Source organism: Nomascus leucogenys, chromosome 5, assembly GCF_006542625.1.
Source record: "Nomascus leucogenys isolate Asia chromosome 5, Asia_NLE_v1, whole genome shotgun sequence".
NCBI lineage: Eukaryota > Metazoa > Chordata > Mammalia > Primates > Hylobatidae > Nomascus > Nomascus leucogenys.
Genome location: NC_044385.1, coordinates 72,735,325 through 73,023,682, shown reverse-complemented (window position 1 = coordinate 73,023,682; position 288,358 = coordinate 72,735,325). Strand labels below are relative to the sequence as shown.

General features: G+C 39.6%; 2 protein-coding genes across 6 annotated transcripts; one reads left to right on the top strand and one right to left on the bottom strand.

Annotated features, from left to right (window-relative positions):
- The first annotated feature begins 21,948 nt into the window (after positions 1-21,948).
- Positions 21,949-48,316, top strand: ESD (esterase D). 2 transcript variants are annotated; one of them, XM_003270062.3, is made up of 10 exons: positions 21,949-22,137; positions 25,824-25,871; positions 28,120-28,194; positions 32,428-32,516; positions 35,198-35,296; positions 36,744-36,868; positions 37,918-38,037; positions 39,512-39,610; positions 41,958-42,125; positions 48,078-48,316. In XM_003270062.3, exons 3-10 carry the CDS (start codon positions 28,127-28,129, stop codon positions 48,156-48,158), a joined length of 849 nt encoding a protein of 282 aa, XP_003270110.1. In that variant the 5' UTR covers positions 21,949-22,137; positions 25,824-25,871; positions 28,120-28,126; the 3' UTR covers positions 48,159-48,316. The 2 variants fall into 2 exon arrangements, with proteins under 2 accessions (XP_003270110.1, XP_030669234.1); XM_030813374.1 differs by having other exon boundaries at positions 22,045-22,137; positions 28,123-28,194.
- Positions 48,317-67,046: 18,730 nt separating this feature from the next.
- Positions 67,047-268,604, bottom strand: LRCH1 (leucine rich repeats and calponin homology domain containing 1). 4 transcript variants are annotated; one of them, XM_030813371.1, is made up of 20 exons: positions 268,036-268,604; positions 171,454-171,598; positions 152,082-152,208; positions 139,367-139,472; positions 134,874-135,010; positions 132,919-133,046; positions 131,700-131,763; positions 128,279-128,384; positions 126,171-126,295; positions 121,495-121,562; positions 119,689-119,775; positions 115,475-115,564; positions 115,333-115,369; positions 108,799-108,852; positions 108,042-108,114; positions 104,974-105,078; positions 97,101-97,210; positions 91,844-91,981; positions 86,245-86,322; positions 67,047-69,579 (listed from the first exon to the last, which is right to left on the bottom strand). In XM_030813371.1, exons 1-20 carry the CDS (start codon positions 268,343-268,345, stop codon positions 69,469-69,471), a joined length of 2,199 nt encoding a protein of 732 aa, XP_030669231.1. In that variant the 5' UTR covers positions 268,346-268,604; the 3' UTR covers positions 67,047-69,468. The 4 variants fall into 4 exon arrangements, with proteins under 4 accessions (XP_030669231.1, XP_030669233.1, XP_030669230.1 ...); XM_030813370.1 differs by lacking the exon at positions 67,047-69,579 and adding an exon at positions 75,217-78,490; XM_030813373.1 differs by lacking the exon at positions 104,974-105,078.
- Between the last annotated feature and the right edge of the window lie 19,754 nt (positions 268,605-288,358).

The following is a 288,358-nucleotide window of genomic DNA, read 5'->3' as shown; positions in this document are numbered from 1 at the left end:
AATGAGGTATGCAGACAAGTGAAGGCTGAAGAAGAAGAGTTTTATTTAGTGTTAGAACAGTTCAGAGCAGTGGGTAGCTCTTCTCTGTAGGCAGGTCGTCCAGTCAAATGTTCAGCTCTTAGCAGAGGGGAGGCCCTGGAGAGGGTGGCTCTTCTCCTCAGGCAAGTCACTCCAGTGTCTCCGCAGGTCTCTGAAGCTCTCAGCAGAGAGGGTAGCTCCTCTCTGGTCCTCCCATTATCTGTAGCTCTCAGTGGAGAGGATACTCCTCCCTGCAGCTGCTGGTCATCTTCCTCATCTCTCCATCCTCTGCTCTCTTAGTTGTCTACCCATCCTCTGCCCTGCTCTGGCTGGGCCCAGGGCTTTTATGGACCTCACAGGCAGCCCAGAAGAGGCACCATGAGACCCAACTCCAGTCCTGTAGGGACTGGCAGCCAGGACAGCAATCTTCCACCCTCCCTGGCCTGAAGGTGGGGCCTCACTGGGGATCTGCCCCCTTCCACCCAGTTCTCCGTCTGCCTCCCACAGCCATTCATGGCCCCAGGGTTTGGCCCCAACCCTGCTCTGAGATAAGAGCAGGCAGGAGTGAAGAGAGGCCAGGCAGTGGGAGCAGACACCCTCGAACCTGCAAGGACTGAGGGGGTGGGTCCTTCCTGGGGCCCCCGAGGGTGCAGGCTGCAGAGATGCCCGGGTCCTGTGCCTGGGAGGGCAGTGGCAGCTGCACCCATGCGCACCCGCCCTCCCAACTCAGAAGGGGAGGGCTCCTGGGCGGCTGTAGCCATGCCCTCCTGGGCGGGGCTCCTGCTTGCTCAGTAGAGCAGGAGGCCTGGGTCTGCAGCTGCGGTTTGAGAGGCCGCAGCAGCACGGAGAGCTCCCGTCCCAACTCAGAAGGGGCAGGGCTCCCACTGGCTCCATGGAGTGTGCAGCCCTAGCCATGCTTCCCTGCTGCAGCCAGCATGATGGCAGCAGCCACTGCCATCAATAATTTGTTAATTAGCAATAGAAAACTAATACAAAATCCAAACTTCATTTCAGAGTAGCCACAGGCAAGCATCCCTTCTAGACAAAAGTGGGAAAAGTGCTTCCAACTTTGAACTTTCACAAAGTTCCTAGTGAACGTGTGGCTTGTTTGTTTATTTCTGTGTAGTATATGGCAACTGCAAACCTGGTCTATTCAGTAGACATAATGTGTAGACAACCGGGTATTCAAATAGAGAAAAGGCAGAGAAAGCAAAAACAATTGTATCCAAAAGTTACTGGAAATCTTCCATGGGGCAGACACCATACCACGGCAGGCACTGTGCTACTACACAGTATAAAAGAAACAGATTCATTCAATGATTGAGTTTATGATCTGAGAGACCAAAATAGATGCCCCTTTATCAACTAAAATGGACCCTAAGGTTAAGAAACAAAAGTTAACCTACAAGCCGAAGCTTCAGGACTCAACCAGCATGCAACTTCCTAAATTCCTACAACTACCAAAACAAAACAAAACAAAACAAAAACACTCTTGCTAAACTCCCTAACAATAAGAGCTATCAGGCAAAATGTCAGACCCTCCCTAACTCTGATTCACAACCCAGAATACTACAACTCTGACTGGACAGAGGACTGGCCTTAGAAACACCATTTCCTGATAAGCAACTGCAAACCCCAAGCCAGTCGCAGCCAGCTTATACAGATGACACACAAGTTGTTTTTGTATCCTCTAGTACATCTTTTGATGTAAAGAGCCAAATTCCACCTCATTTTAATACTATAACCTTGCCCCAAGGTGAACATGGACTGTATGTTACATGTGTTTATCCACTGTGCATGCACTTGACTCCTCTTGTAAATATGTACAGATTTTCCCCAAACCTACTGAGTATGTATGATTCTATTGTGTAACACACACTCATGGGAAGTAAAAGCAACCTCTTCCTTCCTTCTCTGAGAGAGAGCATCTTCTCATACCAGGGACTGTCTCTTCCCAGTTTTCAAACTGATATCACCAATAAAACTCTCCTTTCTACTTTATAGCCATCCTGGTGGTACTTTGGATGACAGATAATAATTGTTATCAATAATTAATCAGCCAACTAGAAATTATTGATCATCTCCTGCGCAATATTGTGCTACATGCTGAGTGACACAAAGAAGCATCAGAACAGGTTCGCAATGATGTGATACCAGACTAGTAGACCAGAGTGAACAATGTGAGGCAGGACCTATCGAGTTTCCTTGAAATTATAATAGGAAGTCAGTGTGGACTAGCAAGAGTGGGATGGGTGAGGAGGGAATTTGAGGGCACCTTAGGCAGGAGAAACAATAAGAGCAAACATGTGAAGAGAAAATGAGCATAGCAGGAGGGAGGGATAATGAGGGAAATAGCTTGGTTACAGCAGAGGGCCTGATAGGGAGCAGCAGAAAATAAGGTTGGACAGGTGTAGCGCAAGTATAATCTTTCTTTAAAGGCCAGGCAGAGGCATTTCAACTTGATGTAATAAGAATAGGGAGCTGTGGCAGACTTTTTTTCCTGTTTCATTTTAAGAATTTGCAAATATCAAAAACAACTGAAAGAACTGTGTACTAAACACCTTCTATGCATCACATGGACCGTCAGTTATGTATTACTACATTTGCCTTATATTTGTCCTAGTACCTAGCTATCAATTATTTTTCATTTTTCATTTTTGTTTTTGGCTTTTTTTAATGGTGGTAAATTTTCAATTCTTATTCTTCCAGATGAATCTTGACTCATTTTGCCAATTTCTGCAAAAATACCCTTGGAATTTTGATGAGGATTACACGAAACTTGTAAATCAATTTAGAAGGAATTTACATTTTTTAATTAACTGTTTTTCTTCCCAGGAGAATAGCTTCAGTAATGTTTTGTGTTTTATATTTTTTCCTTTTACTGATTTCTCAACTTTATGATGCAGCTTATTCTTAGGTATTTTATTGATGATGTGGACATCTTTTTTTCCCCTCATTTAAAGTTTCTAGCTGGTGACCCAGGTATTTCCTTTCATGCCCATGCTTAGCCAGGCTTTGCTCATTTTGCATGTTTCTCTTATACAAGGCTCTATTATAACGTGGGCTCACAATGCCAGATGCAGGGCTGAGAGGAGTAAATGGTCTATGCACACAAACCAGCATTTTTCCTCTATGCATACAAACCAGCATTTTTCTTAACAGCTCATTTGTCAATTGTTTATTAGAAAATACATATTTCTCAGTACTTATATACTCTTTTGCTAACCTGACATTTGGGAGAACAATTCATTCACAAAAGTTTCAAGAGTTAAGGAAATAAATAAAAGACTTAGAAGTTGACAAAAGATCATAGCTAAAAGTAAATATATGTCCTTCCTTAATAGTTGGTAGCATCCATTTCCTGGATTGATCACTTATTTTCTTCTGAGAGAATAAAAAGCTGGACTACAAAGAATGGTTATTCTAAATTAAAGGCAAAAAGATAATGGGTGTGATAAAATGTTCATTTTCATCTAAAGTAGAAAATCAAATGGACAGCTCTGTGGCACATATTCTTAACAGCATAAGGCCATGTTTTTCTTTAGCCATCGTCTTTAATTCAGCTATGAATGAGCAGAACTTTTAAAAAACATTATAAGTTTCAAAAATCAAACCAATAAAATTGGGAATCTTATTGCTTCCTGTTCCCTCATGTCCACTCCCTATAGTATGTTTATAGGTAGCCCTTTTTGTTAGATTTTGTGTATCCTTCCAGTATCCATTAACACAAATACCTACTTTTATTTCCATTTTATATATAAAAAGTAGCAGCCGGGCGCGGTGGCTCACGCCTGTAATCCCAGCACTTTGGGAGGCCGAGGCGGGTGGATCACGAGGTCAGGAGATCGAGACCATCCTGGCTAACACGGTGAAACCCCGTCTCTACTAAAAAAATACAAATAATTAGCCAGGCGCGGGGGCGGGCGCCTGTAGTCCCAGCTACTCGGGAGGCTGAGGCAGGAAAATGGTGTGAACCCAGGAGGTGGAGCTTGCAGTGAGCTGAGATAGCGCCACTGCACTCCGGCCTGGGCAAAAGAGCAAGATTCTGTCTCAAAAAAAAAAAAAAAAAAAAAAAGTAGTATACTGCATACACCTATACTTGATCTATACCTTACATTTTTTAAACTAGAGATTGATCCATATTTCTATACACAGAACTGCCTCATTCTTATGTGAGGCTGTATAGAATCCCATTTTGTGATGTACCTTCGTACATTTAAATGGGCCTTTATTGACAGATATTCAGGCTGTTTTTCTTGTTTTGGTATTATACACAATGTTGCTATGAATAACCTTGGAGGTATAATATTTAATACATTTGAAGTCATACTTGTAAGAAAAATTCCACTAGTACTGGGTCCAAATATTAATGCATTTTTAATTTTGACAAATATCATAATTTGATTTCTATGGTGTTTGTTTCTACCTTGTGCTCCCACCAACAGCGTGTGAAAGAATTTGCTTCTCCATGGCCTTGCCAACAGTGTATTGTCAACTTTCAAAATTTTGTCTAATAAGTAGAAAATGGTATCTCAATGCGATTTTAATTTGTATTTCTTATGATAAGTGAAGTTGAGCATATTTTCATACTTTGAAGGCTCACTTGGATTCATTTTCCTGTGAAGGTCTATGTTGTTTGCCATTTTTCTATGTGGTTATTGCTAGATCTTTTTCTGCTTGATGTCTAGGAGCTCTTTATTTCTCAGGGAAGTTAAATTTTAATTTATGATATGAGTTTATTATCTTTTTCCATTTTTTCCTTTTTTATTTTACTTATTGTGTTTTTTCCTTATGCAGAAATGTTGTTTCTGCTGTTGTGGTTGTTGCTAATATTGTCAAATTTAATGCATATATAGGGGGAGTGTTATGGCTACTAAATTTGAATTGTGATTAGAAGGACCTTCTCTACCTTAAGGTTACAAATAAATTTGTCTATCATTTCTTCTAGTACTTTGATGGTTTTATTTTTAAATTTTAAATCTTTGATGTTATTTGGTATTTAATATTTAATTAAGGTTGTTTTATTTGATAGTTTAAAATTATTACCTAAATCAGGGAACTATTCAGCTTATTAGTTGAATTATTAATTTTAACCTTAATTTACACATGGGGAAGAGAGTTTCACTGTATTTTTTTTTTGTCAGAAAAAACAAGGCAGCCCTTCTCTGCATGTGGCAATAATAGTAAAACCAAATGATTACAAGTGACTTCAAAGAAGTGAAGAACAAAAGAGTTCATATTAGTTTTCAGCAAAGATATGATCCCTCACATATTGAATTCAGTTTTATTATCATAGTTTATGGCAAAATGCTACTGGACATGTGCAGCTTTTAGAACTCTCATACATTGTTAATGGGGATACAAATGTTATGGCCACTTTGGAAAATAATTTGCCCAGTTTCTTATAAAGTTAAACATACCTATCATTCAACTGAGAAATCTCACTCCTACATCTTCACCTAAAAGAAATGAAAACCTAGGTTCACACAAAGACCTATATGTAGATATTTATAGAAGATGTATTCATAAAAGCCAAAATTTAGAAATAATCTAAGGCCCATAAACTGGTGAATTGATAAATAAATTTTGATACTTTCTGACAATGGACTAATACTCAAGGATGAAAACTAAAGGAACAGAAATTACATCAGTGTTTGCCAGGGGCAGGAGGTGGGAGAAAGGATACAAAGGAACTTTTGGGGGGAAATGGAAATTTTCTATACTTGTACCTTGTTTGTGGTGCTGGCTACATAACTACAAATACTTCTTGAACTATGCAGTTTAGAGGTAAGTTTTGCTATTTATAAATTATACCTCAGTAAACATGATTTTTTTTTAAAAGTGAATATACTCTGATTACCACTACCAGTTATGACACAGTAACTAGCACTGCACTTGTCCTTCCGCTGAAGAAAACTCTACCCCTAGCAAAGTGCAGCAATATGTTTTCATGCACTGAAAAACAAGCAGTGAAGCACCATGATCCTTCAGAAAAGGAAAACCACAAGATGAGTCCCATAATTTCCCAAGTTTTTTTTCCTAGTGGCACTTTCCTGCCACAGATCATAAAGGTAGGGCCTAAGCACAGCAGTGATATTATTGACCTGAAGAGGCAAAGATTAGAGTTCTGAAGCAGCTAGAATTTGTGAAAGAACTTGAGAAGAGGGTGGTATACGTGAGGTTCCAGAATTCTGCATGAGGATTCATATGGGCGCTTGGCTAGGTCTGACATAAACATGCACAAGATAAGACTTCATGAGACCAAACAAAGATCATGTGCTTTAGGGCTGAGTGATACCAGAAGTTATGCAACACTGGAAGATATTAGAGTTCATCCCAGCCAGAGTAGAGAGATGTCACTGAGCATTTCACGTATTAAATTGTCACTCAAGAAACACCATGTCATAGGAATAAAAAGCATATACCAGGCTAAGGGGTATGCCCTAAGAATGAATTCAAACCAAAAGTGACCTGCCTACCATCAAAAAAGTCTGACAGGACTAAAAAATAAAAGTATTGTCAGTAAATGAAGTGCCTACTGATAAAAACTCACTACCCTGTAGACAATACAGCATAATCCAAACACCATACCACATGTCATTAGCATTATCCAACAAATTACCAAAAATTACTAGACATGTGAAGAGAAAAGGAAAGTGTGACTCATACTTAAGAGAAAAATCAGTCAGTGGAAACCACCCCCAAGATGAACAAGATGTCAAAATTAGCAGATGGTACTTTAAAATAGCTGTTTAAAATGTTTGAGGACTTAAAGAAAAACATAGTCATAATGAATGAGCGAATGTGGACAATCTCAAGAGAGAAATGGAAACTATTAAAAATTCAAATAGAGTTTTTAGAACTGAAAACATAATATTCTGCAATAAAGTATTCATTAGGTAGGCTGAACAGCAAATTGGAGACAGTAGGGAAAAGAATCAGTGAACTTGAGGATAGATCAGTAGAACTTATTCAACCTGAGGAACAGAAAGTGAAACTGACTTTTTAAATTTAATGGAGTCAGGGTGACCTGTGCAATAATGTTAAAACGTCTAACATTGGAATTCATTTGGAGGAATAATTACAGTTCTACTAGAAGAGGAAAGACAAAATTGGACAGAAAAAAATTTGAAAAAATATTATGGTCAAAATACACCCAGATTTAGTGAAAAACATAAATTTACATTTTAAAAAATTCACTGAAGCTCAAGTAGAATTAATGAAAAGAAAATCATTCCTAGGCACATCATAGTTAAATGGCTGAAGACCCAAAAAGAAATAGAAAATCTTGAAAAGCTGCCAGAGGAGCAAGGGAAGACACACTACACTATATACAGGGGGCAACATTACAAATAAATAACTAAATTGTCACCTAAAATTATGGTGGCCAGAAGACAATAGAAAAACCTTTTTAAAGAGAAAAAAACAAATGGCAACCTAAAATTCTATATCCACCGATGAAAATATTCTTTAAAAGTAAAGACAAAATGAAGGTGTTTTTTCAGTAAACAAAAATTGGGAGAATTTGTTATAGGCAGATTTGAACTCTTAGAAAGCTACAAGATCTTCAGTCTGAAAGAAATGATACCAGGAGGAAATTCATACATATTGGAAGAAAGGAAGAATACTGAAAGTGGCAAATATTAAAAGGATGTGTTATGCCACTTCTTCTCTTAATTATTTTATTATGATAAAATATTTGCCTATTTAAAGTAAAAGTTATAATACTACTTCTATAGCACACTTCTATAGTTTTATAATGTTTGTAGATCTAAGAGTCATGATAACAAGAAATAAAATAATGAGGAGTGGGGAAATAGAACTATACAGTTACAAAGTTCTTACATTAAAGTGGTATAATATTAAATCAAAGTAGACTGTTATAAATTAAGAATGCACATTATAATCCCTATAGAACCCACTTAAAAATAGAAACAGGTACAACTAAAAGGCTAATAGAGGAATTCAAGTGGAATGATGAAAAAAAATCAATTAACCCAATTGAAAGCTAGAAAGGAGAAATAAATTTTAAAAGGTGGGACAAATGGAAAAGAAATAGAAAAAAAGTAGACCCAAATCCAATTGCATCAATATTTAAATTAAATGTAAATGGATTAAACATTCTAATTAACAAACAAAGACATTCCATAATGATAAAGAGCCCAGGAGTTCAAGGCCAGCCTGGACAACATGGCAAAAACCCATCTGTCTCTATACAAAATTTAAAAATAGCCAGGTGTGGTGGTGCACACCAGTAGCCCCAGCTACTCAGGAGGCTGAAGTGGGAGAATCACCTGAGCCTGGAAAATTGAGGCTACAATGAGCCATGATCACGCCATTGCACTCCAGCCTAGGCAACTGGAATAAGACACTGTCACAAACAAACAAACAAACAAAAACTTCCCTGGAGTAAAAACCAATTAAATATAAAATGCTCTGAGCTCTGAATTTCCTAAGAAATAGGTGATACTACGATATTGAGACTTTAAAGGGAGACAAGTTGTTAAGGAAATGTGAACTGTTAAAGACTTTATTAACAGAAAAATTATTATGGGTCATATGATGGAGACATGACCAACAGTGAACTAGATTGATATTTCTCAGAGTACGTTCCAGACTACATGAATCTTTCAGAATGCTCAAAGACAAAAAAAAGAAACTATAAGCCCCCAATGGGAGATGCATACTGTAAACTAGCACCTTGAAGTCTCGGACTCGGTGACATCTTTTGTTCAACCTACCATTCCCACATTTAGTCACAGAAACATAAATCTAAATAATATCCTACGGAATTGGAGTTTCTCAATGTCACTCTGAGAAATGTGGGACCAGATTCATAAAGACAGTCCATTTACTAGCCAAGTTTGGTAGCATGATAAAATTTAAAATCAGATATAAATTGTTTTGTGAGTTCTAACTTCACCTAAGTGTATTTCTCAAATATACAAGCCTATGAAACTCCAGAAAATTGGCAGTTTTGCAAGAATTGTCCTTTCTATACCAGTCAGTTCAAATATAATGACAATGTTGCTACTATTCCCTTCCCATTTCCAATAAATTTAAAATAATCTTGACACTATTTCCCATTTCTTCCATTCCAAATCAGGTTCTGGTTTATAAACATCTCTCCTCTTTTTCTTATGTTACTATCTCTGCTAAGTCATTTTACTCATAGTCTTTTAAACTCTGTTATTTCTTCCCCTTATTGATTTCAATGAAAGCACTTTTAGATCTGGCTTTTTTTTTTTTTTGAGACGGAGTCTTGCTCTGTCACTCAGGCTGGAGTACAGTGGCGCAAGGTGGGCTCACTGCAAGCTCCGCCTCCCGGGTTCACACCATTCTCCTGCCTCAGGCTACTGAGGACTACAGGCGCCCACCACCACACCCGGCTAATTTTTTTTTTTTGTATTTTTAGTAGAAGCGGGGTTTCACCGTGTTAGCCAGGATGGTCTCGATCTCCTGACCTCGTGATCCGCCCGCCTCGGCCTCCAAACTGCTGGGATTACAGGTGTGGGCCACTGCGCACGGCCAGATCTGGCTCTTTAACCATGTCTCTTATTCACAGCATAATGCTTCTAGAGGGTTTCTCCAACATTGCTGACTTCCAGGTTATATGGATTACTTTAGTAGGAGGTAGACTGGAAAAGGTCAGAATTCAATAATTATTGAGACATTTTAGCTGTGTTTTCTCAAGTACAATTGAACCAGTGTGGGCTAAAAGCAGCTGACATTTACAAACAGTAATCAGGTTCCATTTTGTGGGACAAATATTGCTTTTTTGCAAGCTTTGCTCTGCTCCAAGAAATTAGGTTTATCTAGTATTTGAGCTAGAGCCAGATCACTTGGGTTCATAGCAATCTAACCTCAAGCTTTATTTCTAGCTGTACCAGTGCCTTGACTAAGGTCATGTATCTCCTTGTGAATCAGTTTATACTCTGTAAAGACAAAATTAACTTTATGCAAATATATTTGATGCTGTTAACTGAGTTAATATATATAAAAAAGACTTGTTTTACTGAGAAATAATAGTATTTTCCCATGCTTTTAGAAAAAGTAAGCGTGAGCTGTGGTTCACACCTGTAATCCTAGCACTTTGTGAGGCCAAGGCAGGAGGATCACTTGAATCCAGGAGTTCAAGACCAGCCCTGGCAACATAGCAAGACCCCATCTCTACAAAAAAAAAAAAAAAAAAAGGAAAAAAGAAAAAAAATAGCCAGGCATGGTGGCAATGCCTGTAGTCCCAGCTACATAAGAGGCTGAGATGGGAGGATCACTTGAGCCCAGGAGGTCAAGGTTGCAGTGAGCTGTGGTTGTGCCACTGCACTCCAGCCTAGGCAACAGTGAGACCCTGCCTCAAAAGAAAAGAAAAAAAGAAAAAGTAAGCCCTATGAAAGCAGAGACTTTGATTTGTCTATTTCTGTATTTCCAGTATCTAGAAAAGTATCTTGCTTATGGTAAGCAATCAATGATTATTTGTGGGTGAAAGAATAAATAAGTGGATAATAGTACAACTAGAGATCCAGAGATATAACAAACAAATTTACTTTGCCCAGTGACATAAAATAAAGCCATATTCTTGCACCTAATTTTTTATATTTTTAAAACTAATTCCTTGTTGTTTTCATTAGTTGTGACTAGGGGAAATTACTAATTTGTTCAGTCTAGAATCCTTTGATAACAAAAATAATGTATAGGATCAGTATCTTCATCATGATTATTATCGATGAAGATTATTATTATTGGCGGTATGGAATGGCAGTTAAGCACACAAACTCAGGATTTCAACTAACGGAAGCAAATCCCAGCTCTGCCATTTACTAGCAGACAGTTCTCAGAAGACGACATTTATGCAGCCAACGAACATGTGAAAAAAAGCTCATCATCACTGGTCATTAGAGAAATGCGAATCAAACCCACAATGAGATACTATCTCACTCCAGTTAGAATGGAGATCATTAAAAAGTCAGGAAACAGATGCTGGAGAGGATGTGGATAAATAGGAAAGCTTTTACACTGTTGGTGGGAGTGTAAATTAGTTCAACCATTGTGGAAGACAATGTGGCAATTCCTCAAGGATCTAGAACCAGAAACACCATGTGACCCAGCAATCCCATTACTGGGTATATACCCAAAGGATTATAAATCATTCTACTATAAAGACACATGCACACGTATGTTTATTGCAGCACTGTTCACAATAGCAAAGACTTGGAACCAACCTCAATGCCCATCAGTGATAGACTGGATAAAGAAAATGTGGCACATATACACCATGGAATACTATGAAGCCATAAAAAAGGATGAGTTCATGTGCTTTCCAGGGACACGGATGAAGCTGGAAACCATCATTCTCAGCAAAGTAGCACAGGAACACAAAACCAAACACCACATGTTCTCACTCATAAGTGAGAGTTGAACAATGAGAGCACATGGACACAGGGAAGGGAACATCACACACCAGTGCCTGTTGGGGGTGGGGGGCTAGGGGAGGGATAGCATTAAGAGAAATACCTAATGTCGATGACGGGTTGATGGGTGCAGCAAACCACCATGACACTTGTATACCTATGTCACAAACCTGCACGTTCTGCCCATGTATTGCAGAACTTAAAATATAATTTAAAAAAAAGAAAAAGAAAGTGGGTCTTGCTATGTTGCCCAAGATAGACTCCATCCTCCCCTGTCAGCCTTCAGAGTAGCTAAGACTATAGTAGTGCACCACTATCCCCGGCTATTTAGAAAGTATTTTTGAGTTTAGTGAGTGAAAGTCAGAACTGATTTTACATAGTTCATAAAATATTTGTAGAAGGGATACAAAATTAAATCAGTAGCAAAATAAATGTATATGTAACTATGAAATGTAAATTCTATTTTCCCATGATATTTGGAAATTGGAGCAGCCTCCCATGTCACATTTCCAAACTAACACGTAAAAACAAAAATAAAAAATAAGACCTCAAATACAATACTGTCTCAAAAATAGAGAATCTGAGGCATAGATTATCTCAAGGTGTCAACCTAGAGTTGCTAGATCTGTCTTATTTTATCAATGTAAAATGTTAAATGCGTGAAAACTCTTCTATAGTTAGCTGTGCTATAAAATAAGCCATTAGATGTTTTATTAAACATACTTTATAAAAACAAAAGTAGATTAAACCTAAAATAAGCTTTTGATTACTCCTAGACTCCTTTGTCAAGCACAAAAAGTAAACAGCAAAATAACTCACACTTGAATTTTTAAACTGCTTCTAGGTCATACACAAAAACCACTACATATTCAGCCTAGCCCTTAAATCACTTGTATTACAAATTAAAGACAAAAATTTTATCAATTAATTTATAATTTGACCCTCCTACTCCATCTTCTAAAAATGATTGAAGGACAACTAATTGCAATAAGTAAGAGCCAAACATATCCCTAGAAAGAGAGAAATGAGAAGTAAAAGAGGAGAAAAGAAAATCTTTATTTAAACATTGTAATTAAAGTAAATACTGTGATGCTACAGTAATGGGTAAAACTTGATTCTGAGCATCCTAAAAACCAGGACAAAGAATAAAGTACAATACATAGTTCTAACTGATAGGCAGAAGTATGCTCATTTATCATGAAAAACAAACTTCTATCTAGACTGTTAGTGCTAAAAGAAATACTTATAGGAGACTTTGTAACCAGTCACTGAACTACTTTATAAATATTATGTACAGCTATTTCAAATGTTACATTTTTTAAATCTTAACTGTCTATGTAAGAAAATAGCGCCATAGCATCATTCTGTACAGGCAACTGTACTGAAGGCAGGGAGATAATGGGAGGTAGTGAAGTCTAGGTGTAGAATTTTCTATTATCTTTAATATATTGTGCACATCAAAGATAATTCATTCATCAAAATACTCCATTAGAGAATTATAACTAGAGTTAAAGACTTATTTGTGATTTCTGAGTTCCTATTGGGACTTTGTAGCAAAATGTGCTTCAGGTTTCCCACCACAAAATGTGAAGCGAGCCGGTTGCAGTGGCTCACGCCTGTAATCCCAGCACTTTGGGAGGCCAAGGTGGGTGATCACCTGAGGTCAGGAGTTCAAGACCAGCCTGGCTAACATGGTGAAACCCCATCTCTACTAAAAATACAAAAATTAGTTGGGTGTGGTGGCGGGTGCCTAATTCCAGCTACTTGGGAGGCTAAGGCAGGAGAATTGCTTCAACCCAGGAGGCAGAGGTTGCAGTGAGCCAAGATCATGCAATTGCACTCCAGCCTGGGTGACAAGAGTGAAACTCTGTCTCAAAAAAAAAAAAAAAAAAATATATATATATATATATATATATATATAGCCAGGCATGGTGGCTTATGCCTGTAATCCCAGCACTTTGGGAGGATGAGGCAGGTGGATCACGAGATCAGGAGTTCGAGACCAGCCTGGCCAATATGGTGAAACCCTGTCTTTACTGAAAATACAAAAATTAGCCGAGCATGGTGGCGAGCACCTGTAGTCTCAACTACTTGGGTGGCTGAGGCAGGAGAATTGCTTGAACTCGGGAGGCAGAGGTTGCAGTGAGCCGAGATCACACCACTGCACTCCAGCCTGGGTGACAGAGTGAGATTCCATCTCAAAAAAAAAAAAAAAAAAAAGGAAAAAAAAGTGAAATGTCCCACTGTTGAAGAACACTGCAGAATGAAGGGAGCATAAAAAGAGAACAGGACATGTTGGTGGTGATGTTAAGTGGCATAAGTGTTCTAGCTGATATTTTGGCAATTTGTGTGGGGAAGCTTAAAAAGGAGAAAATATTTTGACTTAGTAATTCCACTTCTAGGACTATGTCCAATACCTGTGCAGCAGCAATTCTATTTCTAGGAAATATACCTTGCAAGAGTACTTGCTGTGTGCACAAAGGTATATACAAAGATACACACATTGAATTAGTTCGTTCTTGCACTGCTATAAAGAACTACCTGAGACTGGGTAATTTACAAAGTACAGAGGTTTAACTGATTCATGGTTCTGCAGACTGTACAGGAAGCATGGCTGGGGAGGCCTTAGGAAACTTATAATCATGGAGGAAGGAGAAGAAGAAGCAGGCAGATCACATGGCAGAGCAGGAAAGACAGAGAGAGAAGGGGGAAGTGCTACACACTTTTAAACAACCAGTGAGAACTCACTATCACAAGAACAGCAAGGGGGATGTCTGTCCCCATGATCCAGTCACCTCCCACCAGGCTCCTCCTCCAACACTGAGGATTACAATTCGACATGAGATTTGGATGGGGACACAGAACCAAATCATATCACTCATATTTACTGCTGTGCTGTGGTAATAAACAAAACTATAATGGTCTAAATGTCCAAGCAAGTGTGGTGGTTTTGAAAATGTGTTCACAAATTCTTTGTAGTAGTTTGTGACTACTGTGACCAATAGGCCACGCTGTGTGGACTTCCATCACTAGGTCAGAAAAAGCCACACAGTTTCTGCCACTCTCTCTTGAGACACTTGCCTTTAGAGTCCTGGGTCACCATGTAAAAAATCTGACTGCCCTGAAGAGGCCATGTTGTTAGGAAGCTCCGGCCACATGGACAGGTAGGTGCTCTGGCCAACAGCCAGCACCAACCAACAGGCATGTGAGTGAAAATACCACCAAAGATTCCATTCCCCGGTTATTGAGTCACCTCAGCTGCTGGATCTCCCCAGCAGAGGCCTTAGACATTATGAATCAGAGACAAGTCATCCCCATTATGCCCTGACCAAATTCCTAACCTACAGAGTGGGCGCAACAAGGTGGTATTTCACAGGACTAAGTTTTGGAGTAGTTTTTTATGCAGCTTTAGTAACCAGGATAATATGCCATTGGTTAAATAAAATGTGGTACATTCATAGAATGACACACTATGCAGCTGTTTAAAAAAAAAGATGGGGTAGTTCTAGAATAATACATATAATATTACCCTTTATAACTTCTTCTCAATTTTACTATGAACAAAAAACTGCTCATTAAAAATTAAGTCTTTAACAAAAAAAAAAATCTCAGTTATCTGTGGTAGTTTGTGTCAAGGATGACTGCCATCTACTCCTTCCTTCTCAGCACATAGATGTCATCCCTTCCTTCCCATGGACTCTGGGCTGGCCTTAGTGATTTGCTTGGGCAATAGAATATGGCAGAAATGACATTCTGGGATTTCCAAGGCTGTGTGTGGTGTTATGATATTTCTTGGTTATTGTCCACAGTTCCTGGCTAACTCCTGTAGCCCTTGTTACAGTCTTGTGTTAGAATATCAGGTGTGTTAGGACTCAGAGGCGGCCACCTGCCCTCCTTTCATTCTAATGTTTCCCCATTGGTCTGACTGTTGGTCTTAAGACGCTCCCATGAAAGAGTCCCATGCTTTCCCTTGGGGAAGAAATGCTGAAGTCATGAAGTGTCCATAAAAGCCCAGGAGGATAGGGTTTAATGAGCTTGCGGATAGCTGAACACGTGGAGGTTCCTAGAGGGTGGCTCGCCCAGGGAGAGCATGGAAACTCTTAACCCCTTCCCCCATACCTCACCCTATGTGTCTCTTCATTTGTATCCTTTGCAATATCTTTCATAAAAAAAGGGTAAACATTAGTAAGTGTTTTCCTGAGTTCTGTGAGCCACTCCAGCAAATTAATTGAACCCAAAGAGGAGGTCATGGGGATCCCAACTTGAAGCAGGTAGGTCAAAAGTTCTGGAGGCCTAGACTTGTGACTGGTGTGGTTGAGGGCTCAGTCCCTAAGACTGAGCCCTCAACCTGTGGGATCTGACACTATCTCCAGGTAGATAGTGTTGGAACTAAATTAGAGGACACCCAGCTGGTGTCTGCTGCTTGGTGTGTGGGGAACAAAACCCACACATTTGGTCACAGAAGACTTCTGTGTTGACAATTGCTGTGGTGTGATAGTAGAGGAAAAACAGGGAGGGTATTCCCTACCCATTATGTCATAAGAAGTGTTGCAGCTTCTGCTTGGGCTTCTTGCAATGCTTGATAGGGGGAAGCCAGACCTAATGTAGGAAGTCCAACTACCCTGAGACTACCATTCTGTGAGGAAATCCAAGCTAGCCAGGTGGAGGGAAGGTGCTCCAGCAGCCTCCAGTTATTCCTGCCATTCCAGCCCAGGCACCAGATAGGAAACTGAAGAAGCTATCAGCAACCCAACCTGCAACCATCTGACTGCAACTGGATGAAGAACCACAGATGAGATGCACCAGCTAAGCCTGTCAGCCCCTGGACCCATGAGAGATAATAATCAATTACCACTTTAAGCCACTAAGTTCTGGTGTGGCTAGTTACAAAGCAGTAGGTAACTAGAACATCACTTCCCTCTAAAAAAAAATCTGTTTTTATGATTTAATATTTAAAGCAGTATTTAATCTCTAAATTAAAAGGGCAAATTGCTTTATTTCAAAACTGTAAAACACCTTTATTTTGGGTTATGAAATAAATTAGTATGCAAACCTAAGGAAAATGTTTCTATGAATAGACTGAGTACGTATGTCTGTGAGAAAATCAATTAAACTGAGAAATGTAAAAACAAATTTGCAATTAGGGGGAAAAGTACAAGAGAATAATGTTAGCAATTTAAACATGGGTGTTTGCATCCAGCTTTGTTGAATAACTCAAAAGGGATATTTTTTAAATGTTGATTTCATAATCTGTCAAAAATGTTAACCATTTAACAAATGGATAGCATCATTGTTATATGCTAAGCTTTTGTTTCCTTTATGTTCTTTTATGGAAAGAAAATAAAAATTTACTTCTGCATTCTATAAACAATAAATAAATTTATTTCAATCCTGAAAACATGATAATTACTAAACCTTTGTCTTAGTCATATTGGGCTGCTATACCAAAATACCTTAGACTAGATAATTTATAAACAACAGAAATTTACTGCTCACAGTTCTGGATGTTAGAAAGTCTCAGATCAAGGCATCAGCAGATTCAGTGTCGGTTAAGGGCTTCTTTTCTAAGAGTGCTTATCCCATTCATGAGGGATCCACCATTATCACTTCATCACTTCTAAAAGGCCCCACCTCTTAACATCAACATATTAGAGATTAAATTTCCACATATGAATTTTGGAGAGACACAAATACCCAGACCATAGTAACCTTTCATGAATTCTAAAGCCACTTGTGTGCCTATGATTTGCAAGTATTAGAGCTAGAATATGACTCAGCTCCTGCCTTTCAGAAACTTACTTATATTCAAAATTGCAATGCAATGTTAGGTGCCACAGTAGAGGTGTGGCTGTATAAGGGCTAAAGGTGCACTGAAGAGTGCTTAGCTTTATCTAAGCAGTTCAAAAAGTTTCCTTGGGGAATGTGCATTTGAGCTGGGAAATGAAAAGCACTCAAGTTTGTATGGTAAATTGTGCATGGTAAGCAGTGTGTTGTGGAATAGGCAAAAGGAACAGCATGTGCAAAATCATGATGGTATAAGAGCATGGGGTGTTTAGATTATGATTAGGAGGGAAGTAGCTCGATACAACTTCAGCATAGGATGGAATTATGAGGGAGCCGTAGCTCATGAACCTGGAGGGATAACTTGGTAGTAATGTCATCTTCATTCATAGTGCCTAGCACATAGCAAGTGTTTCTTAACAGTAATATTTTGAGCATGTGTGTGTACAGATGCAGCCATGTGCTGCATTACAATGTTTTGGTCAATAACTTATTATATACACTGTAGTGTTACAGTGGTCCCATAAGATTATAATACTGCATTTTTTCTGTACCTTTTCTATATTTAGCTGTGTTTAGATACACAAACACCATGTGTAACAGTTGCCAACAGTATTTAGTACAGTATCATGCTGTATAGGTTTATAGCCTAGGAGCAACAGACTATACCATGTAGCCTAGGTGGGTAGTAGGCTATACCATCTAGGCTTATGTAAGTATACCCTGTGATATTCCCATAATGACAGAATCACCTGTCAATGCATTGCTCAGAACATATCCCTGTCATAAAGCAACTCATGACTGTAGATAGGTAGATAGGTAGGTAGTTAGATCCATCTATCTGTCTATTGAGAGAGAGAGAGTGGGAGGGAGGATATGGGACAAAGAAAAGGGAGAATTCCTAAATTGTTTTCATGTAGGGAGGCAAAGAGAAAGGGAAATTTGGGATGATTTGTGCATATAATGGTCCTTGCAGTAAGGCCAAGATGGCATATCTGCAGGGGATTTCTACCTAACAGCTGATTCTTTATAACCAAGGAAGCTGTCCTAGTTCTCAGCCTAAAAAGATAATGATATAATATCTAGAGCTGACTTTTGGAGGATACATAAAACCCCAATTTTCTTCTAAATTATTAGTTTCCTTCAGCAAAATCCCAGCCATGGTTATAATGGTAATTTCAGAACTTTTTAGTTGCCTTATTGTCTATAAAATAGTTTATTTTACTTCACTCTCCATGTTTACAAATAATTAGAGAAGCATGTTTAAGGTATGCCAGGGAATGTATTAGTGACTAGGAGGTATTTTAGAAATTACCTAAAGAAATAGTTGGCATTATTGAGAAAAGGATCATGAAAGCATACGTAGTCTCACTAGCAAAATACTAACCTTACACCAAAGAAGACTTATGAGTATTAACCAAAACAGTTAGTGAACTGGCCTTTTGTCAGTTTTCGTATGTGCCAATGATTAACAGATGGTCAGAGTTCATTTTGGTTCTAATAAGCTATCAATGGAACTTTGAAAATTATGAATAAACTGACAAACTGTGGATCAACAAATACGTAGGATGTTAAGAAACTATAAGAGTACTGTAACTGAGCAAAAGGTGATAAAAATAGTCACTTTGAATAGGAAAAAACTATAGCTTTAGTTCTCATGCTAACAAAAATAACAGTAATGGCTAACACAAAGGTCTAGCTCTGTGCAATCGCACACTAACTCTTGATTTTTCTGAATGTGTGATGAAAAAGAAATATAGCCTTTAGGATTTAAGAATAAAAAAAAAGATAAATGGAATTGAGGCCAGATGCGGCTGGGTGCAGTGGCTCATGCCTATAATCCCAGCACTTTGGGAGGCTGAAGCAGGAGGATCACTTGAGCTCAAGAGTTCAAGATCAGCCTGGGCAACGTAGCAAGACCCCATTTCTACTAAAAATACAAAAATTAGCTGTGCGTGCTAGCACACACCTGTAGTGCCAGCTACTCAGGAGGCTGAGGCAGTAGGATCACTTGAGACCAGGAGTTCGAGGTTGTAGTGAGCTATGATTGCGCCATTGCACTCCAGCCTGGTGGCAGAGCAAGATCCTATCTTAAATAAATAAATAAATTGAAATATGTGAAATTTGGACATTTGCCAATATGAGTGTGAGACTGAAAGGCTTGTCTGTACTTACTGTATTGCACTCCACAGTTAGAACAAAGATAACAGTCAAGATGGAACAGTGGCATAGGGCTATAAGTTCTTGGTATTTGGTTCAATTCTCATGATCCAAAGTCTGGTCCTCAGAGTACATATTCAGAAACTCAATTCTGTAAGGTGAATATCACGCTCAGAGTTAGTAAGTCTTTGGGAAAACGTATCATCTCAGCCAGACTCACCAGAGACGAAAGCATTTTTAACCTAAGTTCTGATTTATTAAATAACAATGGAGGCTATTCTTTTCCAAAATTTCACTGGATAAGAATAGAACCAAAATAAAAGGAATTTTGAAAAATGTTTATCCAGGCCAGTGGTTCTTAACTAGGGGCAATTTTGCAGCCCTCCTCTCCCCAACCCCTCCTTCCACGGACATTTGGCAATGTCTAGAGACGTTTTGGGTAGCTAAACTTGTTAGGGGTGCTACTGACATCTAGCTAGTAGAGGCCAGGGATGTTACTAAACATCCTACAATGCACAGGATAGGCCTCCTCGACAAAGAATCATCTGGCCCCAAATGTCAACAGTGCCAAGGTTGAGAAACCCTGTTCTAGTCTGTGGAAAAGTCACAAGGACACTTCTCAAGTAGCATATTTGATACCCAAGAGATTATATTACTTTCTATTTATGGTGTCTTTTCTAGACTCTCTAAAACCATCTCTGCTATGGATTCAATGTTTATGTTCCCCAGAATTCAAACATTGAACCGTAAAACCTTAACATGATGGTATTTGGAAATGGAGACTTTGGGAGATAATTACACCATGGTGGTGGAGTCCATGTGAATGGGACTAGTGCCCTTACAGTAAGATGAAGGAACCAGAGCTCTCCTCACTCCACCCACCAAGTGAGACTACAGCAAGAAGGTATTCCTCTGCAAACGAGGAAAAGGGCTCTCAGCAGGAACAGATTTCATCACCACCTTGATCTTGGACTTCCCAGACTTTTAGAATGGTGAGGAATAAATTTCTGTTAAGCTGGAACTGACTAAAACAATCTCTTTTCTTACAGGCTTCAAGTATATTTGACTTTTTCTCATTTTTATTGCATCCCTTTATTGCCTCCTTAAGATTATATTCCTACTCATTTTAGTTCAAACCAAGAGTCCTATATCCTCTCAGCCACACATTTATACATAATTTTTGGACTATTTCTTTGTGTACTTAATATTCATCCATTTTTATTGGTAGTGCCATTTTTTTAAATGTCAATCTTAATTTCTGATTTCAGCCTTCTTTGCTTCCATGTCCAAATAATAATGATAATTATATATATTCTTAATATTTTTAAGAAATCGACTTTTGTGGATCTATTGACATTTTATTTATGCTGGGTAAAAGAAATTTTAGTTCTGATTATTCTCACATTGTATTAACACAAGAACCCTTTAGTAAAGAACTTCACACTTACAGTTCTATGGCTAGTCTGCACCTCACAGCAGTCTACTTATTAGGTGAATATATCATTTAATTAATTATTTCTCTTTGTTCAAACATCAGTTATAAAGAACTTGCAAATTTAGGTATTCATTTATTGTTTCAGTTTTGAAACTGAAGAAAATCCCCTTTTCAATGATTTATATTTAAAAATAGTAAAAAGAAAGTTTAAAACAATTTACTTCAATGCTTTCTCAAAATGAAAACATTATTTTGATGAAACATTATTTTCAGTCTAAGTTCCAATTGATCCACAGGTTCAGTCCTGTGGTTAATTTAGTCCAAAGATCACTATGGCAAAATGGGCCTGAGCCACACAATAGATTCTGGCAGGTAATCTCCTGTGTGGCAGCTCATCCATAATTAAGTCAGCTCCCATAGCTACACAATTTGCAGGGCCCAATTCCACACAAATGTGGGGCCCCGGTTCAACATTTATTGAGAGAAAACGTAGCGTCCTTCTGTTCTGGGGGCCCGGGTAACAGCACAGGTTGCAGGCCCATGAGGCCAGCCCCAAGTATCAGATTGTGTATTTACAATGTCAGTCTAACCGTTGCTGAAAAATACTTAGCTCTGTTGTAATCAGATTTAATTTCTCAAGAGGCAAAGTACACTCAACAGTTTGCTTAAATCAGAGAGATCAAAAGGAAAGATTTGCTGTAAATTATCAACTAGCAAATCTTAGTTCAACTTAATTTTTATTGAGGGAAGAAGGGAGAAAACAGGAAACTGATGGAGCTCCCACTGCGTGTCGGCCACTGGAGATTTCAAAGGTTTCTTGTTTAACTCCAGCTACCAAGTAGGTGACGTGGATAGTCTTGGGACAGAGGAGTTGGGGGAGTTGAAATTAGGCCCTAGTTTCTACATAAGTGACACGGAAACCCTCCGCACGAGTGAAGTGAAGCTACACCTCAAGTTTATTAATGCCTCGGGTTCTTGCTGCTGGCTCTGGTAAGAGTCTGAGCACGCACAGCCGACTGGTCCCAGACAAGGTGACAGGGACTAACCTAACGCCCTCCTCGCTGGTCCTAGTAACCAAAAAGAGTGGAAACGCGGGCGAAGGCAGGAGTTGGAGGGGGCGCCCATGCGGAGGCTGCCGGGAAGTGCAACGCGCCAAGGCGGCGGGGCCATGGGGACTGGACTGGAGCAGGGCGTGTTGTCGGAGTTAAAAGCGAGAGCAAGCGGGACCGGAGGGGCGGGGCATCATATGGGCGGGGCTAAGGCGAGGCCCTGGCGGCCATCTTGAGCCCCGCCTTTTACTTGGGGCCGCTTCTTCTGGTCACTCCGCCGCCGCAGGTAAGACTGGGTCCGGGTAGAGGCCTGGACTTTGTCAGCCCTCCTGCGGCTGCGGCTGCGGCTGCGGCTGCGGCACGGCTAGGCGTCATCGGGGCGGACACCGAGGCCTGCGGTGCAGATATCCGCAGGCACGAGCGCAGAGACAGCGACCCTGGGCCCTGAGCGCCACCATCCATGACTGGAGGCCAAGGACCTTTTCCCGTGACGCGGAGCCTCGCCTCTAATCCCTTTTCCTTCTCGGAACCTCCAACGTAGTGTAACCCGGGGCGAGCGCCCGTTTACCTACTGCCCGCTACATTTGTACAGCTTTTTCCTGTTCAGAAAGACTTTCCTAGACCCGCAGCCACCGCGCGAAAGTGTGAAGTAGATGTGTACGCATTTTAAGGCGGGTGCGGGCCTCAACGCGTTACTAGCGCCCACCGGCGCCTGGTTCAGGGGAGTGTGGACTTCCTGCTCTAGACAGCGTCCGCGTCGGGGCACGAGCCAATGGCGCGATCAGGAGCACTCACCTGATGGTGCCGAGGGGAACCCGTGTCTTTGGAGTTTGACGAAATCTGTTCGGGTCGTAAAATGCTGTCAGGGCGCTGTGGGGGACTGGAAGTCATTTCTGATGGGGTCTTCAGGGAAATGGGATGGAGCGCACCTGGAAGGAGGGCATTCAGGTTGCAGGAAAAATAATATCTCATGTTTGTGTGTGTGGTAGAAGCAGCGTTCTAAGCATTACGTGAATTAACTCATTTAATTCCCAGAGCAACCCTATCAAATTGATATATATTACTGTATCCCCATATTGCAGATGGGCAAATGAAGCATAGATTAGCTTGCCCAGTGTCATGTAGTAATAAGTGGTGAAGTCAGACTTTGAACCCGGAGGGTCTGGCCCCAGAACCTGCTCTGAAACCATTGTACCGTGGCATTGAGTAAAGCCACCCGGTAGCAACATCCAGGCCATCCTAGAATTATGCATAGTTGAGTTTAACTAACATAGTAGGGAGTGAGACCAGAAAAATAATGTAGGACCAAATTATAGACCATATTTAGAGCCATGTGAAGGTGTTTGGCGTTTATAGATGCTATATTTTTTAAACATTTTTTTCCCCAGAGTTTAATAGAAATCCTTACCTGGGCAAGCCATGTGAATTTTTATGAAGGAAAAGAGACCCAGCCTAGGCAACATAGCAAAACCTCCTCTACAAAAAATTACCTGGGCATGGTGGTGCCACCTGTGGTCCCAACTACTCCGGAGGCTGAGGCGGGAGGATCATCTGAGCCCGGGGGCCGAGATGATTGCAGTGAGCGAGATCAGGCCACTGCACTCCAATCTGGGCCATAGAGTTTGACCCTGTCTCAGAAAAAAAAAAAAAAAGAAAAGACTATGTTTGCACACAGGTAGAATGTGACTAAAGTTTATATGGAGTTTTATTCATTCTTATATTTTTTCAGTGATCCAGCATGGTTTTAATTTTATGAAATTTTAATGGCATTAAACTTGGAGAAAATTGTACAATTAACATGGTCTTCCATTTCAGTGACTTTCTGGTTCTCAGCTACTGGCCTAATAGCGAAGGGGATTAGTAGTTTCCACCTGCAGCAGCCAGGGGGTGGTCAGGCAGTTCTCATCTGCTCGTTAGTCAGGCAGTTATCATCTGCTCGTTATTGTGAGCTGGCGAACTGTTTTTACATATGACTAATGGATACTTAACACTACTGAAATACACATTTAGGAATGGTTAAGATAGTAAATATTATGTATGTGTTTTTATCACAGTTTTTAAAATACTAAATAAAAATGACTAACAATTCCACGTAGGCCGTATTAGGCTGGAGATGAGCTGTTGGTAGGGATCCGTTGACCAGTAAATTAAGTGGATTAAAACCCTAGGCTTTCATGCAGGATTGATTGTAATGGGATGTATTAGAAAGAAAGGAAGAGGCTAAGTTTTAGTTTCTTCTATATAATTAGGATGATCGCAGTGGGAATTCAAAAAGAAGGTAACTTTGAGGCATCTCAAATGTAGATTAGGCAAGACAGGCATGAATCTGGAAAAGGGAGGCAATGAAAAGAGGAATGGTTTGAAGGTGAGATGTAGAAGCTTAATTTTAGGTGTGGTAAGTTTTAATAGCTGGCGACATGTCTTGGTAGAAGGGTCCAGAAAGAAATTTCATTATAAGTACTAATGCTTGAGAAAGATTGGTTATAGAGATGCAGATTTAGATTATTTCACCCAGAAAATGTAGTTGAAATTTAGGGAATGGGGTTTAGGGAAAGAGAGCGTGAAGAAAAAAGAAAAGGGAGGTGGGAGGGGACAGAGTGAAAGGGAAGAAGCCAGATCCTGAGTTTTCACTGAGAAGAGGATTTGAACAACACAGTGGTGGTCAACAGCCAGTTATTGGAACTGTAGATTGTTGGTTTTGGGAACACCTGTCTAGCTCGTTAAGAGCCAGTGGAATAGGACATCCTGGAAATGAAGAAACATCAAAATCCAAAGAATCTGAGAGAATGGGAACAAAAAACACACGTAGAGATTTATGGAAAACTTGAGACACGGGAAGAAGGATAAAAATAGAACTCAGATTTCTGGAGGTGGATGACATTTAACTTTAATAAGTAAAGGGCCCTGTCTCTACAAAAAATTTTTAAAAAAAAGGTATTCCAGTGTGGTGCGCATCTGTAGTCCTAGCTGCTCAGGAGGCTGAGGTAGGAGATCGCTTCAAGCTTGAGTCATGATTATGCAACTGTTCTACAACCTGGGCCACACAGCCAAGACCCCGTCTCCAAAAAATAAAAATAAAAAAGGGAAGAACAGTAAGGTTTGGACGTTAGGGGAATGGATGTATTATGTACTGAGAGACCCTTTCTTCTCCAAAGAATGTTGATGTTCACTAACATTTGGGAAAAATTGTGTAACTCCCACTGGCACTGTGAAATTGTTTTTCTGTTTTTGTTGTTGTTATTGTTGTTGTTTGTTTTTTGGAGGGGAAGGAGGAAGGGTGTTGTTTGGTTTTTTGGTATTCCACCCTACTCTGTCACCCTATTTCTCCCACAAAATCTGTTCTAGAACCTAAATATATATTTGTTCTAGAGCCTAAATCTATCAGACAAGTGACATGATATATACTATGTAAGTTTCCATATATATTTTTCTTACTGAATATCAGTCACTTCATCGTTCATAAGCCCACTTTTCTTACACATCCTTTCTAGTCACCCTAGTAGTAGTCCTTCAGTCCTCATCTCTTTCCTTTTTTCTCCCCATGTTACAAGTTCGACTGACAACTGACCCAGATAGATCCGTCTTCCTGAACTTACCTAGTCCCCACTCCTGTTTTCTTCACTCAGGAGTTGACTACATCTCATACTTCGAAATAACACTTGAAAACATTGTTTACTGATTTAAAAAGATAAAAAACTTTCATAGTACTTTTACTTCAACAGACGGTTTTGACCAAGTACCAACAAGCCTTATGGCAAAATAGGTTTTAAGGTGGCCTGTGGCAAATAATTAGATTATGGGCAATTAAGGTAATTAGATTAAGTGGTGATGTGGTATCCCATAAGGGTGTACAGTCACCTACCTCAAAAGAAGAAAACATCTCTATTGAGAATGCATATGCATATATAAGCTCTGTATAACCTTTGCTGTGAAAAGTATATCCCATTTGTAAACCACTGGTCTTTTTTTCAGAATCGTCTACCATTTGGTACAAGCAAAAAGCAATCAGCAATTGGACAGGTAAACTTTATATGTTACTCTGAACATTGAATGAAAATACCACTAATAGCTTGTTTTAAAAAGTGCTATTTTTCACATAGAAAAATTCTATTGAAAAATATAACGGGCGGATCACGAGGTCAGGAGATCGACACCATCCTGGCTAACACGGTGAAACCCCGTCTCTACTAAAAATACAAAAAATTAGCCGGGCGAGGTGGCGGGCGCCTATAGTCCTAGCTACTCGGGAGGCTGAGGCAGGAGAATGGCGTGAACCCGGGGGGCGGAGTCTGCAGTGAGCAGAGATCGCGCCACTGCATTCCAGCCTGGGCGACAGAGCGAGACTCCGTCTCAAAAAAAAAAAAAAAAAAAAAAAAAAAAAAAAAGAAAAATATAACCACCTATTAGAACGTATCAGATATCATAGTATATCACAGTATGTTATATCTGGTTCTTAGTTTATGTCATATTTCTTGTTAAGCCTAACATTTTTTTGATTTGTAATTAAAGGTAGTTTCTAAAATGGGTAGGTAGAAAAAAAATACTTTAAAAGCTTTGTTTTTTAAAAAATATTCTACCAACTTTTAAAAAGTGTTTTAACCTTGTTTCTTCTGGCCAAATGAAAAGTATTTGGTTTTGAATTTTAAGAGCAGAGAAAACTGACAACTTGAGGTTTATTAAAATAGACGAATAGCAAAGATACAGACTCCTATGTACCAGATACGTGCTCAGTGTACCATCTTGTGCAAAGTGGATATAGTCCTTTCTAAGTTTAAGAAAATCTGGTTTCCTTGTGCAATAATGGAGCAAATAAATTTTATTTGTTGGTCTCATATATATGTATTAATATATTAAAATTAGTGTCTATCTCTGTAAGTTCATTATTTAAGATAGGATTGTTAACAGTAGCTAAAGTTAATATTCAGTAACTAATAACATCTCATGGGAGTTTATTGTTTAAGAATTAATCTTTTATAGATTAAAAGCATAAAACTGAGCAGATGGTAATTTCTTTGTATACAATTGTAATATAATTCTATAGAATCAGTTATCTTAGAGTATCTTTTAAAAAAAAAGAGTATTTAAAGAAGCTCTAGAGACTTAAGACAGCATAGCAGTTTAAGAGTAGGACCTCTGATGTCAGACTTCCTGGGTTCAAATCCCAGTCTTCCAAAATAAAACTATTTGGGTTTATTGAAGAAATTAAAGATAAGATGGAAACTAATTTTTAAAGTATTTTATAAAGACATTTCCAAAATTAGCTTTTTAAGATTATTGTTCTGTATTTTTGAAAGAGTAATCCTAAAGCTCCAGCTGATTGGCACGTAGTAGTGCATTTCACTGAGAAGATCACCAGGGTGATGATCTTGTTCCTGATATCTAAAGCTTTTTTTTCAATATGTAGGAGTTACTGCCTTATATTCTAATACAGTGCTTCTAGGAATAGGAAGAGAATCTTTCTTTGAGAGGTACATGTCAGAATCAGTGTGGTTTCCCTTTGCTTAATAGGCATTTATGATAAAGATGGTTTTCCAACTTTTTTCCTGTATTTATCATTAAAAGCAATAAAATATATCATTTTACATATAAGTTTAAAATTATTTTTACATGAAAATTTAAAAGATTTGTTGGACAGAAAAGAAGTTAACAGGCTTATGTTTTACTTATTGGTTTGTTTTAAAAGGAGAAATAAATGTTGATCTTAAAGTTTCATATCACTTTCTGTTAAAAATTTATGGGATGAGTAATTGGATCTGGTTTAGTATCTAGAAAAGTGTGTGTCACACTGTAAGTGTTCAGTAATGTTACATATTTTTATTACCAAAATCATTATCACATCATCTTTCTTCCATTTTAAAATCAACTATAATCAGTCATACCAATTCCTTGACTACTTTGTTGCAGTTGATAGGCAGACTGTTAACAATTTTTAATCTTCTAAACTAAGGTAATTAATTGGTAACTTAACTTATGTATTTTCTGCCTCGTTTAAAAAGAATTTGGGGCGGTCCACCACAAAAGAAAATAGTTAATAAATTAGTAATGATATACCAAAGTATGAAAGCTTTTAAAAGTGAGTAACAAGTGTAAATGCATGTATGAGAGTTAGTCAGTTTCTTAATATTATTTACTGGAGAAAATGTGAAAAAAAATTCTAAGTGGAAAATAGTTGTGTGTTCAGATAATTTATCTGAAGGCAATTAGTTTTGCTTCAAGTTTTTCGGGAACTAATTCTCTGGAAATTAATGAGATTACTCTTTACTAATAGGAGAAGAATGGCATTGAAGCAGATTTCCAGCAACAAGTGCTTTGGGGGATTGCAGAAAGTTTTTGAACATGACAGGTAACTATTAAGAAGATATAATTTTAGATACCTTTCATTCTGTTGGATTATTTTGTTCTATTTTAAAACAAATCTTTATCTAGATATTATAGTACCTCATTTTACTTTTAAACTTGCTTACTCTCTTTGGGTGGTTATCTATTTGACAATTTTACCAGACTTAATTAGCTGTGGATATGATTGTGTGAGCCATCACAGAGAAGTATCTTGAAGCTTTGACTTGCTGCTCTTCTGAAACTTTATGAAAATGCTTATGTTGCTAGTAAAAATTCTGAAAACATTTTCTTTGAGGATCTCTAAGTGTAGGAAAAACACCTGGACTTTTTGAGAAAGATGGCACACTAAACACATGCATTTGCTTCTGCTGCCTCCAAAACTGACTAACGCGGCATTAAGTAAAGAGATTAAACACTCACACACACATACATATACCTATAAAGGCATAAAGAAGCAGGAGACAGGAGCTAAGAATAACATTTTAGAAGAAGGAATACAAATGGAGAGGTAGTACCTGACTTAGTGAAACCTAGAAAGCTAAATTCTAAACATCAGCAAGAAAAAGCTGAGAAATGACACAGTTTATTTAAAGCCATAGTAATTGGAGGCACCAGGGACCCCTGAAAATAAGGATAAAAGTTGAGCTTAGAAAAAAGATTAATTGAAAGTCTGTTTTTAAAAGGAGATAGATCGGAGAGTGTCCCAGCTTTATGCACTGCCTCTTCCTTACTCTGGAGAAAGATTGAAGGTATGTTCTCTAGAGAAAGTAAACAGTTTGTACTGGGGAATACCAGACACAATTAGTGGGATTGTGATACTGCAAATAGATTAAGCAAAAGTTTACACACTGAGTTTCTTCCACTAGCTTTCAAAATTTGGGGACTTAGTCTTACATCCTTTAGAAGAATTTCTTTGTAGGGAGTTTGAGTAGCCCAAAGGAAGAGATTTCAAGATACTGAGATTTGCCAACAAAGTAACCTAACCAGACCTTACAGTAAAGCAATGATTGACAACTCCACCTGTAGGCACAGTGCTTTCAACTAGATTTTTAGTGTTTCTCTCAAATAGGAGTGGACAGCTAAAGATCACTAGACATTTGTATAAAGTCTTTAATTTGATATGAACTGCTCTTCATATCAAAGGCATAAAAGATATTGACCTCTGACTTCATAGGATGCTATTAAAAATATTCAAGTACATGGCCAGGTGTGGTGACTCACAGCTGTAATCCTAACACTTTGGGAGGCCAAGGCAGGCAGATCACCTGAGGTCAGGAGTTCGAGACCAACCTGGCCAACATGGTGAAACCCTGTCTCTACTGAAAAAAAAAAAAATATATATATATATATATACACAAAAATTAGCCAGGATGGTGATGCACACCTGTAATCCCAGCTACTTAGGAGGCTGAGGCAGGAGAATTGCTTGAACCTGGGAGGCAGAGGTTGCAGTGAGCTAAGATGGCACCACTGCACTCCAGCCTGGGCAACAAGAGCAAAACTCTGTCTCAAAAAACATAAAATAAAAAAATCCTCAACTACAAAAAATCCCAGACATTTAAATTTTGATAGTAGAAATGACAAAACTCAATAGAAGGGTTAGTTGAACATTCTAGAAAGTAAAATAAGATAAAAGTGATAAATCAGAAAGGACAAGAAAATTAGAGGACTAGTCCAAAAATCCAACATTAAAAATTAGGAATTTTGGAAAATAGAACAGAAATAGAGGTATAGATATAAATAATAAAGAAATAATTCAAGAATTCCCAGAACTGAAGTTGCCAGATTTAAAAAGTTGTCTAGTGCAATGGATGAAAATAGATCTACACCAGCAACATAGTAAAGTTTTCGAGTGTTGGGAACAAAGAAAATTCTCAAACATTGAGAAAAAGAGAAAGTAGATTAAGAATTTTCAAAGGTTTAGGTCAGCTCAATGGTGTTTCTAGAACCAAGAAGGCAGAGCAGCAGTGCCTTCAGGATTCTGAAGGATAACTTCTATGTCCAATCCTATTGTCAGTTAAGTGAGAGTAGAATGAAGATGTTTTCATATATGAAAGGTCTCAAAGTGTACTTCCCATGCACTTTTGGAAGCAACTGAATAATATGCTTCACCAAAATGAGGGACCGAAGCAAGATAGCTGAAGGCATAAGATCCAAGAAAACAGATCAGAGGAGAAAGAGTTTCCAGATGAATGGGGCCGTATTAAGGCAGCAACTAGAAAGTAGCAGGTCAAAAGTTGGAGATGGTAGCCAGTAATTACATGCAGCCATTTACATCAAATTAGCTAATTAATAAAACTTCAGTCCCACTAGCCACATTTCAGGTGCTCAGTAGTCACATGACCAGAAGCTGTTGTACTGGACAATACCTATATAGAACATTGTTATTAATATCACTGTAGAAAGTTCTGTTCAGCAGTACTGGTCTGAAGAGGTTTTTTTAATGTAGATGAAATTGATAGAACTGACTGTATTATAGAGGAAATTTATGAAACCAATCAGGGTTGGGGGAGTTTGGTATTGAATTAGTGATACATATAGAGTGACCACACAAATATCTGTGCATGAGATTGTATTCTTTTGGTAATTGAGCAACATCTTAATGACATGATAGGGACAGAGGTTTCAGAAGATTACTTGATAATCCTGCTTTTTTGTGTTTTTTTTTTGCTTTTACATAAGTGTCAATCATACCACTGTTGAACATACTTTAGACCTGATTTATTCCACAACTGCTTGAGAAAGGTCTTCTTTTAAAAATGTTAGTGTAATAACAACACTTAACATGAAATATACCCTCTTAACAAACGTTTAAGTGTGCAAGAAAGGTCTTAAGGCACCAACCATTCTGTAACAAGATTATGCTGTCTTGATTTTACGTATTGATAACAGATATCCCTGCATTTAATATGGATTTGATATGGTATTATAATGAAAGTAATGTTTCAACTTCCCTAACAAAAGTTGAAAACCTAAAAACAAATGTCAGAAATTTTTTGTGCCATCAGTCATCAACAAGAAAAGTTGCTTAGAATAATGTGGAAAAAGAAAATCACTAATATGCAGAGAATGGAAAGGAGCATACAGAAAACTTCTCATGATGGGGCCTTTGTGGGAGTCTATTCCTAACAAGGAAGGACAACCAGTAACAAAAAGGAGAGAATTACTAGCTCAATGAAAACAAAAAAAAAACTGAAAGAAAAAGGAAAGTAATTCTAATATACTACGTGGCTCATCTCTGAATAGCATTTATAACTTCTTAATATTGATTAACCAAAATTATACGTGATACGATAGTGGAAGGAGAAATGTAGGGGCATGCAGAGAGCAAATACAGGGAGGTGAAAGTTAACTAAAATCCTTCTATAATGGGAAGCCAATAGATAATAACTAAAAATTGAAAAATCTAGAAGCAGTAATAAAGTCATATTATGTAGCTAGGGACATAAATACCAGAAAAATCAACTAAAAGAGGTAAATTAATTATCTCTGGAATATGGAAAATGAGAAGGTTGGGGAGTTTTTTATATATTTAGTTTTTATATATATTTAGTTTTTCATAACAAAGTTTGTGGAAGTATTTACTATTTACAGTTACAGTTTACTTTAAACTATATGTACTTATATAACTTTGATAAAAAGATAGGTGTTTACTCTGAAATAGTAAGAGTTTACTTCCATTTATATGATGTTTTAAATAAACCCATGAGAGATCATTGTTGCATGAATTACTGTTTACTGGAAAAATGCCTGTAGTTTTAATCAAAATTGTCTTTTCTAGTTGCATTAATAGTGACTGTGATAAAATATTTGTGATGAAAGAGCGAATTAAGGATGTGTTACATTTTAGTGCCCATGAACAAATATGTAAGATCTCAAGAATTCATTTTTTTATGAAAGATGATTTGTTATTTCATACATTTCTTTAGAAACAAAAACTATTTTTTAATAAGTGCCACAATGAATTACATTTATTTTTTCACTTATTTTGCCCAGAATGACAGTGCCATGCAAAGTATAGGCTTAGGTTGGCTTAGATCAGTATGCTAAATTGACCACATTCTTTCTTTAAGGGACAAGTATATTCCTTAAATGTTGGTGGAACCACTTATTTTGAACATTAAATAACTTATTTTGGACCTTTACTATATATCTTACTTTTTATATAGTGCATAATTATTTCTGTATTGATTAATGAGGGGCATTAATATTTTGTTATTGTTTTTGTTAAAACTAGTGTTGAACTGAACTGCAAAATGAAATTTGCTGTCTACTTACCACCAAAGGCAGAAACAGGAAAGTGCCCTGCACTGTATTGGCTCTCAGGTAAGTATTATGCGTTTGAGTTTTATAAAGTCGTTTCTATTTTCTTTTTAACTGGCTTATCTTACCCTTTTATTTTAACTTGGTAGGCTTTTTGAGCCATTTATGAAAGACTTTAAGGACCTGTCGTAGTCTACTCTGTTACTTTATCCTCAGAATAATTTCAGACCTACTGAATTATATTTGTTTCATATATTTTTCTAATAGACCAAGTAATTTAGCAGAGAATGTAAAGTTCTGTACTCAATAGCAAGGGCTTAGAAAACTAATTTACTTAATTTGTACCTACCCAAGCATTTCTGGAGTTTATAGAGACTTTACTAGTCCATTAGAACAATATTAGGTGAAATCAGGAAACCAAGATACTCTAATTAGAAACCAGCTACTGTAAGAAGTCAAATAACTTCTTACAGTGTTCTCTAAAATATTTTAATTGGACTCCATAGAGCTTCTCTGACAACAATCTGGAAAGTCACAAAAGAACGCTAAGGCTTCTCTTAATCAGTGTTTCATATTAACTACTGTAGAATAGATTGTGAAGAGTAAGATTTTGACACCTGCAGTTTTGAAACCTCTATGCTAACTTTTCTTTCACAAGACATTGGTACTTCATCTTTAGAAACAAACATTATAAGGAGAGAATCCTAGCAACTAAATTGTGTCACAGAGTACTATTTTAATTTTGTTTCCTTCAAATTGGTTCCTGTAACTTTGATTTAACAAATCCTCCCTCATGTGTGTTTCATCAAGGACAAGTCCCAAATACCAGTCTTTGAAAATGAGAATAAATATTTCATCTTAAAGGGTAAAGATTAAGTGCATATCTGACTTTAACTCAAGAAAACATTTCTGAATGAAGAGCACTGATTTTGCTAGAAGAGCATTAGGTATTGCCAAAAGCAAGAGCAACAAAATAGTTATTTAATTGTCTTAGAAAATATAATATTGTATAGCTAAAAATGATCTTAGAAATCATGTAATCCCTAGAAAGAAAATGAGGCCCAGAGAAGCTAAATATTGTCCAGGGTCACACAGTAATGTGGAGTTGAACAAGTTTTCTGACTCACAGTCCAGAGCTGTATTTAGTTTTTTCTCCTGTTGTTTTTGCATTTTGTTTCTGGTGAGAGGTACTATAAGTCATATCTCTTGGCTAAATAATAATAACCAGATCAGAAGCCCTGAGGCATTGTGTCATAGGTATTCTAATAATAGGGCCCTAAGTTCTAACTAAAACTGAATCTAGCAAGACATATCTGAGCTTTACAAGTATAAAATACAGAATTTTTGTTTGTTTACATCAAATGACAGGACAGTTTCCTTAGTGAGATGCTGAAGAACAGATAGTCCTTGGAAATTAAGTCTTGATTTTCTGAGTAAAGGTAAGATTGCCTGACCAGTGCACATGAGAAATGGTGACAAAAAAATTTCAGAAGGTTTGCTTCCCAGCAAGTCTAAGGAAAACAATAACAGAAAGATTACACAATTATTATATTGCTAAAATAGAGAAATTAGCTGAAATCAAAACAGTGAAACTGAAATCTTAAAAGATAGTTCATGTGTAGTGATTTGTATCTTTCCCAAGTAAAGGTGACCATTGAAACAGCCCTTAATATTAACTGTGTACCCAAGAGAATTGAAAACATGTCCATACAAAAACTTGCACATGAATGTTCATAGCACACTATTATAATAGCCAAAAAGTATAAACAAACCAAATCTCTCTCAACTGGTGAAATGATCAATAAAATCGATTGCTAGTTCATTCCTCACCATTCTTACATCATTGTAGTATTAGATGCCTATAGTAAAAGAATTAAGTCATCTCCTCTATCATATGACTGAAAAGCATGGAGCTAGGAAAAATAACAGAAACTTCTAAAAACTGAGGCTAAAACTCAATTTAAGGATGGCATATGGTCACCATCACTCTCTTTTTAGTTCAGTGAAGAATACAAAGATGATTAAGCTAAATTTTGTTGCTGAGAACTATCTGTATATAAAAAAAAAAATTGTATTATGAAGACCATAGTATTTGCTTATTTACTGTGAATATGTTTTGGTGCAGAAATAGTGCAATGTTTAATCAGCATATTTGATAACACTTCACTGGGGTTGTTTTAATATTGGGCTTATGCACCATATTGTCACTCTACAGTTTGAAAATTTCTGAATTCCCAAACACTCCTGGTCCAAAGGATTTTAGTAATTGAAACTTTAGTAGTGATTTTAAAAGGATAGTTATGAGATCACTTAACCTAACACAGTTCTTAGGTTAATACTATTATAAATTTTGTGAAAAAGTGAATTTTAGTGTCTTACTCAAAATTATTTCTAAAGCAAAAAAATATTTTAATAATACCAAGTGAGCTTGTTTTCCTGTATTATAAAAAGTTTAAAGCTTATAAGCCATTCACAATATAGCACGAGATAATTTATTTTTAATAATTTCAACTTTTATTTTAGATTAAAGGGGTACACGTGCAGGTTTGTTATGTGAGCATGTTGCATGACATGGAGGTTTGGGGTATGAAAGATACCGTCACCCGGGGAGTGAACATGGTACCTAATTGGTAGTTTGTCAGCCCTTGTCCGTCTCCCTCTCCCCCTGCTCTAATAGTCCCCAGTATTAATGGTGCACATCTTCATGTCCATGTGTGCCCAATAACAATATTTTTTATCTTCAGGTTTAACTTGCACAGAACAAAATTTTATATCAAAATCTGGTTATCATCAGGCTGCTTCAGAACATGGTCTTGTTGTCATTGCTCCAGATACCAGCCCTCGTAAGTGTTTGTGGTCTAGATATCCTTTGTAAAAATCTAAATCTTTAAGACTGGTATAAGTGGTATGATATATACATTATACAATTCATTTTATATTTTTGCTGTTATCTCTATTAACCTTTCAAGTGGCATCATGACTCCAAAATACCATGCTGTACATTTTCCTCATTGAATTTTACTCATGACATGGCCCTTATGAAAGAGGATAGTTTTGCTATTCCCATATTAAGATACTTCAAAGCAGAGATTGAGCAACTCAATTCATATATCATATTGGCACTACTGTCAAAATACTAATGTGTAATGCATAGGAAATTATTTTTCTATTCCAGAGGTATACTGTCTTGTTGCATGATAATTACATCTTTTTTCATCTCTGTTAACATCAACCATACAGTTAAACAAGTGTTAGTTTTAATATAAATGATTTGAATATTTACATTAGAGAAATGAAAATATCAAATATGTGAGACTCAATGCATCAGACAGTTAAAACTTGTTTTATGACTCTAGACATTTCAGGAAATGGAATTTAAATGGCAGTAAAACTAGGGAAGTTATATGGCTGGCCTGGCAAGTAGTATATTTCCTTTCACAGGCCATATTATACAAAAACAAGGCAAATCTGGTTAGAAATATAACAACAGATTTAATTCAAAATAATATGAAAAATATAAAATACGAAAACAGATATATAAAAAGGAAACTAAAATTTTGTTATCATAAATGAAGACTTTAATAAATGGGAAAATGCTGTATTTCTAGATGGATAAAATGAATCTTAGGACAACGTCATGTCTTCAAATTACTCTATGTTCTACTGTAATTCTATTCAAAATCCCAGTGGTTGGCTTTTTAACCACATGCAAGTATATAAAATAAAATGTAACAAGTTAAAAAGAAACAAGAAAATTCCAGTGGAGGTTGGATAGATAGGAAAATGTGATGGAAAGCATATTAGAAAACATTTTCAGTTCAAGATAGTAAGTTGAGCACAAGCATCTGCCTCCCCACTCCTGTGTAAAGAGAATTTAAAAAGTGCTGGTAGTGAGAGAGGGTCATCAGGGAAAGGATCACAACACATTTCTGAAAGATAAAAAGAAGATATAAGTCCTTTTGACAGGTAAACCAGAGTAAGGAAGCATATGTTCAGAGTACATAAGAACTTCATCAACAAAGAAAGTTAGTGTGTCTTACCTTGGCAGCTGAATACTCCAGCTTGGAAGGTCATTTTTTACCTCATTGGCCAGAACGAGTCGCATGGCCCCATTCAAGGGCAAGAGGAGCAGGAAGTATAATCCTATCATGTGCTCCAAAAGGCGGAGAGCTCACAACATTTGGTGAACAGTTCCCATGCAAATGGACTTGCAGATTCATCTGAAAGTGTGTTATTAAACATGGGCCATTACTACGGAGCAGATGAAACCACAAGATTGTTTCTTGACAGGTGGCTGCAATATTAAAGGAGAAGATGAGAGCTGGGACTTTGGCACTGGTGCTGGATTTTATGTTGATGCCACTGAAGATCCTTGGAAAACCAACTACAGAATGTACTCTTATGTCACGGAGGAGGTAATTTAATTTGTATTGTAATCATTAACTGATGACTGCCAAGAGTTTGATTTTGAACACAAAGTCCTTACAATCCTGAGGATTTTAAATTAGGGTATAAAAGTTATTAGTAAAAATTTCAAAGTTTACTAGTGCTATAGTTCTATTTACTGCAATTTAAATTAACACTAAGTACAATTAAAGAATTTAATCATTATATTGAGACCTGTTTATACTACGCAGAATAACCAAGAAAATGGTATATGAAGAAAACCTTTAATTTGGCTGGCAGCTGGTTCATTTGGATGTATTTTATAGTGATAAGCCAAGGCTTAGTTAGAAAACGTAAGTGGTAAAGCATTACTTCTATTAATAATATTTGTATGCTGCTTATGCATTTTCTGAATATTCTATGATCTTCATTGTTAATATGTATATCATAAAAACTTAGAAACAATAATGTAAGTTTTTAATTACCCATAATTCTGTTACCACCCAAAACACTTATGTTTTGGTGTATTCCAGACTGTTTCTATGACTAGTTTTCACATAATTCTAAACTTTTTTATTTTGTTCTTCTTTTTAAGTTATATATAAAAATATTTTCTAGTGTTATTCTAATTTTAATAATTGTGTAATATTCTGTCATATGCCATAATTTACTTTTTCCTCTTATAGGATACTTATGGTTTTGTATATATTTTACCCTAATAAATATTACTGCATTGATTATCTTTGTGCATAATATTTTCTCCCTAAGGACTTTTCCTTAGAATATATTCCAAAAAGTGAAATTACTAGGTCAAAACTTAAGAACATTTTAAAGGTTCTTTCTGCATCACCTTCCTAAAGTGTTTTCTAAGAAGTCTGTACCATATATTTCCCAAGGATATATTAATAACCATGGTCTACCTGAGGATTTAGCTTTGTTTTGTTTTCATTGTTACTAGTTCAGACCATTGTAAGACTATGATTTGGCAGTATTGATTGTGTAATTATTTTATATAACTTCAAAATGTCTGAACTTATTTTCTTTGATATCTTTTGTCGCACTATTAAATTTTTTCTAGCTTCCCCAACTCATAAATGCCAATTTTCCAGTGGATCCCCAAAGAATGTCTATTTTTGGCCACTCCATGGGAGGTCATGGAGCTCTGATCTGTGCTTTGAAAAATCCTGGAAAATACAAAGTAAGATTATATAAACTTCTAGTGATAAATATTTCTCTTGAATAATATAATACTAGGAACCTTCAAAGAGTAAAATTACGATATCGTTAGTATTGGGACTAAACTTTTCTAGTGTTGAGAACTTTGGGGTCTTTGACGGGTGGGTATTTAATTTGACCATAGAGTATATGCTACAGAATCAGACGCATAGGAATTCAGCAAGAGTGCTTTCTTATTGGCCTACTAGAAGTATTATAAAATGTAGCTTCTCCTTTAATTGTTTTTATTCCAACTATAGTTTTGAACACACTTTTTTCCCCTAAAGGTTATTATTACTGATTAATGTTATAGTAGCAGGATCTATCATTTATATTCTTATCAGGAATATCTTTGTAAAGTTGACTTTGATTTTCTAAGTTAAAAGATATGATTTATAGAAGCTTAAGGATTGTGTTCTTAATGCCTCTAATGAAAATTGAAATGCAGCTTGATTAAAAAACTCACTCTCAGCCTTTCCCAGAGTCAAATTTGAATAACTATCATATGTAGTATGTCATACTGTGCAGAACAGCATGTTACAAGAATTGAATAAGGAAGTGTTAAAGCAACTAGCATCTTAAAATTTCTTCTGCCTTTAAATTTACAGGGCTGTTCATGCCCTTAAGATTAGTTTAATTCATTTCCTCCTCTTAGGAAGAACTTATTGATTATTTTAGGTGTGCTACTGAGAAATGAAAATATTTCTCATAGCAGTTTCTTGCTGTGGCATCAAATATTTTGTTTTTGGTACGCTTTATTATAAAGTTTTACTAATTCATGGCATGACAGTGGGCTTTCTAAGTAAGCACTTTCATTTCCATTTTTTAAGGCAGTCTATTTATCATGTCTGAGGTAGAAAAGCAAACTTAGTTGATTTTTTTGTCCTTTAAAAAAGCTAGTAGATACCACTAAACATTTACATTGATGAGCACTCTGAAGTTGAGAGATCCCATCTCTGCATCTCATCCAGTGAAAAAGAACATTGTATAGAACACAGAGTTGTATTAAAAATTGTGTCGTATTGAAATGCATTGCTCACTGCTTTGTTGGTACTGTTTAAGAGAAATCATGTGTCAGATTTAGTAACATGTTCACTAAGGTAAGCATGAACTGTGTTACTATATATAGAGTAATTTTCAGTGCTAAAAAAGCAGCAACACTGAACATAGACTTCTGTTTGTATCTTAATTAAATTGCAATGTATTGTTTTGCATTATTTTAGCAACTATATTTATTAGCTCTCTTGATAGAATACACAAAAGATGTATTATGGAAAGGCCTGCAATCTAAGCCAGTAATATATCAAAAGGAAAATTGTTCACAGGGTTTTCATGGCAAGTCAGAATTTTTAAGCAAGTTGCAAGTAACTTCTGTATTTTTAAGTAAGTTGCAAATATCTATTCATATTTAATTTAGCAAAATATAACTTGTTTTTAAATTTATTTTGTTTCTGAAGTCTGTGTCAGCATTTGCTCCAATTTGCAACCCTGTACTCTGTCCCTGGGGCAAAAAAGCCTTTAGTGGATATTTGGGAACAGATCAAAGTAAATGGAAGGTAGGTACTGAATGGCTATCTTAATACTCATTCTTAAGTTTCAAGTTTGTTTAAAAGGTTGGACATATATTATATTCCTACCCTGCTCAAGTTAGGGCTCTAGAGCTGAGACAAATTAGCAAAAGATACATATATATATATCGATATATAATATTGATATATATATCAATATGAGATATATGTCTATATATATCAATATCGATATATATCGATATATGATATGTATCTATATATTACAGATATAGATATATATGTATATATATATATCTCAACAATAAACCTTACTTTCTAATTGTATTGAATCATGGCAGATATTCTGGGGCTATATTTTTTTTTCTACTAATGGTTAATTTATGTTTTTATTTCTAAATTAACATCACTTCTAAATTAACATAACCAAAAAATACCACATATTACAGGTTGAGCATCCCTAATCTAAAAATACCATATATTACAGGTTGAGCATCCCTAATCTAAAAATTCAAAATGCTACAATGGGTATTTCCTTGGCGCATGACCTTTAAGCGTCATGTGGGTATTCAAAACGTTTCAGATTTTGGAGCATTTCTGATTTTGGATTTTTGGATTAGGGATGTTCAACCTGTGTTACTAAATTTAGACTTGCCTCTTATTAACTATGCTCAGTTGTGTAATAGAAGCAAATAAGCCTGGCTTTTTAAATTACTTTGTGTATTTGTTTTCAAAATTCAGCATTTCAGATCTCGATTTTAAATTCCAGACATGAGTCTTTAAAAATAGATATTCTGTTATGTACATTTATGTGAATATTCCCACAGCAAGATTGCTTTTTCAAGCGTGCAAACAGTGCTTTCAAGTGGAAATAAAAATGACCCTATTTCCTGAGAGCCATTTTACTCTTGTGCAGAAATGGGCCATTTACAAACTCCACCAAGAGTTTGAATACTTTGCAAATGAACTCATCATGATGTGCATTGTTAACAAGCAGAAAATACTTGAATGGGTAAAAAATGCAACTTCTTTGTCTTAAAGTATTTATAGTTCTGTGTTCAGGGTTCATTCCTACATGAACCCCTGTTTAAGGATGATTATTGAAATTCTAACAAATTTTATTTAAGTATGATTACTGAAATTCTAACTAATTAAAGGGTTCATCCTTTAGTAACTAGATTACAGTTTTGTTTAGGCTTGAATTTTTACTATGTTTGAAGAATGCTAGAAATGATTTAGGATTAGGTCCTTTGAGAACTGACATTGCATGTACATCAGTGTTTTGAGTTTTCATCAGGTGCAAAGTCTATGCTAAGTTCTGAGCTGTTTTGTCATGAAAATGATGACCCTTTCACATCCACCAGGGGCTTATGGTCTAATAGAAGAATTGGGTAAAAGACCAACTAATTGGAGGGTGAAGGTGAGAGGTAAAGATAAAGGTAACCTAAAAAGAAATCTAGATATGTACTTTTCTCCGAGTGACAGTAGATTTTACTGTCTTAATTATGTTGTATTTAGGGTATTATTTAATTTACAATTGAAATCAGGAAACCATGTAGAATTATGAAATCATAGAATTTAGAACTAGTCAGACTTCATAGGTCCTCTCCCACTCTAAGATGAAAGGAAATAGAATCTTCAAAAGCAGGATACTTAGAGGACAAATCTTTTCGTGGTCGTTTGTCTTGGTCAGTGTATGAAAGTTGTGGTTAATGAATATATATGAATAAGAATATTTAAAGGTGGATGATAAAACATAAAATTGTAACTAGTGGCAGCTCCTCAGATAATAAATTTGAGATGATGTTGATATGATTCAGATTATTCATACCAGGTCTTTCTGAAAGCTTATGTAGAGAACAGAGGTTTGGTGCTGTTCAACAGCAAAAAAGAAGGCTGAATGTATTTATGTCTGGAATTAGAGCCATAAAGAAGAGACATAAAAAGATTATCTGAAACAGAGAATATTTGGAAAAAGATCGTGGAGTTAGATAGAAGAAGCTTCTAATTTCCAGTTTGTGGAAGGAGTTACAAAGGAAAAAAAAATCATGTTCTTGCTGGAGTCAAGAGGAGATTAAGAATATTAAAGGTTTAGAAGGAAAAAGGCCATTTTGTGAAGAATGCCTGAGATATGGGATTCTTGCCACTAGTCTAGGACTGCTTGAAAGTAGGGAAGAGACTATTATTAGAAAATAAAATTCCGAAGACCTTGTAAATAAAAGCCTGGGAAGTCAGATTTTGAACCAACTTAAAAGCATATTTCTGATTTAATCAGCCTAAGAGCTTAAATAACTTTAAATTTCTGTTTGGTACTAGTATAGTATATCCTGAAGAATATCTTTGAATTTATTTTACAATGTTACTTCTCTTTTTACAGGCTTATGATGCTACCCATCTTGTGAAATCCTATCCAGGATCTCAGCTGGACATACTAATTGATCAAGGGAAAGATGACCAGTTTCTTTTAGATGGACAGTTACTCCCTGATAACTTCATAGCTGCCTGTACAGAAAAGAAAATCCCTGTTGTTTTTCGATTACAAGAGGCAAGTATTAGGAAACTTTAGCTTGATCTAGATAATGTAACTATGAAAAATTAGGATTCTGTGGTATTGTCTTAACTTTATTTTAGAATATAAAATGCTACTTCTAGTAAGTTTTTAATTCAGACACTTGAAGTGAAAACCTGCCTATAAAATTAATTATATCTAACACTAAATTTGATAGAAATAGGAAAGCTTTTGGCAGTGAAAAATATTGTTTTCCATCAAACCAGTAAATAACAAGATTTTTAATGCTTGAATGATGATTAATCTTCAACATTAGCAGATACATCTTTCTTTACACAGGTACCTTTGCTACAGTAGAATACAAAGGACAAACTTCTACCTCAGTTACTCCTTATTTTATATATATATTTTAGCCTCAGAAGTTAAGTATTATTTATCACACATGTGCTTTATATTATTTGACTTGCATACTAATCTATTCGTTGTGCTACTTGATATTTCTAGTTGTTTAAGAATAATTACTGAATCCCAATGGGCTTGCAAGTTTTTTTTAACTAAAATACAGAAGTATTTTAGACCGTCCACTACTCACCTAACTCTATATATGCTACCATAGTCCTAATTAAGGAAGTTCTGCTTTTATTTTTAAGAAAAATTCATAAGCTTCAGAATATAATTTATTTTAGAGTGAAAAATAAGCACTGAAAATTATACATGGTCATGATTTTTAAATAAATTTTTATCTATGTTTAGGGATAATGTGTCAGGCACATTGATCTAAAATGTAATTATGATGGTAAATGTTCAAATAAATCTAGATCCGTGTGCAATGTGGTACATTAGTTTGTAAAATGCCTTCACAGCATTAACTCACTGTTAATTCTTACACCACCAAATGAGATATCATTTCTTTCCTGTCCATCTGTTTTACAAATGAGGAGACAGGCTCAGAGAAGTAACCTACTTATCTGAGGTCACACAGCTAGTAAGTGGTGGAACCAGAACTGGAACTAAGGCCATTTAACTGCAAATACTGACCTCCTGTCATTTATCAAGCCATTTTCAGACAGCATGATGTGCTCCTGAGGAGCAAAGGAATGGAATTAGAGCTAGCACAAGGAGAAATTGTGCATAGCTTGCTGCCTGTGTAACTTATGCAGAAGATCTGAGCAGTCTTCCTGTTTTCAGGGATATTTTGCACATGTGAACTGTATATATATGTATATATATATATGTATATATAGTGAGAAAATGTCAAAAACTAATACATTATATACTTTTTGTCTCTTGGTGTCCATCCTTGAGTAATAGAATTTTGGTTTAGATTTATTTGAACATTTACCATCACAATTAAACTTTAGGTCAACAACCAGCCTTGAGAAATCCAAATACCAATTTGACTATAAATATAGTAATACGTTTAACTGCAGTAACTATAGCTATAAGTGTGTACCAAACCGTGTTTTTTCCAAATGACCTTAATTTCTTGGCACTACCCATGTTGGATACCTCATTTGCTTCCCCAAACACTGTACCCAAAATTTCTGTTGTTTCTGCCTGCCAACAAAGTCTGAAAATCTCTCAAGTTTGTTATAAAAACAGCACAGTTAGAACATGATGACATTCTTGGAGGGAAAAATAAGTCCACTTATTTGTTTCTAAAATGCCTGTATCCCAAGCAACTAGAACACATAGTTGGCTATACTTAATGAGGAGTCAAGACAAACCATTCAATTCTTTTAAAAAAGTAAGAAAGTATTCAAAGCACCAGAGTCACAATCTTGAGCTCAGCTGCAATTTTCTATTCACTTTACTTCCAGCATGGTCAGGTTAAGAGTGAACTATGTAGCTTGAGGCAGATTTCGTTTAGATTCGTTGTAACTGAATCAACAACTGAATGAACATGCCTAAGTAGTGGCTCCAGACAGTCTGCTTTCAGATTTTCTCACCAGCTTTGACCCAAGATTAGCTTGGGTTTGAGAGTTTTATCACCTGCTTTATCATTTGATTACAAGTATAGTATAACTGTATTTCCTTGTGGGATAGAAGCTGTGAAAAATAAGCTGAAAATAATAGGGGATATGTATAAATAAATGGTCTGAGAAGGAAGAAAGAAAATAATTATAATCATGCACATGATTTACCCAACTTCATTCCTTTACCTCTTTTAAATGGTGTTAAATGCTCACAATTTATATTTATACTCTGTCGAATGTCAAAAAAAATTTTTTAGAGAGAGGGGTTAGTGCATTGGGGATATTTATTTGGTTATTTATATAATTTTTTCTTTTTCTATTTTGGCTTCAGGGAATCTAAACTGAAAAAAAATACTAGGTAGCAGAATTCTGATATCTAGTGTACAGAGATCAAATGTTAGTCTGAAAAAGAAGGGCCTAGTATGTCTTATCTTTAGTTATTGGAGTTACACAGTGAGAAAAAAAAAAAACTTAGTGACCTAATACTGTGAAGAAGTTTCCAGAAACAGTAATCTCTTTTTGTGGAATACAAGGAGAGGCTATACTACCTCCTTAAGCCTCAGGACCTTTTTGAAGATTGAGAGGCTGTTTTAGCCTCTGCATCTGCCTGTTAGAGAAGAGTAAGAACATGGCAGAGAATCCCAGAAATGTAGAGATCTCTCATTCATCTCTGTATCCCATGCTTATTTAGCATAGCTATCTAGCACAGAGACTCTTAATACTTGGTAAATGAATACAGTGCAAAGTCTTCCTCCTTATACACTGAAGAGATTTAATAACCTGGGGATTCTTATCCAAGCTTTTCTAATTGGGTCTGGAAAATATATAAGAAAACACTGCCTGTTAGGATAAACATCCATCATAGCTACTGGAGCACTGCTTCCTTTTTGAGAGCTGAGTGAAGAATGAAAGAATGAAAGGTGTTCATTTATTTTTATACTCCAGGAGTCAGAGTTTTGCTACCAAGGATTTTCAATTTAAAGTGTGAGGTAGAGGAGAAAAGGCGCCTTCAAGTGTTACTAAACATAGGCATTTGCACAAGCTCCTTAACATATCATACCAACTCATTCATCAAAGAATTTAATTAAAGAAGCCATCCCCATTTAATAAGACTGATCAATAGAAACCCTAGTCAGGGATGATACAATTAGCTGGAATTATATAACTTCAGCAGGATACCAGTAGTTGAAATGTGTTCTATTGCCTTTTTGTTGATATTTTTAAAAATTGTTGGGCCCTCAATGGCAGGCATTTTCTTCTTTCTCATATAGGTGAATCTTTATCATTATGGAACTTACGGTCATTTGTTTTGGATTTTAGATGTCTTGTCTTGTCTTGCAATATATTCCTGGGTTTACCTTGGGACTTCTCTAATAATAATGATGGCTATTAATATGTGTCTGATGGCTCTTAACACACAAGAAACTAAGGATGAAAATATGGCATACTCAGTCACATTGGAACTTGGTCACACAAGTCTTTTGAGGTATTTGTTTCCCTGCATCTGTACCCTTTTTCTATCAGATCCATCTTTTGATCTGTGAAAAATGGCAGATGATACTTGGTACATTTTACAGGTTTTGTGGCCTAAAACTCTAGGCCTGTTTAACTTCTTAACAATTCAAGAATTATATGGATGGAAAATGCTTTTCTTTACATTTCTTTCTTTATATAGGAAACTGTAATTTAGCTCTAAATTTAACTAGCCTGCTGGGACTAGTCTAATCATTGAGAGACATGATACCAAGTAATTCCGAGGCTCAGCTTTAATCTTGACAACATTCCTGTCACATTCACTTCCATGGTAGAAGACAGATTGCTTTAGAAGACTGAAGTTACCTTGATCTTAAACTAGAACTTTTTATTAACTGCTGTTCCCAAGATAAACATTTAATACCTCTCTGGAAGGGAGAGATTGAGAACATTTACTGATTCATCAAAACCTTGGGGATTTCCTTGTTCTCTGAGGCGTCAGTGATATTTTTATTAGCTCTATTTTTATTTCTTAGGTGCTTGGAAAAATTCCCATCTTTTCCCATCAGTGACCATTCACTAGTTCAAAACTGGAAAAAAAAAAATCTTTGTTAGACTGTCATTTCTTTCAGTTTATTTAACCTTGTATTTTAATTGTAGATAGGGATAAATTATCTGGTGTTTGATAACCTTAGAAAGTTCTTCTCACCTGGAGTGTAAATTAGTTTAAGCATTGTAGAAGATAGTGTGGTGATTCCTCAGACCTAGAGGCAGAAATGCCATTTGACCCAGCAATCCTGTTACTAGGTATATACCCAAAGGAATATAAATCATTCTGTTATAAAGATACATGCACACGTAGGTTCACTGCAGTACTATTCAATACTATCCAATGGCAAAGACATGGAATCAACCGAAGTACCCATCAGTGATAGACTAGATAAAGAAAATGTGGTACATATACACCATGGAATAATGCACAGCCATAAAAAGGAATGAGATCATGTCCTTTGCAGGGACATGGATGGAGTTAGAAGCCATTATCCTCAACGAACTAGTGCAGGAATAGAAAACCAAACACCAGGCCAGGCGTGGTGGCTCACGCCTGTAATCCCAGCACTTTGGGAGGCTAAGGTGGGCAGATCACAAGATCAGGAGATCGAGACCATTCTGGCTAACATGGTGAAACCCCATCTCTACTAAAAATACAAAAAATTAGCTGGGCATGGTGGCATGCACCTGTAATCCCAGCTACTCGGGAGGCTGAGGCAGGAGAATCGCGTGAACCCGGGATGTGGAGGTTGCACTGAGCCAAGATCATGCACTCCAGCATGGGCGACAAAGTGAGACTCCATCTCAAAAAAAAAAACAAAAACACAAACACCATATGCTCTCACTTATAAGCGGGAGCTGAATGATAAGAACACATGGATATGTGGAGGGCAACAACACACACTGGGGCCTGCCAAAGGGCGGTGGGAGTTGGGGAAAGCATCAGGAAGGATAGCTAATGGATGCTCAGCTTAATACCTAGGTGATGGCTTGATCTGAGCAGCAAACCACCATGGCACACGTTTACCTATATAACTGCATATCCAGCACATGTACCCCTGAACTTAAAAGTTGAACAACAACAACAAAAAAACACGAAAATTCGTTAATACCTTATTGTTATATTTTTTTTTGGAAGACTGTTTTTTTATCTTATATTCAGAAGAGGTGTCAGAGTCACCAGAAAGGGATTATTTCTCCATTTACCTACAATGGTTTTAAATGACTGGATAGATAGAAATCTGTTTCAGCTTAACTGCTTAGCACATTACATTTTTCTCTGTTTCATGGTAGTTTTCCAAAGGTTTGCTGACTTTTTACCTAATTTGATACATTGCTAAGGGATGTCAGGGCTTAATGACGTATTTCTCCTCAGATAAAGATATGACATGCTTTTACTGTGTAGGAGGAATTCTTAACATGATTTATGATGCCTGTGTTTGACTTCTCAACAATGATAGAACATTTGGGCATTTTTGTGTTCTTTTTCTATATCGTTTGTGTGCTTATTTTGTATTTTAATAGTCACTATCTTACTGATGTGCTGCATTTGTGAATTGAAATGTCTTGCCCATGTTTCTAAGGTCTCTAAATCCTGATTCTTTTCATCTTGATTGATATGACAGTGTCTACTCTGCATATTTAGTGTACTCTACAGTGTTGATATGACATGTCTACTCTGCATATTTAATTAATGTGTTACTTCCTCTCTTTACATATTAATGGCAGCATTTAGAAGTTAGGCTATGTTTAGAAGCTAGGCAGAATGTTTAGTTTTCCTTCATATTTTTGCTGCTCTTTTAATGTACAGTGAAAATGTTAAAGTACAAGTATGACAACCTTGATTTTATTATAAACCTTCCTCATACTTCCTTAATGTTATGACTATTTGTAAGCAAATTAAATGACCTTAGAGATCTATTTAATGTTCCTAATATTGATGTTTCTGAATGGTGGATAAATGTCTTATCATCTCTTTATCTTCTAGGGTTATGATCATAGCTACTACTTCATTGCAACCTTTATTACTGACCACATCAGACATCATGCTAAATACCTGAATGCATGAAAAACTCCAAATAAGAGAATCTCTTCAGGATTATAAAAGTTGTAAAATGCAACTGTATTGCTGAGCAAAAAAAAAAAAAATTCAAAGCATTGGATTTTATAATGCTAAAGGGCTTTATTCTATAGTTGAATCACCTCTGAATAAAGATATAAAATCTACTTCTGATTTTAAAAGTTATTTTACAAGTGTTCACATAGGAAATCTTTAATGCTCTATAGCTTTTCCAGTGTCATTTGGAAATTCTTGTATTAATCCCAGGTCATAGAATATGAATGTAATCCTATTTGAAGTATAGAGTAGTAACTCTGAAACAGAAGACTTAAAAGGAATTTAGCGTAGACTCCTCACCTTTCCAGAATTTAAGCCTCTAAAGACATGGACTGTCTTTGTCATGTTCATTGTTGTATCTCTAGTGTCTAGCAAGTGCTTGATTTCTAGTGGATATTTAATAACTGTTAAAAACAGAATAAGGAGGTAGGCTCAGAAAGGTTAAATGAATTCCCCATCATTACACAGCTATTTGTGGGATATTAGAAGACAGATTTTCTTTTCTTGCCTATTGAGCCTAATATATTTGTGAACATTGGTTTTTAGGTGTATTAAGGCTCTCAATAATTAAATAAGATTCAATCTGAAAATGGCTAAATAAGGAAATGTATTAGTTTCATATGTTACTGTAAACATGAGTATTTTCCCGTAGTCGCAAGCAGAGATTTAACTTGGTGAGCTCACCAAGAAAAGTAATGTCTCTGTAAATACCAAATTGTTTTCCTTTAAGAACTTAATAGACAAACTTTTTGAAATGTGATAAAAGCCAGTAAAACATGATAGAAGCCAGTAAAGCCTGGCTGCTTTAAAAAATATTTTTTTTTCTGTTAAAAAATAAATTTTAAACATTCAATAGGAATGCATATTATGGTAATTGAAGAAAATGACATTAGGTTCTTAAAGTTATAAAATTAGTATTATTTAAACATCAGTAGTCAAGGTTGACCCCTAGAGTGAGCTATACACAAAATGGTTGGTTGTCATTTAAACAAACAGTCTTGTGTCTTCTAATAAGATCATTTTATTTGTGAAGAAAAGCAATTGTCCCTAAGATCATTGAGGTTGAGGTTTAAACCAGAGAAGCAAAACTAGTAGGAGATATATACATTAATTTTTTTTAAAAAAATGAGGAATCGGCATACCTGGATTAAGAAAATGTGGTACATATACACCATGGAATACTATGCAGCCATAAAAAAGGATGAGTTCATGTCCTTTGTAGGGACATGGATGAAGCTGGAAACCATCATTCTCGGCAAACTATCCCAAGGACAAAAAACCAAACACCACATGTTCTCACTCATAGGTGGGAATTGAACAATGAGAACACTTGGACACAGGAAGGGGAACATCACACACTGGGGCCTGTTGTGGGGTGGGGGCAGGGGGGAGGGATAGCATTAGGAGATATACCTAATGTAAATGACGAGTTAATGGGTGCAGCGCACCAACATGGTACATGTATACATACATAACAAACCTGCACGTTATGCACATGTACCCTAGAACTTAAAGTAGAATAAAAATATATATATTTTAAAAAATGAGGAATCAGCATACCTGATTATGAGGGCTGGCTAAGCAAGTCCAAAATCCATAGAGCAGCAGTCAGGAAGGGACAGGCACAAGCAGGATGGACTCTGGGCATGGGCTTAAGCTGTTGGCCACAGGAGGAATTTCTTCTCTCCTGGTGAGGCCTCAGTCTTGCTTTTAAGGCTTTCTGATTAAGTGAGGTCCACTGGATTGTCTCTTCCTCTTTAAAGTCAGTTGATTAGGGACTTTATCTGCAAAATTCCTTCATAGCAACACCTAGATTAGTATTTGAATAACAGGGCTATAACTTAGCTAAGTTAGTGTATCATTGCAAGGAAATAGTTGCTTTGCTTTTTTGCACGTTAAATGCAAAACATTTAAATATTCATTAAGTAATTGCTGATGAATAGCTAATGTTGGTAAAGACAAAGACCTTTAGTTAAAACACAGAAATGACTGTTGAGGATAATAAACCAATACATTTGAGCTTGCTTTTTTGTGCCACAAATGCTGGCCTGGGGAGGGATGAGTCCTTACCAATGCCTAAATGTAACATGAGTTTCCCCAGCGAGAAAGAGTTCAATCTCAATGTCTCTCACATTGTAAGGTTCCATCTCAGTGACATAGTTAACACTAAATAACCTAAACATTAACTCCCAATGCTTGTTTAGGGTGTTTCTAGAAGTCACCTGACAATCAGGTATAAAAGGAGGTAAAGGAATCTGACATTTCCTGGGTTGTGTGCAATGTAAAACCCTTGTGAAGATTATGTTCTTGAAGAAACGTAATACTGTAAAGCCACCACCATCAAGAGTAAAAGGACAAGCCACAAAGATGGAGATGCTTGCAACACATATATCTGACAACGTATCTAGAATGCCTGAAGAACTCTCACAAATTCTTAAAAACATAAAATTTGGCAAAAAATTTGTACTTAACAAAATAGGACAAATATGGCTAATGAATGCGTGAAAATGTGCTTTAATAAGACTGGGAAAATACGAATAAAAACTACAATGAAATGAAACTACACACCCACCTGAATGTTCAGACAATGGAAAATCCCACGTGTTGACAAGGAAACATGGCGACCTGAATTGTACTGCTAATAAGGTGCAAACTGGCAGGGTCCGCTAAGGTCTAGTTCAACCTTAGCAAACTGCTAAGGTCTGGTGAGACCTCAGACCTTACTTAGCACATCTCCTATAGCCTCTAAATGCATGTTTCTGTACTTAACAGGAACATTATATGAGAATGTTTACAGCAGCACCATTTATAGTAGCCAAAATCTAGAAATAACTTGAATGTCCATCTATAACAGAATTAGTAAAATTGGAACATATTCATACAATGAAATATTCTACGTGAATAAAAATAAACATACTATAATGATGCAGCAACATGGATGGGGTCTCAATCATAATCTAGAGTGAAAGAACCCTGACACCAAATTATGTGCTGTATAAATAACTTGGTACCATTTTATATGCATAGTATTGAAGTCAGGAGGTGTCACACATAGCAAGGCAATGGAGGGGGGTGGTGGGGGGGCATTCTGAGGGAGAGGTGATTGGAGCATGGCAGGAGAGAGTACTGGTGATGCTATCTTTCTTCATCCAGGTGCTTGGTATATGAGCATGTTCACTGAAAATTCATCAGGCCATACACTGAAGATTTATAAACTTTTTAATATGTGTTATACTTCAATAAAGTTTACATTAAAAGTATATTAAGTAGTTACGCTGTGAAGATCATAAATACACTACTGCATGAAGAATTTAAAAATCCTGATGTTATTGCAAAGAATATTTATCTTGGGGGATACAATTCCCAGTGGCTGCATCATTTATCAATTCAAGTAATATTGTATCTCAAACTACTTAGAAGTGAAGGTGATGTGAAAAGTTGCTGCAAAAAGTGGCTATAGGCCAGGCGCGGTGGCTCACACCTGTTATCCCAGCACTTTGGCAGGCCGAGGTGGGTGGACTACTTTAGATCAGGAGTTCGAGACCAGCCTGGCCAACATGGCAAACCCCATCTCTACTAAAAATGCAAAAATTAGCCGGGCGTGGTGGCAGGCACCTGTAATCCCAGCTACTCAGGAGACTGAGGCAGGAGCGTCGTTTGAACCTGGGAGGCAGAGGTTGCAGTGAGCCGAGATTGCACTACTGCACTCCAGCCTGGGCAACGGAGTGAGGCTCTATCTGCCCCTCCCCCAGAAAGAAATGGCTGTAGTGATGTTACTGATATTGACGATGCAAATGAGTTTAGATAAAACCATGTCATAAAATCTTACAACAGAATATTTAATATGTCCAAGCTGACATATCTCAAATATTTTTAAAGTATACATATAAAAACTGTGACAAGTAGGCATGAATTATATATTTAAAAATGTATAAATGTATTTGAGTTAGCCAAAGTTTTGGATGTTATCTTTAGAAAAATGCAGATCCAGGCTGGACGCAGTGGCTCACACCTGTAATCTCAGCACTTTGGGAGGCTGAGGCAGGTGGATCACAAGGTCAGGAGTTTGAGACCAGCCTGGCCAACATGGTGAAACCCCATCTCTACTAAAAATACAAAAATTAGCCTGGCGTCGTGGCATGCACCTGTTATCCCAACTACTCAGGAGGCTGAGGCAGAAGAATCGCTTGAACCCGGGAGGCAGCAATTGCAGTGAGCCGAGATCATGCCACTGCACTCCAGCCTGGGTGACAGAGTGAGACTCCATCTCAAAAAATAAAAAAAAAATAAATAAAAAGAAAAAGAAAAATGCAGATCCTCTCATGTTCAAGGTTGTCTTGTATTTAGGCACACTGGGTATATACAGTATGTAACAGATTACATTGTTTTATCGACCTTCTGAAATGAAAGCCACTTTAAAATTAAAACAGCCAGATTTTTTTAAGCTTTCATTTTTGAAGCCTAGCCTCCAAGTAATCTGAAGAATTGGGGTTTCGGATGAAGAAAGGAAATGTCACTGTTGGTGTTCCAGTGATGGGGATGGCAACAGCAGTAGCTAAGAAGACATTGGCAGAGGTTGCCAGGGTGGGGGGTGGGGGGGAAGTAAAGATGCAGCAATGGCCACAGCAGTACAGGGGACTATGACAAAAGAAGCATTCACTACAGTCGAAATGGAGGACAAAGTGTTAGAACCAGTAAGAGTTTCGTAAAGTGGCTAGAAACAATATAACTATCTCAAAATTAGTGATTTTTCTATAAGTCTATGTTTAACAAAAACTATTTTAAAATGATCCTATTCACAGCAGCAACAAAAAACTACCTAGAAAGAACTCAAACAAGAATTGTATAAGACCTCTAATAAATAAAGTAAGTCTTAAACAAATGGAAAGCAATATCATATTCATGGAATAAAACTCTCAATATTGTAAAGCTACAAACATACCCCAGATTAATCTACAAATTCAATATAATCTTAATCAAAATCTCAAAGTTGTTCATGGAACTTGACAAGCTAATTATAAAATTTATATGGAAGAATATGCCAAGATGGCTTGAGAGAGAACAAATTGCTCTGCCAGTTGTCAAGACATTATAAAGCTGTGATAATTAAAACGGATTTGGACTCGGAAGAGCTCAATCCATCAGAAAAGTCCTGCCACAGACCCACACAGAAATTTAGTGTAGGTTAATAGCAATGTCTCAAATCAGTGAGGAAAACATGGGCCTTTCTGTAAATGGTGCTGCCAAATTATTTTTCAGTAGCTTTGTGGAGAAAGATATACAAAAGGAGGCCTGTGTAAAGGCATGCATTGCAGCCTTGTATGTAATAAATAAGAAAACAACCCCAAATATTTAAGAATAAAAGTAAACTGGTGAAAAATTTTGACACTGTTTACATTTTCACAAGCCATCAAAACAATATGTATTTTGCTATAGGTATAAATATATTTCATGGGAAAAGGTCTGAATGGAAATAATGAGTTACTTCTGGGAAAGAAGAGAAGGGCACCAGAGTTGAAAATAACAGCCAGAAAAGCTTTATTTTTGGTGGATTATATCATTTTTACAGAAAAAGTTATTCGTATATTTTCAGTTGTAGAATACTAATTTTAAACACTAATGTTTAATAAATGTTGAAAATACATGGCACATGGATACATATGTAACAAACCTGCACATTGTGCACATGTACCCTAAAACCCTAAAGTATAATAAAAAAAATAAAAATAAAAAAATAAAAAACAAAACAAAAAAATAAATAAATAAATAAATAAATAAATAAATGTTGAAAATCAGAAAGAACAGTGCTTACACTCATCTATGCCAAGGTCCAGAAACACATTTTCGTGCTTCTTACTTTGTTTGTATTTCTGAGAACTTAAGTTCTGGTTCAAAAACACATTGGAATTTAAAAAAAAATAGAATTAACATAGCTGACTGTGTGAATAATGAGACTTTCAGGAGAAGAAACCCTTGTAAGGTCCTGCCTCCCAAAGGTACTTCAGGCCAGTCATTGCATCTTTCAAAGGTCAATTCCTCACTGGAAAGCAGAGTAAATAAACAAAAACCCCTACACTAACTCCCAGGGCTGTGTAGCAAGACAAGATACCCACATGAAATCTCTGTCATCTTATTCAATGTTAGTGACTAGATGCATTAGGGCCACTGAACTTCAAAGTGACCCATGCCGTCCTTCAGGGGTACACAAGACCATCCAATGGACAGGATTAGAGCTTCTGTCTATATTTATTTGTATTTCATCCTCTCCCGTTAAAATTTCTATTTCTGTGCATGCCTTATAATATACATAGCATATTGGTATGCTAATGTATCCAATTATAAATTAAAAGTCATATACTATGGGTGTGTGTGGCAAATGTGCCTCCCAAATTTCTTTTTAAACTTACTTTTTAAACCACAACTTTTTGAGTGAGAGGAGATAACATTGTGAGCACCAACACACAGAATATCTATTGCACTATTAGTTTCTACTCTGCCAGTACAAAGAATGGTTGGCTATAGAAATAAAATATTTTCCTCGAGGAGAGAACATAGTTTGTAAATTTCTCATCCTTTCATAGCCCTGCTAGTCCAAGAGAAAATGTCTTTTGCTTATCAGATATATTTTTTTTTATTTGTTGTTGTATTTGGCCCAACTCTGGGATTCCAATCCATGACCAGTGAATTTTCGATTTTATTTGTGTCTCTTTGGCACCAGGTGGCAGCTTCTGTCTCTAACGACACTTAATGAGCTTCACTTTCTGGTGATAGTACATAAAGAAAATAGAGTCCTAGCACTTTCTTTGTTGGATGATAATAGTATACTCAATTAACCAAATAAAGTAACATGTTCATCTTATTGGGCTTATTAGAAAAATTCAAATACCCCTAAAAATGAGGCATGGGGCTGGGAAGTGGGTGAGGCAAGAGACTTTTTTTTTTCCAATTTATCCTAGATATTATTTCGGGCATTCTGGTTTTGGGGTGTATTATTTTGTGTGTGTGTGTGTGTGTGTGTGTGTGTGTGTGTGCATTTAAACCCTGCATTTAGAGTTGTAATATTGACCCCAGGCTGTTCAGGTGGTTGATTGAAGGCAGATTGCCTTATTAGTCATTACTGGTTCAATGGGATTAATATTCCTGAAAAAGGAAAGCCTGTTCTTTTTGGATCTCTTCTGAAAACATTTGAGTAAAAACACTGCCACCCAGTGTTTCTTTTAGGAGAAGCACAATAAATATACCATGCAATCTTAAAAAGTTTTCTAGGATGAATAGCAAATCACCCATTTTCTTAGTTGTATTCAAATAAGGCCTGACAGACTACAGAACATGCCCTGCTTTAAATGTAAAACAGGCTGGCCTCAGTGGCTCACAACTGCAATCCCAGCACTTTGGGAGGCTAAGACAGGAGGGTTGCTTAAACAGGAGTTTGAGACCAGCCTGGGTAACCGTGAGACAGTGTCTCTACAAAAAATAGAAAAAAAAAAAAAAATTAGCTGGGTATGGTTGCGTGTGCCTATAGTCCCAGCTACCTAGGAGGTTGAGGTGGGAGGATTGCTTGAGCCCAGGAGGTCAAGGCTGCAGTGAGCCATGACTGCACAACTGCACTCCAGCCTGGGTAACAGAAAAAGACCCTGTCTCAAAAATAAAAATAAAATATTCCAGCCCATATCATGCTACATAATGCAGAGGTTATCCCAGATGTTGGAATGATTGTTTGATTTTCAAGCATGAATTCTAAGACAATCCTGCAAATATTCCAGCCTTATGTAATCACTCTGACCTGGATCATGGCAAAAAGACCAGGCTAAGGGCTTTGTCACCATCTGAATCCTCCCTCAACCTTTCTGCTGCAGTCACAGTCATTTTCATCCAGCCCTCAAGAAGTGCTCTCCAGGCCGGGTGCGGTGGTTCATGCCTGTAATCCCAGCACTTTGGGAGGCCAAGGCAGGCGGATCACTTGAGGTCGGGAGTTCGAGACCAGCCTGGCCAACATGGTGAAACCCTGTCTCCACTAAAAATACAAAAATTAGCTGGGCATGGTGGTGCATGCCTGTAATCCCAGCTACTGGGGAGGCTGAGGCAGGAGAATCACTTGAACCCGGGAAGCAGAGGTTGCAGTGAGCTAAGATCGCACCAGCCTGAGCAACAGAGCAAGACTCCAACTCAAAAAAAAAAAAAAAAAGTCCAGTCCAGTCCAGTTCAAAGTAGCCTCGTAGGTAGCAGCTCCCTCTTGCAGGTCCCACATCTGGAGAAACCTGTGTCCTCCCACCTGGTCTCTTTGCCCTGCCACCCCACAGGCTGTGCATTTGCCCACCTGTCCTCTTCTGCCCTCCTCGTTTCCAGGGGAGGGGAAGGTGGGCAAATGCACAGCATTCCAACATCTTTCTCTGAAAGTTTCTGGCCTCCTCACCTCTTCTTATATTCTTCATAGAGCCAGTCGGACAGAAGTGGGATTTGCATCCTCTTTGTGATGAACAAGCACCTTGTTTTGGAAGGTGGTGGAACACAGCGCCCATTATTTTGGGACCTCTGCTATAACCATAACATCGTTTTACACACATAAGTAAAAGAGAGATAATGACAATAGGACCTACATCCATTGGTCATAGAGGATCAAATGAAATAACCCAAGTAAAGCCTTGAGCTATTTACTCATCTTTTTTTAAATTATTAGATATTTGTTCAGTGACTTGGTAAATAGAGCAAGATGTCATAGCATAATCGTTAAAAGTGCGGGTTCCAAGACAGACTCCAGGAGTTGAATCCCAACTATGCCACTTAGTATTCATGGGATCTTGAACAACTGACCTCCCTGTGAGATGGGGATGATTGTAGATGCTATCCCACAGGGTTGTTGTGAGATTTACAGGCATTGCTACTTGTACACCTCCTGAACAGTGCCAGTTAGGTAGTAGCCACTCGTATTAAACAGGGTTCTCCAGAGAAACAAGATCAATAGGATATATATATATATATATATATATATATATATATATAGAGAGAGAGAGAGAGAGAGAGAGAGAGAGAGAGAGAGAGATGGATGACAGGGGATTTGTTAGAGAGATTGGCTCGTGTGATTATGGAGGCTGAGGAGTTCCACAATATGCCATCTGAGAGCTGGAGAACCAGAGGAGCTGGTAGTGTGGCTCAATCCAAGTCTGAAGGCCTGAGAGGCAGGGAAGGCAACGGTGTCACTCTCAGTCTGACGCCAGAGACTGGGAACCTGGGGGACTGCAGGTGCAAGTCTTGGGGTCCAATTGTCATGTAGGTCCTATTGTCATTTTCTCTCTTTTACTTACGTGTGTAAAAGGATGTTATGCTGCAGCTCCTTCTATCCTAATTCTAGCAGAGGGCTGGAGAACCTGGAGTTCTGGAGAACAGGAGAAGCGGGTGCCCCAGCTTCAGGAGAAACAGAGAATTCACCTTTCCTCTGCCTTTCTGTTCTATCTGAGCCTTGGCCGATTGGGTGGTGCCCAGCCTCATTGGTGAGGGCAGGTTTCGTTTACTCAGTTCACTGACCCAAATGCCAGTCTCCTCCTGGAAACACCCTCACAGACACACCCAGAAATTGTGCTCTACCAGTTATCTGGGCCTCCCTTAATCAAGTCAACACCTAAAATCAACCATCACACCACTCGATAAGCATTGGGTATTGTATTTAGTTTTCTTCATCACTTATATCCATGACTTCCCTTATTTAGATTCCTGTAAGAAAAATGAACTATTGTGGGGTCTTTTCATGATCTTTCCCCATTGAAATTATTATTTGTCTAATATGAGCTCGATAAAAGAGGTTTATTGAGAAATGAACATTAAAATGCAGACACAGATTATTTTTTCAGGGGTGCCAAGGTGGAAGAAATAATCTGGAGGGGATGGGAAAAAAACTCACCAAAAAGGAGATATTGTCCATAAGTCTTGAATGCTAGGTAGCACTTCATGAAGTCAAGAAGAGGTGAGTGGGTATTCCAAGCAGCAGGCATAGCACAGGGAACGAAGACATGGGAGCACCTGGAAAGAGGAGACTGGAGTGGCTGCAGCAGAGGGTGTTAGCAGTAGGACGGGAACAGTCTGGGAAGGGCAAGCATGGCACCAAAATCAATTGTGTGAGTAATAGTAAAGTGCTGAATATGTTTCCAGTAGGGAAGAGACATGGTAAGGCTTGCTTTTTCCAAATATTATTGTAGCAGCAGAGAAGGGAGGAAAAAGAGGAGGGAGACAAGGTGACAAATGAGCCATTGACTACTTACCCAGGGTGAGCTGATGAGGGCAGGCACTAAGGTAGCAGGGAGAAAGAGAAGATGCTGGGGCTGAGAGATATTTCTGAGGGAGGATCTGCAGGGCTTAGTGACGGACTGAAAAGGACAAGAACACATCGGTGATCATCCTGCAGTGTCTAGCTTGGGAGGCTGGGAAGGTGGTGAAGTCATTGAACCTGGAAATGCATATACAGAAGGAATTTGGGGAGGTACAGATGGAGGGCAATTTTAAACATATTTGCAGGACCCATAGGACATCCAAGTGAAGATACCCAGAATGACAGTATTCTGTATCTCAGAGAAGTAGGACCTAGCATTGTGAAGATATGCAGAGTTACAAGTTACCTGGGCTGGTGGACACCACCAGAGATCTTCAGCATGGATGGAAGAGTGCCAAGCATTTCATTTTTAGGAGGGCAGGGGTCGTGCACAGAAACAGAAGCCTATGAAGAAGATGGAAAAATAAAAACATTAAGAGATAAAAATTGTACGAAGAGAGAACTGGCTTTCAAGAAGCAAGTTTTCAGTGATCTCATACGCTACAGGAAGGTCAAATAGAACAAGCACTGGAAAGAGGCCATTGGATCTGGCAACTGAGATGGGACCCATGACTAAAAAGTATTTTCAATGAAGTGGTATGGTTAGAAGAAGAAATGAAGGCATTTGTCCATTCATTTATTCAACAAATATTCATCAAGCACCTATTATATATCAGGCCGTGTTCTAAGCCTTGAGGATATGGTAGTAAACAAAACCAAGACCTCTATTCTTCCTAAGTTTACACTCCAGCATTGCTTATAGAATACTCTTTAAAGAACTTAATAGGGAGAGGAGAAACTAGATAGTATTTTGAGGGAAAAGATGAAGTCAAGAAAAGTATCTTTCTTATAGCCTGGTAATGTTTGAATTTGTGGCTAAATAATTAAACTGTAGGCGGAGAGGAGAGGGTGGAGGAGGAGATCAAGAGGCAAAGAGAGAGAGAGAGAGAGAACAAATAACAGAAAATCTCCCAAGGCTGTGGAGTTGGCATCTAACCTTGGGAGGGAGAAGGGCCATCTACTCCTCCAAGACCGGAAATAAGTTGACACTTCACTCCTGAGACCCTCATTTTCCTTGTAAATTAAGAGGCAAGCTGGGGACAGATTGAATGAGATTTGAGACAACACTTTGGAAGAGCTGAAGCAGGAAGCAGGAAAAGAAGCCAATGGCACAAAGTCAATATTCAAGCAGAGTTGTGCCCAGTTAAGCAATAAAATTATGTGGCAAGGAGTCCTGTTACCTCACCACCTACACATTCAGTCTAACTAGAGGCTGTGTGGTGTCTTCCAAGGCAGTAGACATGTCTTCTCCTCTTCCCCTTCCTCTGGCTTTTGTGACTATAGCAGGTATCTATGTGGAAATCAACTTGGAGGACAGCAAAATTTTTTTTTTTTTTTTTTTGGAGACAGAGTCTTGCCCTGTGCCCAGTCTGGAGTGTGGAGTGGCACAATCTCAGCTCACTGCAGCCTCCACCTTCTGGTCACAGGTGATCCTCCCACCTCAGCCTCCCAAGTAGCTGGGACTACAGGCACGTGCCACCATGTCCCTGCTAATTTTCGTATATTTTGTTTGTTTTTGTGGAGGAGGGGTTTTGCCATGTTGCTCAGGCTGGTCTCAAACTCCTGGGCTCAACTGATCCACCACCCTCAGTCTCCCAAAGTGCTGGGATTATAAGCAAGAGAAACTGTGCCTGGCCTTTTTTTATTTCTCAGAGAAAAGTGATAGTTGTGTCTTAGTCTGTCTGCGTTGTTATAAAGGAATACCTGAGGCTGGGTGATTTATAAAGAAAGGAGGTTTACTTGGCTCAGGGTTCTACATGAAGCATGATGTCAGCATCTGCTGCTGGTGAGGGCTTCAAGCTGCTTCCACTTATGGTGGAAGGTGGAGGGGAGCCTGTGTGCAGAGATCACATGCCAAGAGTGAAAGCAAGAGAGAGGGGAAAGGTGCCAGCCTCTCTTCAACAACAAGTTGTGACAGGAACTAAGAGTGAGAACTCACCCCTGGCAGAATGGCACCAAGCCATTCATGAGAAACCCACTCCCATGGTCCAAACACCTCCCACTATGCTCCACCTCCAGCACTGGGATGAAATTTCAACATGAAACTTGGTAGAACCAAACAAACCATATCTAAACTATAGCATGCTGTTAGGAGAGTTTATTGGCAAGTACCCCATTTTATGTACTTTGGCATTTCTAGTCACATTGGAAAGCGGCAGCCTATCTGCTTTTCCGCCCCAGTCTCATCCCCACCTTGCCCCATTTTATGACTCACAAGCACCAATATCTTGCTCACTGCCTCTCTAAATGCTCAGTGACTTTTTATCATGGGTGTTGCTGACCCAATCTATCTTTGCGACCAGCATTCAAAAAGCACAGAGCATAATGGTCAGATGGATTTTCTATAGGTAACTGCCTGCCATGCCTTTGGTGTCATCACCTCTCTCACCTTGTCAGAAAATGTCACTTTACCTTCGTCCTGATGATGACTGTCCTGGATTCTCGATGACACTGTGCTTCACGCAGCAATCCTCAGCTCCAGACCTGCCTGACAGCATCCTCTGCCCATAAACACATGTACTTCTGAAAAGAAAGATCTACAGGTAGGACACATCTGTCTTAGCCCTGGGTTTGTACTGACACAGATTTCCAGCCTACTTATTTAGACAGTCCTCCTCAGGCGCTCTGCTGGGCTTTCTTATTATTCATATATAAACAGAAATTAGTGTGTGGCGTCACTTTCTGTCTTTTTACTTTCAGTCTATGCCCTTATATCTCATTGTGTCTGTAAATATATAGTTGCGTTTCTTGGAAATCCAATCTGCCTTTCAGCTATCTAGTTCCTTGCTATTTATCATGCTTGCTGATGTATCTGAGTTTATTTCTACTCTGTAATTTGGGTCCCTTCCTTTACTCTGTTCCTTCTGCTGCTTCTCCCCAGTCTACATCCTTCCTTACTTTTGGAAGGGACTTTCTAACTTTACATTCTTCTCTTTACTGATCTGAAAGTGATAGACACTCTTGTCTTTTCATTAAAGTTTTAACATGATTGAAAATGCAACAATGTATCTATCCTTCTCCAAAATAGTAAGAAACTGAAATATTTTAACTTAGATTAAGTCTTTTCATCTTGTATGTAGTACTGGCCAGCATTTTCTTTCTATTTTTGTTTTGTTTTGCTTTTCAGCAACCCCTACCCTAAATTAGCCATTAATATCATTAATGTACAGCCAGTGTTTGTTTGGATATGCACACATAGTTACATGTGTTGGGGGGGGTGGGGTTAGACCGTCCTTCTCCCTGAAATACATCATTCAGTGAAAGTGTGTTGATAGCGAATTACATTTTTGTTTGTCTCAAAATATTAAGCTATTTTCTCTCAGTTCTTTCTTTCCTTCCATTCGTTCTTCTTTCTCTTTTTTTCTTTTTCTTCCTTCTTTTCTTTTTTCTTTCTTTCCTTCTTTCTTCTCTTTCTTCTTTCTTTTTTGTTTTGCTTTTCAGCAACCCTTACCCTAAATTAGCCATTAGCCATTAAGATCATTAACATACAGCCAATGTTAGTTTGGATATGCACACACAGTTACATGTTTATCTTTTGGCAACTGTTTTTTTATTTTTTTTGGGGGGGGGTGGTTAGACCTTCCTTCTCCCTGCAATACATTATTCAGTGAAAGTGTGTTGATAGTGAATTACGTTTTTGTTTGTCTCAAAATATTAAGCTATTTTCTCTCAGTTCTTTCCTTTCTTCTTTCTTCCTTTCTTTTCTTTCTTCTCTTTTTCTCCTTCTTTTCTTTTCCTTTCTTTCTTTTTCTTTTTCTTTCTTTTTCTCCTTCCTTCCTTCCTTCCTCCCTCTTTCTTTCTCTTTCTTCTTTCTTTCATTCTTTTTTCTTTCTTTCTCTTTCTTTTCTTTCTTTTCTTTTGAGACTGAGTCTTACTGTATCGCCCAGGCTTGAGTGCAGTGGCACAACATCAGCTCACTGCAACCTCCCGCTCCAGGGTTCAAGTGATTCTCTTTCCTCAGCCTCCCAAGTAGCTGGGATTACAGGCGCACGCCACCACACCTGGCTAATTTTTGTATTTTTAGTAGAGACAGGGTTTCACCATGTTGGCCAGGCTAGTCTCGAACTCCTGACCTCGAGTGGTCCACCTGCCTTGGCCTCCCAAAGTGCTGGGATTACAGGTGTGAGCCATCACTCCTGGCCTCTCTCAGCACTTTAAACAGATTATCATTGATTGGCTTCTGATTGTACTGCTGAGACATCTGCTGCAGTACTTTTTTCCCCTGTAGGTAATCTGTCCTTGCTTTTAGAATTGTCTTTATCTGCAGTTTTAGCTCCCTCTTTAGAGACTGTAGGGAGTACCCTAATTTTCTTATGATAAACAAAGCATTAAAATAAGTATGTGTTTATTTGATTACACATTTCTAGGCATGTTGTTGAGGGAAGTTTTCTTTGTGTGTGTGTAAATACGTCAGTTCTCTCTTGGGAGCTTGGCTGGGATACCTCTGCGGCATGAGACATTCTGTGCCATTTCCCAGAACTTTCTGCAGGGCAGGGCTTCAGTCACTCCCTGTGGAGCTGGTTTAGGAACACACCCCCTATTGGCCATCTTCTCTTTCCTGCAGTACTTCCTCACCCCCCTGCTGGCTCCCAGTGCCCCTCAAAGACCTAAGGGCCCATGTCTTTATTTGAGGTCTGTATACTTGTAAAGGAAGCCTCTAAAATATTCTGTCAGTGCCTGTCCAGGGAACTCCACCTTTCCCTATAGTAAACAATACTACCCGGTGGGGGATCAGGGGGTGCAGGGAATGCATAAAATCTAATATTAACAAGAAAAAAGGTCAATATGTAAAGTTGTAATAGGTAAAAATGTATAAGATGTCTTAAAGAAAATATCCCAAAGGTTTAATCATTCCCTATAAGGTGGAATTCTGGATCATTTTCCCCAACTACTTTTATACCTGCCAAAGTTCCTATATTATGCATGTATTAAAGGATTCCCTGTTTAATAAATGGTGCTGGGAAAACTGGCTAGCCATATGTAGAAAGCTGAAACTAGATGGCTTCCTTACGCCTTATACAAAAATTAATTCAAGATGGATTAAAGACTCAAATGTTAGACCCAAAACCATAAAAAACCCTAGAAGAAAACCTAGGCAATACCATTCAGGACACAGGCATGGGCAAGGACTTCATGTCTAAAACACCAAAAGCAATGGAAACAAAAGCCAAAATTGACAAATGGGATCTAATTAAACTAAAGAGCTTCTGCACAGCAAAAGAAACCACCATCAGAATGAACAGGCAACCTACAGAATGGGAGAAAATTTTTGCAATCTACTCATCTGACAAAGGGCTAATATCCAGAATCTACAAAGAACTCAAACAAATTTACAAGAAAAAAACAACCCCATCAAAAAGTGGGCAAAGGATATGAACAGACACTTCTCAAAAGAAGACATTTATGCAGCCAAAAGACATGAAAAGATGCTCATCATCACTGGCCATCAGAGAAATGCAAATCAAAACCACAATGAGATACCATGTCACACCAGTTAGAATGGCCATCATTAAAAAGTCAGGAAACAACAGGTGCTGGAGAGGATGTGGAGAAATAGGAACACTTTTACACTGTTGGTGGGACTGTAAACTAGTTCAACCATGGTGGAAGTCAGCGTGGCGATTCCTCAGGGATCTAGAACTAGAAATACCATTTGACCCAGCCATCCCATTACTGGGTATATACCCAAAGGATTATGAATCATGCTGCTATAAAGACACATGCACACGTATGTTTATTGCGGCACTATTCACAATAGCAAATACTTGGAACCAACCCAAATGTCCAACAATGATAGACTGGATTAAGAAAATGTGGCACATATACACCATGGAATACTATGCAGCCATAAAAAAAGGATGAGTTCATGTCCTTTGTAGGGACATGGATGAAGCTGGAAACCATCATTCTCAGCAAACTATCCCAAGGACAAAAAACCAAACACAGCATGTTCTCACTCATAGGTGGGAATTGAACAATGAGAACACATGGACACAGGAAGGGGAACATCACACAATAGGGCCTGTTGTGGGGTGGGGGGAGGGGGGAGGGACAGCATTAGGAGATATACCTAATGTTAAATGATGAGTTCATGGGTGCAGCAAACCAACATGGCACATGTATACATATGTAACAAACCTGCACGTTGTGCACATGTACCCTAGAACTTAAAGTATAATAAAAAAAAACAAATTATTACACCAAAAAAAAGCATGTATCACTTTGATAAACAGGGAGAAAATTCCAAAATAAAACAACAACAATGTAAATATTGAATTAAATTCAAAGAGAGAAATGGCAACAAAATTAGAAGCTTCTTCAGTAAATCCCTTTTATTCTGCTCTTTGTGGTTGGCCTTGATGTGTCTTAGCATTCAGACTAGTCCAGATGGACTCAGTTGGTCAGGTTTTAGCATGTGAATACGCTTGCTTTTCTAGGTTTAAACATTCTAGTAATTGCCCAGAATTTTTTTTTTAACTTTAGAAACTTCAATGGAGTCACCTCTGCTGGGAAGCCCTCTGTGCAGTGAGGGTACAGACCTGACCCAGCTGAGCCTCTCTCTCTCTTACCTGCTGTGACCTTGAACAAATTACCTGAACAACTGAGTCTCAGCTTCTCCTCATTAGTTTGCATTCTTAATTAGAGACAGAAGCCCAGCTGAAATTGATTTTATGCAAAAGTTGTAGCCTCTTGGAAGTACTCATGAAAGATTTAACTACCTGGGCTTCAGAAATACAGGATTTCTTTCTTACTGGACCCAAACATCAGGGTTTTTTTTTGCTGTCTCTTGTCCCTCTGTCTTTCTGTAGGCCAGTTTCTCCCTAGATCTTTTGTAGGTTTTATGTCTTCTGTCTTCAGTCACCAGGAGAAGAATTAAAATCCCAACGAAGAGACTTGTAAGTCAATTGTGAGGAAGGTGCAGCTCCTGAATGGATGAACCATAGCCAGGTGAGCAGCGCTACGTATGGGCCACAAATCTTTGTGGTATATGAGGCAGGAGTAGTTCCTGCTCCTAGGAGTATGTGGTGTTAGGTGAACAGTCCCTTGGTGTCCACTACAAATCTCTTCCTTATAGGGTTATGTAAGTTTTTGAGCTAACGTGTGTAAAGTTTAATTCACCTCTTCAGTAGACACCGCTGCACTGTTCTAGGCACTGGCGAATCAGCAAAGAACAAAACAGACAAGAAGCCTTGTTCTAATGGGGCACACAGTTGAGATATAACACTTGACCCACAGTAGCTACTCAATAAATCACGCATTTCCCTGTTGCTCCAGCAAGTTTAAGATGGAAAGTGTCTGTGAAGAGCTGGAATTCTGTAATATGCAGAGGGACAACTAAGATTTTGGGATTTGGTGCAGTTGCAGCACCTCAAAGGAAAACACCACGGGCCATGTCTAGCGTGTCTTGACTCAGTAAATGAGGATCTTAAGTGCAAAGGCCCTGATACTGCTCCCTGAAGGCCCTGCTCAGGCTAGCGGTTTCGGGTCTGTGTGTATTTTATGTGGGGTGGGGTGGGGTGAGAACGTGGAAATGATGTTACTATTTTCACTTGAATTTCTCAAAGCAGCTGCTGTCTACCAAAGGTAGGCTAGCCATGTAGGGAAAACAAGACTGGCCCAGATCTAGTGGTGTAACGGAGGCAACCATTTCATTCTCTGGGTGTCAGATACCACAGTTGAGGAGGGAGGCCCAGATTCTGTGGTTTTCACAACATGGGCCAAGGAATCTTAAGTGTTCTCAAATATGCCCAAAAAACAAGTAGGGGTCCTGAATCCATGCCTTCACCTGAACCCCAAACCCATCATAGGAAATTTGCTACTGCTGTTATGTTACGCTCTAAGTTTTAGTTTGGGAGAAAAAAAGAGTATCCTGAGGGGTGTGTGTGTGTGTGTGTGTGTGTGTGTGTATCGACAGATAGATGGAGTCATTCTTCTGATAGCTATACATGAATATACAGTCCTGTATCACATAACAACATTTTGGTGAATGGTGAACTAAATATACAACAGTGGTCTCCGAAGATTATATAATACCATATTTTTACTGTACCTTTCCAATGTTTAACTATGTTTAGATACACAAATACTTACCATTGTGTTACAACAGCCTACATTATTCAGTATAGTATCATGCTGTGCAGGTTTGTGTCCTGGGAGCAATAGGCCACATAGCCTAGGTGTGTGGTCGGCTATACTACTAAGTGTGTAAATATACTCTATGATGTTTGCACAATGACGAAATCACCTAATGACACGTTTCTCAGATATATCCCTGTTGTCACATGACGCATTACTATATATTCTTTCTCCAAATTTTATACACACACAGCTATACATACATATATACATATTATGTGCACATATACATATATATACGTGATTGCTACAATCTGTTTCAGCAATGACACCCTATGATGTGTGTGTGTGTATGTGTGTGACCAGGGTCAACCTTTTTGATGGGTAACTCAATTACAAAGTGGTTTGTACAAATCCAAAGTTTTAATGGCTGTTAAATAATAAAAGGAAGGATATTTGCACTATATACATTCTGTCCACTGATGATACTGTCAGCTGGCCATGCATTTTATTGCACATATAAACAGTGTACAAGGATCTTGAAGACGTCTTAGCCATACAAGGACTGCATTTAAAAGAAAGAAAAGCAATTTTACAGAAGACTGAAGCCATTTACATTACACAGCCAACTTCAAGAAAATAATAAAAATTAATATCAAAAGAAGTACTTTAACTCTGAAAAAAAAATCTCTCAAAACAATGATTACAAAGCTTCATGCTACCATATATACACGTAAAAAAATATTTCAGGACCCCGCATTCTGAATGCCCGTGAAGGTGCAGCAGGCTAAACTCCTACTTATATAGTCAACCTTTGAATGTTGCTTAAATTGTATACACTCTTTGTCCAAAATGTTTCTTTACATCATTATGCTATTTGACAAAACAGGTATTTGTGCAGTACAGAAAAATATTAAAATACATTTTAAGTTAGGTTAAAGTGCACAGTACATCTGATAGGAAATAACTGCTAGCTGCCAATCCAAATTTCCATTTTCAGAAACCTCCCCCCATCTTCCCAAGAGTGGAGGGCAGCCATTGCCTTGGTTGATGTTGGTCTGTGCTGACTGCACACTGAATCCTCCCCCTGGTGGTGTCTTTTCTTTTGCGTCCTCCTCTACATTTGTCTTACAAACTGTGGCTGCTGCTGCTGTAAAAACTTCTAATGGCTTTTCAAGGAGGTGAAAGTGCAGTCAGCATTCACAAGACTTAGAAAGGTGAATTACTGGGACATCTGTGATTGCAGCATGAGTGCGCATGCATGGAACTGCCTGCAGAAGGCTGCCGGGTTCCGTGAAGCCCTCTGTGAATCTCTGAGAGCAGCATGGGTTCCATTCCTTGGCTGGTTCTTCTCTAGCCCTATTTTGTTGCACTTGCTCCCTCCTCAGCCACTCAGCCTCACAAACTCCACTTACTGCACCCTCCCCTTAGCCTGCCTTGGTGGTGCTGCCCACAGGCTCACAATGACTCACTTCTGAGGTTTCACACCAGAGACTGTGAATCTTGCAGGATTTTACAGACTACTTGGAAAACCACCAACCACCAAATTAAAATAAAATGAACACATCTCAGAATCATTTCCTCTTTTAAAACTGGCAGTTGTAAGAAGTGCTGGTTTCCTGATTCAGGTCCTATGTGCCTTAAGTAATTTCTGATACTCAGTCGAAGCTTCCCTTCAAACCCTTTTTGGTTCAACAATCAACTTTTTGTCATCTCCACTTTCCTATACCATTTCTTCATTATCTACCTTTGGTGCTAAGCTCTCTTTAATGTAACCCAAGTTACAGTGCAAAAGTACACTTCAAGACACACGATGCTAACACTTATTATTTCTTTGTGTTAAAACGTGAATGTTTTGTGCATAGCAAAAGAAGTATGAATCCAAAAAATAATTGTTCACATTTTAGCTTCAAGTTTAATATGTCTTTTTTTTTTTTCCATCACAGCTATTTACAAATAACTTTGGGGTGCTCTCTTGATTTTAGTCAGTTCATTATACTGGGGGACAGAGGGCTGCTGGAATGTAGGAAACTGGATGGAATGCAGAAATATAAATAAGACCAACGTTCCACAAACCGAAGTGTCAATATTGCCTCCCCAGAAAAGTTGTGTCCCAAAAGCACCTGTTTTTTGCTTTTTTTTTTTTTTTTTGGAATCATATATACCAGAAACATGATTACTGAGACCTAAACTACCACACACCAAAGAGGACAGAAAATAACTCAATATTTATAATATTAAAATAAAGTGTTTAACCACAAAAAAGCAGTAATAAAATAGTTTCCTAATTTACAATTTGCATCCAAAGGATGAATAACAACTCACTAATAAATAATATTTATATAAATATTTTGTGTGTCGAAAATAGTTTTTTAAAAGGCAGTGGTCTCAAGAAACTTCTTGAAAAATTTGGTGGTGAAAAACCTGATTGTGCCCTCCCACCCCCCCACTAAATACATAATGAGTTTGGTTTTAATAAAACGAATGCATCTTGCTGCAAAACGGTTGTGCTTGGTGTTTTGGTAATGGCAGTCGGTGAGTGTGGAAAGGATGAAGGAGGGTGGAAAAGGCATTGATGTGCTGCTCAGTTTTTTTGTTCTCCAGCTCCCTCCCTGGTTTCAAGATAAATACCTGTCAAGTCTTAAAGTCGGAGGTCAGCTCTGAAAGGTAGAAAATCCTCCCTTAGACTGAAAATTGTTTCAATGTAACTGGAGTCAGCGAAGTGACAGGCAGTGGGTGGGAGAGAGGGTTGAACAGGTGCCTGGAGCAGAGTTCAGGATCCTGGATGAGAGCAGAGTCTGAGCCCCCAGTGGAGAAGGGGTAGATTCATGTGAATAGAGCCTTCGTTACAGTGATGTCTAGTAATGCTTGAATGGTAATGCCCACTTTGACCAGGCCTTTTTCTTCAAGGATGTGGTGGGGGAGACATAGCTTTTCCTAAAAGGAAAAAGAATAAAACATCAATTTTTAGATGATCGTACTCTCATTGTAAAATCCTGCTACATCATTGATGACATCAAAGTTAGGTTGAACACTCTAGTATGCTTGTTTGATCACCTATGCCAAGCTCCTTCCTTTGCTTTCAACCTACTGCAAAGACCTTTTCTATGTTTGCAGAGAAAATAATGATTTTTCACACATGCAGATTGTTTCAAAAAGGCTCCTAATCACCAGGAAGTCTTCAGGTCTAAATATTTAAGAAAGTTTTACACTAAATAACTGAGCTACAGAGTCAGTCAGAGAGCACACACCAAGAATATAATAGCTTCTATTCTTATAAAGCAAAATTGCAAATAGCCCCTGACACATTTTAAAGGCACTCAAATATTCATTTGTACCGACTACACATTGTTATACTAACCATAGAACTTCACTTAGTTCATTTTACTTCCTGTGACCTCTGGAATGCAGGCAAGTGGGTGGACTGGCAGCCTTTCTTCGTGGTTTATGAACAGTCTTTATAAATTGGTAATTATAACTACAGTCCTCAATAGCCTCCCTTTCAAGACTCTTTCATAAAACTGTGAAATGTCCTGCTACTCTCTCATGTTGCATTTTTGCTCTTGGGAAATGTCCAGGACATACTATTTAAGAAAAACAATAAGCGTGAGTCACTTCTTGTGTGTAGAACCTTTCATGCTCCACAAACCAGTTTACAGAATAACACAATGAAATAATTTTCCACCTTTGTTATTTCAGCCTGGTCTGATATCATTCAAGGGAATCTTCTTCCAGGGCGTGTCTCCTTGGCTGGGAAAAGACACCACAGCAAATATTCTCTTATCTACTTGATGACAGTGTGTTTTCCACAGCCCAATGTTTACTTTTTCTTTTTTCTTTTCTTTGACAGGTAAAAAAAATTGTATTTATTTATGGTGTCCAACATGATATTTTGATAAAAGTATACATTGTGGAATGTCTAAGTCAAGCTAATTATCATATCCATTATTTCAGATACTTGTTTTGGTAAGAACACTTAAAATAGAGTCTTTCATCAATTTTCAAGTATAAAATACATTACGATGAACTATAGTCACCATTTTGTATCCTTTGACCAATATCTTCCTATCCCCACCTCCCCACCCCACCCCTGGTAACCACCATTCTACTCTCTGCTTTCGTGAATTCAACGTTTTTAGCTTCCACATATTAGTGGGGTCATGCAGTATTTGTCCTTCAGTGCCTGGCTTATTTTACTTAGCATAATATCGTCTAGGTTCATCCGTGTTGTTGCAGATGGCAGGATTTCCTTCTTTTTAAGGCTGAGTAGCGCTGTTTTGAAGGAGAGTTCAAGTGGGATCTGCATCCAGCCCTAGGTGATGGAGTCACTGTTCAGCAGGAAGCCAATTGGTGTGCTCTGCAAGGAAGTGCTTCCTTCCACGTGACACTTGCTTGAGGAACCAGATCTTCTTGCTGCCTCAATGCAGAACTCTCCAAAAATTACCAGAGACACAGGCGCTCTGTGCTTAAAAGACTTTCAAAGGACATGCCATGACATCTCCAATAACTTGTTCCACTCTCTCAAATGTCAGTGGGTCTTACTCTCTCACCATCTTACTGTATCTACTTTTCACCCTTCCCTACCTTGTGGCAAATTCAGAGAACCTCAGACTTTAACCTAGGCCTTAAGAGATGGCCCCATGTCAACAGAAGACAGTTGATTCTTTAAAGAACAATTTTAACCGTGATTTCATGTCACTGTTGTGTATCAAACTAGGATTATCTTGTCAGTGGCATATCAGGTGAGCATGCAAGTTCATGCTGCCTGACAATTTATTAGCCAAGTATCAACCTGAGAAAGGATGGGGGAGTTCTGTCTGAGTTGTGAGCTGTGAGCCAGGCTGTTAACAATGGTGCCTCCTTTTGTGGCATGGTGAGGGATATCTGTGGCCAGATGACAGTGTCCAGCCTCCCCTGGCACCATCTGCCACGGGCTTGTGAAATCACTTGAATCTGGCATTTCATTGTTGAGGCAGGTTCCACAAGGGCAAAGACATGTCCTCCTCATTCTACTGGCTCTGATGGCACCCAAGCCAACATCTGGCTTTGCAGGAAATTGTAAATGTCTTTTAAGTACAGTTAAGCTCCTGGTGCTAGATATTACTTGGGGAAAACAAGTCTTTACTTCATACCATATGTTAAAATCAATTTGAAATGAAATAAAAAGTTGAATGTTAAAAAAAAAAATCTACGACACCCCTCCCAATAACATAAAGGTGAATATTTAGTACTTTTTTCTGAAAAATGGATGGGGAAGGATTTTCTAAGCTAAAAAAGCATTATGAAAAAGTCACAAAGAAAAAGAGCAAAACAATTGATTACCTAAATATTTAAAGTTTCCATGTGTTAAAAAAACAAACCTGATTAATGAGAAGATAAGTAACACTTAAAAAAAAAAGTATTTGCATCAAATTACAAAGGGAACAATGTGCGTGGTGGCTCATGCCTGTAATCCAAGCACTGCGGGAGGCTCAGGCTGGAAGATCACTTGAGGCCAAGAGTTCAAGACTAACCTGGTCAACATAGTGAGACCCCTATTTCTCCAAAAAAATTAAAGAAAATTAGCTGGACACAGTGGTGTGCACCTGTGGTCCCAGCTACTTGGGAGGCTGAGGTGGGAGGATCATTTGAGCCCAGGAATTTGAGGCTGTAGTGAACTATGATTGTGCCACTGCACTCCAGCCTGGGCAATACAGCCATACCCCATCTCAAAAAAAAAAAATAAAAATTGCAAAGCATTTTATATGACACATAAGCTCAACAAATCAGTAGGAAAAACACTAACAAATCAATAGAATGCTGGGCAACGAATGTGAATAGAAATTTTTGAATGAGGGATTTGCCTAAGACAATGCAGCAAGACATTTTGCTTTTCAACCTCAGCATTTAGCTATGTGTAGTCTAGAATGTGCCTGAATTCTAGCACGAGTATTTCCACAGAGCCTAATCTCTGTGAACAACACAGCTTATATGGAGCAAGGTGTCCTATCCTGTGTCCTGAAAGGAGAGTGGCATGTGTCCTCCAATGAGGGACTGACCCCAGTGCCTGATGAGCAGTGGCTCCAGTGGCCTGCAGGGTTCTAAGCTGAAGGGCATTCGAGGAAAAGGCTGGGGGCTCCACAAAAACAGGGATGGGAAGGTATCGAGGCCTCAGCCTCCTGCCAACAGGACATTTGGACACTTCACAGATTGAGTTAAGGTGAAGGGCACCCTCTTTCCCAGGCCCTTGTTTTTTCAAGCAGCATTTCTTGCCTTCCTGGTCTCCACATTCCAAGCCAGGTGCAGAGTCCGAGATCCTCTCTCCTGCTTGTATGGCTAGTGATGAGGAGTAAACAGAAGACATAAAAAGGTATCCCTCAAATTCTTCCTGCCTCTTTTCAGACCCCCTGAGGAAGCCCAGAGGTGCCCTCAGATTACTTTGCTGAGGTTGGAGGGATGTAAGAAGACTCGCACAGGAAAACAGAAACCTTATACAGGCACGGCCATTCTGGTTATTCTATCACAGGATTGGAATGAAGACTCTGGTGGGAATTACACCTTGAGGTACTGGTTGGAAGGATGGCCAAGGGGAGGCTTCCAATCAGGAGGCATCCCAAGAAGGGGTCAGGGCCATTTGCCATCACACCAGTCAGGACACTGCATCTCCCACAGAGCGGGGGATCCTTGAAGTGTGTATAGAAGCTGGAATTAGGAAGGAATCATGGTAGGTATACAGCTGGATGAGGAATGACTCAGAAGAGAAGGGCCCTCTAAGGATCAGGCAGGTAAAGTGGCCCTTCCAGCAGGCCCCTTGTTCATAATGGACTTACAGCAGAGACAGCTGTACCTTTATATTGACTTGAAATGAATTTAAGTTGCACTGTTATAGGATCCCAGAGATTTTTGCTGAGAACGTGACAGTAGACTCTCAGTTTGCCCATGGGCTTTTTTTAAGTTGTGTTTCTTTTTAAAGTACCGAGCAGAGTCATGAAGTAGTCTCCTGCATAAAAATAATGATTCTGACCGCCTTTGAAGAACTCATGCTTCAAGTTACTTCTCCAATGGTAGAATCTATTAGGTTCACCCATATCCCCTCATCTACCCTTCTGAGCCACAGCAAACGAAGGTGGAAAAGACAGCAAGCCATAAAGACTAAATGCTAACTTTGAAAAACTTCTGGGCTACCTCCTACATGCCGGGCACCAACACTACAGCTTTGTATTGGTGATTGCTTTATGATAACCCTGCAAGACAGACATTAATATCTCCATTTCACAGATGAGAAAACTAAGACAGACAGATAGTTCAAGTAACTTTGTGACACTAAACAGCTGGTAAGTCCTGGAACCAAGGTTTGAACCACATGTGTCTTAGAGCCAGGGCTCTTTCCATAATACTACGCCTCTTCCCATAAATCCCTTACTTAGTGGGTAAATATGTTAGGTCTGCGGTCATGATATAGGAAGAGGTCCTGTGGCCCCTGGAGTGTTTTGATGGCAAGTCCCATCAATTTCAATGTCAGGTGGGACCAGCGAACCCTCAACTCAGTGTCAGGGTTAGGTCTACTGCTCAGCTCATCTTGTCCTGGCAGAAAACACCTGCTGGGAACCGGATGAGCCGTCACTGCCGGACTCTCCTCCTTCTACAGTTTCTTATGCTCCCAAAGAGACACACACTTACTTCTGAGCCAGCCACTAGCCTAAAATGGCATCATCCCACCAGCATATTTCATTTTGTTCAGGCTGCTTCTTATATATAAAGTCCTGGCACTACATTGTTAGAGCCTTAAAACTACCTGTGTGTTATTTTAATGTACGAGAGCTTTAAGTTCCTGCATCAGCGTCTTCAATGTGAAATGGAGACCATTCAACATCTTACAGAGATTTCTTGTTGCTCCTCCCTGGATTACTTACTTTGCAACCATGCTACCTTCTAGTCCATCCTCTCCCTAGAACACTTCATTATCTACACACACATACACCTCAACCCTAGTCCCTCTCCCCTCCCCACTCCACTGGCTATTCCTGCACGTTTACTAAGTCTCAGTGGAAACACCACCATCCCAGGGTGCGTTCACGGTCCCCTATTCCCCATCAGGGTCAGGTCTCTTTTTCAGAATCCTCTACCCGTTCCACCACAGGTCCTTATCATTTGAATTCCTCTTTACTTGTCTAAGGACCTACTAGATCAAGGGTTGGCAAACTATGGCCTGCAGGCTAATCCAGCCCGCAGCCAGTTTTTGTAAATAAAATTTTATCAGCACACAGCCACACCTATGTTTGATGTATCATCTATGGCTGCATTTATGATACACAAGCAGAACTGGGTAATCCCAACAGAATCTGCATGGCCCAAGGAGCCTAAAATGTTTCCTTTAGGCCCTTTATGAAACAAGCTTGCAGACTCCTGCTATAGACTGTAAGCTTTTTGAGGACCAGGTCATGTGTCCCGGTGACTTTTTTATCCCCAGGGCCTTGCAGAGATTGCTCATTCAATATTTATGGAATGAAGGAATGAACACAAAAATGAACAAAGTCTCAGTGAAAAGCCAGGAAACTAGACTCTGACCATCTTAAAGAAGAAAGAAAGGGCACATTCTATATACCAAATTGTTTGTTTATTGAGAACTAATTTTGAAATATGAAGCCTAATTTTTAAAAACCGAGTCTCCTGAAATAAAATCATATTATTTTTCACCTAATCCAAAACAACTTTCAGTTTCTTAAAATTTTAAAATATCATCCCTACTTTTTCCCCACAGGCAAAGGCAAAACACCCTTTATCCTTATGACTCAATCAGGCAACGACATGAGTTTTCGAGAGATAACCCAGCTCACCACACACTAGTTTTAATTTCTTATAAACAAATAGCAGCAGGATATCAAGTGCCTTTATTTATCTACTCTCACTGATGAAATTTATACTCAATTATCATACATTGTAGTTCTGCAGGGCCCCTTTCCACCAGCCCCATTTCATAAGTGTCTCTCCTTAAAAATAACAAACCAGAAATCCATACATAGGAAAGATGATTAGAAATTAGGTGTCATAAATTTTGGAAATCTTGACACTGAGTGGAGAGTTGCCACCCGTTGGAGAAACTGGAGAAAGAGAATACAAATGGCTATTTCAAAAAGAAAATGTAAACAGATACTTGGCTCCTTTTATCTGACATTGGAAGGGAGTACTGAAAAAAATGGTCTTTCTTGTGAGGAGGAGATTTGGTCAGCACAATAAACCACTCAGTGACATCCCTGACTACTTCTCAGACTCTAAGGAGGTCAGCCAGGTATCCCCAGTCAAGCTGCAAGGGCAGGCAAGGGCAGGCATCTGCAGGCATCCAGTTAGCATATGAACTGGTGCACGGGTACCTTGGAGAAAAACCACAGAGAAGCTTAATATTCTGATTAGAAATTAATGGCTTGGCAATGGACAGAACAGTTCATTCAAATTTTTGCCTAAAGGACTAAATTAATTGTGTTCTGCTAGTTACCATACTACTAATGAAAAAATATCATCCAATAAATCCCAAGAAGTGCAGTGCATTAGAGTACAGACAAATTAATGACACAGAAAAATCAAAGTGCATCCAGAGAATAATTTGGATGCCAGAATTAAAATATAAACATCTTTTAATTTGTCTTTAACATGTTTTAATTGAACTATATCAACACTGAAAATTAAATCTACTCTTACATGAGTGTCCTACTCAGTTTTTATTGATATTATTTTAAGGTGGCAACCCAGTAAGTTTTCTCTTTTTTTCCCATTTTCTTCCCAGAAAGAAGGCAAAAACCACCACAGTGGTGACCATTAAAGAGAAGCCTCAATGCACTGCAAAGCTGGATGGGAATGCTGTGAGCTCATGAATACATGTATCAATGGGCTGATAAAAACTTGGAATAATCACCCAAAATGTGTTTATTAAGCAATTTATGGCTCAGGGTGCTCATTAGACATTGTACAAAGGGATTTTATTGTGTTACAGATTGAAGAGTACAAGATAGCACCAAAAGTAATTCAGTACATCTGTGGGTTATTCATATACAACTGAGGTTAATTAGATAACTTCCACATACCCTGCATTTCACCGATCAACACAAAGTCAGGAGGAAAAAAAACTCACATAACTCAAGATACTGGCATGTAAAGAATGCTTCCTGTTAGCAAATCTGATCTGACTTAGCAGCAAGGAATCTTTATAAATATATTCTTCTAACTACGTGGGTCTTCCGTATTTTCAAGTCCCCTGGATTCATGAAAATGTTCAGAAAAATAAGATTTTCTTCTTAGTAGCCATCTATGAGAGCTGTTTGCATCTTAATAAACTAGAAATTTATCTTGAGGAAGCTAAGTCCATCATCTCCCCAAGCTAAGAAACAGGATTTGGCAAACAGCATGTAAAATAAGGAGGTTGCCTTGACCTTGGAACAAGGCCCTCTCATATTACACAAAGACACCCCTGAATCCAGGGACATTCTGGCTAAGATAAAATTCTTTTTTTCCTTTTAAATGCAAACTGATCACATTGCTCCAAATGCAGATATAGTTACTATATAATCCTTTGAGCTGACTTAAAAATAAAGCAGTTTGCTAGTTAATATCATTGAAAATCAAAGGCTAAATGAACATTTCAAATAATTAGAGAAACTACATTCTTCTAAAATGAGAGTAATCTTCTTCTTGACTCCCGCCATCATAACCCAAGTCCCAGGACCAAGAATGTTCCATGGCTCATGGCTGTATTTGAAAATGGATAGAGTCTAATACATCCCATTCTGGACTGGCAGTTATTATGTGATGTGGTAAAAAAGCCGTGATCCGTTCCATGGTTTAAAAATAGAAATCTCTCTGGAAAACGCTTTTCTAAGAGCCTCAAGAGAAGACCTAACAAGGAGTTAAGCAGTAAAAAACATGTTTCAGTGACTCCTCCACGTGAGGCTCTAACAGCAACGACACTTCCTTCCCCGGAGCGCCCTTCTGCATAGGACAGAGGGGCTTGCTGGGGTGGAAGTTGGCGGCCACACTGTCCAGTGCCCTTCACGGCTCCCTTTTTAGGAAATTTGGGAGGAATCCAATCGAATGGCCATCAAGGCAGTGTGTGTGCGTGTACACGTCCAGATAGTATTTCCAACTTGGTCAATAGTGGTATTATTAAAGCTTTGTATAGATCAAGTTGGGCCAAAATGTTAGTTTTCTGTCCCCCCTGCAAGGTGGCCCCTATACAGCTCAAGTGCCCAGTCCTGAATTAGAATTCTAGTTCAATACTGACCCAAAGGAAAGACTTCTATATGCTAAATCCCTGTCCTCAACACTCTTGTCCTGGAATCCTCCTCCCCTCTGCCCAGGGCAGCAGCTCACCGGGAGGGAGAGGAGGAACTGCGTGGCACTGCTGCTGGCACTATTGGATGAGGAAGCATGCGGTGTGCATACACTTTGCAGTCGTCATTGTTTTTCAGTAAGTGAGAGGAATTATACTAAACTGTATCCTACAAAGTTTGTGCTTCTGGAAAATCTGATTTGGTAACGTTCAGCTTCAAAACTCGAGAGATTACTGAAGACATGACAGGGATGGAAGTTTGAAGGCAAAGGCTCAAAGGGAGGAAGGACCCTGCAAAGGTTGAGGGCGACAGAGCACAGCGTTTGGATGCACGTGCAGACGTTATGCGGACAGAGCATTCCAGTGGTAAGTGATATAGACCAGCACTATAAAGAGAATATGGACAAGACAGAAGCCTATAAGGTCCCTGGAGCGGAGGGCAGAAGTTGGTGGTGGGGCTTTCTCCCCGAGTGCCAGCAGAGTGTCAACAGTCTTTCGAATGTGACGAAAATCCAACTGCAGGATGTCACACGGAGAGCAGAGGTCAGCCTATTCCGAGGGCAGCCATTAGAACAGAAAGAGACAGTGCATACAATTAAAAATACACGGAGGAACAGCTAGAAAGAAGCACACATTTTTGGTTACTAGCAAATGGCAGGAGTAACCCCTTATTTCAAGCAGGTAAGACCCTTTCATCATTAAAGATTTTTTAATCCATCATAATAGTAGAATAGAATAGCTATTTTGTGCCAATGGGTCAAAGAAATCCTTCACTCACAATCTCGCCACGAAGGAACGGCATGTTCTGCAATTTACACACCATTCTGCCATTCACACAGTTTTAATATTCAAGGTATCATGTGCTCATCGGTGGCATAAAAATAAGAGATTTTCACTTGGGACATTTTAACTTAACCTTACTAAATGAAAAACTACAGAGTTTAAAATGGAATCCCTACCCCTACTCTCCATTCTCTTAGTGCATTTTTTTACCCTGGTCTATGTGAACTTGGATATAAAGTAGTTCTCTCTGAAACTTAACATACACATTTAATTTTTTTTTTCATTTTATGCTTGATAAACTCTGGGGATTGCTAGTTCTAAGTATGTCCCTACATGTGTCAGAAAGTACATTACATTTCATATTTTTGCAACAACACATTAACCAAAAGTCTAGGGGAGGCTTCTTGGATGTGTAGTGAGAGTAGAGAGTAAAAGTACACCCCCACATGGAGTTATTATGTCAATTGCTTCACTACTAAACAGGTATATTGGGGCAGCAGGAGTAGACCTCTGTGTTTTATCTACTCAACAGTCACCATGTAAGGAAGCAGAACACCTATTTCTCAGCTAACTGCAAACTAAGAGGCTCAGTTTTCTGCGTTGATTTTCAGCAGCCTATTGCTGTCAGAAAGCAAACAATTGTCTCATTCCTGAACCGGAAATGACCACAGTTTAAAATTAACAGGAATTATAATTGATATATTAGCAAGAAATAAAAGCTGTGGTTTTGTTTCCAAATTAAACAAAGATTGAAAATATGTGTGATGTGTTTCATAAATGCGTCTTATTTACAAATTAGGTGAGGCATTTAAGATATATGTTATGTATATTTTACATACTTTGCTACAATTTTGTCCTTTATTTTGGCCTCACTGCTAAGCAGCTACACATCATGGAGCAACTGAAAGATGTTTCTAAGTTAGAAGTTTTGCCTCACTTGTGTCCTCTGAAGTTAGCTCGATACCCTCAGTTAAGTAGGAATACTACAAAATTAGGTTGGTTGAATAAGATTAAAAACATTCTAATTTTATTTTATTAATGAAGTTAGAGATACTCTTAAAATATTTTTAAGATGAATAAACCATGTTATATGTATTCAGATGTTGTATCTTTTCTCAGTGGATCTGGAGAAATCAAGCTACCACTGTTAGAGTTCTCCCAAGAATTAAAACAGCTACACATAAATTGGATTTCACTGAGAGACTCTGATGCTGCTCATGGATTAATAGATGAGGAAACATCTAAGAAAACTTTTCTATTGCAATAAGAATTTTCTATTGCAATGTTGTGCTTGACCAGGGAAATCCGAGCAAAGCAGTCATAAGACAGAAGGCTGATAGGCAAACTGAAATGTGATTTTCACAAAACTAGTATTTTCATGTTAAAAGCAGATGATTCTATCTTCAGCAAGTATTTCAGTACATTTCGCAGAACCCTAAAGAACATGTCTGGTCTGCTCTCTGGCAGCACCATCAGAGAACTAGAGTCAGATCAACTTGGCAGTTTTCAGTAGTACACTCCTCACGGGGGCAGGCAACACAGACCATTCTTCCCATCCAGGAAACAATTTCACGATGCCACAGACTCTGGGCTTAATTAAAGTGGGTGAGACCTAAAGTCACAGCCTATAGTGGTTAATTTAAATTAAATCGCAATCTCTAAAGAAAAAGGAATGAATCTAAGACTGTCTGGTAGGTAAAAATCTGAAGCACCATGATGAATGTGTGGAGTGTGAGCTGCTGTGGCCATCTGAGAACTGCTCTCTGATTCAACCCTATGTCACATAGCCAACAGTCATTTCAGCCCTTGAAGTGGGGCCATGAAGCAAACCAGGGCTAAAATTCCTAATTTCTGACCTGTAAGGTTCTGCCCTTTGTGCTTTCCAAAATTTAGCCTTACTGAGAGGGACGTAGAGATTATACTTTATTTCTTTATGAAAATTAAAATTGGAAAATGCTAAAAAGGAAGGAAATTTAAAGAGGCAAAATTTCACCACGTATTTACAGAGCATTTGTAATCACTGCAAGGCATTTGTAAAACACAGTTAATTCACTAAGAGTCCCCAGAGGCAAGTGCGGATGCTAATGCCCGTTATAGTGAACAAAAATCACGATCACCAGAAATTAAGAAATTCACTTAGGTTGCACACAACCAGAGTATGTGACTGAGATTATTACTGGACCAGTTTCCCCAAATACTATGGATACAAAGAGAAAAGCAGACAGATCCGGCAGTTCAGGGTGTACTACAGTCTAAATTCTAAGAGCTAAACATATCTAGGCAGAAGTTTTATTTAAAACTTTGGAATATATTTACTTTACTTAAATATAATCTTAATATAAAAAGCCAATATGCTTACAAAGTATTTTTTAATTCTAAAATATAACACAAGAATGTTCATGGTCATTCTGCAATATTTAAAGCCATAATTCAGCGATGAGGTATAATTTGGCAGGGAGAGGAGAGAGGTGGGGAAGGATTTCCAGTCTTCCCCAAATATATGACAACTAACTGCCAATTTTATGGACTTAGAGAAAGCTAGGAATAGCTTGGAAATTAGTTGCATCCTTTATAGCTAGAAAAGAGCTAGATTGGCTGTTTTCAATAAATTATAAATTTTAAAATTGATGTTAATAAAACAATAAACCTGTCTTTCACCCTTAGAATTAACCAATATAAATGGAAAATTAAAATGAATCTTGTAATAAGAATCTCATCCTTCCACAAAGTGTTAGTTATGATTTAAATTAACACTAAAGTCATTGACTTGGGGAAGAAAAAGAGGTATAAGGCTCAGAGAAGATAAGGGACCCATTTCTCTTATTCTTAAGATTAAAACAAAAAAATAGTAGCTTCAATTTATAGATTGTCTTTCAAAAACAAAAACTTCAATCAGTGGTATGTGTAATTTCCTAAACCCTCACAAGAGGTGTAAAGTGGGAACACTATAATGACTTTCATATATAAAACCTTTAACACAAAAAATGCAACTATGAAAGTTATAAAAGATAAGGAAAACTCAGCCATAATTCCACTTACATTGACACAATCATCATTAGCATCTGAATGTACTTTAGGGTTTTATTTGTAACTCCCTTTGGCTGATGCAGAGGCTTAAGGATGCCAAGTGACCTGCCCTTGTGCATGTGTAATGAAAACTTTCTGCTTCCTCCGGCACTCTGAGCTGCCCAGATAGGCAGGAAGGGGCCCTAAGCTGTCAAGGAGTCTACCACTGTCAGCTGAGTTGCTGCCATTAATCGTCTTCTCTATCTTTTCTCTGGAAACAGTAAGGAAGATGAAGGGCTGAACATTTAGACAACAGAGTACATTTCTATTCTAACTCCTCTCATCTAAAGAGGGCAAGTCTGTTAAACTAAGCACCTCATGCCTTACAGAAGTTTGAGATCAAAGTTACCTATTTAAAATTAAGTAGAAAAATTTGGTAAATAAATATCTATTTCCTAACTTTTTTGATGCTTCATAAATTAGATTTCTCTCAACCTGAGAGAATACTAATAAGAGCCCTAAAATATCCCTAAATTTGGATCCATTTGAAAACCTCCAGTAGTCAACCATGAACTGTACCAACCAGGAACATGTAGCCAATCTGCTACATAGAGGTTAGAGGTCAGGAATCTCCAAGAGCACTCAGAAAAGTCAAAGGAAGCCCCAATGTGTCCATTAAAATTCTCATGGGGTCAAGGTCTAACTGGAGTCAGATTCTTAGGTGATGCAGAAAATATATCCCAAAGAATTTGGAAGCCCACTAAGGCCTGTCTTCAAGACCAAGTTGATGCTTGCACTAGAGGTCAAAGACAGCTACAAAGTCTGACCACTAAGCATCAACAGCACAAAGGAATGTGGGATGGTACCTAATGCTGCTTATAATTCTGAATGTAGCCAATGTGAAAATGCTGCATTTATGAATCAGCCACAACAGAACTACTGTCTTTTAACTTGTTTTAATTTTTTTTTTTTTTTTTCTTCCTTACTGTTCAAAAAAAAAAAAAAAAGAAACTACAGTGTAGACTTACACAACCCTCATCCACCAAAAAAAAAAACAAGCACAACAGTACTTCATCTACAAGCCTACCTACGTAAAAAGTGGGCTTAAAATACCACCAAGGGTTGGGCACAGTGGCTCATGTCCGTAATCCCAACATTTTTGGAGGCAAAGGGGGGAGGGTGTCTTGAGCCTAGGAGTTCGAGACCAGCTTGAGTAACTTAGAGAGACCCCGTCTTAAAAAATCATAATAAATTTTTTTAAATGTCATGGAGGGATAGTCTCACCCACTAACCTTTACTATTTATTCAGTGAATTTAGGTAGTGTACTGCCACAACCTGCATAGACATGTTTCCTGGATATTAGAGAAACCACAGAGTGGTTCCAGCTGCGGAAGCAAAGAGAAGTGTGTCATGAACTGTGACCCACCCTGGAGCAAATGCCTGGGACTGTGTTTATGGGGACTTCTAAAGAAAATCATTTATTATTATTTCCATCCCACTTTCTTACTTTACATGTAATAATTTAACTAAATCTGCTCAGCTACTGTATTCCATCTATATGAACGTGAAAAAATTATACAAACTGCCGACCCTGACTTTGGCTTATAGTTTCAAACTGTGATTCTATTACATAGGACAACAAATTTTAAGCCTAAGAACACAGCTGTGACTTTTCAATATCTACGGGATGATTTATTATTGTCAGTTAGATATTTAGCTTGTAAAATGCAGAACTCAAGATCTCTGCAGCTTGTGTGTGTATGTAGGTAAGTTACAGACAGAGAAGTAGAAAAAGCTTGCAAATTAGAGGGAAGTAACTACACTGACTACTAGGAAGTCAGTGAATATTTTATTACTAAAATATTAACCTTGATGCAATAAAATATAGGTCCTCTTTTTTAGGTCTTTAAAAATGTCTTTTAAAATGTCTAATTGTAGATGGAGAATTTCTGCAAGAAGTCTTGTGATATAATTACGTTTTTAGTGTAAATCATCAATTGTACTGTGCCACATACACACTCAGACATCAACCCTCCTAGGTAGTGAAGGAAGTAAAAATATCTAAGGTGGGGTGGGGAAGTCATCTGGTCCCTCAATTTAGTGTCATATTCCTAAGGTAAAAACATTTCATGTACTCTATGAGATGAAAACATGTTGTTTTGAGTATACAGGAAAATGCCAATTGCCTTGCAATAGGAATTTCTGATTTGTCACTAAATATTCTTTACTTACTTTAACATTATCATTAAAGAAGTTCAACTGTTAACACACTTTTTGTCTAGTAGCAGTAAATTTAAATCCTAGTCACCAGTAAAATGCCATTGGATTACTCATCAGGATAGATATATATGTGTACACACACACACACACACACACATACACACAGAGCAAACTTGAAAATCACCTTGGCCGGGCACAGTGGCCCATGCCTGTAATCCTAGCACTTTGGGAGGCTGAGGCAGGCGGATCTCCTGAGGTCAGGAGTTCACGACCAGCCTGGCCAACATGGTAAAACCCCATCTCTACTAAAAATACAAAAATTAGCCGGGCGTGGTAGCACACACCTGTAATCCCAGCTACCTAGGAGGCTGAGGCAGGAGAATCGCTTGAACCCGGGAAGTGGAGGTCGCAGTGAGCAGAGATCATGCCACTGCACTCCAGCCTGACCAGGCGACAGGTGAGACTTCATCTCAGAAAAAAAAAAAAAAACAAGAAAAGGAAAAAAAGGAAAATCACCTCAAGCCTTAAAAATAATTCCAAAAATACGCTAAGTGATACTAAACATAGTTAAATGGTCACTGCCAGAAAAAGATCATTCACTGCCTATATTTGAACCTTCTTGGGAATTATAAATTGTACATTAGTGCCAGGGGCATCTTGAAAAATTATGATAAATTTTGCTCTGGATTTTTATGGTAATTTAATTTCCTTTTCTCCACTTTAAAAGGAAATCTTAATTACCAATCTTTACTCACAATAATTGGTTAAGGGCATTTCCATTTTATTTTATATCACTGTAAGCCAAAAAAACATTGATGAGTTTTAAATTAAAACCACAGGGAGTTAGGTCATAACCTAATGACCTAAAGCACTGATGAAGCACTTTCTAGCACAAACACGAATATTTATCATCTGAAGCTTGCCATGAGAGTTTTGATTCACACATGGGAAATCTTACTAGCCCATGACAGAATCAAATCACTAGAAAAGGTATGTAAGTGCATTCACATATATATTCAAAGCCAAGAAATGTATATGCAATATTAAAATGTACACACACAATAGACAGATTATAACATTGCTGAAAGCAGAATAGATCACAAAGACAGTCCATTATATAAAATTTACACTCTTTAAAAAATAAATTTGTAAGCTTCCTTGTATTGATATAGCTCTGACTTAAAGATGTTTTAAATAATGCTCTCCTTTTCCTCAAATAAGATGAGAAGTCTACCACTATCCCCCACCTCTGAATCCCACCAAGCTGAAAAAAGAGGGAAAGAAAGGAAGAAAGGAAAAAAATGGAAGGGAGGATGGAGAGAGAAAGGGAAAGGGAAAAAAGCCTTTGTCAATCTCAGTAACTGATTCCGATCACTGAGTAGAATTATATTGAAATATAATTCTTTATATGCTCAAAACAGTATCTCATGTATTTTTAAAATTACCTTATCCCTGGGGCATTAAGGAAGAAAAAAATCATAAGAAATAAACTTCTATCAATTTCTGTTTATCACAATGAGGATAAACTTCTCAATTTATATGGCTACTCCATATTCTGAGTGGATTGCCTCATGTCTACCTAAGAAATCAGTTTATGTTACTAAAAGCAAAGTCTTTAAAAGCCCCCAGGCATCTGCCTGAGGCTGAGGCTGGGTCTGAGGCTGGAGAGAGAAAAAAAGAGCAAACTATATGTAATTGAATTGCCTATTGCGCTCAAAGCAAACTGAAGACAAAAATGAAATGCAAATAGTTAACAAACTGTAAAGCAACACACAAATACTGCTATTATTAAAGATAATGATTAGTGATAACAATAACTATAGTATTTCCAATGTTGATTTTTTTATCCACATATGGAAAATACAGTTACAGAGAATGATAATCAACAATCAGTGGCTCTTCGCTTAAGAGCCGGGGATAAGAAAACCATCAGCTCCAAAATTCTACTCTATGAAGCCTGAGAGAAGATTCACTTACAGCCTCAGCAATTTCTGCTCTTAGAGAATCAAGCGGATTAAAATTTTTTTTTCAAGTCTGAAATTTCACACTTCCTTCAAAATCTTAAATTATTTCCCTTTTTCCTCAGAATTGAACATATTGCATAGTCATTTTAATTTCACTGCAATAGAGCAATTTAGATTAAAAGTTTATATAATTTATTCAATATTATTTCTCAAGAAAGGTTGAGACAAAAAAGCATGTACAAAGCTTTGCATCGATTCAATGGTTCAAACTCATATATCAAATAAAATTTTTACTAGAACACAGTTATATGAAGTAAGTTTGATGTTACCTCTGGTACTCCTAATTTTCGGCATGCTTCCAAAAAGTTTTCCACATTTCTTCTGCATTTGGCCATGCTAAGTTTAGGCTATAAATGCAAATATACAGAAATAATGTATTATTAAAAGAGAAACCATTTTAATAACATCTTAATTTTTAAACTCTCTACATGGCACAAGCAATACATGTTTATTGGAGAAAAAGAAAATAACCCATAAGCAAACAGAAGAAAACAAAATATCACCCAGAAACATCCATCTTAGATTAAAAACTGTTGGCCGGGCGCAGTGGCTCACGTTTGTAATCCCAGCACTTTGGGAGGCCGAGGCGGGCAGATCACGAGGTCAGGAGATCGAGACCACGGTGAAACCCCGTCTCTACTAAAAATACAAAAAAAAAAATTAGCCGGGCGTGGTGGCGGGCGCCTGTAGTCTCAGCTACTCAGAGAGGCTGAGGCAGGAGAATGGCATGAACCCGGGAGGCAGAGCTTGCAGTGAGCTGAGATTGCGCCACTGCACTCCAGCCTGGGCGACAGAGCAAGACTCCGTCTCGAAAAAAAAAAAAAAAAACTGTTAATATTTTAGATTCTATTCTTCCAGACATTGTGTTCATATATGCATACATAGATACACATATATGCCTATGTATAGATGTATGTATATCATGTATATACACTGATGTATATATATGCAAAATTTTCGGCATACATATATATGTGTATGTTTATATTGTTTATATATATGCACATACACACGTATATATAGTTTTTATGGGATCATACTGTTGTGTAACCTGTTTTAGTTCACCTAAAGTACACCATAAACATCACCTTCCCCATCAACAAATATATTTCTATATAAAGGGTCTAAATTCACCAGGCCAATTAACCTCCTTCCCACCAAAGCCATGGATATAGAGGCAATATCACGGTAAACAGCACTGAAAATGGTGGATGCTCAGGACTTAACCAAAAGCTTCTCACAATTGAATTAACCTTGGTTAAAGATGGCCCCTGAGGTGTGGGGTGGGTAACAGGCACATTTCACATATATACTATACTTTTTTACATGGTACGTTTTGAACACTTTGCTGCTAAATTGTAATGTTCCTCCGCTATTCTCCTTAGGAAAGAAGGCAAGAGGCATGACTGATTCCAACGATGTAGGTGGAGAAGCCACGGTGATAAAGACTGGCCTTATCCTGCTAATATGAGAATGACGGGATTCATTCCATCTTATAGAGGCACAAAGCAACTATCATCAAAATCTAATTTGTACATCATTTATTAAATACAAAAAGAAAACCCCTGCCAAAAACAGAAAGTCTGTTGCCCTGTGAAACAATTTAAGTTGAAAGCTAAACAAATATTCTCCATCTTGATTAGGGAGGAAGTCACGTCCCTCACGTGGGCCCTACAAAGATGTCGCCAGCAGCTGCTTGGGTGGTTTTGCCCAACCCCTGGCATGTCGCAGGACAAGGCCAGTACATGAAGCCTTGTGCAAACAGAAGCAGACCTGAGAACATGACATGAAGATAACAGAATGGTCATGGACCTGGCAGATAAGGTACCAAGAGGCATTTCATCACGCCGAGACCCTACCGCTTGTCTCTGATCATTTGGGCCCGTTATCTTCCTTCATTTACTTATGATTTAGGTGAGTCTTTTCTGAAACTCCAAAGATGCCCTTAGGTGAGTCTTTTCTGAAACTCTAAAGATGCCCAACATCATTCCAAATACTTAGGTCAGCCCCAAAGAAGTTAATGGAGAGTGTGTTTCAAGCCACAGAAAGATAATTCTCCCTCTTTGGGAGTAAGGGAGGGCGTCTTCGAAGATTGTTGCCTAACTTCAGGTAGAAAAGTTGTGACAAACACAATGGTTAAAGCTTCAAACTCACCACTGGTCCAATAATAAAAAATTATACCAATTACACCAATTGGAATGCCAATGTTTTGCTTATCAAATTGTCAGAGACTGAAAAAATTCATTTTTCTAAGGAACAGTCTCTAAGCATATTGACAATGATAGTGATTTTGTTCACTACTATATTCCCTCGGTTTGGCAAAAAATATGGACAATATTAGTTTCATGAATGAAGAATTAGAATGCTTTTGCTGGTGATAATACTGGTAGAAAAGAAGCTCTCATCCACTGCTGCTGGCAGATACAACTGCATTTACTGCCTTACTATGGGTCAGATACCAAACTTGGTGCTGAAGATACAATTGTGGAGCCAAAGACAAAATCCCCAGGCTCACTTACCTCTAGAGCAGATGGAAATATTAGCAAGCTCAAGGAAGGTGCAGTATCATACAGGATAGTTCTTAGCTGTTATGGAGTAGGTGTGACAGAAAATGAACAAAGGAAGAAACCCTGTCCTAAGGGGTTGAGAATGGTTTGTTTTCTGAATGCTGAAATAGAGAAGGAAAGGGAGCTAGTGATGCTGAAGAACCAAGATTTGTGGGGCAGGTGGGGCACGGCTTTCTAGGCAGAGGGAGCTGCCTGTGCTGAGCCTGGGGCAAAGAGCAACGGCACAGAAGAAAGAAGGAAAGCAGGTTCTATGGCTACAGCATGGCTGGGCCTGGTCCAAAAGGGCATCAAGATGCTTGGTGAAGAATTTTTGATAATTGGACATTTAGAAGTGGATATTTAGAAACAAACTGCATTTCTAAAAAGGAAAACTACAATATAATAGTAGTTTTAATAAAACAGGCTAAAATATGCTATAGTTAGTAAATTAGGCATTTATGAAGAATTTTAGGCTGGGCATGGTGGCTCACACCTGTAATCCTAGCACTGTGGGAGGCTGAGGTGGGCAGATCACTTGAGGTCAGGAGTTCGAGAACAGCCTGACCAACATGTTGAAACGCCATCTCTACTAAAAATACAAAAATTAGCCAGGCGTGGTGGCAGGCACCTCTAATCCCAGCTACTCAGGAGGCTGAGCCACGCTTGAACCCTGGGGGCAGAGGTTGCAGTGAGCCAAGATCGTGCTACTGCACTCCTGCCTGGGCGACAGAGGAGACTCCATCTCCAAAAAAAAAAAAAAAAAAAAAAAAAAAGAGAGAATTTTAATGACATGGGGAAATACTTAGGTTTCAATAATACATTTAAAAAATTACTAGTCTATATGAGAAGCTCACAACTAAAAAACAACTTAATTTTACCAAAAAAAAAACTTACAGTAACGAAGACATAATGGTAAAAGCAACAGTGATTGGTTTTGGGTAGGAGAATAAAGAATGATTTGTTTTCTTTTGCTTTCCTTTATTTTCTTTTTTTCACCAGTCACTCATTGTTTCCTATTATTTGTTTAATTTTAAAATTTTTATTTAAAAAAAGCAAAAAGGTGAAAACCAAAAGATTTCTAAAACAATGTAGCATTTTTCCTGAAGATAAAGGTAAACGGGTATACAATTCATAATGTCCTCTTACGTCTTGTAAAATGATCATTGTACATTGAAATTGAAGGCTGAGGTGTCTGTTGTGTCTCTCTCATAACTTGGGAAAGATTATTGAGAATCTGGCACAAGGCTCAGACGACTTTATGGCAGTTTGGACCTCATTTGTAAAAGATACTGGAGTGTTTCATATTGGATCATGGAATAGAATTTACTGTCCCACATTAAGGCTGCTAGAGGTAGATTTGAAAAAGAAGACAAATTGGTCTTTTTGTCCTCACTATGCTTCTGAGGCTAAAAAAGTGGTTGAACCTTTGAAAGAAAAAATATGTTCAATATGATAGATAAGAAACTAAGATGAAATAAGGTCATTGGCTAATTTTTCCTGCTGTCAAGAGAAAAGAAAGTAGGACAAATCATGCCACTGTGAGGCTCTCCTGGGGATGGGAGAGGGCAGAGGAGCTTCACGTGAGCTTCAGCCCAACACACTGAGGCTCTGACATTTTATGAACATTGCACTTTTATGGGGCTCCAAATTTCGAAAACTTGCCATATAAACACTAATGATAATAATGGCTTACATATATGTGTATAGTACATCAAGTATCTTATTTCATACTTGCAAGACCATTTCCATTATAGAGAAGGGCAAATCAAGTTCAAGAGAGGATTGCCCAAAGTTGTACAGCTTTTAGAATTTTAATCCAAACCTTACATTCTTAACCCCTAAATTCTTCTGCCTCTCCTAACAAACAGCAAAAAGGGTGAGCAGAGATTCTTTTTTCTCTATTTGTATAAATCCTGTGTAGGTTTCAAGGACAAGTTTATCTGTGATTCCTCCACTTTCATCGGAACAACCATAAAACTGACTCTTTGGCTCTCTTCTAGTTCACAACATGCTGTGATATCTAGGAAGAGAACCCTGAGTGCAGGCTCTATCTCCTCTACAGCAGAGATGAGGATTTGGGGGGAATTAAGAAGTCTCATTCATGTTCCCCTCCCCACTACGTCCCCAGCATCACCAGTGAGTCCTTGAGTGCAGTGACTGATCAAGAAATTGTTGAAGTCGTGACTGCTAACCAACCCCTCTACAGGTTATTCATAATATTTTTCATAGAACTCACATCTTTTCAGGGCTACCCTAAAATCCTCCATGATGAATAGAGGAAAAAGATTCATTTTAGAAGGGAAGTTACCAACCAAAAGAAGCTTTCTGAAAGACTTGTCACTGTTTAAATAATCCCTTGGGAAAAAGAAATTTTTATGTTCCTATAGTCTTTGTTTTTGAGACGGAGTCTCGCTCTGTCGCCCAGGCTGGAGTGCAGTGGCGCAATCTCGGCTCACTGCAAGCTCCGCCTCCCGGGTTCACGCCATTCTCCTGCCTCAGCCTCTCCGAGTAGCTGGGACTACAGGCGCCTGCCACCACGCCTGGCTAATTTTTTTGTATTTTTAGTAGAGACGGGGTTTCACTGTGGTCTCAATCTCCTGACCTCGTGCTCTGCCCGCCTCGGCCTCCCAAAGTTCTGGGATTACAAGCGTGAGCCACCGCGCCCGGCCTATGTTCCTACAGTCTTAAAGTTAGCACCTTGATCAGTCAATCAGTAATTTCTTTTTCTTTCTTTTTTTTTTTTTTGAGACAGGGTCTCACTCTGTCTCCAGGCCGGAGTGCAGTGGCACAATCATGGCTCACTACAGTCTTAAACTCCTGGGCTCAAGCAATCCTCCCACCTCAGCCTCCCAAGTTGCTGGGACCACAGGTACGTGCCACTATGGCCAGCTAATTTTTGTATTTTTCATATTTTTGTATTGTGTAGTTTTCTATTTTTACCAGAGGCAGAACCCTGTCTCTACAAAAAATACAACTTCTGAGCACAAGTGATCCACCCACCTTGGCCTCCCAAGGTGCTGGGTTTACAGGTGTGAGCCACCGTGCCCGCCCAGTAAGTTATTTAAAGTGATTTGCTTGATATTGAAATAAAATTATGTTTCTGTCGTTTATATATTTATTTTAAAATAGTCTCTCATTTTACAGTGAAAATGTTGCTTCATTCAAAGCCATTCTTTCATTCCTTTTCTGCCTTATAATGTTTTGAGGCCCAACGGAAAAGATTTGAGCAAGGTCCTACTGACACCATTGATATCCTAAACCCACAACAGTGCCCCCTAAAAGTGTGTTTTATGTCAGTTAGTTTCCCTTTGGTGTTACTTACAACCGCTGGTGATGGGACATGGATGCTTGCAACCGACCGAGGGCGGATGTGGTTGACCAGATGGCACAGGACAACACCATCCATGAGGGCTGCCCCCAGGTCTTCGTGTAGACTGACCTTCAATCTCATCTCAATGCTCTGTTGGGGAAATCAGAAGGAAGCCAGTTAATATGAACACTGAGGTAACTGTAGGTAAAATACATTTATGGGTATTTATGAACTGAGGCACTAATTTCATCATGGGAAATAAGGATAACAATGCCTAGAAAACACTGACATTATTTAACTCTTTCCAAACAGTATCAAAATCTCTCTTTATAAAAACAAATTTAGGTGAGTGTAAAATTTTTAATAGAATGAATGGAATAACGGAATCACTTTTAGAATGTGATAAATAAAAACCAAATCTGACTGGTTCAGGCAGTCTGCATGGGGCAGAAGAGGGATTAAGAAATGCTTTACTCTGGCCAGGCGCAATGGCTCATGCCTGTAAACCCAGCACTTTGGGAGGCCCAGGTGGGCAGATCACCTGAGGTCAGGAGTTCAAGGCCAACCTGGCCAACATGGTGAAACCCTGTCTCTACTAAAAATACAAAAATTAGCCAGGCGTAGTGGCGGGCGCCTGTAATCCCAGCTACTCGGGAGGCTGAGGCAGGAGAATCACTTGAACCCAGGAGGCAGAGGTTGCAGTGAGCCGAGACCGAGCCACTGCACTCCAGCCTGGATGATAAAGTGAGACTCCATCTCAAAAAAAAAGAAAAAAAATTATAGACACATCCCCTTCCTTCCCACCCCCAAGTTCCTCTTCTGCCTTGCTCCCATTCTCCTTTCCTTCTGGGCCTCCCATGACACGAATGTTGGATCATTTGTTACACTCCCACAGGTCCCGAGGCTCTGTGTCCACTGATTTTTCAATCTGTTTTCTCTCTGTTGTTCAGATTAGATGATTTCTATTGTTCTCTTACTAGTTTCATTCCAGTTCTTTCCTTTCTCATCTCCATTCTGCTGTGGAGCCCATCCACTGGGCTTTTTATTCTGAATAATGTATTTTTCAGATCTCAATTTCCATTTGGTTTTTCTTTATGTCTTCTATTTCTTTGCTGAAATCTTCTAGTTCTCTGCTGGGGTATTCTTTTCCTTTCCTTCGACCATGTGCATCATTGTTCATTGAAGCATTTTCATCATGGCTGGTTTAAAAATATCTGTCAAATAATTCTAACATCTCTGCTATGCCAGTGATGTCATCTGTAGATTGTCTTTTTTTTTTTTTTTTTTTTTTTGGAGATGGAGTCTCGCTCTTTTGCCCAGGCCGGACTGCAGTGGCGCGATCTCGGCTCACAGCAAGCTCCGCCGCCCAGATTCACACCATTCTCCCGCCTCAGCCTCCCTCCCAAGTAGCTGGGACTACAGGCGCCTGCCACCGCGCCCGGCTAATTTTTTGTATTTTTAGTAGAGACGGTGTTTCACCGTGTTAGCCAGGATGGTCTCGATCTCCTGACCTTGTGATCCACCTGCCTCAGCCTCCCAAAGTGCTGGGATTACAGGCGTGAGCCACTGCTTCCAGCCTGTAGATTGTCTTTTTTTTTCCCTACAGTTTGGGATCTTCCTCGTCCTTGGAATGATGAGGGATTTGCAATGGAAACCTGAACATTTTTGTATTATGTTATGAGACTCTGGATCCTATTTAAATCTCTGGTTTAGTTGGCTTTTTTTTTTTTTTTTTTTTTGACACTGCTCTAGCAGGGGAAGGTGGCTGCCACCATCTTGTTACCGCCAGGTGAATGTAGGCATCTGGATTTTCCACTGGGTGTCAACTGGCCAGGGAGTGGGGGAGGGGTAGGCGCCTCCTTACTGCTGAGTGGGGGTGGGAATCCAGGATTCACATTTGGTCTCCACTGAAACTCTGGGAGCAGACAAGGTTCCTTACTGACCAGTGGGGATGAAATTTCCGGCTCCTGGCTTGGTCTTCTCTGACACCACCCCAGCAAGGGGAGAAGTCTCACTCGACTCAGCCCTTGCTGGTGTGGGTGAGGGGGAACCACAGTATTTCCTGTGGTGTTCAGCTGCAGTAGTGCATTTATGGTCTAAAACTTTTGTGTCTTGCTGGGCTGTCCCTTTCCTGGTTATTTGGTCAGAGAAAGTCAGCTTTTATTGTTGTTTTTCTAAAGTCTGTGCCGATTACTGTTTCTGGGTTCCCAGCGACTTTGGCTCCAAGTCTGGATACATGAGGCAAAAAGAAGGTCCCCTGGAGCTCATCACTACGGCGCCCCTCAAGTCTCAAGGACCCTAATCAGTCCGTCTTCTTCTCTTTACCTTCCAGAACGTGCTTACATTTGTTTTATGTATGTCTAGGGGTTTCAGGTGTACTTAATGGGAAGAATAGGGCAAAGTATGCCTACTCCATCCTCTTGGAAGCAGAAGTAGAGAAATCAATTTTCAAACCTTAACTAGAGCTCCTGCAACAAAAGCCCCCTTTAACTGAATAACAGCCTATGAAAGGATGACTTAATTTGGTGATTTTAATAAATGAAAACTTGAAAAACACTGCATATAATAGTGTTATATAAATTTCTTTCAGAACTGTCCTGTGTGTGGACAATTGTTTTTAGGTACTCTTTCAGGCTCTAATTTTATATCACTAAATTAAGACATAAATGATCAATATGACCCATGTTTAAGATAAAATTATAAGATATCACTCCTTGAGGGGCATATCTCAGCTTCTGATCTTAGTTGCACAGATTGCATAGAGTTCACCTTCCCAGTTTACATCACATCCAGATAGTCCAGGCAAATGACAGAGGTTTGACTTTCCCTTTGTGTTTGCTCAATCACCACAGTGGCTTAAAGTGGTGGTAAGAGGTTTTTTTGTTTTCTTTTTAAAATTACTTCCTCCTGACTCTTTGCTAAACCATATAAAAAGTATCATCTGCTATAACAAAGAGGCTGACCTATCCTAATTTAATTTAATCTAAATTTTGTTTATAGGGCTCACTGCTCATTTGTAGAACTCATTGCTCTCTGAAACTGTGTATTTATTTGTTTCCATCTTATTTACTATCTCTCCCCAATAGACTATAAGCTTCAGAACAGCAGGGACCTTTTTGTTCTCTCCTACATCCATTACCTAGAATACAGCCTGGTAGAGAGTGACAGTCAATACACATTTGCTAATGAAAGAAGATTTAACATTGAATCTATCTCCTCCAAGAATCTTTCTTTCTTTTTTGAAAAAATTTATTTTAGATTCAGGGGTACACGTACAGGTTTGTTACGTGGGTATGTTGTGTGATACTGAGGTTTAGGCTTCTAATGATCCTGTCACCTAAGCAGTGAACATAGTACCCAATAGGTAGTTTTTCAACCCTTACCCCCTCTCTCTCCCCTTTTGGAATTCCCAGTTTATTGTTTCCATCTTTGTGTCCGTGTATACCCAGTGTTTCGCTTCCCCTTATAAGTGAGAATGTGGTATTTGGTTTTCCATTTCTGTATTAATTTGCTTAGGATAGTGGCCTCCAGTTCCATCCATGTTGCTGCAAAGGACATGATTTCGTTCTTTTTTATGGCTGTGTAGTATTCCATGGTGTGTATGTACCACATTTTCTTTATCCAATCCATTGTTGATGCGAGCCTGGGTTGATCCCAAGTCTTTGCTTCTGTGAATAGTGCTGTGATAGACATATGAGTGCAGGTTTCTTTTTGGTAGGACAATTTATTTTTCTCTGGGTATATACCCAGTAATGGGATTACAGGGTTGAATGGTTGCTCTATTATTAGTTAAGAAGCCTTCTTAGACTCCTTTAGTTCATAGTTATGACACTTCTTTTTGAACATTAAAAACTCATGCAGCAATTCATAATGTGCTGTCTTTAATAGCTAATACCAATGTTTTCTTCCTTGGTGATTGATTCCTATACTGTTATTTAACCTTCCATATATTTACATATGATCTTCCTAACCTGACAAAAAGACCATGCAGGTAGACAAATACCTACAGAGTGCCCATTGGGAACTAAGAAATACAACAAGAAATAAGACATCCATGGTCCCTGCCAGCTCCAAGTTTAAGCTTCAATGACACTCAGCACAAGACTTCCTCTTTGGTAGAAACTCAAATGGTTTGCCTATTAGATAATTGATTTAAAATCTCTGGTCGGTTTGGGGTACAAAGTGAGGATAACTATAAACATTTTTAAATTAATGTAATATTGCCAGGCACAGTGGCATGTAGCTATAATTTATGCCTACCTACTTGGGAGGCTGAGGCCAGAGGATCACTTCAGCTCAAAAATTCAAGGCTGCACTGAGCTATGATTATACCATTGCACTCTAGTCTGGGCAACAGAGAGAGGCCCTGTCTCTTAAAAATTATAAATTGGGCTGGGTGCGGTGGCTCATGCCTGTAATCCCAATGCTTTTCTACTAAAAATACAAAAAATTAGCTGAATGTGGTGGTGCACACCTGTAATCTCACTTACTCAGGAGGCTGAGGTGGGAGGATCACTTGAGCCCAGAAGGCACAGGCTGCAGTGAGCCAAGATCATGTGACTGCACTCCAGCCTGGGTGACAGAGTGAGACTGTCTCAAAAACACATAAATAAATAAAAATAAAAAATGAAAATTAATCTTATTAAGTAAATAAATGACAGGGCATTAAACTATACCTGAATTGAAATAGTGCCAGCATTTATATGTATGTATTATTTTTTATTTACTACTATCTCATATATTCCTCACAAAACTCCACTAAGGTCAATTGGAACCATTTTTTTTGTTTTTTTAAAGAGACAAGGTCTCACTGTTGTCACCCAGGCTGAAGTGAAGTGGTACAATCATAAATCACTGCAGCCTCGAATTCCTGGGCTCAGCTGATCCTCCCACCTCAGCCTCCCGAGTAGCTGGGATTACAGGCATACGCCACCATGCTCAGCTAATTTTTGTATTTTTCGTAGAGACAGGGTTCACCATGTTGCCCATACTGGTCTCAAACTCCTGGACTTAAGTGATCAGTCTACCTCCTAAAGTTCTGCGATTACGGGCATGAGAAACTATGCCTGGCCAAACCATTTTTTTAGTATGTAAAGAAACAGACTCAGGATTGTTAAGTGGCTTGCCCAATATCCAGCAGCCACTAAGTGACCTGGCTAGATTTGAAATTAGGACTGCTTGCAATGTTTCAAAGTCTGTTTCTCAAAAATGTAGAATGTTGCTTAAATTCTGAAAATTCTCCTTTAGTTACATAATATTTCTTGGGTACCTCACGAAGTTGTTCCACCAGCTCTTTCTCTTCTCTCATCTGCTCCATTTTCCTCCGGATTGTAAACTGCGGGTCTATAGATTCCAAATTTCTCTGAGGTCTTAGAAACACTATAATAGGAAGGGAAAAAAAGCCTTTATATAGTGCCTTGTCACATAGGGCTATTCATATTAAAATCAAACAGTATTTTAATTTATCCAAAATAATTCATTTACCACTCAAAGAAACAAAGAAATTCCAAATCCACAAGAAAAGCCTGGCTCAAGTATTTTAAAAGAGACTATATTTTAAATTGTACTAGTTTGTGTGGGCTAACAAGCTGTATTTTTCAGTGATAATAAACTGAACCCAGGGCAAGGTGTGGGTCACTGGAACCATTCCAAGCCACTTGCCTGACAGATGTCCTACTTCACTCATCTTCCCACTGTCTTCATTCTAAGTTTTTATTTACACTCAATCCATTCATTAAATTCAGATAATTTATTTCAAATAAGGCTCTAGAATTGTATGTATTAAAAATAAGCACAAGTTAATGTTTTTGTTGGCATAAAGTTTTTTATAAGCCTGAGTTAAGAACTAAGTGATGATTACATATTTGAGGGTGCGGTGGAAAAATTCTGCCTTCTAGACTGTCGCTGGCAGACTATCTAAAAAGTCAGCTCTTTGGAGATGAGCAAGGACTCCTTTTAGGAAGGCTGGCAAGATTGGAAGCAGCTGAAGGGCTCATGGCTGGCTTCAGGTTCTTGAAGTTACGACTTCCAAGAATAGTAACTAACAGCGGGGCATCCTCTGAAATGAGCCGAGAAAACATATGCCTTCCCTATGAAGGAAAACATCTTTTAGAGACCAATCAAGAAGGTAAATAATGTTCTATGTATTGGAGAATGACTACAGGAAGAGTTTTAATTAACTTTTTAATGATACAAAGCCCAGGCAGATTTAAACTTGATTTTTTTTTCTTCTTAGAGATTTTTATCCTTGCACATAAGATAGATGAAAGAGCTGTTCAGAGCCTTGGTTCCCCCATCCCATAGACCTTCAGATTGAGGTAGGGAGGGAAAGTCCCTCAGAAAATTTTGGGCAGAGAACTCCAATGTTAGAAATCCATACCACATAGAAGGCTGCATGGTGTACTGCAATTACAGAAGTTTCAATCATGATAATTTAAACAATGCTGAATAAGAGAGAATGTGTAATTTTTATTCTACCCTGACATACATTTCCTATGGACCTCTTTAGAAACTATTTCAATATTTCAGATTTCTAGAAATTAAATATGATTTACAAATAGAATACTTTGGATACAAAGACTTGAGTCCACTCGGTGTAATCAAAAGTCCTGTGCTCACCTAACTACAATATTTTAATTTCAATTTGTGCCTTTCAACATGCATTCTCCTTCTCACTTCTCAGTATTTTCTTTCTAAATTAGTTCTAAGATACTTGAATTCACATTCTGATGCTCTATGGAAGATGAGAAAATTGACATATCTTAAATGGTCGACTTAGAGTTAATGGAGAAAGAGGAAGATTTAAGGTACACAAGGCCTGTCGCCTTCTGGAATCTCAGAGAGGAGTCAGCTTGTGGCCTGGGGCCTCTGCTGGAAGCCAGTGAGGGAAGTCACAGGCAAAGAACAACAAAGGCAGTCACAGGAGGGCTGTCACCAAGTCCCACAAAACCCAAACCTCACAGGACGTAGAACCAATTGTTTAAAAAGTAAAGCCAAGGTCAGTAAAAGGACAGAGTGACCAGGTAGGGAAAGATGAAAAGTTCACAGAGAAAAGGGAACTGAGGAAAACTCCGACAAATTAGGACACATGGAAGAAACTGGAGAATGAATCACATTTTACACCATTTCAAGCAAAACCAAAAAAGAGAAAGATATAAAAATATAAAATCTAGAACTAATTTGCACCACCAAATTTACCAAAAAAAGGTCAAGAAATGCAGATAGAGTTGGATAATACACACATATGCCAGCAAGGGGCGCCTCAACACCGTTTAAACAAATCAAATGTTTTCTTTGGAGCTGTTATTTTCCTTTGCCTTTTTTCTGGGGGTAATCTTATCTAATAATATTTTCAATATGTTTTTATTGGCAGATTTCAATCTGAATATGAAACTATCAGGAAGTTAAATGAACCATGAGCTTTTGTTCAACACCACATTGCCTTATTAGAGCCCTATGTGAGATATCAGGATAACGAAATGGTGTCTGGGTTTTACTTTCCTGGCATCATTTTTAAATTTTGCATTCCTTTGTATCTTAAAAATATAACATGCATGCGTGGGCATTTGCTCTATGAATGTTAAGCAATCAAAAGTGTTTTAAAAACCAGTTGAACTGTATTTTTTAAAATGAACACTTAAAATTATCAGAAATACATAAAATTGTCAGAAATAATGACTATATCACTATTAGTTTTCTAAATGTATTCATTACTATGACATATAAGAGAACTTAAGGCAGTCTCTTTAGGCTCATAATAAATCTAGCAAGTACAAAAGTGCTTGCTTATTTTGCTGGGTTTGTTACAACAGAATAGCTTTACTGGGACCATTAAAGTACCTCTGATTAAATTACCTACAGTTTTTTCTTTTCTTTCAAGTCCTATTTAAATAATAAATCCAGTGACCAGTCTGGGTCCAGGCTTCAGGAAATTGATCTACAAAAGAATTATTCTGCTTTTCCTTAATTTCATATCACTAAATTTCAAGAGCTCCCTTACTTAATCCAGAGGAATAAAATTTAACTTGAGGCCATGAGACAATATTAAGAAGCAGTCCCCACTGTGAGCATGTATTTTTCAAGTCAAACGCTCCTGTGACTGTTAAAGTGTAAATAAGAAAAAAGATGGGTGAGAGAGCAGAGTGAGAGTGTGTTACGAGTGTGTGGAAAGACATGAAGAGGTGATTGGTTTGGGGGTGGGGGGGCGGGGAGGGACACAGTCTCACTCTGTTGCCCAGGCTGGAGTGCAATGGTGCGATCTCAGCTCGCTGCAACCTCAACCACCTGGGCTCACGCGATTCTCCCATCTCAGCCTCCTGAGTAGCTGGGACCACAGGCCTACACCACCATGCCTGACTAAGTTTTATATTTTTAGTAGAGGTGGGGTTTCGCCATGTTGCCCAGGCTGGTCTGGAACTCCTGGACTCAAGTGATCTACCTGCCTCAGACTCCCAAAGTGCTGGGATTACAGATGTGAGCCACCGTGCCTGGCCAAGGTAGGCAATTTAAGATGAAGGAAAAAAAATAAGTTCTGCTTAAATTAAGCCTATAGTTTAATTACTGTATGTTGTATGAATAACATTTATTTTTATTTTGTTTTGAGATGGAGTCTCACTCTGTCGCCCAGGCTGGAATGCAGTGGCAGGATCTCGGCTCACTGAAACTCCGCCTCCCAGGTTCAAGCGATTCTCCTGCCTCAGCCCTCCAAATAGCTGGGATTACAGGTGCCTGCCACCATGCCTGGCTAAATTTTTTATTTTTAGTAGAGACACAGTTTCACCATGTTGACCAGGCTGGTCTTGAACTCCTGACCTACCTCAAGCGATCCACCTGCCTCAGCCTCCCTAAGTCCTGGGAATTCAGGCGTGAGCCAATGAAGCCGGCATAAGTAACATTTAAAGAATGAAAAAGATTTGCACATATACACAATTTACTTAGCAGAAGAGATAAGCATGGACCCTGCAGGGTATAATGAAATGCTTATGTAGAATATCAAATTCATCCTCGCAGATACAGGTCAAATTCCACTGATCTTTCCATTATTTTCTGCCTTTTCTTTCATTCTTTTTCCCAATCCTCATCTCTGAGCTGGGAGTAATCTCTGTCTTCTGTGAGCATACAAAATTCTTTTATCTGTGTCTCTCCCATGGCACTCACCACTTTCTGTCTTACAGTGAGTGATATTTCGCTCCATTATGGATCTGTAAATGTTTATGTCTGTTTCCAACTTGTACCCTCTATTCCTGCCCCACAAAGCAGTGAGTGGGGCAGAATGAGTTTGTTGAATGAGTAAATGAAACAAGTGTTTCAAACACTCCCTCATTTAAAGCTCAGTCTATTTGGAGAGCGTCCTTGCAAAGATTATTCTATCCTGATGATCAGTTGCCTGAGTTTTTCCTCTTATGAATAATCTCCTAAACTTAGTTTCTAGGTATGAATGCATTAGACTCTGAAATAAATGTTACATGAAAGCAAAGAGATTTTGGCTGTCTCTTTCAGAGCTGCATCCATAGTAATGAGCATCATGCATAGCACATAATAGGCACTCAGCAAATATTTAAGGATGTGTACAAGAAACCATTTATGTACTTGTTGTGAGAACATCTTTGAGTTAAGCAAACAAAGAAAGCCCTTTGCTCTAAAAATTGCCCAAATGCACTTTCTCATTTAATTATTGCATGAAATGCACTCTTCATATAAAAAATATTTATACCTAAATTTAACTCAATGAGAGGAGATTTCTTCTCTGTGGAAACATGAAGTTTTAAAATGTAGCTCTCAACTTCTCCTTGGAAGTTAAGAACCTGAACTGGACATGATGTTTAAGATACACAAACTCAAAGGCAGCAATATCTTGGCTTTGAAAAAATATCACGAGCTTTAGATCCAGGCTACTGTGAATCAGAACTCTCACTAGCTGATTCATTCATTCCCTTTTGGTGCCTAAAATTGAACTGGACACATTCTGTGTCCTCAAAATGCTCACATTTCTTCTCTATGGTCTTAGACAATTTAGTTAACCCAGTGACTGTCAACCTTACTTGAACACCACATAACATCCCATAAAAAGAAGTAAAACAAATGACCAGTGCTTAGACTCAATGCTACACCAAATAAATTAGCATTTCTGACTATGGGGCCTAAGTGACTATAGTTTTACAAAACGCCCAGGTGATTCTAATATAAAACCAGAGTTGAGAGCCACTAAAAATCCTCTTATATCCTCAGTTTCTTCATTTTTCTAATGGGAAAAATAATACCTATAGTGCAAGATTATTGTAAAAAATTAAGGAAAATATCTGTAAATTGGTACAAGATAAATGGTTATTTCAGAGACTAATGTAAACTGGTCCATTCATCCATTCTCTGGTGATAACTTAAAGATTAATTTTCAGTAAGTATAAATTAGCACCTACAAATTCACTGCAAATGAAAGAGCAAAAATGACCCCAAAGAAGACAGAAATGGTTTTTAACTTCAAAGTGAAGTGAAGAGGAAAGATTCAGTAAGAGGACACAAGAGCAGGGGGAAAAGCAGAAGTTAAACTATCAGGTTAAAAACGGAGGTTAAAGCTGTCCCATCCAGCTCCAGGGGTGCGCCCAGAAAAACCTACAGACAAACTTCCGCATCCTCCTTCATCCACCTTATGGGGCAGAACTTTGGGGACTTTGAGAACTCAAACTCCCAAGGACCTTCTACCCAGGTTGCCAACTTTAAAAAATCTGTTTGAAGAATAAATTTTAGAGAAATGGGGAATTTAAAATGAGATAGAATGGGAATAAAATATTTGCAAGAATTTAAATAAAAGGATAATTTTATATAAAGCAAGACGGTGAGCAAGGTAAAAAAAGGACTTTACCAAAAATAATAACTAAAATGTATAAATAAAAGTCAAGTTACATTATGTTAGGTTGAGCTGGTAATAAGATGATGTTTATTTATAAAGGTTATTTACAAAGATAGCAGCCAATATTGAATAATGGAGAAAATATGAGGAAACAAAACTGATGTAATCAGCTTTGAAATGCCAAGAAAGGCCCCTGAATAGGATCTTCTGCTTAAGAGGAACCAGTAAGAACAACATAAAAAGTAGTCTGTGTTCCTTTTCCAACATTAACTCATAGACTTGTGAACATATAGTGCAGCTTCTTTAACAATAACAACAAAAAAAGCATTAGAAAATGTATTCCAATCACAGGTCAAAGTTAAGAACAAAGAGAATGAAGATAAACATAAAAGTCAGATCTGGGAACCTAAACAAATATTTGTAAAGACTATTTCTGTACAGAAATTGTTCTGTTAGCCAGGGCATAGTAGAGACAAATTGCAAATAGGAAAAAATGACAATCTCCAAACATCTGACATGATTGACTGAACCATGAGTATTTAAAACGATGGCTTTATTATTATTGTGGTACAGCATAACAGCTGCATGTGAATTCTTGGAATTTTTACTCATAGAAAAAATAACTTAATAACTATTGTAAGGTTATTTTATTTTTAGAAAGATTTCCACAATGATTATTTTCTGTGGAAATTTAAGGATTTTTAATCAAATGAATGCAGCCTGAATGTAGATGCAGCAGAGATGATTCCAGAGTTAGGAACCCTGGTACGGCTTCACCTCCACCTCAACCCCACAGTGTGACCCACGCAGCTCACCCCACCTTTCTGGTTTTAGTCTGTTCATCTATAAAGATAATAATTCTACTGCTACATAAGAAGTCTAATTGTTTCCCAGCTTAAAAAAAAAAAGTCCTTTGGTTTCAGATATCATTCCTAAGGAAATACCAAACCACACATAAATCTTTCATTCTAAGCTTTATTTCCTTTAAACAACATTAGGCCCATAAATAGCTATACTTTCTGAAAAACAAAAATGCCTCCCCTCCATTAGAAAAAAAAAAATTAAGTACAGAAAAGGTTTATCAAGAAAGTTTCCATTTAGCCCTCTTCAACTTCCAAAATTTGAAACTAGATGGTATAAGGAGGGCCATTTGTTTCATAACTGTTATTTTTAAATCCTATTTATTTTCAGTTTAAAAATTTAGAAATCTATGAAATATTAAAATTCCTTTTATAACTACTCTGCCAAAGTATACATTGTCCTTCTCCATAAGGAAATTGTAGAAGCATTTTTGGTTGAATTTTAACCAGAAATCACAGCAAGTGTCTTAAATATATATTTTCCAGGTATTACATATAACATACTTAGATGAAAAGATAATATTATCAGAAAACGTATCTTCCCATTGTGTTTGCATTGTGGTTATACCCTGTACCTCACTACTCTTCCCTATAAATCACATTCTCTGTTTCACTTAACTCGACTGCAATCACTTTGTATTCTGAAGTAAAATGTTTAAAATTTGAAGATTTCAAAGACCAGGATGAAATTAGACTAGCATGGAGATTACGATATAGGTGGTGTGCAGGTCTAAATAATTATATTTTATTGTAAACTCTTAGGCTATATAAGATTCAAAATTAAAAGATATCCACATGAACACTAGCTGAGTGTCCTCGGTTTTTTATTTCCACATTTGATTTTCAGGCCAAGTTACTATCCTTGAATGTCAAAAAGATGAACTTATATTCAAGAAGGTATCAAAAGTCAAAACAAGCCAATAATTTGGAAAAAAGAAGGCAAATAATTTATCTTCATTTTTAGAAATTTCTCCACATTAACATTATTTTCAACGCAATACTGTAGGATCAGCCATGGTACATTTTAATTACCTTAGAAATCTCACACGGGAAGCATAAACAGTAAAATATCAAACTCTAAAACCATTTAGTTCAGATGCAGGAACAAGCAGAGATAAATCCAAAAGTGCAAACCCCAAATATTTGTAAACAAGCGAACAAACCAAAAAACCCAAGCAGAAAAGGGTAGAGAAGAAAGTATTATAATGCCTTCCCCAAATCCAGAATAGTCAAGTTAATTAAACTGGAGTTTGACAAACTGCTAGAGAACAATCCACATGCACTTTTCTGGACTTCACTTTCCAGGCTTATACATTATTTCTCATACCAAGCATGCAGGTGAATATACTCTATCTTCAGCTGCACAGAGATGAATGTTCAGTATACGCATTGGCTTATTAATGAGAACATTGGAGAATAGGTACAAAGCCACCTACCATTGTCACTGTCTCCTTCAGATGGAACACTGTAGCTAGAGCTGTCCCATGTCTGTGCCTGTGTAAGTGTGTTGAAGGAGATAGGAGGAAGAATGAGGGCTGGGTCTGCAGGGGAGCCAGAGAGCCAGTCCACGTACAGTTGCACAAGGACCAGGAAAAACCAAAGGGGCAGCAGCATTTCACAAATGGCACAGGGTTTGCATGGAAATGAAGAGTGGATTTCATTTATATGGGATTTAATTTCAAATGCACAATATAGGAGAAGAATGAAAGATGGTGCATGGAATAAAAAGAATGATAAAAACTGAGTGTTAGTACCCATCAATCATACACTTTGCATGCAGTTCATATTGTTAATCTTAACAATTCTGCAAGCCCACAGACTTAGAGTACTAATGAATCAGGTCAGAGGAAAGAAAGAGTACCCATAGGTTAGGTAGATAAAAAGCAAAAGTCCTGCCAGATACCTTCCTCAAAGACTTTCTAAAAAACTAACAAAATACGATTCACACACACACAAAATTGGTGACATAGAATAAAACTTAATATGTATAAATATATCTATTATTTAGAAATAAAACTACTATAGAATCATCATTTACCATTAGTGATATTTTTCTCCAAAGCAATGTCAAATTTCTTTTTAAAGACATCTGTAGGTCTATTGGCATGCTTTATAGATAGCTGAATCTAGCTAATTCTTTTCTCAATCCTGGACATACCTCTCAATACTGTTTTCAATATTGCTCAATTAAAAAACAAAAAACAAAAAATACTGGAGACTAGTACAGTCTATTTAACAACAAATCCAATTAACCAACAGAGATCAATCAATTTCAAGAACTTCTGAGTTGGTCACTTATGAAATGATAACAACTCTTATTTTTGCACTAAATATCCATATGGCAATTTCATATTTAGGAAATAGCTATATTATTTTTTATTCAATCATAAGGCAGGGCCAGTAAAATAAATGGATATAGTTCTAGATATAAATATTTGGGTATGTGCAGTTGTTTTTGTTTGGGAGGAAAACACAGAAAGAAATGAAAGAAACTGTCACCCTACTTGAAGAATCTAAGTTCTTATTTCAACTTGCTAATTTAAGCAGTCTGTTTTTATTTGTAACACAGAAATCACATAAATCCACATACTTTCAAAATAAAAATTAATTGGCTCTAAGCATTCTAAAGCTACTTGATCAAAAATGGTTTCTATCTTTTAAAACTATATGCTTTCCAGTTAAGATTACTGTATATATTACTTTCCAGAAAATGTGAAAAATACACTTAAGCATATATACTATTTTAAAATTATTAAATAAAATGAAAAAAATCTCCATACATAATGCAAGTTTTTAAAGTTCCAACATGTCACTTGATGATCCTGAAGGTAAATAGCATTATTTACAGCAACCAAACTCCATAGAGCTTTCAACAACAAGAACAATTTCCACATTGGTTAGTCAGCATTATAGAAAGGCTGGAAGCTTGGAGAGGAAATTAACTTTGTTTTCTGCCGTTCAAAATAAAAGCTCCATTTATTTTTCACTGCTACAAAGAATGTGAAATGGTTTAACAGCCCCAGTACAATGTAAACCCTAACTGTAATAAGTTGAGTTTGGACTCTATAAAGTCACCAAAATAATTCTACAATTGCAAGTTATACATTCAAAAGAATATTATTCTTTGAAGATCCATTCAACTTTTGATTTGCTCAACTATGCCATGCTTTTAAATTGTGTAAAACTGACTGTGAGGATTAGGAGACAGTCTGCAGCTCAATATGAGGTCCTCAGCGTGTAAAATAAGTCTCCTGGCAGGTCGTCACTGAAGGCACAGATGAGGTGTGCCTAGACTCACCTCCATTCCTCCCAGGACACACCTGAGACCGTGGAAATGAAAACCTAGCCAGGGGCCTCAGCCCAGAACTGATCACATTTGCTTAGCTCCAAACATGAGAAGACCAGCCATTTGAGTTTTATTTCATATAAAATTTGGCTCTCCATAAAACACTCACTTAACCCTCGTCACACTCAAGCACTTTCTCAAATGGCTTTTTTTCTATGGCCCATTCAAACTGCCAGGAAACCATTACACCTGGCCACTTGTTACCCATCAATCAACCTGCCCCAAGAATGAAAAACATTTCCTTTATTAAAGAATCATCTTTGTTTTTCCTATGGGTGCCTTTTTTGCAAAATATACACAAGTATAACCTCTACTGTTGTCAAAATGCTTTACTGGAGAACTCAAGAACATCTGAGTTCTCTACCAACTCTTACTTAAAGTGTCTGAATTCTTTATTAGCACTTACTTAAAAGCATGAGTAGTAAGTGTAGACTAAATACCAAAGAGTCAAAAATATTAAAACAAAGAAAGACCTAAAAGAAGGAAGATGAGCAACAGAACTTCAAATAAATGGAGAAATCAGAAGAATCAAATTTTTCTATACAGAGTGCTTCCTTTTCAAAAGCAACCATTATTTTGTACATTGCTATAATTTACTTTTGTGAATAAACTAATAACAAATTAAAATAAAATCGGTAATATAAGCAGAATGCCTTCTCAAAAGACTTTTTAAAAATTAACTCCTGACCACTCATGCAAGCCTTGAAATGACCACTCTGTTATGTGAGTAAACACACGGAACCTACCAGACTCAGAAAGCAAATGAGGATGTCTCAGAAAGGAGTCACTTTTCCAGAGGCAGGCTGCCCCTTAATTCAGCGGAGCACCAGGAACCACTGGGGCCAAAGGGCAGCTATTTTATCTTCCTTAGGTAAAAAAAAATCAATAGAGTATTTCTTCCCTGCTTACATGCTCCCACCACCTTTTTCTTCTTTGCTCTGATTCAAATGAAGATAGGATACCCACTACTGATAACACGGACTTAGCTGTTTCACTGAAAACAAAGCTACAAACTCTGGCCTCCCCTAGCTGTAGATGCCAGGATTTCGGCTCAGCAGAACTGACAAGGATGTGCACATTGATAATGCATACACTTAAAAGGCTCAAGAGAAAGCAATGAGTTATTTAGTGTAAGAATGGGCTGAGGTTTTCATTTACCTGATCGAGGCTTCAGGCCAAATGGAGCTGTGCTGTTTGTGGTAGGGGAGACTGCAGGGGAGTTCTCTCTAATCTGTGGTATTGGAAGGAAAGGAAATTAGGAAAAAAATAAAAGGAAAACAGAAGAAGAACTATGTATGGTTTTCTGTGTTCAAGGATTGTATTTTTTTTGTTGTTTTTTTTTTTGCATTCGCTGCTGTGTGATGAAGTCTGGCTAAAAAAATCACTTTGTAAAGATGTTAAATGGCATAACTAACAGAATGTTGTTTTAGAGTGACCCACTCAATTTGTTTTGTCCATTTTAAGAACATTTTACAATTATGTGACACTGGCAATCCTCTTGCACAGCTGTGTGCCTGCGTGCATGCACACACACACATATATCCACTTATATCCAAAAGACGGCACATCTGATGAGAAAACAGATAATACTGAACTCAGTAATACTGAATCACACACTGAATCATTTATGGAGAACAAGACATTCTAAATGTTTCCTATTTAAATGATCTTCATTCTGTTTTCTTGTAAAGATGTTCCCACATTCAGTTTTTAAAAATATATCTCATTAAAATTAATCTTTAATTATTAATAGGACCAGATAAAGCTATGATAGCTAATGAGAGTTAGATGGATTCCCCCCAAAGACTCAATTAATTAATTAATCACAAGTCTTAGATTATATATTTCTGTAAAAGATATTCCAATCCAGCCATCAAGAAACACCTCACCTTCCATTAATCTTCAAGAAACTTACCTCATTTGGAGAATACTGGCTCCCATTACTCTGTAATGTTAGATCACTTTGCACCTTAAAAAAGAAGAAAAAAGCATGGTATGTTCCATTAGACTGTGAAACTGTTGAGGCAAGAACTGCATCTTTCTTACTGCCATCATGTCCCCAGTCCATAGGTGCATAATGAATATCTGTTGAATTAATTAGTTAGTGTGTTCAGTAACTAAGTAGACCATACTCATATGTTCTGAAAAAATGCAGCTGTATTCATAGAAAAATACATTTAAAGTATTATACAAACTAAGATAAAGAATTTCCCGGAGCAAAGAGTTCACTCCAAAATATCTGTGGATGTCAGCTTACCTTGCTAGGTGACCAAGCTGCCTGCTGGTTCCCATCCTCATTTTAATTACGATTTTTAGAAATGGTTCAAGGTAGTACTTTCTAAATATGCAGAATCACATTGGGAGCATTCAATAAATACACGTCTGGACCCCAAATTAACTGAGAAAATCTCATGTTGTCAGTTCAACATCAGATTACTTTGGCAACTACTGGTTAAGAGAAAAAATTATGAATTTCTTCTGTCATAAAATGTGCAGGATTTATAACTGGTCATGGAGAAAAGTCAAGATGACATCCTGATTTCCAGCAGGAATGACTGGGTAGATGGTAGCATCACTGAATACCACGGAGAACACAGGAGCAGTTTAAGAAGAAGTTGATAGTATCAGTTTAGCTATATAGAGAAAGAGAAATTTGTGGGGCATGGAGATAAAATCTGAATACTGGGGTACAGAGGGGAACTTGAGGCATGAGCTACAGGTTTCGAAGTTATTATTATTTATGCGGTGGCTGAGTCCACGAGGGTGGCCAGATGGTCCACAGAGACAGTGAAGAAGTTGAGGAACAGTGGCTGACAGCAAAATCTTGTAAAACCAGCATGAAAGGGACACACAGAAACAAGGAGCCCACAAGGGACACACTCTAGTTTCTTACCCAGATCTGCCTTCTTTATAAGGTAGTCAAGAACCCCCTGATCCTCCCTAATAAAAAATTGGGCATTAGCTCATATAAACACCTTAATATATGCCACCCAATTATTGTACATTTAAGATGCCTGTTCCTATTCATTGTTGAGGAGTGCTATTTAAAAATCTTCCCACCTTTGACACAAATCCAAGAGGAAACCATACTTTTAGAATAAAATGTCACTAATATCCCTATTCAATTAAATGGCTTTGTTAGAGCTGCTAACAAGTAACTTCAGGTTTGATTCTTTCTATAAGCAATTCTTTCCTCTTGTTTGTCCTATGGTCTCCCAGACCCTTCCCCGTTCGATATTATTTATGTATGAGCCATGCAATTAGCAATTCTTCCTGCATGGATGCCAGTACCACCCACATTTGATGTGGACAGTCACCTAAAGTATGTTTAAAGTCAGATCATGTGATGTGCCAATTACAAACCGCTTCATAATCCTGGTCTCCCCTTTCCGTGTGGCTCACACAGAGCTGATTCCCCACAGCCATGGTGTCGTGCTCAACACAGCCTCCTGGCTACAGGGCCAAACCCAAAAATGCCCAAAGTCTAAGTTTACTTTCCTCTCCTTAAACTCTACCCCTTCCCCAGTGTCCCTGAGCACCTAAAACAAGCTCAGGACTGCAGACCATCTTATTTCTTCTGTAAATTTTTCAACATCTAAATCTTACCCCCACAATTAAAAAAAAATTCATTAAACTGAGGGCAACTTCATAGCCTTCATCTTCCAGTCCTTTACACAAAAACAAGGCTGAATCTAGCACAGGCACTCAACAAATACTGGCGAATTAATATAGGGCTATGCTGAAAGATGTTACTTTCTGCTTGAATGAGACAGAAGAAAGAATATAAAAATAACCAAATCATAAGGATCATATTTTAGCTCTGCATAATCCTTATCACTGGCCCCGTGAATTCACTACTCTCTTTTCTTTTCCTTGTGACTTGCTTTTTCCATCAGAGCCAGCTATTCCCCCCTCTTTAAAATCATAGAGATGTGTCTGCCAAGGACAGATAATTGCCCTACAGAAGGAAAACAAGGAGTGAGAATTCTTTATACCAAATACTCCTCCTTCAACCAAAAAAGAAAAAAAAAAACCTTATGTTAAAATAACACAAAACATTGTAAGTTGGAGATAGAATAAAAGTATCTTTTTTTTTCTTGAGATTTTCTGTCTTCTAGGGACTCCCAAAATCATGGACACAGGTATATAGGCATTTTTAAAACTCTATGAGAGTGAAAGTTCAAAGACATTTTAAGTAGCATGCAAAAATAAAGGTGCTAAGGAAGGTTGGACCTGGTACATTCTGTGAGTACAGAGGAGTAATACAATCTGCCCAATTAGAGCAGAAAATTCACTCTGGAGGCAAATGTGCAGTAGCTGGTGGGGAGGCCCTCACAGCACTGAGCACAGGGCCTGTACAAAGCTGCAGCTCAACACCTACAGGCTTAATGGCCTTGGCTGACGGAACAAACAGACTCATCATTAGAGGGAAAGCTGGGCTGGCCCAACTGACTGAATGACTGATATATGACTTGGAAGTCAAGTTTCCTACTTTAGGAGGATATTAGGCTTTTCCACATAATATAATGGTAGCAAGCATGGTTAAACTTCAGGAAAAACCCATGAAGCTTTATGAGCATGTGGAAAAGCGTCAGATGATTTTCAATTTAGACAAACACAAGGAAATGAATTTAGAGGAACATAATATACACTTTACCTAAATGATGGAGTGTTTGCAGCTATCAGTTAAGTCCCAGAGATTTGTACATCAAATAAGCAGTACACTGAAATTTTGCTTACCAACGCCTAATCTTTATCATCTAATTTCCTATCTCTTTTCCTTTCTTCTTCCCTCCCTTCCAGGAATCCTCACTAACTACTCACTGTGTACCAGGTACTGAGTCGGGTCCCACTTCGAGTGAGAATGCAAAGTGTTTGTGCTATGCAACGAGAAAGACAAACAACAGGAGAAATAGAGAGGAGATCAATAAGTAGAAATCCATTTTGAAAATCTAGAACTGACTGCAAAGATATAGTTCACCTCTGCTGATGGGAAAATGGGAGGAAGCTCTACATAAAACAGTCTTGGGCTGATATTAAGGAAATGTGACATTTAAACATTCCTTCCCAAACCACCAAAATGTTTAATAACAGTAGCAATTTCTAATAACCATTGGAATTGGGTAGTTAGTAAATCAGCACACGTATTGCTATTAGATTAAAAGACGGGATGAGGCTAGGTGCAGTGGCTCACGCCTGAAATCCCAGCACTTGGGGAGGCTGAGGCGAGCGGGTCACCTGAGCTCAGAAGTTTGAGACCAGCCTGGCCAACATGGCGAAACCTGTCTCTACTAAAATTACAAAAATTAGCCGGGCATGGTGGCGGGCACCTGTAATCTCAGCTACTCAGGAAGCTAAGGCAGGAGAATTGCTTGAACCCGGGAGGTGGAGGTTGCAGTGAGCTGAGATTGTGCACTTCAACCTGGGTGACAAGAGCAAGACTCTGTCTCAAAAAAAAAAAAAAAAAAAAAAGATGGGATGAAAACTAGACCTAGACAAAACTATGAACTGGGCTCAGTCTATATTTAGTATATACTCATCCCTTATTCCTTCTATACCCATTCACATTACTGGAAGCATTGCTCATGCACACGTAAGTATCATGGCTGCTCTTCTTCTGCCAAGATCTGCTCTGAAGAAAAGGTTTGATGCAATCAGGCACCACTAAGGTTTGTAAGCGTGACAAGACTTAGTGCTGCCACTAGTCTACAGCATGAAGAGGCAATATACTGCAGTGGGAAAGCAGGGCCAAGCCTTTTACATGTAAGTGACCTGGCCAGTCACTTGACCTTGAGCTTCAAATCCTGCATCATCACTCAGGCATAACTCCCACTTTTCACTTATACCTTAACTAGAATGTAAACTCATAAGTCTAGGACCTCTGTGTCTTTAATGCTACTTTCTCACTGTCCAGAGTGGTGCTTGACACATGGGAGGCAATCAACGAATATTTGTTGAAGAAATGAAATAACGATAACTCATGTAATATACAAAGCACATGGTCTGGCATGTAACAATACTTCCTTTTTTAAAAAAATTCAGGAATATATACATCTTAGAAGACAAAATTATTGGAATGACCATCCAATCATGTATTAAAAATGGAGGGGATATATCTTTATTCCAGAAGTTTCATGTCTTTCTTGTGCTCCTGAAATCATGCACACAGGTGGCCATCTATTTTACTGGAGTCAAAAGTGGGTCTGCAGCTGGATGCTAAGATGGTCTTGAACTATCTCGTCACAGGCTGCTTGTTAGTTGCAACGGAAAAATAAAACAGCAATTACATGGTGGAGAAATGGAGTTATATCTTGATTGGGTGATCAAATTAACATCACCAAAGAGGGAAAGATGGACATAGTGTGGCCCCAAATGTGATGCTCTGAGATGGTCACAACACAACATCACCTGTGCAGTATTCGAAATCAGAATGCAGAAGTTCAAACTGATAAGGAAACATCAGACAGACACAAAATGAGGAACATTATATTAAAAAGGAGGAGGTCTGTGTTCCTCAAAATTTCAAGGTCATAAAAATCAAAGAAAGGTCATGGAAATGTTCCAGATAAAAGAAGGTTATAGATACCTGACAATAAAATGCAGTATCTGCAACTAAACTGGATCTTACACTGAAAGGAAAAAAATGCTCTGAAGAGCATGATTAGATTAACTGACAAATTTGGAGGATGGATGATAGATTAGATGAAAATATGTTATCACCAGGAACTTATGAAGATGATAACTGAAATTGATTGTGTAAGATAAAAATCCATATTCTTAGAAAACACACACTAAAATGATTAGGGATAAAGGACTATGATGTGTGAAACTTACTTTCAGCAAAAGAATTGTCTGTGTTTCAGAAAAAGAACTGTGTGTATGGAGACAGAAAGAGAATACATATAACAAATGTGATAAAATGTTACTAGTAAATCTGATTTTACAAGATTGGCATTTTTGCAAGCTTTTGTAGAACACTGCAAATTTTTTTACAATCTTTTATAAGTTTAAAATTATTTTCATGTTTAAAATTATTATTACAGGTGTGAGCCACCTGTAATCCCAGCACTTTGAGAGGTTGAGGAGGAAGTATCACTTGAAGCCAGCAGTTTGAGACTAACCTGGGCAACAAAGCGAGATCTCATCTCTCGAAAAATAAAATTAAATTAAAAAAAGTGATTTCTAAATAAGAAGCTAAAAAAGAGGTTAAGTCTGCACAGAACCAAAATCAATTTCAAAGGAAGAGCTTGATGAAATGGGTCCACGGGACACTGCAAATAAAAGACTTTCAATGTCTCACTATTGGGTAATTCAATGATGCCTCCACCCAGGGAAGAGGTGGCATAGTAATTCTGTTTAAAGGCCACACCAATAACAATAATAGAGAAGTAAGCTAATAGCTAACATTTAGGTACCCTATATTATGTGACATTTTCTGAGTCAAAATTCCTAACTCGATCTTTACAATAGGTATTATGATGATCCCAGTTACAGTAATGAATGTTTGGAGAGGTTAATTAAGTTCCCCACAGTTAGCCAGTCTTTGAGATGGGACTGATAGCTAATATAATTCCAAGTCACTGCGCTTAACAATGAAACCACACTCTCTAGCAACATGGCTTTTCCTTTTATATTAATACTTCCCTTTTCCTTATTTCTTTAACATAGAGACAAAGTTAAGAGTGTGAAACCACTTTACTACAGTACATGTGCAAACACCTCAGTGGGGCATAAAGTGTTTGTACGCAATCTTGGTCCCTAAATTAGCCATCCTAAATCCATTCAGGAAATGGGTTGTAGCCTGTGTTTCATTCCCATATCATCAGCTCAGACTTCTCTCTGTAATCCTGGGGTAACATTCCGGCTTTAGGACATTCTAAGCTCATCTCTAGTTTTATGTCAAAACTGCTTTCTTTACAGCCATCCAAATTTCACTCCATGTAACTCTACTGAACCCATCCTTACCCTGTCTTCAAATATCCCCACCAGTTTCTCTTCATGATATTCTCTTAATCCTCTTCAACATTCCCAAATCATTTGTTCTTGTCTTTCAGATGTTTTCTAGCTAATTTCCATCTGCCATCTGGCCAATTCCCAGACCTTTTCTTGGCTCTAAAATCTACATTGAATGGTCTTCCTCCAGGTTCTGACACACAGGCAGATTCCCTATGTATTTTAGTTGCCATCACTTGACTCAGCAAGATGATCTGAGGTAAAAAATCTACAGAATCTAATAGAAATAGCCAACTTTCATCCTTAACAGAGGGTTAGGTATAGTAGAAAAGCAGAACTAAAGAGGCAAACGTATAAACAAGTTGAAAAATGTGTCCTGAACAAATCTGAATATTGGCCTCAATAAAGATGTTTCACTCCCTGACAAATCTTTACAGAATGTGGTGGCCAGTATTCCATGGCAATGGAGTTCTGGTGACTCCACCAGCAGCCTTACCTCACACACCGGAGATGTCTCCAGCTGTATTTGACCACTGTGAGAACAAGAAAAAAAAAGATATAAAGTGAAATTTAAAGAATAGAAACGTCAATGTATTATGAAAAGAGAAAACATAATCTGTTATAAAAGGTAAGCATACTTCAGTGCAGAATCTTGTAATTCTAAGGCTTCTGCTGATCCCATAGGATATAGGTTTAAAACACTTCTCTCTGTAATATCTGTGCTTAATCTAAAGAGTAGGAAAAAAAGATATTAGTAAATTTATTAAACTTTTATTTTTAATAAATTCTATTGGTCTTATTTAAATTTTTAATTTACTAAAAAGTTATGTTTATCTTTAGGATTGAGGAAAAGTTTATGACAGAAATTTCAAAGTGCATAGTATCTTCCCACCATATGCCAAAATATAATATTCCACCTGCTATTGGTAATACAATCCAACTTGTTTCTAATAGAATAGTAATTTCTAATAAAATCAAAATTTTCATAGGTAATATAGTATATACTAAATTTTATTTTAGAACTTTATGAATTTACAGAAGCAAGTCAAGTTGCTGAGAGTATTACATTATAGTATATGTACCAATAGCATTTGGTTTTAATAGGGAGATACACACTGTATCTCTCACTTAAAAAATCATAAGCAATTTGATATGCATTTTTACTTCTGAAATAGTCTCACATAGTTTCTAAATTTCTGCCATTTTAAGAGATGAAGATTTTTTCTTCTTAAAGACCTATAAAGCCAGGAATTTCTGTAAGTTATATAAAATTTACAAAGTCATCTTAAACAGGGATGCGTTTATATTATAGAGGCCTATGAAAATGCTGTCAAACTAACAATCAGAAGGCCTTAAGAAATCAAGATAAAGACAGAACAGCAATAGCCAACTAAATTTTCTGATGCATAAAAGGTAAACTTTTAAAATTTAATCCCACAATCAATGGCTTAACTAAAAAAGAAAAAGTTCCTGGATCTACGAAATGTGAGATAAAAGAAAAAACACAATGTGTATGTAAACTTTTTTATTACTAATATTCAGCCCCAAAGCAGTTAGAAATAAATGACATCTTCAAGTGTCCTCTTTATATCCGAAACAAAATCAGGGCTTTTCATGACGATTACACTGGCTCACAGAACTATTATAATATTAGATGTCATATTATAATAATTATTTCAGGATAAATAACAATGATCTAAAGCAGCCAAAGTAGTGGATTATTTTAGAAAGAAAATGAAAGAATCCATATAAAATTTTACAACATAACATTTTAAAATAGTGCTCCATAAAGATGCGAATCAAGTGTCACTTGGAAGGTTAGTTGGGAATGTTTTCTTCCACTATCTTAATATTATTTCCTTCTATTTTAATGTATTTCCTTCTTAAAATCCACCTTAATATATTTCCTTCCAGTTTTTCTAAATTTCCTGCACAATTGGTACCTAATTCTATCTATATAATTGGGATCAAACATTGTGTGTTTTTACATACTTTAAAAAAGTTATATACTTTTTTAAAAGTATAAAAGCATTCTATGATATCACTAGAAACTTTAAAAAACATTATATTGGCCACACCACATTCTGTCTTATCAAAGAGTATAATATACTTAAAGTATCCCCAAATTGTTAGATAATTTCTTTTTCCAAATATTTGCTACTAAAAATACCTATCCCTCATTCTCTACCCCAAATTCCCCAAATTGTTCATGTCTTCTTGTCTCTTAGGATAAGTTCTTAGATTTCACTCCAAAGTTTTACATGTTTCTAGACTTGGTTACATACTAAGTTACTTCTAGAATGGTTCTGCCAATTTACTTCTCCACCAGCAGTTTATGTATTATTTCAAATCCTCATAACCCTAAAAGGTAGGTACTTGTCACCCCCTCTTATAGGTGAAGAAATGGGATGCAGAAGTCATACAACTTAGCCAAGTTAACTGATGCTGCAGCTATATTTAAAAAGTTTCCAGCTAATTCAAAGTCTGTTCTTTCTACAAGCCACCCTACTTCCTGACTTGTTATAATGAATACATGCACACGGGTGCACATGCCTACATGTACTAACATACATGCATGAACAACCATACACATGCATGCATACATGTAAACACACATACAGGCTCTCCTGTCCTTTTTCCTGCCCTTTCACTAACTGCCCTGGCTCAGGATGTAGAATTCGGCTCTTTGAACATACCTTGATTAGGTGCCTATGCCATGAGCCAAATGTAAGGGAGAACATGAATAATCATGTTTAAACACCATCATTGCCTTCCTCTAAATATAAAATAAAATCTCAGCTCCTTAACAACATCCAAAGCCATCGCCTGCATCATTCTACACTGTCTCTGGTAATTCTCAGTCCTGGCTGCACATCAGAAGCACTGGCTGACTCTAGTCCCCAAAGGAAGTGCCTGGTATCTGTTCTGAAAAAGTTCCACAAGTGATACTGAAGCACAATAGGATGGAGAGCCTCTGTTCTGCCTGAGATTTTCCCAACCTGGCTCCATTCATTCTGACCTTCATGCCTTTACCTAAGCTTTTCATTCAATCCAGAATCTCTCTTTTTCTTGAAATTGGCAGTCATTAAAGGTCCAGGCCATTATCCTGTCTTTCAGGAAGACCAGTCCCCCCATCTCCCCTTTTCCTGGGGTTGGGCACTTGCTCAAGTCTATCCTTTTTACCTCCACTTGAAGCACTTGAATCAATTACAGTTATTTATTTATTTGTTTGTTTTATTATTATTTTTTTGAGACACAGTTTCACTCTGTCACCCAGGCTGGAGTGTGGTGGCACGATCCCGGCTCACTGCAACCTCTGCCTCCTGGGCTCAAGCGATTCTCCTGCCTCAGCCTCCTGAGTAGCTGGGATTATAGGTGCGCGCCACTATGCACAGCTAATTTTTGTATTATTAGTAGAGACAGGGTTTCACCATGTTGGCCAGACTGGTCTCGAACTCCTGGCCTCAAGTGATCTGCCTGCCTTGGCCTTCCAAAGTGCTGGCATCACAGGTGTGAGCCACCGTGCCTGGCCCAATTACACTTATAAATAACTTCTCAAGGCAATCTCTATCTATTCTAGTTTAAATTCTCAGAAAGCAAGAGCTGTGTCTTGTCCATCTTTACATCCCCCAAGGTACACACTGCAGATCTTCCCATACTCCAAGCACTCAATTAATGTCTGCAGAATTGAAATGCTTTTCAAAGCAATTGCAAAAGATTTCCAGCTGTACTAAACTGATCCACCACTATTCTTTCAGGGCCAGACATCATAGGTGGTATATTCTCATCAGCATTCTGGGATATACTAACTACGCTTTTCATAAATTTGCAGAACCCAGCTAGCATTGCTGCATGTGATTCCCGTGTTCATCATATTGTAAGACCACATCAGCCGGGCACGGTGGCTCACGCTTGTAATCCCAGCACTTTGGGAGGCTGAGGCGGGCGGATCACGAGGTCAGGAGATCGAGACCACGGTGAAACCCCGTCTCTACTAAAAATACAAAAAATTAGCCGGGCGTGGTGGCGGGCGCCTGTAGTCCCATCTACTCGGAGAGGCTGAGGCAGGAGAATGGCGTGAACCTGGGAGGCAGAGCTTGCAGTGAGCCGAGATTGCGCCACTGCACTCCAGCCTGGGCGACAGAGCAAGACTCTGTCTCAAAAAAAAAAAAAAAAACAAGACCACATCAGTTTACCAAGTCCTCTAGTTCTCTAGAGATCATGTAGTTATTACCTGATACATGATACCTGCTATTGTTTAGCTGAAAAATATTTTGTCCATGGGAATTCCATTACCATTAGTTAAGAAATCAAAACATATTATCCACATATCCACTGCATGTAGTGCCTATTACTGATCAAGGCAAATTCAGATTTTAAAATTATCTTGTATCCCAAATCTTTACAAATATATTCTTCAGTTAACATATATTTGGCACTACCCCATATAAATATAGTACTACTTGATATACCAATTCTTTCCTTTTTGGAAAACATTTTCTTTATATTTTTTATAAATCAGGGGTTTAAACTTTAAGCAATATAAAACATGCACTTTTACCATATTTTTGTTTTCTAAGAATTATACCAAAAACTCCCATATGAATTTCATGAGGAGTGAATGAACTCAATAAAGGGTGGTGAAAGGGAAAATTGATCTCCCTCCCTCCAGAAGTTTGACTCTTTTACCTTTGCATCTTGGGAAAACAGGCAATAAACATGACTTTTCTTTGTTAGTAGCTGAACTGGGCCAAAATCGTCTGTGTAGGTATTTTAGGAATTTAGACAATGTACTCCATACATTACTATGCATTATTTACACATGAAACCTGGACCAAGGAGACATACATACCCATTGGGATCTTGCAGCAAATCTACTGCTTCTCTCAGCTGCTCGATCATTGCTATATCCATGTCCTGATCTTTGGATGAATTTATTCTGTAACATGAAACCAAGCATAAGAATGAAAACGATCAATACAACATGAATATCATCTAATTTCTTAAAAAGCAAACTTACAAAAATCCATCTAACATACGAAAATGATTTCCACAGATTCAGTGTTATGGTGAAAATGTGTTTGTACTTTGTGGGGTGGGATGCCAGAGCATGGTGGGCAGAGCCCAAGTAGGGGAAGCCCAGCTCTGCTGTAAAGCAGCTCACATAAGATTTTCATGCCTGTGCACCCCTAACTGCCCCTGTGCACAGTCCAGCAAATGGCCTAGACGAGAGGCTCTCACCATTGTGCTTTACTGAGTTCTAGGGGGTTGCATGGAGGGGATCAGCTGGCTGAGTCTGTACTACTTCTGGGCCCTTCAACTCCTGTTCAACCAGTTTTATTACTTTCATGCATATAGGGTTTCAGTGTGGGACAGTGGGTCTCAGTTCAAACTCTAGACGTGGCAAAATCATCTGTGGAGCTTAAAAAACATGCCAGGCCCTATACGTCCAAGCGGGTCTGACTAGGGGTTCAGCATTTTATAAAGCTCAGATAATCCTTGTTTATAGCCAGGGTTGAAAGTACTAGGTATGAGATTGAGAATGGAGTTTCCAAAACTTTATATAGTTTAAAAACAACTGCCTCTTTCCCTATGATTCTCTGATTGTATAATCAAGCTAGGCCTCCGTGGCTCTCAGCAGCATATCCAGTGAGTAGCTGGTAATACAGACAGTGACCAGAGAGGAACTTTCTAATGTTTTTAAAGGGCAAGAGAGATTTGATCATGGCAAGCCCTTCCCACTACAGAATGTAAGCCAATGACTTTCTGTAAGGGTAAAAGTTTTAACAATGGGATAAATCCTCTCTAAGAAGAAAAACCCTACAAGGTATGATGGAGAGTCCACACCTGCCTTGCAGATTATAGAAATAAAAATCCTGGGAACAAAAACTATACTCTATGCCACAGAATCCAAACTCAATTCCCCTGGACATGGTTCATTGTCTGATGGGATCACAAACCCCCTCCCCTGTAAATCTTGCTAAATAAATATTTATACACAGTAGAGTAGAAGGATTATCTGTCTGGTACAAGATTCCTTGGGTTCAAATGCTGGCCCTCTGTGACCTTGTGGCAAGATAATCAATCTCTCTGTGCCTCAGCTTTGTCATCTGTGAAATGGGGACCAAGAACAGAACTTATTTGTTAGGAGTGTTGTAAAGATGAAATGAGTTATGGCCTGTGAAGTATTTAGGACAATGCCTGGCACATGATGTTGAATAAATGGTAGCTCTGGCAGTTAGAAGTCTTGGGACCAGAAGCCTATGGTGTTCTCAGATCTTGAAGGGGATGACTTGGGGTAAAGAAGGAGATCAGCACTACAGATCACTTCAGGTCCACCTGTTGGCTTCTTCAGGCAATTGTATGGATGGTAGAACCTCCAATCTAGAAATTCTAGCTAATTCTCTGAATCACATTACTACCCACAACCTCAAAACAAATAAGACTCAAGGCCAAGGAAGAGGTTTGTACTGCCCAATACCATGACAAAAGGCATCAGACAGAGAAAAACTGGCAACTTCTTATCAATATTGTCTGTAAGAATATCAGCTTGCCCACAGAAAAGTAGGTGAAAATTCTATCACAACAGAATGGCCAGACTGCTTGCAAAGTGGATTTTAGAGTGATGATGGCTTGTAACCGAGGCCTCGGCACTTACATGCCCTCAGTTTGCCAGTGCACATCCTCTTCTATCCGTAACAGCTCTTCACAGTCTTCTGCCCTTGCCTGTGGACAAAACACACAGGGTTCCTGAAAACCACTGGCTACTCAGTAGTCAGGAGCCAAAACCTGCCCAGCCCATGTTTATAACAGCGTTATTCACAATAGCCAAAAGCTGGAAACAATCCGAACAGCCATCTATGGAGGGATGGATAAACAAATCTGCTATGTACATGCACTAGAATATTACTCAGCCTTAGAAAGAGGGAAATTCTCATGCATGCCATACACACAGATAAACCTGGAGGACATTATGCTACGTGCAACAAGCCAGTCACAAAAAGACAAATACTGTACTGATTACACTTATATGAGGTGTCTACAGTAATCAAATTCATCCAGACAGAAAATAGAATGCTTGCTGCCAGGGGCTGCCGGGAGGGAACGAGGGAGTTGTTATTTAAAGGGTACACAGGGTCAGTTTTGCAAGATGAGAAGAGTTCTGGAGATAGGCTGCACAACGTGAATGTAGTTAAAACACTCTGAACTACATGTACGTTTAAAAAATGGCTAAGGTGTACATTTTGTAAGTATTTTCCCATAATTAAACATTTTTAAATTTAAAAAATGTGGCCCAAGACCACAGCATCTGTTAACTTATCATCAGAAATTTAAAGCTTTACTGGATTTCCTATTGCCCTTTTAGCACCTCCTTGTATTGAGAGATCCCTCTCCTGTGCTTGTGAGTCACCTGTGAAGATGCATCCTAGTGTTTGTGAGAGCAGGGATGTGTGTGTGAGTGTGCACGCATATGCGTGTAGTGGGGAAAAGAGAAAGTATAAAATTCTTAACAACAGAAAAGTGCTTCCGATTGCATCTAATAGTTTTTATGTATACAACATCCGGAATTCACTCAAATAGTCTCCCTGCACCGTCACCCCACCTTTTCCCAAAGCGGCAATGTAGTGACACTGGCTATTTAGAAAGGCATGTACCACCATGAGCCTTCCACAGGCCTCCTTGCACGTTCATCTCTGACACAGAGAAATGCTGCTTTAACCCAGCTGATGGCTAGAATGAAAGCCAACCTGAACAGGGCCACATTTCCCTAGCTAGGAGAGAACACCGGCCAAAAGGACCATTTTTGGTGTCAAGGTTCTGGCATATCATTAACTAACTGGGGACCAGCCAGTCCTCTAGATGTGTTGTTAGGACAAGACTTTTCCCGAGGACATGGCTAGCTGCCCAATGCTGGACTCTGGCTGGGAACACACTTGGACTTTTCCTATAGTGATTATACTTTTCATGTACAATACAGTCAATGTATAAAAGACTGTGCCACTCTCCACACTCCAAATGACAGAAAAATTCGTGGGTAAAAACATACTACCAGAAATGACCAAGACAACGTGTTCTTACTTCGTTTTGTTGGGTTTCAACCATAGAGCAATGGGTATTTCTTTTTAATTTTTTGTTTCAAAACTAAAAGTAGCCAATAGTATAAAATGTCTCTTTTTCTCAATAGGCAAAACAGGCGTACTGGGTTGCTTTTGCTAAGTTAAATGGTTTTACAGTTGATCCTCATTATCTGTGGATTCTGCATTTGTGAATTTGCCTATTCACTAACATGTATTTTTAGTCCCAAAACCAGTATTTGTGGTGCTCTGGAGGTCATCTGCAGAGTGGTAAAAAATCTGAGTCCCAGGAGTCCCAGGATGTGTATGTTCCCAGATGAGGTGGAATAAGGTGACATTCTGCTTTCTTCTTTCAGCTCTCTTATTGTAAATAAGTGTCCTTTTTCACAGTCTAGTTAGTGCCATGTTTTCACACTGTTGTGTTTTTTGTTGGTGATGTCACTTTAAAATGGCCCCAGACGTAGTAATAAAGTGCTGCCTTATGTTCAGAAGCCCAAGGAAGTTGTGATGTGCCTTACAGAGGACAATACGTGTGTTAGACAAGCTTCCTTCAGGCATGAGTTACTGTGCTGTTGGTTGTAATGTTCATCAATCAATATATGTTAAATAAGGTATGGTTGTAATGTTCATCAAAACAATATATATTAAATAATGTATCTTTAAACAGAAATACACACAAACCAAGGTTATGTGTTGATTGGTTGACAAAAATGTTGTGACCAGAGGGTGCAGGAACCCAGCCCTCTATTTCCCCAGTGAGTTAGGGCTCAGTATTGGATAATTCGATATGCACAGTGATGTCACACAACATGACTGCTGTGAATAATGAAAACTGACTGTGGTTGCAAAGGTCCAAGATGCTTATTCAGTAAAGAAAACAGGATTATGCAAAGCATAGAACTCTGTTTTTTTGAGAAGGGGTCTCACTCTTTCACCCAGGCTGGAGTGCGGTGGTGCAGTCATGGCTCACTGAAGACTCATTCTCCCAAGCTCAAGTGATCTTCCCTCCTCAGCGTCCTGAGTAGCTGAGACTCAAGGAGAACACCACCACACCCAGCTAGCTTTTGTTTTTTTGTAGAGATGGAATCTTAGTATGTTGCCCAGGCTGGTCTTGAACTCCTGGGCTCAAGTGATCCTCCTGCCTCAGCCTCCCAAAGTGGGGGATTACAGGTGTGAGTCACTGCGCCAGGCCAAGCACAGGTTGAAAGACTTAAAGTTGATGGATATCAAGCCTAATACGGGCCTGATTTTCAATGCACAATTTTTCTTTAACTTGTTGTAGATATTTATTTTATCATTAACATTTTTCTTTTGACTTTCCAAGAGAAGTATCTTCCAGAAAGCATTTGCCAGGTTGACTTCCACACCCCTATCTGCTCCTCTAGTTTCCACCTACAGGACCCGTTCTGTAGAGCAGCCATTTCCACGAAGTCCTTGAAATCTCTGAATCCAGGGAAATTTGCTTTTCTGAAACGATATGCTTTATTTTTACTAACTGCTTTGTTTCCTCTAGAACTTAAATATGGATATCTTCTTAACACATTCTTCAGGGTTTCCATCTTTACCTTAGATTCTTAACTTAAGATGAATGCTTGATATACTCCAATTTTCACATTTTCATGGAAGAATCGTCCCACAGAGCTGAGAGACAGGGTCTAATCTGGGGAAGCCTTGTAGAACCAGTGGCCTGAGAGGAATGTCATTAGATTTGTACTTTAGAAAAATGTTTGGTTGCAGAATATAAAGTGTGTGTGTGTGTGTGTGTGTGTGTGTACACACATGCATGCATGCACGGGGGTGCAGCATTGGGTAAGAAGTGGAGTGGGTGGGGTGGTGCCTGAAGTAATCAAAGTGAGAAACTATGAGGCTCAAATGAAGCAATGTCAATGGAGACAGGGGACAGAAACAAGGCAATGGGTGTGACCTATTTTAAAACAAGGATGTATGGATTAATGACATTAAATATAGCAAGTAAAGAGTTAGGCAGGGCGCGGTGGCTCACGCCTGTAATCCCAGCACTTTGGGAGGCCGAGGCGGGTGGATCATGAGGTCAGGAGATCGAGACCATCCTGGCTAACAAGGTGAAACCCCATCTCTACCAAAAATACAAAAATTAGCCAGGCGTGGTGGCGGGCACCTGGAGTCCCTGCTACTCGGGAGGCTGAGGCAGGAGAATGGCATGAACCCAGGAGGCAGAGCTTGCAGTGAGCCCAGATTGCGCCACTGCACTCCAGCCTGGGCAACAGAGCGAGACTCCGTCCCAAAAAAAAAAAAAAAAAAAGAGTTAAGGCTCTCTGTGTTTTATCCTTCTATACAGCTTCTGTAATCTGTAAACATATGTCACGTTCATTATTTTTATCTTGAGGCCATAAACATGGCCTGAGCACACCAAGGTCTCCTACAGTGTAAAATTCAGCTGCTTTCCTCTCCATTTCCTTGAAGGTGATGCCCAGAGATGTTAATTTAGGCTGGGTCCAGCCATCAGGACACAATGCTTGGAAAATAAAGATGAGTATTTAGGGATCCCATTTTTGGCTTCATCATAATAACTCAGAAGTTACCTTAAAGCCACAGTGAATCTGAATTTTACAAAAACAGTAATCTTTATGATTCTTGGGCGCCACAACCTGAACCAAAAGGGCTGGCAGAAACATACCAAGCACCTAATCACGTTGTGAAGTGGAAACTTCACTATCTGCCTCAGTAAAGGGCTAGTTTTTCTTTCCTCCCTTTGTTGCTACTAAGATGAAGGTTTTCCTGACAACTCGGCAACTTCATCTGTCCTTTCAATGTCTCAGGGCACCTACAAAAGTTTAGGAATAAGTGTCCTCAGAGAGATCTTTCCAAAAAGGAAAGACATTCATTTCTCAATTTTAAAAGTCTCCACTTTTGTCTTTACACTATAAATATACTCCCAAGAAAAGGATTTACCTAGAACATGTTGAAAAGAATGTGAAACTATTTCAGCTGTTACTGCATGGTAATGGTCACACTAATGAGTTTGCTAATTTGTACGATGCACTGAGTAGTGGAAAGAAAATCAGATCCATAAACAGACAAATGGAGAGGCACACAGGGCAGGGACCAGCTCCTCACATCAGCAAATAGACACGCTGAGCGCTGAGATGTTTGGAAGGCTTCAGGGAGGGTGCAGCAAGCTGGACATTGAAGAGGATGGATTGGCAACCTTGAACTTAAATTGTAAGGTGCCAAACAGAAGGAAATGAGTAAAAAACGTAGTTAATCTTGAAAATCTTGCCTTATAGTTCATAAATTCCGAATGGAGACCATCTGCTCTATCAGTAAACTGGTCTCTTTCTTCTCCTGAGTTGGTGCTGTCACCCAAAAGGGAAGGCTCCGGTTGAAATTCCTGATGAAATTCCCCTATTAGGAAAATATAGAGACAGATGGAAAGCATGATTTCATGAACAGAAGAGCAAAACACAGCTGATCTTCAAATATGATCCAATCACTTCAAGTCTTCTGTGTTCCCTATGAAGAAGGTATATGAAAAACCCAAGTTTTCTCTTCCCTGCAGGGAGAAAAAGATAAAAATAAAATAACCCCAGGAAGCCCCAAACTGAGCTTAAAAAGTCAAGGCCTCTCTGGGCTTAGTTCCCTATGAGAAAAATAAGATTTTCTCTTACCTTTTTAAGGAATAGAGAAAAGAAAGTATAAAAGAGGGCTTTTTGGCCCTCAGTAATATGTGACTATGTATTTCATATTTAAAATCCAACAAATATTGAGCAGCTACTAAATGGTAGGTATTATGCTAAACATTTTAGGGATTAAAAAATCAGCCAAATCTGACTCCTGTCCTTAAGCAGCAAATAATCTCAAGGAATAATATGGGAGGGGAACTAGGCAAGAGCTTAGTATTATACCTCCTACAGTGTATAATATTACTAAGTTTATATGAACTAATAAAGTGGCAGTTATATTTGTATATAAAGCATACAGCTATGTTTTTAGACAACATATGGTTCCCATGATAATCTCAGGTAAACAGAAATGCTAAACTTAAAAACCTAAGTGTAAGAAGTGAAAGCAAACACTAAGGTTTGAGTGAACTTAAACAGCTCTCCTATCACGAATAAGCGCATATTCCAACTATTTATGAGAAGATCTGTATATTAATCCAGTTCTACACTATTCATACATTGTGAAATAGTCTCTGCCACAAATGAGCAAAACTAAATGTATTTTCCTTAAAAGTCATGGGGAAACAGGGGCAATCAAAAAATTGCCATAATGTTACCCAATGAGGGCTTCTAACCAAGATATGAAATGTATTACAAGGATCTTGAAGGTACACAAGATAGAGTGTTTAGTGGTCATTTGATGATTATTAAAGAGGCACAGAATTTTCAAGCTACACTGGACCTTTGGTATTACCTAATCTAATCATCTCATGTACAGGTGAGGGAATCAAGGTCACCCGACTGGGCCAAAGTCAAGTAGCTTCTTGAACACACACCTCAACTGCATTTCCCACCCTCACGTGCAGTGCGATGTGGCCATGGGATGAAGTCTAGCTTATCATTAATGGGCACTCCTTCCAGGCCCAGTCCATAAAAACCTCCCATGAGCAAACCTCTATGCTCTTCTTCGGGTTTAAAACAGATGGACATGAAAGTTTTGGAAGCCCTGTGTTAAAGATGATGGAGGCATGGTACGAAAGGAGCTTGGGTCCTTAAATCAACACTCGGAGGGGAGTTGTCTGCCAGTCACTAACTCCATTTGAACTTAATTTGGACTGTGTTGAGCCACTGAGATTTGGGAATCTTCTATGTTACGGCAGCTAGTTTTCCTAACTAATATATCTATCGTATCGATATTTTCTTTCCAAGAATGGATTTAAAGAATTAGCCGGGCAAGGGGGCAGGTGCCTGTAATCCCAGCTACTCGGGAGGCTGAGGCAGGAGAACCCCTTGAACCCAGGAGGTGGAGGTTGCGGTGAGCCAAGATCCTGCCACTGCACTCCAGCCTGGGCGACAGAGCAAGACTCCGTCTCAAAAAAAAAAAAAAAAAAAAAAAAAAATGAATTTTATCTAAGTCTTCAGAATGAGATTAGTTCTACTATGTACTGTAGTAAGTAGTACTACACACACATCAGCTGTGTGACCAATGGCAAGTTACTTAAACTCTCTGAGCCTTGGTTTTCTCACCTATAAAATGGAGATGATTAGAGTATCCATCTTAGACTTTTAAATTTTAAATGAGATCAAATTCCCAGAAGAACACAGTACCTGGTACATAGGAAATACTTTAGAAAGATTATCACTGCCCTATCTGTGCACAGGTTATTTTAAACATAATATTTGGAACTGAAAAACAAGCACTTTCTCCACATTTTTATTCTCAGACCTTTAACGGGGCTAAGGTGATGGCAAGAGTCCTCCTTTATGATCTGTTCTTCTTCCATGATATTTGACATTGGCACATTGAGGCTAACAGCGTCTTCGTCAGAAGGCTAAAAAGATACAGTGCACTGTTTAACTCAAGAGAAGTGTTATCAATGTAGATAAGGAGAATGCTGTGTAATAAAACAACATCCTGTGATTTTCACAAACATCATATTGAACATAAGTTGCCAGATACAAAGGTCAATTCCACTTATGTAAGTTCAAAAAATGCAAAACTAATCCATGGTATTTAAAATTAGGAAGAGGTTATTCTTGGGGTCGGGGTGGGGCTTTCTGGGGTGCTGGTAAAGTTCTGTTTCTTGAACTGGAAGCTGGTTATACGGGTGTGTTCACATTGTGAAAATTCATGGAGCTAACACTTATGGGCTTCTCTGTGTTTCCTTCTCTCTGTTTTAAGCTGAAATCTTGTCAGGTACTGATACACGATTTGGATGCATGTCCCCTCCAAATCTCATGTTGAAAGGTAATCCCCAATGTTGGAGGTGGGGCCTGGTGGAAGGTGTTTGGGTCTTGGGGGTGGATACCTCAAGAAGGGCCTGTGCAGTTTTTGCTATGCGTTCATGTGAGATCTGGTTGTTTAAAAGTACATGGCACCAGCCAGGCGCGGTGGCTCATGCCTGTAATCCCAGCACTCTGGGAGGCTGAGGCGGCTGATCACAAGGTCAAGAGATAGAGACCATCCTGGCCAACATGGTGAAACCCCATCTCTACTAAAAATACAAAAATTAGCCAGGCATGGTGGCACACATCTATAATCCCAGCTACTCGGGAGGCTGAGGCAGGAGAATCACTTGAACCTGGGAGGCAGAGGTTGCAGTGAGCCAAGATCATTCCACTGCACTCCAGCCTGGCAAGAGAGCAAGACTCTGTCTTAAAAAAACAAAAAAAAGTGCATGGCACCTCCTCCATTGCTCTCCCCCAACCTCGTTGCTTTCCTGCTCCGGCTGTCACCATGTGACAGGAGGCACTCCCTTCACCTTCAACCCTGACTTGAGGCCCTTGCCAGAAGCAGTTGCTGCTCACATGCTCTGTGTACAGCCTGCAGAACTGTGAGCCAACTAAACCTCTTTTCTTTATAAATTACCAACCCTCGGGTATTTCTTTATAGCAACACAAGAATGAACTAATACAGGTGCCTGTTTTATTTCTCTATTTTAGGCTGAGGAAGCTGCATCACATATATAAAAGTGCTAAACAACTGCAGTAGTTAAAAAGAACTGCTCTGTGTGATTTTTGGAATAAAGCTTTGGCTTAATAATTGGATTAGTTCTCTCTGACGGTTTCCTTTCCCACAGTAGCTGATGACATTTATTCAGAAAACCTATGATTCTAAAATATGGAGCCTGGTTTATTTTCCTATGTCTCCATTTTACTGTTGCTACTTAGGGAATAGCTTTCCAAATCTCAAAAATCAGGAACCTCCACAAAACACATTTCAGGAGATTGTGGCTTGCTCCTAAATTCTTGAGGTATGGTTTTCAGAGTCTGTCCTTGTTTACTTTTGGACATATGCACAGATTGTTTAGAAACTGGCAGAAATCAGGCATGCATTTCATTCATTCAACAAGTATTCATAGAGCCCCCACACTTTCCTGTTTATCTTGATAAAAAGATGTTTTTAATCTCTCAGTGACAAATGGTAAATCAATCAATGGCAGCAGCCAAAGAAAAAAACTGAGGTGTGATCCCTGAACCCCACAATGTGATCTAAATGGGAAGTAAGATCACCTGACCATAGATGGTAAAATCTTTGCCAAACCAAGTGAAAATAGAAAGCTGTGTAAGATAATTCAGAACGCTTATCATTCTAAAAAATAAATTTCTTGGAGGTGTACTTAGGAAAGGAGGCTGTAATATAAGACAAGGAAAGGCCAATGGGAAGATATGTGCATTTTATTCTGTTGAATATAATCTTTTCTGTATTCCCTTCTCTTTCTACCCACCTCTCATCTTAAAAATTTAGCAAAATTCCAAAGATATGCATGTAATTAAAAGACACAGAATAAATCCTTGGGCTCCTTTTAGAATGATATTAGCATCCTACTTATGCTTAAGTGAGAACAAAAGGATAATGAAGTTCTTTATGTAATGTTTTATTAATGAGTTTAATTAGCCTTAGAAGAGAGATAAAGCAGAGTCTGTTTAATTTAACAGAAAATATGCTTAGGGTGAGTATTTCTGAAGCAATGGTCCATTTGCAAGGACTTAGGAGTTGAAGAGGATGAATTAAAATACAACTAAAGCAATGTGTTTAGTATCCCCTCTCTCCCACTGAAGCACAGTAAACTATTAATGTGCCTTCCTATGGGTTATTTTCTTTTATTGACACTGGCCTTCTCTGCCTACTAACTCTTCTTCCTTTCAAAATGTTCTATATTAGAAGGATTTTTAAAGATAAAGAATCCCACTTCTTAATATACTGCTATATAGAGTATTTTGTGAAAAATAAATTCAAATACCTTAGCTACCTATTAAAATTCAAAGACTTGAGGAAAATTAGAGAAAGGTTTTTTTCCTGGAGTCATACATAGAAAAAATGTGAGTTTCTTTGATGGGGTAACTGGCCTATTAACTGCAATTTCAAAGAGTATTATAATGTTAACTTAGTAACTACAGAAAGTAACTTCCCTCAAAAAAAGAAGAGCACCTGATACTTTTCCTACCACTCCTTTCTAGATCCCTAAGGCCAAGAAGCTCCATTTAATGATATATTAGTGTTAGATTTTGGGGACTCTAATAGACTACATATGAGATAATAAATCAGTTATCAAAGCATGATTTATAACCACTATAGGAAGCTCTAATGTGTGTGGCCTGTTAGCTTACAAGTAACCAAACTTGTATCCAATTAACTCAACAGAACAGAACACAATCTAAGAGTTTGAGGAAAACAAATATTGTTATAAAAACTATAGCTACTCATAATTGCATTTCCCATGGGTCAACTACTAAAATAAAATGTACAGTTGAGTCCTTAACATTTACGCATATGTATAACAATGTTTTTCTAAATTACTCTATTACTGAAAAATAAGCATATTTATAAAAGTGCTTCGTGGGCACTTGCATACTACTTAGCCATTTTGTAATATTTATTGAGCACTCAATCATATTTTAAATAATGTGTAGGAGAGGAAGAAGATACAGACTCTACTCTCGAGGCATTTACAAAATATTAAAGATGCAGAATAAGTAACAACAGCTAATATTTATATAACACTTTGAGGATTTCAAATCACATGAATATACAAATCACTTTTACAAATATCACATGAATATACAAATGAATCGATGCCCTTTAACAGAACGGAGTTCAATGAACTCCTTTTAAGACTTCTTAAAAATCTGATCACTAACTTTACCTCGGTGGCGGATAATCGCTTATCTCCATTATCACTTCCAACTCCCGAATCAGAATCCTTCTTGCTGAGATAGATGCCATCAATATTGAATTCATTTAAAAAAGATCAAAATCACAAAGTTCACACCAAGAAACATCAATTTATATTCTAATAATAATTTTGCTATGCAAATTTTTACTATTACCATAAGGCAACAAATCAGTCTAGTATTAAAGAATATTAAGACATGGACCTAATGAAAATCAGACAGTAGCACAGTCTAAACACAGGATAAGATAAAATTCTTTGCATTCAGGGTTTCATGGATTTATGCTCTAATCAAGTGGCTTGCTCTTACATGTCAAGGTGTTTCTTAAAAATAGTTACCAATGTTCTTATTTTACCGAATCTAGCATACAAAAAATTAATAAACCACATAACTGCTTTTACCCCTTATGTTATGAATTGTGGTTACTTTCAATAATTCTGTAAATTTTTATCCAGGGATTAAGTACATAAAACGGTGGATACATATTTTAAGCATTATATAAAAGTAACATTAGGGTAGTCCGAAATTTTAAATTTACTTATGTAGCAAAAAGTGAAGGAAAAGATTTCTGCAGTGAAGACTTCTTAAAAAGAACCTGCATTTCTATAACTGTGTTCAGTGTGGGAATGTTGCTTTTTGGAAGCTCAAGGCTTGATTTATGCCACAAGAAGCTCTAGGATGTGTGAAAGGGTTCTAACTTTTCCATTTGAAACAGGAAGTGGCAAAAAAACTACACATACTGCATTTTTAAAAGACCAAAAATAAAGCCTTCATTTTTTTCTTAACATTGTTCTGGAGGCATATTCAACATTAATAATTGCTAAAAAGGCATGTCTGGGCTCAATATAGTTATTTTGATAAGTAAAAAATATTCACATTTGTATTCTAGATCTTATTTATAAGTATACACACATTTACTCAGGAAGAACTGATTATTGATTAGGAGACAGATGATATTTGAGATATACCAAAATATTCTCAATAGCAGCAGTTTTTTCTTTCATATCCCAATAGTTTCTCAACTTCTTGTTTTAAATACGAATTAGGTGAGTAAAGCAAATTGTTTTGTTTTGCTTTGTTTTCTGCAGATACCATGGTGACTTAAAACAAACAGATTTTGAAGTCAGCTACCTGGAGGGCCTTGGCCTAGGCAAATTTTAAACTGGGGCTTTGAATGAGGGCATGACTCACCTGTCTTCCACGTGCTGGTGTAAATGTGGCCTCTCCATGGTGTGGAGATAAAGGGAGTCAGCTGTCTTAATCTGGCATGCTTGTATGCTCAGATACTTAAATATGTGAACTTTGCCCTTTGTGCAAATCTATGAAAAATTAATAGCAATCATATTCATTTTTCAATGACAAAACAAAATGTAAGTATCAAATCATTACTCTGTATATTTCAATTTTCCCAATTTCATTTTAAGTGACACCCTACCAATGTACACTAAATCCATCCTTTCCAAAACATGTAAGAATTTTGGGAATCATTCCCTCCAAATTCTACTTCGAATAGAAAACCATGCTTAAGCAAGTTCCCACTTTTTCTTACATTAAACTATAAAATTCTAACAAAAATGTATTCAAGTATACACAGTATAAAAAGTATAAACTCAGATGACCAGCCTGGTGAAATTCCAGTTACAAAAGATGAGAAAAGCACAATTATTTTCGAGCCCCCAGAAAGCAATTCAGAGCCTAAAAATAATTGTAGATGTAAGAAGCTGTTAAATTATTTAAAAAGAAAATAAACTTCAAAATATTTACATGGTTAAGCATCTGAAAGCATAGCACTTCATTTTTCTCTCATGCAGTTTAATATTTGAGCTGGGGACTTGTCTCTAAATAATCAATAACCATGTTTTAAAGGTGTTTAAATTCCATTTTCCAGCTAACATTCAAATAAGGAATATATGGCTGGGAGCAGTGGCTCACGCCTGTAATCCCAGCACTTTGGGAGGCCAAGGCAGGCAGATCCCTGGGGGTCAGGAATTCGAGAGCAGCCTGGCCAACATGGTGAAACCTCGTCTCTACTAAAAATACAAAAATGATCCAGGTGTGGTGGCAGGTGCCTGTAGTCCCAGCTACTCAGGAGGCTGAGGCAGGAGAATCACTTGATCCTGGGAGGCAGAGGCTGCGGTGAGCTGAGATCGCACCTCTGCACTCCAGCCTGGGCGACAGAGCGAGACTCTGTCTCAAAAAAAAAAAAAAAAAGAAAAAAAGAAAAAAAATCAATCAATATACTCCATGAAAAAAATTCAAATAAAATGATAAATAATAAGACATTTAATTCTGGAGCTGGAATGATTAGCATAGTGAGCCAAGTGCTGGTGAATAGATTTGATACAGCGGAAGACAATTTATTGTTTCTCACATTCACTCAAGGGTTCGCTGTGACTGTTTACAATCAAGTTTTATTGAGCATTATTCTCGTCAGCAGATAATCAGAAAACTGGCCTTTGGAGAGTTGCTTAAGCACTATTGATAGCATTGGGAATCAGAAAACAATACCCCAAAATGAAGGCCTCAGAAGCGAAAGTTTTTCTCTGACCTCTCCTGCCCTCTTGCCTCTTGGTCCCATTCTCCCAAGGAAGGGAGCCTTATAATTTGAATCCCTCTTCCCCAAAGCTGGTCATAGAAACCAGAACCCCTTTAAAACCTCAAAATATTACTTGAACTTTCCCTCTGCCTTTCTGTGTAAAAACTGGCCATAAAGAAATTACCTGACCTCTCTTGTTTGACAGGAGGCCGTAAGACCCCCCATTCCAAAGAGGGTCCTGCCCCACACCCAGAAGGAAGGAACGATCCTCAGAGAGCCCAAGAAGAATCCAGACAGACAGGCCCTGCTGGGTTTCCTCACTCAGTCTATTAACATGAGATCACACTCTTTTTGTCCAATCATATTTCTACATGGCTGCCCACACTTTGTAAGCATAAAAATGGACAATTTCCCCTGTATCTTTGGGTCTTCACTCTGGAGGCTTCCACGTACACGTTAATACATTTTGATGCCTTTTCTCCAATTAATCTGCTGCTTGCCAGTGATTAGTGATTTTCAGCAAACTTTCAGAGGCTGAAGGGGAAATTTTCCCTTGGCTCCTATAACAGCACATCCCATGGGGCACTGGCTTTGCTGCAAGACCCCTCACCTGTGCTGGAGGAGACTGCAGAGGGTTATTCTCAAGTAGTAACACTTGCAGCTGCTTCATCTCTCTGAAACAAATTGGAATCACGAGCACTTTGTTGCAGGAAAAGTCAAACTTTACCAAGGGAAGATCTACTAGTTCTAAAATAATAGAAAAAAGAAAAAAAGAAAGAAAAAACCTTAGAAAGCAATAAGATTAAATGGCTAATCATTCAAAAATTAATGTTCTGCTTCTCAGGAAAAACACAATTGAGTATAATTCAAGGCAAGTTGTACATTAGGAATACATGGTGTGTGTACATAACATTTTACCAGAAGAGGGAAAATCTTTCATTGCGTGCCCCAAAGTTTTAAATTGTTGTTAGTTCTGATAAAAAGTGGAAACACTTGACATTTACAAATCTATTGTTTAAAAATACTTTTTTTTTTCAGCAAAAGAATCATGCAAGCTACATCACACAGGACATGTTTATGTTTTAACTTCAAACTGTTTCCCAGTAGCACTCACTAGCCCATGAGTAATACGTTAATTACAGAATATTCTTATCTAATCAATGTATCTGGGCTGGCATTATCCCAGAACTAGCTACACTAAATATATTCATGAGTTTTTCAACTGCATTTAAAAAAATAAATGTTATCCAATTCAGAATTTTCCGACAGGCCCTGTAATTCTGGTATGATGAGACTTTATTCTACAGCTTTTAAAAAGTCTTCTGTAGCTCCACTCAGAAGACAGAACATTACACTTAGCTTAAAATCCCCACCCAGTGGCACAGTAAACACTAAGTAATTTCAAGCATTCAAAACGACATTGGCAGCTGCTAGGAATAAAGTCAAATATATTCCATAGAGCAGAGAGGCTGGGCCACGCCAGACATCTAGGGTGATGCAGGCAAGCCACTGAGATCTCTGTGTGAGGGGCTATGAAGGGTTCACTCCAGAACGAGGCCTCGGAACTTTTCTTATGGGATCGGTTAAGGGATGGAATATTGTGCTTTAAAACACTCAAGGAGTTCCAAAGTGGAAGAAGGGCAAGAATTAGACAAAGAAGAGTAACTGAAGACACTGACCTGGAGTAAAAATTCACACTATTTCTCCTCTACCCCTACACTGCTCTTCGGTCTTCACTTTAGTCAGCTATGTTATGTCAAGTTCCAGCAGGAAAAGATTCTAGTAACCAGTACCTCTCTCAGAATTCAAGGCACTCTGGGAATGTAAGGGACTGTATTTTTTAAATTGCCCTGAGTAGTTAGTTCATTGCTCAACCCAGCTTGTCTCCCCTCTGGCAGGATGAGGAATTGACCTCAGGCCACACTAGTCCTGGAGGACCCTGGAATCATGAAAGTGAAACAATAGGAAAAGCAAGATCCCCTTTCACCTCACAGCTTGTTTGTAAGATGGTTAAGAATTATGAAGATTCCATGATAAGAGAAACACCTCCTAGCTGTTACCCCTAGCAATATCAACCTATCTCTGAGATGGTTAACTAAAGTTAGGTTAGCAAATCACTGGAAAAATTTAACTGGACTCTGGATCTTTAGCAATTCTTTGCCCCTTAAAATGAAGACTTCAAAGCAAGAATAGAGGGCTAAGTTCATGGAAAACATAGCAGGAGAAAACTTACAGGTAAATAAAATAAGTAAAGGTTTTATAATGACCATTTTCTAGTTCCAGTTTAGAAGACAATTGCCATCATAGTTCAGGAAAATATGAACCAGACAGTTTCACAACAATAAAATGAAGGAGAAAATGATAATTTTGCAACACCAGCCCAGGAAAGGTCAAAAAAAGTGGAGTAGAAAAAGGGAGTAAGAAAAAAAAGAAGAACAAATCCCACTCTCTCTCCCCACTGGTAAGAGGCAATGAATGTTATTTTAATCCTCTGTTCATTCTAGTCCTAGAAAGAATAAAATATGGTCTTCTTATTGCAGTTGTTGTAGTAAAATCACCACAAAATTGATATGAGTAATTAGACCACAATTTTGGGGTTTTTTTTCATCCTCAGATTGAAAGCATATGAGGAGGGGTACCCAAAGAGGAAAAACATGTAAGTAAATAGGGAAAGTCTTTACAGTCACTAACTGAAAGTATTTTCAATGGTCTTTTGTCAACAGAGTTCTCCAGAGGGAAGCAAAAAGGAACTTGATATTCAAGAAGTTATTTTTAAAAAAAAATTTCCAGTAAACTGAAGTTTTAGCTTTGAGTATATTTTTAAGATATCAAAACTGAGAAAACATAATTATGGAATAATTGATCTTTTTAAGGAAAGGAATGCTTTTAAGGTAAGAAAATGAGGAACCAGTGAGAGACAAAAATCTAGATTTTGTGAATATACTTTCTTTTTTTTTTTTTTTTTTTTTTTTTTTTTTGAGAAGGAGTCTCGCTCTTTCACCCAGGCTGGAGTGCAGTGGCGCGATCTCGGCTCACTGCAGGCTCCGCCCCCCGAGGTTCACGCCATTCTCCTGCCTCAGCCTCCCGAGTAGCTGGGACTACAGGCACCCGCCACCTCGCCTGGCTAGTTTTTTTGTATTTTTAGTAGAGACGGGGTTTCACCATGTTAGCCAGGATGGTCTCGACCTCCTGATGTCGTGATCCGCCCGCCTCGGCCTCCCAAAGTGCTGGGATTACAGGCGTGAGCCACCGCGCCCGGCGAATATACTTTCTTTCCACGTTTCCAAACTATGACAGGCAATTGCAAAATGATCAAATTAATTTTTCCTTTTGAAAATGAGAGTTCGATTATTTCTGACATTTTCACAATGATTAACATGAGAGCTTAAGTTTAAATGAAAGTTTTCTTTAACTCATAAAAGGTTGTATGCATATAAATTTGCTGTTAATAAGCTTTCCTTTTGTGCTTGCTTAAATCAAATACAAGTTTTATATATCCAAAAATGAGACTGTACAAGGACAAAATGAAAAATCAATATTTTTAAACCAAGTCATCTCAAGTACTGAAGTAAAAAATGCTGAGTTTCTAATTCTGCTTCTATAAAATGAAAGTCAGTATGAGAAAGGTGAAAGATGGCAAGCGGACTTGAACCTCCCATCTATAAAGCACATTACCTTTTGCAAAGTTCTTTCCCTTTCATGAGCTCCATTTTCTTGCCTTATTATGAAGCATTTCAAGCCAAAGATCAAGATGCAGAGACAGGATAATTAAAATCAGGCATCCATAAATTGTTCCATTAATGTCAGATTAACCAAATGCTGACTGTTTCCAAATACTACAGTTTTGCTTTGAGAAATATTTTTAAATATACGTTTGAAATCGGCTATGTCTAGAGACTTTAAACAAAAACGGTGGAAATCAATGTGATCTCTGAAAACCAGAGTAGGCTTTGGAGAAAGCATTCAGGGTTCTAGGGCTCATCTGTTCATTCCTGATCCAGGTCCAAGCCCAAACACCAAATGCAGATCCACTACCCCCTATGAGGCTGCTTTCATGCTCTAAATGGCAGGCAATTTCTGAATAAATAGATATATCTTCCTTGAACTCAACACACTACCAGACAGACATACTATGGAAGCGCATGGCTGCAAAGCAGGCCTGTCTGAGGTCTTGGTGTTCATGCTGGGTGGTTGGGAGCCACGTCTCAATGCTGAGGTTCTGCTGCCACCACTGGTGAAACTTACCAAGACCACCAGTGAGATATTAGTCCAAGTATCACTCCAGCAGAGGCAGCACCCTCACCTCAGAACAGATTCTAGACACTGGGAGTTCCCAACCAGTGCTCCCAGATCCCCAAGGCTAGAAATCCTGACAGACAGGATCTGTAGAACAAAGCATGTCCCCGAAATTTCACGTCCCAAAACGTCACATAGCCATACCCAAAACAATTCATGTCATCCCCTGCAATGGGCTGGCTTGAATCCTTCGAAAATTCATATATTGACGTCCTAACCTCTATTACCTCAGAATGTGACTGTATTTGGAGATAGGGACTTTAAAAGGGTAATTAAGTTAATTAAAATGAGGTCATGAGGGCAGCTCTAATCCTTGGTGTCCTTGTAAGAAGAGGAGATTAGGACACAGACATGCACAGAGGGGAGATGACGTGAAGACCCAGGGAGGAGAAGATGCCACCCACAAGCCGAGAGGCCTCAGAGGGAACCAACCCTGCTGGCACCTTGATCCCAGGCATCCAGCCTCCAAAACTGTGAGAAGATGAAGTTCTGTTATTTAAGCCACTCCATCTGTGGTTCTTTGTTATAGTTAGCCCCAGCAAACGAATACACCCACGTCCACCCCCGTGTCCCACAGCATTACCTAGGGGAATGATTTTGTTGCTGTAGCCCTTGACTAAAATCACAGCCTGAATATCACTTTTTTGTTATCTGTATGTGAAATTCAAATCCTAATTATTAAGTAGTAGGCACACACACACACATACACACACAAAAAAAAGATCCACCCTCTTCACAAAAGTAAACCCCCCAAAACATAAAATAATGCAAGTCTCCCATTTTCTTCATTTTCCCTTTCTTTTTTACCTTGTGGTAAAACTTTAAGGTAATTTCTTCTGACATTCAGTTCTCGTAGAGATTTCAACTGACCTATCTGCTGGGGCAACGCTGTGATCTCGTTGCAGCTGACATCCTGTATCAAAAGCAGAGAGAGAAATAATAAACATCTTTTTCCAGGAAATCAAGCATTTCATGTGAAGTCTCCTTAAGGAATTTAAATATTTGGACAACTACACAGGTACACTTTTATATTCATCTCCAGGTCCCTAGCATTAAGACTCAGCACAGAGAAGAAAAAGCTGAACGTTTTAAACTCCCTCAGAGGAGAGAAAAATGGAGAAGGGTGGACATTAGTAGCATTCGGCAGCCGCTTCACCAGCCTCTGGCCTGCCACTTTGACATGCTTCGATTTTACTGAATTCTCACAACAAACCCACTGGGCAATATTACTAGCCTAATATTTACAAATCAAAAAGTGGGGCTCAGAAAAGTTTAGCCAGTCACCCAAAGCATGCAAGTGCCAGAGTTAACACTAGAAATGAATTACCAGCTCACTGTTGGGCCACTATCCCATCGTGCCTCTAAATAGAAGACTACAATGCATCTTATTTTACCAAACTCTCATGTTTTGCAGTGAAAAACTAGGATATTAATGAACTGTTTGGATGCACTATTTATTTAAAATGGAGTTCTTCACCACAGGCTAGAAACCTTACAGCTGACCACCTTGCCATCATTTCACAAGCAATTCTTGTCTTCTTTGCTTTAAGAAGCAAATACTCAATTAAGCCTTGATTGGAACCCCCCTTGACACATGCGAAATGGAGGCCTTGACATTTATAATCTTCTATATCCTTAGGATCTCCCCGAATCCCACTCTTCCTCTTGGCTCTAGGAGCCGTGCTGGGTTCTTCACTCCCCCACCCACCCCCAGCTACTCCTACGGTGTAGACCAGTGCTCTCTCTTAGCTGGGTGCTATCATGATCTCCTGACTGGTTTCCATACATCAGTCTCCGCCTTGGATGCATCCTTCACAGAGCGGCCAGAGTGCAAATGCCATCATGCTGTTCACCAGCTTAAACACTTGCAGAGGCTCCTCAACAACTATAAAGTCCAAACTGGGCAGTAAGGCCAGTGTCTATGATGAGGTCTCTCCATTTCTCCAGCACCATTTCTCTGAATGTCCCTCCTCACAACCTACACTCCAGCCACGTTACTGCTTCTGGCAGTTTTCAGTATTTAATAATTCCCAAACTTGTTCATGCTCCTTCCCTGCCTGATATGCCAGTCCCCAATATTGTCCTCTTGTTCCACTGACTCATTTTTAAAGACTTAATTCAAGCCTCAACCTCTTTCGTGAAATCTTTCACAAGGCTTCTCCCACCTCTCCCACTCTGATCTAATGCCCAGGGAGACTGACCACTTCTTCCTGTGTGGTCCTTTAGATAGCATGTCACTTTAAGTCATTTGCTCACGGGTTTACATTCCCCTTTAAGCCTATGAGCTCCTGGGTGGGAGGGACCATGTCTTATTCATTCCATCCTCCCAGTGCCAGGTAGAGTGCCAAGTATAAAGTAAGGGATCAATAAATGTTGGATCAAACTTCTAAAATCCACTTATGGTGACACTCCATAATACTGTGGCTCCTTCTGTCTCCAGGACCCTAGGACCCGGGATGCTCCAACATATACACTAAATCCCACGCAGGTCCCACTTGGTATCTCAGAACTAAAGATATAAATGATTCCAGTGAGATCAAGGCCTTAAATATCCCACTTTACCTTTGAACCTGGAAAAGCTCTCCCCTTTCACCATAGAAGGCAGCAAAGCCTCGTTTCAGAAATCTGTTTCACTTTCATTCAAATAAGATGAACTCATCATCGACCAATCCAGTGAACACTCCCAGGCTCCACATTTAGACCAGGCTGTACACAACACAGTTGATCCCTGCCCTCTAACCTGGTCTCATCTAAAAGGCTGCAGGTGATCTATCAACCTGTCCTCATCATGACAGTGCTCAATGGATACCACCCGATGAAGAGGAACAGTATCACTCCTGCTAAAAAGGAATGAAGTTGTCCTCTATAAAGGCTGAGTGTGCACAGTGCAGACACCTCCCCAAGCTTCTCTGTACAGCAGTCTGATGGGGGAGGTGGGGTGACATGGGCTGAGGGCACCGGGTGTTCAGCGGCATCACCCCCAACTGTGGTTGCTGTATCCCTCCTGGCCCAGAAAAGTCACACACAAGTTTGAGAAAAACACTTCTAGTGTTTAAAACAAAAACAGAAACAAACTCCACAAGCACATCTGCAGAGACAAAAACATCGAGGGAAGTAATTACAGAATTAGGAGGTCCAGAGATTGTGTTCAGTCACTCTCAGCCCCTCGCTGAGTCAGTAAATTGCCCTGCCTTTCTGAATGTGTTTCCACATGGGAGAAGAGAACAGTAAAATGCCATCTTTTCCCAATTACTGGGGCCTTTGCTCAGTCACAAGAGCCAACAATCAAATCCTTTCAATGAAAGCTTTCTTTGCCTTAACTAAGTTACAAATAAGCAAAAGGTGCCATTCCATCCTATTTTAAAAGAGTCCTCACACAAATACCACACAGGTGAGTCCTAGAAAATGCAGGAAATCACATCCTCCTATGGAACTCATGACCAGATACAGTCACTTTGGTGATGTTGTTGGCAGGAGAAGTGGGCGTGCTTGTGGGGAAGAATTAGAAGGAATTATTTTCCATCTCTAGAGAAAATGGACGTTATTGGCATCTAAAACAAGTTTTTTTAAAGTCTTGTGAGTGACAGCACGAGAAAGATCCTTATACAAATTATGGAAATCACAGATTTTCAATATGAAACTGACAATTTCCAGAAGCTTCAAAGACATAATTTTATTTTAATCTTTCTCTTAATAAATAAGGAGGGAGGAGGGGAAAGCAAAAAGATAACAGATATATTTAGGTAGCACGTTATTCACAGCATGAGATGAAACTAAGCCTTATTCCATTTTTTAGTGTGAACTATACTCACCTTGCTCTTTGCTGGTCATGTTTGAGTTAGCTAGGAAATCAAAATATGCTGTTTCTCTAATCGTAAGGTGATTTTTTTCCATCATATGTTTCTAACATAACAGCCTTATTAAAAAAATCAACTCCCCCTAGCGATATTTGAAAACTTATTTAGCAGTAGGGAAAATGATCACTCAATTTACTTTAAAAAACTTCATGTAACGATAAATACAAGTTTTTTCCCTTCTGATTTAGAGGACAGGATATCTGTAGACAATTCAAAACACAAAGTCCAATTGTCCGTTCACATTTTGGAGGGTATATGGTGAAGGTCAAATTATTTTAATAGTACTCTGCACTGTTGTCAATTACTTCCCATCCTGACAAATAATGGGGGGAAAATGCCCAAGCAGATTTAGCACATAGGATAACATTTCACTATTGTGTAATCAACATTGTAGAAATAGTGCAAAACTCTATTCCTACAAGGCACTGAATCTTGCCACGTTTTAAAGAGGTTATAAATTCATCACAAAAATAAAACCCCATGGGTCACTGTCTTAATTAGCTGGGGGTTAAGGAGGAAGAAACAGGAGATAATAGTCTAGGTGTTTGGGGATAAAATATTTCCGTTTTGAAAATGTAAAAGCAATATTTCTAGAATGGCCTTGTTCTCTAGAACACTTTTGTTCAAATTCAGCCTAAGATAAGGTATGAATTTTACAGACTGATTTAAAGAAGATACGATTTAGGAAAATGAATGTAAATAAAAACAACACTAATGCCTCACACTTCGGCAATTAGTAAGAATTTACCAGCTTATAAATTCCATATTCAGTGACTTATTAAAATAGTCAAATGAATCCCTTCTGAATTTTCTATTAGCCCTAAGCTATGCCTTAGAGAACGATTCCAAACTTCAGTGAAATCATAGCACCCTACAGTTAGTACTATAATACCACAAATACACAGGCAGATCAAAAAGAATCATGAGCATGTTATAAATATTTACTGAATTTATTCTTTTTGATACAGAAGCGAATCTAATTATAGTAATATAAATACTCAAGCTTAAGTTTTTTATAGACCAGCCAGTCCAACTTTGTCATTTAGATAAAAAACAAAATAGAGAATTTGAACTGTGACTTAACACGTACTTATTTTCCACTGGTCATCATGTTTTTAGGTAACCAAAAGAAAAACTTTAGAAATAAAATTCTCTCCTCATCACAATAAAAAGAGTCTCTAGAAGTATTAAAACCATGTTGGAGATTAATATATTTTTGTTACTAAGTGCTCGTTGCTAACTGACCTTCAGAATGCAAAAATAACAAGGATTTAAATTCGGAGAATAAATTCAGGGATTATTAAACTAGGTTATGCTCACTTTCAGAAAGTAATATTGTAAAAAATACTAGAAGTTTTTTTTGTTTTGTTTTGTTTTGAGACATTGTCTCGCTCTGTCGACCAGACTGGAGTGCGATGGCGCGATCTTGGCTCACTGCAAACCTCTGCCTCCCGGGTTCAAGCGATTCTCCTGCCTCAGTCTCCCAGGTAGCTGAGATTACAGGTGTGTGCCACCACACCTGGCTAACTTTTTTTTTTTTTTTTGTATTTTTAGTAGAGACGGGGTTTCACCATGTTGGCCAGGCTGGTCTCGAACTCCTGACCTCAGGTGACCCACCCGCTTTGGCCTCCCAACGTGCTGGGATTACAGGCGTGAGCCACCATGCCCGGCCGACTAGAAGTATTTTTTTTAAGGAAGGATGTCTAGTGAAAACCAACATAGGCAGGGCACGATGTTTCATGCCTATAATCCCAGCACTTTGGAAGGCCAAGGTGGGCAGATAGCTTGAGCTCTGGAGTTTTAGACCAGCGTAGAGAACATAAGGAAACCCTGACTCTACAAAAAGACGTTAAAAAATTAGTCGGGTATGGTGGCATGCACCTGTGGTTTCAGCTACTTGGGAGGCTAAGGTGGGAGGATTGCTTGAGCCTGAGAGGTCAAGGCTGCAGTGAGCTGTGACCATGGCACTGCATTCCAGCCTGAGTGACAGAGTAAGACCCTGTCTTAAAACAAAAAGAAAAAAGAAAAGAAAAAAAAAAAACATAAATACTGTGTCAAGATGATCTTGGTTACAGAATAGTTCCAGCAAGATCAGGCCACACACTGGAACTGCAGGTAGTACTTATACACGTGACCTTGCTCTGATACTTAGGTTTCAAAAACTTAGTATGGTAATACTGCTTGAGATGTATTTTTGTAAGAATCTAGCTCTTTATTTAATTGAATAAATGCAAACGTTCTGACAGGAACTGCAAGCTACTAATAGTAGCCTCCTGTCATGTAGCCATGCCCTTTGGTGGAAGTGCATTTTGTATGACTCACTGTGTAACTTTAGGTAAATGTCTTACCCTTTCTGTGTCTCTATCAAAAGAACAGGTAAGGATTAAATAATTCTAATTATCCTCCAATATGAGGAAAGTCTATTTGCTACATCAGAGATAATGAAATGATTTTGGTTGAAACACAGATATGTAACTAACTGAGAAATGTCAATTTTGATTTCTTAACAGTCAAAAACCCTCAATGCCTGTGGTCAGAACTTGCTGTCTTTCCCCCCACCCCCATGAGATGGAGTCTCTGTCACCCAGGCTGGACTGCGGTGGCTCAATCTCAGCTTGCTGCAACCTCCGCCTCCCAGATTCAAGCGATTCTCCTCCCTCAGCCTGCTGTGTAGCTGGGATTACAGGTGCATGCCACCATGCCTGGCTAATTTTTGTATTTTTAGTAGAGACAGGGTTTCACCATGTTGGTCAGGCTGGTCTTGAACTCCTGATCTCGGCCTCCCAAAGTGCTGGGATTACAGGCATGAGCCACCGCACCCGGCCAGAACTCGCTGCCTTAAAAAGAAAATACGTTCATTTAAACTTGAATCTTTCTCAAGAAAGCTCTGGAATAACAAATTACCACCTTTCAACATCAGTGTCTTTTTTCCAGAGCAAAACTCTATTGCACAGTTCTCCTAAGTTTACAAACACACGGCCTACCCCACTGCTCTTCAGAAGAAAGGCAGAAATGGAAGCACAGAAGGCCTTGAGCAAGCCCTGGGTTTCCAATCATCCCACAGAAACCAGAGGTTAAGAGGTGCCTCCAGAGACCACGAATGGACAAACAGCATGGCGAGCACGTGAATTTATGCCTCCGCTGTTATCTCCCTCAGAGACTGGAATGCTGCCCATGCAAATAATGAAGAAGGGATTTTCCTCAGCAGCTGCTCAATAATCAGTCTTTGAATCCAAACTCTCCACACAACCAAACATTTCATGAAAAAAGAATAAAAAATAGCATATCCAATCAAGGCCAGGAAATGCACCTTCCAACTAGTCGTTACTTGAGCCAGGCCTTGTGAGCTTTTTGATTAGAAAAGCAGGTTTTAAATCAGCGATATTGTGTTCTCTCATGTGAAGGTAAGAGCTAGAAGACATGATTTTCACACACTGCATGACTTCAGAGAGGATAGAATTGAGAAAAAAACATCTCTGGACCACAGCATGTCACCATGTACAGGGAACCAATGAGAAAACTCTTAGATCTTTGGCAAATGCCCCATAAAAGGTTCTCAATTTTATTGTGTTCTAACAGGGTGTTTGTTTTTACAGCTGCCTGTTAATTATAACACATGGCACTTATACAGCATCTCTTAACAAATATACCTCATCCATCAGGCATGGTTTAGCAGTAAAAGAACCATGTTTTCAATACGTTAACAAGGTTTTAATGAGTAAAATGAGATTTAGCCAACACAAGTCTACAGACCACTTCCCTGACTCTTGGTTCCACAGTAACAAAACATTAGTGAGACATTGACCATTTGTACCAAACCTTTTTTTTTTGTAACATTTTCCTCCCACAACTTTAATGGAAAAACCACTGGGAGTTAAACCAGGGAACTCCAAGGAGAAAAATCACGGCCCCACTCCATGAGGGGCTTACAGTTTAGGTGAAGAGACAGTGCTGTATTGTGGTGAGGACTCTGATTTAAAAACCTCATTTTGACTCCAGCTCTACCTCTTCATATCCTTGTGGCTTTGGCTAAGTAATTCTAAAATTGAAACTTATTTGTAAAATATAAACATGATACCTACCTTGCTGGCTTATTTTCAAGACTATATGAAATAATAGATGTATAACTAGCAGAGTGCCTGGTATATACCAGGTGCTCAGTAAATGTGAATGCTTTATCTCTTCTCCTTATAGAAAGCACAGGCAGACAGACGTACAAAGCAACATATCCATACGCTACAGCAGTGAGGCAACAGAGTATATAGAAGTCATTCAGAACAGCCAGAGAGGTCAGAAAGTTCCAGATCATTCCCATCTGAAATGACCCTGGAGGGGCCAGCTCCATGGAGCTAAGATTCCATAAGTTTTCCTGCAGCTGCAACAATGTAGAAATACAACTTGGCTGCTCTTGTTGAGTCAAGAAAAGGACATGTCAGTAGTGTATCTTTGTGGCTTCTTCATGGGAGGAGGAACAACTGCTTTTCGACATTTCCTGCACAGTCTCAAACGGCAGGACAAGGCAGTGACTGAATGGGAATGCATTTAAAAAAAAAAAATCTTATATAATTCTAATGTATTTAGAAAGATATCATTTTCCAACTCCAATTCCTTTCACAAATTAGAAAAGACAACTGCTTTCTTGTAGATGGTTAAAGTTTTTTTTATTTTTTATTTTATTTATTTTTTTAAGTGACTGCTGACTCTGGAATGTTCACTCACACTTAGAAGAAAAGAGAGTTTACAATTCTAATCGAGCATGGTGGCTCACGCCTGCAATCCCAGAACTTTGGGAGGCCAAGGTGGGTGGATCACTTGAGGTCAGGAGTTCGAGAGCAGCCTGGCCAACATAGTGAAACCTCATCTCTACTAAAAATACAAAAAGTTAGCTGGGCTCAGTGGTACGCACCTGTAGTCCCAGCTACTTGGGAGGCTGAGGCAGGAGAATTGCTTGAACCTGGGAAGCAGAGCCTGCAGTGAGCCGAGATTGTGCCGCTGCACTGCAGCCTGGGCAACAGAGCAAGACTCTACCAAAAAAAAAAAAAAAAAAATCCATTTTGAATACTCTGAGTCTGATGTGAACAATTTAAAAATATTTCTTCTAAAATAGTTAACAAACAATACTTAGAGCCTAATAAGCTGAGACACTGTCTTGGCACTGAAGGGCTTCAAGTATTCTGAATGCTTGGGGTGCTCCCAAATCTTGTAACAAGTTGGTTACTTTGTGACTACAAAACAGAAGCCTCCCACAGCAATTCTAGAATTACTTCTGGCCCTCCAGGGAATTTTTTTTTTTTCCAATTGATAGCTAAAAATAATGATATGGTTACCTATAGTAATACTACTATTTTAAGCAAAAAGATATGAAAGATAAGTGAGAATGGATGGAAAATAATCTTTTTTTTAGACCGTGACTTAAGCAAGGCCAGTCCCTCTTTGTGGTTAAATAATGACCACTTACTGTATTTTTACCAACTTCATAATTAAATGCTTTTCCAAAGATCACGCTTGCTCATACACAGGGGCAGGAGAATAGAAAGAACATAGGCGACAGAGCTGCCGAATCCAGGAGGGTGGCCAATGAACACCAGAAACATGGCCAGTCCAACAACCTGTGATGCACTTTCAGAGTTACGTACACACTGGATTTCAAAGACATAGCATGAAAAAAAAGCATCTAAAATACCTCATTAATATTTTTTATATTATACAGGTGACAAAGTAATAATGTTTTGGCTATTTTAGGTTAAATAAATATTATTACAATTAATTTCACTTGCTTTTTATTTGGCTATGTATCTACCAGTATTTCAAAAATCAAATTTACTGCTTACATTATATTTCCACAGGACTGCGCTGGGTGAGGGTGTTTCAGCTTATGTTACAATTTAGCTACACAGGGGTGACTCCATATGTCATGCACTGGCTTTCTGCCTCGGGTTTCTTCATTCGTAAGATGTCAAGAGTTTGGACTAAATGCCTTTTACAATCCCCTATTGCTCTAAGATCCTAGAACTTGTGGGTTCAACAGTTATTGCAGGTGGAGAAAAGACACAAGAACCAGGTGAAGACAGTCCTGTAACTGGGATGTAGGGCAGCCCTCGTTAGAGCTGGGCCCAGGACAGGGTGCCCAAGAAAAGCATGGGGTGTCCCTTAGAGCCACCCTAAAGCCAGTGTGTCCTGACGCTGGAGACAACACTGTTTACACATGTCAGCCCTGCAGCTGACAAAGGGTATTTGAGGAAAGCCCTGCTCTCGTATGGGGCTGCCTCTCAGGCTCAGCACATGTGCCACCTGCTAACAGATAAGCCAGTTGACACAGCTCTAGAGCACAGCTGATGGATGGCATGCGGTGTCACTTACACCCAAGGTTCATGGGACAGAAGCAAGTATCAGCACCAAAAAGTTCCAGAAGATTGATTTCACCCATGTGCCACCCATCTGCACAGGACCTCAAATAATGAAAAAAAAAATCAACTTGTCAGCTTTATTCATAATTGACAAAACTTGCAAGCCACCAAGATGTCCCTCATGAGGTGAGGAGATAAACTGTGCAGGCAGTGGAATATTATTCAGCACTAAAAAAAAAATGAGCCGTCAAGCCATGGAAAAACATGGAGGAAACTTAAATACATATTACTAAGTGAAAGAAGCCAATCTGAAAAGGCTACATACTGTGTGGTTCCAACTATGTGATATTCTGGAAAAGGCAAAACTATGGAGACAGTAAAGATCAGTGGTTGCCAGGGTTAAGGAGGAGGGAGGGATGACACAGAGGATTTGTAGGGTAGTGACAGAGACACATGTCATTATACATTTACCCAAACCAATAGAATGTACAACACCAAGAGTGAACACTAATGTAAACTGTGGACTTTGGGTGACATTGATGTGTCAGGATAGGTTCACAGATTGTAACAAATGTACCACTCTGGTGAAGAATGTTGATGACAGGGAGACTGTGCATGTGTGGGAGTAGAGGGTATGTGGGATATCTTTGTACCTTCCTCTCAATTTTGCTGTGAACCTAAAACTGCTCTTAAAAATAAAGTCTGTTTTTTTTTTAAATTGTTATTCATACTGTATTTGCAAATCCTAACCCAAATTTTAGCAGCCATGGATTTTGTGGCCATCAGATACCTAAAAGAAGCATTAAAAGAAAAAGCAGCAGCATATGACCGTCACTTTCATCCAAAGCTTTCATCTAGGAAAATTTTTGTTTCCTAGAACCAGTCAAAATGACACCTTCTGAGTTATGTGGACAGCAAGATTGAGTCTTCCTGCCCCCTCAACCCCATTCAGGCCCAGCACCTGAGGGTCTTCACAATCTGCCCCAGCCATCTTTCCAGGTTCACCTTCAACCATTCAACAGTAACATTCAGCAAACACCTGCTGGGTGCCTATCAGGTGCCAGGCACCTGGGATGCAACGGCAAGTAAGCAGCTTTCAGGGTGTGGGGGGAGCTGGCACAGAGAAATCCAAGTAAGAAAACAACTGTGATGCTAGGAAAATTGAGTAATAAGTATGGAGTGCTTGCCTTAGGAGCACCTAACTCAGGCTTGGAGGATCTGGGAAGGCTTTTTGGACAAAGTGAGATCAACTTGGCTAAGAACTAACCAAGAAAGGAGGGGGAAGGAAGAAACAGCCCATGACGAAAGGGTGACATGTGCACAAGTCCAGAAGTGAAAATGAACAAGGTGCATTCCCAGAAGGTAGGAACTCGGAGAGCGAAGGTGCCAGTGGCAAGAGATGAACCCAAAGAGGTGAGCAGGGGCGCAACCACAGAGGGCCTCGAATGCCCTGTGAAGGAGTTGCCTGTGGCCTAAATCTAAGGCAGTGGGCGTGAGGATGGCATGCCCAGCCTCATTCTATCTACCTAGACTTCAGCAGCATTAAACAGCTTCCTACTCCCAAGCATAACATGGACTTCTAGGATGTATTGCCTTTGCACAAGCTGTCCCTTCTCCTTGAATGCTTTCCCTGTCCCTGTCCCTGACTTCTTTTTTCCTCCTAGGAAATCCCACATGGGCTTATTTAAGGGGCCTCTCAAAGGGTTCTTCTTTTCCAAATCTCTCAAAACCCGAAGACTGAATTAATTAATCATTCCCTGCCTCGTGCACATGCTTCTTGTAATAGAAACTTTTGGGGACAGGGTTGGGGGGGGGATGGGCAGTGTCTGCTCAAATTAATATCTGTCTTCTTTCAGAATTACGCCCTTTGGTGGCAGCCCAACAGCCACATCTGAGCAGCGTGACCATGTGCCTTGGGCACAGCAGACTCAGTCAGGGGAGAACATCAAACCAGATCTGCCTCTCACTTAGAACCCAGGGCTGAGAGATGCTAGTAGGTCTCTTGCTAGGTGCTTTACCCGGGAGAACATCTAAACTTGGGCAACCTCTGCCGTTCTATGGAAGAGGAAAAGCTGAGCAGAAAAATGAACCGCTGCCATTGTCCTTCACAACATTCCAGTGTCTTGTCCTAGTCACTCATGATCTGTGACCAAATGTCTTTATCGTAAGTGATCTGATGGACCCCTGCATCCTCTAACCAACCCTGATTTTTGGTGTGAGCTAGTTGGAATGAGTTTTGGACAATGCTATCAAATAATCCATGAAAAAGACACTTTCTATAGCTCTGATGCCTTTCTATAGCAATTATTAACTTCTATATTAAAGTCAAAGTTGATACATATGTGACATGGGTGCCATCACTTTCCTAGCCCAATCCCACTACAGACACGACTAAGCAATCACAGCATTCTCTATCTGGGCCTCACAGGCCAGCACCGTGGTGCTCCAGGTGGCCCCAGAGGAGCTGGCACAATAGATAAAACTTATCGGCCATCAATGTTCTAGACTGGAATCTACTGGAAGACAGGTACTGTGCCCTCTTCATCATTTAATCACATCAAGCCCTGTGCCTGACACAAGGTCAGGATGGAATAAGCCCATGCTTAGATGATAAGTGAAGACTATTACCTTTCAGCCTGACTGCTAACTCCTGTTTCTTCCTTCACCTATGTTAGCTCAATGAAAGTTTAGAAAGCATTCATTATTTCCCAATTTAGAAAAAAGGTAAATAATTAAATTAGTAGTGAAAGAGCTGAAATATAACAGTGCATCTCAGCTTCACACACATTTGTAATCCATCTCTGCTCATCTATAGCTTGTTCTCCTTTTCTATCCCTAGGGACACGGTCACATTTTAAAATTACATCAATTTGCGACAATGATTTCTAAAATCTCCACAGAATCAGAGCACCCTGTTCTTTCTGTCTTCTGACTTAATTTTATACCTTCATGAAGTGTGGCCTACTAACTTATTTGTAGATTATTTTGGCAGTTTAGCCATAATTTTTTATAAATTTATATGCAATCTGAAAAAAAATACTAACTACAACATGATAGCCCATAAACTTCAAAAACTGCAAATCCTGCAAACTTCAGGAGCTGTAAATCACAGGAAGCCTTTAAATTCCAGGAACTGTGTCTGTCACAGTGAAGTTTCAAAGCTGTTCCTCTCCCCACTTAATGTCTTTATCATGTACCTGCCCCCAAACAACAGAGACTCCACCTTGTCCAACTGTAGCAAAAAGTTTTTCTGAATACCTTGATAGGCTACGATCAGTCAACCAACCAAAAAGAGCATCTTAAAAATCGGTAACATACCAACTCCATCAACTGTTTGAGCTGACCTATCTCTTCTGGTAATGATCCAAGTTTGTTGTTACTTGCGATTAAGACTTTGAGAGGCAGACCACACAGGCAGGCAGGCAGGGCGGACAGCTGATTTCGACTGCAAAGACAATACAACAAAAACACATGTAAACAGAAAGGCCACTTCATACTGTCTGTGAACCTGTTTTTAACAAGAAAGGAAAAAGGAGTGATCTGAGTAGACATTTTACAAATACAAGAAGTCCAATATATTTTCTGTATATGTGATAACTCAAATGACAAGTATGTAAGAAAACAAAATATGTTTGTTTTCTTTTTTTTTTTTTTTTAAAAAAAAGAAGGATATGGGCAGTTCTGAAAGAGACAACTTTCTTCAACACAAGGAATGCCATCAAAGTCCCCTCCCACCACCCCCACCGCCACTTAGAAGCTGAGCCCTTGGCCAGCCAGGAGGCAGATGGAGAGCACATCCTGCACAACCAATAGCAACGGGAAGCTGGTGCCAACTGCCCTCTCCTGACAATGTGTGCAGGAAACTCAGCTGGACCAAAGCAACGAGCACCACACAGGCATCATTTCATCCATTGCAGTAGGGATGGGGAAGATAATTTTGCTGCAACTCACAAAACCACCGGGCTCATTTCCAACATTTCGACTCAGCTTCCTTTTGTTAAAACAAGGGTTGCTACAGTTAAAGTCTGTTTTGGTATCTGCAAGAGAGCTAATTAAAAGGAAAAGAGAGGGAAGTTGGTCTTCTGGCGAACTGGAACTGCAGCCCAGAGGGGTTTAGTTCCACAGAGCAGCCACAAAAGTCTAAGTTGACATCCCCTCTCTGCCCTAGAAGAAAAGGGTCTCTACCCAGAAGTTTCTGAACTTTCTATCATCAATGCTTAGTTTTCATGGAGATGGAAAATATTGGATAAATAAAATCTACGAACCATCCTTATTTATATGTCAGCCATTTATTTCAGTCTCCTCCCCAACAAAAAGCCCCTTTTTCCTGTTACCAAGCAAAAAGACAGATGGTTTTCAGTTTCCCTTTCTTTCTCTGCCCTTCTGGTGCTGAAGCCAACAACCACGGAGTGAAACATCTAAAAATCTGTATGTCATTCAGTGCAACTATTTAATAAAACTGCTGTGTGTTTGTGCACACATGCATAAAGTTTCAGAAGTTGTGTTCCTATGTGAGTGTATTTACAGACATGCATGTATCTGTGTATGTGAGGGGGAGAGACAGACAGAATGGAAATACACCAAAATACTATCAGTACTCCTCTTGGGGTATAGGTACAATGGATGGTTTTTATTTCCATCATTATACTTTGATGTATTTTCCAAACTTCCTACAAGTGCTTTTATCCTCAGGAAAGAAACATCATTATAAAATAATAAATGTGACCTGGATATGTGTTACATGAGTGCTCCTATTTGTGAAAATTCTATTTTTTATTTTTTATTTTTTAAATTATACTTTAAGTTCTAGGGTACATGTGCACAACGTGCAGGTTTGTTACATATGTATACATGTGCCATGTTGGTTTGCTGCACCCATTAACTCATCATTTACATTAGGTATATCTCCTAATGCTATCCCTCCCCCATCCCCCCACCCCACAACAGGTCCTGGTGTGTGATGTTCCCCTTCCTGTGTCCAAGTGTTCTCATTGTTCAATTCCTACCTATGAGTGAGAACATGAAAATTCTTTGAGATGTATACTTATGATCTGTGCACTTTTCTGAATGTATGTCATTCTTCAATTAGAAGTTTGACTCTCCTCCATATGAGGGGGCAGAAATCTGGTTAACTGAAGGGCATCTCTACCTGATGGGCTCAGAAAAAGCAGGTGCTGTGCTGTGGAAAGAACCTTTCTAATCTGGGCACGGCGTTGTCAACACCTTGATATCTCTGCTGCTCCAGGCACTCAATTACCCATGTAACTATGTTTTAGCAAGAAGAGATACAGTCATATCTTCTCTCCATTGTGCAGATCCATGGAAAAAGCTATTTCCAGAAAGAGGCAGATTTTTCTCTAAGAGGGTCCAGCAGAAGGAGGGAGGAGATTGAGTGCCCTCCTGGTAGGTTCCTGGCTTGCAAAGGACCAACCAGCTCTTCACTTTCCCTGGTTAGCAGGATTGGACCAAGAGAATAAGGGCAATGGGCCCGCACTGGCACTCTCTCCTGGTCTCTGGGGGCGGTGGAAGGGAGGAGCTAGGGCCAGCAGCCTGTGTTTCTGCCTCTCACATCACTCCCAAGGCCCTCTCTCACCAGCAGGGGCTCAGTGGGACTCTTTTGGCTGGAGGAGGGGGTCTTCCTCTTACCCTGCTGTGAGGGCTTTTTCAAGCTCCAAAAAAGGCTCCTTCAGAAAAGAGAACTCAGTTTATTAAAAGGTGGCAAGTAAATAATCTGAAATGTAACTTGTGGTTATAAAATATCTGTTAATATGCAATTTTATAAAGTGAGGATCGGCAAATAAAAATGCTAATAAGGCAAGTCTATTTATTTGGAGCCATACGTAAACCTCCTTTTGAAGAGGGATAATGAGAACAGAGATTAGTATTTTCAAGAAAGTTCTACATTCCTATTTTTAGCAGAGTTAACAAATACAAGTTAAGATCTTTCCTACGTTTCTTTGCCTGGAAACTCAGTTACACTCTGAGTTATCCATCTCACTAGTTGGTGCAGGGATCTAACCAGATTAGCAGATATGGAATTGGGAGAGTCATGTATCAACTACTTTAAGAAACATAAAGAAAGCTCTGCTCATTCAGATGCATGAGTATTTGAGATTACATGGGTTTATTCTCACTGGAGATCTTCCAGGGTGGGTACTTACTTAAAATAAAATAAAATCTAAGCTTGTGAAAACATTCATGGTCTCTTTGATGGGAACGGATGCTTTTTACACTAAAAGCTGCTGATGGAATGGCCTATCTCATATTTATGTTCCATACATGTCTTGTTTACACTGTAGTTAATCATCTGTAGACTTACCAATTCACCATGCCAAGAATTTAGTCATCGTACAGCATGCTACAGACCTGGGGCACATTTCTTCAACTTCATCCATCTGCTCCCTCAGCCTCTAGTTCATATATTTTATCACAGGATGTTCCTGTATTACTTGTAATTTCCCCAATAGAAAAAGGAAATACACATGCACACAAAAACCCATTTGCTCTCCAGCAAATATTTAGACAGGAGAGGAAAAGCTGCATTCCCTTTAATCCTCTACCCACTAGCAACCACAGCAGCAGCCTCAGCTTTTTGAAACCACTCTTCTGGCAGCAATTTTTCTCAAGCAAGTAAGTGCCTCAGACCACAATCCACTATCCTACACCCTGGTCTTCTGCAGCCTTGGTGCTATAAACTGGCTCTATGCTGAAAGAACGTTTGAAAATAAGGCCATATTGTATCTGACAAGCTACATCACCAGAGCCAAGTCTACACCCCCACCCCTACCCTAAACCCGTCTCTTGTCACTGTCCCTGCAGAGTCTGGGTTGAAGATCAGGGTGGGGAGGAAAGAGAAAGAGAGGGAAGGCAGTAGGCTTTGACCAGATCCATATTAGTGTGAATGCTTCATTTTCCATTGTTTTCAGTTAAATGACTTCCTGCTGGATTCATTTGTCTATTTCATCATTTCAAGATGAAATAAGGCAGCTCAATATAATCTAAACATTCTTGGCAGCCTAAATTTGCAGGATTCATTTATCTTGGCTTCAAGTACCACTATCCCTCACTTAACTCCTAAATTAAGGAATTTACAAACCAAATCACTTTTTCTGGTTTTAATTTTAGAGTATTATTTTGATGTATTTTGACTATGGTACTTATTGATGTCCATAGTTGGAGTCTCAATCTTAGTATCTGGTATTATTTATTATTGGCTTATCAAAAGGTTATTTTCCTTAAGATATGTGATTATAAAGACATGCTATGTTCTCACAGGTGATTTTATTAACAGAGCATAATACCCACATTTTTTAATTCTACTGGAATATACCTCTGTATTTTCAGTGAATGGATTCACTTAACAGAACACAGAAATTATTTTCACTTAGAAAATAATTTATAGAAAAACTTGTATAACAAATTTACTCACTCAATCGGCTGCTTGGTGTGGCAGAAAAATCACCAATTGTAAAAACCTTTCAGATTGTCAAGAGACTGCCCCTCCCAGACTAAGCCAATTTTTAAGTAAGAGATAAAGAAAGAAAGGCCACCTGCTGTGAAATTTTAAGACCTGGGTTAAAATACCATAGAGATGATTTGCCACAAATCAGGTAAATCACTTAATCTCTCTGGTTTTCTCAGCTATAAAACAGAGACAGTAAGACCTACCTAACATGACATTATAGATGTGAAAGTGCTCAGCCCAACACCACATCCATATATAAAAAGATTAAACCTCACCCAGCCACTAATGTAACAAAGCAGCGAGGAGGTGACCATAAAGAGCATAGGTGTGCTCAGCTCAATTTTACAGCCATGTGTTGCTTAATGACAACGATACCTTCTTTAAAATGCTTCATCATGCCATTGTGTTATTGTGTGAATATCACAGAAAGTACTTACACAAACCTAGGTGTCTAGCCTACTCCATAGCTAGGCTATATGGTATAGCCCATTGCTCCTAGGCTATAAATCTGTACAACACGTTACTGTACTGAATACCATAGGCAACTGTAACACAATGATAAGTAATTTTTGTATCTAAACACATCTAAACACAGAAAGGGTAATGTGTTACGCTCAGATGTTAAGATGTGGCTACAACGCCTATGTCACTACGCCATAGACATTTTTCAACTCCATTATAATCCTTTTTTTTTTTTTTTTTTTTTGAGACGGAGTCTCACTCTGGCACCCAGGCTGGAGTGCAGTGGCATGACCTCCACCCACTGCAAGCTCCGCCTCTCGGGTTCACACCATTCTCCTGTCTCAGCCTCCTGAGTAGCTGGGACTACAGGCGCCCACCACCGTGCCCGGCTAATTTTTTGTATTTTTAGTAGAGACGGGGTTTCACCGTGTTAACTAGGATGGTCTCGATCTCCTGACCTCGTGATCCGCCCGCCTCCACCTCCCAAAGTGCTGGGATTACAGGCGTGAGCCACCGCGCCCAGCCTAACTCCATTACAATCTTACACCACTGTCATATGCGTGGTCCATTGTTGACCAAAATGTCATTATGTGGTGCATGACTCTATTTATTAAATTTACTTATTGTACATCCTAATTGCTAAAATGTTAGCCACCTTTAAAATATGGTTTAATGCTTCCCTCACTGAAAACATATACCAATTAAAAATAAAGAGACAGCTCAGACATGCCAGGGTGAACCAGGCTGGGCTATAAAATTTCAGGCCCAAACAAACCATGTACCTAATTCCAATCTGGGTAACCAAGACTACAACATATAATCCTATAAATGACATTTTCTCTCTCATCCTTCCTAATTCCAGGATCCTGCCATTTCACTGGAAAAGCATGAACATCCAGGGGTTACAATCCCTGTTTACTACTTTTTTTCAAATAGTAATGGAAATAATGATGTAAAGTCATTAACCATCACAAAACTATTAAGGAAATGACACAGGCCTGAATCTAAAGAGTCACAAAGAAAGCTGGGCAGGTTTCACAGCATGGATACTCTGGGCTTACCCAATACTGTAGTCTCAGCAAGGGAAAGGAGCTAGCAAGGATCCAGTTGTTGTTGATCTGAATATTACTGTCTGTGCTTGGCACTTGACCTACAGTAAACAGCAATTATTTTACTTTAGCCTAGTAAGTTTCCTTTTCACAGGATACCTCACCTAATTTTGTTTTTATGCTGTTTTATGAATACCCTGTTTGCTTCTCATTAAAGTTAGAGTAACTTTTTGCTGTTTTGCATATGACACCTGACTGTTGTCTTTATATGCACACAGCAATGAACAATATCCATAGAGAACCATTTCCTTTTTCCTGCTTGTTCCATTCTGAAAAATCCACCATGGCAAAATGTCTCACCCTGGTTTCCCCTAATGACTGAGTGCTTCCCCTTCATTGCCTGTCCTCCCCCTACATTCCACCATCATTAATTACACGTCTAAGACAATGAGCAACAACAACAACAACAAAAGCTTTGAGTTGCCTGGTGACAGTCTGGTCAACTGTAATTTTACGCTATAAAGCTAAAATCAAATACAGACTATCTTTACGCTTAAATGTAAAGCTAAAAAATAACATTTGACATTAATTTTTAGGACAGAGATTTATTATTATCTTATATATTTATATATTATATAGGCTCTTAATTATATAATGTATATTAAATCTGGGAGTCTAAGTTTAAATCTAACATTGAAAGCAGTTATGCTAACTACAACCTGACTGTGGCAATCATTTGAAGACTTAAAATGTTTTCAGACTGGAAAAACAGAATCATCATTTGAATTGAATCTGAAACCAGTCTTGAAAGCTACACCAATCAATTTCACACTCCATACACATAAAAGCCATGTTTTGAGAAGGTAAAAGATTAACTTTAGAAAAGAGAACTGCAAGAAAAGCAAGAAAACAAAAACAGAGTGTCTAAAGCAAGTCTGAATTCAGGCAGATTTCTGCAACGGTCATTTATTTCACTGTGCATTTTCCTGTGCATACCTGCACCATATTTGGCCTCTTGCAACTGAACTGGTTTCCCACAATAATAGCGTATCTCCTCGTGAGTATAAATAAACCACTGCTTAAAATATTCCTTTATATATATATATATATATACATATATATATATATATATATCCCCAACGGTCAGCAACCAATGTAAGCTACCAATATCTACAGTTAGATTTCAAAGGACAGTTTTGATAACTAGTTCTATCTTAATTATTTTCTCTCTCTTCTTCTAAGAGTTTTTCAATTCTAAAAGATCAAGGCCTATTTTGTGCTCTAAAAGCCATTGCTTTAAATTTCCTCTATTTTAAAATGGAAGTGAATGCTCAAAATCAACTGAGCTTTCAAAATAAGTGAGCTTTGGATGTTCAAAGAGAACTCAATATCTAATACCAGCAAAAATATTAATTTTGCAAACACTTTCAGAGGCAACAAAGCAGATGTGGGCTTTTAAGTATTAAGACTTGTAGCGGCCTTGGCCGGGCGCGGTGGCTCACGCCTGTAATCCCAGCAATTTGGGAGACCGAGGCGGGCGGATCACGAGGTCAGGAATTCGAGACCATCCTGGCTAACACGGTGAAACCCCGTCTCTACTAAAAATACAAAAAATTAGCCGGGCGAGGTGGCGGGCGCTTGTAATCCCAGCTATGCGGGAGGCTGAGGCAGGAGAATGGCGTGAACCCCAGGGGGCGGAGCCTGCAGTGAGCCGAGATCGCACCATTGCACTCCAGCCTGGGCGACAGTGAGACTCCGTCTCAAAAAAAAAAAAAAAAAAAAAAAAAAAAGACTTGTAGCGGCCTAAGCTCCGGGTCTTGAAAAATACCATTGTGCAGATCATTGCTCCTGGCACACAGGAAATTATCACTAAATGACTAGGAAAGATACATCGGCAGTGGAGATAATTCTCCCACTTTCTGGAGCTATGTGCCAGGTGGAATCAATCCTAGTTTCCTGCTATCAGGAAGGTATTCCTACTTTGCTTCTCTTCCATACCACCTACCAAAGCCTAGAAAATATATACATTTTCAAGCGATTCTCCTGCCTCACCCTCCTGAGTAGCTGGGATTACAGGTGCATGCCACCACGCCTGGCTAAGTTTTGTATTTTTAGTAGAGACGGGGTTTCACCATGTTGGTCAAGCTGGTCTCAAACTCCTGACCTCGTGATCCGCCCGCCTCAACTCCCAAAGTGCTGGGATTACAGGCATAAGCCACAGCGCCTGGCCAAAAATATATATTTTTTACTTTAACATCTTTCCCCCATAAAAAAGGAAAGGGATACTGACACGGACTTAGGTGAGCACAGTCTACTGAGATCAATTTTTACCCAGGGACATTAAGGTAATAAAAATATTCATAATAAAAATTAAGATGCCTGAATATTGCCATTTACCATTTGAAGACGCATTCCTCTCCATTTATTTCTAGAAATGTTTGAATGTGTAACATGCATGGATATTAGTGTACGTACATCCTTTTTTCCTACTCATCCCTCCAAGGAAATGAATCTTCAGAGAGCGTCTATTGTATAACTTGACAACTACTAATAACTAGATTCTTCTTTAGTGTTCTAATATTTTTACACAAAGAGGTCACTCTTTGCCAACAATACTAAAAAATCCACTTACTTTACTCAAATACTAGCTCTTTTGCCACTATGTTTCTTAACCCATATTGCAATTTGAATGATGACACAGCATGCCACAAAACTTAATTCAACAAGTCAACAAATATTTCTTGGCTATTATGTATAAGGCACTGTGTTGGCACTAAGATGATTATTTTATTTATATTCCCAACCATCTTGTAACATAAGTACTAAGACCTCCCACTTTTCAGACACAAAAACTGACATTCAGAGAATTTAAATAATTCATTCTAAGCTGCCTGACTAGTGAGTGCCTCTGTGTTCAGGTTTGAAACCGGGTGGGTCAGGCTTTAGATCAAAGTCTGTGGTCTCCCCTCTACACAGCACAGCCTTTTCTCATTTCCTCTGGAATAAAACGTACAGGTAAACCAGGAAAACAGTGGAAGGAGGGCACAAAATTCCAAGCAGGAGGCAATGAGATACTGAACTAGTAGTTAATGATTGATTTATGTAAAAATGAATGGAGGAAAAGGGGTCAAAGATAATTTCTGAGATTCTGACCTAGGGTGCTGAAGAAAAACAGTAGGAGCATGAACAGAAACAAGGATCAAAGATATACTAATTTGGAAAATAAGAAAATGGGCTTAGTCTAGCACATACTGGAATTTGAGGGTCACTGGGACATCTAAGAGGAGCTGAATATTAGGGAACTGGGGAAATGAGGGCTAGTTCTCAACTGAGTCAAAGGGATAAAGAATATATTTGAGACACAAGAGGCATAAGGTCTTGGAGAGAAGATTTAAGACCAAAGCTTTGGGGAACTCTAGCACTAAGTTGCAGGAAGAGAAAGAATATCCAGATACAGTAATAGAGAAGAAAAAGGAAGAAGTAGAAAAGTGACCAGGAAAGCGTGTGACCAAAGACAACAAAGGAAGGCGCTATCGTGTCAAATACTGAAAAGAAGTAGATTATTTTCTACACCTGCTGAGTTCCTGCTCTGTCCAAGAACCTGTTCTAAGCTCTGAGAAAATATGAAATGTGTGTAAATCCTAAGACTTTATGTCTAACAAGACTAGCCAACTTCTCTCTAAGCTGGTATCACCTACATCTATCTGAACATTGATCATGTATTTTAAAAGTGCTGTGGCAGCAGATATTTCCTTCTGGGATTCTAAAAATCTAAGTTAAAAACCTTAGTGACTCCCAGGCCAGGCGCGGTGGCTCACGCCTGGAATCCCAGCACTTTGGGAGACCAAGGCAGGCGGATCACGAGGTCAGGAGATCAAGACCATCCTGGCCAACACAGTGAAACCCCGTCTTTACTTAAAAAAAAAATAAAACTTAGCCAGGCATGGTGGCAGGCACCTGCAGTCCCAGCTACTCGGAAAGCTGAGGCAGGAGAATGGCGTGAACCCGGGAGGCAGAGCTTGCAGTGAGCCAAGATCACACCACTGCATTCCAGCCTGGGCAACAGAGCGAGACTTTGTCTCAAAAAAAAATTAGTTACTCCTAAGGAATACAGAAAGTGAGACTTCCTTTACCGATCTTATCATGCAAGGTAGAATGAAAAGACTCAAGGCTGGTCCTAAGAATTCTGTAAACAACTACTTGCAGATATTTGGCACCATGGTCAAATGTTCAAAGGTTGCCTTTGCTGAAAATCCCAGGCTGTTCTCTCCTCCTGGTACTAAGGTCACAAAGGTCTGGTTCTGGGACTAATTTACTTGAGGGGCCACAACTCATAACACTTTACTTAAATTCCCTGAAGATCACCCATCCAAATTATTGATTGAACAAAAGTAAATGAACTGCCCTAAAACACTAGCTACTGCTTCAGCCCACCCCCCACAGCCACCCACACACAAACAAGCTTTCCCAGGTCTTAGGACACACGATCTGAAAGGAAACATTTCATCATCCCCACTGAATATCACTGCTGATATTCTTTTTGTTGTTTTTGGTTTTTTGCTACTACAGACCGTTCAAATAGTTCATGAAGGTGCACAATTCTTGTATGTGGTGATATAAATCTGAATTATTTGGGATGGGCACAGTGGCTCACGCTTACAATCCCAGCACTTTGGGAGGCTGAGGCAGGCGGATCATCTGGGATCAGGAATTCGAGACCAGCCTGGCCAACATGGTGAAACCCTGTCTCAAATAAAAATACAAAAATTAGCCGGGCTTGGTGATGCACGCCTGTAATCCCAGCTACTCAGGAGGCTGAGGCAGGACAATCACTTGAACCCGGGAAGCACAGGCTGCAGTGAGCTAAGATCACACCACTGTACTCCAGCTTGGGTGACAGAACAAGACTCGACAAGTCTTAATAAATAAATAAATACATAAATAAATAAATAAATAAATAAATCTGAAGCATTTGAAGTATCAGAAAAAAAATTGTGAACAATTTTGCAACAGGCAAAAAGAGTACCAGGTGCTTTGTCTAATGTCCGTTTCCAGGTTATCTCTGCCTGCAGACCTGCAGATGCAAAATGTGTTACAATGGAGGAAATGTGAAGCCCCAAATTAAAATGTTAAATTTGCTGTACTTACTATAACCCTGGATACCAGACTTAGAAAACATATATTGTTTTCAAGCATATGTGGAATATTTACAAAATTAACTATGCATAGCAAAACTTGACCAATCTAATGAATCTATTTCAAACAGAAAATATTCTCTGACACAATATAACTAAATTAAAAGTAAACTTTTAAAGATAACTTTAAAAACTGTTGTATAAATATTTAGCCCAGGTGTGGTGGCTCACACCTGCAATCCAAGCACTTTGGGAGTCTGAGGTAGGTGGATCACTTGTGTCCAGGGTTTGAGACCAGCCTAGTCCACAGAGCGAGACTCCATCTCTATAAAAAAATTTAAAAATTAGCTGGGCATGGTGGTGCATGCCTGTAGTCCCAGCTACTGGGGAGGCTAAGGTGGGAGGCTAGCTTAAGCCTTGGAAGTCAAGTGAGCCATAATCGCACCACTGCACTCCAGCCTGGGTGACAGAGCAAGACCCTGCCCCCCACCAAAAATGAAAATAAAAAAGAAATTTAACACTCACAAACCACAGAAGTAATACTGGAAAGTAGAAAAGACTGGGAGTAATTAAAAACCACTGCACTGCAAAACTTTTAGGAGTCAGCTAAAGCACTGTGCACAGGGAAATTGTGGACTTAAATGCTCCTGTAAGAAAAGAAAAAATCACTAGAAATCCATGAGCAAAATATCCAAAATCAAAAGCTAAGTCAAAAAAAAGTTATTAAAACACACCATCTTCCATAAAAGTGGATAAAAAGAATGCACAAATTTATAGTATTAGAAATAAAAATGGGAACCAATTATAGCTACAGTAGAAATTTTAAAAATAAAAAGGCCTTCCTTGTTTAAATACTTATGTTGTTCCCTTGGAAAACCCCTAACAACTATCTTCACAATTATGAAACTGTCCTAAGGGGCATGGAATGCAATAGATATCATGTTCAACAAGGTAACAGAGTTGAAAGTGCTTAGTGACCTATAAAATGTCAAAGAAATATATCTCATTCATTTCTATTAATTATGAAATAGTGTAGCCTAGGGATAAACCACTTTCCTATTTCCTATCCAAAGTTAAGGGTTGTTGAAGGGCTCAGATCTGATGGTGTGACGGTTAAATCTTAAATCCTATTTAGCTATTAAGAAGTAGTGGTGGCTGGGCACAGTGGCTCGCATCTGTAATTCTAACACCTTGGGAGGCCAAGGCAGGCAGATCACTTGAGCCCAGGGGTTCGAAACCAGCTGGACAACATAGCAAAATTCCATCTCTACAAAAAAAAAAAAAAAAAAAAAAAAAACACAAAAATCAGCTGGGCATGGTGGTGCACGCCTGTAGTCCCAGCTAGTAGTGAGGCTGACATGGAAAGGTCACCTGAGCCCAGGGACATCGAGGCTGCAGTAAGCTGTGTTCACACCACTGCACTCTAGCCTGAGCAACAGGGCAAGACCCTATCTCAAAAAAAAAGGAAGCGAAAGGAAAGAAAAAGGCAAAGGCAGGGGCAGGGGCACGGCAAGGCACGGCAAGGCAAGGCAAGGCAGAGAAGAAGTGGTGGTGGTGATGATCCCCAAAATCCACACCTTTCATATATGTATGTTCTTTTAAAAAAAAAAAAATTCTCTCTTTTTCTCTACAGCACTTGTTATAGGACTTGGTAAAGTGGGGTGTTCTTAGAGGATATATAGTAAGTTGATTATTGATGAAATGGCAATGTTTCACAGTGCTTTTTATCTGTCTCATTAGACAAATAAATGCAATTTGGAACTTGTTCATTTGGGGCTGGCAGAATAAACTTTAACAATGCTATAAACAAAAAAAATATATAATTGAATTAGGAGTGGGTATTTACCTCAGTTCCAGAGCACTAACCTGCTGCACAAAGATCTTAACAACTCTATTAAGACCAGAAACAGAACTGAAAACAAAACCAACACATTCTGACAGTACTCTAGTTATCAAAGTCATAATATCCCTTTTGTGTCTCTCTGTTCTTTTTTTCAATACACACACTGATCCGAAACAACAGCTATGATCAGGTGATATGTAATAATGGGAAAATCCTCTTTGGAAGTTATGCCAAATATGAACTATCCTAAAAGGAATTCAATCTGATAAGAAACAGCCAATCATTCACTCATTCACACTTAATAAAGCCTGTCAGCTACCAATGGCAATGGACATAATTTTACAGGCATAATAATTTATAAACACATTAATAATTTTAGGGACCACTGGCTACAGGTTCCACCTTGAAAATAGATGCCCAGTGAGCACTAGAAAAGCAAAGCTTAAACTCCACATGGTTGGCCGTGCACATGCACTGGATGACTCCAGTGGCCTCTTCCAACTCTGCTATCCTGTGAAAAAGATTTTCAAATTTTAAGTCAGTTCACTTTCAAACTCCAGTTCAGTTCATGGTGGTTTTAGTGTCTTTCTGCTGATCTGTCATTTCACAAAACAAAACCTGGCTACCAAAACCAGCTCGAAAATATAGACATTAATATATACATTAAAGTTTTCTCATTTTCCCTTTGAATGAGATAAGATCTTCACGAAAGAATGTGGGATACACATTTTTATTGAATTGAACAAAACTCCTCCTCCTTTCCAGTTTAGGAAGACATCATCAATTTTTTCATTTTTTAGAGAGAAGAAACACTAGCCTACAATTGAGACTTTCTTTAGAATTGTCAGTGCAAGTAAAGAAGACATTTCTTCTACAAGTAAGAAGAAATGTAGTTAAATTTAATTTTTAGTTCACAACAAAAAAAAATATAAAGTCTGTGTTTTCTAAGGCAACCCTAGCATGCAAGGCGCTTATCCCAATCCAAGATGACTTCTCAGTGTGACTCCCAGAGGAATGTGGGGATACGGGTTATAGGACCATCAGGAAGCTGGCTCTTTCTGCACATTGTTCAGCAGCCAAAATGAATGCCAGGCTGCAGAGAAAGCAGCCAAAACAGATTCCTTTTATGGTGTGATAACATTTTGTTCAAGAGACGGCCCTGTTCTTTATAGGCAATGCTTCAGAACTCACTCCTAGTAGGTTGGGAGAGGTTGGGGCTTCTAATGAATAAACCAGGCCTAGCTGGGTGTATTTCACCCTAGAAAAGTAAAAGCACTCACCAAGAGTTCTGGAAGCAATATGATCAAATACTATACAGAACTTTCATTTCTTGGCAGCCGCTAACCTTGAAATGAGACTTTTTAACCAACGTCCCTATTCTTAGATTCACAACACTCCTACTATTGCCAAGAGTTTTGCTAGTCTGGGTTATTTTATTTTCCTGCGGCACATTTTCTTCATGAGGCTCATCAACAACAAACTCTCCAGCATCTTAAAATAGATTTTAAACTTTGTGAGGCTTTCCTGTGTAACTCAGGTTCAAAGTGTTGGTTCCTCTATAGGAACAAATCTTGCTTAATCATTTTTATTGTTCTTGGCCACATTTCTTGGATTAAGACACTTTATAACAGGAAAAGACACAGTGGCACATATACTAAACTAACATAACCTTTTGTTGTGAACACCAAGAGGCAAAGATTAAAAGCCCAGATCCTTCAAACACAGGCTACATAAACAGCAATAAATTAATATTTTCCACAAACATAACATTTCTATCATGTGAGAAAATGTGAAAAATATGTAAGTGTTTTTAACTGCACTTCACAGTAAGGATTTTTTTCATGTGCTAATTAAATTTATCTCTAGTTTAGGACTAGAGGTTGTTGGCAACAAGCAGCCTTTTGACATTTAAAGACAACATATCAGCCAAGAAGCTGGTTAGGCAGTGACATATCACCACCACCACCACCATCATCGTCATCATCATTATCATCACCATCACTATCAAATATTTATGGCTGTTTACTCAGCTGAAATACACAATATACCCCAGAGGGTGTAATCAATTTTGAATGTTTCCCATGAATTTAAAGTAGCTTCACATGGCATCTCTCCTACTTTGGAATATACAAAATTAGTAATTTCTACATGCAATTTATTGAGAGGAGAAAAAAATCTAAATACAGTGAGATCATGTTGATTTTAAGTATAGACAGACAAAATCTGTGAAAATTTAAAAACCAGCTTCTTGGCACTATTTTATCTAAGAAGTCTTTCTTTTCAGTTAATAGAAATAAGAGGAAAATTTCTAAGTGCTACAGAAAATATTTTAGGGTACTTGTTTATAAAATCAGATGAACTTGCCTATTTGTTAAAGCTCTTTCAGATCATACTATACTTGATATCGCCTACCTTAAGTGTGAGCTCAAAAGCAATTTACAGTTTGTTTAACTTTAAGAAATTCACACCAACTTCTCCATACATCAAAATTAATGATAATATCCTGCATTGATTATATACTTCTATCTTGGATATATAAGTTTTTTCTTTGCCAAACTATCCCATTTATAACTACTGCAGAAAAAACACTAGATTAGCTCTTCTACAAAGCGGTGTGTTTGCAGCATCCTAAGTCTCTGTGTCCTTTTCAAGTGAGGGGATTGGCAGTCTCTCCCCAAAGGTCAAAAGTCAACGAAGTCCACTACGACCCTTCACCATACCCAACAAAACATATATTTTATTTTGCTAACTTAATAATATCCAGGAGGAGCAGAAAAGATGTGAAAAGGCCACCGTGGCTAACCCTGGTTGTTGTGGAGGAGACATCACACTGTGATCACACACGGGCATGATATTCTGAGTTCCTCCTGCTTACCAGGCTTGGGGATGGCTGGGAGTGGGATGGTAGTTTGTGGACAGGAAGAACTCATACAGACAACACTACCATGTGTATGATACTACTCAACATCTGAGAAGACTTCAAAACAATTTTATTAGATGCCACTGGTATTTTCTAGATACAATTACATATTTGGAAGTAAACAAATGTGACAGTCACTGTTTCACAGATACTAATAAATCTTTTAGGCAAAAGCTATGTTGCATTCAACATCAAATCTGAAAAAATCTCAATTTCAAGGGTCCAATTCCTAGAAGACATGTTTCAACTCTACCCAGTAATCAAATAGGAATTAAAGGCCTTGTAATTGAATAGCACAAGAGGATCAGCTTTCTGATTACTTTAAAGATTACTCTCATTACTATTTTTATTTTATTTTATTTCTTTCTTTCTTTATTTTGGGACAGGGTCTTGTTCTGTTGCCCAGGCTGGAATGCAGTAGCACAATCACGGCTCACCGCAGCTTCAACCTCCCAGGCCCTCTCACCTCAGCCTCCCGAGTAGCTGGGACTACAGGCACACGCCACCACGACCGGCTACTTTTTGTATTTTTTTTTTTTTTAATAGAGACGGGGTTTCAACATGTTGCCCAGGCTGGTCACTAACTCCTGGGCTCAAGGGATCTGCCTGCCTCAGCCTCCCAGAGTGTTGGGATTACAGGCGTGAGCCACTGCGCCCGGCCTACTATTTTATGTTATACATTTATACTCATGTAATAAATTTTATAGGAGGTTTTGAAAATAATTATATATGTATATATAGTATCTGGCTTTCAAAAACTTTAGAGGATAGCTACACTTTTTTTATATCTTTATACAATACCTCTGTGAGGTAAGCTTTTTCTCAAATTTTCTCTATTTGTCAAATTCCTTCAAAGAGCACAAGATTCAGTATGGGAGAATAGGTCTCAAACATGGTAATATTAAAAGTAGGAGAAGTGGGCAAAGAAAAACAGAACAAAAACAGAATGACCCATGTAAGTGGGAGAAAACAGATGCAACCAGGAAGCTAAAAATTACAGACTGCAAACAATATTTAAAGAGTTAGATGCTTAACAGCCCCTTTCGATATTCTTTTTCCTTTCCATTACGCAGGAATTCATCACAAAACTGTTTATAACGTACCACATGGTCCTCTTCAGCCATCATCAGTTTCAATGAATTCTCTGTCTTTGCCTCAAAACATGCTCAGATCCATACTCCAATATATTCTTCCTACCCATCTGAAGACAGCAATAATCTATTCTCAACTAGGTGTGACATGGAAACCATCACACCAAAACCATTTTATTAATGTTCTAAAAATATAATATACATTTTAAGATGACATTATTTACTGTGATTAGCATTTTAGAATCCCTATCATTGGCCGGGCGGGGTGGCTCACGCCTGTAATCCCAGCGCTTTGGGAGGCCGAGACGGGCAGATCATGAGGTGAGGAGATCAAGACCATCCTGGCTAACACGGTGAAATCCCGTCACTACTAAAAATACAAAAAATTAGCCGGGCGTGTTGGCGGGCGCCTGTAGTCCCAGCTACTCTGGAGGCTGAGGCAGGAGAAAGGCGTGAACCTGGGAGGCGGAGCTTGCAGTGAGCCGAGATGGCGAGATGGCGCCACTGCACTCCAGTCTGGGCGACAGAGCGAGACTCTGTCTCAAAACAAAACAAAACAAAACAAAACAAAACAAAACAAAACAAATCCCTATCGTTGTAAAAGTAAAATGTCATCTATATCCAAAAGTTTCTCAATGAACATGGACTAAATACAACAATGCAAAGTTAAATATATAGACTTACTGCATCCAGGAATACCAGCAGTGAAAATGTCACAGCAGGACAAGAGTAGGTAAGTAAACAGACCAACTACACATGCTTTCCCCCTGTGTATGTTGGAATTAGAGTACAGATGTCTTAGGAGATACTGACCCAAATTCTATAGACACTTATGCTTGCTGCACCAGGAAATTCAAAGGTTATTAACACCCTACTATGTCAGAAACAGCAAGAAAATTCAAAATGGTCAGATAAGTTAGAAATCTGCAGAAGTGAAGATTAGATATATGAGCCTCCAGATAATCCTAACAGTAACCTACACCTTATTTACCAAAAAGAAGTTAAGGCTACTTAAAAACCTGCTAAGATTTTTTTCAACCCTGATAAAAAAAAAAAAAAAAACAAATACACTTGGCTGGATGCGATGGCTCATGCCTGTAATCCCAGCACTTTGGGAGGCCGAGGCGGGTGGATCCCGAGGTCAGGAGATCGAGACCATCCTGGCTAACATGGTGAAACCCCGTCTCTACTAAAAATACGAAACATTAGCAAGGGTGGTAGCGAGGTTACTTGGGAGGCTGAGGCAGGAGAATGGTGTGAACCCGGGAGGCGGAGCTTGCAGTGAGCCAAGATCGTGCCACTGTACTCCAGCCTGGGTGACACAGTGAGACTCTGTCTCAAAAAAAAAAAAAAAAAAAAAAATGCACTTCCACAGAAATGCAACTTTAAACTCTATTTTTTCTTTTTTTTTTTGACATGGAGTTTTGCTCTTATTGCCAGGCTGGAGTGCAATGGCGCTATCTCGGCTCACCACAACCTCCGCCTCCCAGTTCAAGCGATTCTCCTGCCTCAGCCTCGCGAGTAGCTAGGATTACAGGCATGCGCCACCACGCCCAGCTAATTTTGTATTTTTCGTAGAGACGAGGTTCCACCATGTTGGCCAGGCTGGTCTTGAACTCCTGACAGGTGATCTACCCGCCTCGGCCTCTCAAAGTGCTGGGATTACAGGCGTGAGCCACCACACCCAGCCAAAAACTCATTTTTGACTGCAAGGAAAAAAAGAGAAAACCAGTAATTTTCAGTAGCCAACTAAATCAAAACTAAAATCAAAACTAAAAAACCACTGACATTATACCTGGTTCATTGAACTTTCTAAACTTTGATGTTGGGTATATCTGTTATTCAACACAAGCCTTGCTCCCCTTTGCACACCAACATGATGCAACTGACATGAGTAAAGGCTACATTCAGGCTTGCAATTGGGGATCTCGTATTCACGGTAAAGATAGATTTGATGAAACAGCTTCCCTCTCTCTCCTGACATCCCAGATATGGGGAAAGGATTTAGAATTTGACCAGAGAACCTAGCTGCAAAGTCTAAAACCAAGGCCTTAAAATAACTGATTTTCTTAATATCAGAGCTACTCAGGGGCATTAATACATGATACCATGTTGTGCATAATCAATCAATGCACATTACTAAACCATGCTCAGCAAATACTGACCTAAGTTAGCGGGATGTAAAGATAGATAGCAAACTTTGTATCTGGCTAGAGTTGTTCAGTGCTCCTCAACTTTCTTAAGAAGGCTTAAAGTGAATGGGCTCAATTAGTACTAGGTAGCAAAGTCCAATGTTACCAATAATTAATTGCCAAAGATCACCCAGGCTTTCTCTTTTTTTTTGTTTTTTTTTTTTGCTCCTTGTTTGTCCTAACAACCAAACTTTTTTTCACTTCCTTTATACTTCCTCCTCCAAAAGCTACATGATACTTGAAGACAATGTAACTACAACCTTACAAATACTAATTAGACAAAGAGAATAAATGATATAAATCATTTTTTTAAAAAACCTTGTCATATTGACATTCAGGGAAGTCTAGCACCAAGAACAGTATTAACAACATTACAAATTTATTAGCAAAGTTATTACTTAAAACATCTGTGTGTGATCTACATCAAAGAAAAATCAAGAATTGCAAAAAGGGGAAAAAAACGGATAGAAATGAAAGCATAAGTTTTTTATTTCTTTCATTGAATTTGATTACAACTTTTATGTTTAACCTACCTCAAGTTCAGGTAAGTCAGCATCTGCAGATTAACGATGGCCTCAGGAATGACTCTGATACAGTTGTGATACAGATTAAGAATTTCCAGTGATACAAAATGGCACAATTCCATTGGAACTTCGATCAGTCTGTTTTTAGATAAATCTATAAGAAAAGGAGAGAATATTTTCTCAATAAAATCTGAACAAAATCAATACACTTTTATTAACGACAAACACTGTTTTTTTTAACGTGATACAATTTGACCAACATCATCATTTTTTTTTGCACCTCTGTTACTACAGCACTGAGATTTCTACTTCCTTTTTCTTTTTCCTTACCAAATTCTGGGACATGTGGGATTTGGAAAAGCAAAAATACCGCTAAAACTTTTTAGCTCTCTAAAGAACTTTTTACTGTATCTAAAAATTATTTCCAACTCATTCTACCAGACAAGTATGTAAAATGCTATCCTTTAACGTATCTGAATACATATATATTTACCACAATTATTAATTCAATTTTTTTTTTTTTTTTGAGACAGGATCTCACTTGGTTGCCTATACCGGACTGCAGTGGCACAATTTCAGCTCACTGCAATCTCAACCTCCCAGGCTCAGGTGATCCTCCTACCTCAGCCTCCCGAGTAGCTGGGACTACAGGCATGCACCACCATGCCTGGCTAATTTTTGTAGGAACATGTCTTTTACATCCTTTACAAGTGAACCCATAACAGACAATAACCAAGTATTTTATTCACTAGAATTACTGAGAGCCTATAATATATAAGACTGAGATAAATTGTATCTATTAAGAACTGACACTATGAAGCACAATCAGCAGTAAAACTGGACACCACTGGGCAAATGTACCAAAGAAAGCAATCACAGTCCCCAGAGCAGTGTAATCATACAGTACGGCCTACAGTATTACCATCCCAATGATAAGATTAGGCAATAGTCCTTAATATCTTAATATCTAAATGAATGGGAGACATGATTGTCAAATTCCATAAAACATAGAATATAAGGAAAGAACCACCACTTTTGAAAACAACTCAACAATAAGAGATAACCTCACCCTGTATCAGAAGAGACTCAAACAGTAACTGAAGATTTTCAGTAAATAATGTGTAACATATACTTAAGGAACCACACCTTAGCCAAAGAAAACACAGAAAATGTAAATATGTCAATATCATAGATGAAATAAATGTTAAAGAGCCACCTTCCCTCCAATAAATAAATATACAAATAAGCAAAATCAGGATGAGATAGCCTCAGAGGGTGAATTCTAACAAACTTTTAGGGAATAATTTTGAGAATGATGGTTTCCAGCTTCATCCATGTCCCTGCAAAGAACATAAAATCGTCCTTTTTTATGGGTTCATAGAGAATACAAGGATCTTATACTATCAAAACAATTCACCTTGTAAATAAACCAAAGTGAAATGATATATGATCATCTTCAAGGATATGTGAACGGCATGTGGTATTAATTTTTAAACAACCTTATTAAGGGATATTTTATGTATTTTACACACACCAGCAAAATGACACAAAAGAAGAGATATAATTTATGATAATAGCAAAAGGGCAAACTCCCCAGCAAATCTTAAGGAATATGCAAAATTTATATGAAGAAAACTTTAAAATGCTACTAAGGCAAAATTTTAAAAGGCGATGACAATTATCTCAATTATATCTATATAATTTAAGGCACTTCCAATTTAAACAAAAAAATACTTCCAGAATTTTTAAAAAATTGTTGGGGTTATTGCACAAGTTGATTCTAAAGATCTCATGGTAAAATAATGTGAAAATAGTGAAGTATTTCTCAACAAAGTAGAGCCCTGAGAGGATGAGCTCTCCTGGATATTAAAAACACATCATAGAGCAGTGTGGTGGATAGATGGGAAAGGTCAACGGCATGAATTACAAAGACGGGAAATGGGTCAAGAGACATACATATGGAAATCAAGGCCACGGACCAGACTGGTACAGGTCTGCACAGCAGGAGGTGAGCATCAGGCTGGCAAGTGAAACTTCATCTGTATTTACAGCCACTCCCCACTGCTCACATTACTGCCTGAGCTCCGCCTCCTGTCAGATCAGCTGGGGCACTGATTCTCATAGGAGCATGAACCCTATTGTGAACTGTGCATGCAAGAGACCTAGGTTGCGTGCTCCTTGTTAGAATCTAATGTCTGATGATCTGTCACTGTCTCCCATCCCCCTCAGATGGGACCGTCTAGAGCAGGAAAACAAGGTCAGGGTTGCCATTGATTCTGTATTATGGTGAGTTATATAATTATTTCATTATATATTACAATGTAGTAATAACAGAAATAAAGTGTACAATAAAGTAATGCGCTTCAGTCATCCTGAAACCATCCCCCACCCCAGTCTGGGGAAAAGCTGTCTTCCACAAAACTGGTCCCTGGTGCCAAAAAGGTTGGGAACCACTGAAGTGTGCAATAAAGGTGGCATTTCAAATCAACAGGGAAAAGACACAAGGCCAGTAGTCTGAGAAAACTGGATAGCCATTTAAAACGAAAAAAAAAAAAAAGATGACTACCTATCTCGCACCTTTTATCTCAATAAACTCTAGATGAATCAGAGATCTACTGTGAAAAGGGAAGCTGTAATAGCACCAGGACAGCATGGGTTGTGTTTACGATCTCAGAATGGGGAAGGCTTTGTATGAATAGTATAAAGCGAGAGTGCCAAATTCAACACACACAAAAAAGTATGGCATTTTAAAACAAAAACTTCACCATAAACATATATGACAATCAAGGAATGGAGGAGGATGGAAAGTTCTACAATTCCTAAACCTAATAGGCAAATTTTTTATACACAGAAAGAGCTTCTACAGTTGACAGAAATAAGACAAATCATAAACAAGAAAAGAAAAATAGATATGAACAGATGGCTCACAGAAAATGATATACGAATGGCTCTTAATCATATGAAAAAAAGGATCAACCACACTCAAATTAGAGTGACACAAATTACAACTAAATGGGATAGTATTTTTCATCTATTAGAATAGTGAATATAAAAAAATCTGACAAACACATTGTAATGCTGAGGCCATGGTGATGTAAATGAAGGACATTTTTTGGTAATATCTGTAAATATTACAAATGCACATACACTTTAACCTAGCAGTCTTTCTTATCTACAGATATTCTTATGCATATGCAAATGACATATTTTTTAGCATGGGTTTTTTTTTTGAGTTGGAGTCTCACTTTGTCACCCAGGCTGGAGTGCAGTGGTGTGATCTCAGCTCACTGCAACCTCCATCTCCCAGATTCAAGCAATTCTCCTGCCTCAGCCCCCTGAGTAGCTGGGACTACAGGCATTCACCATCATGTCCAGCTAATTTTTGTATTTTTAGTACAGATGGGGTTTCACCATGTTGGCCAGGCTGGTCTTAAACCCCGGACCTCAGGTGATCTGCCCACCTCGGCCTCCCAAAGTGCTGGGATTACAGGCGTGAGCCGCCGCGCCCAGCCAGTATGGTTTCAAATAGCAAAAGATGGAAAGCAAATAAAATAGAGGACTGGTTAAGTATTAATATACCATTAACAAACATCATAAATATGCTAAAATTAAATCAATCAATATTAATATAATATTAATTCTATTTTGTGTGATTGAATGTAACATTAAACATTATATTCCATAATGGAATACTAATACTATGCAGCCATAAAAATGAATGAAGCAGCTCTATATGTGCTGATAAAAAACAAACTTCAAAATAGATTATAAATGTTTAAAAAAAAAAACAGTTGCAGGACAGTGCATATAGTATTTGTGGGTTTTAATGAATATTTATATAATTATTTAAATATAAGTAGATTGTGTTTGAAAAGCTACACAAGAAACTGTTTAAAGTGGTTGTTTCTGGAGAGAGGATCTCTGGCTAGGAGGACAGGAGTGAATGGGAGGAAGACTTCTCACTGTAGATACTTCTGTGCCTTTAGAGATATCAATGCATTGCTTATTTCATTGTGATACGTAATATATACATATTATGATAACATATGTAATTGTGTGTATGTGTGTATACACATCTCTGTCTCATTCTCCCATCAGCATTCTTACTCCTTCTCTACACAAAGAATTTCATTTCACTTAAAAAGAATTAAGAGGCAAGAGCAAACTGTGAAGTTCCTCATATTAAATTAAGGAAAAAATTGAAGCAACCCTCCTTTCATGAATGTTTAGAATCTAAATAGAAAAGAATTCCAGAAGTCTCTTGTGTTCTTTCTTTTTGAAACACTTTACTAAGACATAGTGATCTTGATGTGCTACAGTGCTGGAGGTTTGCCCAGGAAACTTATATGTGTCATTTCCTTCAGGATGAACTCAAAGAAAGTTCCACTGAGGGTCCAGTTTACATTCCAAACTTTACCTTTCTTGAGAATTGCTAGAACTACACTATCTAACTGAATGAAAAAGATATAGAATACATGTGCGTAGGATATTTCAAGAAGTATTTTAGGTAATGAGAGTGTTTCTGTGATTTCAGTGTCACTAATGTTTGTTTAAGCAAGAAGAAAATAGTATTTTTGTAGAAATACTGTCACATAGCTATGAACCTTTTAAAGGACAATGGGACATAAAATTAATAATAGAAACCACTCTAACCTGAGAGCAGAAGACTAGTTCTAAATCTGCAACCACCTGAGATGTTTGAGAAAGTTACTCAATTTTCTAGACCTCTGTTTCTGAATAGGTAATATTAAAGTATATAAAACTGATGAGTTCTAACATTCTTTTCAAAGCTAAGATTTATATGAATAAGTCAAATTTATTCTGAAGTCAAATATTTTAAGTCAAAAATATTCAAAACCCAAGAAATTTTGTTTCATCATCATAATTAATAGCAGCAGTTAAATATCACAAGAAGTTATAAAATATAAACCCACCAATACTATAATTAAATATTGGCACATTATTTTAATGAATTTGACATTTCACTGTAGAATATATGTCCCATCATATAATCTGAATTTTAAAAGTGTTCTGTTTTCAAACTTGGGAAAAATGTAATGCTAAGACAAATAAATTACAAAATGACTTACAAATTCAGCTAATATTCAATTCTGGGCTAAACTTACTAATGGCATCATTAATAACAATTTGCTAAAAACATGCTAGAATATTGCACTAATTAGTGTATCAGTCTGGTATTTTCATTACTATTTGCAATACAGATTATATTTGCTCTCCCCCCTTCTTATCTTTTCCTCCATAATCTCCAGGTTTGAGGGAAACTCTGGCATTTTTCCTTCCAAGTAATTTCTTCCCTGGCTGTCTGACTGCATCCCAGAAGCAGCTGTGCTAAGAGACTGGTCAGAGCCCCTCAAGGGATGAGATTAGTCCTGCTAGCTGAAAGGAAAAGGAGGTTTACCTGGTAAAGCCTTCATTTTCCCATTATTTTAAGTTGTGTCTGATCTATTTTAATTCTTGTTTTTAATTATGCTATTCTAGATGTACTTTTTTAGGATTCCTTTCTGAAAGGAGCCAGGCTACACATTATACATTCATAAAGTTATAAGGTAACAGTGGGCTTCTGCCATGCCCAGGCCTACACTGCTGGACAAACAGGCAGACCACCCTGTCCACTGAGTTAGTGAGAATTCACCTATGCAATGGGTCCCCTGTTGTCTTGGGTTTGTGTTATAATTTCTACAATAACAAGGATGAAACTAGATTACAAAACCTACACACAGCTTAGACACTACCACTGGCTTTACAAAAACAGTTGCCCAGATCAGCATCACCCAAGTTAAAACAAAACTGCAAAACAGAAAAACAAAAGCTTTCCTTTTTTTTTTTGTTCAGTTTAGTTCACTCCCTGCAATTATGTATGCATCCTCAGTGTACACTAAGGATGGGTATCTACGGAAATGGAAAAGTACTTCAAGCCTACTTTCAAGGAGTTTAAATTTTGAAAAGTAAGATGAGGCAAACCCAGAATGAAACATAAGGCAGGATGCTCTAATTGTGCTTTAAAAATGGTACAAATAAAGAGCTAGGCATTTGGGAGAAGGTAGATGAATGACAGTTGGCAAAGTTTACCATGCATTGACCAATTCAAGCATGACTGACACTGGAGCTTCACATCTGGCACCTCATTTAAACCACTGCACGCAGCAGCAGTAGCCCCACCAACCTAAAGATGACAAAACTAAGGCTCTGAAAGCTTCTGTCACTTACGTGCCCAACGCTAAAGATGGATAGAGCTCCCCACACAAGACCACTCTTTCTCCATGGAATAATGCCAAGCAAGACCAGCTTTATTATCAGGAAGATACAGCAATTAAATCTTCACTGCACTTTTATGTGTCCAAAATTCAACCAAAATGAAGTCGACATGGTCTTTGTTTAAGCCCAGAAGGTAAGAAAGTGATGAAAATCATGGATAAAAAAGGAAAGTACTGAAAAAAATAGGTCAGCTGATGGGCTTAATTCTAGAAGTAACAACATGAAGCTTGGCTCGAATTGCTGATTATATTAACCTTACATAAACACTCTATTTTGATTAATAGGTTTCCAAATATATGACTTGCTTTTTCTCTGAGTATCATTTAATCCTCAACTTTGTTAACAGAAGAGAGGAAGACGGTGCAAAAAAAATGGGCGTGTTTGCTTTTTGATGCTTTGCTTAGGTTGATGTGGAAATCATCTTGTGTCTTTGAGAACCCACCCTGGGGAAGATACCTAGAAGGGAAGGGGAAGTGAGTCTGGATCAAGATGTTTTGACTCTGATAATCCAGAATAGATAATCCCTTTACAAACAGTGGGAGCGAAAGATATACGTATATGTTCAAAAATTTTTCTGTCCTGATAACCAAGAAATAAAAGAGCATCTGGTCCCTCTTTAAAGGGGGGAGAAAAAGAGAGAAAGGAAGGAATGAATCTAGGACTTAGTTGAATTAAAGACATGAGAGGGCAGTCCGTTCATGGTTCACAGAGAGATATGAGCATTCCTAACTCTGCCTTTGAAAGGGCAGAGCCATGCCAAAAGCACCACTAACAATGACAGATACATCAAGTTGTGAATAATGAAGGTTCTCCCCCTCAGGAAAGACAGAAAGAATAAGACCTCATAGATAACAGGAAAATGTTAAAAAGGCAACTAGTATCTTTGTCTTGAATGGCAACCAAGTAAGAGGGGGCAAATGGGCAAGGGGCTGTGAAAAGGTACAGTAGGGTCTGAGTGACAGAAAGATAAGTAAGCTTTTAAAAGCTAGAGATACATGCAGATAAAGAATTTGCGTTTGTCTTTGTTATTTATTGCTCTCATTCTATTATAAATATGCTTATATAGAGGTGTTAGTGAATTGGCTTATGAGCTATCTATGTATTGTTTCTCAGTCTTCTTGGCACACTGCAATCACTTAGAGAGTTTTTTTTTTAACATCCTAAAGCCTGGGGTTCATAGCCAGAAACTTTAGAGCGTGACTTGGACATCAGGATTCTTCAGATGTCCAGTTGATTCCCACTGTGCTATGGGAAAGCCAGGTGAGCAGATGACACAACCTATTTCTGCTTTCTCTACCTAAACCAAGCCTCCACAGATGCTGCTCTCCTAAGAGCAGAGGTAGTTCCCAGAAAGGGTCTGATTTGGATACCAGGCTAGTACCTGAGAAATAACCTAATTTGGGAAATAAAATCTTACCCAATCCGAAATTAAGCATTGCTAGGTTAGATTCTTACTCTGAACTCCTCAGCTAGTTTCTGATACAATCAGAGCAACAAGAATCTGACCTGGAATGGAGTTTTGCATATTTTGAGTTGTCCATGATCGCAGAAAATGTGTGGGTTTTTTTCCCTCACGTAATCCTCATCACAACCTAGTGAGGCAGGTGCTGTTACAATTCCCAATCACATGCAGGCACTAAAGACCAGAGAGATTAGGTAACTTGCTCAAGGACACAGAGTTAGTAAGTGGCAGAGCCAAGAACTAATCCAGGTTTGTATGACACCAAAGTCCTGTCTTGAATCTACTGATTCTGCCTCATAGAACTGCATACAGGCAACATCAGTTGTTCATATGGGTCTGGCTTGTAGAAGAAAAAAAAAAATGACTGACCCATTTCAGATGCCTGATCACCAGGCATTAAAAAGATTCTATAGCTCTGTGCTAAAAGTAAGTGACCTCTGGCCAGGTCCCTAATATTTTCTCCAGAAAGAAGAGCACATGTCTTTAGTGCCACGTATCCTCCACCCAACCCACAATGGGCATTGTCCTTTCCTGCTGGAATCCCAGCCTAGGTCCGGCTCTGCAGTGCGGAGCTGGGCCGCCACAGCTCTGTCTGTGCAAACATACCTAGGCAGCAAACCGGAACCCCAGAACCACGTCCTCCCCATGTCCGCCTCTTAATGGAAGCATTCACATGAAAGCCGAGCAACCAGAAATAAAACAATAAGAGTCACCACTGCCAAGACAAGCTTTGCAAATCCCTAAAATAAAGTAGCCAGATGAATAAAAATAAGCAGGGTAGGGTAGAAAAACAGTCAATGGAATCTGGTGTGCAGTCAGCACGATTGGAAGCACGGTGTTGTTTTTGTATGAAAAAGGAAAGTGGTGTCTCAAGAGGATCTGGATGAGTTCCCCGCTCTCCAGCAACAACATCCTGAGTTATCAGCCACCAGAGCCATCGAGCAGCCATGCCGACAGACCAGGACAGCTGGGAACCTCGTTTGCAACATCTTGTTTTATGGTCAGAAGAGAAGATCTCATCTTGAAAGTCAAAATCATTACCAGTTCCACAGAGGAAGACCAAATGACACCATAAACACGTTATCGTGGAAATTTAATTTCAGAATCTTAACATTCATCGTGATGTCTCAATAACTGGGTAAAAGGTGAATCTGTCACTTACTCATCTAAAGCCCTGGCCCACCACAAAAGTGCATGGAACCTGCTGTTTTCCCAGTACTGAGGGGGCTGCTCTGTTATCTCCACCCACTTGCTGCTCTTCCTGGGACCACAGCCTTGGTGAAGATAGTCCTTGGGTAGAGGTAGGATCTAGGGTCATCTGCCCTTTTTGGACAATCCATCCCTATCTTCACCTAGGCAGGCAAGGGTCTCTCTAGAAGAATCTCAGCTACATCTTTCTATCCATCATGAACTTCCTCTCTCAGCTCCGCAATGTCCTCGGTGTCTGACCATCACTTCCCACTCCTCTAGACACCCCACCCAGCCCCATGACTCAGCACCTATGGGGCACACATTCAGAACTGCCCTGCAGTAAGGGAGTGCTACCCAGCCAATAAAGCAGAACCCATGGGCTGACTCACCCCCGACTCTGCAGACCAAACAACCCAACGCTTGCAGGGTTAAATGGGCGGAAACATTAAGCAGTTCCCTACAAGTTTTGAGTGAGTCAAGATCTCAGCCTGCATCTCTTAAGAGATCAACAAAGAAGTCAGGTCAAATAACAGAAATGTGATCAACAATTCTCCACTATGAACCATGAGGTCTTCCCTGATCATCTCCTTAAAACTTCTTTCATAACCATCTTAACCTTCTTCCTCTGTTCTACATTTTCTTTTTATCTTAGCACATAAATAACCTTCTAACATAGCAATGCAATTTAGTCATGTAGATAGATGTGAATTTTCTCTCTTCCCCTCCTAGAATGTAAACTCCATGAAGATTAGGATCTTTGTTCATTGTTGTACAGTAAGAGCTTAATAAATATTCCTTGAATTGAATATTTATTACTAAAAGCAAGTGAGCATTGACCAGGTCCCTAATATTTTCTCCAGAACGAAGAGCCCATGTCTTCAGTGCCATGTTTCCACCCAGCCCAAGATGGGCACTGTCCTTTCTTGCTGAAAACCCAGCCTGGTTCCAGGTCCTCATGTCAGACAGCTTGAGTTCAAATTCTGGTCCCATCACTTAGCTGCATGAACTTGGAAGTAATTACTTAATTTCTCTATGCCTCAATTTCTGCATCTGTAATATGAGGACATTAATAGTACTGGCTCCATTGAATTAGTGAAAGGACTGAATGGAATGATACATATAAAGCCCTTAGAGCAGTGCCTGCCACAGAGTGAAGCACTCTAAGAATAACCGCTATCATTATTATGTTAGCTATTACTGGGTTCCATGTGACACAAATAAAGAAATAATAGTTCTGTACAATAAGTGAACAATCTGTAAATTACTTTGAAGGTTTCTCTTTCCACTAAATTAGTACTCAACTTACTTAACAGTTTTCTCTAGCTCCATTCAATGATCAATGTATCTATTCCCTCACTCATCACAGGGCCAACTATATGTGCTTGGTTCATTTGCACCTTATAAACACTGGGAAGAAGTGAGATGATGCATGCAAAGCAGTTAGCAGTGTCTGGAGTTCAACAAATGACAATTGAAAAATGAAATATAACTAGGACACCAGGCCTCCTCTGATACTCTCTGAGTGCAGAAAGGGAGACACACAGCTCATGACTTAAATTCTAGAGAGAATTGTGAGAATAAACATGAGTATAGATTACTGTAGGGACACTGGTCCCCAGGGGTGCAGAAGAGCCCAAAGGGCTTCCTGGCAGGTACAACACTGCTCGGGACTCTGCTCAGGACAGGGATCCTGAGACCCTGGGCAGTGAACAGGGTGTGTGTCGGACCATCTTCCTGGCCAAGCAGGCTAACAGCAGTCATGCAGATAGCATGAGAGGAAGGCAGGAGACTAGGGATTCTCTGGGGTGTGAGAGGGAGGGCAGAGGTCTCAGAAACTTTCCACTGTGAGGCTTTAGAGCTCAAATGGCCTTTCACTAAATCACATGATTAAGTATTTGAAGTGTAACAAATACCTTATTGCCTGACTAAAGCTGAGCAGCTGGTAACAGTCTCTTACCAGCCAGTCCACAGAGAGTCTATGTGATATCATAATTCGAAGAAAACTAGTTACTAGTTAAGGGATCTGACAACTGCTGCAAGGTGAGTTATTTGGGAAATGCAAAGAAAATGAATCCCAAGGATGCTAAGGAACATTGACCTTCTGCATGCCCAAATTTACATTACTACACTGGGATCAGAGAAGAGAGTGGACTTCTCTCTACAGGGAGACAGAAAAAAGGCAGAGAAGTAGGCTCTGTGGACGCTACGGCTGCTGCTTTGCTGGTATGTTATCATTCCAGGATTAGAATCAAGAATGAAACAAGGCACTGCTGTGAGTTGCTAATTACATAAATATTGAAACTCTTAACCGTAAAAGAAATGTTCTTTGCTGGAAAAAAGAAAGCCTTTTATAATAAAAATGACCAAACCAGAAAGTTTTTTTCCAGGATTTTTCTTTGCTGGAAGCTTTTGAAGTCAAATATACCGTGTAACAGTCTATTACACTTCAGTTAACCATAATCCTCAATTTCTTAGATTTTCTTTTATTATACACTTCACAAATAACAAATAAAAACATAAGAAAGCCAAAACTACCCACCCCCCTTGCAAAGCTAAAGAGGATCTAGAGGTTTTGTAGTATACGCAGCACGTTCACGTATGTGATTGATTAGATCTCTCCTATTTAAAAAAGCCTTTTAGTGGCATATCAAACTTTTTTTATTTTGATACAATGTGTAGTAAATAATCTTAGGCATGAGGCCGTGTAAGATTTTCAGTTAGCAAAGATAAAATTATTGTCCCTCTAAGAGACTTGCTAATTTGGGATGGAAATGTATCAGTATATTTTTAAAGACTTCCAAGATAAAGAAATGAATCCTCCTTTTTACCTGGTGTAATTTATAGTTCCACTAAGCCAGATAACCACTACTCAGGTTTTCCAAATACTTGTGTTAAACATAAAGTAGAATGAAGGCAGCAGGCATCATTCTGAAGTAGAAATCATGCAGAATTCAAAATTTATACCATACGGTATTAATTACATCAGTAACTGTTTAATTTCAAACGAGGTAAAAATTCAAAAGCTATTCAAAGGTTCCGTGCCAGTTTTAACATATTGCTGAAGAAGTCAAAGGAGGAATTATTGCCACAAGTTTTATCCAAAACAAGTAATCCTCAAAGATATTGCCAGTGACATTTTTAAGTAAATATAATTCAGAAAATTCAAAGCTACTGTAATATATTTAATGTCCCATAAGAAAATAAATTTTATATGAATGGATTTGCAAATCCATAGTAATTTTCTGGTATATAATACAAATACTATATTTGTCATAAATATTTCATATGTATAAATGTGTCCACAGCAACCTAAATTATAATTTCATCTATACATCCTTCTTGGAAACGATTCAAAGATATCGTTTGAAGCAATGTTTAATTCAGCTTTGTTCTCTTTTGGATAAAATAAGAACTTGAAATTTCAAATGAAGCCTATAGTTTAGGAGGCTGAAGTGGGCAATTAATTACGCTTTTCTGTTTTGTGAAAGCTGCTTCTCTATAGTCATTCAAGGAATACTTGTTGTGTACCTACTATGCGCCAGAAATAGTTCTAAGCAGTGGGCAAATCCAGTGAATGCTGGCAAAGAAATCCCGCTCTCTAGAACTCACCCTCCAGTGGGGTGACACAAACACAAATGGCAAGTAACATGTATGGCATGTTACAGGGTGGTAAGTGCTAGAAAGAAAAATAAGAAGAAAAAAAAACTACAAAGTGCAGAAGAGGCATGGCAACTTTAAACAGGGTGACCAGGGAAGAATTCGCAACCAAGGTGACAGCTGAGTGCAGAGCTGACGGAAAGAAGAGAGGAAGGCACGGGATCCTTAAGGGCTGAGCCTTTCCCCAGAGGGACAGAGAGCAGAAAAGCTCTAAGGTAGCAGCAGGGTGGCATACTGCAGGGACACCAGGGAAGGCTGTGTGACTCCAGCGAGGGAACAAGGGTGAGAAAATCAGGAAGAGAGGCCAATGAGGTCATGGAGTAGGCAATCATATAGAGCTTTCGGCCACTGTAGAAGTGCCATTTCCTGGCCACTGGAGGGCTTGGAGTAGAGGGTGGCTCACATTTTCATAGGCTCTTCTCACTAGACTTGTGTTTGGAATCTAGGGCAGGCAGGGAGGCCAGCGAGGAGGTGACAACCCAAGCAATGTAAGATGGCAGTTAGACCTGAGTGGCAGAGTGGAAGTGACAAGAAGTGGTCACACTCAGGTTGTATCTTTTGAAAGCAAAGCCAACTGAATTTGCTGATTGGATGGGGGTTTGAGAGAAAAAGAGTAGTCAATTATGACTCCCAATTTTGTCCTCAGAAATTGGAAGAACGGAGTTGCCATCCTCAGATGTGGAAGCCTATGGCAGATATTGTGGGGCAGGTCAAGAGTCATTCTGGAGATGCAAATGTTGAGACACCTATTAGATATGCAGGTAAGGAAGTGTTCACAGCTGGACCTCGGGGACAAATGTTGGGAACTGTAAGAGTATAAATGGCATAGAAAGACATCAACTCTAAAGTGGAGTGAGTGAAGATTAGAGAATAGGGCCATGCACTCAGCCCTGGGACATTCCAACCTATAGAGGCAAGAAGAGGAAGAAGACTAAGAGGGAGTGGTCTGTGAGGAAGGAGGAAAACACAGGCCAGCAAGGTCCCTGGAAACCAAGTGAAGACAGTGTTTCAAAGAGGAGGGAGTGCTCCACTGTTCCTATAGTTGCTGCCGGGTCAAATCAGCCAAAGACTGAGAAATGACTGTCAGATCCAGCAAGTAGAGGCCACAGGTGACCCTGAGAAAAGCGGTGGAGGGGGAATGTAGGAGCAAAAGCCTGATGAAGGTGGGTTCAGGAGAGAATGGACGATTACCCAGAGTAGTCAAATTTACAGAGAAAGAAGGTATAAGGGTGGTTGCCAGGGGCTTGGAGGAGGGAAAAATGAGGTGTTAATGTTTAATGGGTATAGAATTTCAGTTTTGCAAGATGAAAACATTCTGCAGATTGGTGGCTCAATAATGTAAATGTACCTGACATTACCGAATTGCACACTTAAGAATGGTTGAGATGGGCCGGGCACAGTGGCTCACGCCTGTAATCCCGGCACTTTGGGAGACCAAGGCAGGTGGATCACTTGAGGTCAGGAGTTCAAGACCAGCCTGGCCAACATGGTGAAACCCCATCTCTACAAAAATACAAAAAAATATTATCCAGGCATGTGGCATATGCCTATAATTCCAGCTACTCGGGAGGCTGAGATAGGAGAATCGCTTGAACCCAGGAGGCAGAGGTTACAGTGAGCCGAGATAGTGCCATTGCACTCCAGCCTGAGTGACAGAGCGAGACTTCATCTCAAAAAAAAAAAAAAAAAGGTTGAGATGGTAAGTTGGATGTTGTGTTGTATATATTTTACCAAAATTAAAAGCTTTTAAAACTTTGCAAAGAGAGAGACTGAAAGGAGAGGAATAAGTTAATGAGTTCAGGCAAGTCAAGGTAAAAGAGAGCAGATAAGTGGAAGCTGGAGAGGGGCATGGTATGGGGGAAGAAATCAGCATGTTTGTATGCTGATGGGAATAGCTTGGTGGCCAGGGGAAAACTGACGATTCAGAAGAGAAAGGAGACAACTGATGGAGTGATGTCCTTAAAAAGGTGGGAGGGGGCCGGGTGCGGTGGCTCACGCCTGTAATTCCAGCACTTTGGGAGGCCGAGGCGGGTGGATCACGAGGTCAGGAGATCAAGACCATCCTGGCTAACAAGATGAATCTCCGCCTCTACTAAAAATACAAAACAATTAGCAGGGCGTGGTGGCTGGCGCCTGTAGTCCCAGCTACTCGGGAGGCTAAGGCAGGAGAATGGCATGAACCTGGGAGGCGGAGCTTGCAGTGAGCTGAGATGGCCCCACTGCACTCCAGCCTGGGCGCCAGAGCAAGACTCCGTCTCAAAAAAAAAAAAAAAAAAAAGGGAGGGGACCGGATCTTTCAAGTGGAGGGTGTGGCCTTCCCAGGCGCATCAACAATTCCTCCACAGCAAGGGAGACTAGCCAGCAAATGCAGACAGCTGAGAAGATGTGGTGGCAGGTACACAGGGAAGCTCTTTCTAATTGCCTGCAAGCCCAGTTAGCTGAGAGGCAGGGATGGAGACATGTTACAGGTTTAAGTGCAGGAGAAAGTATGAAGTAGTGAACGGACTGTGGGAAAGTCTCTACAGAAGACAAAGGCAGTGTGAGTGCTGGGTGGCAGTAAAGCCTCCTTGAGTCAGTGGATATGAATTGAAAGTAAGGCCTCTGGGATGGCCACAGTGCATACAGACACCTCACTGAAATAAATATAATTCACTGGGTTCACTTGGTTGTGTTCAACCTTGTTACCTTGGCCTATAAAAAACCCAATCTTTATGGAGATAATAATAACTTTTTAAAACTACTGGTTTATATTCTGCAGCTCTGGTCCCAGAGCACGTATCTAACTGGTAAGGGTCAAAAGAAGTCACTACCTGTAAGCATGCTCATCAGAAAGTCATAGAGGCTGAAGGGAGGCGCACACTGGCTATGTGGTACCTTCCCAACCCTTCCCACCCCAGGAAAAACCACCCACACGTCCGCTCACTCACTCAATCATTTATAGATTTCTGCTATAAAGGAGACATACCATGCTAGATATTAGAGACAGACATGAATAAGACTCAATTCACAACCTCAAGTAACTCAGCCTCTGACAGGAGGGGGAGACAGGTAAACAAGAGAAAATGTATGAAGAGTTAGATTTACATTTAGCAGCATAGTTAGATCTCAACTCTGCAAAGGTTGAGAAAGGCTTCAAAGAGGCATTGAGCTGTAGGCTGAGTCTCCGGATAAGTATTTGGAAGTCTGCCAGGATGGAGTGGAAAATTCACTCCAGATTACCAGGCACAGCCTGGATGAGGAAGGGAGGAAGGGAAGAACTCTTTGAGAACTGTGACTGGCATTATGGCTGAGGCACATGGGACTGATGGCCAGTAGGGATCCATGGAGCCAGCTCTAGAGGCCATCATTATAAAGATCCAGGTGAGAAATGAGGAAGGCCTGAAATAAGGTGAAGATGGGTGGCACAGAAAGGAGGAATGGCCAGGGAAGACATTTGTGAGGTAGAATTCACAGACCTTAGTGTTCCATTAAACATTGAAAGTGAGGAGAAAGGAAGAGCTGGCGGCATCTGGGGCTTTCTGACGTGGATGAATGACTGGAAACGTGCTAGTTGCTCAAAAGAAATGCAGGAAAAGAAACAGGTTTGGAGGTGATGGTGGGAGAGGAGAGTCACGATCAGTTTAGATATTCATGCCTTGACTTAGGGTATCTACGGAGCAACCAAGTAGAGAGTATGTTGACCACTAGATTGTGGGTCTGGAGCCCATGAGAAATGTCCTGGCTAAAATGCGGGCTTGGAAGATGCATATAAATAGTGACCACATGTGATGTCACCCTGGAAAAATGTGAAAAATGAGCTAGGAAAAAAACCTTCCAGCAGCTGCTACCATGAGGCCAATGCCCGTCTCTTTCCCCTCACAACTTCTTGAAACGTGAAGGCTTGGCTCTATAGGCTCTATAGGCCATGGGCTGGAACAAGAAGTCCTAAACCAAAATGTAGTTTTATTTCCACTATAGCACTCTGCCCCAAGTATTTATTACACAATTCAATAATAATGATGGCATTCTACTGATACCCTGACCAACTGTGTATAATACAGGGCAGAATGTAACTGCTACATTATCATTCACTTTTTAGGAACCAACGTGATCCATGCTTTAGAAATCAATATTCTTTTGTTATATTTAGGGTCACTATCAATTCCCAAAACAACAAAAATATTGTAGGCTAAACTACTATGTTGACTGAGAAGTTAGACTCCTTCCAGAAATACTTCCTTGGGCAATTTTCTTTCCTTAGCCCAAAAATATGAAACAAAGAGTGAACTGTCTACAAAGTGCCTGATTTTCCAATTTTTAAAGTTCACATTTAGCCAGGGCAGCACTGATAAGAAAGACATTTTTTGTGATGGTGGCTGAATATAGTATATTCCATTGTGGAAACATGAATTTTAAGGCTAGAAATAGTTTATTCAATTCAGAGGATTTCTGCAGTCTTTTTAACAGATCTATTTGGAAGCTTTTGGCTGAATTAAAAAGTAATGAAGTTGTTGACAATAAAATAGAAAGCATTTCATATTACTATTTACCAGAAACTACAATAGAAACAGTTTATCTAAATAATTTAAGGAAACATATTTAACGGGTATATTATTTTCAAACATATTTCCAAAAGACTTAAATGTAGACAAAATGCTTATTCTCTTGAGACTTCTCTTTTTCCTCTCATTTTGATCACACAATTTACACATCTAGAATTCATGAATAACAAATGATTGTTGCTCACATTTTTTTTAAACAAGGGTTTTCTCAAAAGCTCTGAAAAGAGATACTGTTTATGGAATATATTCAGAAGTCTACCCTCTTCAAGCCTCTTGCATTATGCTTTGAACTTGAAGAGTAAGTAGGTTTTATCTTTTCATTATCAATTGCCTTGCAAACAATTTGAAATATAAATCTGTTAAAAAATCTTCTTTTCTCCCCTGAAGTTCAAACTGTATATTAGTCTCATGCTAAAGTGGACATAAAAATAGTGAAAAAATTATCCAGTGTTACCAATGAGAATTCTCGAGGTCTCCACTGTGATTCAACAGGCAATTACTTTGACCACACAGGCATATGTATGGGGCAGACATATGGCACCAGGCTCAAAAATGCTTCTTAACTAGCAAATGGGGGACTGCCAGTACCACAAATCCTCATGGCCACCAACTATTATTAAGCACTTATTTTGTCCTGTACACATCAAGTGTTTCCTATGAATTGACTCTTTTTTTTTTTTTTTTTTTTTTTTTGAGACAGAGTCTCGCTTGGTCGCCCAAGCTGGAGTGCAGTGGCACGATCTTATCTCACTGCAACCTCTACTGCCCAGGTTCAAACAATTATGCTGCCTCTGCCTCCTGAGTAGCTGGGACTACAGGCGTGCACCACTATACCCAGCTAATTTTTTGTATTTTTAGTAGAGACGGGGTTTCACCATGTTGGCCAGGCTGGTCTCGAACTCCTGACCTCAAGTGATCCACCTGCCTTGGCCTCCCAAAGTGCTGGAATTACAAGTGTGAGCCACCACGCCCGGCCTGAATTAAGTCTTAATCTCATAACAATTTAATGGGAGTATTATTCCCACTTGCAGAAGAGGAAATGGAGACACAGAAAGGTAAAATAATTTGACCTCTAACACAGCTAAAAAGTGGAAAAGTTGTGAATGTACTGAATTGTACACCTAAATTAAAATGGTTAAAATGATAAATCTTATGTATATTTTATCACAATAAAAAAATCACTAAAAATTATATTTAAAAAGAATCAACAGCTAGATCCAAACATGACTCCCTATACCAAACTAAATTCCAGGTAGGTTAAGAATTTAACAGTAAAAAATTAAATAAAATTACTAGGAAAAAAAAGTAGAAAGGCTGAGATTCAAACTCAAGTTCTCTAGCTTCAGAGTCCATGCTACATACTAACGGTCTTCCACAAATTGCTATTTTATGGGTAAAAACTACCCAAAGTGCTATTTTATAGACCTGCCTCATTATCAAATTAAGTTTCGTAATAAGTCAATAGTGCTTCATGGCTTGCTGGGAAATATACAATGCATTGAGCGTGTCTGGCTGCTGAACATATAAAGGACAAACCCCAAGACAAGTTTGGAAGCCACCTAAAAAGCCTCAAAATTGTAACCAGTTGACTTGTTGTGAAGACACAGTCACTCTCAATAAGCAATGAGACAGCACAGCAAGTGCACTGAGAACCTACTTTTGGAGCATGTAGTTTGAGGGAAATGTTTGCTATGGAAAGGATGCAGAAAATAATCACACTCGTGTTTTAAGAAACCACATGCATACAGCAGAGAACAAACAAAATTACAGTTTTCCAAAATACCTCAGAGTTGAAAGCTTGCAAAAAGCCTCAAGTCTTTACTGCAGATCTAAAATAGAGTTCAGACAGGAAGGGGTGGGGAGGGGGCAGATCCCAATCTTGAGGTCTCCAGACAAAAAGATTCCCAGATCTAGAGAGCACATATGTCCCTGAAGGCAGAACCAGAAGCAAGCTGGTGTGGGACTGCAAAAATCAAAGTGAAAAGCAGATCTTTCCAAAAGCCTGCACTTACACAGCAAAGAGTTTAAAAATGCCTCACATACAGGACTGCCCACCTTGTTTATTTTACTGTCTTTCATACATTAAGTTAATTGGTGTTTTCTCACCATTGTTCTGGATATCAGTTTAACTGCATTTTACAAAGGAAGGAAAGCCAAAATGCACCTCTCCCCATGCATTCAAATCCTCAAGGCTCAGTATAATTTCCATTTAACAAACATTGCAGTCTTTTCCCAGTCCCAGTGTCTTAAAGCACACAAAAGCTTGGCAGAGAACTGAAGGAGAAACAGAACCGACTGCTTGGTAGAGCTCTTATCAAATTGATGAACTTCAAATAAAAAGTAAAAGTACCTTGGATTCTTAAGTAACTAGTCAGGCTAAAATATGAAAGACATATATCTTTAGACTCAGATGACCCTGATTTATAAGAGCTTAAGTCCACCATTGCTAAATCTAAATAATCAATATCACTCTGATTCTTTGAGTTTGCTGAGAAGTAGTAATAATAAATAGTGATAACCTTCTGTAATTTTGGAAGCTAAGATCACAAAGAGATTGCCCATTTTTATAACTTATAATCAACTGTCACAGGAAGGAAGAGAAAAATATTCTGCCCCATCCATCTGCTGTTCCACCCACTGATTATGCCTCAGATACTCAAATCCTAGATAAGCTCTGAGACTTTCCATATGGCCATTATCATCAATTTTCAATGAGCAGTCACTGAGTGAGTGGCAAGAATATAGCAAAAAAGAAAACGAAAGTCAATCAGTTGCCCTGTGGTTCCAAGAATGAGGTCCATTGACATCAAAATTGTTAGACTCACAAGCCCTAAGGAATCACTCTGTAACTTTCCCTTGCCCAGAATTCTCCCTGAGCCTCACTTTCCTTCCCTGCCTTCAGCTTTCCATTTTCACTTAGTTTAATCCTGCTCATTCTTTAAAGACCTGCTGGATTACCACCCTGGGGGAGACCCCTGCTCCATCCAGCTACAAGAGATGTCTACCTTTTCTAACTGTCTGGAGAGTGGACCTGGTTTGTGCTCTTACTCATTTAGCCCTGATACTGTGGTTCATGTCCATTCAAGGTTTTGGGCCTGAAGGAAGCTAATCTATCAATCCTATTGTAGGAAGTGACATGGGACATAATAGCAACCTGCATTGCTGGCTCCTCATTTGTGTTCCTGCTCCTACTCTCCCCCATTTCCCAGGCTTTCTGACCCATTCCCATAGGCTCAGAAACACACAGTTTCCCCAGCAGCAGAACCACGGAACCCTCCACAAAGTCTGGAGTTCCACTGAGCAGCCATCACATGGGCCCTGAGGATGCTGGGGCTTGGTGAAGACAGAATCAAAGGCTGAGTTACAAGGGGCTCCAGCCAATGGCTCATTGGCAGCATTAGCCAGCTGCTCTGCATCATTTTCAAGCCTTTCATGAACTATGCAATTAGAGGTATTCATCGTGCTTATTTTATTTTTGATTGGCACACAAGAACATATAAAGTGTATTTCCATCAGACTACTATGGAACAGTTAAAAATAAAAATAACAGGTGAGATTTAAAAATAAAAACCAGAAATGGGCTACAAACCCTGAGAAGACAATCAGTGTTCTCTGGTACTGTTTATTAACTGCAGAAAGGTGTCTTTTTCCCCCACAGAGGCCTCTATGCTGGTTTTATCAGTTTACTACTCTGCTCACTGATTTTGCCCCTAGGAAGCCCTGGAACTTCGCCCTTGAGGTTTTCAAATGTTTTCTATAGCTTGCTAGGAACATGGCATTAAAGTTCTTGGGAAAGGCCCTCTGAGATACCTTTATTTAATTTGTGGAGTTCAGGGAGACTTGGCAGACCACTGTCAAATTCAGAATGAACAATATATTAAAAATAATGTTAAAACTTACTATATGGATAAACCAATGGGTACATTCCATGATGTTTAGCAGCAGTAGTAGGGCTGGATGTTTTCTGTCCAGCTACAAGACATGTTTCTATACTGTGAATTTGACTGGTCATAGCAGATTGATGACGCCATAACTCAGGAGTTGGTTCATCCATGATTTGTCCCCACACATTACTGTTTTATATCTCCAAGTAACAGAAGCTGGATGCAAAATTCACAGTGAGGCTGAACAGAGCACCCCACACTGCACCAGGATCCACTCTAATCGTTCCTGTCGTTGTCTGAGCTTGCTGGGCCTTGTTTTTTTGTTTTTTTTTTTTCCTGAGACGGAGAATCACTCTGTCGCCCAGGCTGGAGTGCAGAGGCGTGATCTCGGCTCACTGCAACCTCTGCCTCCCAAGTTCAAGTGATTCTCCTGCCTCAGCCTCCTGAGTAGCTGGGACTACTCGTGTGTGCCACCACGCCCAGCTAATTTTTTGTACTTTTAGTAGAGATGGGATTTCACCATAGTTGCCAGGCTGAATAGACTGTTAAGGGTCAGGTCTCGAACTCCTGACCATGTGATCTGCCCACCTCAGCCTCCCAAAGGGCTGGGATTACAGGTGTGAGCCACCGCGTCCGGCTGGCCTTGTGTCTTAGATGCACCTTCTGCATGATTCTCTTTGCATGATCTCATGCAAAGGTCTTGGTGTGTTTCATTCTTTTCTCCCAGTACTTGCCAGCCTCATATCCTTCCTTACATCCCCTTCCATCAAGAAGCCCCACATATTTTCATGAGTTAAAGTCATATTTACCAAAGTGTATCTGTATATAGTAGGAATGTAGTATGTCTTCTGAACTGTGCTCCTGTTTTATGATGGTTTTCATTGTTTTTGTTAGTGCTGTGCTTGCAAAGTAGCATAGATTTAGAGTGGTTGGTCCCAACTTAGTATTTCCCATAAGCCAGACTGCCCCAAACCAATATTTCCCGTTAGCCAGATTATTCTGAATGTACAATTTTGTAGAACATGAGGTTTTCAGGAATATGTATATTGAATTATAGCAGAGACACCTGTAATGGTAATAGAGGTCATAAAAACTGAGAAAAAGTAGAAAATAATGTGGATGACTCAGAGAAATTACATGGATCCAAAAAGTATAAATAAAAAGAAAAGTTTAAAAAGAAGGAAGTCTATTCAGTCCTTCAAAATATGCCACTGTTTTAAGTGACCAACAACCAAGAACCATATCTAGGCAGGAACAGTGTTGCCAGACTCCAGTGGGAAAAGGACCCTGAACCCAGCATCCTTGTTGATCTTTGCCATATGTGTGTGCATGCACTAAGGTAGGTGGACCAGGGCTGAGAGGGAGGAAGAAGAGGAGGGAAAGAGCAGGAAAACAGTAGGGCAGGCAGTCACACAATGATGCAACAGAGCACTAGACAACGTCCCCAACTCTGCCTCTAGCGAGTTTGCATAATTCATTTAACTTCTCGTTTTTTTATCTGTGCCTCATTTTTTTATCTGTCAAATTAAAATCTGGCCAAATTTAAAACTCTATGATACTCTAAGCCAAAGGGTTAGAAACAGAGCCATTCCTTTGTACTTAGTTCCCAGGAAGATGGTTGATTTAGCTTGTATCACTTTTACGTTTACAAATACCGGCGTATATAGACTCACACAGATGCTTAAGCCCCAAATGTTATTTACCAAAGTGTGGGCTTAATAACATTTGGGGCTTAAGCATTGTGTGATTACATGTCTGTCAAATTTTGTGTATATACATATACTCTAAAACACTGGTCAATTATCTTTCCAATTGGTCTACAAAATCAGTATGATTATTCCAAGTAGTACATCTATGAGTAAATGACAGAACCAAAATGCAAACTTGAGTCTAGCAGATTCCAAATTTCTTTCCATTTCACTATGCTGTCTAAATAAAAGATGTAGGAGACATTTGAAAACACCCAACCATTCCTTAAACATTAATTTGAGGACAACTCATAAAGAAATTAAAGGAAATTAACGCTACCTGGTGTTCATCTCATTTATAATAAAACAGGAAGTCAGGATATTATGAACCTTTTCATTTTGGTGTTCTTTAAAAAATCTTGCATAAACCCATTGTTAAGGATGGTTAGTGAAAGAAAACAAAGAAAATATCAATGGCTATGTATTTGATAGATTACCATATGTCCTTTCCTATCTGGTCCTTAATTTAAAAGTCGAAGAGCAACAAAACTTCAGCAAAAATTGTATTATGCTACCTTTCATGCACGTCCGTGTGAAGAGACCACCAAACAGGCTTTGTGTGAGCAACATGGCTGTTTATTTCACCTGGGTGCAGGTGGGCTGAGTCCGAAAAGAGAGTCAGCAAAGAGTGGTGGATTATCATTAGTTCTTATAGGTTTTGGGATAGGTGGTGAAGTTAAGAGCAAGGTTTTGCGGGCAGGGGTGGATCTCACAAAGTACATTCTCAAGGGTGGGGAGAATTACAAAGAACCTTCTTAAGGGTGGGGGAGATTACAAAGTACATTGATCAGTTAGGGTGGGGCAGAAACAAATCACAATGGTGGAATGTCATCAGTTAAGGCTATTTTTACTTCTTTTGTGGATCTTCAGTTACTTCAGGCCATCTGGATGTATACATGCAAGTCACAGGGGATGCGATGGCTTGGCTTGGGCTCAGTGACTATGACACTACCCATAGTCATTAATAGCGTAATACAACCAAGGGACTATGCTTTGGAAAAAGCCATTACCACCCACCTTTGCACACTGAAAAGCACTAAAACTGATCTGATGAAAATCAAGTCTAATATTACATATTTTGCATATAATATATCATTACCAAGATTCCCAGGCTTAAAATTTAATTAAAAAGAAACATAAAAACATGAAGGAAGTGGTATCACACCACAACTCCTTATATAACATAGAATACTGCTGAATATAAGACCCATAGATTAAGTACAATGGAAGATACAAAAATACCATAGTCTGAGTGGCTTAAACAACAAACATCTGGCTGGGTGCGGTGGCTCACGCCTGTAATCCCAGCACTTTGGGAGGCTGAAGTGTGCGGATCACTTGATTCCAGGAGTTTGAGACCAACCTGGGCAACATGGGGAGACCCCCTCTCTACAAAAAGTACAAAAATAAGCTGGGCGTGGTGGCACAGGCCCGTGGTCCCAGCTACCCAGGAGGCTGAGGTGGGGGAATCACCTGAGCCCAGGAGGCAGAGGTTGCAGTTACCTCAGATCACGCCACTTGGCTCCAGCCCAGGCAACAGAGAGAGACCCTGTCTCAAACAAACAAGACCAAAAAAAAAAAACCCACACATTTATTTCTCATAGTTCTGGGGGCTGAGGAGTCCAGGCTAAAGGAGCAAGCAGATTATGTGTCTGGTGAGGACCCCACTTTCTGCTTCACAGATGTTTCCTCACTGTGTCCTCATATGGTAGAAGGGGAAAGGAGCTCTCTGGGGTCTCTTTTACAAAGACATCCCATTCATGTGGGCTCCACCCTCGTGACCTAATCACCTCCCAAAGGCCCCATCTCCTAATATCATCGCCCTGGGGGCCAGGATTTCAACATATGAGTTGGGGTGGGGGGACACAAACACAGTCTATAGTATTGTTCTAAGCCACTGTTTTGGGATGACCTGTTCCATGGCAACAGATAGGTGGAGTACAGAAGTATGCAGAAGATATCAGAAGAGTATGGAAGAGGGTACTGCTAACACGGACTGAGGGAGTCGGGAAAGAAGTAAACACTTATGCTACCCCTCAACGTGCCAACAGGGCGCCACTAGGCACTTGGGCAAGAGAGGGGGTTAAGAATCCAAACAGATAAAATGGCACAGCTGCAAATGTACATAGGTAGGTATGGTTAACACTCAGCCTAGAGTAGGGATAATGGCGGAAGTAAGGCTGAATAGACTGTTAAGGGTCTCTGTAAACAGAACCCGGAGGCTGTAGGCTACTGAAGGTTTTTAAATAAGAAAGTAACAGCAAGAATCTCAATGGAAGGAAGATTACTGATTACAGTGAATCTGCCTAATACAAAATTTCACTCCACAAGTAAATGTTATTGTAACAAGGGCTAAGATGTATTTTGAAAAAGTAGCTAACATCCTTGGAGTTGTTGGATTAAGCTCACAATATAGAGATTTTCTCAAGGTGTTAAGATTGTTTTTCTTTTTGCTTCATCCTTACTAAAGCAGATTCTGTTACCAGTATAAACAGCTGAATTCTAACTTTGCAAGGAGGCTCCCCTACCTCACCTGTCCAATCTTCCCCCCATCTCAGGACATTTTCATAACGAAAACCCTCCATGCTTCACTGATAGCCTGTAAGTTCCTTTTCAACTCTGTGGATCCCCTAAAATTCTCAGCAAACTCAAACCACCATTTTAAGAGGCATTCATGTTCTCTCACCAACGAAAAATGAAAGAGCATTCCCTGAAAATGGAATGCAACAGCCCAGTCTTAATGAGTAGGGATGGGTTAGGAAATAAGAGAAACTGAGGACTGCCAAAGTGCTGCCATTCTGAAACTAAGTTAAGTGCGCCCTGGCCGATTCCCAAAGTGCTTTCCTTAATAAAGCATGGAACACTTCCATACTCAAATCCACATCAGTCAAATCAAACACCAGAGAACAAAACAAATGAAGGAGGCTTTTATAACGGAGTGTTCTATTTTGTCCACGAACTTTATAATCTAATATAAATTCAGTCTTGCAGAAAATGTATTGCAAGTTAAAAACAGGGCCTGGATGCAGTGGCTCACACCTATAATCCCAGCACTTTGGGAGGCTGAGGCAGGAGGATCATTTAAGGCCAGGAGTTCAAGACCAGCCTGGGAAACAGAGAGAGACCTCATCTCTACAAAAAACAGAAAAATTGTCTGGGTATGGTGGCATGTGCCTGTACTTCTAGCTGCTCAGGAGGCTGAGGCGGGAGGATCGATTGAGCCCAGGAGTTTGAGGCTGCAGTGAGCTGTAACTGCACCACTGTACTCCAGCCTGGGTGACAGAGTGAGACTCTGTCTCTAATGATAAATAAATAAATAATAAAAAACAGAGACGGGGAGTGGGGAGGGATAGCATTAGGAGACATACCTAATGCAGATGACGAGTTAATGGGTGCAGCACACCAATATGGCACATGTATACATATGTAACAAACCTGCACGTTGTGCACATGTACCCTAGAACTTAAAGTATAATTTAAAAAAAAGAAAGAAAATAAAAACAGAGACAGGGTACACAAATTATTATTTGAGTCAAGAAAAGGGGGCGGGGCAGCAGTGGTGGAACAAATGATCGGATTGGCACAATTCCTAAGGAAAGGTGACAGACTTAAACATATCCCTAGAGGAAGAGGTTGACCCTGAACAAACGAAAAAAGCACCAAAAAGTGACCCTCCAAGGATGAGTAGTCTTTATAAAGGAAGCTAGAGATTGGCCACTTTGCCTTACTGGTACTAAAAATCTAACATTTTATAGACATTTTATTTAAGACTCTTAAATTAATCGTATTTGTGGCTTTCCTTATCCTGCAAAATATTTACTTTCTCTCCATTACAATCCTTTTATTAAATATTTGTCTTTCCCCACCATTACCATCTCTATGCCAAAGCCCCTACTCAGTCTACACATTCTAATAACCACAAGCATTATCTTTCACCAAGATTGTGCATTATTATTATCATTAAATAAAAAATTGCTCCCAAGATGAGGCAAGATTGCACTAAACACACCAGATGATAGGTCCCCAGCTCATATGGAATCTACAGCCCACCACCAGCTGCTCTCAGTGGAAGGATAATGTAAAGCTCAGCCTGAAACCACTTGCCCAATTACAGTGCTTGCAAATGACAGACTGGCATCTTTTAACTACACTAAAAGCTTCCAGCCCAGCTTACTCTGGGACATGTGCCAGTGGGATGAGCTATTACACCATGGGTCTCTCCCCAAATGCTATTTTCCCAAAAGGCTTCAGCTCGCTAAGCTCTGAGCAGTACCACACAACAGCAAAGCTGCTCTACTGAAATTACTAATTTCAAACTCTTTAAAGAAGCTGAAGCAAAAAGGTAAAACATTCTCAACGGAAAAGCCAACTTTATCACAGTGCTCCTAACTGTTGCTGGAAAATTCTGAGGACTGTCATGTTGTTTAAATTAGCAAGTAATTTTCTTAGCTTAATTCTTAGCAAAAATTATTTTCAATACACAAACTAGCCCAAAAAAATAGAATTTCCTTTTTCCTGTCACCTTACAGGTTCTCAGTTACTTAGTAGTTCCCCTTGAATTTATTTAAAAAGCAGCATTATTTGAGTGGTACTAGTTGTACTAAAATAGTGGTACTAGTTTAGGACTAAACTTTCATGGAAGCAGGAAAAGAGTGAGGAAGCTTTACTGACACTGGAAATACAAACCACTTTCTGCAAGTTAATGCCTGCTTCTAGAGACAGTGTCAGGATTTGCACTGATTTTTAATGAGCTTCTAGGGGCAATACACTTGCAGATGCTTGCCTGTTAGGAAAGATGCAAATTACACCCACCCAAGCTGAAGTGAATTAAAATCTACTTAATAGTGGAGACTGAACAACGATAGATTGTGTCTTATTTCCTTTGCAGGGTTCTAGTGTCACTAAGTTAATGGTATACTCTATTAACCAGGCAGGTGGTTGGCCAACTGGAATTCAATCAACACAGAACATATAGGATACCTCGCCTTGGGGGGAAAAAAAAAAAAAAACAACCCATAGAAATTAGTGGGCTTGTTTGGATAAGTATATTATTATACAAATGTTTTATCACAGGGCTTCTTTAAATAGCAACTCCTATTGGCACATTCCATTTAATTCAGTCTATTCAAGACTGATTTACACACAATCTTACATAAACATTTCTATTACATAAGGAAGAATAATGTAATGTTTGTTTTATGTTTGGAGTCCAGTGTCTGGAACACAGACATAATAAGCCTGTATCTTATCCATCTTTTAAATCCCTAGCATTTAAGAGTACAGAGAAGGGACTAGATAAGTGTCTGCAGGATTAAGAGATGAAAGCAAACGTCTCAAAACAACACCTCCTCCCACTTGATGACTATTCTTTTTTGTTATAATACAATATACAAAAAATAACAATTGTCTTAAAAATTATTTTTACTGATTACAATGAAGCTACTAACTCTCTTATTATACTGCGCTTTATATAATTGTATAATATCCAGGGTATTACAAAGTGAAATTTACTCAGTTGCAAACGCTGTAAAAGTCTGGTGTAAGATTTTCTTTTTTCTAAGAAATCTAGTTAGAGCAATGGGAAACAAGCAATGCAGAACCCCTTCCTGACTCACCTAGACTTTATCAAAGCTTTCCAACTAATGCCTTACCCCAATCTCTCCCCTTTTCTAATGCCACTGCAATTAACCCATTAAGATACAAATGAAAGCCTGTCACTCTCCTGCTCAATAACTTTTTATTGTTTCCTGCTGCCCCAGACTGAAATCTCAACTTGATTATATAGCATTCAAGCACCCCGCACTCAGAACTGAGCTCTAGCAAGTCAGCTGCATTTCCATTCATTTGACAAATGTGCATGGCATTTCCTACCAGACTCTAGGGTTAAGGCACCATTCTGCACTGAGGCCACTCACAGCTAAGTGGGAAAGATGGATGTATGAATAGATGCAGCAAATACACTGTGGTACCTGCAACACACGTCCCACATGCTGGCAAAAGGCATTTTGCAGGCAGAGAAATATCTGATTCACTGTATTCACATGATACTAGCAGAACCCATGTTAGAGAGTAAGAGAAAGATGAAAGCATCAAAAAATGTGCTCATACACATCCCTACTTTGGGCCCCCAAACATCTTGGTTCTGAGGCATAAAACATGAAAGGCAGGGTCTTCTGGGAGGAGGTCAGGTATGAGTAAGGAAAAGGACTAAGGCCCAGTCCCTGTTCTAAGAGCCAACGATGACACCCAAAACAATAGCTTAAACACAGTCAGACTCAAAGAATTAGATTACATCTCTTCCATAAGCCAAGAAAGGTAATAATATGTCCCCCATAACATTTCAGCATGTGATATAAAGGAGTTAATTATCTTTAGTCAATGATTTACTCAATGTCTCTGTAAAATGGAAAAAGCTATGTTAACTTATACAGTCATACCAAAATTCAAATTAAATGTGAAGCATGGGAATGTCCTACTCGAAAAGCAAAATTTTCCACATATAGTTAGGCCAATAGCAAGTCCCCATGGACTTCAGTTATAGAACTCAACGCTGCTTCAGAAAAATGTGGCAGATCATAGCCAGGGCCCTTCACCACTGCATGGCTCCCATTCTGATTGATGACCTAACCAAAAGTTTTGCAATAATTAATACACACTCTCCCTTGAACCCCACACCTGTTTCTAGTGGAGAATACTACAGACTTTCATTTTACTCTATACTTTTCATTTTTTTAGTGAATCACTGAACATAAATGCACACACCATGGAACAGTGGACATAGCATGTCCTCATTAGCATAAAAACAAGAATAAGAAAATAATATGCTTTTTTTTTTTTTGAGACAGGGTATCACTGTCACCTAGGCTGGAGTTCAGTGGCACAATCTCAGCTGACTGCTACCTCCAGCTCCTCGGCTCGAGTGACCCTACCACCTCAGCCTCACGAATAGCTGGGGCTACAGAATAACATGCTTTTGTATTTGTAGTATGCAGAAGGATACGCAAGAAACTGGTAACGCTGGTTGCCTGGGGAGACGTGAACTGGGTAGCTGGGGATAGGCCTGGGAAGGAGTTTGGACTCTATACCTTTTCATACTTGTCAAATTTGGAAACATGCAAATGCACTACTGAGTCCAAATATTTTAACAATCAAATACAGATACTAGAATTACATTATCTCTATTCATAATTTAAATTAGTGCTGAACCAAAAGGAAATTAAATGTACCCTTTCCACTGAACATGTATTTGATCCAAATATTGAAAGAAATAAAATGTAAAATGCAATTCTACATTTTGGAAAGTGGGTTACTGGTAGTAACACAAGGACAGAGAATGTGGGTATAGAATTGAGGACATGCTTCAACATGAGGAGCTATTTTAGCTAAAATTCTAAACACATGAAATCCACCAGGCTCGCAATTTACTCCATCTTCCAAACAACAACAACAAAGACAACAGCAACGAAAACAATAGTAGTAGTCAAAGTAATGCAAGTCCAACAGCCTCTTCATCCAAATGTTCACCTTCCCTTCTGATTTCAACAGCCTCTTAATCCAAATGTTCACCTTCCCTTCTGATTTCAAACACAGAGCTTCGTATGTGATTTCTTTCTAAGCATAAGATTACTCTGACAATGATTTCTCTAATGAAATATCTTCTCTTTATAAACTGCTACCATCTCTCTTTGCCTCTGTCCTGCACTCTGGCCCTCACTTTGAGACTATTTTACTGAATAATTTATTCCTTAATGGATTTCCTGAAAATTCTTGGTCACTGCTTCAAACCTACCTTCTTAAACTAACAGAAATCAGAAGAAAAATTTTTAAATAAGAACTTTAGGCCAGGCGTGGTGGCTCACGCCTGTAGTCCCAGCACTTTGGAAGGCCAAGGCAGGCGGATCACTTGAGGCCAAGAGTCCGAGACCAGCCTGGCCAATGTGGCGAAACCCCATCTCGACTAAAAATACAAAAATTAGCCAGGCGTAGTGGAGGGTACCTGTAGTCCCAGCTACTCGGGGTGGCTGAAGCACGAGAATCACTTGAACCTGGGAGGCAGAGGTTGCAGTGAGCTGAGATCGTGCCACTGCACTCCAGCCTGGGTGACAGAGCAAGACTCTGTCCCAGAAAAAAAAAAAAAAAAAAGAAAGAAAAGAAAAGAAAAAAGAACTTTAGATATGAAGTTAGTCTGAAGTTCCCAAGAATCTGACAGGATTTTTCTAAAAATATTTGTAAACTGTGGCACCATCGCTATAAAAGTTATTTCAACCTACGAGGAATTCCCCTCCACTGCTTTCCCAAAACAAACCCACATGGGAAAAACACAACTGAGGAAAACCAGAGCAGTAGCAAGGTTCTAAGTGACTACTAACAGAATTCAACTCTGAGCCTCCAGGGGCAAAACTCAAAAAGAAAACCCCAGTAGTGAGAAAAACAGCTACAAGAAAAAAAAATCTCTACAAGTTCCTCCGAGTACACTAAGTTTTGTAGTGATGGAAGTTGTTCTGTTTTATCTTCAACTTAGGCCTTAAAGAAATGCCCATTGACAGCCTTCATTGGAGGGCTACACTGTAGTGTAACGTCCATTTCTCAATGTCATTTTCCAGGTCAATGCAGAAGAATTCTATAAATGAAGAAGGTTCTGTATTTACAAGGTTATTTGCAGGCACTATTGAGGGAAAAATACCAATGCAAAATTCCGTGCAAGACAGCACAGAAGACAAATTTTCCTACACACCAGGGTTAACTTAAAATTAAAGTAGCTATACTTTTATATACAGTTATGCCCCACACAACAAAGTTTCCACTAACAATGGACCACGTATGCAGTGGTGGTCGCGTAAATGGAGCTGCTCTGTAAAGACGTACCATTTTCACTTTTTATGCCTTAGTTTTACTGTACCTTTTCTATGTCTAGATATGCTTAGATACACAAATACTTACCATTTTTGTCAGGTAATGGGTGCTGTCAGGTTAGGGGGAGAGGAAAATTGCCTACAGTATGCAGTATGGTAACATGCCATACGGATTTGTAGACTAGGAGCAATAGGTTACACCATATACCCTATGTGTGTAGTAGGCCATGCCATCTAGGTTTGTGTAAGTCACTCGATGTTCACACAACAATGCAATGGCCTAAGGACGCATTTCTCAGAATGTGTTCCTGTCGTTAAGTGATACATGACTGTATAGCTTGTAGAAGACACTAAGGGTATCATTATCAGGGTATACAGCTCATTGAAGACAGGGGCTGTATCTTACTTATCTCACTGGCCTAGTATCTAATCATAACTGATGCTCAGCAAATTCTCAAAAATATTTGAAGGAATGAACAAATGAACAAAAGCAAAATGAGGAAATGGCACCATATTATGAGGAAAAAAAATGTTTTGGGGCCTATTCTGAATGAGAGCTTTTATTGTCCTTCAGGAACATTCTTAAAAATTCTGAGAAGAGTTTTCTCATTCTCTAAGAAGACTCTGAGTAAATATGTCTGAGTCAGATCACTTAACTGCTACACAGAGACTGGATCTGTATCTTTCAAAGACAAGGGTTAGGCAAGGACCAACGACATCCAAATTCCCTCTAGCAAAGAAAATGATGAGACCTTCAGGGGACCTGCAGTTGAGACCAGCCCCCGTGAGAACCTTGTTCATGGTTACAAGGCAGGGGCCCGGTGTCTTAGCCAGCCTCCCTGTGAAGCAAATAGGAATGTGCAGCTCACATGACCCTTGGTATCTCCTGCTTCAGATACTCAGGCACCAATTTAAAAAACACTGTTGGAAGGGACCACATGGATTTGCCGATATCCTTATTTTACAAAAGGAAAAAGAGAGACTTAGACAAATGAAGTGACTTGCCCACACAGCGAGTCAGTAACTGGTCCAGGATGACAACCAAGTTTTCCTGGCCCCTGACCCAAAGTTGTGTCTAACTCACACTCCTCTGTTCCTCTGCCTGAAATGAAGGGCTGACTCCAGGTCTATTCCCATACAAAGCATCCAAGTATAAACAACCAAAATCACATCTTCAGACCTGACACAGGCTGTCTGACAGTTTTGAGCACTGTGTTATGCCATCTCTAAAAGGCACATAGAAAAAAATGTTTCAGATCAGTTGCCTTCATGCAGAAATGAGAGATTTATTCTGGGGTGTGTTTTACGAATGATTGTTTACTCCTGTTTTTTAATACCATACTATTTAAAGTTCTCTGGGAAGAATTTGGAAGTAAGTGACTCAAGACATTACACTTTCATTTTCAGAAACTCTCTAAATAATAAACATCAGCCTCCACTGCCACTAGGAACTTGTACCTCACCATGCTGTCAGGCTTATAACCAAAGACTGGGTTGGGGGTGCTGTCAGGTTAAGGGGAGAGGAAAAGTCATCTGTCAGACAAAGGTTCTGTTTAAGCTTATTTTGATAGCAAATAAATTATTTTTATGGCGCCATAGCATAAAAGTCTAGTTTACAGGGCTCTGTTTCTGGTTTTTGCCATTTACTTTCAAGTTTTATTTTAGAAGTTGGTCTTGTGCCCAGGGAAACTCATCTGGGAAGAGAAAGTACTGACTTCAGGGCACAGGTCTTGTATTGTTCCAATTCACTAAATAAAGCCATTTTTCTTATCTGCGAAACTTAAACCCACTCCAGGATATTTTTCTTTTCCCAGTACACAGTTCAGCTGCCAAATGCATTACTGCATCATAATTCTAAGTCCCATGTTTACATTTCTAAGAAACAATGTTTAATTACTCTAGAAGCAAAATATAAGGGAGCTACTCAAATTGTTAACAAATCATAACCACAAGAGCTGCTTTGTACAGGGGTACAAAGAGAGAGGAAAGGCAGTAAAGGGACAAGGGCCTACACGACATCTGGTGGCTTCTCTTCCCCAACACTCAAAGCATAATGCTTCCTGGGAAATCTTTCCATCAAACTATTCATAATCATAACTCATTTTGAAGACCATCCACACAGAATATCATAGTTGGGCATGTCTGTACATGTCAGAAATATGGGGAGATAATACAACTGAAAAATAATCCAATCTTGGGGACAAAAACATTATGAGAACACTTGTGCTGAAAACCCTTTTTAGTCTTGGGAAACAGTAAGACAAAAGCAGGTCCCAATGCAGATCCATCATGAGTATCTTGATGAGGGAATGGAAGGGAGCTCGAAGCCGGGTTTTAAAAAAACAAAAATTGCTAGAGTTGCATCTTATGCCACTTAACCATGTGATACGATTTGGAGGGTTTTCCCCCTCCAAATCTCATGTTGAAATGTGACCTCCAATGTTGGAGGCGAGGCCTAGTGGGAGGCGTTTGGGTCACAGGGACGGATCACTCATGAATGGCTTGGTCCTGTCCTTGCCACAGCAAGTGAGTTCCTACTCTGAGTTCACACAAGAGCTGGTTGGTTAAAAGAGCATGGCCCCTCCTCCCTTGCTCTCTCTTGCTCCCTCTTTCGCCATGTGTCTTGCCTGCTCCCCCTTAGCCTTCTGCCTTGATTACAAGGTTCCTGAGGCCTCACAAGCAGTGGAGCAGATGCTGGTGCCATGCTTGTAGAGCCTGCAGAACCATGAGCCAATAAAACCTCTTTTCTTTATAAATTACCCAGTCTCAGGTATTCCTTTATTGCAACACAGAACAGAGTAACACGCCAGGAAATAAACGTTTTTAAGAATAAGACTAAATTGTCAGCAGTAATAACTCAGATTCATTATTACCTACCTAATTAATTCATCAGTGAGGACAAAGATCCAGTGATAGCCCTAAAAAAGAATAGCATCTTCCTAATAAAATGTCTAAGGTGGGGTGGCCATGGAATGAGCTCAGAGTCCCAGCTGCCCAAATGTCAGACAGTAATTCTGAAATAGTTTTCTACATTATAATACAATTCCAACAGGATTTTCTGACTCACTGCCTCTCCTCACGGGACAAAATGTTTTGATACTGCACCGTGATATACAATAGAGTAAGTCCTTCTTACGTCATTATTCATCTTGAATGTCATAATACCTTTCATCTGAGTCTGGCACTCCCCGGCAGAGGGAGTTAACACAAAAATACGTAAGGGAATTGAAACAAGGAGAATACACAGCATTCACTTTCAAATGAAAAACAACAATGTCAACGAGAAAACCTGATTCACGATAAAAGTCTAGGTGTAATCGGGAAATAGTATTTACCACTAGAGATCAGATTTTATTAAAACTTTAAAAAAAAAGTTGCCTTAACTATGCACGCTTTTCCCTCTAAGAACAGTTTGGGTTTTTTAATCTTTTATGAATCTGACATTTCTTTATTTTCTCCTTATGTGGATTTGTTGGGTAGGTATTCGTGACTTTATGATTTTGTACCATCTCTAAGTCCTTTTCATATTCTTTCTTCTCATCTTTCTCTAACAATTTCATCTCCCTGGAATAGACAAAAGGCCGCCAGAATTCAGTGATGACTAACTGTCACACTACACCGCCTCAAAAGGCATAATTGGGAGGGGCAGGGAAAATGGGGAGATATAGATCAAAGCATATGAAGATGCAGTTATCTTGGATGAAAAAATCTAGAGTAGCATTGTCGTTAATAATATTGCATTATATACTACAAATTTGCTATGAAAGTAGATTTTAGGTACTCTCACCACAAAAAAGAAAGGTAACTGTATGAAATGATGGGTGTGTTCATTTAATTGTAGTAATTACTTCAGTAGGAATATGTGTATCAAAATATCATGTTGTATACTTTCAATACATACAATTAAAAAAAAAGGAAAAAAAAAGGCCTATTAACGAAGGCAGCTCCAAGAGATTAAAAGCAACCTGGCTCACCTAAGGAAGTGCAGGAAGTGCTGATGAGGCAAAATAAGCGGCTAATGTTTTTAATGCCGGAAAGAAGGTGTTTGGCTCAGGCCACTTCAAAAGCCCAAGAGTGGAAGATAAGAATTTAGAGGACATTTAGGAACATACCAGACTTAGAGAATAACTTCTGTGGTCACTCTGCTTATGTTGTATATGTTTGGATGGTTATAGCTACAAGCTATCAATGACCCATTTTGAAATGGCTCAAGTCAGGTTCTGCAACACACCAATTAAATCAGAATCTCTGTGAGTAGAGTCCAGGCATCTGGATTTTAAAGATCCCAGGATGATTCTAATGCACAACCAGGCTGAGAAGTCACAGCTCCAGCGAATCATGCTTTGGGCCTCAGGTCTTAGACCACTACCAAAAGCACAGGGGAGGCCGAGTCCTGAGCAAAGCTGAGGGTTTATCATTAAGGAAGGGAGAGGGAGGGAGGGAGGGAGGTGTTGATGGCTGATGGGAAAGGACCAGAGAGTATAAATACAATTTTAGAAATTATTATTATTATTATTATTATTATTATTATTATTATTATTTTTGAGATGGGGTCTCACTCTGTCACCAGGCTGGAGTGCAGTGGCGATCTTGGCTCATTGCAACCTCTGACTCCCTGGTTCAAGCGATTCTCCTGCCTCAGCCTCCCGAGCAGCTGGGACTACAGGCATGTGCCACCATGCCTGGCTAATTTTTGTATTTTTTAGTAGAGATGGGGTTTCACAGTGTTAGCCAGGATGGTCTCGATCTCCTGACCTCGTGATCCTCCTGCCTTGGCCTCCCAAAGTGCTGGGATTACAGGCATGAGCCACTGCACCTGGCCTAGAAATTCATTTTTTTTTTAAGAAAATTAAAAACCTGGTAATATTTGTTACGGTGATCTGAAATAATAATGTACAAATTACAGGTTTCTGCAGTTTTTCATTTGTTTACAACAAATCACATTATTCATCAATGCATATATATATACATATATGCTAAACTGGGAACACTTACGATTACTTCATCATTTCATTCTGTGACTTCAAAAGGTTAAAATGACTGTCTTTCTTAAATTTCAGTTCCTAATTGGCCAATGTATAAACAATAAAATATGCAGCCTTAAAGATGAGCAAGGAAGATACCTTTGTTACGTTCAAAATGATATTGTAATCTGTTTTTAGAGATCATCTGCTTAGCCAGCAAGACATGCACAAGGAGTTGGAAACTTCCCTTTTTTTCATAATTTTGTTTTGAAAACACATAAACAAACTCATTCAAAACAAACAGTCCCAGCATGCTAGCTATACATTTTCCCCAGAAAATGCAAAGAAGAAAAGAGAGTGGTCCTTGGAGTGGTCTAACTGACCTCATTCCAAGAGGAGCGCTTCAAAATTGAGACATACGAGCCTATCTCCCCAAAGAGGCAGGAGATTCAACAAAGCTGTGAGCTCTTCTTATGAATTTACATTTGGAGCCCATGATAGAATAGGCAAGGTAGCACAACATTATGTCATGTCAAGTTACTTCTTGCTTATACATATTTAAAACTACAAAAGAGGAACGAGTATTCATAATTATTCTGCTCATTAATATGTTCATACCTTCATAACCGTGTATACAAAATATATACATTTGTATTGAAGGTGTTAACTTTAAAATTCAGTGAACCTAAAGGTATTGCTTGCTCTGTTTTATTTCACTGCATAACTAATAAAGTTTATTTTTTACATATATTTAATTTTAAGTTCTGGGATATAGGTGCAGGATGTGCAGGTTTGTTACATAGGTAAATGTGTGCCATGGTGGTTTGCTGCACCTATCAACCAATAAAGTTCATTTATATTGTGTAAGTATTTTCATCTACCTTTTAGCTATATAACAGGCTGTCGGTTTTGTTTTGCTGGGGAAAAAATGAGGTCCCCTTAAGGGCAAGACTTGCCATGTTGTTTTTTAATGATAGTGACATTTAGTATTTAGTATGGAAAGAGTATCCTACTTTACCTCCTAGTACTGAAAGCCACATACTGACAACCATGGCAAATCGTGCCCTATAATCGTTTCCTCAGTTAGCTCTAGGGCAGTGCCCAATAACAGAAACATTATGTAAGCCACCTATGCAATTTCAAATTTTACAGTCGTCACAATTTTAAGAAGATAACATTATTTTAATAATACATTTTATTTAACCTAATGTACCAAAAATACTATCATCTCAACAAATAACATTTTAAAATTACTTATTTTATATTATTCTTTTTAAATACTAAGTCTTTGAAATATAGCATGTATTTTACACTCACAGCATATCTCAACTTGGACATTAAATTTTTATTGGAAATCTTTTATCATAAACTTTAGAGATGAAAAGGTAAGCTCACATATTCGAGTTGTTCCAATCATATATACTGGATATCAATTTTAAAGTTTTGATTAAAACTAAATACAATTTACAATTCCATTATTCTGTCACACTACCATCTCTCAAGTGTTTCTGAGCCAAATATGGCTATTGGCTATAGTATTGGGTGGCTCAGCTCTAGACTAGGAGAGTGCAGTGGTGCTTGAACACCACCCTGCTGTTCTCTAGAAGAAGTGGTCCATACCCCAACCAGAAGAGCCCAAGGAAGGAAGCTGAAGAAGGAAGCCGTCACAGCTCAGGCCCAAATAATGTTCACTCCAATGCGGGAAGCTGAGAACCGCGAACCCTCACTAGCATAAATCGATGTTGTTCAGTAAGACCCTTGGAGGATCTGCATGAGGGATCCATCTCATCATGTGACAACTGCAAAGTTGGTTCTCAGAAGCAAAACCAACCGAGGACACTAGCACCAGAATCTTATCCTAAAGCTTCCTAAAGCATGGTGTGATTAACTGAGATGAAAAAATCTAAGGCCCCTAGATCCCAGCATCTCTACAGCTGTTTCTAACTTTGGTTGCAAATTCCCTCCCAAATAACATTTTAGAGTCATAGTCACCTGTTGAATATACATGCTTAAGAGGATCAGTGATTATTCCGATAAATTACATTCTGTATCATTTTTCCTAAGCCAGTTCCAGTCACTCTTATAAATGTTGCTTACCTAAATGCCCTGCAGCATAGCGGGTGGTACAGAACGTGTCAGACGGACACATATCTGAAAAGATACTGTGTTATCGCATGTTTATAGATGCACAATTCATAACTGCATAAATATGGAACCAGCACAAATGTCTATCAGCCAACAAGTGGATAAAGAAGTTGTGATATAGATAGATAGATAGATAGATAGATAGATAGATAATGGAATACTACTCATTATTAATAAGGAATGAAATATATATATAGATAGATATAGATAGATAGATAGATAATGGAATACTACTCATTATTAATAAGGAATGAAATATATATATAGATAGATAGATATAGATAGATAGATAGATAGATAGATAATGGAATACTACTCATTATTAATAAGGAATGAAATATATATATAGATAGATAGATATAGATAGATAGATAGATAGATAGATAATGGAATACTACTCATTATTAATAAAGGAATGAAATAATGGCATTCACAGCAACCTGGATGGAACTGGAGACCATTGTTCTAAGTGAAGTAACTCAGGAATGAAAAACCAAACATCCTATGTTCTCACTCTAAAGTGGGAGCTAAGTTATGAGGACACCTATACCCCAAAAACCTACTGAAATAAAAAAAAAATAAGAAAAAAAGATATTATCTTTCAGCAGGAAGATTTGGGTGGATAACTTAATCAAATGTTACAAGTTTTTAAATAAAAAATATATAACTATAGTGACCATAATTTTCCCCAAATTAGAAAAAAGGTGAATTATACAGCCTAAAAGAAGTAGAATAAATCAGCACTACCCTAGGAAATCTGCCTTTGAACACAAAACAGTGAGCCAAAAAAATGTATACAATCACATAAAATTACGTGTTTAAATGCAAGTTAATCTAAATGATTAACTTCTACATATGTTCAAGGGGAGACATCTTTTGGATTATCATTTCAAACTCTCTCCCAAATATTAATAAATCTTCAACAGAATTTAAAGTAAGGTCTAGAAAGTGAGCATTCCATTCCCTTCTCTTTCTTTTCATTTGATTTTGATGGTGAAGCTGATGAACAGTACAAGGGCCCAACCGCCGGCCATGACAAAAAGGAGAAAAAGAAAGTGGAGAAATTAGTTCCTGGACACCTTGGATGTCACAACTCACAAAGTTCAACCTTTTCTTCTGTATTCACATGCCTTCCTTCTATACAGACACTTGTTTAAGGTTTCCAGTGGGGCCCCTTCCCGCCCTTAGGCAGCTGTGTGTGTCTGGCAGCCCCTGAGCCCAGGCTCCATCTGGTTCCCCCCACCCGCCCCCATAGGCTTTAACCTCTCTTTCGTGGACTTCCCATAGTTTGCTTTAGTTTACAGCTATAAATTTTTAAAAATTACTTAATTATTGCCTGTCACTCCCTAGACTGTGGGTATCAACAGGCGGGGGACACCTCTGTTGTGTTCACCCAGTAAGCACATTTCCTAACACACACACCTTTACTCAGGGAGTGTTTAATAAGTCTTTTGGTTGAATGAATTAGTTTGCTATTTGGTTAATAAATTTAAGACCTTTTTTCATTCTAAAATTGTAAAACTCTCTAAGAGACCTTCCTTAAATAAAGCTTTCACCTTCAAAAAAAAATCAGTAGCTACGTGTTTATAAAAACAGACAATTTATTTCCTTGTACCCTCGTTGCCAGCATTATCAAAATGTAGTTTTCAATCTTACAGATTATGCAACTGAACAGCAGTGCGTATGAGTGGTACACAAGCTTGAAGAAAACTGATACCCACATCTTGGCAATGGAACTGTCACTCCCTAAGAATGAGGAATGCAGATGCTTTGTTCAAAGCAAAAACCCTATAACTCTGTCCCAGAACAACACTGCAAAATGGTGAAGGCATATGGACCTAGTGCTTCACGCCCAAATATGGAACAGGTGACAAAGAGGCCGAGCACAGCAGAAGAGACACTGCTTATGACCACTCTGTGCAGAAAATGCTCACCTGGTTTTAAATTGCGGCAACAAGTTAAAGGACACAAATGGCTAACTTGAAGTCAGTGAGCCTTTGTGGACATTAAGAAAATGCCTGGGCGGAGGCTGCTTGTACCTGGTTCACTCAAGGGTGCCATACAGCTCGGGAGGTCAATTACATGATATAATACATGCTTCCCCTCATGAGATGAGCAAGTGAGGGAAAAGCAAGTTTCTAACAGAGGATGACATTTTGTTCTGTCAATTTTCTTTAAGGAGAATGTATGCAGTGTGTACTGCAGTAATTTCTAGAGAAACTTAAATTTCTGTAAAGGAACTTATGGAGTTAATTGTCAATTACATGAAAAATAAATCTATTTTTAGAAACCCACTGCATTATACCAAAATCAGTCCAAGTTAAAAAGTACATATTATTAACTCTTTTAGCCATAGACGAGCAAAAGTAACTAAATTTTAATGGTATCCTTTTGCAACTAAATTTCACCCTCTTTACTGTAGTAGTAAAAGAGGAAACGGGGTGAAGGAAAAAGGCACAGGTTATACTAAAAACCCTCCAATCTGTAAACTCAGTAAGATTAACTTGGTTTCTTTTCCTGCAGAAGGATGGATAATAAAAGCATGTTTATCAAATACTTGTTATTAAAAGACCATATGACACTCTACTAAGCATTTACTTCTTTTTTCCAGAAATTAGTCCAATTCTGTCTTATGGTCTTTTCCTCACACTGAGTGGAAATACAAGTCAATGTTACCCCAAATGACACATGGCACCGTCAGTGGAAACTATGATGGGCCACAGAAACACAGTGCGTCTCTCTTTAATTCCAAAGCAAATCAGCTCTAATGATGAAAGTACCATCTTCCGTCTCTGCACCACATCTGGAGGTCACACAAGAACATGTCTGCACTTTTCTGTCCTGTGACTCGTGTGAATTCAAGGGATTGGGAATCAAACCTGAACCTGGACTAAGAGAAATAAATGTCCATTGGACCCCAAGTTCTGGTAACTTTGGAAAGGCATCTGTGACCTATGATGCCCTTCACAAATCCCCAACTTCCTGGGTCACACCCCAGGGTCAAGGTGCATCCTCCACAGCTCCCAGCCTCCTGCTTTGATCAGAAGGTGATTCATCACCGGTAAACTCCGGCTACAAACTCTTATCTCCTGCGGCCTTCCCACATCCCTCCCTGCCCTCAGTTCTGCTTCATATGAATCAGTAATTATTAACTATATTAGAGATGAACAGCCCCACTAAGTGTTGCAGATCCTTCCAAGGAGCTGACGTTCTCCATTACAAAGGGAACTGTGCCTTTGCGTCTCCACCCTTCCCTGCCCCACCCCTCACTCGCCAGGAAGTTGCTCACCTGGTTAATAGACAATAAATGACAATCATCCTCCTAAGATGTCTGAGGTCCTCAGATTTTATATTATACTTTCAATGAAACCAATAAAAGTGTTTAACAGATCAAGACTCTGTCTCATATTAAAAATAAAGAAGAAGGAAGAGGAGGAAGGGGAGAAAGAGAAGGAGAAGGAGAAAAAGGAGAAGGAGAAGAACAATGAATCATGAGGGCAAGAAGGTCCTCACTCACTCTATTTATTCATCACTTATGCACATGGTATTTCCAAATAAAAGAGCCTTGTTTCTATCTATAAAAAGGTCTAGTCTTTGTTTTTAATAATCCCAAATTACAGAAAAGCACCAAAATAAAATAAAAATTCAGCCTAAACCTCACCACTCACAAAAAAAGGTCTCTTCTAGATATCTCTCTTTGACAGTACTCACAAAAAGAGACCCCTTCCAGCAGGTTTGTGTAAGTGGTTTTTTGGTTCACCACAAAAGCCTGGAAAGGTGTCCTGCATTTTCTCCGAATCTGTATTTGGCTATTTGGTATCCACCAATTACAGGGCAAGTTAACAGCCAAGTAGTTTCCATCTCCTCTGTGATCCAGCTGAGCCACCTCCTTATCTAACTCTCAGTTACCCAGCCCACATTTCCCCTGCCCTAAATCTCTCAGAGCCAGGAACTGACAACTAAACACCATCCCAGCGCCTAGCCAACCCCAAGCTGATTCCTCCAGTCTGCCTTGCCTTTTCCATAGAAACCCAGTAAAGGCTCTGGCCTCGGCTTTCCCCTGACTCCCATCTCTTCCTCTTCACCCAAATAGGTGCTTCTCCTCCTGGCCCTGAGTGGCATGGAATGCCCTCTTCTCTTAGGAAATGTGAGTAATAAAAAAAACTTTCTTTCTGCCAGGTGCTGTGGCTCACACCTGTAATCCTAGCACACCTGTCGAGGCAGGAGGATCACTTGAGGTCAGGAGTTCGAGACCAGCCTGGCCAACATGGTGAAACCCCCATCTCTACTAAAAATACAAAAATGGGCCGAGCGTAGTGGCCCACGCCTGTAATTCCAACTACTCAGGAGGCTGAGGCGGCAGAATAGCTTGAACCTGGGAGACAAAGGCTACAGTGAGCTGAGATTGTGCCACTGTACTCCAGCATGGGCGACAGAGTGAGACCCTGTCCCAAAAAACAAAACAAAACAAAACAAAACTTATTTCAATGGCCTTGTCCCCTCTGTGTCATCATTCAGTCATCTCTATAAGTTAAAATCCTGTGGGTAGGAACAACACAGAAGGGGGGAAATGCTATAAATATCACCTCTGAAAGTAGCAAAAAGTGACAACCAACAATGAGGAAGGATATCAAAAAGTTCCCCATGCACTCATGAGTTTTGTCATGCGGGAGTGTTAATGTAACTAAGGGCAAGTCCTGTAGACTCGGAATAGCCCAAGGGCACCCATGAATTAAAACCACAATGACCCATGTTCACAAAACAGTGTTGATAATGATGAGATTGAGAAAAGGTCAAACTGTATTCTACATGGTCAAAATAAGATTTCAGAAGGTTAAGTACTTTAGAACGACTCATATACACACACACACACACACACACACACACACACACACACACACACACACAGGTTAAAATTAGAGTTTGAGCATTTAAAGGATATTTCAATGACTTGAAATGTTAAATCGTCCTGAGTGCTTTTCCTCAATAGTTGGGGAAAGCTGTGTTCTGGAGTCAGGCAAAACAGGTCCCACTCCCAGCTTCATCACTCACTTACTGTATGACCTTGGAGAAGTCGCTTCATGTCTCTGAGTCTCCATTTCCTCTAATGAGAAAAGAATATTGAACCCAACAATATCTAAGATACCTTCCAGCTCTGACATCTTATCTTTCATAAGTCATCTGTCATTATTAAACCTAGAATGTGAATTCTGATCACATATTTCACCCATTATCACAAATTATAGGTTTGTTTTTACCTCCTAACCGAGAAATGTAACATTTTTTAGAAAGAAAACTGAAAGACAAAAGAAAACTTAAAGGTCAAAACTATTCAAATCTCTCCTTAAGGAATTTATCTCATGAAGAAATACCCAACTTCTCCCTATCAGGATGTTCTGAAATCCCAGTCAAGAATCCCCAACAAAAATATTTACAAGCACATGAGAAGAAAACACATGTTTATGATTATTTTTAAAAAAGAAGAAGGAAAATGAGGTGGAGGAAGGGGAAGGAGGAGGAGGAGGAATACCCTCATCTTCAGCACATATACTGTATTGTGTGGGGCCTCTAAACAGAAAATAATCCAGAATTTTTTGTACCTCTGCTCTGGCAGGCCACAAGTAAGTTTTCAAAGTGGATATGAACGGATAAAAGGCACAAGGCTTCTGTAAAATAAATATATAAAGTAGCATGGAAAGAACACATTATTGTTCAATAGTCAGGAAGCTTTGGAGCCCAGCCCAGGAAAACACTCTGTAACCTAAGGTGTGCCCTTCCAAGTCTTGGTCTGTTTATAAAGGACTCAGAGATAATTCCAGACATGTGTGATTTCATGTCAATCCAACTTTCCTTAGAGAAAACATGTTTAAACTCAGAAGAATTAAGATTTGGAAAGGACAGGTGATGATTATTTCAATAAACTTTTCAGTACTGCTGCATGCTAAGAAAGCAGATGCCTGCTGGCTGGCCTCTCCACACAAAGGGATTAATGGGTCAATTTCTTGAAGAACTAGCGCCATGACATAATTGGCTGTCAATTAGCCAGGCATCAATCAGATGGATTTTTCTCATCTATCTAAGCTTTTGTTCATTATACCTTAGGCCATATCAAAAATATGGCTGAGAACATTCTCCGATGCCCCAGTTTCTCTCACCAAAGCATTAGGAATAGAAGAGCATGTGTGTCGTTATGTTGATAAAGTCAGTATCAACATGGTCTGTTCCTTATGATAAGGGTTAAAACTCTGTAGATAGTGTTGTGATGAGATAAATGACCTAAAATTACTTATGCTCTAAGCTCACCTAGTTCAAAGCATTTCATAAATACCTGTCAAATTTTTCTGGCATATCTCATTCCTTGGATAATGAAAAAAGAAACAAAAGGATAAACCTTGTAGAACATCAGAGGCTGAGGGCAGAACAAGACCAACAAGACGTTAAGTTCTGCCTGCTCCGCTCCAGATACAATTTCATGTTTATTCCGTATCATAGGGAAGAAAGGCAAACAATTGAAAATTAAAATAACCCTATCATTAAGTAAACTGTTCTAGGACTGTGGCCCAGTGTGTTCCTTCAGAATTAATTTATTCCACTGCCTTAAGCCACCCCCATTGTCCTATTCTAAGTGACTACAGGGAGAAGGCACAGGCCCCAGACCCAGGGAGCAAGGCTACTGTGCTGCAGACACCTCTGTCACCCACAAGAAGACACCTGAGGCTCTGACACCTCTCCTCTGGCCACATCCAAGGCCCTCCTCACCATCCCCACCCCAGTTAGGGTTGCGAGATAAAATACAGGATGCCCAGTTAGATCTGAATTTCAGATAATTAATAATCTTTTAGTATAAGTATGTCTCAAATATTGCATGAGACATACGTATAGCAAAAAAAAAAAAGTAATTATTTATATGAAATTCACATTTAACTGGGTGTCTTATATTTTTATTTGCTACATCTGGCAACTCTACCCCCTAATTCTTTCAGTACTCCTCCAAACTATTCTATAATACAAACAGAAAAATAAATTCTGGCACAAAAACAACTGGGAGGTGAGGAAGAATCAAGCTAATTTCAAAAGAAGAAGTTTGGCCAAACATGGAGGCTCACACCTGTAATGCCAACACTTTAGAAGGCCAAGGCAGGAAGACTGCTTGAGGCCAGGAGTTCAAGACCAGCCTAGGCAACATAGTGAGACCCCCATCTCTACAAAAAATAAAAAATTAGCCAGGTATGGTGGCACAAGCCTATAGTCTCAGCTACTCAGGAGGCTGAGGTGGGAGGATAGCTTGAGCCCAGGAGATTGAGGCTGCAGTAAGCCAAGATCAGTCCCCTGCACTCCAAAGCAAGACCCTCATCTCATAGTACTCTGAATAGTAAAGTATCCAATTAGAAAAGTGAAGATAAATTTAAAATTGTTTTTAAACAGCATGTGTAAAACTACCAATGCTTAAAATGGTTTCTAATACTACTGACTCAGTTACCTAGGGTAGTCGGAGTCTTGAAATTTATTGGTGCATTCAGTGTTAGCTCCCCCAGTTGTCCACTTAATTACTGGCTTTAGTGACACATAGGAATCCTCCCTAGATTCTTTTCTGTTGTACACAGAACACCTCAGCGACACTAGCTTTGGAAACAACCCATTTGGGTTATGTAAGGAGGGTGGCTGACAGAAAGAGAATGGGGCTGACAGAGATTTCAGGGAAGACTTGAGTCAGGGTCAGGAGGAGGAAACTGGATGGTTTCCCAGCACCTCAGATCCACAGTGTGGCTCTGCTCTCCCCAGGGATCAGACACACCCATGCTCAGAACACAGGGCCACGCCAAGAAGAAATAAATTAGAGGCTCTCCGTATCTCTGCTCCATGCATACAATGAAGAAGAATTAGCCTTCTCCTCCCTAGATCATAGAAACCACAAGAGGCACAAAATTATTTACAGGATGAAGTCACAGGATGCACATATCTTATTATAAAGATACAACCATTTATTTGACAAGAAATGAGTTATTTATTTACATGTATGTATGTATGTATGTATGTATTGACCGGGTCTTGCTCTGTTGCTCAGGCTGGAGCACAGTGGCACAATCATGGCTCACTGCAGCACTGATCTCCGGGGCTCAATCCATCCTCCCACCTCAGCCTCTTCAGTAGCTGGGACTACAGGCATACACCACTGCAGTCAGCTAATTTGTGTATTTTTTATAGAGATGGAGTTTTACCATGTTGCCCAATCTAGTCTCAAAGTCCTGGGCTCAAGTGTTCCACCCTACTCGGCCTCCCAAAGTGTAGGGATGACAGGCATGAGCCACTGCATCCAGCCTCCATTTTATTTTAAAGCATCAATGCCCTTCAATTAGGAAATAATAATAATGTTGGGCACTTTCTGGGTACTAGCCATTGTGCTAAGAGCTTTGCATAAATTTATCTCAGTTGAGCCTCACCACATCCCTATGAGTTTTTTTAAATCCCCAATTTAATTTCACAGGCTAAATCTGCAAGAAATTAAATAGCTTTTTCTAGACTACAGACACAGTAAACAGCAGGGGGCTGATTTAGATCCACTGCAGACTGACCCAAAAGCCATGTTCTTCACCCTGAATGGATTACCCATCCCCGATTAAGCACATATTCTGGGTGGTAATCATGACACAGGAAGCAGAGGCATAAACTATTCCAGGAAACTCACTTAAATTTCTCTGGCCTTCAGTTACACAATGAAGCTACATCATCTTCAAAGATCCTTCTAATGTCCAAAACTCCAAGCTCTATTCAAGCGGAACCAAAAATTCCTCAGGGTCAGCTATACATATTTGCATTTAATCTACTTGACACCTTTGAGGCTTAGAGAAGTTAAGTGGTTTCCTCAAGGTTACCAGGCTAGAATGGAAAGAGATGAGATTCAAATTCTGATCTTTCAAATCCATGTCCTGGAAGTCACCTTTAAACCACAGCTGGATCTATGATCTTTAAATGACAACGTTGCAAGTCAGTAGACATAAAAACGTTCAGGTTACAAATCCAACTACAGAACACAGGCTATTAATTCTTAGGTTTATTAAACAAGCTCTTTTCTCCTAATAAAGAGAAAGCAGCTACAAAGTCCAACTCAGTCACTGGTTATCAAGAGTTAGGCAGCGGCGTGGGTACTATGATACAAGCCCAGCCTATATTCCTAACACCCCAGGCATTGCGACTCCATAACCCCCTACAAAAAACAGCCTGGTCCTGCATGATCATGACTGGGTAAAAAGAAACCCACAGAGCAGGGCTTGGAAGGTGATTGGGCAGCAGGCCACTTAAACATTGCTATGGAAATATAATTAGTCTTATTAACCTAATTCATTTAGGGTTTTGTGATACTTCAGAGGGAGCTGAGCCCCATCTGGATTTAAAAGAATTTGATGAAAAAAATTCAGATTACAAGAGCACATTGAACTAACCTCAAGGGACCAGTCACTCAACCTTTAAAAGCACCTATGTACTTACGATCTATGACATAATGACTAGTCATTCTCCTCTATTCATTAAGACAACTTTTTAAAAAACTTATAATCTTATCTTTCCTTCATTTAAAGAACTTTTTCCTGCAATTTGCCTCAAACATAAGTTTTTACACACAACAGTCTCTACCTTCTAAGCAAGTTACCCCTCAGGTCATTCCACACAGTCTGCACATCTCTTTCTATATATGCTTTGCTGTTTTCTGTAGGGAGGAGAAGAGGGACAGTGAAGAGAGGACCAGAGCCAAGGCTGATGCATATTCTCCACACAAGGCATCATGCTGTGGGCTCTGAGGAATAAAAAGAAAAACAAAACCGGCCCTGCCCTCAAAGCATCCATGAGGTAGGTGACATTGTGCTAGTCTAAGTGACAATGGAGACCAGTGGGCCTGAGCCTTTTAACGGATAGGGTGGTTTGGCTTGTGATTCCCACACTGCTGAGTTCCCCCAAAGTATAGATCTGATTCTACGGAACATTCAACCTGCTCGGCAAGCCCCATTTCCCAAGAAGCAGCTGCCTGTAAAGGTAAAACTGAATACCTGAATACACAACCAGAGCTAACATGACTTTGACAATCAAATTGCTTTAAAGCGCTAACAGAATCACAGCAATAGGCCATCAGTCATGAGCAGAAAAGCTGACTGTTGCTAAAGAGCATGAACGACAAAGTTCTGTGACACCAGTGCTCAGTATTTGTTAAACTGCATGATGAAATAATGTGAGTCATAAAATCAATTCAATGAACAGTATTTTATGTAAATTAAATGGAAACACATATCCTTAGCAGTAACTGTGAACATCTGCAACTTGCAACAAATACTTCAGGTTCTGTGTGTGTGTGTGTGTGTGTGTGTGTGTGTAAAACTGGTCAGGATGTAAAAAAAACTGTAAAACATATTTCTTACTGGGTGTCATAATTTTAAAAGTTTGAAAAACACTGTCTTAGGCTCAGTAGTAAATTCAGTTTTGAATAACTGCAGCCAAAGGGAACAGCAATTAGGACCATGACCCAAGGAAAGGCAAACAAAAATGAATAAAAATAAATACTTCCTTAGAAGGACTGACCATACAGTTCACAATCTTGACCCTAACTCTGTTATTCTTGGCTTGAAATAATCCAACCATCTGAGAAAACGACTACAAAACACCTGAAAGATTTCAAGTGCAGGTGTCTGCCAGGCACACACCAAAAAAACAAATAACACCAGATTCTGAAAGACAGGGAGCCACCATTTCCAAACCATAAAGACATTGTGAGAATAAAAATGTTTATGTTACTATGTTAAAAAGCCTGGCCAGGTGTGGTGGCTCACGCCTATAATCCCAGCACTTTGGGAGGCTGAGGCGGGTGGATCACCTGAGGCCAGGAGTTCAAGACCAGCCTGGCCAACATGGTGAAACCCTGTCTCTACTAAAAATACAAAAATTGGCTGGGTGCTATTTTTTAATACAACAAAGCTGTTTTTTAAGTAAGCTATTTTAAAAAGCTATTTTTAAAATACAAAAATTAAGCTGGGTGGCGTGAGCCACTGCACGTGGCCAAATACCTTTAGTTTTGAAAGGGCTAAAGAGTTAACACAGGAGAGGGCTAATACATTTACGCTACATCTCTTCCAATCCCATTACGTATCTCCATAACAAATAACCTGAACTGTCTTCATGGTCATTGATTCATTCATTTAACAAAAATGAATTGAGCACCTACTAGGCTGTGGTCACAGTTCTAAGGTAGCATAAGGAAAATTGATTCTATATTATTTGTTTCTACCTACATAATTGAGGGTGTAGAAACATGGAAAATACAAATATTTCTGAAATAAAACTACTACTAATAAATGCTACTAAGTTTAATAATAAAATACTACTAAGTTTAATCATAAGACTATCACTGATGGCCAAAATTTCTTGACATTGTAATAGTTCTTCAACAACATTATTTAGTTATAAATATCAGTCAGCTATCAAAAAAAATGAAAGTAACAAATGTTGGCAAGGATGTGGAGAAACTGGAACCCCTGTGCACTATGGGTGGGAATGTAAAATGGTGGAATCACCATGGAAAACATTATGGCAGATCCTCAAAAAAATTAAAAATAAAGTTACCATCTGATCCAGCAATTCTACTTCTGAATATACAAAAAAAAAAAAAAACTGAAAGCAGAGTCTCAAAGAGATACTTGCAAACCCACGTTCATGGCAGCATTATTCACAATAGCGAAATGGTGGAAGCAACCCAAATGTTCATTGTCAGAAGAATGGATAAACAAAATGTGGTGTATACATGCAATTAAATATTAATCAGCCTTAAGAAGGAAGGAAATTCTGACACCTGCTACAATATGGACGGACCTTAAGGACATTATATAATGCTAAGTAAAATCAGCCAATACTAAAAAGACAAATACTCTATGCTTCTATTTATATAAGGTACCTAGGGTAGTCAAATTCATAGAGACGGAAAACAGAATGGTGGTTTCCAGGGGCTGAGCTGGAGAGAGGGGGATGAAGAGTCATTTAATGGTACAGAGTTTCAGTTTTGCAAGATGAAAAGAGCTCTGGAGACTGTGCAACAATGTGAATATGTAACTGCACACTTAAGAACAGTCAAGATGGTAAGTTTATGTGTATTTTGCAATTATAAAAAATATATATCAGACAGTGTTTACCTTCGGGGTTTTTATACCACAGAGCGTTGCCCATGGTTCTGGATGAGGAGAACAACTTCTCAAGGATCCTGTGTAAGTTGAATCCAGGCTTTGCAGCAGCCTAAGCATTTCCCTTACCGAAAGCCCATCCCGGAAGTTGACTCTTTAATTCATTGTCTAACCAAATAGCCTTGCAAAACCATTTCCTCAAAACCCAGAGCAAGGCTATTTTGTTTGTGTTCTTTTTTTTTGTTGTTGTTAGTGGTGAAACTACAAAAGAAAAAGTTATAGAAAGTATAGAAAGATGGACAACTTTTCCCCTTAAATTTATTGAAATTAAATTTTTTTTACCCTATAGAATGTTATCTTGAAATTGAATTGTTTTTTCTTGAACCTACAGAATATCAAGCACACAAATGTAAAAGTTTCTATAAATCTGCAAGCGTCTTTTCCCCCAAGACAAGCAAGTTCCTGTGTTGCCTATTTTTATACCAACTGTACACTAAACTGGGGCACCCTGGCTGCAAGAGGGCCAGACGAAACTGCCCCAGGGCTGCTCAAAAGAGGCCATTTTGCACATAAAGAAATAATGTTGTTTCTGGAACTTCTGGAGGAAAGAGTATGTACGCTGTATGCCAGTTTACTCAGAAAATGCCTCAGAAAGCATGGAGTTTAAACTCTATTGTCATTTTATTGGGTGCCCGCCACCACGCCCGGCTAATTTTTGTATTTTTAGTAGAGACAGGGTTTCATCATGTTGGCCAGGCTAGTCTGGACCTCTTACCTCAGGTGATCTGCCTGCCTCGCCCTCCCAAAGTGCTGGGATTACAGGCATGAGCCACCGCACTCAGCCCACACAGTGATCCTTGTTATGCATGATGGTAGTTCTGTCTATGAAGTTGCCTTGAACACTGCCATAGGAAATACTACTCCTTAGCTTCCAGGGGAAACACAGGGTTAGGTTCCTACAAGCCTCTGGTCACAAAATTTTCATTAACCAACTTATAACCTCATTTTATGTGTGTTTCTGTTTAAAAAAAAAAATGTCTTATTTGATCTAAGTTGTTGGTTCATTGACACTAAACTCACAGCCAACAGCACTAGAGCCCATGCCTGAAGAAAGTTTAGCTAACACATGTATTTTTCCCTATAAGGCACATCACAGCCTTCTTGCACTTAAAAACACTGGACAGGGCCAGGCGCGGTGGTTCACGCCTATAATCCCAGCACTTTGGGAGGCCAAGGCCGGTGGATCACCTGAGGTCAGAAGTTCAAGGCCAGCCTAGCCGACATGGTGAAACCCCGTCTCTACTAAAAATACAAAAATTAGCCGGGCGTGGTGGCTCATGCCTGTAACCCCAGCTACTTGAGAGGCTGAAGCAGGAGAATTGCTTGAACCCGGGAGGCGGAAGTTGCAGTGAGCCAAGATCAAGCCACTGCACTCCAGCCTGGGCGACAAGAGTAAGACTCCATCTAAAAAAAAAAAAAAAAAACCCCACTGGACAGTTCTTTAGCCCTATATTTGGGGAGCCATTTTAAACAGTGAAATCACCAAGAAAAAGCACAAAAATGCAAAAGACGTGGCACTGAATTGTCTGCATCCAGGACACTTGTTTACAGTACGAGAACTGAGGCAAGAGGGCAGAGTGTCACCTTGTTCAACCTCCGCTGCGTACGTGTACCTTGAGCTGTTCAAATTTTTTTGCTGCTCTGTACATATCCACCAATGACCACAAGGAGCCCTCAAGGATGGATTTGGGGCTTACAAATAAATTTTAGCAAGTAGGCAAATTTCACAGATACAGAATTCTCAAAGATTGAGGATCCACTGTATTAACCCATTTGGGAATTTTCTTAGACCTAAACTTAGAGTAATAGATAGGAAGTGTACTGAAACCTTTCCGGGGGAAACTTTTAAAAGGTCACACTGAAAATTCAAGGGCTCTGAGCTATATACATGGAGCACTACTACTATCTTCCTGGGGTGGTGAAAATGTCCTCTTCACTCCCCCAAATTCGCAGGCAAAATGCTGGGCAAATGATGGATCGCCATGGACCTAGCCATGTTGACTACCGGCATCTACCACCTGCGTAACTTTGCATGACTTTGATCTAATCACAAGCTGTTCCTCTACCCCGATGGGATTTCCCACAGTCTCCAGAAGGCACTTCCTGTAAATCATTCCCTTTGTCTATTCATGCCTTTAACATGTCATCTCAATGTAGCTTCAAGTTAGAATTCACTGACATTCTTTCACATTCTAACAAAGATGTCTCTATTCCAAGATCTCTATTTCATTTCCAGATATATGCTAAGATAAAATTCAAAATTTAAAAAATGCCCAATTTTTCCAATTTGCTATTCATAGCAGCACCAAGTGTCTTAAATTATAAAAATGGAAACATCTGACAGACATACTGCAACTACAAGATCCTTATAAAGTAATACAGGATTTTTGTTATCTCCCTGGAGAAGTAAAGATGCTTTGATTTATAGTCATGATCAGACTGTACCAAAACATGCTGCCTCCTTGAAGCAGGTAATATTTAGGGCTGCAATGCCAGCTTTCCTCGGCGTTCACTAGGATCACAGTGTTTCTTCAGAGCTGCAGGAAACATTCAAAATTCACCAGCCCGACACTCTTATCTATTAGAAGAGATAAGCACTCAAGATGTGTTCCCAGGGAAAAAAACACTTTTGATCATGTCAACTCCCTCGTCCATGATAACCATCCAAACCTCAGCTCCTCCTCCTTTCCTTTGAAACTAAAATAGGAAGCACTGGTATGAAAAACTTCTGCTTTTTAAAGTCTCAAAACTGGTTACTTGTATTTAAAAGCGTTTTTGCCTGTTTAAAACTAAAAACACTTTTAAGCCTTCATTAAAGTTATGACCAATGTGTTTAATTTTAAAGACATAGCTGCCATTCTTAATTATTTCCTCTACCTTTAACATCCCTGTCTTACATAAAATATTCAAAAAAAAAAAAAAAAAACAATGTGAGGCCGTGCTTTGGATTTCATGTGGCCAGTTTCACTCTGTGGCAGTTGCCAGCAGAACTCCACATCTAGAACAACCAGTATGTGCCTAAGGCCTTTCCTGTTCTTTTTGTTTCCTTGAGTTTATTCCTGTCAGGTGCAACCACTCCAGAAATGTAGAATTATGACATAGGAACTCACACTGAGTCATAGCTGGAACTCATCTCTTCTGAGTTCACAATTAAAAACAAATGAAATCTAAAATTACATTGAAAACATAAAGGTAGATGGAAGTTTAAAGTGCAGATGTGGCTTCAGCCCCAGCTGGATATGCTCAGGGGGGAACAGATGTCAGTAATAAACCTAGGAGAGCTACAAAAGTTAGCTTATATCCATCACCAAGTGAAAATGCTGACGTACGTATAAAACTGTGCCCTGCCTGCTTTCCTACCCAGTCTGAGTGTGCAATATGGAAACAGCCTGGAAAAGAACCCAGAAACCCTGTGGAGATGCAGAGCAGGTCTGCCACATCAGTGGCAGGAAGTCACTTACTGTATAGTCAGGGTAGGCTAGCCATGCAGCACCATCAGGAAAGGTATGGTTTGTTCTAACAGTTGACACCCGGCCTATGCATCCTCTAAGTTCACCAAAGAAAGAAAACACATAATCCGCTGTTACAGTCATTCAAGTCTGCCACAGGAGAATAGGGTTCTCGATGGGGTCTGGGGAGATGACAGAACAAAACTATAAATGACCAGGAATGGAATAAAACTAAACCTAAAGTGACCAGGGCAAAAAGCAAACCTCAGAATGATCATCATGGTATTAATAATTACAGAAAGACTATAAACTCAGAAGAAGCTAGGAGAACAACCCAGAGCCTGAAAGTTAGAGAAGGTTATAGCTGCCGTACTCTTTAGATGAAGTCTATTTATGAGACTTTCTTACACAGCCTGTATAGTTACATAAACTAGAGTCAATCAGGTTTTTCTAAACTCTGCTCTTATTACTAGATATTATTACAGTCTTCACATTTCAGAGCTAAATTAAAAAAAAAAAAACCACACATTTAGCCATATGTTTTCTATGGAAAGCACTAACCATACACTTGAAAATGAGAGTGACTTTCTTTTTCGTATTTTGCAGCCAGGATATTTTATTCACCAAAATTAAGCAAAGCAGTTCCTACTTATGAACTCATATGAACTAATTCAGCCCCGTCAAATTGAGAAACTTTAAATATTAAATTCTACTGTACAATCTCAGCTGGAAGTCATCTCTCTCTCCACCAACCTTCCAGGGCACTTGGCACCTATCCTATAATGCAAACATTCTGTGTAGCTCAAGGAGGTGGCCTGATTTGGTGCATTCAACAGTGGCTAGAGGTCTAAGCCTCTTTGCTTCTGCAGGGAGACACAGAAAAATCATTTATTATTTTGCAAAGATCCCTTCATTGAATTTTCTTGGGGTCAACAGCACTTAGCAGAAAACAAGTATTCCACACTTGTTCTATAAGGTTCTACGAGGTTCTTACAAACCTCATCAGCAAATAGTATTTTTTACATAACTTGCTATTAGCTTGGAAATTTACTATAGTCTCTGTTTATTTTCTTCAGTTGTTAAATATGTACTTTCTTTTTTTTTTTCCACTGAGATTAAAAGAAGAATCCACGCAAAACAGTAAGAACATGGGTAAGAAATGAAAAGACAATAAATGTCTTGACTTGTTTTCTGGACTCAGACTGCCTGGGCTTAAATGCCTACAATGCCACCCCCTGGCTCTCTGCTCTTGGGCAAGTTACTTAACCTATCTGTGCTTCAGTGAGAATAATAACAGTCACTAGGGCTGTTGTGAGATTTAAGTGGGTCAATCAAATATGTAAAGCACTTAAAATTGTTCCTGTCACATAGTAAATACTATATGAGGGTTAGCCATTATTTATTTACTATTAATTATTATTTACATGACAATATAAATAAATGGAGTGGGTAATCCCAAATCCTGTATCATTTGAAGATGTAATACTTGATCCATACTTACTCTCTGTTCTTGGCAAGTTACTTAACTTCCCAGGCACCTGGTACCCACCTCGCAGGGAACCTGGTATCTATCCTAAGATGCAAACATTCTCTAGCTCAAGGAGACAGCCTGATTAGGTGCATTCAACAGTGGCTATAGACCTAAGACTCTATCAACTTAAAATTAGTTTTATAGAGGAAATGATACCTGATAAAAGGACACAGGAAAGAAGAAAAAAAGTTCATTTTTTCTTCTATATCATTATTTGTGATGCAACTTCACCAAAGCTACCATCACAGACAAATAATGAAATCAGATCAGAATGAGTTTAGAATTCAGAAGAGCAGAAGAAACTGACAGAGATTGGGACTCTCCCTGGAATGGATGTAGTGGTGACACCAGCCTCACAAGGGCCTGGCGATCAGAAGGATGGATCCCACCTGGGCCAGCCTATCAGCAAGCAGCAGGAACGAAGGGGCATGCTGCAAACTCACAGACCTGCCCACAGTTAACTAGGCAGCCACTCTCGTCAACACACAGAACAAATTTACTCAAAACATATCCTCACTATCTGAGATTGTGGTTTATTCACACCACGTCAGATCATGGTGATGTTTCACTAAAGCCACTTTGATTTATCCTGGTTCTAAAATTCAGTGTCTCTGTGTAGGCTCTTTGATTACTGCCTTTGTATTCTCCAGCATGACCGAATCAGTTACTAGGTATTGGGATTCCTAGAAATGTTTGAAGAATGGCATGTTCCAGTTAACCGCTGACTAGAAAAACCAAATTTGTCTAGTCAATTCAGGATTCAGATCTCAAATGGACAAAAAAGAAAAAAAAAAAGAAAGAAAGAAAAAACCTCTTAAGGAAAAACTTTTTTTAATTTCAAGTCTTGTTGAAAAATGTTTGAAAATACACTGATGAACTTTAGTATTGAGTAAATGAAAGTATTGAACATTGCTTAATACTTGTTGATGATTCAAAGCCTACACTTCCATAGGGTTTCAAAAGAGCTATAAATACAGGGCTAGTAATCCAAAGGAGGATATTACTCCCAGTTTATTTTTTTTTTAATTTTTTATTTATTTATTTTTTTTGAGACGGAGTCTTGCTCTGTCGCCCAGGCTGGAGTGCAGTGGCGCAATCTCAGCTCACTGCAAGCTCCGCCTCCCGGGTTCACGCCATTCTCCTGCCTCAGCCTCTCCAAGTAGCTGGGACTACAGGCACCCGCCACCACGCCCGGCTAATTTTTTTTTGTATTTTTTTTAGTAGAGACAGGGTTTCACCGTGGTCTCGATCTCCTGACCTTGTGATCCGCCCGCCTCGGCCTCCCAAAGTGCTGGGATTACAGGCTTGAGCCACCGCGCCCGGCGATTTTTGTATTTTTTACTCCCAGTTTAAAGGCAAGCAGGAAAGGCTACATTGGGGCAGAGGATGGGACCTGTGTCCTGAAGGGACATGGGGATTTGAACAGGTGGAGACTGTAGAGGGAAGGGACATAGGAGAGCAGGTGGTAAGGGAATTTTAGGTAGAGAAACCTCACAAACTTACAGAAGCCATAAACCCAAAATCATGGTCTATGTTGATTTTTAATACCAATGCGAGAATGAAGGGATCTATCAGTCTAAAGAGGTAAGATGGGGCCAGATCACACAACAAACTAAGGAGTTTTGCTCATAAGCAGCCAGGAATCACCAAACATTCTTCAGCTCAAAGGAACAGAGACTGGGAAGAGGATGACATGATCAAATGAGTGATTAGGCATGATAGAGCTGGCAGAAATGTAAATGAAGTGGGTAACACTAAGTACCATTCAAAACGTAGTTTTTAAGTGCTTAACATATTTTACCAATTTAATCTCATTTGACAGATATGAAATTGAGACCAAGGAATTAAACAGGTTTTTCCAGATCAGTGACTCCAGCATTCTCTAATAATGGCCATAGAGAACCAGTGGAGAAAACCTTGTTTTCTGTAAAGGACTTAGCACCATGTGTGGGACAGAGGAAGTGCTCATATAATTGTTAGTTCCCTTACTTGCCCTTGCCTATTATGGGCTGAAAAGGAGAAATACAGGAGCTAAAAGGATAGGAATGCCACAGTGGCATATTTCACTGGGGCACTATCGCAAGCCTTACATTTTGGGGGGCCATAAGCAGTTAACTTGGGATGTTGTCTCCTGAAAATTGTTGCCTATAAGCTGTGGCTGACTCTGACTCAGGAATACTCCTGTTTTGAACATGATGAGTCTAAAGTCAGGAAACCATGATTCCTCGTTAATGGAGTCCTCCACGAGGTGCTGTACTTTAAAAAGCTGCCCAACTGTTCCTTCCAATGGAAAGATGGTAGGGGCTCAGCACTGCAATGCCATGTTAAAAATGAGGACTTGAGCTACAGAATGTGTTGCTGGATGAGAAATTCTGCCTATTCGGACAGTTTTAAAACAATACTCTATTTTTGATTCCAATACCATATGATACTAGGGAAGCCTTGAAAACCAGAAACATTTTTCACCCAAGTCCACGGCAAAGTTCAAGAATGACTCCATGGCTAATACTTAGGTTGCAAATCGATACATGAGCTCCTCTCGGATCCAATGAATTGAATTGAAAAATAAAACTATAATTACAGTAGGAAGAGTGCAATAAAAGATGAAAACCCAGGCTCCAAGCCCCTATTTTTCTTTTGTTCAAAACACCATTATTGGTTTCAAATATGGTTGTCTGTCAACAGGGGTTAGTATCTTCTTTGCCTAAAGGCAAGAGGCTTGATCTGATGGTTTTCTAGGGCCCCTTCCTGGTCTAAGAACTCTAATCTAATTTGGTTTTACTAAACCCAGAGCTCTCCAAAATCATGACTTTCGTCTTAATTGCCTGCAGGAACCTGGGGGTTACCCTCAAGCTCTCACTGAATAAATGATATCTAAAGTAAATGCTGAAAACTGCCTTTCCTATTTATGAAGTGCTTATTCAGAATAATATTTCTTTTTTCTTCAAATTTGATTAAAGTAGCCATTCCATTATGCCTTTTCATAAGGGAGTCACATTGAAGTCATAAAAATGTTACTGGAATCATTTTCATTCCAACAAATTAGATATTAATGAAGGTTTATCCTTACAATTGAAGAAAGGAACTAATTCATTAGGAAAATGAGTAACACACATATATGCTTATCAAGGGACCCTAAAAGAAATACTTTCATATGAAAGATGTGTTTTTATATCCTAAAATTATTTCCAGCATTTGGTATGGAGCCAAGGCAATTCAGTAACTTTGCCATTTATAGCAAAGTTTAGGCCAAGTTGCAGGGCACACAAAAAAGTATACTTGCTTGACAATTTAAGTCCATAGGGCCAATCTGAATGTCCAGGCAGGAAGGGACTTTGCCTAACCGATATTCTGAGCTCTTTGAAAATGAAGGAGAGTCCCTATATTTCCACAGGTGTATAGCTCGCAGAGCACTTACAGGGGAAAAAAAAGCCATAAGCAATGAAAAATAAAGTTCAGAGAAGACACATCACAGCTCCTAAAAGAGAAATCCAAAAGATAAAAGAAAAGGACAGTCACTGATATACAGACCTATCTTCTCACTTCACTTGGGAATATATGAAGACTAGAAGGGAGTGAAAGTAGCTAAACTAGGCAAGAGAGAGAAGGTGAATCCATTCACCATTTGAGAAAACATCTGCCTGCCAAGGATAGACAATTCAGTTGTGGATCCAGAAAATTCCTCTCCCCATCAAATTTAAGATGAGACTTTTATTTATTTTTTATTTTATTTTATTTTTGAGGTAGGGTCTTGCTCTGTTATCCAGGCTGGAGTGTAGTGCTGCAATCATGGCTTGCTGCAGCCTCAAACTCCTGGGCTCAAGTGATCCTCCTGCCTTAGCCTCCTAAAGGGCTGAGATTACAGGTGTGAGCCACCACGCCTGGCCAAGAAGAGAGTTTTAAATGTTAATAAATTGGCCTGTGATAACACTGAATTATATTGGGTTTCAAGAAATCACAAAAAAAGCAGCACCTCCCTGCTGTCAGCAGCTCACAGAATGGTGGGCTAGACATAAACGTATACAAGGAAATTGCCACATTGTAAGAAAATGTCCTATTAGTGGCACATACTCATGGCCATGGAAGAACAAAGAAGAGGAGATAGAAAGAGATGGGGTGAAGGGGGAAGACAGGAAACCCAGTCAACTTTTAGTTCATGTCTTTTAAAATAAGGAAGAGACTCGAATCAGAAGTTGACAAATGTCACCTTCCAATATTGTGACTTTCTCAATATCACAGAGGCCCGGGTTTTAAGAAAAATCACTCTGCGAAGATGACATTGACTTTTTCTTAATCTCCTCTACCTCATCTTCCCAGAAAAGATTAATTGAACTAATAAACTCCAAACTTCTGGCCTAACTTCCAGTTTACAGGAAATCATGAATGAGAGAAACTGAACGGCCTCAACAGGAAACAATCAGACACATCCTCCATGTGGGATGTCCTCCAAGGCAAGTGGCCTGGTCTCTTTCTAAAGTCAATGTCAAAAAAAAAAAAAAAAAAAATCCCAGGCACAGTGGCTTACACTTGTAATCCCAGCACTTTGGGAGGCCAAGGCCAGCAGATCACCTGAGGTCAGGAGTTCGAGACCAGCCTAACCAACGTGGTAAAACCCTGTCTCTACTAAAAATACAAAAATTAGCCGGGCATGTTGGTGGCAAGTAATCCCAGCTACTCGGAAGGCTGAGACAGGAGAATCACTTGAACCTGGGAGGCAGAGGTTGCAGTGAGCCGATATAGCACCATTGCCCTCCAGCCTGGGTGACAAGAGCAAAACGCCATCTCAAAAAAAAAAAAAAAAAAAAAAGTGAGTGAATTGTTCTAGATGCTAGATTAAACATAAAAGAGTTTAGGACTATAATATGAATTGCAATGCATGAGCACTGTGTATCTGAATTTAGGAAAAATAAATAAATCACCATAAAAGACAATTTGGAGACAACTAGATAAATTTAAATATGGACTGGATACCAGATATAATGAGAAAATTATTGTTCATTTTTCATATTTTGAAATGTTAGTGTCTTTATGTAGGAGAATGCCCTTATTATTAGGAAATAGATGCTCAAGAACTTAGGCCAGGCACAGTGGCTCATGCCTATAATCTGAATACTTGGGAGGCTGAGGCAGGAGGATCACTTGAGTCTGAGACCAGCCTGGGCAACATGGTAAGATTTGTCTCTATAAAAATAAAATTAAAATTAGCCAGGTGTGGTGGCATGTGCCTGTAGTTCCAGCTACTTGGGAGGCTGAGGTGGGAGGATTAGTTGAGCCCAGAAGTTTGAGGCTGCAGTGAGCTATGATCGTACCACTGCCTCCCAGCCTGGGTGACATAGTGAGACCCTGCCTTAAAAAAAAAAAAAAAATAGAGAGAGGGTAAGCATCATGACATCTGCTTACCCCAATTAACCTCAAACTGTTCAGCAAAAAACATATATATATATACACACATCCACATACCTTCACGCACACATATACACAAACAAATAGAGAAAGCAAATGCAGGCCAGGCATAGTGGCTCACACCTATAATCCCAACACTTTGGGAGGCCAAGGCAGGCAGATCACCTGAGATCAGGAGTTCGAGACCAGCCTAGCCAACGTGGCAAAACCTCGTCTCTACTAAATATACAAAAAAATTAGCTGGATGTGGTGGCGGGCGCCTGTAATCCCAGCTACTCAGGAGGCTAAGGCAGGAGAATCACTTGAACCCAAGAGGCGGGGGTTGCAGTGAACTGAGACGACACCACTGCATTGCAGACTGGGTGACAGAGCGAGATGACTGTCTCAAAAAAAAAAAAAAAAAAAAGAGAGAAACGCAATACAGCACCATGTTAATTAATTTAGGTAGTAGACATACAGATGTGCTACATAAATTCTTCAATTTTTCCACGTTTAACATTTTATACAATAAAAAGCTGGAGGAAGGGATGAAATGCTACTAAGACCTTAAACATATAAAAAGAAAGTAAGTACATCTATATGGAAATTTAAAAGAGTAAACAAGCAAAGTTATGCCTTATTTATCATGTGAGTAGCAAAGACATCTAATCAGGCTAATAGGTTACTTATTTATCTCTGAAAACAGCTACCACTTTCAGTATCTCAGATTTGTAGGGGTTTTCTACTATAATCTATCCCAGATTGACTATGTAAATAGAAAATATTTTATGACTTCAGATGAGAGGGAAACTGTATGCTTCTGCTTTTCATGCTTTGGTGCACAGCATGTTGTAAATATAAATGACTCCAAGATAAGTCAGTCAGGAAAGATCAAATAACTCGGTGTTTTTATAATTCTGTCAGAGATATATGACTGGATTTACCCATTAGGGAGAAATACAGCCTAGAGTTTGCACATTCCTCTGATTTTTCTCATATTAAATTATATTTAAATATTCCCATAATGCTAATAGTCTTAGCCCCAGCATCCCTTACATACTCTATGGTACCACAATGAAATGGAAACCGTTAAGAATAATTTCAGCAATTGGGAGGAGGATGCAGAGATTATTATTTTCATACACTGTGTATAATAAGTGATATATGAATTTTCACTGTTTCTCACAGCTCCTCTAACCCATGCTAAGATTATAATTTCAAGTCTACATCACCACAGATGTTAATAACAATAGATTTATTTCAGCTTTTCACCAACAAAACCAGACCAGGGGCATTTAATGAAGTTTATCTCCAAAAGTTTATTATAAAACAACAGAAAAAACAATAAGCTACTCTTTAATTTGTCTCTAAGTCCTAACTAACCATGACTGTTAAAAGAAGCATTTACCAAAAAGAGACTCGTTCATCAATTCAGGACAACTGAAATTTTCCTGACTCAAACACTTCCCCTTAGGCATCCACAATTATGTTCCAGTACTCTTACTAAGAAACTCTATTAAGTTTTTTCTGATACTTTCTTCTTTCACATACACGTAGCTTTATCAAAAGTGTCCTGAAAGGCTGTCTAATCTACCTTAATTTGTCAGTGCCAAAAATCAGTTCCCAGGCCTCAACATTTGTCACTTAATCAGTACTATTGTTTGCATACTCTATTTGTAATGCAACTTATCAGGCTCTTGCAGATGGCATACAACATATGCCATTCCACTGGCTGAAGAAAGTGTGCCACATATACAGTCAAAGACAAAGAGGGCACCTAAGGCCATCTCTCCACTCTTCTCTAGAATCAGGGCTAATGGAAATAAGAGATTTCACCCTGAACAACTAGTGTTGGTAGGGTGCTATTTTTAGATCATTTACAACTCAAGCAACTTGGATTGGTAAAGAAAGGTCCAGATTTATTAAGTCTCTTCTAGTATTTGTCATGAGCTAGTTGATCCTTAGCAAACCACACAGCATCTCCAGGGTCTAAGCCAGAAGCCACTCCTGAGGTCATTTAACGGCCAACTCCTTTTCCTGATTAAGACCCAGTGAGATTTACTGTCTCTGCTGCTAAAACTAAGACAAAATCCTGGGTGAAATGAATCGCATCTGTGCAAAATTCTAATAAACTTTCCTGCTTGGAAAGAACCAATGCCAGAGAAAGCTGCTCATGCCAGAAAAATACAGCCACACATCCCAGGACCTGATCCTGGCCCCTACCCCTCACTGTTAAAGCTACAGTATCATTCCTTAACCCAGGGAGGGAACTCAATAAACATTAACTGAAGCTGGGCATGGTGGCTCACGCCTGTAATCCCAGCACATTGAGAGGCTGAGGCCAGCGGATTGCTTTGAGTTCAGGAGTTTGAGACCAGCCTGGGCAACATGGCGAAACCCCATCTCTACTAAAAATACAACAATCAGTTGGGTGTTGGTGGCATGTGCCTATAGTCCCAGCTATTCGGGAGGCTGAGATGGGAGGATCCCTTGAGCCTGGGGAAGTGGAAGCTGCGGTGAGCTAAGATTGCACCTCTGCACTCCAGCCTGAGTGACAGAAGAAGACCCTGTCTCAAAAAACAAAAACAAAAACCTAACTGAATGAAAAAATGAATCATGCTCCCCTCAGCCTTGCTATGGCTGTTTTTGGCTGCCAACCACATGTGACAGGCAACCTCTGACCCCACATGTAGCCCTCTGTGAGACCTTCCTGGGAAACAACTATCATGCTAAATTCAGTAAAATGCACCACCTCCGTGGTCAGACCCACTGATCTTTCCCCTGCCTGTCATCCTTTCTTCCTCTCTCTCTTTCTTTTTACGATCATTTACTTTGTGTCATCCAGGAGTTAGCTTTTTCTAGATGCTAGACTGGCAATAAACATGTTCCATTGCCATGTTCCTGGGGCTGGAAGCTGTGAAAAGAATTCATGAGGCTTTTAAGATTATAAAACTCAAAACAAATTTTAAAAGAAAACAAAAGTGAAAACCAATTTTAATGTGCATTTTTCCCCAATACTCATGACTGAGAACTGGGAAATTACAAAACAGGGAAAGCTCTAAAAATAGGCACCTGCAAAAAGCACGCCCAAATCTGAATATATGGCTTAGATTCTAAAAGGAAAAAAAAAATTACAAAGATTTAAAGCACAGACTTTGTGGTTTGTTCCTTCAGCTGGAAAGGATTTCTTAGTACCGTAATTACATTTATTACATCAATAGTCGAGGAAGGCGGGGGGGGGCAGGGGAAATGATAACGTTCATTCTTAACTCCAGCAAATCCAGTTACATCCAAAAAGATCGAGAGATGTAATCTAAAGAATGAAAATTACTTGAGTGAGCCACACATATTTACGTAAAGCACATTCAGGACAACTAGCTTCAGATCACACTAATTTCTACAAAATTGGTGCAGGTTATAGAAATGCATTCTTTTTTTTTTTTTCTTTTTTTTGAGACGGAGTCTCGCTCTGCCGCCCAGGCTGGAGTTCAGTGGCATGATCTCTGCTCACTGCGAGCTCCACCTCCCAGGTTCACGCCATTCTCCTGCCTCAGCCTCCCGAGTAGCTGGGACTACAGGCGCCCGCCACCACACCTGGCTAATTTTTTGTATTTTTAGTAGAGATGGGGTTTCACCGTGTTATCCAGGATGGTCTCGATCTCCTGACCTCATGATCCACCCACCTCGGCCTCCCAAAGTGCTGGGATTACAGGCATGAGCCACCGCACTCGGCCCTAGAAATGCATTCTTATGAGTAGCAGAATTGCAAGGACCAAATGCTTCTAAAACATCTTACTTAACAAGTAGACTCAACATGTTTTGAAGTATAGGTAAGAAATTCTACCAAATTGTTCCTACTCATTTCTAAAGCCTTACTAAACATGAGAGAAAAAGATATCTGTTCATTTTCAAAGCTGGAAATGTTTCCAGTTACCTATGAAAAATGTAGTTCTTTAAAGAACTACTTCTCAATGTCACTATTACCCCGTAAATTTCCCTTTACTTTCCAGTAGTGAAGCAAGTTGAGAATTCTCTGCTCTTTCATTGCTTAGTTGTACGAAAGTAGTTTGAGGAAGAACTTTGATGGCAGACCAAAATACATTTCTCCATCAGTTCCCAATTGGCATACAAATTCCATCCATATTTTACATATAGTCTCATCTCAGGAAGATCCACTTTTTCTCATAGCAACTGTTGCTTTATAAAACATTATTAATAGATTCCATGTGGGTTTTGATTATAAAACTGTCATCAGACTGAAATGGCCACGTTAAAATTAAGAAACAAAATGATTAAGTTCAGAGCACTTAAGAGGAAACCCAAGGGACAAAACCTTAAGGGACAAAAGCAACGCAGGTACAGATAAAGAGCCTAAGAAGAAAAACACGGAGTGCAGAGACCATCATAGGCTCCGACAGGAGCTGAGGGGGCTCTGCATCATCATGGGAAAAGAAGGCGCCTGCATCTTTGCAACATCAGCATCACAAGCTACGCAACCCAGACACAGGACTGGAGATCTACTTGCCATGTGATAACAGGAAAAATAGTTAACTTTGGTGCCTTATCTCTTCAAACTGTAATGTGCATACAGATCACCCAAAATCTTGTTAAAATACAGACTCTGATTCATGAGGTCTTGGGTGAGGCCTGAGAGCCTGCATTTCACACCAGCTCCCAGGTGATGCCGGTGCTGCTGGTGCATGGACCATAATTTGGGTAGCGAGCTCTCAAATCACATGTGAAAACACTGGGTTAAGGTTGCATGCTATGAGAAACAATTAAGCTATATGTGTAAAGTACTTTAGATTTCCTGGGAGAAAGCCACCACGAACTAAAATTAGAACCACCCCAGTGGTGAATTGAACAGACTATATTTGAAGTGTCATAATTATCCTATGTCTTTGAGTACAAATCCCATTGCCTAGAATTTCAGAGTTTAAAGTGGTGAAAGTTTTCAGTCTTTAACCACTGCCTATAAAATACCACCTCTAAAACATATCGAGAAAATATTATTCTATAAGAAGGAAAAACGTGTGAAAAGTAAGTTTCCTGACCTCGTGGAGTTTAAAATCTAGGTGACTAAAGAAAGCAAAATTCCTTGGCTGGGCGCCAGCTACTTGGGAAGCTGAGGCAGGAGAATTGCTTGAACCTGAGGTGCGGAGGTTGCAGTGAGCGGAGATTGCGCCACTGCACTCCAGCCTGGGGGACAGTTACACGCTGTCTCAAAAAAAAAAAAAATAGAAAAATTCCTTACCTGAAACAACAGCAAATAATATAAACACAAATAAATGATTACATTCAAAAATGTGTAGTAATCTAGTCAGATTAAATCACATTGATAACATTTACTCTACGAAACAGAAGAAAAACCTAGAGAGGTTAGTTACTTTCAACTGCCTAGAATCTAAAAATTAGATATTCTGTCCAGAGGTGAGTACTGACATTAGCACAGGCAGCCAGGAATCTGAAGGTATCTTTGGAGCCATATGTTCACAGAGTGGCTTCTGAATTAGGAGCTTTCCAAGTTAAAGAGCAGAAGAATAGGTGTGCCTCAGAAGGCGAACAAAATTACGCTATGACATAGCCAATCAAGACCTCTAGTGCAGGAAATAGATCATTGACTTAATTTATCAAGAAAGATATCTTGGTACAATGAGCCTCATTCTTTTCAATTTGGCCAGTAATTTCACGGGCTATATTTCTTTAGCACTCAAAAGCAAACAGAATATTAGTGCTTTCAGCATGCCTGAATGAGGATGGGCATGAGATTATAGCAAATTTCACCTGAAACTTTAAAAAAGGAAAGCTAGAATCGACTTGTCTTGGTAACTATCAAAATTAAGCATTTAATGTTAGAACTGACAAACTTACAAAAGATAAAAAGGTTTTGAGTTTTATGATCAGTCCTTAGACAATCTGTGGCAGAATATTTCTTCAGATTGCAATATATAAAAACTGGATGGTCTCTGACATTGATTAACATGAATTTCTTGGGAACACATTTTTCAGAAACGTATTCTTTTCCTGCCTCCACCCTTGACTATATATAGAACTGCCGTTTGTTTTCTTACTGAGAGAGCAAGTCTTTGTGGTGCAAGGTGCTACCAGATTTGGAGTAGAAGCCTTTTTTTCCTGAGCCCAGTAACCTCTGTGAAGAGCTTGGTAGCAGTTAACTGTTTAACTACATCAAAAGCAATATGTGGCAGGGTACAGTGGTGCACACCTATAATCCCAGCACTTTGGGAGGCCGAGGCAAGCAGATGGCTTGATCTGAGAAGTTCAAGACCAGCCTGGGCAACATGGTGAGACCCCTGTCTCTACTAAAGATACAAAAAAAAAAAAAAAAAGTTGGGCATGGTGGTGCGTGCCTGTGGTCCCAGTTACTCAAGAGGCTAAGGTGGGAGGATCACCTGAGCCCAGGAGGTTGAGGCTGCAGTGAACGAAGATTGTGTCACTGCACTCCAGCCGGAAGTGACAGAATGAGACCCTGTGTCAAAAAAAACAAAACAATATGTTCACCCCTTCATTAAGACATCCAAAGGAACTCAAAAGCAACCATGGAGCATCTCTTATTGATCTCAGTCACTGGAGAGATTAAATGACCAAAAAAAAAAAAAAAATGATGAGAGCAACGGTTGTTCTTCCATTGGTAGGAGTGACTTGTAACAAAGGTCCTTTGTGTCTTTTGATGTGCTCAGATTTTTTAAAATATATTTTTCTCCTTCCTTTTTTAAACAGTCCTACTGCAACAGCAATCAGGTTTTGTAAACTGTCAAGATCATGAAATGAGCAGATTTCAGCTATGCCCTTCATTTTCGTTTTTTTTTTTTTTTTTTCTTTGAGATAGTCTCTCTCTGTCTCCCAGGCTGGAGTGCTGTGGCATGATTTCGGCTCACTGCAACCTCTGCCTCCCAGGTTCAAGCGATTCTCCTGCCTCAGCCTCCCAAGTAGCTAGGATTACAGGCACATGCCAGCACGCCCAGCTAATTTTTGAATTTTTAGTACAAACGGGGTTTTGCCATATTGGCCAGTGGTCTAAAACTCCTGACCTCAAGTGATCCACCCACCTCGGCCTCCCAAAGACTTCATTTACCTAAAATAATTTTCAAAAATTCTTTTTTATTGTAAGGATGATTAATTATGGAATGGGGCGACAAAAAAAGAAACAAAAGCATGTGGGCTTGAGGAGGTAGAATATTAATGGCAGTAGGTGGAATATTCTGAAGGCCAAAGCCACCTTTGATTGTGACTTTTGTCCCTCCTTTTCTCAGTTCAATATAAAGTGGCAAAGAACATTAACTGAAGTCAAACTGCTTGGGTTCAACCCCTGATAGGTCCATTTCTCAACTGAAAAATTACTCACACATTTGTACTCCAGATTCCTCACATCTAACACGGGGATGAAAATGTCAGACCTTTGCCTTATAGAGTTCTCGTGAGACTTAGATGAAATAATAAATCGAACGTGCTTGCAACTGTGCATGGTCCAGCATGGTCCACTGTACATGTTCACTGGATGCCAGCTATTCTTACTGTACCTCTCTCTTTCAATTCCCACCTTTGAATCTTTTCTGTCCCACTTCTTTTATTCCACCTATCAGTTCTTTGGTTGTAGTTTTGAATTTATTTCTGTCCCAGGCCTTCCCACCTAGCCTCACTTGAAGCCTTTTCCTAAGACTGCTCCAGGCTCAGTTAACACCATACTCCAATTGCACACAGAGGTCTAGGGGGCTGAGGTGAGAGAGAGGAGGCAAAAGCTCTCCTGCTGCAGGGGCTTCATGCAGGCGATGAAAGAAATGAGGAGATTGAAGGAGCAAAGGAAAATCACACCTGCAAAGTTCCAAATGACATGATGCAGCTGACACATGAAACTGCTTTCTGGTACACAGGGACTGTGTTTTACCTTATTTCATTAACCAAGGTAATGCCAGATCCATTGGTGAGGCAGTCTAGAAGCTCACCCAGTGATACATCCATTAACAAAGGGTAAGCTCCAGCTACACACTTCAAATCCAAAATGTTATTAAAATATGACTACAACCACTACTAGTATTTTAATGACATTTTGGATTTGAAGAAGAGAGGCAAGAGCTCAGCCTTTGTGCATAAGCCCCTTTTCCTAGAACTTTATTAGAACCAACTGAAAATTGTGTAATTGTGCCAATTTCCATTTGGGCTCTCTTCCTCTTTGTTCCAAAACCTCAGTCCCTTTGATATCCCTGCAACACATTTAAGCATTTCCACTTGGTCCACTCCATGTCAGAAACGTCTTGCAAGTGACAGGTTTCTCCACTACGTCTTCACTAATTAATCTACAGAACAAGAATGGCAAAAAGGGAAGGGACTTTCCTTTTGTTCTCACAAAAGAGTTTATCCTACAAGCCCTGCTACAAAAGGTGAATCAACTGGTGGTTTACAAGTCGTAAAGATTTGTTCCAGGTCAAAAAGTGTCCCCAATTCCCATGGTAAGGCTGTTGGAACAGAAAGTGGCATGCATGACCCCCAAACTGTAGCATTACCAGAAAGCATGGGTTCCTTTATGTTTCCTTGCAGTTTTGCTGCAGTAGTTTCAACTGCTGGGTAGGATGCATACTGCAAATTACCCTTTGGATAATTTCATTCCCTCATTATCACACATAGGATTCTAGCAAGGAAGTAATGAGAGAAGGGCCCTACAAGAAAAAGTGAAATAACTCTCTTTGCTATCTTAGAATTTCAGATACAGCAACAGTCAAGTTATAATTTGATGACAAGAGATATGATCAGTTTTAGAACTCCTTCATTGAAAATAGTTCTACCAAGCTTTCTCAGAGCTAGCTTATTATCCAAAAATGAGTTAAACAGAACTTATTTAAAAATTAGAGGCAGGAGGAGGAGGACCTGGGAGAGGAACAAATGTTATAAAGAGGTTTTGGGCTAGAAACTCAAAAGAAATGTTCATGCCAAAATGGTCCTAGGGGTTCCCTTGCACATTCCACTTGACTGAGAGGTTTTACTTCTTCATGAGCCACTTTCTAAACCTGGCTTTTTCAGGTACAGACTGCAAGTCTTCTCAAGCTACTCTGAAGTTCCATGAAGTTAACAATGTTACAAGGCTAAGGTTAAGATCAGCCAACTCATGCTTTGACATTGTAAATTGTCAGATGACTAACAATTTGACAGATGCTTCTGAAACAAGATTTTTGTTTAAACAAGATTTTTATTCAATTATTCAGATGTTCGCATTACTCAGGTATATCAAGAACAAAGTATCAGATGCCTTCCCATGATTTTACAGAAAGACAAACTCTGAAACGTACAAACAAGGTGGTGAAAAGCCAAAAGGTAATTCAGGAAAGATACTGAAGATGATCCGCTCTTGTGGTTATTGAGGTGGTGTTCATATTATCAGACTGAAAGTGTTAAACTCCAGAAAAGGAGCTGGTGACCCTATTCCTCAACTCAGCTGAATAAGTCATTAATATAGGGAAAATAATCTTTTTTTGCCACCAGCTACAAAGCTGGCATATATGGTTAAAAAAAAAAAAGAAAAGAAATTTCAAGAAAGAAAAAATAACTGTAGCAAAAAGACACAATAATTTCAACCTTATATTGGCAGCTTATTCCATGGAGTTCTGAGATGGTACACTTTTCATAATGATTCATATCTCTCTGAAGAGTTGGAAAAATAAACACTGATGATTGCTGACAGAGCCAGAGTTAAACTGTGTTCTGTGGGTCGGTGTCAGGTGGCAATCCAGTGCAACCTTCTGCCCATAATCAGATGCCACCCACAGTCAAGCATATAAGGGCACTCCTGCTTGGACGAGGGACTGGACCAGGGTTCCAAAAGAAGCATTCCTTCAGAATATTTTGTTTTTAGTCCAAGGGCTACATACAAATTCTTGAGAATGCAGCCCTTTCCCTGCACACAGTGAGCCCCTCTACTTCACTCCCACCACCTACACACCAGGGAGAAACAGCCCAATGTTCTTCACAAGGGAGTGAATTCTGTCGGCCTTAGGTCTTCTCTGAAGAGTTGAGAGGTTGCAGTCTGGCTGGACCAGTGAACAACATAAATAAAGGTAAGGGCCTCAACCCCAGCACCCCCTGCCCAACCAGGGTGTGCTTCCCTGTCCTTTCTGGCACGAAGGCCACACACCCTGTACATTCCCCTCCCACGATGTAAGCATCTGACTGCATAATTCAAACGTCTCCAAATCCAAGCTAGCAACAGTTGTTTCTGCACCAGCTCTCAGGGACTGCCCCAGTTGCTAAGCTGTTTCAGTTCTCAAGGGAGTCCAAAAGACCAGCATATTATTTTTAGAGGGGATAAGGGAATTGAAAAACAGAAATAGGTTATTCTTAAGGAGAAGAACATGGTACTTCTGGCTGAAATGCTGGTTCCTACCATCCAGCATGGCACTTAGAATGCATGCAATTGTTAATCAGACAAGACAAAGACTTACTGTCTGTACATTACCAGGCTCCAGCCTTCATATTTTCCTCCAAATTTTAATGAGATCCTCCAGCTGCTATTAATGTGTCATCCTTTTGCTTCTGTGATGCACTAAAAGCAGCAATGTTTATATAAGGTGGCACCCAAGCCCAAGAACTGATGGGGAAGCAGGGCCATTGTCTGCATGGGAAGCTTCTAAGGCTGGGCAGTGGTATTAAGTCATGGAGACTTTCACTATGCAGGCGCCACAAAGCACACATCCTTTCTGCTCTTCCAAATTAAACACAGACGACCACAGTTCCATTTGATTTTTAAAGCTAACCGCAGCCAGGAGATTTGAAATGAAGGCTTCCTTTCCACACCTAATGCATCTCACTGTTGGAAGAGGTGGGGCAGAGATGGGGGAGGAGGTGCCACATGTGCCTGTGATTATAAGGGAGCAAATAAAGACTCACACTAAGTTTTTCTCTCAGCCTAAGGCAGAGGCTCAATCTCTGGAAACTAAAACCAAAGCTGACGGGGATTCCCTTTATTGGGCACCACTGCCCTTCTGCATCCCCCGTGGCTATGCCACAGGAGCAGAACCAAGGAGAGGCTCCCAGCTCTTGTTCTCTGGCAATTGTAAATGACAGCAGTCTGGAGGGTTGGGAGAACTTCTTGAAACCACCACCGGAAATCGGTTCAAAATAATGATTTCCTTCTCCTTCTCCTTCTCTTTTCTCCTTCCTTCCTTTCTCGCTGTTTCTTGTCTGCTTATGTCTTATAGTTACCAAGAAGCAGCTCACTAGTGATAAACTGTTGCAACTGCATTCTACAATAAGGAACTCAATACCTTCTCTCACTCATGCTACAAAAAAAGCTAGTTGCTGTGCTTTCAGCTATCAGAATTCATTCATTTCATTCATTCCTTCTTTCAACACTATATCCATCCTGTGTAACCCTCCACCCTTTGAGTATAGGTGGGACCTGTGAATATGATGGGATATCATTCCAATTATTGTGTCATCTTAAATGGCAAAGGGATTTTGCAAATGTAATTAAGGTTAATCAACTGACTTTGAATGGTCCTGAGTGGGTCTGACCTAGTTAGGTGATGCCTCTAAAAGAAGAACTGGGGGCCAGGGGCAGTGGCTCATACCTGTAATCCCAGCACTTTGGGAGGCCGAGGCAGGTGAATCACTTGAGGTCAGGAGTTCAAGACCAGCCTGGCCAACATGGTGAAATCCCATCTCTACTAAAAAATACAAAAATTAGCCAGGCATGGTGGTGTGTGCCTGTAATCCTAGCTACTTGGGAGGCTGAGGTGGGAGGATCATTTGGACTCTGGAGGTGGAGGTTGCAGTGAGCTGAGATGGCACCACTGCACTCAGCCTGGGCAACAAGAACGAAACTCCATCTCAAAAAATAATAATAAAATAAAATAAAAGAAGGACTGGGGCCCACCCTCAAGTCAGAGACCTTTTCCTGCTGGCCTGAAAGAAAAAAGGCCACCATGAGTTCCACAATCACAAGGGACTGAATCCTGCCAACAACCTCGAGAGCTTGGAAAAGGACTCCAAGCTTCAGATGAGAGAAGCCCCAGCCAGTTCCTTGACTACAGCCTTGTGAGACCTAGGGCAGAGAATCCAGCCAAACTGTGTCCAGACTCCTGATCCATAGAAACTGTGCAATAATAAATGTGCATTATTTTAAGCCACCAAATTTGGGGCAATTTCTTATGAAGTAATGAAAAACGAATACAAATGCCAACATAGTCCTAACACTGTAACAGAATGCTGGAGACTGTAAACAGAGAAGTGCAATACAGTAAGGTGAATAATGATAGGGTAAATATAAAATTCTACTGAACCTCAGAAGGGAGCCTCTAATCCTGGCTGGGCCAAGTTGAGAACATTGAAAGGAAAGAAGCATGGCTCTCCAATGCTCCGAAGGACACCAAAGGAGACAACACATAAAGCTCAGAGTTCTAATCAACGATAGCAATGTGAACATGTTGTGATAGCCTTCCTCCGTCTCAGAAGAGTCTCAAAATATACACAGATCATCGGCATAGAGAGCGTAATTATTTCTGCTGAGTTCAGCAGCAACTGACAACTTCACTCAGGACTCCCAGTTATCAGAAGCCAAGGCATTTAAATGGTTTCACTTGGGAATTCTAACAAGTTTTTTTCCCCCAACAACCTTAAGTCTATGGAAAAAAATTAGAACAAGACATTCTTATTTAGGGCCTGCCTAAAGGGAGCATTAGTATTAAAATATGCTGCCATGCATGAGAACCTTGCTAAAACTGCCTTTGAGTTTCTTGTTTCTCTGGCTTAGGAGACCGCCCCATAAGTTACATGAACACAAGGCTCATGGCAAATGTCTAATCCAGCTGGCTTTCTCCGGGTCGCCAGCAAGCCTCAAGCCTGCCACTTTCTTTGGCCATAATTAGCATGTGCTTAAGGAATGCTGACTAATTCCAACGTTTGTCCAAGCAGGACACAGTGAGGTAAATCCACTGCCAAAAATAAAAATGCATTCCAAAGTTGAGTATTAGGTCACTCTGAGATGATGTACTATTTTATATCACTCCTGCCAATCCTGTGCTGCCGTTAGTCAAGCTCATTCTCTCTCCCTCTGGACTTCTCAATGGATCCTCTTCACTCAAGGACTCAGGAGCCTGCTTCGTTCTCTCATTTCAGCCAAAAAGAGCTTCATACATGCATTTCAGGAAAAATTTAAAGAGAGAAAACATGACTTACCTAAATATAAATTAGACAATGGTTTCTATATCATTCAATTCCATTTAAATCCATCCCATGAGCACACACTGATCTCTGTTTTCAAGGCATTGTCCAAAGTTGAGGAAGTGTTGCTGACATCTAGTCAACACAAGAAGCTGACAAGCAACAGCTGTGCAATGCTTTCAAAACCCCTTCTGGAAGTTTTATGCAAGTAGGAATGAGACCACTCCCCCCTACAACACACAAACACACACACACACACACACACACACATTCATGCACAGCTTTTTTCAGTTATGCTGCAGAGAAATGTGTCCTTCAACTTAGAGAATCATTTGTGTGCACAACACACGAATGAAAAAGCCCTCCCACGCCCAGTTCCATCGCCGGAGCCACAAGGTTGCGATAAGAGCTCTTTATTTAGATAATCACACACGCATCTTGTGGTTCTGTGACTCGAAGCCATACGATAGGCTATCTTCATCAATGTTTGGGGTGCACAGCTGAGCTTAAACTCCACTCCTAAAAAAAAAATTAATACAATTCTTTGTACTGGTAATGATAGAGGGGACCAGCAACACTGCATCCTATCCAGCAGTTCACTGTTCCTGTGGTCAGAGTCATTGACAATGTAGAACAGGAATGAAAGGAAGACTGGACCCTAAAGAGGATTTCTGCCTATTAAAAGATGATGGTTCTTGTCCAGTAGGTATATTTTGGTTTGAACTTTTCATTTATCCCACTATCCATTGATCAAAAGGACTAGAAACTGTTATTCCAATATTCCAGAATGTACTTACAGATACATCATGTAAACCTCATCCAAAGACTAAACAGAATATTTATTATTACCACTGCCAAAAAGGACTTTGGATTTTGCTTTCCAAACAGACAAGGAAAAGATTAAGAAAAAGCAATTAATAGCCCATACACCAAAATGAAAAAAAAACAAAAATCCACACACAAATAAATTCCAGACAACCGAAAGTAAACAAGTGCTTCATAATCATTTTTAAGTTGCATTGGTTGACTTTTTAAAAAACCTTTTAAATGATTAAAATGTGTTTACCTTCTTTTTACAAGTTTTAGAACATGCATATAATAGCTTGTATGTTTGAAGAGAGGGAATAATCGAGAAGGAATTGCTTTAAAAAGTGGGGAAGTGGGATCTACAAATAATTATTTTAAGTCTCCTAATGGATAAAGAAAAAAGTGCTCTTGTTTATCAGTCCACCACCCAACATAGTCGGAAAATGCCACCTCTTCCTTGATGCCATCCAGCATGGTGTCCCTGTTCTTCCCTTGCATTGACACTTAGCACCTTTGGTCATTATAGATCTCTAGGCTTCTCCTTCACTTGACTAGCTGGAAGCTCTAAAATGCAGGCAACACCACTTGTTTTGTATTTTTTAATGTTAACTTTTTAAATTTTTAACTTCTGTGGGTACATAGTAGGTATATATATTTATGGGGTACATGAGATATTTTCATACAGGCATGCAATAATCACATCAGGGTAAATGGGTATCCATCATCTCAAGCATTTATCCTTTGTGTTACAAAGGATAATTATACTCTTTTAGTTACTTTAACATTATATTTAAATTACAATTAAATTATTATTGACTATATGGCCAAGCACAGTGGCCTGTAATTCTAGCACTTTGGGAGGCCGAGGCAGGTGGATCACCTGAGGTCAGGAGTTCGAGACCAGCCTGGCCAACATGGTGAAACCCCATCTCTACTAAAAATACAAAAATTAGCCAGGCATGGTGGTGTGTGCCTGTAATCCCAGCTACTTGAGAGGCTTGAACTAGGCAGGTGGAGGTTGCAGTGAGCTGAGATCATGCCACTGCACTCCAGTCTGGGGAACAGAGTAAGACTCCATCTCAAAAAAAAAAAAAAAAAAAAAAAATATATATATATATATATATATATATATATATATATGACTATAGTCACCCTGTTGTGCTATCATATACTAGATCTTGTTCATTCATTCATTCTATTTTTCATACCTATTAACCATCCCCACCTCTTTCCCACCCCTCTACTTCCCATCCTCTGGTAACCATCATTCTACTCTCTATGTCTATGTCCATGAGTTCAACTGTTTTAATTTTTAGTTCCTACAAATAAGTGAGAACATGCGAAGTTTGTCTTCTTGTGCCTGGCTTATTTCACTTAATATAATGATGTCCAGTTCTATCCATGTGGTTGCAAATGACAGGATCTCATTCTTTTCTATGGCTGAATAGTACTCCATTGTGCATATGTACCACATTTTCTTTATCCATTCATCTGTTGATGGACACTTAGGATGCTTTCAAATCTTGACTATTGTCAACAGTGCTGCAACAAACATGGGGGTGCAGCTATCTCTTGGCTGTACTGATTTCCTTTCCTTTGGGTATATACCCAGCAGGCACCAAGTTTTGTTCACTCCTGTCTAGGAAGCACCCAGCACAAAGCCCGGCCTTCATGCATTCCATTCATTCATCCAGCCATTTATTCACTTACTCGGCTCAAGTATTTACTAAAGCTGCTACCATGGGCAGACACTGTCCTAGGAACCAAGGACAGTAGTTACATGAGAAAAGAGAAAACAAGGTTTCTCTCAGCATTTAATGATGGAAAGGGAGAGTGACAATAAAGAAGCAAACGAATAAGTCAGAAAACAAATGATAAGAGTTAACATGTATTGAGTGTCTCTCAGATGCCAGGCAGTGCTCTGCACTCCTTGCATTTTCAATTCCCCAAAGCCCTCTGTGACAGGTGCTATTATCATTTCTCTTTTACAAATGAGGAAACTAGAGCATAGAGAGGTTATGGAACTTGCCCAAGGTCGCTAGGCCAGTAGATGGAGGAGTAGCTCACCCAGGCAATGTGGCTGCAAGCTACTGAGCACACTGCTATCCTTGTCACATACAGTAACAGGCAGTGGAAAGGGACGGGCTCATGGGCAAGTTTACTCATACTAGATAATAAATATTTGCTGGATGGATGAATGAATGAAAAAAAATGCAGCATCTCTTAAGTTTACAAAATGTGGCTGTGAATATAGAACTTAAAAAAAGCTTTTTAAAGTCTTTGCAATGTTTCGTTACCTTCTTTTGCCCACAATTGTGCACTATCTTCTTATTCTATCTTCCACATGACTCCACAAGTTAGGGCGATTTTGTCAAGCTTTTTCTTTAGTCAATATAATGAAAACAGTCGTTATAGGTAGCTTCTTTCAAACTATACCCCTGTCCACTCTGAAGTATTCATATTGCTATGCAGAATTTGCTTTTAGATCACTCTGTTCTCCAACTGGCATCTATGTCTCTTTCATTTCACGCACCTATTTTATCTTTTACTAAAAGCTGACACCATGCCATATGTATGATAGGCTGTGGTCCAAATTAAAGTCACTGAGCTTAAAGTAGTGTTGCAGTAAGTCTCAGGATGGCTCCAATAAAATGATAAACATATTTGATCTGGGGATTATAACTTCAGACCACCTGGGCCTGTTTCTCAGGCAGCCTGGCAAAGAGAATCAATGTCCTCCCCGTAAAGAGCAGCAAGCTCCAGGCTGAGAAGGACAGCAGAGTCAGGGAGTCCCCAGGCATGGCCTGCCATGGGGGTACAAGGAGGAAGAGGAGTGCAGGGAGTGGCCTCAGCCCTGTGCTGGCAGACCCAGGGAACAACAGAAAGACAGCTGTATCTGACAAGAGATATGTTCCCAGAGTAGTGACAGAGACAGATGCACATCCCAAGCATGGATGAGAATTGGGAGCAGTGAGAAGACCCCTTCCTCTCCAAAAATAGCTCCCCCTCTGTGGGCATCACAGTTCAAAACAACAGCCACTGCCTGCCTGTCTCTGTCTCTCTCTCTCTCTTCCTCCCTCCCTCCCGCTCTCTCTCTCTCTCTCTCTCACACACACACACACACACACACACACGCTCCCCAAGTGCCACGTACTTAGAATTTATTTTAGTCATCACAGCAACCCCATAAGTGTTATTACTCTCACTTACTTTACAGATGAGAAATGAGAAGTTCAGAGAGGTGCATGAATTGCCTACAGTCACCCAACTGCTAAGTGACAGAGCCAGAATTTGACCTTGATCTGTTGGACTCCAAGACCATTACCTAAACAGCTGTGATGGTTCTAAGCCTCATGGATGGTCACGGCAAGAAAGGCATGAGAGCCCGTGAACAAAGGCATGGTGACTTGAGCACTTTGGCATTTCATCATTCTGGGAGAGTGTTCACAGCATGCACAATTCCAGGAAGCTCCATAGTCCTTGAAAATGATACGCCTAGCCCACTTTGAGAAAACCCAGTGTGCAAAGCTAGCGTTTCTCCAGTTTCTGAGAGCACAAAAAGCAATGGGTGGAAGGCAGAGTTGGTGCTCGTCGCCACTTGAATCTCTGGCACTCATGCTAATGTGCATCACTGCGAATACGACTGACAACTGTTCTCTTGGCACACAGCACACTAAATGGAAACATGCCGCTGATCAAACAAAAGTGGAGAACATATTCCAAGGCCCAGGAACTGCACCTGATGCAGACCCATCCTCCCTCATGCTGGATGACTCGCACAAACAGCTGAGATGCACAAGATGCTGGTGCAGTTAATGGAGGTGTGTTTTGATCACCAAAAGTCTAACCTATTGTAACAATTGTTGGAACACAAAGGAGTTCCTTTTTTGTAGGTTTGAGTTTTTTAATGCTTAGTTACTTTGAAGGGTAAACTCTAGGGTGAATTTCAGTGCTCTGCAAATCCACCAGTGGAAGGGCTCAGGGCAACTGGCCATTACCTTTTACTTCTTTTTACTTCTATGCCTGAGAAAGGCAGTTAAAAAAAAGGAGCAGTGAAGCTGCCTGACTGGAGACAGCTAACCACACAGCAATTTAAAAATCTGAATGGGAATACTAAGTCATCTTCTCCTGTCTTTTAATTTTAGACACTCCTCTACTATAGTAAAGGTATAATCCCTCAAGTAAATCTCTCAAAAGATAAGAAATTCGGTGACTGCCACTCTGTTCATGTATCTATCTCACCTCACCTTTGCTTTTACATTGTCTCTTCTAAAAATCCAACATTCTTTATGGTACTACTCTTCCCTACCGGAATATGTGTGATATGCTCATGCTTCTAACAGAATAAAAGAACTTTTGTTGTTGTGGTGGTTTAATCAACCTATAACTAATTGAAAAGTTTCCCTAATATCCAGCTCTGTGCTAGGCCCTGCAGAGAGAATAAGAAAAATAGATAAAGAAAGTGTTCCTCATGCACATGGTGGAGCAACTCTAGGGGCAGAAAGACCTGGTTTAATTTTGATCTCTCCACTAATCAGCGCTGTGACCTTGAATGAATTATGTAAACAGAGCCTCCGTTTTTTAGAGATCTAATTCTCAGTTTTTTGGAGATCTGATTCTTAGCACAGGATAAGGACCCTGTGAGATAATAAGCTAAACCATCTCAATGCCAAGCCATAGCAAAGGCACAGTGAATGTCAGTTTCCCTTCTTTTCTACTCTCCTCAAGGCATTTGCAAGAAGTCAGCAAAGAGTAGTCAAACTCAAGTCAAACTGAATCCTGGTCTTGCCACTTAGTAGCCATGTGACCTCAGGCATTTCTCTCTGAGCCTCAATTTTCCAATCTGTCAGATGGGAAGAAAATGTGTACTTACCTCCTAAGATTGCTCTGGGAATTAGCTGAGGGAAGCCACATAAAGTGGAGAACACAATATCTGACTCAATAAATGAAGCTATTATCATTCTTATTCTTATTAGAGAAAAAAGACATGGAATTAAAGAACAATTAAGGACCAACTCAATCATTATAAACTCTGTTTTAGACAAAAAGATGAGTAGAGTTGCAGAGAGGGAGGCTGGCATTTGGGGCATCGTAGAAGAGGCAGGAATTAAAATTTTGAGATGACTGCTTGACAGGGACTGGAGAGCTGGGGTCTGTCGTTGTTTTGTTTTGTTTATTTTATTTGGCAAGTGCAATGAAGACAGAAAAGGTACAATCGAAGGCAAAACGGAGGCCTTAACCTGGAACATATGGGAACACTAATGGAAAAGGCAGCTGGAGCCACACAGACCCTTGAGGGGAGCTAGAGGAAAACCCGGCAGGATAAGCAGGATGGCGCCAGATATCAGAGGCCCTGTGGATCTGCTGCTAGGCAGCTGAGCCTGGGTGGGCAGGCAGGAGACAGCCACAGGAGGGGTCTGGGCAAGGAGTATGCAGGATCACAGTGATTTAGGAAATTTGGAAGTGATACGCCACATGGTCCCGGTGCTACAGGATACAACCAGGGGAGCCAGCCAAGTGCTTAACTCCCCAGCAAAGGGCAGTTCTCTACATTAACAATGTACTTAGATCACTGGGGCTCAAACCCTGACTCCTAATTCTCCTAATTACTTTTGCATGGGGATCTTGGGCAAGCTTCTTAACATCTATAGGCCTCAATTCTACACACGAGGAAATTTAAGGGAAATGATACCTATTATTAGGCTCAGAGGAGAAATAAGATCGTGTCTGCAAAGTGTCTGACATCCAGTAGGTGCGCAACAAATGCTTTCAACATTGGACTCCATTAGCTAACATCATTCCAGTGATCTCAGAAAACTTGGTTCAGCCACAGTTTTTTCTATCACTAAAATAAAATGCCACTTGTTAAATACAGAATTAGAATATTTTATGAGTAAGACTACGTAAAGAGGGTTAACAAGATGTTTTGAAATAAGGAAAATAAAGATTAAAGAACGTCCACTAAAACAGAAATATCAGTTTTCTAATAGGAGGCATTGATTTAGCAATAAAGCCTCAGTTATTCTGTGTTTTAAAACAGCTTGTCAGTCAGGAATCGGCACCAGGCAGAAAGCTAAAAAGGTATTGGAAATGTTCTCCTTTTTAAGTTGGATAGTGGGTACATAGGTAAATTTTTAGCCTACTGTATCAAGGTATGATTTACATACAGTAAAATGCACCCATTTTAAGTGCAGAGTTTACTGAGTTCTGACAAATACATACACCTATGTACTCACCATTCTAAGACATAGAATGTTTCCATCCTCTCTGCACCCCTTCCCAGGTGATCACCTTTCTATATGCTTCTGTCACTATGTCTGTTTTATCATCATTATTTAAATCATGTCTACATAGGGTATGGACTCCTTTCTATGTATGCAATATTTCATAATTTTTAAATGCTGTATTTTACCAACTAAAATAAACAACAAATGCCTAAGATTTTACTAAGAGGGTTTCTTGGCATGAAAGTTAAAAAGAGAAACCAGCCAAGCATTGTAATTCCTTCAAAGGACAGCAATATGGGTAGCTGGTGAAATGACCAGGATAACCTGGACCAATTCTGGATTCAATCTGACACAACTAGACATGGGTAGGTAAGTCACTTCGTTTGAATCCATTTCACTTTATTCTTAAATGGTGTTTTCGACCACATCCCATGTGCATGGGGTGACCATATAGCTTATCTAAATCATGCTGTGCTAAAAGAGGGTGCTATTATTAATTAGGCCAGGATGAGAGTTACAAACCCAGACTGTCCCCGGTAAACCTGGATTTAGGATGGTGCCACTTACAAGCACCCTCTGAGAGCACCTCTTATGATGTTCCCAGTGATCTATTATGTTCTCTAAAGAAAAGAGTGTTGCATAGACTTGTGTCCAAAAGCCTTTTCTTATCCAAAGGTGATGGGGCTCATCCAATCCAATCTACCACGCAGTATTAAAAGATTACAGACAGACTGCCCAAGGATAGAAGGGGTCTGAGACACAGAAACACAAGAAAGCACACACACGGAAACTATGGAACCACTTGAGAAAGACCAAGGCTGCCTGATTATGAAAGGACTTAGCTGAGTTATACTGTCTTTGTCACTTGCCCTCCTAAGAGGCAGGCATTAGGGGCTCTATCAGGACGCATTATCTCAGAATTCCCATGGTGCAAATTTCATATTGAGATACCAAGTCTTCACTAACATACTGATTCCAAGGACTTAGCCTGTGCAGGGGAGGAAGAGGCAAAAGCAAGCCTTCACAGCTGCCAACTGACTTTTATAAAATATATCAGATTTAGGCACTTTTGTACTTACAAATTTATAGCACAGTACCTTTTACAGTACTGTATAGATACGAGAAAGCATTCATTGTAAATATCTGAACAAACCACAGCTAAGAGTTGATTACAAGCCTATAACCGATGGAATGACTGCTACAACTAAAATTAACTTGGATTTATCCAGGCTTTCGAAAACACCAGGAAAACACACACACACACACACACACACACACACACACAAAATTGCCTTAAATTGCATGCAGAGATTATCATCTTCACCTCCAAGGGAACTGCACAAAGAGAGATCTATTTGCTGTCAATTGCACAGATTCCTTTAAGTTGGATTTGATTTGCATACACTCAAAAAAAATCTGTTTTTCAGCCATAATCTTGTGCTGCCCTATTTCATCTATAAAATTGTAGAGGTAATTAATGTATAGAAAGATCTTTATTACAAAATAAAACATATTTTTATATGTCAAACTGATGATTCTTATTACATAATAAAACAGTCTTTGGAATGTAAACATTTGCATTCTATAGGTAATGTTCTAGAAAGTAAACTTGGTCTTGCACTCGATGAAATTCGTTCATTTCTCACTGGACGGAAAGTAAATATCAGTAAACTGCTTACAGAAAATATCAGTAATCTGTTCAATTAGGTCACGTGCTACAAAGTCTAACAAGAAAAGTTTATACCAAAGCTGAAAACCCAAATGTGTGTCTACATTTTTTAATAACAGACACCTTGAAGAATTTTTAAAACTAGTAATTGTGACTTGCTTTAAAACACAATTCTTAGAAATGGAGCTGATAACTGGCCATCACAAACAAGTGAGGATTAGGGCTGGAACTCCCCATGCATATACCTGGGGTCTCTGAGCTCGCTTTCAGATCAGTGGGGGAAATCACATTAGTCAGGAATCTGGGTCCTACTCGGGGATGAACTCTAAAATCTCTATGTCACCCCGAGGACCATCTGTAGAAATGCCATAGGCTTGATTCTCATCTGCAAAATCTCCTTCTCTGGTCTCTTCCTCTAGCTCTAAATATTCAGTGACACTAAAATAGAGGAGGATCCTGCACTTCTTCAACAACTGTTTGGGTTCCAATTTTGGCTCCGTCTTACTGGCTTACAAATATACTCTGACTGCCTAACTTGTAATAAGTGCCCTTCTCAGTAACGATGATACTCCCGACCTCACAAGGGTGTTCTGAGAACTGAACGAGGAACATTCTGAAAGACCCTGGACCCAGACATGAGTCTGCCTTGACAAACATTATTCCCCCTTCCGAGTTACCATATCAGTATCCTCAGGGAGATGTTGAAGCTATGACAAGGTTCTTAGTGAAATAACTTCTGACTGAAGTTCAAAATAAATGCTGGATGCCAGTAAAAGAGTGAGGGATAAAAAAGATAACAATTGAATCTACTATATATTTATTCCTAAAGCTCAGCCTCCTAGTAGCCATTTCCTCACTTCTGGTAGAAGTGTTTGCTATTCATCTTCAGAGCATGTCAAGAACATAACATTATTCATAAATTGTTTTTTGCCAAAAACATGAAGAGACTGTCAATGGTTTTTTGTTTGCTTGTTTTTTAACTTGGAAGAGCTTTTAAATCAATGACAAGACTTCCGTAGAGGCTGAAGCCAGGCACCCCAGGCCCTCCTCTGAGGCCCCAGCCACCACTTCCTCACCCCTCCAATCTGGAGGCCAAAACAAGAGCTGGCCCCAGCACCCTTCACCTGAATACACAACGTGGCACAGGAATAGGGTTCCCCATTCTCTACTGTGAGAAACCTGAATGCACTCTTCTCTGCCAGACTCAGTCCGCTCAAGACTCCTCTGTCCCAGTAGAAATTATTATTATTATATTATTATTATTATTATTATTTTGGAGACAGAGTCTCATTCTGTCACCCAAGCTGGAGTGCAATGGCGTGATCTCAGCTCACTGCAACCTCCGCCTCCCAGTTCAAGCGATTCTCCTGCCCAAGCCTCCTGAGTAGCTGGGATTACAGGTGCCTGCCACCACACCCAGCTAATTTTTGTATTTTTAGTAGAGACGAGGTCTCAGCATATTCGCCAGGCTGGTCTCAAACTCCTGGCCTCAAGTGATTCACCCACCTTGGCCTCCCAAATTGCTAGGATTACAGGCATGAGCCATCGCACCTGGCCCCAGTAGAAATTAAATCAAACCTAAGAACACCATTGAATTGAGGAATCAAAACAGCATGAAAACCCAGAAGATGTGGTCTTGTCTCAACTGCTGACTAGCAGCATAACCGAAGGAAAGTCATTTCACCATCCAGCCTGTTTCCCCCATGCAATATGGAATAATGAATACCACCTACGCTACCATCCTCCCAAGACTGCCAAAAGGATATAAATAACATGTACACACACTGAAAGCATGTACACCCAAGCTTGCTGGATACTGATGTTATTTTATTAATGTCACAGCATTTCTAGGAATTTAGTCTTTCTGTGCCTTATAACACTGAATCTCTTTTCTAAAGATATAGAATAATCATGATGGCAAAATCAGTGCCATGCACTGACCTAAGCACTTGACATATGTATTCATTTGTTCCTCACAATAATTCTATAATTATTATCCCCATTTTATGATGAGGAAACTGAGACTCAGGGAAGTGAAGTAGTAGCCATGTCCTGGCAGAGCAGGGACAAGGACCCAGCCACAGTTTAAGCCTCTAAGCTAATGATAGGCTGACAGCTTCCAATTATCTACGTGACTGAAGAAGACTATGTCACATAGCCCCATGGAAATTAAGGACAGAAAGTGACAGGTTTTCTACTAGTCACTCACTGTTTGCCAGACCTGAGCCCTGCTCCTGTGCTATCTATTACCCTTTGAATCTATACAACCACCCAAGGGATAAAGAGCATTTCTGCTTCTAACAAATTACAAACCTGATGTTCAGAAAAGTTCACTAACTTGCTTCCAATTCCAAAATTAGTAAGTCGGGGAGATGATATAGAAGAAATATAAAAATTAAAAAGAGAAGTGTCTAAGTTCCTGCACACCTCCCTCAGGTGGGTGGCTCCCCGGCCCATTCCTCCCTGGCCCAGTGGCCTTCCTGAGGTCCAAGTGAATCCCTGACTTAGGCCAACCCTTGTTTCCCAGCTGCTGAGCGCCCTGATCAAGGGACCTGGGAGAGGTGTGGGGAACCTCCGACCCCTGGCCGGAATGGCCAGAGGGAAGAGAATTATTTTCAAGAGGCAGAGGACTCATTCACAGCCTGATGCCAAGTTCTCCAGATTCAGTGTTTCATGTTGGAACTGGGATTGCATTTTTCCAAAGAAACAATAAGAAACAATAAGAAACCACCATTAATAGGAAGGCCCAGGTCTGCTAGGGTTAAACAGGCCTTTGTGGGTTGGCGGGAGAACTAAATCGCAGGTTACCACCTTGTTTTTATAGGAAAATGCATGCCAAGTTCTGAAACAAAGCCTTGCTAGGAAAGGCTGATGGCCCCCCTTTTGTGAGTCGGGGGCTGCCCAGCACACTCATTTAGTATGTGGAATCCAATTGACAAGAGGCCTGTGCATGTCCCCCAAACCACATGCAGTCAAATCCTACACTAACACGTCTCATCTGTAACTACCGTTAGCTTTATCTGATTCTCCCCAGCTTTGGACCATCTGTTATTAAAGGTTTCACACCATTTTTTGTTTTTTGGGAGGCCCACAACCTGGCTGTTTTGGGTGGGTTTGAGATGAGAACCCTAAGGATGAAGGAAGGCCTTCCCTTCATCCCAATGTCACCTCCTGGCTCCACAGAAACAACCCTTTGATGTGAGCCTGGGAGACTCTGCCCTGGCTCTGGCACCTACTGCCATGCTGTGTACCCTTGGCCAAATGATTATACCCTCTGGGCCTTAGTGTCCTCAGCTATTAAATGAAGGAGAGATATGAATGGATGGTTTCTACATTTCTAATCTCCCTCTTCAGGTTGCAATAGAAAAGCATTGCTTGGAGTTACTGAGCCCCTGCTCTGGTTAAAACAGACCATGTAGCAAGCATTAAATGAGGTGAAACATCTATTACGTATATTTAATACATATATTTGCATATAAAGCACTTGGAGCAATACCTGACATAGAATAACTGCTTGCTAATGTTAGCTGTTGTTATTATAACCAATGTTCTCATGACAACTCTACTAGGTACATACTATTATTATCCCCACTTGACAGGTGAAGAAGCCGATGCATAGGATTTAAGTCATCTGGCCAAAGTGACACAGATTATAAGCGACAAGGCCAAGATTTGAACACAGGTCTTTGAAGCTCAGGAAACTCTATTTTTATTTTTATTTTTTATTTTTTTTTATTTTTTTGAGACGGAGTCTCGCTCTGTCACCCAGGCTGGAGTGCAGTGGCGCAATCTCAGCTCACTGCAAGCTCCGCCTCCCGGGTTCACGCCATTCTCCTGCCTCAGTCTCTCCGAGTAGCTGGGACTACAGGCGCCCGCCACCACGCCCGGCTAATTTTTTGTATTTTTAGTAGAGACGGGGTTTCACCGTGGTCTCTATCTCCTGACCTCGTGATCCGCCCGCCTCGGCCTCCCAAAGTGCTGGGATTACAAGCGTGAGCCACCGCGCCCGGGCAGGAAATCCTATTTTTAATCACTAAGCTGTACTTAAAAAAAAAAAAAAAAAGGAAGAAAGTCCATTTGGCTAAGGGCTGAAAGGCTTTAGTGAAACAATACTTGTTAATTGGAGTATTATATGTGTAAGGGACTTTCAAATACATAATTTCTTTAATCCTCATCCAATTCAAACTAGGTGGAACTATGCCTTTATATTTTTGGCTATGCTCCTTACACCATAAGTGCTCAAAAGATGTCGATTAGTTTTTCATTTGCTAATTTCAAGCAATATTTGATATTATAAAACACCTGCCCATCTCCCTCAGAATTCACTATAACTCATTTGATTTTAGATGTAACATTGCTTATCAAACACTTGCAAATGTTGGTGAGAAGTGACCCCACCTTAGCTAAAAAAAAAAGTGTGACTCTAGGGACCCACCAACCACCAAAAAGATTCTAAGTCTATGAGAGATGGAGGAGGGGTCCAGATGAGCCGGAGTCATCCATTTCTAAGTGTATATGTGGCTCTTTTACCATTTTACAGCACATTCGAGGGCTCAGGAAGGAGCATTATTGGGACTCTCAGCATGGATGCAGGTGTAGCTAGCGAGTGCAGGGCTAGATTCCAAGGACAGGACGGTTAACAAACAGAGCTGTCCTGGGCCTCCTGCAAGAGCAGCATTGAGGGCAGCCTCACACAAGTCCAAGATCAGTTTACACAGGCTGGGGGAGGAACTCCAGCTACCAGCTACAGCAGGGGTGAGTCAGTGGGTGTTACGGGCTGAATTATGACCCCCAAAAGTAATGGAAGCACTAACCCCTAGCGCCTCAGAATGTGACTGTATTTAGAGACAAAGTCCTTAAAGAAGTAATGAAGATTACGTGAGGTCCTATGGGTGGGTCCCAATCCAATCTGACTGATATCCTTATAAGAAGAGGAAATTTGGGCTCACGAAGGGACAACAAGGATTTGTGCGCAAAAAGGAATGGCCTGTGAAGACCCAGGAAGACAACCTCCACCTGTAAGCCAAGAAAGAGGCCTCAGGAGAATCAAACCTGCCGACACCCAGAGCTATGGGAAAATTAATTTCTGTTGTCTAAGCCACCCAGTCTGAGGAATATTGTCATGGTGCCCCCAGTAGACTAATACAGTGGATGACGCTGAGAAGTAAAAAGATGCTGTGTGAGGAAAATCAGGTCTCACAGGAAAATCTGAGCAGATCAGCAAACTACACACAAGTAGGGGCTAACTTCAGGGTAGATCCAAGATGATGGATGAAAAATGCAGAGACCAAGTGTAGGGAAGAGGAAAGGGAGCAGTCCATCAATGTTTTTCTAGTATTTTCTGTACTGGGCATGGAAGGCATACAAAAATCAGGAAAAGTCCCATCTAGCCAAATCTCACAGCCCAGTGAAGGAGCAAAAAGGTTAAACATAGGGAAAGTACCAGAGGAAGGCAATAAAACAAAAAATGCCATAAGTAAATAATGCAAAGATGGCTTAAGGTCATGTATGATTCAGGGCTGAGATCTGCAAGAATGGGCTGATAGGGAGGCTGTTTGTTTTGAGCAGGCTGGGGGCCCAGATGAAATGAGAGTGGAGTCAGTAGAATCCTACACAACGGGGAGGAGAAGGGACATGAGGTAAATGACTTGGAAAAGCAAAATGAAGGCAATCCAGAGGAAGGGCAAGCCAGGCAGTGTGTTGATGGTGCTGTCTTTGAATTGCCACTGTTGCCTGCAGAGATAAAGTGAGTTAAATCAGAGCTAAGCTGACTGAACCAGATCAGAAATATTGATGCTACTCCTCACGCTGTATGGCATAAACATCAAAAATAGGGAAGAATAACAGGAACACATCGTGTGCCAAAGCTATACATACCACACTGCAGGGGTCAGCTGTCAAAAGCAAGTCCACATGAGAAGCCAGAAGATTAGAAAAACTAAGATGGGGGCCGCTTTCTGCCCATTTGGCAAGAACAGTGGAGAGGAAATTCAAGACACACTGAGCTGGAGGGCTCCTGCTTGGTTTCATCCCACACCTGTGTTAGGTCTCCCTCCAGCAGAGGGACTGAGGGAAAAAAGCAAACAGCAGAAGGAAGAAAAACAAACATCTAGGAAGATCCCAAAATCAAATAACCTGCCCCTGACGACTTAAAAATGTTCCGTAAGAATTTCAGGTACAGTCAGTTGAGCTGTCTCGGCACCAGCATCATATTAACAGACAAGCAGTAATTTCTTACCAAGCAAAATATTAAGTATTTCTGTTATGCAAATCAAACATATTGTTCTTCTCTAATTTTTTTCCCCAGCTATATCCTCCTTTATGGCCAGTGAAGGAGGATATGGTTAGGAAAAACAATGAACAGAAATCTGACTATAAAAGCATTTCCCTTCTATTGCATGGCTGGAGTAAGCAAGGGAAGCCCCAATTCTCACAGTTCATCAACTTTCTATTCATGTAAACAATCTCACTTTATTTTTGAATTACTTTATGGGAGGAGACGGTTTCCAAATGTACTATTTCTTACTGCAGAATATGGAAGCAAAATCACTAAACTCTTAAATTAGGATGAAGAATAACACAGGCATATTTCATGTTTGAGTCCACATTAGAATGCCTAGTTTTCCTACATTAAGTCTGATTTGGAACACTGATCTTTCTTTTCTTTTTTTCTTTTCTTACTCTCTGAAATATCATGGCAAAATTCTGATGCAAAAAAAAAACCTTTCATGCAACAAAAGACTAGTAACAATAACAGAAGCTAGGCTTCCCATGAGTTGGTCATTAAAAAAGATTATTCACTATAGAAAAATAGTTGGGTTTTGTGCCTTACAACCTTAACATGTTTATAATAGATTATAATCTTATAACTTGAAATAATCACTGCAATTAACACCAAATTATCTTAACTCTAACAATTCACACAATCACTGAAATAACCACTGGTGGAATTGCCATATCTAAGCTCAAGCCAGTATCCAAGACAGACATTCAATTTTCCAAAAAGCCCAAGAAATTCTGAAAAGTGGCCTCACAAACAGGTTTTTCTGAGGCTTAGACAAAAATTCAAGTTACCCATGGCCTGACTGGCAAACCCACAACCACCTTATATGGAGTTAATAACAGCATTTCTGCCATTTAAATTACCAAGGCTTTGAAAAAGCACATGCAGTACCACACCTGAAGGGAAATTATGGGGAGACATTAAGAGTAAGTAAATGCTGCCCAGCTGAAATATAAAAAGTCTTTAGATTATATACATATATAAACCCATATATATATGAGGGAACAGAAACGTATACACAAAAGAGGGAAACAGTTTATGTTTAAACAAGCAATGATGAAGTTGAATAATATAATAGAAAATGGCTATGTACATATACCAGATGGACAGCACGGGCAAAACGAGTTTGACTTCTGAATTAATCGACGTCGACATGGATTTCAAAAGGTATCTGCCCTTTAAATGTTTATTCCAAGGAGTTATTATGCCATGCCATGGGAAATTTCAGTTCATTACAGTAACACACAAAAGTCTTAGTCAATAATTTAAATAAGAATTTTTAAATGACAGGGTGTGCTAATTTGTGGCCTAGTATCAAACACCCACCAAAAATCAAATCAGATGTTATAGTGACTGACAAACTCTCCAGTAGAGTCATTTCAGTGATGAAGGTCAAACCTTGGGCTGTTCCTTTATAAACTGGCACAGACCAAAAATTCCCAGAGGTTCCCTGGCCTATAATTGTATGCTATTATTCTAAAAGCATGATTAGTATGTCCTTGCCTTTTCAAGAAGGCAGCCTGTAATGCAAGCAATGAGAATAGCACGTAGGTTTGTGGAGACTGTTTTTGCCATATACCACAGACATGTGGAAGGGCCCATCTAGATGTGATTCAGAACCACTACAGATATTGTCTGAGTTGTTCTAAAAGCCTTTGTTTGATGTTGGAATTTATCTATACCTTAACAGGGAAGAAAAAACAATAGTAATAGGAAAGAAAAGGATATGAATCATAGTTTATGAATGGAAGAATATTTAGAATACATGTAATAAACAAAGGCATTTATCTGATAGTAACTACCACAAAAAGCAACAGGTATGTTAAAAACTACCAAATTTAATTCAATAGCAGAATGATAATTCAAAACTAGATATAACTATAAAAGAACATACATTTTAAGGAAACACGTGATTTCAAAAATTTTATTATATTTATAGTGAAACATATTGATGGCCAAAATTATGAAATAAAGTTAAGTTGTTGAAAATGACTAGATTTTGTTATCAAGTCTTCTGTGAATTCCAACGACTAAAGGGTGCTAACATCCCAAGGACTCCATTGCTATAGGATGGGAATAGGGTGTGGAAGTCAGCCTTCAAGAGATAAAACCACCCACAAATCTCAGAGAAGATCCTTTGAATCTGTAAAGACATTTGAGAAAGCCAGATCACACAGAGCTAGGGTGTTATTCTCACAGGCTGACAAATCCTAGGCTTCAGCCATTTCCGGAGTCCTCAATTAAAGGGTCATAAGAGCCCTGTAGTCTTTACTCCATTATAAGGCAGGAGTTGGGAAGAATATGACCAGAAAGACAGGCTTAAATCCCCTCTCTGTTTCTTTTATTCACAGAATCTTAGACTGTCAGGCTCATTTGTTTGTTTGTTTGTTTGAGACAGAGTCTTGTTCTGTCGCCCAGGCTGGAGTGCAGTGGCGTGACCTTGGCTCACTGCAACCTTCATCTCCCAGGTTCAAGCAATTCTCATGCCTCGGCCTCCCGAGTAACCGAGATTACAGGAACTTAGCTTTTTTTTTTTTTTTTTTTTGTAGACACAGGGTTTCACCGTGTTGGCCAGGCTGGTCTCGAACTCCTGGCCTCAAGTGATCCACCCGCCTCGGCCTCCCAAAATGCTGGGATTACAGGCGTGAGTCACCACACGCAGCCAACTGTCAGGTTCTTACAGAACTCTTCCCTCACACATAAATGGGTATTTTTAATGCTGCACTTCAATATTCTTCCCTGAGTAAGCTCTTTGTTTCCCATATAGTCTTTGTTTTGTTTGTTTGTTTGTTTGTTTGTTTAAGGCGGGGTCTCACTCTGTCACTTAGGCTGGAGTGCAGTGGCGTGATCATGGCTTTCACTGCAGCCTCAACCTATGGGCTTCCCACCTCAGCGTCCACATAGCCGGAACTACATGCATGCGCCACCACACCCGGCTAATTTTTTATTTTATTTACTTATTTATTCATTCATTTTTTGAGATGGAGTCTCTCTCTGTCACCCAGGCTGGCGTGCAGTGGTGCGACCTCAGCTCACTGCAACCTCCGCCTCCCGGGTTCAAGTGATTCTCCCACCTCAGCCTCCTGAGTAGCTGAGATTACAGGCACATGCCACCATGCCCGGCTAATTTTTGTATTTTCAGTAGAGACAAGGTTTTACCACGTTGGTCAGGCTGGTCTCAAACTCCTGACCTCAGGTGATCCATCCACCTTGGCCTCCCAAAGTGCAGTCATTACAGGTGTGAGCCATCGTGCCTGGCCTAATTTTTTATTTTTCGTAGAGATGGGGTCTCACTATGTTGCCCAAACTGTTCTCAAACTCCTGGGGTCAAGCGGTCCTTCCACCTAGGCCTCCCAAAGTGCTGGGATTACAGGTGTGAGCCACAGTGCCTGGCCCATAGTCTTTCCTGCTTAGAGCCAACTCAAAAAGATAATTGGCAATGAAACATTCCCCCTTTTCCTTAACAAGACTTTCAACAAGTGTCCTGCATGCCAAGTCTGAGGGCTTCTTTTTTATTTTCTAGAACCTCCTGCAATCAGCCACTTTCTTTTCTTACTCCTTTTCAATTCACTTTTAATTGTACAAAATATCCTTTTGAGCTTCTTCATCCAAAATGACACTACTTAATAAATCAGCACCAAAAAAAAAAAAATTTGCTTTACTCATATGCAAATTTGTGTACTTCTTTTTCTTTGGCCCAATTTTATGCTTTAGATTATATGTATTACTAGTCATCATTTATACTCTTGCTACAAGCCACCTGAAGTCAACACAAAGCAATCTGTGTATTTATAAAACAAAGATATTCCATCTATCCTATAACTCATCCTATTTATCCTGCAAAATCAATTTATTCATGTATCTCCCTATTCTCCAACTAGAATGAACTCCACAAGAAGGGATACAGGGATTCTCTTTTGGTCACTGTTGTGTCCCCAGTGCCTAGATCAGTGGCCAGCACTCAGAGGGGCTCAGTACATTCTTGTGGAATCAACGCTGGTTGAATGAATTTCCAGGAAGCCTCCCAGATTCCACCTCTCAACCCCTTCCCTCTGCTTGATGAGAATATGGTCAAGAACATGAATTAACGTGAGGCTGCCAGGGTTCCAATCACTGGTTGACCATCTCAGTAGAGGTATAATCTTCAGCATATTACCTAACTTGTCTCTGTCTCAGTCTTCCCATGTATAAATGAGGGTATGACTGGGCTCCTAATGGGGACTAAGATCATGCAGATTACGCAGAGAGAGGCGCACCCAGTGCTGATAGTGGCTCTTCTGTTTTGTCCCTTTCCATCAGTGACTCACCTGTGTCACTCACTGCACCTGCGTGGATCAGTCTTTCTTTCCCCGTTTCATCTATTAAAAGACTAGACTCTGACAACAAAACTTATTTTGATTCAAACAGAAGTAAATTAATAGGCTCAAAATGATAGCTTGAATTTTTTCCTATCAATAAAGTATATGCACTTGAGTGACAGCTTAGACATCTATTCTACATTTCTTTGTTTACATCTTGGTTTTCCACTCTGTTCAGATAGGCTATATTGCCCAGGAGTGCAGTTCTGCACAGGTGGCTGCCAGAAGCCTGACATTTTACAAGGCGTAAACCAAATGGCCTGTATTATACAACAAAACAGTGAGAAAAAGCTTGCTCTACCACTCCCTGTCTTAGAAAATGTATGGAAAAAAAAAATCCACTTTGCCTCTTAGGCCTTTAAGGATCTTCATATGCCATTCTAATTTTAAAAGACATTCTTAAAGTAAATATGAGCCAAGGAGAAACCACTATCTTTATTATAAATGTTACTACTCAAACTTTCAACTGTATTAGAACTCTTACATGTAGACTGTGTCAACACTGTGTATACTGGAGGTAACTTTAACTCTTTATTTTGCTTTCTGGTCTTTCAAATAAGAAACTGTGCTCAATTAAATTTATCTTTAGAACAAAGAATACATGTGGTTTACACCTAGCTTTTGACCTGAGGCAAAGACGTTTTGCAGAAGCAAATATTTAATACATTTGGGTATTCTAATTTCATGTAAAATAACTAGCTACAATGAATACTTTTCTGATGGGGTTGACTTAGGTTTCTACAAACACAGGTTATATCCCTCCACTCCTCTTCCCCCAAATAATACTGTATTTTTGGATGAGGAATTAACATAAAGCCTCTAAATTTTAGCCAGTTAGATTTTCCTGAGCATAAAACATGTGCAAGTGAGCTCATAAATAAAAACCTGCAAAACTCACAACTTAAGCTTGCCATAAACACGCCGAGAGGAGAACAAGAACACTTTTCAGCATCCACTTCACACGGCAAGGTCTTAGCTAAAAGATGTGATCCCTGCTTTTAAAAGCACTGGTCTTCTCAAAGAAATGCCAACACAGCAGACACATCAAGTTCACCTAACTTTGTAAATAATCCTTAGCATAACTGAAGTAGAACAACTATGAAGCCCCCTTACTGAACTACACAAACCTATTATTATTGGTCATGCCAGCTCTATTTTCTGCAGATATATCCAACCATAGCATAGCTAGCTCATGGTACACTCTGTAGCAGAAGGGAAGTAAAATTTAATGTATTTTTTTAAGTTAGTGATTCAGGCAATTCTTGGAATAACTTCCACTTGAGACGATGTAACTAAGAGGTCTTATTGAAAGAGACTCCCCAGCTGTTGACAGCTCAACTTTGGAAATTCCCTTTTTTTTTGCCAATTCCTGACTATCCCTAAATCCAAATTACAAAGTTTAATGACCCTGGAGAGCCATCTTTGCCTCCAGTGAACTCAGAACTGTATCTAAATATTAATTAAGGATCTAGATAAATGTTTATTGAATTAAAGGGGGGAAAAGACACTGGAAACCTAGCCTCCAAAAACCCACTGCCTGCTCCCTTGCCCACTACAAGATTAAACTGGGTGCTCCTGTGGCTGAGAGTCAATCCATCCAAGACCGAGGGGGTCTGACCCTGGGCCATGAGGCGATGACAGCCAAGAGGTCTGGGCAGCAGCTCCAAAACGGATCACCCACTGCCCTGGGCAATGTTGGGCACTTGCTATGACACAAACCCTCCCCCAGGGAGCGGAACCGGATGGTCGGAAACCAAGTCAGTTCTGTATAGACCCTAAGGCCCCAATCCCATTCCACCACCCTCCTTCCTGTTTATAGATCCCGCTCCTGGAACTCCAACTACCAAAGAGAAAGCAGACGTTTTAGAAGTATGTAACACATGACGTAACTTGAAAAAGTTATGCTGCTTATTGGCGCGAGTTACAACCTGCCGGGCTCACACAGGAAAACAGGCTCACGTTAATTACTTTGCCTTTAATATGCCACGCCGTCCTTTCCCGGGGCCCCCGCAACGGTTGGGTAACTGAGAACCAGGTAGCCTCGGTGGTAGGACCCAAACTGTGTGGGCGGTGAGCGAAAGGCACGGAAGGAAGAGGGCCGATCGCTTCCGAAGCGGCAGCCGATTCGGATTCACTACAAGCCCGGCGGCTCTTTTCCCGCACAGGCGCAGGAAGAGGAAGCTTGGGCACCTCACAGGCGGCACCGAGTTGCCCGATCGCTCGGCGATGTCGCCGAGGGGGCTCGCGGCACTGCGCCGATGCCCCTGGCTCGGCCGAGGGCGTGCCACCTTTGTCTGGGTTTCCCCACCAGGATGGGCTACGCCTCGATGCAAAGACGGCTTGAACTGGTTGGAGGCGCCGACGCCGCTGTCCGCGCTGGAGTTCCCAGCTCTGCGCGGGGCCCAGGAAGCCGACGCAGCCGCCTGAAACCTCCCACCTACACTGCGCGCACGCGGCGCGCCTGCAAGTCCCAGCCCCGCGGTTACTTCCCCGGCGCGGCAGCCACAGGGTGGAGAGCCGGAGACCCCTCGCTCGCAGGCGCAGAGGCCCGGCGCACCCCTGCCCTACTGGCACTGCATCGCCGGACGAGGCGGGGCCCCCGTGCCCTCTCCAGGGACCGCTTCTTCCGCGCCCACGCGAGACCCTTCTTCGGGAGACAACGGGCCGATGGACCCTCCTTCCCCGAGCAAGACGAGATCTCCGACTGTCCACCGCGTTAGGGAACGCACGACAGACACCCAGACAGCACCCACACCCCAGCCCGCCCCTCGGCCCTCACTCACCTGCCTGCACCGTGTCCGAGAGGTCGTGCCCGGGGGCTGCGGTACGGGGAAATTCCTTCAATTTCCTGGCGCTCAGGTTCAGCCCCCCGGAGTTAGCTGCCTCCTCAAGCGCGCGCTCCAGACCCCGGTTCAAGGGCAGGTTGAAGCCCCCGCTGCCGCCGCCGCCACCACCCGCCCCGCCGGGGGCGCCGCCTCCTCCGTGGTGCTGGTGGTGGTGGTGGTGGTGGTGGTGGGGATGATGAAGTGGGTGCAGAGTAGCTACCGAAAGGGCCGGGACGAAAGGTTGGGGTTCGCTTCCCGGCGTCGCCATCTTCTCCCGGGCCCCCCCACCCCGCCCCGCCGCTCCTGCGGGGGGGTCACAGCGTTCCCCGCGAGGGGAAAACGGCAGCTCGGGCTGAATGCTGCAGTGCTCCACCGAAAGGCGCTGGAAGGAGGGGAGGAGGGTGTGGGCAGGCGCGTAGAATGGGGGGCGGGCGGGGAGGCGGCCGTGGCAGCTCAGTCTTGAAGGTTTCCTGTCCCCGGGAAGCTAAGGACTGCGGCGGCGGCGGCGGCGGCGGAAGCGGCAGCGCGCATGTGTCTCCTCCCGCCCTTGCGCCCTCCTCCCGGCTGCTCTGCCCTCCTCCGCCGTCTGCTCTCTCCTCCTCCTTCCCCCACGCAGTCTGTCCCGCCTGAGCCTTCCTCCGCGCCTGTTCTGCCGGCCGCCGCCGCCTTGCCGCGATCCACCCCGCAATCGGGTACACGGCGGGGCTGGACGCCTGCTCTGGAGCAACTCAGGCGCCAAACCTCTCTCTGGGCGTCATTTTGCCGCCCAGGAGGCTTTAGGGGACTGGAGGTTGCGGGGGTAGGGTGGTGGTCTGAGAACACGGATAAAACGGCAGGAGGCAATGAATGGGATTGGCAGTACAGTGAGGTTTGGGGAAGGAGAAGGTTCTCTCAATTCTGCCAGTTATTCTGGCCGTTTAACCCAGAGATCCCCAAGAGGCAGTTTTCATTCACTATGGGGTCATCCCTGCAGATGCCGCCTGGCATTTGGGCGCTTACAATGAACCAGACGCTTGTTTAGGGAGTCTACATAAGTTATCTCATTAATCCAGGGACCCCAGGAGTGCCAAAATTGTTCCCCTGAGTTTACAGAGGAAGTTAAGAAATGTATCTAAGGTCACCCCTGCAGTTAGGGGGAGCTAGATTCGAGCTAGTGGCCCTCAGAATCTAGGGTTGCCCTCCTTCACAGTGTACCCCAGGGCCAGACGCCAGCGCCAAGGGACGAATACGAGTGGGACAGAGTGTTTGCTGAGCGGCAGAAGAAAGCTACAGAGATAGGAAAGAAAAACTCAAAATGAGGGCAGTGTTTATGGGGGACAGAAGACATTGTCGTAGGAGAAAGATAAGCTGGCTGCTCCCCGAAATTGGGTGGTGCCAGGAGAGGCTAGAAAGCCAGTGACCCCAAACAGCAAATCAGTCACAGCTCGAGTCTGAGCTGAAAGAACCATCGAAGTGTCCTTGTGCCCTTCTTCACGCTTTGGGGCATGGAAACTAACATGTCCGCTTGCAAGTGAATTCACATTCTGCCGTCAGCCACCCAGTGGCACCCAGGCCAATGCTGGCACACCAGGGGCGACAGAGAACATCTGACACCCTAAGGGCAGACCAGCTGGAAGATTAATAAAGTACCATTCCTTTCTTGAAGTTAAAGCTTCATGTCCAACTTTCCAGGGCCTTTATTTTTGCTCTATTCTTAAGACTGGATTGTCCCCTATGAGCGACTTGGCTTGGGGAAAATGAGTCCGGGGGTGGGTGCGGGGGGTCGGGGTGTCAAGCACGAAAGCAATGCAACCCTTGGAGTAGGGGAGCTGGTTTTTTAAGTGGTAATACAGAAGTGTGATGGCCTAGGCAACAGGCTGGAACTGGTGACTTCATGGACTCGGCACTTAAGTATGGCATAATCTGTATCACTTGAGTTGACTGCACAGATAGTTGCCCTTAATTCCTGCGGGATTCTTGGCCCTGAGCAAAGCGTTCTAATCTGCCCGGAGGAGACACGCGCCACCTGCTGGTATCCTCCCGCAAACCTCCCCTCTCACATGCCATTCGCCGCAGCCTTCCAGGCTTTTAGAAGTCAGGCTTCAAAATTCGTAATAATAATGACAATAATAATAAATGAAAGTATACTTCCATCACAAAATAGTAACCAAATTTCCACTTTCCTCGAGGAAGAGGAACAGAGAAAAACAAAATCCAGTGAAAAACAGAAACACAGAAAAAAATCCAATTAAAAGAATCTTCAGCTGAAACCAAGTGGCAATCTGTGTGATCAGCAGCCAGGACATGATTTGGGACATCTTCTGGCTGACTGCAAATTTAGTTCAGACTAAAAGTCGTTGTGATGCATCATAGGAAGCATAAATTTTTTTTAAAAGACCACTAATTCTTCTTTAAAGAAAATAATGGATTGAATATGAGCCCACGATTTGCTTTTTAACAAATGATCAGTCCCTCTGTTAGATTGACCTACTCATTGTGGTTTGTTTACCCATCTACAGATTACCAAACTGTAAATTCCATGAAATAGGGACCTATTCATCTTTGCAACTCTCTCCCCATGTCTCAGAATCGAGGGGAGTACTTTGAATATAATGAGTGCACAATTAATATTAGTAATCAATTAAGTATTGCATAATAGACCAGGTGTTTAACAGGTTTGCCACTTGTTGATATGTCCTTTTTTATTTGTATACATTTATGGGGCACTTGTTGATACATCTTTAAAGTTTCAAATGATTTCCCTGAATGAAGGAGTTTTTTCTTAAAATGGGAGAGAGTACTTGACCCTTGAAAATGATCTTATTTCTAAATATTCAAGAAACTTGACAAGCCATTTCTCCTTGCTGTCTTGCGTCTTCACTATTTCTTCAAGAAGATGGACATCTCTCTTTTGTTTAATACCCTGTTTACTTATTCTGAAAACAGCACCCTTTTTCTATTAAGGGTGGGAATCAGGCCCTTTTAAAAAAATCCACTGCCTGGAAGATTCAACAAATAATTTTGTCTGGCTGAGATATTTGATGCAACTAATAACATCAACATGAATTTCTCTGAAGATAAATAATATGTGTTTCAGGATTTTTCTATATGAATCAGCTAGTTGATGAAAAAATGACCCTGATAAAATGAGGAAAAAAAAAATTGGACCATGTCCTGAGTTTTTCATAAACCTGAATGTATTTAATTTCAAAAATTGTATATAATTGTGAGGCTGTGCCTTTACTATTTTTTTTCTGGCGGAAAAAAACCAAAACAATTGTGACAATAAATTGTAGTGTTTTTTAAGTATCCTTTTTCAAAAAATAACAAAAGGAGGTTACTAAGTCAGTTACCAATTATTTTGACATTATTTATCTCTGAAATCAAAAACTCTGGGAACTACTGCACTTGCTGAGACCCTTGGTCTTTTTAAAAGGGAGTTAGTCATACATAAGTCTAGTCACCTGCCTTCAAGCATTTTCTTAAGCTGTGCTCACACCAACTAATCTTCTTTTCTCTTTTTCTTTTTTTTTTTTTTTGAGATGGAGTCTCACTGTAACCTCCGCCTCCCATGTTCAAGGGATTCTCCTGCCTCAGCCTCCCGAGTAGTTGCGACTACAGGCACCCGCCACCGTGCCTGGCTAATTTTTTTTTTTTTTTTGTATTTTTAGTAGAGATGCGGGTTCAACATATTAGCCAGGCTGGTTTCAAACTCCTGACCTCAGGTGATCTACTCACCTCGGCCTCCCCAAAGTGCTGGGATTACAGGTATGAGCCACTGCGCCTGGCCTCTTTATTTATTTATTTATGGGACAGAGTCTCACTCTGTCGCCCTGGCTGGAGTGCAATGGTGCAATCCCAGCTCACTGCAACCTCCGCCTCCCAGGTTCAAGCAATTCTCCTGTCTCAGCCTCCCAAGTAGCTGGGACTACAGGCGCACACCACCACGCTGGGCTAAATTTTGTATTTTAGTAGAGATGGGGTTTCACCATATTGATCAGGCTGGTCTTAAACTCCTGACCTCAGGTAATTCACCAGCCTCGGCCTCCCAAAGTGCTGGGATTACAGGCATAAGCCACTGCACCCAGCCCCTTTACATTTTTAAATACTTTGTAGCTGACTATTGTCCAGACCCAGTTTTTTTTTTACACTCTGTGCCCCAAACTCCCCAGCAAAAAACCTCAACCCCTTCATAGAGGCTCATGCTTCCTTCTCTTGGAGCAACAAAGCCGTAGCTACTAGCCTCTGGCCACTTTATTTCCCAGTTTTCTCCCAGATTAAGGTGGAGTTCTGGCTCCTAGACCAGGGAGACTTTACTTAAGTACTCCTTTCTACAGCAGTTCTTGTGGAATAAACAAACTACAGAATCTATGCCTCAAGATAGGATTCTCAGAGAAGCTGGCTTCTTGGCCATCCTCTGAATGACAATAGAGGAGCAGTCTGTGATAAATCAATAATCTATACTTTAGTCCTTGTTCTATCTTCCTAAATACGTGTACATGGTCTTATGAAATGTCAATTTTCATTTATGTGTGATTTTTGTTTTTAAATCAATGCTTTTTAAGAAATTATATGAGATAATATAACCAATTGTATAACGGAGAGACAACATTCTGACCTAGAACTTATGAGTGATAATAGGATTTTGAAAACACCTGAGCGTGAACGACTAAAAACTTGGGTTTGGACCCACTGACGGGAATTAAGAAGCTGATGATGAAATGATACTGGTAAAACTCAAAAAAAAAAAAAAAAAAAAAAAAAAAAAAAAAAAAAAAAAAAAAAAAAAGGATTAGAAGCTGATTGTAATGAAAAGAATATTCTGGTAACTCAAAAATGGAAAACCAAACATCATATGTTCTCACTTATAAGTGGGAGCTAAGCTACGAGGATGCAAAGGGATAAGAATGATACAACAGCCGGGCATGGTGGTTCACGCCCATAATCCCAGGACATTGGGAGGCCAAAGTGGGCGGATCACCTGAGGTCAGGAGTTCGAGACCAGTCTGGCCAACATGGTGAGACTCCATCTCTACTGAAAATACAAAAATTAGCTGGGTGTGATGGCATGCGCCTGGAGTCCCAGCTTCTGGGGAGGCTGAGGCATGAGAATCACTTGAACTGGGAGACGGAGGTTGCAGTGAGCTGAGATTGCACCACTGCACTCCAGCCTGGGTGACGGAGTGAGACTCTGTCTAAAAAAAGAAACAATAGAATGATACATGGACTTTGGGGGCTTGGGGGAAAGAGTGGGAAGGGGTGAGAGAGAAAGGACTGCACATTAGGTCCAGTGTGCTCGCTCAGGTAATGGGTGCACCAGAATCTCAGAGATCACCACTAAAGAACTTATTCAGGTAACCAAACACCACCTGTTCCCCAAAAACCTATTGAAATAAAAATAATAATAATAAAAGAATATTTTGGCTTAAGGAGGTTGAGATCTCCTTAAGTTGTAAGGAAAAAACATCAGTGAGCAGTCGCAAACCCTCTGGTTCCTGCCAGAGGTTTAGGAGGCTTCCAGGTGAATTCACTAGAAAATAAGGACCAAAAGGCATCAGCTAATAAGACTTTAACTTATAAAGAAATAGATTTTTAGGGCGGGTGCAGTGGCTCACACCTGTAATCCCAGCACTTTGGGAGGCCATGGCAGGCGGATTCACAAGGTCAGGAGATCAAGACCATCCTGGCCAACATGGTGAAACCCTGTCTTTACTAAAATACAAAAAATTAGCCAGGCATGGTGGCATGTGCCTGCAGTCCCAGCTACTCGGGAGGCTGAGGCAGGGGAATCGCTTGAACCCGGGAGGCGGAAATTGCAGTGAGCCAAGATCGTGCCACTGCACTCCAGCCTGGTAACAGAGCAAGACTTTATCTCAAAAAAAAAAAAAAAAAAAAAAAAAAAAGAAAATCGATTTTTACATACCTGGCTTTAAAAAAAATGCAAATGTAAATGTTAGATAACAGATAATATTAAAAAATAGCTTTACTGCGGCTGGTTCGCCTGAATGTCTCACCAGTTCATTATATTATGTTATTGGTTTATAACATAGGCATATTGTATTATTGGTTTGTAATATGATGAATATGTGAATTATTTAGAGGAACCAGTTATTTGTTTATTAATACAGTCATGCCTCCCTTAACAATGGGGATATATTCTGACAAGTACATTTCAGATGACTTTCTTGTTGTGTGAACATCATAGAGTATACTTACACAAACCTAAATGGTATATCCTATTACACACCTGGGCTACATATGGTATAGCCTATCGCAGCTAGCCTGTACAGCATGTTACTATACTGAATACTGTAGGCAATTGTAACACCGTGGTAAGTATGCATTTGGGTATCTAAACATATCTAAATATAGAAAAAGTACAGTAAAAATTTGGTATTATAATCTTATGGGACCATCATTCCATACAGTCTGTCACTGACCAAAACGTCATTATGCATCTCATGACCGTAAATCATTTAACTTGAATGAATAAACTGAAGCAGCATTATCTAGTGTGTGTGTGCCTCTGAACCTTAGTTCTTTAGGCTGCTAACAGGCACTATGCATAAAAGATTTTTTCACCAAATAAGTTTGGGAGACAAAGAGTTAATTTAAAAGTTTAGAAGTTGTTTTACTATCAGACTTTTCCGAATCCTTGATAGGCTAATGTACATTGTGAACATGGAAGAAGGAAAGATGATTCACTGCAGTTTTTTCCTATATATTTGACCAATAAATCTCATCTTGCAAGACTGCTATCCATGGCTCACACTTTGAGAAACCCTGGTCTGGGGTAATCTCTCTCATGGATGTGTCATCTTTCGATCACCAGTTATATCGCAGTTCAACTGATCAAAATGTACCTCCAAATCAGTATTTTAAGTACCTTTTCAGGCCTGTTGTTCATTAGGTGGACTTTTTTTTTTTTTTTTTTTTTGAGACGGAGTCTCACTCTGTCGCCCAGGCTGGAGTGCAGTGGCTCAATCTCGGCTCACTGCAAGCTCCGCCTCCCAGGTTCACGCCATTCTCCTGCCTCAGCCTCTCCGAGTAGCTGGGACTACAGGCGCCCGCCACCACGCCCGGCTAATTTTTTTTGTATTTTTAGTAGAGACGGGGTTTCACCGTGGTCTCGATCTCCTGACCTCGTGATCCGCCCGCCTCGGCCTCCCAAAGTGCTGGGATTACAAGCGTGAGCCACCGTGCCCGGCCAGGTGGACTTTAAAAGAACAAAAAAGTCTTCCTATTTGTAGTTAAGGTACTTTGCATCAAACTAAAGCAGTAATTTTCATGTTCCCCAGAGGCCGTTTTTAAGACTCTTGATATCATTACAGGGTTATTTTCCAAAACTAAGGCTGTCATTAGGGCCTAGTCAGAGACTCCCAGAGTGTTTATTCTCTCCAGATTTAGCAGAAAATGCCCTCTGGCTACAATGGCATTAAGCTTCCCATACCCAGATGCTATCACTATTCACATATACAGGGTTTAAACATTAGCTGTCTAAAGCCCCAAGTTATTTCTCAAATCCTGCTAGTGCGACATTTAAAGAGAGGTCCTGCTGGACAATGAAACAACAGTGCAGAAGCAAAGGAACATGGTCATCTCATTTTATCTGTTGGGAAATCAGGTTAACACATAGCACAACTCACCACAGTTCAGAAGTAAAACCAGTAAGGACTTTCTTCGATTTCTGGTTGCTGCGGAGAGAGTAAAGCCAGAATTTGTGTGGTTGGGATAGAGGACTGACCAGAAAGGAAGTTCACCCCAGTGAGGATGAGCAGTGTTGGAATACCTCATAATACCCACAGGGGAGTGTTACCTGCAGGTCTGGTCACAGCCACTGGAGTCCCAGATACTCTTCTAAGAGCAAGGATCGTCTTAGACTATGCCAGTTGAAGCAAATCATAAATCATTGCCTGGGGGGATGTATGGCACAGCCCACAATGGGAGAATGCCCAGGAGGTAAACAAGACCATAACCCAACTGGCTAGGATTCAAGACAGGGCCCCAGGCATGACGGTGAGCCATGGTCCAATCAGGAAGCAATTGTCTAGCACAAAAAGTCTCTGCAAGGAGGGACAAGAAACTGCTATCACTGATGGCTTATGGGAAAGAAAACTGGTAGAATGGGATGAGAGAAAGACTTCTCTTTCTCTAGATACCTTTTTGTTCAGTTTTACCTTGTGCATCTATAATTAATCAATACAATAATAAAGCAGTTAATTAATTACATTTTAAAAATACCAATTCAGAAGGTTGAGCTTGCAGCAATAGTCATTGAAGTAATGGGTGAGTCCCAAGGAAGATGTAAATAAAATGATACTCTGCAGGATGAATTGGAATTGAAGAAGCAAGCCAGAATAGTGTTACCAGGTATAGGAGGTGTGATAAAGGGTGCTTGGACTAGGATGAGGCACAGGGCATGCATAAGGAAGGATGGACAAGAAGTTTTTTAAAGGAAAAGACCACAGAATCAGTATTCAACAAAGATTTGCTGAACCGCTTCTAACTCACAGGCAATGTTTGGTACTGGAGTTGCAACAGAGAAAGCTCTGTCCTTGTCCTGCAATAATAGCAAATGCAAGAGACAAAGACTTGGGGGACACAGAAAATCCTCTCTCTTTGAGAGAGTAGTTCCAGGACAGTTTATCAACATCCAAACTGCAGAGGTAAGGAGAAGGCAAAGAAAGTAGAAAGAATAGGTGTAAGCTACTTACTCCAAGCGTTTGGGGGATAGAAGAAAGAAAAAGATAAATAGTTAACTAAAAAGCAAATAAAGCAGAGAAAACTGGTTTAGTTTTTAAGATGCGGAAAATTTGAGATTTGAAAGGAGAAAAAGAAAGAAAAGGCCCGTGAAGAAGGTAAGATTGGAGAGCCCTGGAGGAGAAAGTGGGATAAGGATGGACTGGACACTCACAGGTGAGACATCCAGGGAAAGAAAGGAGATGAGAAGAATTCAGGTGCCTCCTCTGATCCTGGATTTAAAAGATCAGGAGACCTGAGTAAGAACACTAATATGCCAAAGCAACAATTCAGACACTTTAGGGACTGTATGCTGATGGGCTAAGAGTCTGAATATATCCCATCTGCTAAAGCAGAACAGGAGGTTGGCAGTGGGAAGGGAGATTTGTGAACAATTCAAATCAGAAATCACAGATCAGGTGCCCATTGTACTCAGAAATATTTAATCTTTAGTTTTCAGCCCTAATTAGCATATTAACCTGTCCCTGAATTATTGATGCTACCCACAAGTGCTGTTTTTCCTCTTGAATGTGCCTATTTGCTCACAATACTTCTATGGACTGCAAAACTAAATACTCCTCTAAAACATATAACTTGGTGTTTAAGATAGAAAAATTAACTGGCTCCTAGTAAGGACCAGTTGTCTCCAAATACCTTTCTGTAGACAGGGACATACCAGAGTTCAGACACAGCCTGTCGGCTCCTCGGCCAGGGAGGCTTAAGGAATCTAGCCCAGCTTCCCCATACTACAGATTGGGAAACTGAAATAAATGCATGAAGGTGAATTACCCAATGTCATGCATCTGGCCAGTGCAAAAAGTTGCTTAAAACTCAAATGTCTATTTCCTATACAGTGTTTTTTCTTTGTCCCTCTTAGTGGGAATTGAAGTCACCAATTATGTCACTACCTGCCATGCTTGGGGATCTGCTTGTGTCCTTCCATCAGTAGTTCATTTGCTTTCACTCTGAGTGTGGCTTGTTAAAGGGCTGTAGTCTAGGGTGCTGGCATACAGGGCTGATGCTGGGTAAGAACTGTGGTCAGAGCTGGTCCAAGGGACATGAGATGCTCTTGCTAGTTTTCTCTGGGACAGGACAAGCCTTGTACCCTGGTCAAGCTGAGAGGCAATGTGAGTATCCAAAGTCCAGGCATAATACAAGGCCATGATTAGCCAGTCCACTTCATGTAATGACCTTTCAGTATCCTTTCTGATTATGGCTGGGTTCCCTGAACCTCTAGACCAGTAGCTGCAAAATATTTTGGGGGAGTGACAAATCCTTTGAAGATTTTTGGCAAGAGACGTAGCCTCTCCCCAGAAAAATTAACACTATATCCTACACATACAGTTTTTTACACAATTTCAAAGGTATTAGAGACTCTCTGAACCCTCTAGGGCTGGTCAAGCGTCATCTAATCACTCTGACTCTGAACAAATCTTCCCTGTTGAAAAAACAACTTGAGAGAAGTAGTTAGTTTAGTTAGTTCCATGGGACTATCTCAGAAAATATTCTACTTTTTACTCACAACAAGTTTTTTCTCCTAAACCTCTGATATTTCCTTTGGGCACAGAAGGAATTATGTAATGTTAGAATTGTCTTCCAGCACATGCATAGAGGCTGGGGTTAGTTGAGGTGGTGCTGATGAAGAAAGGTCATCCATGCTGACCCCAGGCCCATCTTTAACACTTTAAACTCCCATTTCAGCCTCCATGGCTACATACTACTTGCCTTGATCCTCACCCAGCCTCTTCTAATCACCTCCCATGACCAGGTTAGATTACTCATGTGTGCTCAGGCCCTTTCCAGTGTTTCTGCCATCTGGCTAATGATGGGACACCATATGTCCACAGCAGGGAATGGCCACCCACCTACGGGTTGGGGCACAGGCCTGCCCTCGTGAACAGCATGGCTGCCCAGTGTGTGGCTCACTTCCTAATGACACAAGGCATACCTTGCATGAGTCTGCAAGTAGGACACTGAGGTTCCTTTTACTCTAGGCTGAGTTTGTGGCAAATGGCATAAATGTGTTTGGGTAACATTTAAGTCATCCATCACCTTCCATATACCTAGAATTTAGAGTAGCTCAAGTTGTTTCACACACAGGAATAGATGTTATCAAACCAAACCACTCATTACTCCTTTAAGTTAAAAATCAGGAGGCCAAGGCTTTAGTATTGAGTTTGTTGGCTACATTAACCAGATTTTCACTCAGCACCATCCCCAAGGGGCTCCAGATTGCTCAGTGAATTATGGAGGAGGGGAAAGAAATTTGTGAAGCCTGATGTCAGAAAACCACATTAGATACCTGTAACAGAAGCAGGTGCTTTCTGTTTTCACACCTCGTTAGATGAGAAACTGGTAAGTGTGTAGATTATCTTGTGTGGTTGGCATTGAAGTGTGTATTATGGGGATGGGAGTGACAGTAGGAGAACCTTAAATTTCAGATCTCCCAGACAGTGGATGGTAGCCTCATAATCTGATATGAGAGAGTCACACATCTTTCAGGTCCTTGCTACATATTAGGTTACCCTGTTTTTCACTCACCATTTCAACTTATATGTGCCTCTTTCTATAAATGGGACTGTTTGGATCTAGATGGCGCATTAAGCAATATCTGTTTCACTTTATCATTCTTAAAAGTCCAAGAGATGGTCTAGGCTTATGGTTTTCTAAAAATGAGGCCAGGCTCTTATTTGCTTCTCCTTTCAGACTTCCTTTTATTTTAAAAAATAATTTGAATGCAAATGACAGATATTAATGCAGGGCTCTTAATAATTGACTCTTCTTTTAGTCATTAACTATTGAATTAAGTAGGCAAACAAATATGTGTTCAGCATTCATTAGCCCACCCCTGCATAACTTCAGGGAGCTAAGAGGAAAACCCAGAGGGCTTTTATACATGGAGGGAAATGGAATGTGTAGCTGCCATATGACCTAGTCCAGTTACTGAGAATAGTAGATATGGCATTAACTTAAAAATATATTTTTGTGAATTGTAATTTACATGCAAATTTGCTCTTTTTGACCTTGCCCTTGGTGTTTCCTTCAAATGCGTAAAATAATAAGCTTTTATAAACTGCATGATTTCATAAGATCACAAAAGTTCAGTAGAATAATGCATGCTATAGTTATTTCTTAACTACTGTGCTAATTAGAGTTCTTGAAGGCCAAGGTCATTTAAATACTATGTGTAATGGAAAGAGAATTGAGCTGGGAATGAGGAAGATACAGCCCTATTTCCAGCAAGGCCAACAGCCAGCTGTGTTACTGTGGCTAAGTCATTTAGATTCTTTGGAGCTCAATTTCCACATTTGTCAAATAAAGGGACTGAATAGTGTGTGCCTAAAATCTCTTTTTTCTCTGAGATTTCATAACTTTCAAAATTACAGTTTGATCAACGATGTCAGCTTTCTGCTCTACCAAACACGTTTTGACAGTAGTTCTCATCCAGAGAAAGATACATTTCTAACGTGCCCCTGCCAAGTCAGAGTAGGAAAAATTACATATGGCCTAAAGCTGGCAGTAGAGAAAACTAGTAGCCTGAATAATCCACAAAACAAATAATAATCTGTCATACTATCAGATGTGTGAAATACTGCAAGCAAATTCAGTTCTAAAATTCTTAGGCAGGCGGCTATTGTATATTCCCTATATTCCCCCTTTAATAATACCTCGTTTATATTGCATTGATGAGCAGAGACCTAATTTTGCAGAAAAAGAACAAAAAATGTACAGAGGGAAATGAGAAGTGATGAAGGAGCAGCATTGGAAAAGGAATTGAGAGAAAGACTCTCCCAACCATCAATCTCAAGGGCAGCTAGTCAGCCCAGTGGGTTTAGGGGAAGTATGGAAGGATGAGGATTTTCCTACTGCTTGATATGCTGTTGCTGTGGACACTTAAGGAATCATGACAGTGAAGTAACACTAATATTTGTTTGTTTTGTTTTTGTTTGAGACGGAGTCTTGCTCTGTCGCCCAGGCTGGAGTGCAGGGGTGTGATCTTGGCTCACTGCAAATTCTGCCTCTCAGGTTCAAGTGATTCTTCTGCCTCAGCCTCCCAAGTAGCTGTGATCACAGGCACCTGCCACCACAGCTGATTTTTGTATTTTTAGTAGAGATGAGGTTTCGCTATGTTAGCCAGGCTGGTCTTGACCTCAAGTGATCTGCCCGCCTCGGCCTCCCAAAGTGCTGGGGTTACAGGTGTGAGCCACCACGCCCATCCTAACATTTGTTTCTGATTATATTGACATACACATACAAAATACATTCTGCTAAAAGATCGTTTTAAGGGTAAAATTATGACTCTCATACAAATATAAAATAAACACATAGGCTGGGCGCAGTGGTTCATGCCTGTAATCTCAGCACTTTGGGAGGTTGAGGAGGGTGGATCACCTGAGGTCAGGAGTTCAAGACCAGCCTGGCCAACATGGCAAAACTTCATCTCTACTAAAAATACAAAAATTAGCTAGGTGGGGTGGTGGGTACCTGTAATCTCAGCTACTCTGGAGGCTGAGGAATGAGAACGGCTTGAACCTGGGAGGCGGAGGTTGCAGTGAGCCAAAATTGAGCCACTGCACTCCAGCCTGGGCAACAGAGTAAGATTCTGTCTCCAAAAAAAAAAAAAAAAAAGAGGAAAAAATATGAAATAAACACCTATCAAGGAATTTGTTTAACTCATTAATTAATGAGTGAAGCCAGTAAGATAGTTCAGCCTGTTCAAAGGAAAAATTCAAATTAACATACACATGTATAGGCAGATAAGGAATGCTGACATGAATTCACAAATAGATACAAAAAGCAGTCTATCTACAGGGCAATAATCAATTGCCCTCCACCAGACACAAATAATTTGCAGTTCTATGGACAAGAGTCATCTGCATTATTATTAGTTGTCTACCATTTACAGAGTTGTAAAATAGCTCAAGAAAATGAAAGGAAGAGATAACTCAGAAGGGTACACTAGACAGGACACTCAGTAATCCTTTTCTTTTTTTATCCCCCTCTTCAAAGTTTTTCACAATTTTTCCTGACAATTCACCTTGACGGAAGGTAATATGGTGGAGGGGAAAAAACACAGGATATGGCAATAGGCAGTGCTAGATTTGAACTGCTTTGTCATGTCAAGCTATATATATATATATATATATATATATATATATATATATAATTTTTTTTTTTTTTTTTAAGACTGAGTTTCACTCTGTCACCCAAGCTGGAGTGCAGTGGCATGATCTCGGCTCACTGCAACCTGCACCTCCCAGGTTCAAGCAATTCTCCTGCCTCAGCCTCCCGAGTAGCTGGGATTACAGGCACCCACCACCACGACTGGCTAATTTTTGTATTTTTAGTAGAGACAGGGTTTCACCATGTTGGCCAGGCTGGTCATAAACCCCTGACATCAAGTGATCTGCTTGTCTTGGCCTCCCGAAGTGCTGGTATTACAGGTATGAGCCATCGCACCTGGCCTCAAGCAATATATTAATATTTGACTTTTCTGAGTCTGTTTCCTTATATGTAAAATGAGGATGATAATATCCACCTTTCCAGGTTGTCATGAAAGTTAAATAAGATAAACATATAAAGGAAATGTTTGGCATAGTTCTGAATAAGTGTCAGTGTTTATTTGGCAGTAATAATTACACGGAAAAGTTCAAACATACCTAAGAATAATGTAGCTTTACTTTTGAAGAAATATGACTTTCTGTGCTCCAAGAACAGTACAGAGAAAAGTGCTTTATAATTTATAAAATCCTGTGTAAAAAAAGGCGGTTCATTCCCGGTGGGAATGTAAAATAGTACGGCCACTTTGGAAGACAATTTGGCAGTTATGCAAAACTAAACATAATCCCGCCATATGATTCAGTGATCCTACTACTTGGTATTTACCCAAATGAGTTGAAAACTGTGTCCACACAAAAACCTACACACAAATGTTTATAGCAGCTTTATTCACAATTGCTAAAATCAGGAAGTAACCAAGATGTCCTTCAAAAGGTGGATGGATAAAACAACTGTGGTACATTCAGACAGTGGAATATTATTCAGCTATACAAAGAAATGAGCTATCAAGCCACAGAAAGACATGGAGGAAACTTAAACACCCATTGCAAAGTGAAAGAAGCCAATCTGAAAAGGCTACATACTGTATGATTCCAACTACATGACGTTCTAGAAAATGCATGGAAACAGTGAAGATCAGTGGTTGTCAGAGGTTTGGGGGAAGGAAGGGGGAATTGGTGGAACATGGGGGATTTTTAGAGCAGTGAAATTATTCTGTATAATACTACAATGGTGGATACATGTCATTATACATTTGTCAAAACCCATAGAATGTACAAGATCAAGGGTGAACCCTAATGTAAACTATAGACGTTACTATATCAGTACTGGCTTATCAATTACGACAAATGTACTACACCAATGCAAGATGTTAATAATAGTGGAAATTGGGAGTGGGGGTATATGGGAATTCCCTGTGCTCTCCACTCAATTTTTCTACTTTTTTTTTTTTTTTTTTTTTTTTTTTTTTGAGATGAAGTCTAGCTCTGCCATCCAGGCTGGAGTGCAGTGGCGCAATCTCGGCTCACTGCAAACTCTGCCTCCTGGGTTCACGCCATTCTCCTGCCTCAGCCTCCTGAGTAGCTGGGATTATATCATGTGCCACCAGGCCTGGCTATTTTTTTTTTTTTTTTTTTTTTGGCATTTTTAGTAGAGATGGGGTTTCACCATGTTAGCCAGGATGGTCTCAATCTCCTGACCTCGTGATTCACCCGCCTTGGCCTCCCAAAGTGCTGGGATTACAGGCGTGAGCCACCGCGCCCGGCCGCTCTCCACTCAATTTTTCTGTAAATCTAAAACTTTTCTTAAAAAGTCATAAATTAATTTTGTTAATTAATTATTTCCATTACTGGCTGTACGATCTAGAGCAAGATCTTTAAGTTCTCTAAGCCTTAATTTTCTTTTTTCTTTTTTCTTTTTTTTTTTGAAATGGAGTCTCGCTCTGTTGCCCAGGCTGGAGTGCAGTGGCACAATCTCTCCTCACTGCAACCTCTGCCTCCCAGGTTCAAGTGATTCTCCTGACTCATCCTCCTGAGTAGCTGGGACTACAGGTGCCTGCCACCACGCCCGGCTAATTCTTTGTATTTTTAGTAGAGATGGGGTTTCACCATGTTAGCCAAGATGGTCTTGATCTCCTGACCTCATGATCCGCCTGCCTTGGCCTCCCAAAGTGCTGGGATTACAGGCGTGAGCCACCGCGCTTGGCCTCTTAATTTTCTTATCTACAAAATGAACATAAATGCAGAGTTGGGACTTAGGAAAAAAATACCCCCAAATGAAGGCCTGAGAAACAAAAGTTGTCCTCTGACCTCTCCTGCCCTCCTCTCTCTGTCCCATTCTCCCCTGAGGCCAGCCATAGAAACTCAAGTCCTTCTTCCCCAAAGCAGGCCATAGAGACCAGAATCTCTTTTCCTCAAAGCCAGCCATAAAATCTGAAAATGTTACTCAAACTTCCCCTTTCTGCCTTTCTGTGTAAAAATTGGCCATAAAGAAATATCTGGGCCTACCATGGTGGCTACACCTGTCATCCCAGCATTTTGGGAGGCCGAGGCAGGCAGATCACATGAGACCAGAAGTTCGAGACCAGCCTGGCCAACATGGCGAAACCCTGTGTCCACTAAAAATACAAAAAATTAGCCAGGCGTGGTGGCATGCACTTGTAGTTCCAGCTGCTTGGGAGGCTGAGGCATGAGAACTGCTTGAACCCAGGAGACAGAGGTTGCCGTGAGTCAAGATTGTGCCACTGCACTCCAGCCTGGACAACAGAGTGAGATTCTGTATCAAGAAGAAAGAGAGAAAGAGAGAAGGGGGGGAGGGAGGGAGGGAGAGAGAGAGAGAGAGAAAGAAAGGAAGGAGAGAAAGGAAAGAAAGAAGGCGGAAAGAAAGAAAGAAAGAGAGAGAGAGGAAAGAAAAAAGAAAGAAAGAAAGAAAGAAAAGAAAGAAAGAAAGAGAGAGAAAGAAAGATGAGAGGGAGGGAGGGAAGGAAGGAAGGAAAGAGAGAAAGGAAGGAAGGAAGGAAAGAAAGAAAGAGAAAAAGAAAGAAAGAAAGAGAAAGAAAGAAAGAAAGAAAGAAAGAAAGAAAGAAAAGAAAGAAAGAAAGAAAGAAAGGAAAGAAAGAAAGAAAGAAAGAAAGAAAGAAAGAAAGAAAGAAAGAAAGAAAGAAAGGAAGAAAGAGAAAGAAAGAAAGAGAAAGAAAGAAAGATAGATCTGGTCTCCCTTATTTTGACAGTAGGTCATTAGACTCCCACTCCAAAGAGGGTCCTGCCCCACACGCAAAAGGAAGGAATGCTGCTCAGAGAGGCCAGGAAGAATCCAGACAGACAGGCCTTGCTGGGTTTCCCCGCTCAGTCTATTAGCATTAGATCATACCCTTTTGTCCAATCATATTTCCACACGGCTGTCTATACTTTGTTAAAGCTAAGCCTAAAAGTGAACAACTTCTGCTGTCTCTTTGGATCTTCATTCTGAAGGCTGTCATGTACATGTTAGTAAATGTGTATGCCTTTCCTCCTATTAATCTGCCTCTTATCAGTGAGTTTCAGAAATCTTCAGAGAGCAACGGAGAAGTTTTCCCTTGGCCCCTACAGCAGGATCTTCCCTGGCAGCATTGTGGGAATGAGAGCTCTAGCTCAGGGCCTGGCAGCACCGATATTCCGCAGGTGTATCCAATATGTCTGTTCAAATGTGGAATGCTTCCATGGCAGTTAGTAAATAGCCACCCAGAACATACTCTCCACACAGACATTTATGCCATCTGCCCACCCCCTCCCCCTAGATTCCTCCTGCTTCCTCAGGGCCAGCAACTAAAGGGTTATCCCTGGCACAGCAGAGGACCTCAGCTGTCCTATTGGAGCTAAGGCTGGTGACAATTCTGATTGGCCAGTGCCTATGCCATATTGTTTGTTAAAGTTTTGTAATATCATCCCCATACCAATGAAGAGTAAGCCCTTGAGGAGCATTAGTTATTGTTACTAGAATAGCTTTTTATTGTTTAGATTTTATGCTTTAAGCACAGTGTTGCTTTTGTCAAAAATGTCAATAGCATATGGCTATACATATGTTTTAAAGGAATTTTTTTAACTATGGAAAAACTCTATACCCAGAGTGGAAGTTTTTTATGCCAGGGTGAAGTCTGGACTCAAAATGTATGCTGCGGAAATGTAACTGCAGGAGAATGAAAATCAAGGCAGTCAACTGAGGTAATCATGTTACATCATTGTTTTATACTTAGCGTAACATTAAAGTGTTGTTGGGCAATCACTGGAAATATGAATCTTGATGATACACTGATATAAGTGAACAGCACTGTATCTAATTTGGATGCCTGTTCTTGTTAAATAGAAATTGGATGCTGCCCTCACCAAGAAGTAATTAAAGAGACTCATTAGAGCTTGTGACTTCCAAGAAAAAAATGAAGAGAGGTGAGCCATTATCTGGGGTATTTGATGATCTAAACTAGATTATCCAAGAGTTGCGGAACATGCTTTCTTTCCTTAAGAACAGTTCATAAATTCAGGCCATATTTTTGAGTTATCCAGTACCTTCACCGGGTCCCTTTCCCATTGTCTGTGCTGAACTCCAGGAAGGAGTGTAGGGAAGTGAGCACCAGACGATAATGTCAACAATTTTACATGACTACCTATGCCAGCATTATGGTAATCAAAGTTCTCTCTTCATTTCTACAAACTAGGGAGAGGAGACTCTTTTTGGTTAGATCAGCAGAGAATAATCTACCACATAGATCAATCCAACTGAATTAGCTCCTCCGTCCTAGTAGAAGAGCTCTAGAATTAGGAGGGACCCCACTGAGAGAATCTTTACAAGGTAGCTCATCCAGTAGCCCCATTTAAATGCACCTGGTTATATGTCATGTTCTCACTGTTCCCATATAGCCATTACCAAGGAGTGTCATCTCCAACTCACACATGTGTACCACATCTGTCAGACAGAGAAATGCAGCTTCCATTCACTCCTGTTCTCAAACCTGCTTTCAGAAACCCACGAAGGAATATTGCAGAGCAAAGGACTCTTCAGGAACACCATCTATTCTTATGCAGAGACTGGCACAGTTTCAGGCGTAGGGTCGGAGGAATAAAGGTAGCATTTTTTCATTAGATTTACATTTGGAGAAGCCCAGAAAGAAATACAGAGCTGTAGACCTAGGAGAAACTGAGAATGCCATCACACAATTGCTGTCTTTCTAAGATGCCCCCCACAACCTGTGCCGCAGGCCCTGCTTTCACTGTGGCCCAGCTTTCATCCCTGATCCACGGTTTGCCTGGGCCCACACTGGATTCTCTCCTTTCATTCTCTCATGACCCTCACTCAGGGTACCATCAGGGAGTTTTCTTCTCCTAGTTTTGAGGCTGGCCACTGACACACATTCCTGAGTAGGAAGACTGTCCTCCAGGATAGTGTTTAAGTTTGTTTTGCTTCTCTATCTTGAATTGCAAGCACTGTCTATCCTTTTCTAATATGCCTGCAAATAGGCCACTGTGGAAAAAGACTTGGTTCTGATATAGTTCTTTTTTTTTTTTTTTTTTTTTTTTTTTGAGACAGGGTTCTTGCTCTATTGCCCAAGCTGGAGTGCAGTGGTGCTATCAGATCACCTCTCACTGCAGCCTCGGCCTCCCCAGCCCAGGAGATTCTCCCACCTGAGCCTCCCAAGTAGCTGGGACCTTAGGCACGTGCCACCACACCCAGATAGTTTTTGTATTTTTTGTAAAGACAGGGTCTCTCCATTTTGCCCAGGCTTGTCTCAAACTCCTGGGCTCAAAGGATCCTCCCATCTCAGCCTCCCAAAGTGCTGGGATTACAGGCATGAGCCACTGTGCTTAGCCCTGTTCAGATATAATTCTAAACTATGAAATAAAGTCAACAAAAGCATTGTCTATGATCCAGTCACAGCTCTCTGTGGAGGTATGCCTGCTAGTTTGGTGTGTATGTGGTCATATGACTTACCAAAGGCGACCAAGGGGACCTGAGAATCAGCTAAAACCTCCAGGGTCTGCTGACTGTTTAAGGTAAGTGCCAGCCCATTGGTGGGTGTCCTGTCACCAAAACCACATCGACAGAGGCTATTTGTGGGTGACTTACCCATTAAGGGGTCAATCTTTGCTCTACTATCCGATTGTTTTAAATGCAGTTTAATATCTGATAGGAGTCATCACTCTTCATTACTCTCTTTTTTGCTAAATTTTCTTTAATATGTTTATCTGCTGATTCTTCCAAATATCCTTGAAGGTAAGTTTGTTCTCTCCTCTTCCCAGAATATTTGCTAATTTTAAAGTGGAAAACCCCACATCTTTACAATGAAGAGATCTGGCTATCACCATCTTAACCATCTAGCAAATTGTAGGGCAGCCTGAATGATATGCCTCTGCAAGCCACACAATATAAAATATACAATATAAAATATGATCTGGGAAGTGTTCTTGACAAAGATGTTTAACCCAAACCTAATCAAGCCTTTTTAGGAGATAGAGACTAGAAGAGCAAGTTAAAA

Excerpts from the sequence above, each read along its gene's own strand:
- LRCH1 (XM_030813370.1), bottom strand. The coding sequence starts at position 268,345 with ATGGCGACGCCGGGAAGCGAACCCCAACCTTTCGTCCCGGCCCTTTCG. Across the intron at positions 133,047-134,873 it reads TGCAGTCTCCTCCAGCACAG|ATTTGCACAAAGGGCAAAGT; the intron begins GTGAGGGGTCTT and ends AATTTTTCATAG. Across the intron at positions 121,563-126,170 it reads CGGAATTTATGAACTATAAG|GCAAGGGCAGAAGACTGTGA; the intron begins GCAAGATTTTCA and ends TTTTGTCCACAG.
- ESD (XM_003270062.3), top strand. The coding sequence starts at position 28,127 with ATGGCATTGAAGCAGATTTCCAGCAACAAGTGCTTTGGGGGATTGCAG. Across the intron at positions 32,517-35,197 it reads TGCACTGTATTGGCTCTCAG|GTTTAACTTGCACAGAACAA; the intron begins GTAAGTATTATG and ends TTTTATCTTCAG. Across the intron at positions 35,297-36,743 it reads TGCTCCAGATACCAGCCCTC|GTGGCTGCAATATTAAAGGA; the intron begins GTAAGTGTTTGT and ends GTTTCTTGACAG.